Source organism: Meriones unguiculatus, chromosome 1 (assembly GCF_030254825.1).
Source record: "Meriones unguiculatus strain TT.TT164.6M chromosome 1, Bangor_MerUng_6.1, whole genome shotgun sequence".
Lineage (NCBI taxonomy): Eukaryota > Metazoa > Chordata > Mammalia > Rodentia > Muridae > Meriones > Meriones unguiculatus.
Window position 1 is genome coordinate 154599944 of NC_083349.1, and position 286967 is coordinate 154886910.

The 286967-nt window shown below is 45.3% G+C and overlaps 5 protein-coding genes and 1 long non-coding RNA gene across 16 annotated transcripts; 2 read left to right on the forward strand and 4 right to left on the reverse strand.

Moving 5' to 3' along the window:
* Positions 1-10056: 10056 nt before the first annotated feature.
* LOC110547533 (lysine-specific demethylase 4D) lies at positions 10057-34281 on the reverse strand. Its single transcript, XM_021635140.2, has 2 exons — positions 33941-34281; positions 10057-12354 (listed from the first exon to the last, which is right to left on the reverse strand). The coding sequence occupies exon 2, from the start codon at positions 12041-12043 to the stop codon at positions 10547-10549; it is 1497 nt and encodes a 498-aa protein (XP_021490815.2). The 5' UTR covers positions 12044-12354; positions 33941-34281; the 3' UTR covers positions 10057-10546.
* Positions 34282-34448: 167 nt separating this feature from the next.
* Cwc15 (CWC15 spliceosome associated protein homolog) lies at positions 34449-44335 on the forward strand. Of its 3 annotated transcripts, XM_060369438.1 has the most exons (8): positions 34481-34607; positions 35025-35119; positions 35802-35942; positions 36507-36619; positions 37151-37239; positions 38411-38518; positions 41701-41819; positions 44165-44335. In XM_060369438.1, exons 3-8 carry the CDS (start codon positions 35812-35814, stop codon positions 44292-44294), a joined length of 690 nt encoding a protein of 229 aa, XP_060225421.1. In that variant the 5' UTR covers positions 34481-34607; positions 35025-35119; positions 35802-35811; the 3' UTR covers positions 44295-44335. The 3 variants fall into 3 exon arrangements, with proteins under 3 accessions (XP_021490851.1, XP_060225421.1, XP_021490852.1); XM_021635176.2 differs by lacking the exon at positions 35025-35119 and having other exon boundaries at positions 34449-34607; XM_021635177.2 differs by lacking the exon at positions 35025-35119 and having other exon boundaries at positions 34519-34803.
* Positions 44336-76213: 31878 nt separating this feature from the next.
* Amotl1 (angiomotin like 1) lies at positions 76214-189660 on the reverse strand. 9 transcript variants are annotated; one of them, XM_060369456.1, is made up of 15 exons: positions 189427-189660; positions 174346-174471; positions 161282-161332; positions 122247-122396; positions 118111-119083; positions 103017-103305; positions 101021-101165; positions 100511-100600; positions 93082-93227; positions 90550-90699; positions 88567-88757; positions 85073-85198; positions 84400-84626; positions 82501-82776; positions 76214-81855 (listed from the first exon to the last, which is right to left on the reverse strand). In XM_060369456.1, exons 2-15 carry the CDS (start codon positions 174428-174430, stop codon positions 81749-81751), a joined length of 3006 nt encoding a protein of 1001 aa, XP_060225439.1. In that variant the 5' UTR covers positions 174431-174471; positions 189427-189660; the 3' UTR covers positions 76214-81748. The 9 variants fall into 9 exon arrangements, with proteins under 9 accessions (XP_060225439.1, XP_060225435.1, XP_060225428.1 ...); XM_060369452.1 differs by lacking the exons at positions 174346-174471; positions 189427-189660 and adding an exon at positions 161942-162047 and having other exon boundaries at positions 118111-119080; XM_060369445.1 differs by lacking the exons at positions 174346-174471; positions 189427-189660 and adding an exon at positions 161942-162047.
* Positions 143063-148089, forward strand: LOC132648368 (uncharacterized). Its single transcript, XR_009586763.1, has 2 exons — positions 143063-144207; positions 145147-148089. It is a non-coding gene; the product is annotated as an uncharacterized LOC132648368 (long non-coding RNA).
* A 34706-nt stretch (positions 189661-224366) lies between the features above and the next one.
* Piwil4 (piwi like RNA-mediated gene silencing 4) lies at positions 224367-265737 on the reverse strand. Its single transcript, XM_060369493.1, has 19 exons — positions 265276-265737; positions 261671-261802; positions 259524-259738; positions 255460-255581; positions 253743-253823; positions 252395-252592; positions 250908-251019; positions 245516-245639; positions 243725-243842; positions 241151-241262; positions 239432-239616; positions 237176-237248; positions 234716-234916; positions 233025-233128; positions 230565-230635; positions 229141-229294; positions 227259-227387; positions 225555-225702; positions 224367-224984 (listed from the first exon to the last, which is right to left on the reverse strand). The coding sequence occupies exons 1-19, from the start codon at positions 265385-265387 to the stop codon at positions 224868-224870; spliced, it is 2508 nt and encodes an 835-aa protein (XP_060225476.1). The 5' UTR covers positions 265388-265737; the 3' UTR covers positions 224367-224867.
* A 6852-nt stretch (positions 265738-272589) lies between these two features.
* Positions 272590-276750, reverse strand: Fut4 (fucosyltransferase 4). The gene has a single exon (XM_021635139.2). The coding sequence runs from the start codon at positions 276228-276230 to the stop codon at positions 274929-274931; it is 1302 nt and encodes a 433-aa protein (XP_021490814.2). The 5' UTR covers positions 276231-276750; the 3' UTR covers positions 272590-274928.
* Positions 276751-286967: the final 10217 nt, after the last annotated feature.

Sequence of the window (286967 nt, forward strand, 5' to 3'; positions counted from 1 at the left end):
TTGCAGGTTTTCAAGGTTTTGTGGGTACAGCTGTTGGTTTATCTGTCCTGGAACTGGCTCTGTAGACCAGGCTGGCTTTGAACTCAGAGATCTGCCTAGCTCTGCCTCCTGAGTGCTGGGATTAAAGGTGTGTGCTACCACTGTCTGGCCAGAAGGTGACTTCTCAAATGGGCTATTTACATCAAAGGAAGTTGGGCGGGGTCAAGTGTGGTAAAGACCAGTGATAAGTGTCAGGCTGCAGTGGGTGGGCAAGCCCAGAGTACAGCAGGACCTTCTTGGGTATGAAAGAGGGAGGCTCAGACTCCAGCTCCACAGGAGGTGAAAGTCCCACAGGAGACAGCTTCTCTCTGGTGCTGGATTGTCTTCAGTCAGCTCTCAATCACTGGCTGTAGGGTAAGTCACCTGTGGCTCTCTTCACAGCTTTTGAAGAGTTGTTCTGAGAAAATTAGTCCTGTATAAGGTTCTGAAGATTCAATCATCTACTTAGCATTAGAAAATGCTTGTCTATCTTAGGCTTTACTATGTCAGTTTTATCTGAGATTTAGCTGTGTGCCCTCCTCACGGGGATGGATTTGGACCTGAGTGTCACTAGGTAGCCACAGGAGAAAAATCTTGGACAGGAGCTTGAGTAATAGAGCGACTTTATTGGCTGGCTGGAATTCTGCTGGTTGTTGTAGATCACTGTGTAGCCCTGAGATTTTCTCAAGTGAGTTTTTTATGCCATGATCACAAGACTCTAATGGACCACCAGGAGGTGACTCAATGCAGGAGCAGGAGAGTTTTATTACAAGATCAATCAAATTCAGGACCCAAGTCTCATTGATATGGTAGTAGAGAAGTGGGACCACAAGCCCTGGGTTAACAGGGCTTCTAAAGGGAAAAACTGAAAAGCAAGTGGTTTCCATGAGAGCAAGCAGGGGAGTTCATGCCTTGATGTTACAGGATTGGGTAAAAAGCCATAGGGCCAAGGTGACCTTCTACATAATCACAATTGCCATTCTTCTCAACTATATCTGGAACATTGGGGAGAATTTTCCCAAACAGTTCTCACTGAATATTGCCAGGGAGATTGTCTCTATTTTCTATCAAGTATTTATTCTGTGATGTTTTCTGGAGGCTTTTGCTAGGAGAGATTAACTTTGTTTTCTGCCAAGTGCACATTCTGTGCTATTTTCTGGTACCTGAGTTCAGCTCCTGGTCAAGATGGCTCCTCATTTCAAAATTGTGTCAACCAGGCTAACTTAAACTCTTCATTCTCCCATTTCCTTGTTCATAAAGAGGCCAATCTTCGGATCTTACAGTCCATGGTCAGCCTCAAACTGGTGGTAATGTTTTCACATTACCATCAACTGTATAGTCCCTAGTCTTTGCTTAATATATCCTAACAACTTGTTATTCGAGTGGTCCAAAAATGACCAAAAGCATTCTGCCCTTGAACTGTTATAATTCTGGCTTTGTACATCCGTATTGCAATACTAGTTCCTACTCCAGCTAAGCAGGTCCCCAAGATAATAGCTAATGTCAGGGAGCCCCCTTTGTCTTAGCATTTCAGCCTAATAGGTGGGATTTTTGACTGAAGGTCTCTTATTCTGAATTGATTTCAGTTCTGACAATAGGACCACTGGCATCAAGGGGCTAGGAAGGTTTAAATGCCAGTCAAACGCTGGGCAATGGGGCAGTCCTCAGAATCATCTGGTTAGTTGATCCACCTGAGGTGGCAGTAAGCAATCATGTCAGCTTCCAACAAGTTCAGATCTCAGCTTGCAGTCTCAACCAGCTGAAAATCTGCGGAGACAAATTCAAACTAGAAATTTGTCTAATAAATGGGGAAATTTCGAACTCCCAAAACCAAAGAAATAACTCATCTCAGGTCCATTTGAGCTATGTCAGATTCAGGTCTCATGACTTTTTGATTTCCTGAAACTCATGAATTTTTAATTTACAAAAGGAAATATATAAAAAGACTAAGAAAAATAATATATCAACAACATTTTGTGAATAACAGGTAAAACTGTATCCAATGGAATGAGTATCAATTCTTAGCTGTTTGTTCTGTAAGCTTTATAAACAATTTAAATGTATCCATGCTCTGAAACTTTAACTGTGGGTACAGCTGTTGGTAATCAGCCATCATGCCATTTCTTGTACACTGGAAAGTTAGGCAGAAGTACATTAATGGTATTAGTATTAAACTCTGGATGCTTGGACTTTCCCTAACAAAGCAACCAGAAGGAACGGGTTTTAAATATTCCTAAATCCTGTATCAAAGTCTACGTCAAAGATGGCAGGTATTCAAATATATATTTTGGAAAAATGTTCTTGGCGTGATGAGAAGCATCTCTAAATCTATTTTCAGAAGACAACCAAGAGAAAATTAAAATCTCGAGCTTGTGACTGGATAACAAGCAGTCAGTGTTTCATCAGCTTATCCCAATTCTATTATTCAATATTGTAACTCTGAATTTCTGAGATTTTATAACAATATAAGCATATCAGTAGCAGAGTAGGGGGAATATCTGAAATATTATCTTAAAATATTTATTTAGACCCTTTAATTTTTTACTAACTTTGAAACATTTTTCCAGATCTTTAAATAATAATTTTTTTAATTTTCATAACTTAAATTTTTATATCCTCAAATTTTATACAAATTCTATATCTTTTAATCCAGCTATTTATCATTAAACATAGACAATTAACATGAAGCCTGTAGGAAAGGCAAACCTGTTTGCCTTTTTAAATGACCTAGTACCTGGTAATTTTAACTAATTAATAAACTAACCAATTAACTAACAATGTATCTTATTATCTGCTCTTTAGCTGCAAGGCTACTATTAGCTTAGATTAGCCATCAATGTGATCAGAGACCTAAGAAGGATAAATTATGAGCTAAATAAAATACCAATCCATGTACCAATCAAAATGACAGTGACAACTAATCAGTCCATCACCCTAGGCAGTTGTCCCTGGCTCCTGTGGTCTTATGGCATCATGAGCAGAGGTTGCCCAATGACCAGGCACAGAAAATGAGAGACTGTTTCTGTGGAGAAATAGATGAGAGGATGACCTCACCTCACCCTTAGCAATGTGAAACATTGACTCACTAGGTGTCCACAGTTTTGTCCACAGTTTAGGCTGGGCCCTAGCAGTGGGCCAGTTGGGGCAGTCTTGCCCCATGGTTAGCATACCATAATCCAGAGTCACAGTCATCTGTTGTATCCCAATCTTCTTGGAGACCTTGGGGGAGCTACTGCCAGGATTTTGGGACTCTGTCATAAAAAGCTTAAATATGTTAAAATGCCATATTCATCGGATCTCTGACAAACGTGAGGGTCAACATATCTGAATTATTTTTTTTATCTATCTTTAATTATTTATTTTAAATTGCATCCTATAAAACAGAATACCATAATCTCCAATTCTGGCATATTCCTTAGGTAAATGGTTTGAAACCACATCTCTCCCAAATAGATTTACATAGGAAAATTTCATAGTTATCCATCCTGGGCTTAACTTTGAAAACATAAACAAAAGACTAAATAAAGCTCACTCTTGTAACCAACTGCAGACATTAGCATAACTTCAAACATCTTTCTGAACTAAAATCAAGGCAAAACTTTCAGTCAGATACAATACATAGAAGGGCTAGCAAATCTTGCTCATCCTATCATATTGCATTGAGACTGAACAGCAAAAAAGCTTAAAGGACAGAGAATTAAACACAGATGGCAACCTTAGCAGAGACGGACAACTCTTGCCATTTCAAACCTTTTGACCAGAAAGGAACAGCATTAAATCATTTATATAGGAACTGGCAACCAGGCATATATTTTATATAATAATTAACAATGACTTGAATATAACCCTGTACAACCCTGGGATAACATGGAGCTGCAATAAAGAACTTAATTTTCTTATGTTCTTTCTTATATTCATTTTTGCACTGAATAAACATCAGCCTTTTAAATGGAGAGCAGCATATTTTGCAGGGTTTTTTTTTTTTTTTAAATCATATTTGCAGGTGTAAAAAAACAAAGCAAGTACAGTTCATATCCTCTATAACATTCTATATACCTTCAGGTTAGGCTTTTCCCAGTTCCATTCTTCTGATTTAGCCAGACATTTCTCTTTCTTTTCAGACAACCTAAAAAATTTTTATTATATATGTATATATTGTTTTATTATATTATTCCATGGATTTTTATGCTCCTGACATGATACACTGTAAAACTGCAATTTTATTAATTGGCTCAAACAGTATGGCTTGGGTTCATCTGGTAAAATTAATAAATACCAAAGTCTGTTGTCCTCCCCCAAAGGATTGAGAAACTGTTCCAAATTCCCTGTTAGACTGCTCAAGGTCATTGTTTAAAATGCCTGATAAACTTTAAAATGTTTCATAGCCTTAAACATTTTTCAAAACCTGTTTTAGCAATATTAAAATAAACATAATTTTAGAAGAAATCTATTTTTGCAATATCAAAATAAAGTATCCTTTTTAGGAATGAAGTCACAAAGCATAACCATAATTTTAAAAGCCAAAACCAAATTTTATCAATGCAAACAATTCAGTGCTTTTAAAATCAATACCACGTGTATTATTTTGATGTTATAAACTTTGGCTGCCAGCAAGAAAAGTTCTTGTATACAAACACATGGAGGTGCAGTTTAATATTTTATATAAGCAGAGTTTTAAACCTTATTATTTTATAAACCCGGTCTTTAAGACAGGACAGAGGTTATGTAAAATGCCATATACTTAATAGCCAACAATCAGACATCAAGATATATAGAACATAGTAAACTTATATATTCAAAACCAGACAGACAAAACTTATTTTTACTTCTTTTAGCTGTAATTTCAAGGGAGAAACATCTTGCTACCTGTTGAATCCAATTTTTATGACCATAGAGGCTTGCAGCTTTCTTACCTGAGAAGCTGCTGTTGCCCCTTAAGAGCTGTCTGCTTGCACAGAAGCCTTTCTGCACAAAATCTTGCATTCCAAAGCAACCCAACTCCAGTAAGACCTCTGCCACCAGAGACCTGAGCCAGCAGAGACCAAAGCATTGGTAGGGCAAGACTTTGAATTTAACCTTTAAACATATTTAATAACTCTTAATTTATAACTAAAACATACAAAGCATATTAACCATTTAAGATCAATCAAAAAAACATAAAATAATTATTAATAGGGTTTGATCTCTGGTTGGAACTTCTATAATGTCTGCAACATTTTAAACTGCTCACAATTGTCCCAAGTGGGCTGGTGGGTAAAAAGAACAGTTTCAAAAAGATCAATTAAGATGGCATCTGGTGGTCCATAAGGGAAGAGCCATAGAATCTGCCTCTGGTTTCAGAGAGCCTGTGGAAGGAGGATTGTTAGTGGGGGGTCAGAAAAGGCTTGATCCATGGAGGTGGATGAATCACTAGATCCTTCCAAACTACAAGCACTTGGTCTGGGTGCCCACATACTTTCTGAAAGACTCTATCTCCCACAGCAAGGATGGTGGGAAGGTGGAACGTTAATTCTGACAGCCAGCCAACATTGAATATGGGCCATTCCAAGTTGCAAAAAAAAAAAAAAAATCATCATTTTTCCTTTCCTCACATTAACTGAAAGACTGTGAGCAAATAGTCTTAACTTCCCTAAAATGAGTCAGAACCAAGGCAAGGGGTTTGAAAGTAGCCTGTCCCATATTGTCAGTCAGTCTATTCATCAGAATTCAAAAACATAAAAAGGACAATTTCAACAAACAGTAAGTCACACAGAGATGGAGCCAGCTGTCTCAGGCAAAAGTGAAACTAAAGACAATAAATCACAGCTTGTATTGGGGCTAATTTCCTAGGACCAAGACTGAAATCAAAGAAGCAAAAAGAGATATGGCTTTGGACACAAGCAGAACCAAGCATTCTCAGGTAAATGCAAAACCACAAACAATTAATCATACACAGAAATGAAGCAGTAGCTCTGGCTCAAAGCCAAGCAGTAGACAATCAAACACAGAGATGAAGTGAAACCAAAAACCTGGCTTGTAAAAACAGACACAGTGGTTGTGTAGTCATACTCACGGGCCTTCAGATTCTTGCTCCAGTTTCCCTGCGGCAGAAACTCCAAGTGGTGGATGGTCCTGACTCACAGACCTGCAGATTCTCACTCTGGTTTCCCTGCCACAGAAGTGCCAGAGCAAAACTGATAAGGTCAAAAACATCTTTTTGACCGCAGCAGCTGTAGGCCCCTAGTATATCTACCTTATCTACATCTTGCCACTTCTACAGATACCTCAAGGCCTTTCAAAACAAAGAACAAAAAGTAAAGGCAAACAAACACTTAAAGCAGATGGACAACACAGAAGACATTTACCCGTGGGATTAAACTCTCTGAGTTGGTAGTCCTAGAGGTCCTGAGGGTTCCTGGTCAGGGAATCAAATGCTATGCCAGGATCATGAGACCCTCAGAGACCACCAGGAGATGACTCAATGCAAGAGCAAGAGAGCTTTATTACAAGAGCAATCAAATTCGGGACCCAAGTGTCACTGACACAGCAGTAGAGAAGTGGGACCCCGAGCCCTGAGTTAACAGGATTTTTAAAGGGAAAAATTGCAAGCAGGGGGTTTCCATGACAGCAAGCAGGGGGGTTCATACCTTGATGTTACAGGATTGGGTAAAAGCCATAGGGGCAAGGTGACCTTCTACATAATCACAATTGCCATTCTTCTAAACTACATCTGGAACACTGGGAAGAATTTTCCTAAACAATTCTCACTGATTATTGCCAGGGAAATTGTCTCTATTTTCTATCAAGTATTTATTCTGTGATGTTTTCTGGAGGCTGTTGCTAGAAGAGGTTAACTTTGTTTTCTGCCAAGTGCACATTCTGTGCTATTTCCTGGTAGCAGAGTTCAGCTCCTGGTCAAGATGGCTCCTCATTTCAAAATGGAGTCACCCAGGCTAATTTAAACTCTTCAGGCTTCTTTTGGGGGGACTTAGGGTGGGAGAGGGTGTTTTGAGAAAGGGTTTCTCTGTAGCTCTGGCTGGTTTGAAACTAATTGTTGTACACCAGACTGGCCCCAACTCAGAGATATACCTATCTCTGCTTCTCAGTGCTGGGTTTAAAGTTCTGTCCCGCCACCACCTGGCTGCCAGAGGAAGGGGTTTCTTTTTTTGTTTTCCAGACATGCTTTCTGTGCGTAGCATTAGCTGTGCTGGACTCTCTTTCTAGACCAGCCTGGCCTGGAACTCAATGAGATCTGCCTACCACAACCTCTCTTAGTCCTGGGATTAAAGGCTTTTGTCACCAGGCCAGGCTCAGAGAAAGTTTTTAAGCAAACAAACAAGTAAAAAAAAAAAAAACAAACAAAACACCCTCACCCTATTCTCATCATTTTTCAGTTAAACAAAACAGTTAGCAGGAGGCAGATTACAGAAGCCAAAAAGCAAGGTTAATACATCTAAAGATTTTGATGGCTTAGGCCTTTGCCTTACTTTTGGCAGGTGATGCTGTCTGCTCGTGTTGCTGCCTGAAGAGTGTCGTGGTGTCAGTTGTGTAAGGTCTGCAGCCCTGTTCCATTCCCCATTGGTCTTAGTGAATGAGCCCAATTATGGACTTGTGTATATAGGTATAAGACGGAGGACCTGCTGTTCATCCAGTAAGAAGAGGTTGTAAAGGCCCAGCACATGCCAAAAGCAGAGAAGCTGGGCAGGGGACCAAGAGAACACAGAGTGGTGTCCATGATCTGATTCATGTCTTTGTCTCTTTCTCTTTTGAGTGTTTCTCCAACCCTGGCAAGGTGCTTTCTAATTATTCCTGGTGGATTAGCCTAGAAGCAGCAGGTCTCTCCCAGAGCCACATATAAGCCTGTTTTTTGCATCAGAAATGGGTCTAAACCTCACCAATTTTGTAGGACCATTTCTGTAAGGGACTCTAAGTGTTGTTTCAACAGAAGTAGAAACTTTTAATAGTTCCTGGATTGCAGTGCAAAGTTATGGCAGTGTTTCTCTGGGGGCACATAAGGACACTGTGCCTCTGGAATGATTGTTCAGGCCCACTTCTGGGAACTGTACGGCTCTCAAGAATGTGGTCAGAACTGTAGCTGTGGAAGACATAGGCCCCACAGCACACAGCTGCCCCTCTGTGAGATGTCTGCTGTTACAGTGTGGCTGTATTCTTGACCCTTTTGACATTTGTGACCCCATCTATGAAACATGATGCCAAATGTGGCTGAGCTACTGATGTCTCCCCCCCCCCCAAAAAAAAACCACCATGGTTCCAGGCAACTGCAATTTTGATGTGGGCCTGTCCTCTGGTGAGCCCACCACAACTCATCCCATCCCATGAACTTGCAAGTTTTTCTGGATGCCTGATCATTTCTCCTGTTGTGACAATCTTTTACCCAGTGCCACTGAGGTAGACCTCCCCACCCACTGGATGCCACAGGACCTGTCTTTCTCCTGTGTGCCTGTGACTCCTGGCACAGGCTTGGTGCCATGTTTACTCCTTCTCACATGGGCCCTGGGACACTTGTCCAGAGGTGTCCCAGCTCCCACTGCGTCTTGGATCAACATTGGTTGATTTGAGGTCCTGTGCTGGATTCAGTCTTCATTTCCATGAGGGCCTTTGCACCAGTTACCCTGGCTTCCTTCAGACCATGACTCCTTCCCCAAGAGAGCCAGGACTTAATCCCAGTGCTACCCTTGTCCCTGGCCCAGCTCAGACCCTGCACAGCACTTCCCATCAGACACTGGAAGTAGTCCTCTGGTGAGCCAGTTGATACTCAGGGAGAACTTGTGACGGCTGATCTCTAATAAGCTGTTCCTTAAATGTACGTAGGAAAGCTATGAATTGCAATAATGGAGCATATTTTGAAATAAGAAGTTTTGTTCTGGAGATTTGCCCAATATTTACTACTCTTTCAGAGAAGACAAATTTGAATCCCATGAATCATTGGATAGTAGGATCAGAATGAACACACATATACGCTCACACACACATAACTGTGATGATCACAGTGGAACAAAAGATCTCAGGTTTCAAGTCCAGCTTGGAGTTTGGTCTGTAGAATTAGTTCCAGGAGTGTGTGTTGGGGTTCATCCAAGGTTAGTGTGTATGCTTGTATGTGTGTGTGTGTGTATAGGTATGCTTGCATATGTATGTTTGTGTAGGTGGAAGGGTACATGTGTCTGTCTGTGTGTTTATGTGGGGGGACTGCGTGTGCTTGTTTGTGTGGCGGGAGTGTGGTGCTTGTATATGTGAGTGAGTGTGTGAGTGTGTGTGTGACATGTTGGTGTCACTTTGGGACACTGGTTCTTCCTTCTACCATTGTTTCTAAGAACTGAAAGGTCTTCAGGCTTGTGAGGCAACTGCCTCGACCTGCAGGTCCATCTTGCTGACCCACAACATGTTAATATCAGACACATGAATGGAGACTAGGCCTGGGCCACTGCATCCAGCAAGGCTGCGCAGCACAGGGGAACTTTCTGAGGCCCAGTGTAGAAAAGGGCAGAGAGCACCATATTGTCTCTGCAGAGCCAGCAGGGACAGAGACTGCCATGGAACTCAGAGATAGCTCTTCTAGGAAGGGGAGGAAGCTCATGTGTGTCCAGGCATAGAGGGAAGAGGGGAAGGTGTGGCGTGGCTTTCCTGACAAACACATGGATCTGCTCCACAGTGAAATGAGAAGGCATTGGGCCCATGAGAAGGCATTGGGCCCGTGAGAAGGCTAAGAGGGCAAATATGGCGGCAAGTCCTTTCATCTGAGTGGGGTCCACATGGTTCACTGAGAGAACCAGCTCCAGCCAATATCCTCTGACCTCCACACTACACACCCTGGCTCCCACACTCCCACGCACACAGCACAATCTCACACACTAGGTAATGAAAACATGCATGGGCTTAGGTTAGGTGCAAATAGGAAATTTGGTATGGAATTAAAAATAGAATTTGTTAGTATAGAGTGACTTCTTCATTAGATTACACATGCCATGGTTGTCTGGAGACAGAGGAAGTGTCATTGTCTCAGTGTTCCCAGTGTTCAAAACCACAATATTAGAAATAAAGTAATTTTAACATTTGGCTGCTTTGCCTTTATTTGTGAAAACTGGTGAGACAAATTTCAATACACCAACTTTAAGAGGTCATCTGTGACTCTCAAATAACTTTGGACATTTTTGTATGACACTTCCTTCGTGACTGCTAATCTAGTAGTAAAAAGTTAGACATTTTGCAAGAAATGGCTGTGGAGTAGGAAAACTTGAATTTTCAGCCTTTTCAATGGCCCTGAGGATGGGAGGTCAGCTTTGAGCAGCCTAAGCTGAAATTAGCCAATGATACCTCCTGTGGTAGACCAGGAGTTACTGGCATCCTGAGGCTTGCCAATTCCGGAGAGTGGAAGGTACAGTGTGAGTCTAGTAGTTAGAACTGACAAGGAGCTCCATCAGCCATGGCCAGTGTCCCGCAAACTCAGTCAATGGTCTGAGGCAAAGGTTCTATTGAGCTTCCTACTGCAGGGCAATGAGCTATTGGCACACACAGGTTCAGGGGTCAGAGGTCAGTTCTCCTTCAGAGCTGTTACAGGATGCTGTGGGCCAGGGCTCCCAAGTCCAGAGTTCTCTATCACATCTCCACGCGCGGACTGGGACTGAAGCTCCGGGCTCAGTCCTGGTGGCAGGCGCCTCTTGACTGGAGCCGCATTGGTGGATTCCTGTACTTCTAGTTCACAAGGGCGACGACCCAGACCACGTCTTCCAGTTGACATAGGAGAAGATAGGCCCAGAGGATGTGGTGGGGCTGTGGCTGGGTCAGGCTTCTGGACCTCATCACGTTTGGCACCTGATGGTTGCCTGGAGGTGTGGCACACCCGGGTGTTGCAAGAAATTTTACTGTCAGTGGCTATAGACAGAGGAGAGCGTGACACCTGGGGAAGCCGGTGATGCCTCAGGCCCCAAGGTTTTTTTGGTACTTGGCTCACCCTCCAGGTGGTGAGCCCCTGAGTGGTAGGCCCCATAGTCTCTGTGTGGTCCACAACTGCCTGATCTTTGCCCCGTTTCCACAGCTCATACCGCTCTGGCTGTAGGATGCGCACAAAGGCGTCCATGGAGAAGCTCACCCGAGCCTCCCCACAGCTGCACTGAGACGCCACCTTGCCGTAGTCGATCCACCGCGGGGTGGCGAAGTTGATGGCCTCCGCACAGTTGAAGCCGTGGTTGAAGCCGGCGTGGTAGCCATAGGGAAAAGTGACCATGAACTCGCCAGCCTCCTGGGTCATGCGGCCAAAGGGGATGCCATTCTCCCTGAGCACGGTGGGCGAGATGAGCGCCACCTTGTGCCTCAGGAAGGCCTGGCAGCCCCGGGAGCTGGCAGGGAAGAGGTCCCTGGCCAGGAGCTCCAGGCGCTGGCCATGCTCAGGGGGCACAGCATACCACGTCTTGGGCTGCCCAAAGTGCAGGTAGTTGATGCTGTACAGGTCCATGTCCTCCGTGTGCCACGCAAACGCGGTCTTCCACATGCCAAAGTACAGGTAGGGCGTGTTGACGCCCTCGATCACAATGCCACATTCCTGTTCCAATAGGTCCTGAATTGTTCCCAGGTGTCCCACATTCCAATGTTGAGTCTTCCCATCAAACAGGGAGCCGCTGACATCGGCACCATAAATTGGTGACCCATAGAGGCGATTTTTCCAGTATTTTCTCTCCAACTCTTCAAAATTCAGGTGTGGTGGGGTCCGGTATTTTTTACTGTTGGCTAGGTGACGGTACTGCCCCACTGTCATGGCTTTCTTCTTCTTATGATATTGTGTGAACACACCCGCGTGCCCAGAGACCACTTGCTGCAGGGGCGTGGCTATCAGGAGATCTGAGACATCCTCATAGGACTGCCTGGCTCTCCACTCCTTGGGCGGGATGACCTTGGCCAGGCCGGCTCGATGTGCCCCTTGGGACTCCATGTAGGCGATGTATTTGTCAAAATCATTAAACTCTTCCTTGGTTGGACGAAATATCATTATGCTGCAATTTGGATTCTGAGAACAGTTGGACTTAGACCGCATAGCTTCCAATTTAAACACCAAACTCCTCTATATGCACAGAGGAAGTAGAATTTTTTTAACAAATGAATTGTTGTGGGTGTGATGTAGCAGAATCTACTGGCCAGCTTCTGTATAAATGATGGGACTGGCTTTCCTTAGGCTTGCTGACTAGCTAAGAGCCAGCACTCTGGCTGTCAGGCTCGGTGGGCTAAGGCAGCTTCAGCCTCTGCTGCGTTGCTCAGTTGGGACCCGGTTTTTTGCTCTTCTTGTCTACCTGATTGTGTAGACTGGAGTGTAGAAGAATGTCTTCAGGGAAGTGACTAAAACAAAATCTGAAAGAATAAAGTTTGAAAATGTTTAGAAAAAGCTCTTAGAGAAATGCGAATTAAACACTCACTTGTATAGTACTTTCAGAGGTCCAAGCCTTAGAAGGAATGCCAAGGTCTAAGCGGTTGATAATGCTGCTTGTAATAACCATACCCCGCAAACTACACACACCTGTCAACAGTGGTGTGGAGAAGGGCATTGCTATACCTCATGCAGCAGAAGGCCATCAAGAGAGGAAGTTGAATGTTTCATACAGGAGCCAATTTTATAAAGGTGATATCAGAATTTTCTAATCCAAGAGGATCTCTATTACATGATTCCATCTACGTAAGATTGAGATGAGACTAAGAAATTTATGTTCAAAGATCACAGAGTGGGTAGCTCTGTGAAAGAGAGAGGTTTGTGGGTAGGAGTCTAAAGATTTGCAGGTGTTGATCTACTCAGCACCCCAATGCTGCTTATTGCGTATCAGAATAGCTCCTTGTGATCATTCATCTAGCATGATGATCTTTACAAATGGCTCTGTGTTAGTTTAAAATAGTTTAGGAAATAAGCACCAATGCTAAAGGGGCATACATGTAATGGAAAAGAGTTGGTTTCTTTGTATGTTGTGTAAATATGCTTTTGTTCTAATCCCAAGTGTGGGATTTTAGTTAGGCTATAGTTTGTCCACACCTGTGAATTGTCACATATGAGGCTCAATCTTTTGCCAGCTGGTAACAGCCTTTTTCATGCCGCCTGGAGAGGGGCATAGTCTAGGACTCTGAGAGTATAAATATGAGAACAAGAAAGAGACGGTGTGGTGTTTGGTGTGGTGTTTGGTGGAGGCATTTGGTGTGGCATTCTAGAGTGGCGTTTTGTGTCATGTTTGGTGTTGGAGTGTGCTGGAGAAACCAGAGACAGTGTGGCAGCTTCAAGGCACAGCAGCATGGAGACTGCTAGCTGCATCTGTGGTTGATGGAGATTGGTGAAGAGCCCTAAAAGAACCCTGTGACCCTAACTAGCCAGGAGAAATAAAGGAGTCTGGGACCCCTCCCCCCACTAACCTTTTCTCTCTCCTACTGAAGGTTGGGGGGTTGATGGAAGGAAGGTAGAGGCCTAAACACCCCAAATATAGTAGAGTTTTTAAAAAGACCACTACCGGTAGCTTTCTGCTTCACATACATAATTGGATTAGAAGGAAAGAAGGTGCTTAGAAATGAACCAAATATTCAGTAAAAAAAATCTAGATAATTAAAATATAGAGGGAAAAGAAAAGATTGTTCAGAGAAAGGTAAATTAAATACAGGTCATGCCAGGTGTGGTAGCACACACCTGTAATCCCAGCACTTAGGGAGGTAGAGGCAGGCAGGATCACTGTGAGTTTGAGGCCAGCCTGGTCTACAAAGCAAGTCCAGGATAAGTCAAGGCTTATCAAGAAAAAACCCTGTCTTGGAAAACCTAAATAGATAGATAAATAAGGATCATGCATTTCTTTAACTCACATTATGTGATTTTATGGTCACATAAATGTTTTTTCACAACTGGTCCTATATAGCCCAATACAAGATGACAGAACTTTTCCCTATGAGTAAGGGCAGTCCAGATATATGAGGGAAGTAAATGGTAGGTGTTCAGACAGTTTCTCCGTGGCTGTATCAGAAAAAGACCAGAGAATGTATGTGGTTGTATGGAAGATCAAACACATGATAATGACTGGTCATTTCATCTACCCTAGATAAAAAAAGAAAATGAGAGCATTGAGGGTAGTGGAAAGAGAAGGAGATACTATTTCATTCTAAGGCTAACTTTTTCTATTAGGTCAAATATCTCTGTTAGGGTGCTGCGAAATATGGGGTGCCAAGCATGGAATACTGAAAAGTTTCTAAACTAGCCACATTTTAAACTGAATGTTTTTACCTGTCATATCTTCCCTAGTTTTTACTTTATGCTGTTAATCAAATTTTACCTCCTTTCACAATCTCTCTCCCCAAATCCTTAATTCTATTCTACCCTTTCCTAACCAGATGAACTTAACCTTCATCTTCTTTTTCTGTCTCAAGAAATATATTTCCCTTGTCATCTCCTGTAGCTCTCTTTGGGAATGATCACTCTGGCTGTGACTTGCAGGACCTTTATCTAAGAAGCTGCATAGCCTACCCCTTCCAGCCTCACACTCTGCCATGAAATTGGCTTTCTCAGCATCCCCTCTTTATGAGACTGTGATGTGGAGATGATGATATGAAAACTCATTAGCTTGTGTCCTCAGTCTCAAGTTCTGTCTGGTCCTATCTTGTCTTCCACACAGTACACTGAGAACTTCGTGGTGTCTCTAGGATCTTAGGGCATTATTGTAAGGCCTTGGAATATTTTTATAAGAGACAGGATTAAATGAGTCCCATTGGCCCACAATGTCCTGCCTGCTCTTTGTTGCACCCCTTCTCTTCTCCTGCTCTTCTCCCAGAAGATATTCCTCTTCTGAGTTGGCCTCTGTACTTCAACTCCTTACCCTCATCACCTCCCTTTATTCCAAGACTGTAGCCAGTTCAGAAAACACTTTCACCATTTTCTTTATTAAGGTATAAGTCACCAGTATTTTTCCTGGGTAAAGCTCTGTTTCTCTTTCACCTTCCTTTCAGTACCAAAATGTGTCAAAACTTGAAAGTTTACATTCAAGAGTCTTCCTTGACAAACTGACTTCCTCCACCAGATAGCGCTCCAGGCATTACAACACCATATTCATGCTGGGGTTTAGAGGACCACCTCCCAGTCCTCACCCATAGGGCGCTGTTCCTCCTCTCTGGATTTTCTTTTTCCCCTCAAACCCACCACCACTACCCTCCTACTACGGAAGTGCAACCTTATCTCAAAGCTCAACTCATTCTTAACTTTTGACCTAGCACGCTGTTGGCATTTGTTGGTGCTGATCTCTCTCCCTTTTGTATAATCACCATCACAGCCCCTTAAATAGTTAATGCTCTCAACTTTGCTTCTCTATGTTGGATCTTCCATTAAGAACTTGAAAGTCAACTGTAAAGGCGAGGTGGGCCATTTCCCCTTGAGACTAATGTTGGTGGATGTCTTCATTTACACCAATGGTAACACAGCTATCCTAGTCACCACCGAGCTTCATCTCATTTTCCAGATGACTGGTCAGTAATACGAAAGGCATCAACAGAGTCTACTGTGAGACCCTGAGGCCAGATTCACCAGGAGGAGGTCGCTGTGCTCTTTACCCTCCCTATAAGGTAGCTCAGGATGCAGCCTACTCTCCTCTCCTGCTGAAAACACTCACCAAGTATATTCAACCAGCCTTGAAGGTTGAGTACTACCAAAATTACATGAATCGTGTAATAATTCTCCATCTTAAAAATTATCTATAGGGCTAGAGAGATTGCTCTGTAATTGTTGTACAAACATGAGGATCAGAGTCTCTTTAGTAGTCATGTACAAGTCAGGCATGGTGCTGTCTGTAACCCTTGTGCTGAGGGGCAAGGCCAGAGTTAGACGGATTGGAGGTACCTAAACAACCAACTTCTGGTTCAGTGAGAGACCCTATCAAAAATATGGATAATGATAAAGACACCTGAGATGTTCTTCTGACCTCTACATAGGTACATAGGACAAGTGCACACCCATGTATGTGTGCAGACTCAAGCAAACAACAAACACTATTATATATGCATATACACTATTATATGATTTTTAAAATTACTTTGATATGTAAAATCAATTTTAAATATGTAGGCAAAATATTTCATTCATCTGAACACATGATCTAAAAAAGTGAGATAATTTAAAAGGAGATAAATACCACACCAAGGATCTTTCCTAAAAACCAAGACATAATAGAAATTCTTGCTGTTAACACAAGTCCCCATTTCTGACTATTCAATTGAATGTGCTTTGAGCTAGGCATGTAGTGTTGTTGTTGTTTTTTTTTTTTTAACTACATTTGTAAGTGTTCTAGAAATAATAAGGCAATGTGTCCCTGCATATATGCCTTAAGATGCTGCATATCCAAAGGCAATACTCTGGTGTCTTGCAAGATTTCTGGGAATTAGAAAGGCATTGCTCCACTTCCTTCAAAGACAATGCCTCTAGTCAGCTGGATTGCTCAGTGGGTCCAGCACCAGATGCCCAGACTGAAGGTCTAAATTCAATCTCCAGAACCCATGTGGTGGAGAGGAGAACCCAAACCATGAGCTGTTCCCTGGCCTCCACACCTGCACCATGGCATGTTCTCCCTGAAACCCTCCACATAGAATAAACAAGGAAAAAATGCCCAAGTTTTGTGAGTGACTTTTAAAGAAAAGAAGATATGAAATGAATTGAATATTAATGATCCTTTCTGCTATAGCTCTGGCACACATTGTAGAGGAGGAAAACCTGTCTTCATGCTATTTACACGTTCCAAATCTATTGCTTGAAGTGGGGATTACTGGCATCATGCCTCAAATATTAGCCACTGTTTATTTAGAGAGCATCATATATATTGGTCATTTATCATTCATCAATCATAATACTTTATAGCTGAAAAGTTCTTATACAAATGATTCACTGTTTCCCTCACTGGACAGTTATTTGCTCACAGGGCCACAGTTACTACTAATTACTTACATGCAAATATTTGCTCATCTTCAAGTATCTGAAACAGTACACCCAGTAAAATACTGACTGAATGAAATTTCTCAGGTTGCAAACTTGTAAGTGAAGTGACAGTATTGCAGGATAATTTTAAGATCTTTAGTACATAGTGCCAAAACTTTTCTGTAAGAAACTATCATTTTTCCCAATATTGAGCAAACTTATTTTTTTAAAAACTTTTACTACTTGGTGAAGTATTAACCCAAGTTATAATTTACATTTCTTGGATCACCATGGAGAAAAATATTTTCATTCACGCCGGCCTTCAGATCTCATCATATTCACTCATTCCCTTTTGTCCATTTTTCATTAACAATACTTGTTTCCAACCTAGTTTACATATTACTTATACATGGTATACTGTAAACCCTTTGTTGGTTCTAGTAATATTTCTGCCTATTTGGCACATCTTCTTTATTTCTCTAATTCTACTCAAGTTATACTGCTTTATGTTGTGTATACTTTCCCATATAAATACACACAAGTATTACCTTAACTTTTTATGTGGTAATTACCTTTTATTCTGCACTTTTAGAGCTTATTAACTTTTAATTATTTCTGTGGGTTCTGGTGTAGCTGCCTCCTTGCTCCCAGGTTTTCTTCTGGAGGTAACAGGTCTGGCTTCTCCCCCAAAGGAAAACAGCAGCTCAAACTTCCACTATCTAAATTTTAAAAATTCACTTTACTTTACTCACTCCTCATGATGTCCAGTCCAGAAACTACCTTTGCTCCTGCTATAGAACATGAACTATGATCTCATGCTTCATTGGACAATGTCCTAGATCTCAGAGAAATAATCTCATTTCTGAAGGTGCCTGCTGCCATGACATCCTAAAACCCTCAGCTCCTGTAAAGGTATCTGCTGCATGGCTTTCCTGCTAATTTAGGACTCCTTTGCAGGATTTTACATGTATTTCTCCATCTAATTTCCAGCTTCCACATTTGGCCACTATCTTATCTCCTTTAATCACCTTTGAAAATTTGTCAAACTACAAATTCTGTTACTGACACTTTAAGAGGATATGGGGAAATTAAAAAAAAATAGCACTCAAATTATTGTCTTTATGGAGCCCCCATCCAAATGTATCACTGTACAAATCCTTGTATAAATTCTCAGTTCATGTCAAATACTTCTGGCTATCCTCCTTGACCTTGTGTTTTCTTCTTCTCTCAACTTCACTTCTTTCTCCCTTCACCAGAGTTTTAATTCCCGCATTCCAAGTCAAGCTAGGATTCTGCTGCTAGTCCTCAGCCTTGATGAGGATTCTGTTTTCCATATTCCACAGTTACTATTTAGAGGTACTTAATGAAAACTGCTCAAGTGGAAGCTCCCTGGAAGGCATTTGCTTGGCAGGCAGCTTTCATCTCCAGTAGCCACTCACAGAAGGTAATGAATGCATCGCTTCTAGAGCTGTGTTTATTTCATTACCCAAGTCATTTGGACGTCTCTGCCTTACAAATGTCGGTGTTCCACTCCTCATAAGCTGCAAATGAAAAGGAAAGTTAAAAGATGGCCTTTTCTGTGTGTGGACACTCAAGTTAGCAGTATACAGGTCATGTGAATGTAGAAAAATATACTTAGCAGGGAAAATTGGGTAGGATCGGCAAATGTTATATTGTGACATAGATCCTGAAGATTGAGATTTGGCCTTTAAATCCATCAATATATTATGACTTCAGTGTAGTCTATGATAAATTGGACAAGGTATTACTAACTTCATTCTAGCTACTTTCTGCTGCATGGAAACCTGGAGGGTAATAATGGCATCCAGCGACAAAGAGCAGGAAAGGTCTTTAACACGCCCCCCCCCCCCATACACAAGGATACACCACACAGTGAAGAAATTACCTTGAATTATAAGTTTTAGATACACTCCCTGATTGAGCTTGTAAGTCTTGTACATGACTCAATACAGTAACACAATCCCCTATGGCTTAAACTACACTGACTCGTATAGCACACAACCCAGAAAACCCTAATTCATACATATCCTCTCCTTCACTCCTGTTCCTGAAGCCAACTGCTTGTGTATTTTAGGTATTTATTCTGCTTTTCCCATGTTCTTAGACTTTTCGATTTCAGATACCTTGAACACATACCAATGCAGAATAATGAAGAATTTATTCTGTGATGCCCCATCCCAACACACAGATTACCCCTACCTCCTAATGCATCTATCACATTTTCTGGTTAAAATCCTGATACTTTCCACATAAACTAACCACAGCTGATCTGTGCAGTGAACAATGACCTCACTGCTGCATGCTTACAAACTACTTTTATTATTTTTCCTTTTCTCTGTTTTATACATACTCACTCCCTGCTTCATGTAAATGCTCAAAGAAAACTAGGTCACTGAAACAGATTTTTCCTGTGAGAAATATTCTTCCTGGAGCCCCCATGCTTGCTTGAAGGTGAACCAGTAGTTGTAGGTAGTTGCACAGCCTATATCCTGACATTTTTCATTCTCCACAATCCATGGAGTACCTCTCTATTATGTTAGGCCCTTCCTGACAGGCTCCTTCCATGTACACTCACTTGCTTTGGCAGAGAGTATCCATAGGGAACATCCCTGAAAGCGTCATAGGGATTAGAACTCTCCAGAAGAAACACACTGGTGTTTGAAGCCTATATCCAGGAAGAATATCCAACAATCTGTACTGGGTATTCATACAACCTTTCCTTACCAAAGGCTCCAGAGATGCTGAGCAAAGACCATTTTTAACTAGAATGTACACCACTGTTGCCTCTGCAAACTCATTACATTCCTTACAAAAACAAATGGCAAAATTTATGTAGGTCTTCCTAGGTCAATGTCTACCATCTTTGCTGCAGTAGATTGTGTGTGATGAATTCTAGCCTCAGCTCTAGTGAGGCAGGAACTATGTCAAAAGTTTCCTAACTATGAAACAAGAACATTAAAGTTATTGGGTGGCCAGAGATACTACACCAGTTTGCCAGCGTTTGAACATCTGAAAATCTCTTTGGTCTATGCTCCCTTTTCAAATTCTGAAGGTATTCTTCTGTGTCTTCTCAAAAATCCAAAACCAACCTTTTGCTAGTCCTTTTACAAGTCCTGTGTACACTTTTTGAATAGTCTGATCATTTTCTGAACTACTTTAGTGGATCCATTTTAAAAAGTCCTCTGATTGCTGGTTTGTTAAGGTGTGAATGGTGAATCTGGCCAGCTCCTGTTTTAGGCATGCCTTACACCGACTCGTGTTTTGCATTGCTGTAAACTAGCCTCATCATTTCTTTCCTGCATTCTTTCCTACCCCATGTCTCCTTCTCTCCATCTCTGTATAAGCCATCGTTCAGCCACCAAACCTCATGACTGATCCCTTAATAGCCTGTTCCTGTTACTTTCAACATTTTGTTCTTGTATTAGCCAAGCCTCTCATCATTTTCCGTTCCAGACACTATTTTGCTGTTTGTTCACTGTAGGTTAATTGCTGAAGATTTTCTCTTCTCTGAGAGGATTAATTTGTTTTTAGGCTGCATTTGCTCTCTACACTGCATCTTTTCTCTCTGTATTCACTCTGAGGATGTTTTGGTTTCCCTGTATCAAGTTAAATATATTTAAGAAGCAGGAACCAAGTAACTGTGTTTGCTATGAGTGCTCTAGTAGGAATCTAGTCATTTCCTTTGGCGAAGGGAACACCTGGCAATATCTAAAGGTGGGTCTTAATAAAAGACTTGAAATTTACACTTTTTTCTTTTGAGACAGGACAAGGTCACTCTTCATAGCTCTGGATGGAAAGTGCTGTGCTTAAAGGTGTGCGCCATGATGCCTAGCTATTCACTTTTTAATTAGTAGCTGGAGCCCAGGAATTTGTGGTGTCTGTGGGATTTATTGTTGTTCGTTTGGTTTTTTGAGACAGGGTTTCTCTGTGTGGCCCTGGCTGTCCTGGGACTAGCTTGTAGACCAAGCTGGCCTCGAAATCACCAACACATCCAGTTCATTTTTTTTTTAATGGACACACTGAAATGAAAAAATAAAATAAGGTGTGCTAGTTGATGCTGTAATCTCAGCATTTCAAAAGAGGCAAGAGGACCATGAGAATGAGGGCAACCCAGGCTAAGTGGTGAGTTCCAGGACAGAAAGGTCTACACCAACAACTCCTCTCTGAAACAAACAGAAATCAGATAATCTATAGCAAAAGCCTGCAGTCCAACTAGTAAGAACTAGTAACTTCATCTTTTACATTTGCTTCAGGCAATTTTTAAAACGTTATTGAGACAGAATTTATCCATTTAAGTGTCTGCTTCAGTGCTGTTCAGCTGAAGTGCCTTTTACATATAGGGGCTGTACAATCATCTCAGCAACAAATTGTAAGGCATTTCTAACACTCCAAAAAGCAAGTTTCTATCTTCACACACACATAAGCAACTCTTTTTCAATTTGCCTATTCCTGATGTTTGATGTAAGTGAAATCGATAATATATGGCCTTTGTGCTTAGCTCCTTTCACAGAGCAAATTGAGATTTGTGTTGTATTACATACCAGCATTTTTTTTACAGCCAAATAATGTTCAGATATATCACATTTTACTTATCCATTCAATTGATCTAATTTTAAGTTGTTCTCACTCTGAGGCTATTAGCAACACTGTTGTTACGAACTTTCATGTACAAGTCTGTCTTGGATACCTAAAACTGTTGGACCAATTGACAGCTGTTTGCCATTTTGAGAAATTGTTAGTTTTCCGTAAATAACTCCATTTTTAAAAAGATTTCTTTGTATGTGCATAGGTGCTCTGCCTGCATGTTTGTACAAAGGTGGCAGATCCTCTGGAACTGGAGTTACAGACAGGTGTGAGCTGCCATGTGGTTGATGAGAATTGAACTCAGGTCCTCTGGAAGAGCAGCCAGTGCTAACTGGTAACTCCATCCTTTTCGTGCACCAAAAGTTGTAAGGGGATCGGTCAGCTGCATAAATGGCCTCTCCAACTGTCTTCTTAGAGAAATTCCAGGAGTGAGCATCCTAGTTTTAACATGGACTTCCTTAGTGATTGATGACACTGAGCGCCTTTTTGTAGGTTTATTGACCATTCAGCACATTTTTTGGGAAATTTCTGTTCAAACTTTTTTCTGAATTACTGAATTGTAAAGTCTTTTTTATCTGTGTGTTTTTTGAAGTGCACAAGCTCTGACCTTTTTGTCTGGGTTGTTGTTTTGAGACAAGACAGGTGCTATATCTAACATGCAGCACAAGTCTTAAAGTTTTACAGTCTATTTTATCAATGCTCTGCGTCGTTGCCTGCCATTGCTGCTGTGTCTGCGGCACTCATCAGGGCCTCATCTGCAGTCACGGAGCACTTGCTCTACTACCTAGTAAGCTTTTGTTGTTTTGGTTGGCCTAAGTCTATAGGCTCAATTGAAATTAATTATTGTGTAGAAACCCAAATTCATTCTTTTGAAAGTGGATATTCTCTATTCTTTTCCTTGAGTTGTCCTGAAACTTTTGTTGAAAATGGGCTGATTGTGAGGGCTTTGGGCTGTGCTCCACTGAATCTGTGAACATCAGTGTCAATGTGGTCTACCTGGTCACCCTAAAAACGTGCCAACCAACAGAACCGGTCACTTCTGTTTCTTCATCCCTCAAGATGCACTTGCTAGTCAGCTTGGTGGACTCTTGACAATTTGATTGACTTATCTCATTATTGTTGATTTACTACCATTTTTCAAGTTTCAGTTCTGTGAATTATGATGGTAGTTAATTTTCTAAAGTCAGTTGTCCAGTTGAACTGCTTTTCTTGTTAACTTGTAAACTTTCAATGTTTGAAACAAATTCTGACCATGATATTTTCACAAATAGCTTACTACTGACCCACAACCTCTATTTAAATTATAGGTCATGCATATTTTGAAAAAAATTAAATGTATGTCTTGTTTACTAGTCTTCCTTCATGAGGCCACAAATATATCTTATTTACTTATTTTTCCCAGTGAAAATCAGAAGAGGAAATACATCTGGAAGTTAAATTTGGACAGCAATAGCTAATAGAACACAATCCAGAATTTGAAATTACCATAAATGGCCAGCTGCTAATGCAACTAATCATAACTTTTAGGTTTTAGGCATTACATAATAACTGAGATTTAATTATGGGGGAATTTTCTGCTGGAAGTAATTTTTGCTTCTCATGGGCCTCTTTCTAGCTTTCTGACATCTTTGCTCTCTGACTACTATGTAAATACACATAAATTCAAGATTTGAAGCTAAGATCCATATATGAGAACATGTGTTTGTCTTTCTGAGCCTGGGTTACTTAATATATTTTCCAGTTCTATCCACTTTCCTATCAACTCCTTAATTTCATTTTCCTTTATGGTTGAAAATCCCAATGTGTGTATGTCCCATATTCTCATTAATTCATCTATTGATGGACATGTAGGTTGATTTGTTTTCCTAGCAATTCCTTTTTCTAGCAGCCATGACCATGGATGAACAGGTATATTTTTAGCAGGGCACTCGGTTCTTTTAATGCCCAGAGATGGAATAGCTGTGTCACATAGAAGTTCTATTTTTAGGTCCTGGAAAAAAAAATCTTCATACTAATTTCCATAGTGATCATGTCAGTTTGCATTCCCATCAACAGTGAATGAAGATTCCTTTCTTTAAATCATCTCCAGCATTTTGGTCATTTTCTTGATAACTACTCTGACATGGGGTGAGATGGAATCTGAGCCATTTTAATCTGCATTTTCCAGATGGCTAAGGATGCTAACCATTTTGTTGTGTGCTCTGGTATTAATGCTCTGCCAGATGTACAGCTGGTGGATTTCATCTCACTCTGCAGGCTGCCTTTTCAATTACTAATTTTGCTATATGGAAGAAGCCTTTTAATTTCTTCAAATTCCATTTGCTGATAATTAATTGTCCCTATTTCCTGAGCTACTGGAGTCCCTTTCAGAAAGTCTTTACCTATTCTTTTTTTTTCTAATGTCGTCAGATTTTGGGGTCTTACAGTATGGATTTCAATCCACATACAGCTGATTAATAGGGAAGGTGAGAGATAAGGATCTGGTTTCCTCTAAATATGGAAATCCAGTTATCCCAGTACATTGTTGAACATGTCTTTTCTCCAATGATTATTTTTACCACTTGTGAAAACAAAAAACAAAAACAAACAAACAAACAAAAAAACCATGGGGCTTAGCTATGTAAGTTAATGTCAAGGGATTTTGTTGTTGTTCTTGAATTTTCCATTACATTGATCTACATGCCCTTTTGTGTGTGTGTGTGTGTGTTGGCACCTTTTTTGTTTTTGTTTTGTTTTCCACACAGATAAAACACTGTGCTTAGAGAAAAAAAAATTTTTTTTCTGTTCTTAGCATTTTCTTTTGCTTTGTTTCTTTGCTAAATTTTTCATCCGTTCCTTCTTTTGTACATCTCTGTGGCTACCCTGTTTTTAATTTCTATAATATTTAGCGTTGAGAGTTGGCACATAAAATTCTCACCATCCATACTCATCTCCTTTGCAAAACTTGGCTAGATTTATAGTTATACTTGAGCATTCTTCCTAGAGTAAATTTAATTCACTCCTGCTGATGTGAATTAGTACTACACTGAAATAACAAAAATATTGTACACAGATTTTGTTCAGCTCTTTAATTGAGCATTCTTACTCATTATCTGGTAGTTATTCATATCTTGATGTACTTCAACAGTATTTCAATCATGAAAGTAACATGTTTCCGTACACTCTAAGAAACCTAGGGATTTATTTTTGTGTGCGGGTGTGGGTGTGGGTGTGGGAGCATGCGCACAATAGAAATTCTTCTCATCATGTCTTGATTTTACATTCCTTCTTTAATGTCATTTTTTATTAGTTCTCTTTTTGATTAACTATTAAGTCTAGAATATTTCATATATATTATTATATTTCTATTTGTTCATAGTTATTATTCTCTTTTGCTTTGGAACTTGACAGCAAAATTCTTGGTAACTAGACACATTCTGTAGTGAAATGCTAAATGTTACCTGACATAGTAAAAATTCTACAGTCATTACATATTGTAGTAAGAGTTGCTCTAAACTTTCATATTATCGTATCCCACGTATCATCTAATCTAAGTCCCTTTTAAATATAGAAGAACCCAGGGATGACAGCACAAACAAGAATCTTAATGACAAAAAAACTAGAAACTTCTAAATTTATTAAGCTGAAAATACATTTTAAAATAAACCCTTAATAAGAATGAAGTAAAACGTTAAATGAGAAAATTCATTCTAAATAAATGAGAATGAAAATACCACTTTTCAAAACTGTTGTATGCTGGTAAGTAATATTAAAGAAAAACTGAAAACCTTAAAGAAACAGGTAAGGCAGGAGGCTAGAAAATTATATGAACTAGGTAAGCATTTATCTAAAAATAAATTTTCCAAAAGTTTTTTTAAGGAACTAAAAATAAGATCAGAAATTGATGAAATATAAAAACAACATATATTAGAGTACAGAGAAACTTCTGAGAATTTTAATAAACTTGAAAAGCCTTCAGTGGAAATGATGAAGAACAAAAATAAAAGATACAAATAACCAGCTCTGGTAAGATAGAGGTCATTACTGTAATGGCTGGTGGCACAAAAGAAGTGAAAACAAAAGTAAAAAGAGAAAACAGGAAAAAAAAAGTATGGATAATTTTATACTAAAACATTTTTTAAAATAAGGTAATAGATTTCTAGAAAATTATGACAGACAGAAAACGAGAAAATTAACGATATTTACAACTATTAAAGAAATTCAGGTAGCAGCCAAACTCTTAGAAAAAAATTCTAAACTCAATATGGCTATACTAGGGCATTTTACCAACCATTAAAAAGGAAAAAAAATATGATTCCAATCTTGGGCAAATTTTCCCAGAGAACAGAAAGTATGCTTCCTCGATTCTATTATGACACAAATACTAAGGACACTAGGAGAAAGGAAAACGGTTAATGTCCCTTTTGAACACTGACACAAACATTCTAAATAAAGTATGAACACACTGCCTCTAGGACTATGTGCAGTGATAGCTTAGTACAGCAATAAATGACTAGGTAAAATTTAAAATAAGTCTACACACTGAAAGGAAATCTCAAATGTCCATAAAGCATTTGATAAATTCATTTTAAAAATTATGCTTGCACGTACAGACTAGCACTGTTCAACCTTTGGTCAAAGAAGCTTCCTTTTGAAGTAAGCAGCAGTAACTGCAGAGACTCATGACTAGTCCAGAGATGAGAGTAAATGGCTGTTGGATGATCAACTCTAGATGGGACACTTATATCACCCCTTCCAAGCTCAGAAAACATGGTAGAAGGGGCAGGAAGAATGGAAATGCCCAAGCAAGTGACAGAGTGTTGAAGAATAATCTTCAGGAATGACATGGCACTTTCACTCTTGAACTGTGATAACCTGTGCTAGACTACATGAGATTAGATTTGTCAACATCCTGCCAGAAAACAGGGAGGAACTCACAGTACCCAAATGTCTCTGAAGATCTATGGGTAATGATTTCCAGGCGAAAGAAGGCATTTTCTTTAGTGGTACAGCCACTGGAAAGATGCCCATGCTCCTGTAAGCAACCCTAATGAAACTCATTGGGTCACAAAATAACATAAGTAAATAAGAGGTGTTAAAGTAGAAAAAGAAATAGTCAGGAAGAGGAAATGAAATCAGTAAGAGGGGAAGAGGTATGAATGTAACCAAAATACATTATATATACATATGAAAGTATTGTAATAAAACCTATTGAGTCAAATATATGACATTTTAAATTTTTTTCAGCAATCTAAAATAGTAAGAAAGATACCATAAGATATATCATTGCAAACCATCAAATTGTACTTAGTAGTAAGTTAAAAGTTTTATCTTGCAGATCAAGAAAAAAAAACAAGGACGCCTGGGATCAGAATTTTTATTCAACATGTCCTGGAAGTTCTACCAACACAAGTCAAAGAACAAAAAGGGAGACAATGAGCAAAGATACTGAAAAACAAAACAAAACAAAACAAAAAAACATTAATATTAAATATTATTGGCTGGTGATATGTAGATACAAATATTCAGAGTAAACCACTTGGAGAGTTCTCTGAATTTAAAATAGGTATATGCAAAAATCAGTTATACTTACGTACATCAGTTACAAATGATCCAAATGATATCTTTGACAACAACATTAACTATTATCTATTAATGAAACCTAAAGCCAGCAAGAGTTCGTGCAGTTTCTATGAGGCAGTAATGTAAATATACTTAGAGAAGCAGTATACTGACATGCTTTCAAAAACAAAGATGACCTAAACAAATAAAATATATATATATACTTCTTTCCTAAATCTAAAGACTCAGTATTGTAAAAACGTCAGTTCTTAAATTTGAAATGTAATGTTATTCCAGTTAAAATTCCACGTGTATTGAACTTGACAGTTGGCTCCTGAATATACAAAGGATAAAAAGATCTTACAAGGGAGGAAGAGGAGCAAGAATTGTTCAACTAGATGTCAAACCACCACCATCACATCCCAGTAAAATGAATACCCGGTGGCCTGAGACAGGCCTATGGACAGGGAATATCAGTATGAGTTCAAAGTAAGAACATTCTGAAGTAAAACAAACAAAAATCGCATGTATGTACGTAAGAAAAAGGACTGATATGCTGAACTAGCCCCAAATGAAGATTTCCATATATCAAAATCAGTATCAGATATTTTCAAACGAGAAGCTAAGAAGTAGCTATGTGCAGCATAAGTAAGTAGTAGGAGTTGCTACCCAAAATATTAAGAAACCTGTATGTAAAAGACAATTCAATAGGAAAGTAACTGACACACATACACACACACACACACACACACACACAAATAAATCCAGGTAGATAATAAACAGGAATTAGACATCAAGGGACACAGTCAAGACATCAATGACAGGTCACTACCCACTGCCAGGTCAGATGAAGCTGAGATGCTGGGCAGCATCAGGCCTGGTGAGATTCCACAAGGAGAGCTCTCCCCGCGGCTGATGTGGGTCATATGAAATGCACGTGGCATGCTCCTCTGCACATCTACAATATCTGTAGTAGCCTTATTTGTAAATTTCACTGTAACAGAAACATAACTGTTAGATTTACAGAGTACATTCTTACAGTTAAATTCCACACAGCTACACACAACACACATTAAGTGGGAAGGCAAAAAAAAAAAAAAAAAAGATTCGCTTATATATATAAAGTTCAAAGCTGACAAGGAGTTTCATTTAGAAATTAATTCATGAGCATTTAGTAAAATATCTGGGGGGGGGGTGGGCTGGGGAAATGATTCAATAAGATTGCTTAACGGACAGGCAAGAGGACCTGAACTCTAATCTTTAGCTCACACTTAAGCATGTGGCGACATGAATGCATTTCTTTCTTAAGAAAAAAAATTGTGGGGCTGGAGAGATGGCTCAGTGGTTAAGGGTACTGACTGTTCTCCAAGAAGACCCAGGTTCAATTCCCAGCATCCACATGGCAGTTCAAAACTGTAACTCCAAAATCTGTCACCCTCACATAGACATTCATCAAGGCAAAATTTTGCCAATGCACATAAAAAATATGGAAATAATTTTTAAAAAATTCTCCTTTTATGAGCTATCAGGTTCATAGATGATGGGTTTTAGTAGAAGAAGAGGAAATGAATCAATTGGTAGAAATGGAAGGAGACTTGATTAGTTTTAGTTGGATTGGAGTAGGCTGGCCTAATTAGAATTTCGATGGTATATATAAAAGAGCCTGACCATCACGAGTTTTCACTTAAGAGATTATCTTCTGAATGGAATTATTTCCTCTGGGTTGTGTATGTTTTCTTTTGAAATCCAGACTCAGGTGAGCAGAAGATAGGTTACCTTTTTCTTTCAAACTGAGGCTTAGTGCCGCAGTAGACTGCTCAACTGCTCACCTCACACACACCACAAAAGACAAACACATACGAACCAAAGAAACAACATTTACACCAGGACATGATCTCTTCCTTTAAAGTTCACTCTTTCATATATTCATTCACTCATTTCACTAGGAAAAGTTTTACTAAGCAAATGTTGATGGTTAGCATTGTTTTAAATGCTTGGCCTACAGTACTGAGTATGCCCTCATGGAACTTATATTCTATATGTTCTCCATAGCAGTGGACAAACAGTAATGTTAACATACAACACAGGACTACACACATGCCATTTTAGAAAGAAAAAAAAAAAAAGACAGGGAGACGATTATGGGAAACAAGATTACAGGATGTTAAAGGACAGAAAGGAAGAGCAATGGCAACCTTAACCAGGGCTGTCACAGCTGGCTGGCATCATTTGAGCAAGGAGTTAACTCCTTTCCTGGCCACTAAGCAAAGCTCCTACAGCAGAAGTAGCTGTGTCTTAGCAAGAAGGTATGTAAGCCTTCCGGCATAAGGGATGAGCCTCAGAGGCAAAAAAAAAAAAAAAAAAAAAAAAAAAAACTAGGAGAAGGAAAACTTTGAAGGCCACTGTATGAATGTTTGCCTTTTCCTGGGAGGGTAATGGGGTGCCGATGCAATGCAACTCACTGACTAGGTGTCCTTTTTCTTAATCTCATCCAAATGTTTGTTTTTCATAAATTGCTGAGAACACAGTATTATAATGTGATCATTGAAAAGTTGTCATATCTTTAAGATATTTTTATATACACATTTTATACATACATATTATATATATATATGTATATATATATATATACATATACAAATAAGTATATACACACACATATATATTGGTGGTGGTGGTTTGTTTTCACGTCAGGGTTTCTCTGTGTAGCCCTGGCTGTCCTGGAACTTGCTCTGTAGACCAGGCTGGCCTCAAACTCACAGAGATAAGCCTCCCTCCGTTTTGTGTCTATCTGTGTGTGAGTATGCCCATGTGTGTGGATACCCACTGAAGGAAAAGATGAGATCTCCTAGTGCTGGAGTTACAGACAGTTGTGAGCCACCAGACCCGGGTGCGGGGACTGAACTTGGGTACTCAGCAACAGCAGGACCCACTCCTAACCACGGAGCACCACGTTTACTATCTATTGTGGTAGGAATCCCGTTTTCTGCAGTTTCGATGGGTTGTTTGCCTTTTCTTTTTTTAAACATTATATGTATTACTCACAGGACTAGTACTGAGTATATGCTAAAGACTTTTGTCTTCTAATCTGACATTTAGCTGTTGACTCTGTTCACCTCCTACTAATAACTTACTTATTTGAGACGAAGTATCTATGTAGTCCCGGCTCTCCTGGAATTTACTACTAAATCAGGCTGGCCTTGAACTCACTTCTGCCTGCCTCTGCCTCCACAGTGCCCGGCTCATGATTTTCTTCTTTCTAAGACAAGGTTCTCGACTCAGCCTCTGAAACACTGGGATCACAGGTATGGATCACCACACCAGTTTATTTATTTAATATTTTTTAAATAATTTTATACATTCACTTGTATCCCAGCTGTAGCCCTCTCCCTCTTTCCCTCCCAATCCTCCCCTCCCTCCCTCATCTCCTCCCTGCCCCCTTCTGAGTCCACTGAGAGGGGGTGTCCTCCTCTCCTTCTGTCTGGCCCTAGCTTATCAGGTATCTTCAGGATGGTTGCAATGTCCTTATCTGTGGCCTAGCATGGCTGCTCCTCCCTCAGGGGGGAGGGGAAGCTCATGAGTTCATGTCAGAAACAATTCCTGCCCCCCTTACTAGGGAACCCATTCGAATACTGAGCTACTATGGGCTGTGTCTGAGCAGGGGTTGTAGGTTATAGCCATGCATGGTCCTTGGACCACAACAGTTTAAATTTAAACTCAAAAGTGATTTTTTAAATCGTTTAATTCTAAAGCCATAGGATGTCTGTCTTCATCTAACTGTCCTTCAAACAATAAGTACTATAGTTCCTGAGGTTTTTTTCTGAGGGTTTGAAGATTTCTTTTACTCCTTTTGGATGCTGTTGTTTTGTAACCTTTGAAGCTGGAATTTATATATATTCTCCTCCATATAGTCAATTTTGCAATCACAATGATTACATACAACATCTTACCACACTAAAACACTACCTTTGCCATACTAAAAAATGAAGGTGCATATAAAGCTGTTATGATCTATAAGAGTATGAGACAAGTCGGGTGTGGTGGCACACACCTTTAGTCCCAGCACTCAGGGAGGCAGAGGCAGTTGGATTACAAGTTCAAGGCTAGCCTGGTCTACAAAGCAAGTCCAGGACTTGTGTAGCCTTGGCTACAAATAGAAACCCTGTCTCCAAGAAAAAAAAGAGACAGGACATGTGTCATTAAGAAGGCTTTGGGTATAAGACCCAGAATACCAGGAACCAGATAGGTTTACCTCATCTCCAATGACAGACAGAAGCTAAGATAAGGACATAGGCAAAGCAACCTGACAGAGCAAGAGATCCTTGCAGAGGCGACTCTAGTTTCCCAAATTCAAAGATGATCTAATATAGACTGGAGAGATGATTTTGTTGGTAAAGTGCTTGCTGCTCAAACACCATGATCTGAGTTTTGATCCCCAACAGCTAAGTGTGTCAGAGAGCATCTGCCACCCCGGGATGGAAAGGCAGACAGGAGGCTCTTCTTCAGGGCTTCTGGCTAGTCTAGCCTAATTCAATAGCTTGAGGCTTAGTGAGAAACTGTTTTAAAACTAAGGTGAAGAACAATAGAGGGAGGCACCAACATGGGCCTCCGGCCTCTTCAGCCTTCAATGTGGCTCTCAAGGAATCCCCTACACATTCAGCACCAGAATGGGACTGACTCAGACTGCTGAGACATGAAGATTTTTGGACTGTGTGGCTACTGACTTCTCAATCTCTCCAATGTCAACACCCGTACTGTGTCATGAAAGTCAATCCAGTAAATCCCCTTGAGTATATATTCACTCTATCAGCTCTGTTTCTCAGGAGAACCCTAACTGATACAGAAATCTTTCCAACTTCATTTCTTTTTCTTATGTGTTTTCACTGTTTAAGCCAAAAGGTTTCTGGTATAATTTTCTTAGTAATTGCAGGTACTTTAATTTTTTGTTTGTCTGTTTTACCTTTCTTATTAACACTTCCAGACTATTATAATCAAATGCTTAAAACTTTGTGAACTTTTTTTGTCTAAGCTGTAATGGAATCATCGGGTTTTAATTGGTAGAAGGTTAAATGGACTGGGATGACTTACTAAGGAGTTGATAAAGGCAGCTGGAACAAAAAACTGGGCTCTTCTGTCACCACCTTGCCACTGAGATTGCATTCCTTTATTTTATAACATGCTGTTCATTCATTTCACCACTACTTACTCCGCACCTATTATGCACCACGTACTGATCTATATGAGAGGACACATGAATAAACAGGTAGGGTTCCTGCTTTACTGGAATTTAGGTTCTAATAGTTAGTCAGACAATAGTAACAGGCAATACTGATTCAGCGAATCTGCTTGCTGAGGTAGTTCTCAGCACTTTACAGTTATGTAATCACCACAGCAACAATAGAATTACCACTACTTTTGCACACAGGATGGAGGGAAGGAGAGTAAAAATAATTTACCCAACTGTACACAACTAGGGAGGGCAAAATAGGGGATAGAGGCAAGATACTTAACTCGGTGTGGTGGCACACGCTCTTAATCCCAGCACTCAGGGGGGCAGAGGCAGTAGGTTCAATGTTAAGTTCTGGCCAGCCTTGTGTACAAAACAAGTCCAGGACAGCATAGGCTACACGGAGAAACCCTGTCTTAAAAAAACATACAGAACAAAGAACAAAGAAAAAAATAGCAGACACTTGGTCTCAATAATCTGCCTCAGACCAAAAAGAAAAGTGTACATGAGGTAATGTAAACCAACAGTAAACCCAGCTAGAGTTCAGCGTTATGGAAGTATAGAACTGGGTGCTAAAAGACATTTTTGCATGGGAGTAGGGCACAGTGTAGATGTCAGAGGAAACCCCACTGAGGAAGTAGAACTGAGCTAAGACCTAAAAAATGGAGTCACAGCTGTCTTTGGGCAGAGGTGAAGAACATAGTGCAAGACTTTATAAAAGAAGAATGTATGCCTGCACTCAGGAGGCTGAGGCAGGAGGATGGTCAGGGCATCTGATAGATAGCACTTAAATTCAAAGTCACTTGACTTGTCTCAAAACTCAAAAGAAACAATGAAATCCTGCCCTTGTTCTGAGACACAGAAATGTCCAGTTGAGTGTATCCAGGGCCTCTGATGGACTAAAGTCAGGACGGCAGGCAGGAGACATAAAGTGTGAAAGGGAGAGAGCCTCAAGTTAAGACAAGCGGCTGTTTTAGTCTAAGTGTCAAAAGTACTATCTGGTAATTTTAAAAGATCACTTTGTTCTGTGCAAAACTGTAGGAAAGTCCACTTGGAAACAATTACAATTCCAAGAGAAAATGACAGTGGACATGAACTTCAGGATAATCTTCATAATACTGAACAAGAATGGCAAGTGAAGAGGAAAGGAAGAGATCTTGGGTCACTAATATGATGGCTGGGTCTTTTGTGTGAGGCTGAGAAAGGTATATAGCTTCGATAAGGAAAAAAATAAAAATCAAACTTTTCACCTTCTATTTCACGGGTGGGGGGGACTGCATTTGGGGAGTCAGATTCTTTTCTAATTCTCTTCATTTAAAAGTTCCAAAGGAAAGATGGAAAGGCATTAAAATGCTCAATTTAAGATCTTTCCACTTCAGACAAACTGGAGAACAGTTTGAGCCTTTGCCGTCCCCAAGGTCTCAAACAGGGGACACCAAGACAACGTTGGCGAAGCCATCTTAAATTCCATCTCCTGCTCCTCCTGGCGGATAGGCCCACTGTTCTCTAAACGTTCTCTACGGTAAACGCTCACGGCATCTCCCCTCACGCTACAACGCTTAATGCACATAGCTACATATAGTTATACATCTTAACAAGCAATGCGACAACCCCTGCCTCCAAGGCTAGTGGTTTCGCACGAATGGTACCTTTAGAAAGCTCGTGGCTGCCCCCGTACTTATTTGCGCCTTCTTCATATCCACTTAAGTGACAACTCTAGTCCCTAGGCTGCGGGCTCTACTGAGGAGCAGGAGCCGTTGGGTCGGTCAGGTGGCAGGCTCTCCTCAGATCTCACGCTTGAGGGACGCGGACCGGCTCCCTGGCGCCATCCGTCCTCGCAGAACCGCAGCGAAGAGGCTGGGAGGGGGTCGGGAAAGGAAAAGACGCAAGAGATTTAAGTAATCGGTTGTCAAACGCACAACATGAAACTGAGGGTGCACGCCGAAGCACCGGTTTCAAACGCCCGCCCCCTGAGCCGTTCTGGCTCCGCCCCCCGACGACGTCACACCAACTTCCTCCTGAGTCTCCGAGGATTGGTCGTCGCGTCAGCCTCTGAGAGACGGTTTTAAAAGAAAAAAAAAAAATTATTTTACACTCAGGATTTACTTCCGGGTGTAGAGTTCGACCCTCCTACGAGGCCGTTGGTAGCGCGAAGGTTTTGCTTCCGGGTTCCAACCCAGCCCCCGCTGAGAGGCTGGAAGCAGAGCGTTTTGTTTCCGGTCTTGGGCGGGCGCCCCCCGCGCGGTGGTTTCTGGGAGCTAAGGGTCGAGATGGTTCGTGAGTGAGCTTCCGAAGCTTCTGCGTCGGGCCTCCAGGGTGAGCAGCGGGGCATGGCAGTCTGGGTCTTGTTGGCACCTGGGAGCCGGGACTGCCGCCGCGAGCCGTGATGGCGGTCGGGAGCTGCAGCCGAGCCCGGAGCGGTCACCGGCGCGGCGGAGCGAACGCAGAGAAAAGCGAGGGAGGGCGGGATGGGAGAGAAACTCCCGCTTCCCTCACTCTCTGAGCATTCAGCGTAAGCTAACACAGATTTAGTAGCCCTAGAGTTAGTCTGGAATTCTTATTTGACAGCTCAAAGCAGAAATGGCAAAAGGTCCTCTTGTTTCTGTAGCGACAATCTCGTGTAGCCCAGGTTAGGTTCGAACTCCCGATTCTCCATCTTTCACCTCCCAAACTCTAGGATCACGGAAGTACCCCACCAAGCCCAGTTCAGGATGGGTTTTTGATGTTTTCTAGGGCGGAGTTCCCGATTTTCCGAACATCGCTTAAGTTACAGCTTATCAAAGGTCTTAACTGCTGTAGAAGAAAAATTGGATCAGCAGGATTTTGGGGTAGTATTGCCTGTGTAAATGTCATTGGGTTTTAAACAAATTCACTCCAAGACACTCATTAAGGTTGTCGGTGACTGTAAAAGAAACTGCTTTTTATTGAGCTATTTGCTATTGTGTTCGATTTCCCATAAAAATGCGAATCTTGGCGGGACGCGGTGCACACCTTTAATTCTAGCACTGCAGGAGCAGAGTCTGGTAGATCTCTGGAGGGTTCTAGGTCAGCCAGAGCTACATCGTGTGAGACCCTATGATTAAAAGAAAAGAAAAACCAAATCTCAAATAAAATAAATAAATAAATAAACCTCAGAGCTATTTTAATTTAAAAACCAAACTGTTGTACAAGAGCTGACATCACGAGTCAGAATTCTCATAATGATACTGTAGAAATGTCAGCATTCCACCGATGATGAAAACAAGCTAGGACGCCTGCCCAGGGCTACCCGGCTGGAACAAAAGCACGGACTCAGATCTTGGCAGTGCTTATTTATGATAAATTGGAGCTGACTGGCAGGGCACATCTAGTGTATACCCTGGGTTTCATGATTCTGCATTTTTAAAAACTTGGTTTGAAGCAAACTACTTAGCCATTTGGGGGGAGAGTTTTGAGAATTTTTCACAAGGATATTTACAAATGATTTCTAAACTGAGAGTTCTGAGTATAACTTAAATTCACTTTTGTCAGAGACTAAAAGATGACAACAGCAGCGAGACCAACTTTTGAACCTGCAAGAGGTGGAAGAGGAAAAGGAGAAGGGGATTTGAGCCAGCTCTCGAAGCAGTATTCAAGCAGAGACCTTCCCTCTCATACAAAGATAAAATACAGGTAATAAGGCCTTTTATTTGTTTTATTTATTTATTTGTTGTTCACAGGATGGGACCAAACCTGTATGACTTATGATCATGTCTAAAATATAGTATTTCAGTTACCTATCTTCCAAGAAAAGGAAATCAAGAGTTTACAATAAAATTATGTGCTATAGTTACAAAGTTTTACTAGACATTCTTTCAGGATAATCCTTGTTAACCAGGAATTCCTGTGTGTGGATGAAGCACTCAGTAGTCATGATAATCACCTCAAGAGATTATTGAGCTATACTGAATATGGAAATGTTACTGTAACAACCTTTGAGTTTATGTATTTTTTTTTAAAGCCAAAACCACTATAATCAATCTGCAGCCATATTGTAGGAAAATATGTGCTTCAGTTTGTTCCTGAACATTCCAAGTAACTAATAAGTAACCTTCAGATTAGGATATTATCTTGTCCTCTTCCACTTTATGCTTGAGAGAGTTGCATTTTGAATAGTCTTTAAGTTGCTGTAGCCGTATAAGTCCTTTTCCTTGACAAGTGAGAGTAACATTTTGACCTGGATTCTTTCTATTTAAGACAAACTACACAGGATGCCCCCGAAGAGGTTCGAAACCGTGACTTCAGGAGAGAGTTGGAAGAGAGAGAGAGAGCTGCTGCAAGGGAAAAAAATAGGGACCGTCCAACCCGAGGTATCTACACTGTCCCACGATTTTGTTTCAAAATTATGTGGTAGAAATTGTTCGTATCCTGGCAATTGGAATTAATGTTTTTGTGAACAACACCTTTTTGATTAGCAATGATAATGAGGTTCATTCCAATCCCATCTTCTCGTGCATTCATATTGGAAGAAATGGTGACCTGGAGTGTTAAAAACCCATCATTTCATTTCCTGTCACTATACTGACTTTATTGGAGCTGGCACTGAGACCTTCTGTCTGGAACTTGCCCGTGTAATTACAGAGTTTTGAGAGAAGCATCACTTACCCTTATTGTGTTTCTAGTATGCATAAACATTGCCTAGGTTTCCTGAAATGCTGCAATCTGCACACTCATTAATTCTTATACTGTTTACCAACAAATATTTATCAAAGAGTTATCTGCCAGTCACTGGGTGACCTGCTGTCACTGTGCTTTGTGTGGATTCTTTTTGCCCAGAGTTTTCTAAACTGTTATTTAAATGCAGCGTGTATTTGAATATGTTAAATGTTTGTTTTCTCCAGAACATACAACTTCCTCTTCAGTGTCAAAGAAGCCCCGCTTAGACCAGATTCCTGCTGCCAACCTTGATGCCGATGATCCTCTCACGGATGTATGTATTTTAGTTTTGGGTTTGGGTTTTTGTTTATTTTTTATTTTTTTTTTAAACCTAAGTGTTGGAATTCTGGACCTCTGCCGTTGGGCCCACCTTTTCATATTTTCCTGAACTATTTTATATTTTGGCTTTGTGAAATGGTCTAAATTTATTTTTACCTACTATTATTGAAATAGACACTGGCCTCAACTTTAAAGTTTATAATTGTTTTTAAAACAGAAAATATTCTTCTGTGTAAAGACTTAGGTCAGATTTGATCTGGAGGTCTGTGTAGAAACAGTCTGAGAAAGGATATGCCTGTCCCTGACGGATTTGTCAGCAGTGCAGGAGCTTAAGCTGCCTTAACTACATAGGACACTCGGGCTGAGTGCCCTATGAACAGCACCTTTGAGCGGTCTGCCCAGTTCTGCCCTTTGTTTTCCTTGGATATGATGCCCTTTTTAGACACATAATGCTCATAGACCCCCTTTGTGAAGAGGGAGACAAGTAATCTGAGAAGAGTGTGCATGACCTTCACAAACCGCCTTCCTGCCTCATGCTTCAGTCCCCTCAGTGCTGGGTGTACAAACATGGTTTACTGCACCTGAGTCCTGACTTCAATTTGCCATTGTCTATATAACTGAACATAGATGAGTGACCTTTCTTAATTAGTAACTAATTGCATATATGTCAGCAATTGATAGAGAGCCAACTGATAGAGTTATTAAAATAAGCCTTATATTAAGTAAAATTCAGTTATTCATTCAAAATACTTTCTTTTGGAATGTTCACACTGTTTTGCACATTTGTCCTTACTTGCTAACTTAGTCATTTTGAGCTACATGAAACATTAACTCTTTTGGAGTGAGACACTGTACATACCACTGTGGTTTTTTTTGAAATGTTATGTGGTTTGAAATGTTACCATGTGAAAATCCTTTTTGACCATGTAAATATGAAAGGTACTTTATCGGGGGTTGACATTTTAGTAAGCATTCATAAATTTTTATTGGATTCTATTTCGTAATTTTTTTATTGGTTATTGGTTTTAGCTGTGATATTTAGGCACTTTTCTCATTAGGAAAATTTTGTTTCAAAGATTTGTTGAATATAGTTTTTTTATGAGAAAGGTAGATAATGTATATTTTCTTTGTAATGTCGTGTGTCGCCTTGACCTGACCTGTCATAGGAGGAAGATGAGGATTTTGAAGAGGAGAGTGATGACGATGATACTGCAGCTCTTCTTGCAGAGCTGGAAAAAATCAAGAAGGAAAGAGCTGAAGAGCAGGCCAGGAAGGTAATGTTTGGTACTCACATGTCACTGCCACACATTCGAAGCCAGAATTCTTTTTAACTCTGCTGTTACCGTTTATTAGGAAGCACCACCTCTACATATTGTAACACCTATAGATCTGGCTTTTTTAAGTGACATTCTAAGTTGCCTGATTATCTTGAAATTTCAGATCATTCAGAGATGAGTAATGCTCAATTTGTTGAAAAGCAAATGAGTGACTGTTTAGTCTTCTAATTAAATTATTTGTTTGCTACTTCATAACTGCACTGTTGCTACGTTATGAATTCTAATGGAAATTAGAAATTAGAAATTCCATTAGAAATTCTAATGGAATTCTGTGTTTTTTGATGGTCTTAGACGAATCTGTGAAAGGGTCGTTTGACTCCTGAAGGGGTCGCCATCCACAGGCTAAGAATCACTGTTCTACATGATCTACAAAGATTCTCTTATCTCCTGCCAAGTTTGAGATATTTCTGTCTCAAATAATAATAATAATAATAATAATAATAATAGGTTTCATACAATGCAGGGCAAGTTACCTAACTAGCTTGAATATCTAGTCTCTTTACCTATACAATGGGAGAAAATAACCTCCAACTTAAAGCATCAGGAGCCTAAGCTAGATCCCAATACTGACAGCTCAGGCAGGCTTTCAAGTTTGAGGCCAGCCTGGGCTACAGAGTGAGATGGCCTCAAGAAAGTAGAGGGTGTAGAGTGTTGGGTCTGTAAAGCAGTGCTAAGGAAATCAGGGTATTGTTTTAAAGGATCCATGCTCCTTGATTCCAGCGGGATTCATGGACTTCTTTTGGTATAGGTAGAGAGATTGGAAAAAGTTTGAGGCTGCAATGAAACGTCTTTCTTTGACTAGTGACCCAGCTGTGTTGTAGCTGTGTCTCTGCTGTTAGAGTGCAGGAGTGGCCACGTTCCCAAAAGCCTGATTCTCAAGTCTTGGGGAGGGAGTGTGGATTTGACCTACAGGCTATCTGACCATTAGCCTACAAGCCTGGTATTTGAGTAGAGACAGTTGTCTTTTCTTCCCAGTGCTGTGTGTTAAGTGTGAGTACATTGTATGCTTGCTTCCTTTTTTGTGGCATCTTTGGAAAACGTCTGTTTTGTACATTTTATTTTTGCTGGATTAGGGGATGGGCACATGTATGCACGGAGGTCAGAGGTCAGAGGTCAACTTTCAGGAGTTCTCAATTTCCGTGGTGTGGGTTGAAGTCAGGTTGTCAGGCTTCATGACAAGCACCTTTACTTGCTAAGCCATCTTGGTGCTCCCTTCCCTGCCACAGTAAACATATCATTTTTAGAAAGCTTTTTGGTCTTAATTGTAATAGACAGTTCCTGACTTTAAGGTCTCTGTAGTAATCTAAAAGATTTTCCCCACAACCTGCCAGTTACTTGTCCTGGTAAAAGTGAAACCCATTGTTCACATTTACATATTAAAATGAAGTATCTGGAAGTATATGGAAAATTGGGTTCATTTTAAAGTGACTTTTAGAGAGTCTCTTCTTTGTGTATTAAGATATTCATTGATTTCTGTCATCTCCAAAGCATGGCAAAGTAGGATTGATACTTGATTTAAGTTAACAGATAACTATGAAAAATAACAGGTAAGAATTTGAGAGATTTTGTTTCTAATTCTTAAAATGAAACAGAGTGACTTAGTTTGAAGAAATTGATGCTAAATAGAAGTGAGGAAAATGAAGTAGATGTGATAGCTCACACCTGTAACCCCAACACACAGTATCTAAGACCAAACTGAGCTAGTAGTGAAAGCTTGTGTCTTTAAAACAACATGCAGGGTGAGAAATGGAACCCACATGATGAGAGAGCAGATCCCTGAAAGTGTCCCTTCTCCTCCGTACTCATACTAAATACAAAAATACTTCTCAGAAATAAAGACAGTATTGTAAGCGTGAAGAAAGCATATATGAAAAGTATAATAATCCCAGCTCTCGGGCAGAGGCAGGTGGAGCTCAGAGTTCTGAGCCAGCCTGGTCTATACAGGGAGTCTAGGACAGCCAAGAGAAACCTTGTCTTGAGGAGGAGAAAAGGAAGGAAGAATAGATCACTAAATGTAAAGCATACGAACAAAAGGTATGTTTATGTAAATTAATAGAAGTATGTGTAACTAGAATGTAGTTGTCTTTTATATGATAGTTTGTCCTGTCTTAGGAATTATTCCTTAGTTAATAACTAATCAATCCTAGAGATGGAATCTTACATGGTTAGTAACTCAAAATTAAGTCTGTTGTCTTTAGCCCTTTAAAAAGTGAGGTGAGGCCTGGAGAGATGGCTCAATGGTTAAAGGCACTGTTCTTCCAAAGGACCCAGGTTGAATTCCCAGCACCCACATAGCAGCTCACAACTGTCTGTAATGCCAATTCCAAGGAATCTGACATCTTCACACTAATGCACATAAAATTAAATAAATTATTTTGTTTAAAGTGGGGTAATAGCCTTGCTAAACCGTTCTTGGATAAATTATAAATGTTTATTAATATGTGCTTAAGTTAATCTGTATAACCATCTCAGCTTCTCACAGTTTAGAAAGACTAATGACTATGTTGGCAAAGATAGTTAAGATTTATTTGTTTATTATATATACAATGTTCTGTCTGCATGTAGACCTGAATGCCATAAGAGAGCACCAGATCTAATTATAGATGGTTGTGGCTACTGGGAATTCAACTCCTGACCTCTGGAAGAGCAGCCAGTGCTCTTAACTTCTGAGCCATCTCTACAGCCAAGCATGAGATATTCATAGTAATGGCAGAGTACTTAATTCTTATAAATGACATAGTACTTAATTTTTATAAATTAGGTTTTTCTGGTATTTATTAAGAATAAAAAAAAGGAGTGAGTGAGTTGGTAAAGTGCTTTTCTAGCACATACCAAGTCCTGGATCCCATCCCTAGCACTGAAAACCTGGGTATGGTTATGCACACTTGCAGTGCACTCAAAGTGGATCAGAAGTTCATGGCCATCCTCTGCTACCTCGCAAGTTCCATGCCAACTTAGACTACAGCAGACCCTAGCTCAAAGAGAGAGAGAGAGAGAGAGAGAGAGAAAGGAAAGAAAGAGAAAGAAAACTATCTTTTCTCCCTGATGTTCCTTTGTGGACTACTATAAGACAGTTGACCTGGAGTTAGTAACTTTGTGTCTTCCTCTATCATTGACAGGAACAAGAACAAAAAGCAGAGGAAGAGAGAATTCGCATGGAAAACATTTTGAGTGGAAACCCTCTCCTAAATCTCACTGGCCCATCCCAGCCTCAGGCCAACTTCAAGGTTAAAAGAAGGTAATAGAAGTAATGGTTTGATCTGTGTGTTTGGACCATGATTTGTGTTATATAAGGTCTCTAAGACCTCACCCTCTGTGATAACATTCTCAATCAGATTTTAAGAGTATGGAAGAAGGAAAGGGAGTGGGCGGCTTCATTTTAATGCCTATTCCTAATAAAGTCTCTGTGTAGTGATGATCTAAAAGAGAGCACAGGAGGGATGAAGCTAGCCCTTGATTGTAGCTACAAAACTTGTAGTGGGATGTGAGTGTTGGGGTCCCCAAGACCACCACTCACAGTTCAGTCCTAGAAAGATTTAGGGGACTTGGCATGGCCATATTCATGTTTGATATTATAAGATAAACAAAGATCCCACACTTGTAAATCTTCATAGATATACATCCAGATCACAAGGTGGAAAGACATAGGTAAACTTCCTTAAACTCCTGTTCTCTGTAAGAGGTTACCAAACAGTGAAGATGAAAGTTGAGACTCCATGTTCAAGGTCATTTGGACTTGTCCTGTAGGAGCTTATGTTGGAGTCAAGGGCACCTCTTGGAAGTCAAGTTTGTTGTGCACTGTAGGCAGAGTGATGGTGAGAGATGGTGTGGGTTTCCAGGGCTAGCCAAGGCTGAGCTTAGTGTCAGAGCCCATGGAAGAACGCTTCTGTGCTGTATGTGGAGGAGGGCACTAGAGAACTGAAGAAGATGTACTGTGATGTCAGGTGAGCATGCATAGCAAAGCAGAGTGAGCACTTACAGGAGCTGCTGAAGCAGGCCTATTCTGTGTAAGGGGATGAGGAGCCCTGTTGCCTTACCTTCTTACATAGCCTTCTCCCAAACACTGCTGCTGTCTCAACGAAAAGAAGCACTGCCCCAGCTGCTCTCCTGCTCACCACCCTTCATGAACAAAACTCCATCTTCATCCAGGCTCTTTTCTCATCGCAGTACCATGGTTTTTTAAAAGTCAAAATAATAGCTTCTTTTTTCTAAATTCATTGACTTCTTTACTCAGTCACAGTAACAGTATAGCTCTTGTACTGACCTATAAAGCTAAAAATTTAACACACATCCTTGAAGATAATGGTATAGTCAAGGAGAGGTTTACTGACAACTAGCAATTTATCAGAGACCAGACTCTAAGCATTTGACATGAGCAGAGCAAGGCAGGAAAGTGAAAGAGGAAACAGGTTTCAGACATTGTAGTTTTGGAGTACTCTATACAGTTCTATATACTTGTAGCCTATGTGTTTCTGCAGTTGGTCCAAGCTGGAAATAATACATCTGGGAGTTGCCAACATGGGTGGAGAGATTGTATCAGTACCTGGAGTGTAGTGCCCAGTATAAGTGAATAGTAAATTAAATGCTTAATAAATAATATTTGATTTAAAATCCTGTGCTAAGACTAAGCAGCCAGAGAGGAGGACAGCCAAGAGATTCACATTAGTGTTGGGAGAAGAGAGGAATGATGGTCTAGGAATACTGATGTAAGCATAAAGTAAATGAGGACCATATCTTAGCAACACAGAGGGCAGTTTGGGTGTTGAGCACAAGGGACTAAAAACTTGATGGGAGTAAGTTAAAAGAAAAACTGTTAATTATGTGTTCGGTATGAAAAAATCTGATTTATTCTTTCCTTTATGGATTCAGAAGTAAACATCCCAGTGGCACCGAGCTGCTTAGATTTTTATGTGTGTGCTACATCAAGGCAGATTCCTGACACAGTTCCCACAAGTACGCATAGCCTTTGCTCATTTTTCTTGTGCAGTTTCTCCTAGTAAATATCCACCAACACACAGACCCACATTATATAGGCTGTGATTTATACATGTTTGTGAGTGCCCTTGTCTGTGTGAGGGCTCGTGTTTATATGGGAGGTGATGCCCTAGTGTTATGCACTGTGTTTCCTGCCCATGGGTGTGTTCAGTGCTTTCTGAAGTTTAAACAAGTTCTACTCTGAGCTCTTCAGCAGGCGTTTCTTTATTAGTGTAGACTTTGGTCAGTCTACAAATCATGATTGTTACATTACATTTTGTGGTGCTGTGAGGTGTGCCACGATGGAGATAGCTGAGTGAAGAGTGTGAAACCTTTCAGAGCAGAGTACGCAGATCACTTACTGTCGGTGAAGTCAGGGTCAGGGTGGTGGCCCTGACGCTTGGCTTTAGACCTGAAAACATCACACCTTCACCTAAGCACAAACTGTGTGTGTCTGCTTCGTAACTCAGAGCCACTAGAGAGGGGGGGTGTGCTCTGACTGTGACAGCCTCACACAGTAGGCATGTTCCTTCTAATCATGCCTTACAGTCTGTCGTCTTCTTGTCTCCTGATAGAGTTGTGATGGGTTTATTTTCTTTTCCTCTTTAGGTGGGACGATGACGTCGTTTTTAAGAACTGTGCAAAAGGTATAGATGACCAGAAGAAAGACAAAAGATTTGTAAATGATACACTGCGATCTGAATTTCACAAAAAGTTCATGGAGAAATATATTAAGTAGTGCAGTTTTATGTGCTTAATAAAAGACAGAAATGCCAAGGATCAGTTTGACCTTTTTTGGTTTTGTTCTTGCCCAGTTTTACTTTCTTAATTTCTTTCTCTGGTACTTTATCTGATAGTGGATTTAGGAATGGGTCTAACCAGCTTCCAGTCTTAGAATGTCTTGGTTTCTTTTTAATATGGGAAAAAGGGAATCTGCTTGCTGTAAATATTTTTAACCTAAGTAAACCAGTGTCCCCAAGTTTTTGCTATAATTTATACAGCTTATAAAAAGTTGCATAATTTCTTTTGAGAATGAAACGATGTTGTGTGCTGTGTTTTAATGCATTAAAATTTCCCTTGTATCTCACGCTGACTTGAGGTCCATTGGTAGATGACATCATTGTGTTTTTAAGTGTGGTGGAAGGTAAGAGGGATCCACAGAACATGTCACCGTTAGCGGTGTGCAGGGGTGGCTCAGGAGATGCCTGAGCTCAGTCCTGCAGACAGGGTTCTTTTCTTTTGGCCTATCATCTGCATTCCCAGCACAGTGCAAGACACTCACTTACGTCCTCTAGCGCTTAAGTTAGGCATGTGTCCACCCGCTGATGTTGAGATGCAGGACTGAACAGTTTCTCTTCAACACAGAGATACCCTTTGAATGGCTAATTATTGTGACAGGTGTTTCTGAGTGTCCTAGCTATACTCTCCTAAAACACATAATATATGAGAAATGTGACTTTAAGTGTATCACTTTGAAACTTTGGGACCACAAATTGAGCCTTTCACAAATGGAAACCATGTATGTATTTTTAAAATGTGTAGTCCTCCCAGGCTTACCTCAAAACTGCAATCCTCTTTTGTGACCCTCTCAAATGCTGGGATTTATGAGTTAGCCACCAGGCCCAGCTCAAACTTCAAAGACAATTGGCATGACTCTTTTCCTCTTGTTAGTTATTGTCTTTAAAAAACACACGAAACAAAACATTAATTTGGAGACTGGAGTTAATTTATTGGTTAACTGACTCATTAGGTTACTAAGGTTTGTTGCTCTTGCAGAGGACATTTAGTTACTGTAGCAGCCGGTAAGTCCAGCTTTGGGGGATTTAATGCCCTTTTCTGGCCTTCATGCCCTACACCCAGACACATACAGAAAAATCAAATCTTTAAGAATTCATCCAGTGAATTCATCCAGTGTTTTCCCATTGTAGAGCTGATGTAGTTATATGCTGCCTGCATTGAGAGTAAAGGCAAGAAAGGAGCTAGGTCTTCAGCCTGTTTGCATGCTCTGATGTCTTTGTAAAGGTTAGGTCTCCTTTTCCTTATTTGCAGTATGGTTGTGGGCGTCGCCCTCATCATAAGCCCCATTCATCAGCCTCTGCCACTCGTGAACATTTTGCTCTAAAACCATTTTTACATGTAAGCTCTTCTAGGAATTTCTTATTTCATTTTTGAAAAATATATTATTCTCTACTGGCCTGGTTTTCAGAGCACTTTAAGAGAGGAGAAGAATGTCTGCCAGGTTTCCTTTCCAGAATAATTTTCCCCCATCCTATCAGCCAGGTTCCCTTTCTCACCACGAGGGGAGATGCAGGGAAAGGTTAGCTAATCAGAAGCAGCAGCCTCAGAGCACACCCTTGTCAGCATGTGTCATAGCCTGAAGTGGAGAGGAAGGTTCCAATGCCATGTTAAAACCTAAAGGCCTGGTCCTATGCCTCTTTCCACAAGGTTGTTAAATAAGAACTGGGGCCTGAGTCTCTCCCTTGAACACTTCTAAGAAGCAAGCTGCAATTGAGGAAAAAAATCCCAGGTTAACTAACAGGTGGTAATGTCTATGCAGGTGCCACAGGCCCTGCAAACACCCAACTCCAAGCCAGGCCACTTCCTGTCACCTGGCTAAGCTGTCATGCCAGCTAAGCCCTCAGTGAATGACCATCAATCAGAAAATGGAGTGTAACTGGAAACAAAGGTGGAGAGAAATAGCCTGATGTGAGTAGGAAGCCTCAATGCCACCTGAGGCCATGGTGAAGTCCTGGCCATGCTGCCACTGAGAGACATGCCTGAGCCTATGGCCAATAGTGTGGCCCATATTACCACCAAAAGCTATGCGGATGTCCCTGGACTAGCTGCCACTCATCTGCCAATTAATGGCATAGGCAATGGAAAGATGCCCTTTCCCCCCAACACCTTGCCCCTTGCCACTTCTGGCAGGTGGGAGAGCTGGCCCTGTCCCTCATCCAGGAGAGCAGACCCTGCATCTCACCTGGGTAGCATAGTAAAGCTGACCCTGGTGGTGGGCACAGGTGAAGCTGCCCTAAGGGTGTAGGAGCAGAAGAACTGACTCCAGTCCTTGCTGGCAGCAGCATTTAGTGAACTAGGTGAGGCAGTGCTAGAGAGTTTGCCCTGGTAGTGAGGATGTGGAGAGCAGGCAGGCTGGAGAACTAACTTTAAACTGAGTCCTCTCACTTACTACGGTCTTTCTAGTGCCCTATAATAAGCATTTTCTTCAGAATTCCAGTTGGCCCACCCCAATATCTACCCCATCCATGCATGACCTGCTGGAGCACATGAAGGGGCCAGTTCTGCAGATCCAAAGCTGCAGGATCTCCACAACAGAGGTCAACAACAGGATATTTGAGGAGTCCTGGTGAGGAGCCAGTATTGATAGTGTAGCAGAAGCCAAAGACCTCAAACCAGACCAACAACTCATTACAATAAACATTTGCAAGTAAAGATGTGTAGACAAAAGGATATACTGTCGGGACACACTGACACAATTTTCATGACAAGATGGTTTGGGTTTTTTGGGTTTTTTTTCTGTTTTATTTTCTAGGGGGAAAGTTGTAAGGGCTGAGGGTGGCTATAAAGGGACAGGGAAATGAGTGGGATTGGGGTGCATGTGAAATTCACAAGGAATCACTAGTTTAAAAAAATAATTTTATAAGGATGTGCAGAAGATTTCTAACAGGCAACAAATAATAACAATCTTACTTTAAAAAAAGAGTTTTAAAAAATAACCCATCAATTTGTGTGCATGCTTGTTTATGAGGGCATAAGCATGCATGCCATACCATTCGTGGAGGTTAGAAGACAACTTTGGGTGTTTGCCCTCACATCCTACTTTGAGGCAAGGGTGGTTTGGGTTTGGTTTGTTTTGTTTTGTTTTGTTTAGGGGGGGTTGGTTTTTTTGAGACAGGGTTTCTCTGTCCAGTTCTGGCTGTCCTGGACTCACTTTATAGACCCAGACTGGCCTCAAACTCACAGAGATTCACCTGCCTCTACCTCCCTCGGTGCTGGGATTATAGGCATGTGCCACCGTGCCAGGCTGAGGCATAGTTTGTTGTTGTTGTTGTTTTTCTGCTGTGTTGTATGCTCCAGGCTAGCTGTCTAGCTGTCTTCTAAGCTTCCAGGAATCCACCTATCTCTCCTCCCATCTTGCCTTAGGCATAATGGGATTCCAGAGACAGATAACTGCATTCAGCTTTTACGTGGGTTCCAGGGATTCAAGCTTGGACTGTCATGTTTGCACAACACTTTTATCCACTGAAACGTTCGCCTGGCCCTTTCCTACCAATTTTCAAATGGACTCTAAATATGCAAATATTAGTATATTTCTTCTGCAAACTGGATTGCTCATAGACAGTCATTAGCTAACACACAACATATACTGTAGCAGAACATATATGTGTCTTTTGTAAGTTGGTAGGCTGTGGTCCTCTAGCAGACTGTACTAACCCTTCTTCAAATGGAAAAGCACCTGTTAGGCATTTCAAGTCCCAGTGTTGGATTCACATAAGTCAACATGTTAAAATGTTTGCTTGGTCTAGATATCAAGGCAGATGTTCACAGATGGGCTCAAAATAGATATCGAATGCTGACAACTAAAATGTTTCCACAGGCACATTCCTGTAGAGGGCACAGGGTCTTTGTGCTCACAAATAAGCACTAGGGAAACCAAGAATGTGAAGCACAACAGGTTTTTCTCTTCAACAGAAGGAATGTATATACCTTTTTTCCATTTATCTGGCGATGGATGTTGTTTTATAGCCTCATGACCTCTATGTTAACTGTATGACTGAGATCACACCAGATCCTAGGCCCTTAAGCTATAGAGTCCATCTTCATGGCAAAAAGCACATGTATTTGCAAAAGAGTTGTGATGTAGTCATGTCTTAAGCTGTATTGCACACATAGAATCAAGATAATTGTTAGCAGAAAACTTCCTTCCAAAATTGTATTGTACTTAGAGATGTCTAAAATAAACTGCCTGGTGTCAGACTATAGATGTTTGAACCAGCACTGGCTAACTAAGTCATGCTGAACCGGATTTCCTTCTTGCTTCTCTTGGATCATTTCTCCATGGGCCTTAGTGTTTGGAGGGACCCGCACACATTCTTCTCTCCTCCCTCTTCCTCTCTCGAAGTATGAACACCCTACATGGTAGTTTTCCATACCCTATCTCTTAGCACACAGAGCTGCACTACCCCAGTTGCTTCAAACTATGGACAGGTGGCTTATTATGCCACATACTCCCTGAGGAAGGGCAAGAGAAGACACTCCCAGACTCTGAGGCTCAGAGAGAGAGAGATTATACTGGTACCTGAGGTCAGAGATGATCTGGAGCTCCTGGCCTTTTCTTCCAGCTGCCTGAGTGTCTTTGCTCTTAATAGTCATTTTCAGAAGCCCAGGAACAAAGTTCCCTCTTTTGTTAGAGAAATAGATCACAGATATTTGGTTCCCTTCTACTTCTGTTCTATATGAAATTGCTCACGGATTTTCCTTGCCTATATTATGAACAGTTAGATGTTCACAAATTCATAAAAGATGATCAAAAATGCTTGTTGAATGGCCATGCCTGTCACTGTCACAGGCTTGAATAAAGTCAATAGGCTTTCAGTGGCAACCCAGACAACATGCTTTATGGCTGTGTCCCAAAGCCTTACCCTGTTGGACACAGAACAGCCTCTCATGTCATAGGTTCTCTGTTTTCTCTCCCCTACTGCAGGGAACTGGCTGGAATCTTAGATCCAGAGTCCCAGACTATACTGACAATAAAATTCTTGACTGAAGAGACCTGAGACTGAGAGATCTCACGCTGTGAGCTTGCTGCTGGCCCTGGAGAATTTTGTTTGCTGAACCTTTTAAGGAGTAAGGAGCTACACAAAGAAACCCTGTCCCAAAAAGAAAAAGAAGGGGAGGAAAAGAAAAGGAAGATTAGTAAGGAGCACTCAGGGACGTAGAGGCAGAAACAGGCAGATCTCTTGTGAGTTCGAGGCCAGGCCGATCTACAAAGTGAGTCTAGGACAGCCAAGGCTACACAGAGAAATCCTGTCTCAAAAACCCAAAAAGAAAAAACAAAAACAAAACAACAACAAAAAAGAGGAGGCAAAAGGAGAGGGCCGTTTGTGTCTTAGTTCAGTCTATTTATTTATTTATTTATTTATTTATTTATTTAATATCTTCACAGCCTGATCCAAGCCCCCCTTCCTCCTCTCCTTCTGGTCCCACCCTCACACCACCACAATCCCTATTTCCCCTTTCCTTTTTCTCTGAAAAGCAGAGGCCCCCAAGGGGTATCAATCCCACCTAGGCACATCAAGTCAAAGCAGGACTAAGCCCATCTTCCCCGACTGGGGACCCTACAAGGCAGCCCACCTAGGAGTAAGGGATCCAGTGGTAGGCAACCGAGTTGGAGACAGCCCCTGCTCCAATTGTTAGGGTACCCACATGTTGTCAACACTGCACATCTGCTTCATATGTGTGAGGGGTCTAGGTCCAATCCATGCATGCTCTTTGGTTGGTGGTTCATTCTCTGTGAGCCTCCATGGGCCCAGGTTAGCTGACTCTGTAGGTCTTCTGGTGCTGTCTTTGACCCCTCCAGCTCCCTCTATCCTTCCTGCCACTCTTCCACAGAACTCCTTAAGCTCAGCCGATTGTTGGGCTGTGATCTCTGCATCTGTCCCCGTCAGCAGAGGGCTCGGGCAGACCCCGCTGCTCGCTGCTGGTGGTGGTCCCTGACGGCTGCTGCCTCTGGGACTGCAGGCGTTTAGTTTGCTTCTGTCACTGTGAAGGGACACCACAAACATGGCAACTCTTATAAAAGAAAACATCTGCTTGAGGTTGGCTTACAGCTCAGAGGTTTAGTCCTTTATAGTCATGGTGGTGGGAAGCATGGTGGCATGCAGGCAGACATGGTGCTGGAGGGGTAGCTGAGAGTTCCGCATCTTGATCGGCAGGCAGCAGAAAGAGACTGTGTCACACTCTGCATAGCTTAAGCAGGAGAAGACCTCAAGGCCAGCCCCCACAGGGACACACTTCCTCCAACAAGGCCACACCTCCTAATAGTGCCACTGCCTACGGTCCAAGCATCCGAACACATGAGTCTGTGAGGAGGAGGGTCATACCTATTCAAACCACCACAGTCTGTTACAACCTTAGAGCCTCTTGAGAGCTACGTAAGTCCTATGTATACCTGCTATAAAGAAATTTGGTTGCAATTGTCCCTTGAGAAGTCCACACTGATCCTACCTGGCTTCAGCAGCTGTTTGTGGAATGTGGTGAACCTGTGTCCTTATCCCAGTAACAGTCACCACAGCCGCTTTTAAGAAAAGGCTGTGAGTCCAATAAAAGTTCTCACCCGTGAGATGCTAAATCCAGGCCAAATGACTCCACAGCAGGACCTGAGCAATCCTTACTAAGCAAACAGGCCTCCAGAAGACATCCTCCATTTCCCACTGGCTCCATGGTTGGCCTGATCCTGCCAGAGCTTCTCTGGAGAGTCCAAGGTATGGGGTCAGGGAAGCAGATGGTGACCCAGAACTGAGGGTAGAAAAGGAATTCCTTGCTTTCCTGTCTCAGAGGCATCCCCTATCCTGATTGGGGATTGAGAAAGTGGACACTGTGGCAAACAGAAGCAGGATAGGTAGTATACATAAAGAAAGGGGGATTTTAGTCAATGGGGACTTTCTGGGACTCAGATGTGCCCCGAAGTTGTCATGGCTGTTCTTGTTGTGCCCGAATCGTGATACCCCAAAAGACCACCACCAGGAGTTGAGTCTGTGGCAAAACACATGAGGATCTTTTTATTACAAATCATTACAAGCTGCAGCTTGGGCTCACACACCCCCACCGCCGAAGGGGTGAAAGCCGAGAGCCCCGTGCTTAGGTTAGTTGGGTGATTTAAAGATTTTGGTCCCTCCCAGCATGCCCAAAGCAGGGGGGATTCCTGCCTGGCAAGCATCTATTGGTCGAAACGCTGCATTTTGAATTGATTGACTATACGAAGGTTCCCAGACCATTAATGATCTGGTGTCCCTCCCTAGGGGGATGGGCCAGTTTCCTAGCAACTTTATCTCTACTGGGCAGAAAAGAATACAGTAAGACTAGTTCTTCCCCTCAGGGCATTATGGCTGGACATATCTCCATATTTCCACCCAGCTAGCCTTAGTTCAGGCCTTTGCTTTAAACTTTAGAATAATAGCCACTGATTTTTAATCCTTTTGTCTCTCATCCTATGCTGAAGTGAGCCAACAAAGTAGTACTCCAGGAAACGTCACAATGGCAGTCAGGACACAGAAGAGCTACTTATCTCTCCCTCTGTGCTCAGCCTCGAGAGCTGGGTGTCTCCTGCCACCATGAGGCTGCTTGGCCATGGATCTGATGGCCAAACCCAGCAGATGCAAATCCAGTTTGTCTCCCTCTTGGTCACTCTTCCCTTCGACTTATTCCCTCCTTTGTTTATATGTTCCATTTTCTCCTCATTTTACTTCTATGATTCAGTTTTCTCTGCAGCGCTCAGAACTCTGCTTGCCCCTTGTATGTCCTGTGTTCTGTTTATTTTGTATATGGGTGTTTTGCCTGCATGTATGTCTGCCAGAAGAGGGGGCACCAGATCCCTTGGACCTGGAGCCTTCATATGAATGCTAGGAATTAAATCCAGGGCCTGGAAGAACAATGCTCTTTGTCACTGAGCTGCCTCTCCAACCGGGTATTTCTGGGAATTGAACCTAGAACCTTGTGCATCCTGGATAAGTGCTCTAGCACTGAGCTACACCCCAGCCCTTCATCTTCTCTTGTCTCACATTCACTCATACTTCCCTTACGTACCTTCCGGAATGGAATAAACCACTTTCTTTCCATTTCTGGAGCACCTGTCCCACTGTCTAGTGCTTACTTGGCTTATGTTATATCACACTATGTCATATGATGTCCTTAGGGCCAGAGAAACTATTTTTATTAATGTATTGTCAAAACTTAGCTCAAAGTAGGACTCAATAAATATCCAAAGGATAGAGGATGTATTCTAGTCACGTTTGTTTGTTTGTTTGTTTGTTTGTTTAAATAGAGGCTCCTCCAGGCCAACAAAATGGCTCGGTTGGTAAAAAGCATTTGCTGAACAAGCCTGTGCCCAAATTCAACCCTCAGAACCCATGTAAAGGGAGAGAGAGAGCTGACTCCACCAAGTTGGCCTCTGACCTCTAGAGTTGCACTGTGGCTCATACACTTTCCCCATCATGCAGGTGTGCACACATCAAATAATAATAAAAAACATTGAGTGCTAGGCTTACAGGCATCTATACCACACTTCGCTAGTTGAGAACAGGTCTGTCCTCACTGCCCTGATCCATCCTCACCAGCATTTGCAGATGCCCACAGCGTGGCTCAGAGAAGCAAACAGAAATGACTCACCAGTATTCCTACTAAATGGGGCACACGTCGGTGAATTCCTGACATATCTGAAGCCTCATTTAAGGCCAGAGTTCCAAAATCTTTCAAAGCATTAAAGTATTTATCTGATATAAATATAAAGGTATTTATATTTCAGAGGCTTCTTCTGCCCCCGTTCGCCAAGGAACCCTGACATGACCCTCGAGCTGGAAGGAACATGACAGCATGAGCGCATACGATCCTGGTAACCCAGGGTAGCTTTAGGGCACTCATAACCATCACATGAGCTTCAAAGCTGGTAAATTCCCTCAGGCTGTGATAGTCCCACTGGGATCTGTTTGCTGCTACCCAGTATCTTCATCAGTCCCCTCACAAGCCCCTACAACAAGCCCCAGTGCACAGTATAAATAAACTCATTGCCATTTCTTGGGGATGCTATACCAGATCGCCTTCTTAAGTTCAGTTCTCCCACTAGCCAGCGAGGGACACCACACCTCAGGGCAGCTGAGGTGACCAAGGCTATCTTTATCATGACCTTGCTGCTGTGCCTTGTGTGAAAACTCCCTCACAGGCTTCAGTGGCTTGGTTTTCAAGAGGTTAACATGGGGCATAGATCTCATTTTATAAACGGAAGACTGAGCCCTAGATCACTCTTAAGGCCAGAGTAGGATCTCCAAGTACCCTCTCTCCTCATGGCATAGCAGCTTCCCAGAGGACAGCTGCTCTCAGTTGTGTGATGCCAGGTACTGTCATCTGTGGAAAGAGTGAACTTGGAAATGACCTCATTTCTACACTGAAGATCTCCACAAGACATGAGCGGTGGCCTCTTCCTTTGTAGCTGTAGCATGTGTCCTGGCTACTCTGTGGACTCTGGAGAGGATAAAACGAGATTAGCTCAGTGGAACAGCTTAAAAGCATCTCCCGGAGGCCCCTGGCCCCTGGTGTATTATTGATAGGGACACAGCATTCAGAGGAAAGCCAGGTTTCTTTGCTTTTGAAAGTTTTAAGGTAAATGTTAAAAAAGAAGCTAGCTGAGCTCCTCATTCCCTGTGGCCTAGCATGCTCTAATTCAACAATGAGAAGCTATGAGAGCAAAGAGTGATATTTAGAGGCACAGTTCCCAGAAATAGGGAGGGAGAAGAAACTGGAGCTGCCAGAGGAGGGCACTGGGGTCAGAGAACCAGCCCCAACCTCCCTTGTCTTCAGTGTCTCCTCCCAGTTCAGGGAAATTTTCAGGGTGGACTGCTTGCCACCCTGGTATCCTGCTTCCTCCCACAACAGGGTGTGCTTGAATCGGGCTGGGGAAGAGGATGGAGGAGGGGGCATGTGTGGTTGGGGAGAATAGATGAGGGAATTCTGATTTAATGAGTTAATACTGGATGAGGTCCAGAGCAGAGTGCTTGATCTATTTCATAACATGTACCATTTTCAAAGAGCCCAAATGGGATGCTCCTGTTTCTATTTCAGAACTGGGCTGGGTACCCTTGAGAAGGGTGCACATCCGTGATGTGGTGGAATGGACAGAGACCAGCAAGATGGCGGCTCTGACTTCTCCCTGGAGCTCCTCTGCCTGAGGGATCTTGAGTATGATAGTGCCTACCCTGGGAGCCCAGAGGACTTTGGCTATCCCTAAGGAACTGAACACAGCTCCTTAATCTTCACTTGCCCTCCATCAGGGCAATGCTCACCTCGTCTGGCAACATTTTTCGTGTCATCTCTATTTCATCAGGGCTTCACACTGTACGTGTCTCATTCACTGTCCCTTGTGCCCATTTGCCGTTTAAGATCTCGGCCACTCCAGGTACTCTCCAAGTCCAGACTGATAATGTTGAAGGTCACCAGGACCTAAAAACATAGGTTGATACATCTACTGCTGTCTTTTGCATTCTGTACCTGTCCAACCACAAAGAGCCATTGGCTGAGATGGCTGTCCACTCACTATCCAGTTGCTCAGGATTATAGAGAGACTCTGAAAAATGTCAGACACCTTCAGAGGTCAGAAAAAGGCTCTCCCACTCTCTGGGTTTGTTGTTTGGTCAGCTGGTTTTGTCTTACAAATGATTTACCTAAACTGTAAATGTGTCTCCGTGAAGCTAGTTAGGCACAGAGCTTGGACACTCCCCATTCACTGACTGAGATGTCCCCTGACTGAGAAAGTAATGCCAGCTGCAAACTTCCCCCCTCTAACCCACCAACTCTTCTACATACACACGAATAAACATCACTTCCTGAGAGTCCGGACTTCAGAGCTGGGCCTTTCTCCAGTTCACCCCAAGGAAGCAGGCTTCTTTACTTCCTTTGGCTTTACCAGAGGTCACCGATGATAAGGGCGTCAATACAAAGCAGTTACACACTAACTACCATGACAATGATCAAAAAGAGAAGGGGGTGTGGTGAGTAATGCTTTCCAGCAGCTTAGATTCTCCAGAGAGGCAGGACCAATAAATACATACACTTGATCCATTTACCAAGCTTGTGGCCCACAGAGTCTGAGAGGTTAGTGATCTGCATTTGATAGGCTGGAGCCTCTCAATTGCCTGCTGATGATTCCAGGGCAAAGGCAGGCAGATCTCTGTGAATGCAAGGCCAGCTTGATCTATAGAGCAAGTTCCAGGACAGTCAGGTCTATCTACACAGAGAAACCCTATCTAAAAATAAAAAAATTAAAAATTAAAAAGACTAAGAAGATAAAACACTGAAAGAGAAGCTGGAACATTCTATGAATATTTTATACCTCTTTAAAAAGTTCTCCTTCCATGCAGGGCTCTGTATTCTGTTTTGTCTCTTTAGAATATTCGGCATAGCTACTGACTCCCAAACATTAAAGATCGACCTGGCTGGCTCTGTTTATAATTCCCCTCCATAGCCTCTCTCCTGTTTGCTACCTGTGTTAGATAGTTTCAGCTTACATAAGCTAGAATCATCTGAAAGGAGGGAACCTCAACTGAGAAAATGCCTCCATAAGAGCCAGCTGTAGGATCCAGGTGTTACAGTGCATGCCTGTAATCCCAGCACTCTGGGAGGCAGAGGCATGCAGGTTTCTGTGAGTTCGAGGCCAGCCTGGTCTACAAAGTGAGTCCAGTACAGCCAAGGCTACACAAAGAAACCCTGTCTCGAGAAACCAAAAAGAAAAGAATTAAAAAAAAATCCAGCTGTAAGGTATTTTCTTATTTATTGATCAATGTGAGAGGACCCAGCCAATTGTGGGCGGGGTCATCCCTGGGCTGGTGGTTCTAGGTTCTATAAGAAAGCAGGCTGAACAAGCCAGTAAGCAACACTCCTCTCTGACCTCTGCATCAGCTCCTGCCTCCAGGTTCCTGCCCTGTTTGAGTTCCTGTCCTGACTTCATTTAATGATGTACTGTGATTTGGAAGCATAAGCCAAATAAACCCTTTTCTCTTCAAGTTGCTTTGACCATATATTTTGTCACAGCAATAGTAATCCTGACTAAGACACCACCCTGTTCATTCCCAAACTCCAATCCTATGTAGACCATCTATTTGCCCTTTAAGAGATCCAGGTCAAGGGTTTAAATCTCTATAGCACTTATTTTAAAAAGCCTCCACCCCCACCTGAACCAGGAATTGATTCTTTCCTTAAATCCTTAAACTTAGGGTTTGACTCCGGGCTGTTTGTTTGTTTGTTTGTTTGTTTGTTTGTTTTAAGACAGGGTTGCTCTGTGTAGTCCTGGTTGCCCTGGACTCCCTTTGTAGACCAGGCTGGCCTCAAACTCACAGAGATCTGCCTGCCTCTGCCTCCTGCGTGCTTAGATTAAAGGCATGCGCCACCACGCCTGGCTGACTCCTGGCTTTTCAAGGTGGGAGTTAAGTTGCCCAGGGTATAAATTTCAACATTTAAAAATTTACCTTGTTATACCTAACCTGTATGATATCTATGGATACACAAATGTTACATGTCGGAAGATAATACCAACTTCTCCTTTTGTTCTGTACTATCCTTTGGAGGACTACTACATAATGAACAGCCTGAAGGGAGGACTGGAGTCTTCCCCAAGAGCTAAGGGCAAGGATGTTTAGTGCCCATTACAAAAGGCTACGTTAGCTGGACATGATGGTGCACACCTTTAATCCCAGCATTCAGGGAGGCAGAGGCAGGAGGATCTCTGTGAGTTTGACGCCAGTCTGGTCTACAAAGTGAGTCCAGGACAGCCAAGGACAAAATAAATAAATAGATAAATAGATACATTAACATACATAATGTATGTTTTTCTGGCTGGGTTTTCTACCGCTCAGAGTTCCTTTTCTGGCCCACAACTCGTTGTAAGAGAGAGAGCCTAAAAACTACAGCTTGGGGAACGACACAGGAATATGTGATATGGAAATATGATTCCCTGGGCATTGCTTTTGCTGGGCAAAATGAGCTGTCCATTTCTGTCTTCTACAAGGAGCCATGCAACTGTGGCAAGCTCACTTGTCAGTTTGTGAGTAGAGTAGAACAGCAGGCAGCATCTCACTGGCAGCAGAAGTAGTCACCAAGCGTTCTTTTCCCCTCTCTGAGAGCTCTCATTTCCCCAAACATCACCCTGGCTAGCAGGAGCACAGGCCTAGGAAGTCCCTTCTCTCTTAGTTGACAGCCAACAGCTGAGAGAGGTAGAAAACCAACAGCCAGCCATCCGGGCCTGGTGTTAGAATGCTGACATAACATAACCACTGGCTTTAAAGGCTTGTTCTGAGCTAAACATGAGTGATCATGGCCCAGCAGGGTATAGTCAAGTCACCCTCAATGTGGCGTGTGCCACTGTGCAATTCCCTGAGCTCTCATAGCCACAGAACACAAAACTGCCATGAATTATCAAGTTTAAAAATTCCTCTTTGAGGGACATCAGGACTACAGCAAGGCAGGGAATTCTCCTGTGCAGGATTTGAATGTGCCCTAGGCCTGGTGGAGGCAAAGTCCAGATCTAGCATACATGCTGAGAGTTTTATGTAGCAGTCATGAGGATGTGAGGTTAGACGCAGAGGTTGACAGCGTAAAAGGGGACTAAAGAAAGCTCTGAGCCTGCCATATCCCATCTTTCCACAATCATATAGTTCTCCACAGCCATCAGGCTCTCCAGTAGAGGTATGGCTTCTTCACAGGGAAGGGAAAAGTGGTGACCCTTATGGCCCAGAGCCCTCCCCATCTTTGCACCGGGTTCAGGACAGACTCCCCAAGAATACACCCTTACTCAGCCCATTTCCTTCTCTCCATGGCTCTCCACCCTCTCTCCCTCTAACTTCACCCTAGAAGTCTCCCTCATTAAAGGACTCAGGCCCAAATCCCTGTACTGGGCTGTGCTTCTATGAACCTGACATTGAAGGAACAGCATTCTTTCCGCAGTGTGGTTCAAGGTTGTGGCTGAGGGTGCTAGTCTGCTGCCTGTCTGAGATGTGCATGAAGCTCACTGCATGCTTTGATGACAGCCACTCAGAGGCAGCTCATGTCCCCAGCCTTCTTAGGGGAAAGGCAGGATACAGCCTTGTGATGGTACATGTGATTATCAACACGGCTGTACCGGGGAGATTAGGAAAGCACATCAGGTGTTGTCTATGAGCGTGTTCCTAGAGGAGTCACTGAATACTGCTAGCATCAGCGCCTAAGCTGGGGCCCTGGGTGGAATGGAAGGAGAGCACAGGAGCGCAGCTCTTGCTGCTTCCTGCCTCCCGTCAGCCTGAGCTGAGTGGTCCCTGCCATCCGCTCCTGCCACTGTACTCTACCTGACCATAGGCTCAAAGCCCATGAAGTGCAGAGTGTGTGAAGGACTTCCCTACCTTCCGCTCCACACGCCGAGGCAGGTAGGCACACAGGGAGGAGACAGCCAGCGTGCCCGGGCTGACTAGACAACTCAGGCACACTTTTCTCCAGCGCCCACACCGGTTTGCCCAGGACTTTGATAGGACCACATTGCCACTCTCTTTCTTCCTCTCCTGAATTCTTCACCCCATCTTGTATCCCAAACTCTACCTCAGCACCCAAGAGCCCAACTGGAAATGCATCCTCATGCCACCTACTTCTGTGGCCTGTGGGTTGTGTGCGCCTCTTCTAGCTAGACTCCAGGCTCTGCATTCAATTGTACCCACCCCCGAAGCACTGTCTGAAACCCTGCTTGCTATTGGTGGATGCATCTCATTTTGGTATGTTCAGGATCCAGCAGACTCTCAATGTCTGCTACATAACTGAGGCTGAATTCACTAGAAGATCCTCAGTGAGCCTGGGGTTGGAAGTCACTGTTTATGGTATTCATGATGAATGAACATCCCACCACCAACCTAGTTCACGAAATGAAAGCAGCAACTCCAGAAGTCACAGGGGGCTGTGGAGAGAAGGCATTCTATATAAAAGGAACACTACAGTGAGGTAGGCATGAGAAAGGATGTGTAGGCTAGGAGAGGGGTAAGCCATGCAGGCAGGAGAGGCAGTGAAGGCTTGGGGAAGACCATGTAGGTGTGAATGGTGGGGTGGACATGAAGCAGAATGTAGGGTAAGCAATGGACAGATGAGGTAGGTAATGGTATAGACACAAGGCAGGTGCTCAGTAAGTGGTTATCTGGCTATGACATTTGGAGACATCTTTCTACAAACATGTCTAAAGGAAGGTTAAGATGAGACCCGACCAAGCATGGTGGTACATGCCTTTAATCCTAGCACTTGGAAGGCAGAGGCAGGTGGATCTCCAAGTTCAAGGACAGCTTGATCTACTAATAGAGTTCCAGGACAGCCAGAAAACCTGTTTCAAAAGACAAAACCAAACAAACAAAAAGAGACACTGAGGTCCTTTCAAACCTCTTTACAAAGACTTATTTATGAAGTGTGTGTGTGTGTGTGTGTGTGTGTGTGTGTGTGTGTGTACATGAGTGTGGTGCCTGTGGAGGCCGGAAGATGATACAGAGTCACAGGGGCTGGAGTTAGAGGTGCCAGGAACTCTGGTCTGCAAGAACAGCCAATGCTCTTAACTTCTCTCCAGCCCTAAAAAGGCCCTTAAAATTTACACCCAGGATGGAAACTGGCGTTCTGAGGGCTGAGGAACAGAGAATATATATAGTAAGCTTTCCGGTAACTCATTTCTGTTAATACCCCAGAGCCTCTCTGTGACCATTTTAGGTTCACTTTTCCATAAGTAATTTGCAGCCGCAGGGAAACTCCTAGGATGATCTTTTTGCAAGAACAAAGAATAGAAAACCAGCTCATTTTACAGCTCTGTAAGTCCCTTTTCTTTCTCTATGGCACTGCTCTCCAGCAGCCAGACTTAGCAAATTTTTGTAGAGAAAATGTAATACTAAAGACCTAGCCCTGTCTTAAGAATGTGGGAGCTGTGTGCGCAGCCCCAGAAGCAAATGTCTACAATCAGACATGAAAGCTGAAGCTCTGGACACTAAATCACACAAAGCTTCCAGGAATATCAAAGTTTCATCCAGGCTCCCTCGGCCTCAGAGTTTGTCCTAGGTTAAGAGCCTAGTGAATTTCCAAAGTGATTGTACAAGTTTGTACTCCCACCAGCAATGAAGGAGTATTCTCCTTTCTCCACATCCTTGCCAGCATGTTCTGTCACTTGAGGTTTTTTATCTTAGCCCTTCTGTCTGGTGTAAGATGGAAACTCAGAATCATTTTGCTTTGCATTTCCCTGATGACTAAGGACACTGAACATTTCTTTAAGTGCCTCTCAGCCATTCGAGAGTCCTCTGGTTGAGAATCTTTTTGTTAGACCTGTGCCCCACTTTTTAATTGGATTATTTGGTTTGTTGGTGTTTAATTTCTTGTGTTCTTTATATATTTTGAATATTAACCCCCTGTCAGATGTAGAGTTGGTGAAGATCTTTTCCCAGTCTGTAGGCTGTTATTTTGTTCTATTGATTGTGTCCTTTGCCTTACAGAAGCTTTTCAGTTTCATGAGGTCCCATTTATCGGTTGTTGGTCTTAGAGCCTGAGATGTTGGTGTTCTGTTCAGAAGTTGTCCCCTGTGCCAGTGAGTTCAGGGTTATTCCCCACTTTCTCTTCTATTAGATTTAATGTTTCTGGCTTTATGTGGTGGTCTTTGGTCCACCTGGATTTGAGTTTTGTGCAAGGTGATAGATATTAGTCTATTTACCTTCTTCTGTTTGCAGACATTCAGTTAGAACAGGATCATTTATCAAAAATGCTTTCTTTTTTGTATAGTTTTAGCTTCTTTGTCAAAAACCAAGTGTGCATAGATGTGTGTGGGTTTATTTCTGGGTCTTCTGTTTGATTCCATTGATCAACCAGTTTCTATGCCAGTACTATGCAGTTTTTATTACTATTGCTCTGTAATACAGCTTGAGATCAGGGATGTAAATACCTCCATATGATCTTTTTTTACACAGGATTGTTTTAGCTACTCTGTTTTTTTGTTTGTTTGTTTGTTTTTGTTTTTGTGTTTTCCAAATGAAGTTGAGAATTGTTCCTTCCAGGTCTGTAAAGAGTTGTGTTGATATTTTGATGAGGATTGCATTGAATCTGTAGATTGCTTTTGGTAAGATGGCCATTTTTACTATGTTAATCTTACCGAGCCATGAGCATGGGAGATCTTTCCATCTTCTGATGTCTTCTTCATTTTCTTTTTTTCAGAGACTTGAAGCTCTTGTCATAAGGCTCTCTCTCTGGTTTGCTTGGTTAGAGTTACACCAAGATATTTTATATTATTTGTGGCTACTGTGAAGAGTGTTGTTTCCCTAACGGGGAATCTCTGTCCCCTGGGTGGGCTACCTTGTCTGGCCTCAGTGGGAGAGGATGACTTTAGTCCTGGTATGACTTGATGTGCTTGGGGTGGGTTGTTCATGGGGACAGGGCTCCCCCCCCCCTTTTTTTTATGAGAAGAGGGAGAGGGCACAGGGGAAGAGGCTGGAAGGTCAAACCCGGGAGGAGAGAAGGGAGGGAGCTGCAATTAGGATGTGAAGTGTGTGTGTGGGGCGGGGGAGACTGTGTTCAACATGCTTAACAAAGAGCCTAGGGAAAGCAGCAGTCATTCCCCTGGTTAGCCACTAGACGGCACCATCATCACCCAGCAAGAGCTCTGACAGGCTCTTTCCTGAGGCACAGGGTGTCCAGTTTCTAACACATAGCTAACTGCTTCTCTCCCCCTCGACTGGAGGACCATTATTAAACACACACAAGCCCTTCAAAGCTCGTTATAAAAGTAATGTTTTTGACTTTCCTAATAATGACTTTATTCACTGTTTTACAATCTGCTCACTGCTGGAAGGAAGTTACAAGCATGGAAAAATATTCTAACAACACATACTTATTTGTGAAAGAATGACTTTGCTCTGGACTCCAGGCACCCAGGGGACACACCTGTAGGAATGGTCACTTCTTTCTCCTCAGTGGAGCTGTGGGAGTCTGTCAAAGGCTGCACACACCATGTGGCCAACCCGGACTCTACAGGTGCTATCTGAATGCAGTCTTCACAGATAATGAGCAATTCCAGCAGACTGGTCAGTTTGCTGAGGGTATCTAACAGTCCCAGGGTCAAAGCCTTCAGTATGCCTTCTGTCAGTTTGGTCAGTTTGCTGAAGGTCAGTTTGCTGAGGTCAGTTTGGTCAGCCTTCTGTCAGACTGGTCAGTTTGCTGAGGGTATCTAACAGCCCCAGGGTCAAAGCCTTCAGTGCCTTCTGTCTTCTGAACAGACTCACACTCACAGCTTAGCAGCCCCGCTTGACTTCGGAGGCGCCAAGTCACCCTTGCATTTCTTACTTTGTCCTGGTGTAGCCAGCGTTATGTTCGTTTGCTTTTTGCTTGTTTTTCGAGACAGGGTTTCAGTATGTAGTTCTGACTATCCTGGAACTCTCCACGTAGACCAGGCTGGTCTCAAACTCACAGAGATCCGCCTGCCTCTGCCTCCTAAGTGCTGAGGTCAAAGGCGTGCACCACCACGCCCAGCACTACCCTCTCTTGAAGCGGCTTCGGGTTTCATGAGGACCCTGGTATGCTGCTCTCACCTCTGGCAGAGATAGAACATCTGGCTCTCAGCAGATTACTTACTTGCCCTGGAAAGCATCCCAGAGCTGCTTCCTGGAAAGACCAGCCTCAGGGTTTCTATTGCTGTGAAGTGACACCATGATCAGGGCAGCTCTTATAAAGGAAGGGAGCTCAGCGGCATGCAGGCATGTGCTGAAGAAGGAGCAGGAAGTTCGCTGTCTTGATCTGCAGGCAGCAGGGAGAGAGCTGACTTGAGCTTCCTAGCCATCAAAGCCCTCCCCCAACAGTGACAACCTTCCTCCAGCCAGGCCACACCTCCTAAAATTCCCCTCCCTGTGGTTCAAGCATTCACACACATGAGTCTATAGAAGCCATTCCTACTCAAACCACCACAAGATCTATTTTAACTTTTTTCTTTCTGTCAAGTTTATTTTATTATATTTTTATGTGCACACGTTTGTTTGTTTGTTTCCTGCGTGTTGATTGTGTAGCGCATCCACGCACTGCCTGAGGTAGCCAGAAGAGGGCATTGGGTCACCTGGCCAGGGAGGTACAGCTGCCCTGTGCATGCTGGAAAGCCAATGTAGCTCCTCTGGAGGAGCAACAAGTGCTCCTAACTGCTGAGCCACCTCTCCAGCCCCTGAATGTTTTGTTTTGTTTTTAATTTTATGCAAACGGGTGTTTGGCCTGATTGCACGTACGTGTACCACATCTGTGCAGTGCCCACCCCCTAAAAATGCAGATGCAGACTCCCTAAAGAGGGAGTCAGGTCCCTTGGAACTGGAGTTACAAACAGTTGTTAAGTCACTATATGGGTGACAGGATCCTTCTGCAAGAGCAGCCAGTGCTCTTAGCCATTCAGCCAGCTCTCCAGTCCCTACTTTGATTTGTCAAAAGGAGCATGACTGTCCACAAAGAGGTTATTGATTTGTGATTCTTCCTCAATTGTGTTTTAACATAATAATAAGAAAGAGACCAACTGGGCAGAGGTTGGTACCTGTGCAGTGTGGAAAACCTGCATAGTCATCTCCATTGTTTTGTAGCCTTTTCCATCTTCCTGGGAGAGGAAGCAGGAACTGATGGAAGAATTACAATGACTACATTGGTCCTTTGCCCTTTAGTGAGAATTAACATCTTCCTATTCAGGATCAAGCAAAATCTGGGAGCTTTTAGTCCAGTGTGGTCTGTCGTGCAGCCCCACGGACTCTGGCATAGGTTTTATCCCAAACTGCCTCTGGGCACTGACCGTGAGTTCAGAAGTTGGAGAGGTAAGGCTTACTGGAGTGAAAGCTCCCTGAAATGAAGTTATTACTGCAAACTTCCAGCTGTGCTGACAGACAAGGTGCTTTCTCAAGACTCCAAGGAGCACTCACTCTTTCTTCTGGACGCTGATCTCCAGGCAGCCCTCCGCAGGACAGCCAAGGGTACAGCCCGAAGTGGGAGGGGCGCTGCCTGGCCTGCTTCTCCACTGTGTCCTGCTGCAGAGTTTTCTGTTGTTCTGTGGTTGAGCTGTGCTCTTGTGTGACTGAGGATATCACTGGCCAAGACATCTCTCACCTTGCTCTCTCTTTCCACTTGTGAATTCCACAGAGCTGCCACAGGAATGTTCCTAACAAGTTTCTCAACTTATTCATGGTGTGGCTCGGGAAAGGAAGTAGGATTGTGGAAAACCTCACAATACAGATATCGTAAACTTTACATCCTGAAAAGCTCCTGGCTAGGAGTCCTCAAAGTATTGACAAGGTATCAATTAAGTCCTTACAGGGTGAAAGTGCTTCTGGGATTCCTTGGGTTTCAAAGCCAGCCTCCTGAGTGCTTGCAAATGAGGGCTGTTCCTGAAAGGCATGCAGAGCAACCCATCTCCAGACGAAAGACTTCACTTACTGTGGTGGGCTTGCAGGCCAGCCCGGGATTCTGACGATGACCCCTTGTGGGGAAACAAGGCCACAGGTTTGTCCTAGCACTCGTCAGAAACCGCGCTCAGTGTTGGTGCCTTGAATATAAACCTGCTCATGCTTCAGAGCGCATCCATATTTTTTTTCCTCACACGTCCCCCAAGTTCACAACGCTGCCTCCTCAGATGGGTGAGTTGGCCAAATCCCTATAACCACAAGGGTTCCTTAACAGGTCATTAGGAAAGATTTCAGTGTGACTCTGACTCCAGGCTCCCTAACCAAACACTACTGTTACAAACATCAATTCCTTGGCTAGAGCACCCGGGCCTGGGTGGAAGGAATGCAGTGGCAAGGAGCAAAGCCCAGGTCTGCCAGCCTGGCCTTGTGCAGGAGGTCAGCTCTTTCAGTGAGGAGAACTGTTGCTCATCTCAGAAGCTCCCGGAAGGCATGCTCCTGATGGTAGGCTTCCTGATTCTAGTTTTCTCTCACTGCAAGCCTTGACACTAAAAAGTCCTTTCCCAAGACCAGCATTAACTAGTTCAACTCAGAATCTCACCCTAGAACTATTTAGAGGAAAATTTCCAAAGACTCATCAATTTCCAATGGCCTCATCAGTCATTTTCCGAAGCAGGCATGGTGAAGGGGAGGGAGGAAGAATGAAGGGGAGACCTGAGGAAGGATTCGGTCTCTGAAGCAGGGGAAGACTAAGAGCAGCATCGATGCCAAACAAGCCCAGCTTCCACCTGTGACAAGAAACACATGGAAGAATACAGAAGGTGCCCAATTATCTCTCCCTAAGTGTAAGGAAATTTCAATTCAGAACATGGCTTCTCCGGCAAAAGATCACATCCAAAGACCTTCCAGGTCTGTATACTCTCGTGGGAATACAGACATGCTTTTAATTGAAGGAGACAGGGAAAGCAGATGTCTGAGTTCAAGGCCAGCCTGGCATAGAGCAAGTTTCAGGTAAAGAAAAGCTTAGGTCCGGGTGTTGTAGTCCATGCTTTTAATCCCAGCACTCAGGAGACAGAGGCATTGCAGATCTCTGAGTTCTAGTCAGTGCTGTTCAGGCAGTTCTGGGGAGAGTGAGTTGAGACACAGTGCAATGGAGTTAAGTTCATGGCAGTTCAGTTTGTGGAATTCAGACAGTTTTACAGGGAGGTCAGTGCAGAGAGAGAGAGAGAGGAGAGGAGGCCAGGCCAGGCATGGCTTCTGCATTCTTATCAGGTTGAATGCTGAGAGAAATGACCTCTTCCTGGTTACTGAGCATCTCAGCAGATTTCTGAGAGGATGGCCTAAACTCCATTTTGTCTCCTCTCTCTCTCTGGGATAAAACCTATGCCAGAGTCTTTTTTTTCACCAGAAGAGTTTTACAGAGTGAGATTGAAGAGAGAACAAGCCAGATGAGGAGTCAGAAGATTGGAACTTATTTCCAAAGTTAGTATGAGGCCAAGCAGAGCAATTCAGTCAGAGGCTAATAGAGAAGCCAGATTGAATCAGTCAGCTTGAAGAGGGTTTTTGTTTGTTTGTTTGTTTGTTTGTTTTTAAAATTTATTTATTGTCTATACAATGTTCTGTTTGCATATACACCTGCATGCCAAAAGAGGGCACAAGATCTCACTATAGATGGTTGTGAGCCACCATGTGGTTGCTGGAAATTGAACTCTGGACCTCAGGAAGAACAGCCAGTGATCTTAACCTCTGAGCCAACTCTCCAGCCCTTGAAGAGGCTCTTGAGCCAGAGTTGAACTAGCCAACCAGGGCTCAGTAAGAACAAGAAAGGGTGAGCTTATTCAGTAGTAAGTCTCAGAGGCTGAAAACATTCTAGGCCTAGATTAGATTGTATGGAGGCTAGAAGCTTCCTGGACTAGACCTAAGTTAGTGCACAGAGGCAGTAAGTCTCCAAGAAGAAAATTACCTCAGGAGAATAAAAGTCTTTTTTTTTTTTTTTAACACCGAAGCCCAGCAGCATTAGAAAGGCTACTCATCCTCCTGGGAGCACGATCACTGATTTTAACAGCCCAGTGTCTCTCGGCAGGAAGAGATCTTTTCCTTGAATTTGAGTACTATTTCTTTCCTAATTTCTGGTCCAAACCTTGTGAATAATGGGATCTGGGGTAGGATACGGGATTGACTGTGGGGCATGAGGAAAGAGGAAGACATAAAAGGAGAGGAGATATTGTCTCCACTCCAATGGCTCTAAGCCTCGGAGAGCACAGTGACTTGCCTGAGATCACTCAGCTAGTGAGTAGTAGGAGCAGATTTAGAAGCAGGTCTGTGTGGCTCAGACTGACCATGCACAGTGGAGCAGGTTATATACATCGCAGTGTGACATGAGCATAATATCTCTCTAGGTGTGTATGTGCGGCTTGCCAGCAAACGGCAGCCAAGTATCTTGAGTGAAGAGTACCCTTCTCCAATTAACAGTAGCTGTCAGCAGCTTGGGATTGGGCCCAATGTGTTTAGAGGCAGCCTCTTTGACACATTTGTACAGCCCCCTAAGAACCTCTGAGAAAAAGAAAGAAAGAAAGAAAGAAAGAAAGAAAGAAAGAAAGAAAGAAAGAAAGGAAGGAAGGAAGGAAGGAAGGAAGAAAAAGAAAAGAAAGAAAACTACAGAGGCCAGAAGTCACAGGACAAGAAAGAAGAATTCATCTTGGCAAAGAAAATTTTGCCAAAACCAAACTAGACCAGCCAGCCTATACTGACCAGGAAGATCCAAGGAGGAAAAGGAGCCAACACTGAGCTGGACGCCAGCTGGGAGTTCTCTCGTGTTCCTGAACCTCAGTCTCGTCATCTGTGCATGGAGCACTTGGAGCACTACACACTGTTGGAAATGAAATAACATACACATTGGCGGGATCTCAGGGAGCTTAGCGGCCATATTGCTCTTGGCTGTCAGGTCAGAGGTCAGAGAGTGCATCCGGAGAGCTGGGCTGGAGATGAGCAGAGAGATGGAGCATCTCCATCTGGACAGAGATGGAGCAGAGAGAAGCTTAGTGGTCATGGTTGCCCATAGCAACCCAGTATAGATAAGGCTTGCTCTCATCAAGGCCAGGCCAGGCATGGCTTCTGCATTCTTATCAGGATGAATGCTGAGAGAAATGACCTCTTCCTGGTTACTGAGCATCTCAGCAGATTTCTGAGAGGATGGCCTAAACTCCATTTTGTCTCCATTTTAGGACCAGGCTTGACTTTAAAAGAAAAGTCATCAATCCCAAAAATTGGGCTATAGGTCACCAATTCCAGGAGCAAGATCGTAAAATCCCCTACCCAAGGAACAGCCTGGAGATAACCATGAGAATGGGAAATATTTTATCCCAGGGTGGGGTATCTGTGCTGGGCAGCCTTCTCTCATCCTGTAGCTAAACATTCATGGCACAGGAATGCAGCCCACTGACCAGGTGGACTCAAGCGATTGAGGAATTAACTTCCTGGGCACCCACCAAAGAGGTTTCAGGTTACCTAACTCTTGCTAGAACTCCCCCAGTTTCCTATACAAAGGCCTGCACACCTTTGTCTAGGGTCGCCATCCTTTTTAATGGTTTGACCCCTGCATGAAGGTTTTCTTGAAATAAAACACTCTTGCCAGTTGCCTATGTGAGTGGTGGTCTCTGTGGTGATTTCAGATTTAACACTTCCACTAGACACTCCAAGAATGCAAGGCCCTGACTACTCTTTCCTGGGCCATTTCTCAAGGCTGTGTTTATGGCTACCAACCTTGACAGATGAGGTAATGTCTCCCTCGGAACAAAAGTCAGCTTGTCAGCACTTACTATAAAGGTGCTAGGTTTGGGTTTGGGGCACCTCACCTGGGACACAAAGCCACTGTGTCACAAAGGTTGGCCACCCCATCTCTCTGCAACATGCAGGGGTGGAAAACACTCCTGTCTCTGCTCCGGGAGTGTTGCATCCACACAGTAGTACTAGACTGGCTGGCCTCCTTGCAAGTCAGGTTAAAATGCAGATTCTGGTATATAGGTGTTGGGGGCCCTTTAGTTGAGAGAAGAACCGGTGGGGATTTGTTCTTTGAAAGATTTTTACTTTGAAGATGTGTCTATCAACTTAAGAGTGCGGTAGGAAAAATGAATCCATTGAAGTCAGTCAGCTGTCTGTGTCCAGTCTTGTCTGAAATCTATCAGCTCTTAACAGTGCACTCAAGCCCCCCTTGGCATCAACACAGCCTTAGCTGGGCTCTGTGAGCTTAGGCGGGAACCAGGTATCGCCAGCTTTGCCCCACAGGGTGCCGCTGGCCTTGGGGAGAGGGAGGGCACGAACAATGTACATAGCAGAACAGATAGCCTGGAGCCCCTAGTGGCTCTAATTTTAGGGAGTTTCAATTCTGGCTTAGTTGTTTTATATCAGTGATCCTCAGCGTTATTAAAGATGAATCAAAACAGGCTCAAAATCACAAATGTCAAGATTCTTTAGTTCCCGTGTGATTTGTTGTGAGCCACCTACAATGTTAGGACCAATGAAATGATGATGCGCACAGATTTTATATGAAAGAGATTTATTAGATGGAGATGAAGGGACAGAGAGAAGGAGAGAGCGAGACATGATAGGGGGAGGAGGGGGTGCTCTAACAGAGAAAGGGGAGAGAGCAGGAGAGCAAGAGGGCAAGAAGGCAAGAGAGCAACAGAGTGGTGGGTTGATTCTTTTAAGGAGCAACTTAACCATGCCTGCCAGGTGCTATGCCTGGTGGGGAGGGGGGGCGGGAAGGAGGGACATACACATAATGACATCATAGGTTGCTAGGCAACCCAGAAGCAGGCTGCTTAAATACTAGCATCCAAACCTCTCAGAAAAGACCTGAGATTAAAAGCAAGCAAACAGTGCCAGAAAGGTGGGAGGCTTGTGTTTGGCCCCACTGAGGAGAGGCCAGCAAAGGTCAAAGAGGGAAGAAAACAGATTTTCTCAGTACAAAAGTGATGTGGTCCTTGAAAGACCTGTGTCAATAGGAACACTGGGAAGCACCTTCCAGAAATGCACTGTGGGAAGAAGGGAACTTTCTGTCTCAGGAATCTTGGGTGAGCATAGCCTTGGGTAGGAGGGCTAGGGTTTATTACCAGTGCTCATTTTCAGCTCTACACTAAGTATGGACAGACTTGCCACACCCCCTTGGGAAGGCCATGAGAAAGGGACTGACATTCTCACTTAATAGGTTAGGATGCTGATGCCCTGACGGGAAGAGTGGCTGGTCCAAGGTCACCCTGCTATGTTTTCATGCAAGCAATTCAACTCTCCTGCCCTCAGGGGCCTTTAAGGTGTTGACAATGTCTTACATCATCACCTGTGTCCTATGTCTTCATCTGTGCCAGGTGCTTGGTATCTGACCCGCCTGCCATCCACCCCGCCATCTCTCTCTTCTCTCTGCCTGTCCATCTGATGATTCTGTCTCCTTCCCCACTCCGTATTCTCCTCTCTCCTAAGCTCTCCCACTGTCGCAGTTTTGCCTTTCCCACAGTAAACCTCTCTGTAACCACAACCTGTTACACCCTCCATCCATGAGGCCAGGGAATGCTACAGTGAATAAGAAACAGTTCTCCATACTTGTCTCAAGACCTCAGAAGCAGAGGCTAGCATAGAAGTGCTAGCTTTGAGAATCACCCAGGCCTACTTTTAGACAATACCCAGTCACTCACTTGGAGCATCCCTTGGTAATCTGCTGAGCCTCTCTCTGACTCCCACTGTGTTCATTGTGATGATTTGTAATGATCAGCATGGTTCACGCAGAAAGACCACTCCCCCTGCTCCGTGACTCTCGGCTTCCTTCAATATTGCCAAAGTGGTCTAAATTATCAGCTTCTACCAAGGATAGAACTGGATACAAGGATAGGTCACATGTTACCAATTTCTAGTTTCCTCATGAAGGTATCTAGAACTTGTGTTCTTATGTTAGGACCAGTTAATATATGATGAGGCTGACAACAGATCTTCTATGCAAAAGGTTTATTAGGTGGATATGAAGAGAGGGAGGGAAGGGAGAGCAGGACATGAGAAAAAGAAGGGGAGAAATAGAGGGGGGTGTCCCGATAGAGAAAGGACCAAGAGAGCAAGAGAAGAGAGAAGAGAGGACCAAGAGAGAGCAAGAGCAAGAGGGCGACCACGTGTCGGGTTGTCCCTTTAAGGGGCAAGGTAACCACGCCTTCCAGGTGTGGCCACCTGGCCATCAACACATGAAGCCATCATAAGTTGCTAGGCAACCCAGAAGCAGGTTTTGTTCCAAAATCCTAATAACTAAAGGCAAATATTTGTAAAAAAACAAACAGCAAAAACTCCAAGAAGTAAATGTGAATATAAGGGAGTGAACAATCTCACTGAATGCCATTGGGCTGGATGAGGGCTGAGCTGAATCATGTTCTGTAGGCCAACCATTAGGACCTGAGATGGAAAACAAGCCTTTGAGAGAGCTGCCAGAGGCTTCTGGGTAGGAATGGAGCTGAACAGTCCAGGCCATGTTGCATCCATGGAGCTGGGGTTCTGTGGAATTTTCGGGATTGCCATGTCATCACGCCATTATTCCCCAGTGCATGAACAGGAAAATAGCAGTGTTGAGACGGAGGAACCCGGGGATCACAATTAGCCAGGCCTGGCTTGCTGCTTCCTCACCATTACTAAAAATTTAAAATAGATTTCCAAATAGCTTGGTTAGAGCAGCTGCTGTACAGAGAAGAGTAGCTGAGTCACTGGCGAGAGATACATAGCTAATTTCTAAAGCAAAGCCACCATTTCTGCAGTTTAAAACATTTTATTGTTGAACAATGCAAAACAGTTGCTACTTTTTTTTTTTTTTTAGGTAACACCAGCATCAGAAATGTAAAGATAGCTTTATAAAAATAAAACAGCAATTTCCAAGAATGAATAGAATTCGAGATTTGCAGAAAAGGTTAAGTTAAATTATCACCCAGGGTTTGCGATTCAGGGAAGGTGATTCTCTGCCATAGCAGATTCTACGAGAATCACCAGGACAGATGTTCATTTAATTGCTATCTTCCACATTTGAACTGAAAATAAACAGTTGTAAAATGTTGGAAAAAATCACATTTCATTGTTAATCTAGACATACTAGAAATTACACAGGTTTTTTTTGTTTTTTTTTTGTTTGTTTGTTTGTTTTGTTTTCCTTAAGAAAAATCGAATCCAGGCACAGTAATTGTGACCCCTGTGGAGGCAGGGGTAGGAGGATCTTCAGTGTGTGTGAGGCCTGCCCAGCCAGGGATACAAAGTGAGACTCTCAACATTCCGTCCCCCAATGAATAAGCGCTAGACATGAAATTGTAAATTTGGAATTTCGAATCTAAGCACAAAGAACACAAGTCATCGAGAAACAAAAGAAAAAGATGCCCATCACCCATCTCAGTAGGTTCTGAGTGTGGATAACCTTCACTTTGGTCCCAGCGGAGTAGCCAGAATCAGCGCCTCTTTCAGGATAAATTCCTCTAGGAAACTTCGCTCTGTGTAGGATAGCTGCCAGCTTGTGTCCGTAGAGCTGACACTCTGTCTTCCTTTCTGAGATTTCAACTACCTTATTCAGTCTTCGGCATATCTACATAACAGATGCCCAGTGGCCCTACTTTTGCCATACAGTCTTTCAGGTCCTGTCAGCTGCCACATGAACGAAATCATATCTTCTTGCAGGAGACTTTCCCTTGTACAGTAGGGAGCCCCCCACCCCCACCTTGACTCCTTAAGCCTTGGGGAACTCCACTGAGTAGACACTGGCCATTATCAACAGCATCTCCTTAGCAAGGTGGAGCATATCTAGGAAATCCCAGATACTTGCTGGCCCCATTTTCTTATCAGGAAAGGGTCTGGCCCGTAATCTGCCCTGAGGGCTATGCAACACTCCTTACAAAATCTGAAGTCACTCAGATCAGGGGAGACTTTTAGATCTCTGCCGAGAAAAGGTAGTCCATCATCATAGACCGAGCGCAAACAAATGCCTATCCAGAGACGGCAGACTTCAAGCTAACCCAGCAAAGCCCCACATTTTGTTGTCTTCCTAACAAATACATGTTTCTCACATAAATATTCTAAGTAAAAATTTCTCCACGGTGGCGTCTTCCAGTTTCCATGACACAGACACTGAACATATGTAGTGAGAAGCTTGGGGCATTTCACCGCCACCTCAGCTTTTAATGAGCATCTTCTTTGGGTCCGATCCAGGGAACCACCCCCAGACAAATCAGCAGGCAGATGCTTGTGTAAGAAGCGCACAGGAGGCAGACTGGAGCCGAGGCAAAGTCTGTGATGGGCCTGTGGTGTTCCAGGCCCTGCAACTCTTCCCTCATTAGCTTCCTCATTAGGGTTGACTCAGTCAGCAGAGCGCCTTCGCTGTGTCAGAGCTTTGCTGGGTACCTGGGCCACATTACCTGAAAAAACAGCCTCGGCTGTCTATCTGTGTCATCTTAGGGATGAGACATTTAGAGAAGTGGAACAACTTTCTCAAGGTGACTCAGCTCATGATGCAAGAGCAGTAATCGGCTTTGACCTTGGCAACCTGAACACTTTTAAAAGAGTAAGTTAGATTTGGGAAGACGACCAGAGGGCTTTCCAGGACACAGGCAGAAATACAAATGTTCAAGATTTTCTGGGCAGTGATGTTTTCTGAGTGTCTTAAGCACCAGGTCTCATCTTGAGTGTTGAAGAGGAGCTAGCCTGGGTTGCTTTGTCGGGCTTGCTTGAACAGCTTTATATTGAAGGTCCAGGAGGCCATGGAGTTAGACTGAATAATTGCTGGCTTTGAGTATTGCCTTGTTCCACCTCGCCCTAAATGCCCCCTCCCCAATCCCTTCCTTTTGGAATGGAAACTTTTATTCTGGGATGTTATAGTTTGGCTATGGAATATCACCCAAAGGCTGCATTGAAGGCTTGGTTCCAGCTGACAATACTTTTGGAGGTGGGCCCCGGTTATGACATGGGCAGAGTTAGAAGCAGGTTCCTGGGAACATGCCTTTGAATGTTTTGTTCTTGCCCCTTCCTTCTGTTCTCTCTTTTGCTGTTCCTATCTGCCAGGAAGTGCCAGCTTTGCTGGACCATGTTCATCCCACCAGAATGTCCTGCTTTGCCACAGGTCTGTAAGTGACGGTGGCAAATAATTATAAAGCAAAGCCTCCATAACCACACATCAGAAGAAACGCTTCCTTCTTCGAGTTCTCAGGCATTTTAGTAGTGACAGAGAGCAAATGTGGACGCTAAGTGGGAAGATACACATTACAGTCTTCCTAACTGTAGACCATTAAGGATGACTGCTGTGGTCTGGAAGCAGTTCTGTGGAGCTCAAGCGGCATTGGCACGATGTTACAAAGATTTTCAGCATTTACTATGTTTTCCTCTGTGTCACTTAATCACAACCAACTGGGGCATTGAAATGGAAATTGAAATGTTTTTAGTGGTAATCTGAACAGGAATAAAAGAGCACTTTCCAATGAAATAGTCATTTCCCAAAGACCTAGCCAAGACTAATTGCTCCAAATCTGACTGGAAGATTCCATTCCGAACAACTGATGGATCCATCCTTTTCAAGCGTTTAGCACTCACCACTCTTACTTGCCTTCCAGCTTCAGTCTACTCTGGCCCACCAACCAAGCTCCTTTCTTCCTCTCCTTATCTTGGCTTTGATGGTATAATGAATGGTATTAAGGTCTTCATGGCTTGAGCTGGAGAGCTTTTATTTGCTTATGGGTTGATAGTCCCTTTGGTTTCTGGTCCTTCCTACCTTGGTTCTAAGTACTCCTGATGGCTCATTAGCCCCAGACAGCATTTCCTGGAATAGGCATGATATATTTCAAATGTCTGTTCCCAGGAGCTGGAGTTACAGGCCCCTAGCGTGGGTGCTGGGAACTGAATCAGCTCTTCTGGAAGAGCAGGATACACTCTTAACCTCTGAGCTATCTCTGTAATCTCCATCTTTTCTTTCCACACACAAAGCACATTTTTCAGTGTAAACGGGTCTGTCCGTGAAGGGCAAGTTTTGAGGAGGGGCCTAGGTCCACAATAACACAGCAAGCAAAGCAACATGCTGGAATTAGGAACGTTGTTCTGGAGAGAACCTTTTCCCCCAACATTGTCTATACCCACCTATCCACATGTGCAGAGACTTATGTAGAGGGCCCAGTGGCTTGTGTACTGGGCTTCACTCTCCACAGTCCTGGAGAGGATGAACCCAGCATTCTCTGAGAGGTCCCCGCCCAGTGCCTTGATGCACTGCCCACGTGCCAGCACAGCAGCTCCCGGCCTCCTGGTTTCTCGGAAACCTTTCCTCGGCCCACCTGCACCACAGACACAGGCTGCCGTCTGTTGCTGAAGTTCACATGCATTTTTAATGTGCTTTTCCTACATCACGTTCTTTCAGAAATGACATTTTTAGATTAAGTGCACCCTCCTTGTTTTCCTTCAACAAGCTGTACAGTCTAACACCTGGACCAATCGTAGCTGCTACCTTAAATAATCATTTATCCTATCTTTTGTGAATGAGTCTTAATAAATACGTGTAGATTAACACCCCCCCCCCCCAAGGAATAGTTTCCCACAGAGGATTTGTCTGGGTAGTAGGCCGGGTAGATGAGAGGTCAGGCATATACGGGATTGAGCTCTTTGTCTCTAGAGCCCACATATGTTTTGTAGGCAAGTTTCCCAACTGTCAGGAAGAGCAGAGCTGAAATCCCCGCCCTGTGACATTTTGCTCCTGTCTGAGCCTGTTTCCCGGTCTTGACAGATGGACATTGACTAGACTACTATGAGGGCTGAAGGGGACCACATTTGTGGGAGGTCTGGAGCTGCCTCCTTCATCCTCTCTCTGAGCTCATGTCTAGGAATCCCCTCCCATGCTGAGACCTGGGGTAAAGAGACAGCTTTCTACTCTAGAAGACATGGCCAGAGATAACTCAGTGGCTTCCCAGTCACCAATGTCATCCCAAGTGTCTTTGCCTGCTGTTTGGATACTCGTGGGGTTTATTTTGGTCTATGTTACTCAAGGAGTCACTATGTAGACTCCTTGCTACTTTACTATGAGACTAACTGCTATCCACTTGTGACAAAGCAGCTACCACCATCCCTGTGCATCCTGGGGCACAGAGCACGTCTGCCTGTGGTCTGTTCCCTGGCATCCAGGCTGCTTGGATGACTCGCCGAGGCAGAGCTGTTTCCCAGTCACAGGCCAGCATCCCAAGCCTCCACCCTGAGGATGCTCGTATGTGCTCAGCCCAGCCTCCCACACTTCTTCCCTCCTCATCCATCCTCCGGGAAGGGAGAGTGGGCTGCCAACCCCAGCAGCTATGACTCAATGCCTCCTTCCAGACCCTGTGTCTGTGTTTGCTGATGACCACCGGGGCAAGGCTAGCAGCACCAAGAGGCCCTCTGTGTGCAGGCTGTCAAGATGAGACATCTGTGCTTTGTTTATGTCCTCTGGAGAAAAAGGGAACAAGGAGGGGAAAGAAGAGCCACCTTGTTGTTTTACCCATTTATTATTTACAATTTTAAGGCACAAAGTTTAAGCAGCAAAGAATAGGAAAATCTTTGGCTGACCAACAGTATCCACATTCCCTGTGGGGACTCCCCAATCTGCACAGACCCATCTGCTCTGATCTGTGCACCACCTCACAATACAGTGCAGTAACACAGAGATGCCAAAGGTTACACATGGATACCAGGGTCTGCTGGGAAGAGCGGCACATGCCCTCAGCACAGGGCCACAAACACAACCACACGCACGCACACACACAAGGCAGTGGAGAGGGCAGTGGCCCCAGGGCACTCAGTCAGGCTCAAGCTGGTACCCGCGTTGGCCCCGGTTCACAGAATTTGACACAGATTCTGTCAGTGCCTCACTGAGGAGGAGGCTCCACCGTCCCTCCTCGAAAAACATTCAAATACAAATACTCTGGCTAAGCCTGTCCCTGTTCTGCTTTGTAATAAATACAGGTGTGTATGTGAGAACAGACACTCAGGCAAAGTCACAAGTAAACACAACACAGGCGGCAAAACTTGAGAAGCGGATTCCAGAAACTGCTGTATATTTACTGTCTTGAGGGAAGGGCAGTCTTAACTCGGCGGCAAAGAAGCAAAGTCTCACGACAAGGACACACCTCAGTCACGGCACACACAACGATAACATGCACTTAAGTATATCTCCATTTTACAGGATACCTACTGGGTGTTCATACTAATGAATATAGACTTAGTTCTGCGGTATACTGGGGGGGAGGGGGAGAGAGGGACAGCGTGCACGCACATGAGGCCTGGCGAGAGAACTGGGCTTGAAAAAAAGGCCCTAGAGGTCACGGGTACTAATGACTCTTCCTACATGTTCGATAGTCTTCTAAAACCTGCGTGTGTGTGTGTGCGCGCGCGCGCGCACGCATGCGCGCGCGTGTGCATGCATGCATGTGTGTGAGTGTGTGGACAACTTGCAGGAGTTGTTTCTCACCTACCTAGTGTGTCCAGGTCTTGGCTTGGTGACAGTGCCTTTCCTACTGGGTCATCTCGATGGTCCTGGGACTCTTACTCTGACTAACGCCCTCTGAGTTCATTCACTTGTGCTGTGAACAATCTGGGATACTTCCCCAACTTAAATCCACTCTCAAAAGACAATGACCTCTCACTTCAAGGGGAATCTGAGGACCACGCCAGACCCCAGAGGCCATTCTGCTAGAGGAGTCAACCACCATTTTACTTGGGGAGCACTGTAGTCCTCCCAAGGAGAGTGCTCATGGGGAAACAGTGGGATTTTCTGGATATTAAGGAAAGAAATGCTACCTCATATGTATGCAGTTGTATCTACGCATTATAATACACCATTAAATTACTAAACAAGAATGGGGCATCCTACTGAAAAGAGGGAAGAATAGTGCTCACCCATTCCAGAGGAAAGCCACTGAATGCTGACCTGTGCACCCTGGATGACTGGCTTCTTGGGTTTCTTATCACACAGCCTGTCTCCCATGGAGCCACACCACAGGCAAATGCCTTGGACAATCCTCCCATCAACTGAAGACATTTAAAACACACTGATTAATTTACAAAAATAGAAGAAAGCCAACACGTACACTCCGAGACTGGGGCTGACTCAGCGCTTAGGGAAGTTACTGGGGCTGGCCTTTCTCTGGCTTTACCATTTAAGCACATTTGTCAGCTCTTGTTTCCAACATGCACAAACTCCTTTGCTAAGAGGGGGTTAAGGTCATCCGGAGAACAAAGAGAAACACGCCCCACTCGCGCCGGTGCAGGCATTCTTGTGTTTGGAGAACGTACCCTTCCACTTAGCACAGCCCTCTGCAGCCTACACACGAGTGACCATCCTGGAAACCCCATGAGTGTCACTGTCATCCTCGCTGCCTCTCGGACATCAGCCTCAGCTGGTTGTTCATGCAAGTCTCTAGGACTCACGGCAGGTCTCAGGGAGGAGCAGCTTCAGCCCTATGTTAAGTGTGTGCAGCTGGCTGAGGCCACGCAGGAGAGTCAACAAGACAGGTCTTGCCTCTCTGTGGGGGACACGGAGTTTCTTTCCCGAGTGTAGGAATTGCTGGATCCTCTGTTCTGAGGCCAGAACTCACTTGGAGCAACTCAAAACAAAAGGTCAAGACTCACGCATGGGCTCCTTTGTGGGACTGTACAAAACTGCTCCCACCATTCCTTGTCTCCACCCCTAAGGAAAGCTGGGGGTAGAAGAGTGAAGCCCCCTTGAGGCATGGTGGGGACTCACTGAACACTCCACAGGAGCTGGTCACCAGCCTCTGGGAAACAGGGAACAATGCCTGCCAGGAGTTCAGCAAATATTCTTAGTTCTTTGCAAATGAATGTGTTTTTCTTGGCAGCTTAGCGTGATGAACCCTCAGACAGGAATAATTCTTACATATAGAAGAATCTACTTACGGAAACCACAGTGGTAGAGACATGACCTCAACCCTTCTCATGTCCCACATGATACCTGGAGGTACGTGGGCTTCACCACACTGGCCACTCCAAGGGCAAAGCAGGAGGTTGGCCAATCATCACTAAACGCCAAGGCCTTACCCTTTATCCTGAGATCAGACCCTCAAGTTCTAGGACCAAATGCTCCCAGGAGACCTGAAGACTAGACCTCTACACTATGAGGAAGGACTTTATTATTTCTTTCATCTGCTTTGTAGTTGTGCTTTAACAGAACACAAAAGCATAGTGGCGTAGTTTGGCAGTTGTATAAGGTTTGGGCTTAGTCCTGTTCTCAGTCCCCAGGAGGTATGGCAGATTCTCTGAGTGTGCACACAAGTATCATCAGTGGGGCCACGGAGCAGCCAGGCATAGCTCCTAGGTTCTCATCGTGTTCAAGGCTGTGCAGCCTGGGCTTGAGGCCCCTCTTCTGAGTCTTTGCTTTAAGTCCTAGCATCTGGGGTGAAAGCTTGGAGATGGGCTGTACCCATCATGGGGCTCGTTCCTTCGTCTGAGCAATCAGGAGAGACAACCTGGCCTTCTTTCCCTGGTACTTCAAAGGACCAGTTACGAGGTTCTTTTTCTAGGCCTTCCACACCGTCAGAACTAAAATACCTATGCAGTGCTGCTGTTCTTAGCATCAAATGAGATCAGATCCTGTCAACTCCCCAGAGCACATCCACGGCTGCTGAGTGCCTGCAGCTCCTTTGTCCTGTACGCTTTAAGAGGATTACGAGGATGGAAAGACTGCTCTCTCAACATGGGGTCTTGGACAATAGCTACAGTATATGTGTACTTGATGACCTGGTCACTGTCTGTGTCCCCTTTCTGTTCTGACAAGTGAAATACTGACAGTGCAGGGAGTGTGGGGAGGAGGAGTGCTGGATCAGGAGACCTTCTGCCCAAGTGTGCAATGTACCTGGAACACTCAGACTAGACGTAACACTCAGACTAGACTTTGAGTAAACTGGGTAGTGCCTTACCCCTGTGCTGGGAGAGAGCCCAAGTTTAGGGTGGCTCAGACATGGTCACAGGGCTGGAAGACCTTACTAATTCCCCATCTCTATACACTTTCCTTTCTGGTTTGTCCCCAACATTAATTAGAGATAATAAACTCTTAAGAGACTGAGTCATGATCAACTCAGCTCTCATGCCCTATCCAAAAATGGTCCCTACCTTCACCTGCTTTCATCTTTCAGGCCCTTCTCAACTGGCAGGATCTCTTATGCCATGTTCTCACTCCACTTCCCCACAGTGTGCACAGGACACACGGGGCAAGCTCAGTTCTCAGGCTGCAAGATATGAGGCAGGAAGATGTAAGGGGTGGCTGTGCAGCCTGGTGTCCCTTGCCAAGTCATGCTTGGGGAGGCCAGCCCCAGGCTCCTCTGTCCTGTCAGGCGGCCAAGGGTCCTAGAGGGCAACACCACTGGTCTCTCTCCCCTCCCCTCCTCTCTGCTCCTGTCCTCTGTTCTCCAGGCTACCCATCTCATAATCCACATACTACCCCAACTCGGGAGGCCATAATTTCACCCTAGGAACAGCTCCTGGGACAGCTCTCCCTGGGCAGAGCCATCTTCAGGATTGCATTTAAGAGGGGTTCAAAACACCCCAGACACACTGCTTTTCTTCTTTCCCTTGAGAAAAAAAAGTGATGAGAAGAGGGACTTGGAAAACAGATCCTGAGCTGGGGATAGTGCAGGCGCCTGAGGAGCCTTCTGTACCCTGGGCAGCTTCTCCTGTGCTCTCCAGGAAGCCACTGCCCACAGTAAAGTATATGAGACCTCGTTATGGCAGCACACTGTGTATCTACCATTCTGATGGGCTACAGAGCAAGTGCACAGGAAAGGAAAGAATGGAAGGAAGAAGGAAGGAAGAAGGAAGGAAGAAGGAAGGAAGGAAGGAAGAAAAAGAAAGAAAGAGAAAGAAAAAAGAAAGAAAAAAGGAAAGAAAAAGAAAGGACAAAAAGAAATGATCAGGGAAGGTGCACTGCACTTGCCAACAGCAACCAGGGCAGAATGGGACAGGGGAGAGCAATGAACAGACCTGAGAGCTTCAAATACAAGAGAGTGGCCCAGGATACTGGTGAGATCTTGGATGCTATTTAGAGAGCTCAGTGCAAACCATTATCAGGTTCCTGGGGCACCTGTTCACAGGGAAGTCTTCTCGATAGGGCAATGGGCTGTAACTGTCGAGCTCCTTGCAAGAGAGTGGATGTGGGTGGGAATCAAATCAAAGGCAGAAGTGATGTCAGTGACTCATGGACTCCTGCTCCTCATCCAGGTTTCCCTAGTCACCGTGAGATTAACAGCTGCAGTTCAGCTAAGCGAAGGTAGAGAAAGCAGCCAGGGTGCCAGCATGAGGCTCTGTCCAACTGGGTACCACAGCAAGGATGACAGTCTCCTAAGGCCTGCACGTAAGAAACTGCTATATCTCATTAAACAGAAAGAAAAAAAAATACAACAACAAAATAATGAGTAGAGACAGAGATAACCTCAAAGAAGTTAAGGTAGATGAGGACCAAGTTCATCATGCTCCCATCTTGCTCAGTCCAGACAAGCAAAGCTTCACACTCTCTGAAACCATAAACAGAACAGCCAAGTATCAACAAAACTTGTCTGTGGAATTCCCCATTACTTTGGATGCATCTGCTAAGGTCAGGTGCACATGTATGCACACACACACACACACACACACACACACACGCACCCAAGATGGGCTTTTAGGATTTCTAGCAGATTCTTCTTAAACCAAACCTGCTAAGAGGCAAAGGAAACAAGGTGATTCCAAGGAAGGCCCAACTCTTCTTCATCTGTGTATAAGTCAAGAAAGGGGGAAGCATGGAGCTTCCCTAAGACATACAATTTCTCTATAATGGGCAATTCCATTCCTTATTCTTCTCAACTCTGCTGCATCTTCTCTCACTCCCTCTGCAATCATGTGAGCCATCTGTTTTGGTAACATTATGAGGGGTCCATGCCCGTCCTGGTTTTGCGGTTGCTACCATCTAGGCCTTTTCTTTCAGCCTCTTCTCTTGTCTGTCAGCATGCTGGTGTGAAGCTCCACAGGATGATGGTTAGATGAGCACTTCCATCATCTCTCCATCCGGGAACTCAGGCTTGTGCAACAAGCTGCTGACTCGGCCTCTGTGGTCTGGCAACTTCCCGTGACCCGGAGAGTTCTCTGCCAAACAGAGGGTAATCATCAGCAACCTGTTCTTCAGGGGGTACCTTATAGAACTATTTCTAATGTCATAGCTTGCTCAAGAATCCCATACACCCTGGTGTACTCATGGGAGGTTATGAGAATCTCTCAGTGAAAAGCGCACAATGACTGAGGGAGAGCAGCTCCCAGAGAAGACAGTGTGTCTTAGGGCTCCAGATTGAGTAAAAATTAAGAAAGGAGAAAGCCAGCTAAAGACCTGAGCTCTCCTCTGTTTCCTGTCTGCCCAGATGTGAACAAGCATCTTATACTTCAGCCAGTGCCACGTTGACCCTACCATGCTGGATTGTCCCCTCAAACCATGAGTCACAGTAAATCCTCCCTTCCTCAAGCTTCTTCTTATCATGTGTTTGTTCTACCTAGCCCCTGGGGAAGGGTAGAACACACATGTTACCAGGTGACTCGAGCTGAGTGTTCCTCTTCTGTAGTAATGAACTAAGCATAGCCAGACACACTTTAGTCCCATAACAACACAGTCTGAAGTGACAACCGCCACTGAAACATTGGAGTTAACTGGGTTTCCTGATTTCTCTACAGCTTAGCTGTAGAGAACCCTTCCCTCAAGCCATGGGGTTTCCATGCGTGGTAGAAGTGGGGCCCGCATACCCAGTTTCTCCACGGTCCCTTTGGCAGTTGGATGTTTCAGGATGGGGCTGTTGGAAGGGGCGGTACTCAGCCTGCCGCGACTGGGGAGAGAAGCCATGCTGGGCCAGAAGAGCTCAGTGCTCTTGTCGGTCTGCGTGCTGCTGTCCTTGCTGCCTGTCTTGGCGTGGGTGCTGCTGGCCGATGTGGTGGGAGCCGGAGGGGACAGCGCAGAGGTGGATGTGGTCGGCAGCAGAGGGGCAGAAGCCTGTCCCTGATTCTCCTTCCCCAGCAGGAATCCTGAAGGCAGAAGGAGAGCTTTTCAAGGATAAGCCGGTTTCCCCCATTTCTTTGTGTAAGAAAACTTACCTTTTCTTTCTAGATAGAAAATGACTCCGTTTATTCAATGACCTATTCAGTACACCCTTAATAAGCGCTTGTGCGCATGCTTGATGAAATGAGAAATACTGCTGTATCGTGTGCCAAGTCCCATGTAATTAAACTCTTTATGGAGTTGGCATTTGTATTCTAAACTCAAACAACTGAGAACCATAGTTGGACTGGTGGGGTAGCTCAGGAGGGTACAAAGGCCCGTGGCCAACCTGAATGCTATGTCACCACTGCCCAGTGAAACTGCAGGGTCACACGGGGATCTAGTGATGGGAGAAGAGAGGGGCGAGTAAAACTCTCATGCGAGCTTCTCAGCAATGAGGAAGTGGACGCTACTGCCTCCATCAGCTCTTCAGGTCCATCATGCACGAGATGGGAAAGCCTGATGTCCTGCACAGAAGCCTGTGATGGGGGCCTCCACCTAAGCCCCCAAAGTCCCTCCTGCTTCTATGGCTGACATGTGGGCCCGTTACACTGGCAAGGAGGCATACTGCTGCAGACAATACGGCCAGTCTTCCTTAGGCCAAGGTCCTCAACTCTAAGGCCTCGTGTTGACCTGCTAAATGTTGAGACATCAACCCAGGCACTGGTGATGTGTACCTGGCTGACGTCACACAGATTTCTCCTAGGGAAGTTTCCATCAGAACTGAACAATTTCAGACTCCTTAGCCAGATCTGCCTCTCCCTGGGTTGGGAGCTAAGTGTCCTTGCGATGGTCTTTGATGATCATAGCTGCTGTCCCCATGAGTCCTCTTTGATGAGCTGGGGTTGTAGGGGCCACCAGTAGAGGGACATCAAACAGATGTTCTGGCTGAGAGTCTTTGATCCTCAGCTCTGTGGGGGTCATATGGAAACTCTCACATTACAGGACAAATCAGCCAGACTCCTCTACAGCCCTGTACTGGAGAACATTTACTATGTGCCCATAGAAATGAGGATGTGTGCTAAGCTACAGAAAGGTGTCAAAGAAGGGCCAGACCCCAGGAGCTGACAGCAGGCAGGGTAAGGGAACAGAGGACTTGGAGGCTTCCTCTCCAAGCTCATTGCCCAGCCTGGGAACAAGCCTGTCTGTACTCTAGGATACCATTCCAGCTAAGACCACTCCTGGAGAATTCCTAATGCCCTGCCTGTTCAGCACAGGAAGACTCCCGCCCTTGAGAGTGATTCTCCGGGCGCACAGTCTCCGTTACCTTCTTGAGCCTTTTCATGTCCCACAGGTGTATAGATACTGTGGAACAGTTACAAACACTTCCCAGAATGGAGTACTGTCCTGAGGGACTCTAGGCTTGTCCTGCTAAGACATTTCATGCTCTTCTTGGTAACAGTACTGATGGGAATCAATGCAAGCCCAAGAGTTCGTATAACCTTTAGATCTATACAATGCTTCCATATCTCATCTAACTCTCAACATAACATGATTGGCTCCCCCCATCAACCTTTTAAAGAAGGCATACAATGAGATGCGGTTATATCCCAAATCCCAGCAGTGACAGGAGAGCAGCTACATCTCTGCTCTCTGGGTCCTTGTCTTACCTATACTGCCCTTCCAGGATTTCTCTTCCTTCTTCTCTTCCACCAGCTGGCTGCTGGTAAGTGATGTCTGTCGGGAATGTGTCCCGGTGGCTGCAGCAATGGATGGGACAGAGCGAGCAGGCCGCAGGCTGGAAGAATCTGTCTTCCCAGCATCCTTCCGGGATCGTTGCTGAAGGACCTTTATCATGGCATCCTTCTCTATGATTTTGGCATGGAGGTTTTTGATACTGTAAAACCAAACCAAAGAAGAACAAAGGTATGATTAAAATACTATTTAGTTAGGAAACTCTGGAACACCTGTCTCAGGGCTTCCACAGTAATTCTGGGATTCAGGGATGTGTCTGGCAGAAGATGGCAAGCATCGGCCATCTGCAAGTATCTCAAGCTGTTCTTCCCATTGATTTCCATGGTAGATAAAAACAGAGTGCTTTTCCCAGAGCCTCGGGACATGGGGGACTCCCAGGAGGGCTGTGAGGTTGGATAGAGCCATCTGCTAGGGACTCTGAGGACTAAGCTGCCTGTGGGTCACATTGAGGGGGAGAGAATGAAGGTAGCAATAGCCAGCAGGGAAGTGTGGACGCTTTGGCCCTACAAAGGGTAAGCTGCAACTGCAGGAAAATTCCTACACTGCTACCTCCACTCAGATCTGGGGGTCGTATGTGGCTGCCCTTACGTGTACTCCATGTCCTGACACCTCCTGTTGGCCTGCACCACCTCCTCATCCTCTGGCCAGATGTGGGCCTCCAGTGAGCTCTCGCCATAGCTTCCGTTCCTCGAGTGGTTGATGATGGTGGTGTCCCTAGGAACACGAGACACACTTTGACTCTCCAGCCCTTTTCCTTGGTCTTCAATGCAAACAGACGGAGAATGGAGAGAGCAGCTTTTGCTTTGTAACAGATGCGCTTTACCTTCTAGAAGCAAGCACTACCCTCCCTCGGGGGTCAGTTTTGGCAGATCCAGGATGGGCAATGCTGCAAACACTTCAGGAAGAGTGAGCAAAGGGCAGCATGCTGGGGAGTGTCCCAGCACAGCCCTCCCTCTGCCAGCTCGCCCTAAATCTTGGCCTAATTTTCTTTCTAAACTTAAAAAAAATCAAGATAGCATCTCAGGGCTGCACTCACTGAAGTTCTTGATTACTGCAGCTTTAAACCCCCTTCAAGGACAGTGCTTTCTGAAGCAGACAGATTATTACAGAGATCCACAATGAGCCAAAGTAGAGAATAAATGACTGCAGAGCGCTCATCTCAAGAAACACCACAGGAAGGGGGCAGGAAGATGGAAAGAGCCAAAGAACACGGAGGAGTAGCTTCCGCACATGTCAGGGAAGTGACACCCATGAACCCTCACTAGCCTAGGCTGCCTGCACAAGTCCAGTGTATAACCACGCCAGTCAACATTCCAGCATGGATGGGGACAACTTCACGAGATCCCATGCCTCGCTGAGGAACTAGAGCCAGTCAACTGGCTGCTGAGAGAGAGAGTGTGTCAGTTTTCCTTAGGAGCAAGCTTCCTGCTAGGTTGCCTGTGCCCTAGTGGACAGCCCTACACTGCACACGCATACAGCTAACAGTGTGTGCACCTGTGTGTGTGTGTGTGTGTGTGTGTGTGTGTGTGTGTGTGCGCGCGCGCGCATGCGTGCATGCATGTGTGTGTGAATAGAAGAGGACATGAATTCGAGAGGAATATGGGGGGGCTTGGGAGGAGTTGGGGATGCCAAGGGATGGATAAGATAAAAATGCCTTACACTTGCGTGAAATCCTAAAAAAAAAAAGTACTAAGCAAACAAAAGAGATAGCATCTCAGAAAAACAATACTCAGTAACTCAAACCCCTGCTCCTTGAATCAAGGCTGTTCCCCAAGCTATGCTGATGTTACAAGTGTGTGGAAGGGTGTCTACAGACTGGGTCTGCGGACACAGGGAGACGACCGCCACTGCATTTGCTGCTGGCCTTGTATTTACTCCTCGCTCGCACCCGAGCTCGCTCTCCCAGTCACAGCTGAAGTCCCCCTCTGTGTATCACCGATGCAGCTGCTGTTTTAGGATTCTGCATGGAGGTCTCATGGCTACTCAACGTGCCGGTCTTTTACCCTTCTTAATGACAGCTACTGGTGAGTGAGCACTTACTTCACCAGGGAACAGTGGAAATGGTACGAAAGGTGTCCATCTTACAGAGTGTTCACGGACAGTGAAATTAGGAGTAGGTGACTTCAAGGACACTGTCAGTCGAATGATGGAAAGGAGCCCAAGCCCAGAAGTGAACAACTCCAGAGCTCTCAGGCCATGCCCCAGCATGGTTCTAAGTTTCAATTGTCTTTACGAAGAAGGTCTCAGCAAAGACCCATCATGATAAAACAAACACATCAAAGGGTAGGGGTGCGAGCGTGACCCAGAGAAGTAGATACTGTGGCTGTAAATGGCCGTGACTGTATCAGAAACAGGTCACATGGAAAGCAAGCACGATGCTCTGAGTCAGGACACAGAATTCTAGACACCCTGGGGCTCACGGGAACAGGACCTAATAGCTAGAAACACTTCTCATCAAGTCACTCCGAAAACAAAAATTCCTGTGACACCGGAAGCAAATTTTAAAATCCATGCTCATGCTTTCAGGATTCTCTCATCTCTGTCTCTCATCTCACCGTAGGGGCAGGCTGATATTACAGACGCATGGGCTAAAAGCCCAAGGCTTTACATTGCATCTGTGGATTCAAACTCAGGTCACCATGCTTCCGTGGCAATTGCTGGAGCATCTGCCCAGCCCGCGCAATTTTTAAAGCTGCAGTGCTACTTGAAGACACAAAAGTTTCAGCAGATAGGACAGAGTTCCAGGCCCAGCACCCATGTCAGACACGAGAGTTCTAGAAGACGGAAGGAAGAGTGTTCCACTCCCACCTGCCCAAAACTCCAGCTCCAGGGCATTCTATGCCCTCTTCTTGGATCTGCACACACACACACACACACACACACACACACACACACATACACACACACACACACCTTATAAAAACAAGTCAAAAAATATAAATCTTGGTCATTCCAGCATTCCACACTTTTCTGATGATACAAGGGGGGAAAGGACAGCACAACCTATTTTGAGAAACACTGAAACCCTGAGCTCTCAGGCGTGTGCTGATTGGCTGCAGAGAAATGGGCAAAAGTGACTGTTTGCAGCCGATGTGCTTTGGGTTTTCCATGAGCGGTGTGTGCCACATTTATAAGCACTGATTTTTAAACAAGCACTATGGTTTTTATACACCAGCTGTTTTTGCTGTCTGACGCTGAAATTCTTTTCCTGGGGGAGATGTGATCAGTGTCTGCCCCTTCCTCATAAGGTCCCAAGGGAAAACCACAGCACTCCACCAAGGTCACCCTGAAGAGACAGTGAGTTTATTGGGCCCACTTACAGAGAGGGGGAGGAGTTACTGTCAGGGACACAGGAGACCCCAAAACAGCCACACTGAAAGGTCTTCACCCAGCCTGGATGATGGCTTCCCCAAAGGGCACTAGATGTAGTACCCTCTCCCCTGGTTACCCCTATGTACCCTTCCCAAGGGCCTGAGGGCCAGGAACAGTCAGGGCAGAACCGCACACAACTGTTTGGTATTTGGTTGCCGATTCTGTGGTGACGCCCCCTCCTATTGGGGACGGTGTACAGGCCCCACTAAGACGGGAGATGGGTGATCTTTTACAAGTAGTCACAGCTGGTCTCATAAAAATGGCGGCTGCTCTTGTCAGAGGAAGCTGTTCAGTGCCATCTTTATTCATCTAGACAGCACTGGCTAGGATTTTGGAGAGGAGCTCTGTGTTCTGCTGTTTTATGTGTGGGCAAGGTTTTGAAACTGCACAGATTTCAAGGTTTCTGGACACTTGCTATCTAAGTTGCTTTTTTTTTATGTGCAAGTTTGTTTTGTTTTAATGATAAAGTTCACAAAAAAAAAAAAAAAAAAAAAAGACACGTCTTACTCCTTGGGATAGACCTCTCTGGACCTCCTCGGGCCACCCGAATTTTTCATTTGTTTTTGAGACAGAGTTTAACTCTAGCCCACCCAGGCTGTTCTTGAACTCCTCATCCTTCCGGCTCAGCTTCTGCATGCTGGCATTCTGCTGTCCGCCACTGTGCCCAATGCTGTCTGTCTGAAGCCCTGAGCAGTGGGGCTATCTCTCACCTCTCGGCAGTGGCAGCGGCAGCGGCATTCATGGCAAAGTGCCGGATGGTGCTTTCTTCCAGGTACTTCTGCTCCCACTTGGTCATGTCAGCCTCCAAGGCTAGGATCCGCTCCTCCTTCTCCCGCACAAGCTCCATGAGGGCAGGAGCATTATATTCTGGGAGACTGGCTGACTGGCCGTTTCCATGTTTCTGGAGGAGCAGACATGACATCATGATGTTCCAAATGAGCCACGAGATGGATCACAATCTGGCCTGTCACAACCTGAAGACAGGTACTCAGTTCCTCTATCCTGCAGTGTCCTTACATCAGCCAGGACCATGCTCCCTCTGTCCAACCCAGTGGGTCCCACCCCCATGCCACCTCCACATCCCTCTATTTCATCTAATGCCCACATAGCTCTACAGAGCACATCCAGTTTTACATGGAGAGATTAAGTCCCCGACAGACTGTCAGTCATGATTTGATACCTCGAGCTAAAGCACAGCAGAGCTGGGTTTCACATTCAGGTCTGGCTCCACATCTCATTGTACAACATGCAGTTAATACATACAAGCGTCAGAACAAGGTTAACTCCTGGCCTTGTGACACTTTCTCCAGAATTCTAAAGAGCGATTTCAGACTGTCTTCTCTGACATTGAAAGATAAAACAGAAAGGCACAGGAAGTAGAGTGGGATGCCCAAACAGGCAGATTCCGGCTGCCTGACTGTCACCTGGGAAGAAGCCATCAGGGCCTGCCCTGCTAGAGGCCTGAGACAGAGAAGCAATGGATGACACATGTGAGCACGCCCACAGAGACCAGCTGATGGAGGACAGGCTCTGTCCTGTGCCACAGCGAGCAGTACTGTGTAAGTACTGGAGACCAGAGGAAAACTGGCCTTTCTTTGCAATCCAGGTCCTGCCATGGAGACAAGATGGGGAGGCCAGGGATGAATTCTTCATTTTATTTAAAATGCTGGCAGCACTGTCCTCTTCAGGCAAAGGCACACTTCCAGAGGGAACTGCAGGAGCCTGCCATGCACTGGGGGCTGAGCAGACCTGAGGGCAGGCCTTCAAGTGCGGCTGCAACCACCCATGTGTCCTACCCATTAGATAATTCCAGAGATCCTGCCATGCGCATCCCTGGCAGCTTCGGAGAGAGCCCTCCCCCCCACCCCCTGAAAACCAGGCAAGCCCCAGCACATCTGGGGCAGGAGCCTCTGGCTTGCCCTCATTGGCATTTCCTGCAGGAATTCTCTTTGCTGAGACATGTATGGTCCCTGGGCTGGCACGTTCCTCTCTGTGCTTCCTCGAGGCTGAGCTTCACAACCAGCTGTGGAGATGGAGGCTCTTAAGGTCTCCACTGGCAGAGGAGATGCAGGAAGACCCGTAGTTCATGGCTAGTCTTACTCCAGGTGGCTCTGAGTGCCCTCCCCAAATGAACTCAGTGATCAGTGTGACCCCTACTTGCTCCTCCTCCTCCTGCACCCAGCTCCCCTGGGTACCCACACAGAGACTTCAGGGAAGCCCCTCTTCTACCACTAGCCCCCCCTAAGTGCTCTTCTCTGATCCACGGCAGGCTCCCCTAACCTGAACTTCTTCCCAGGTGCTTGCTTTCCACTGACTTTAGGAAAAGGTCACTCTCTTTATTTGGCCAACTGACTTCCACAGCTGGGCCACTGCGACATCAGAAGCCCCTCACAAGCTGCCTCCTCCACAGCTGCATGCAGCTGTGCTGGATCTGCAACACTTTCAAGGGCCCCGTCTTTTACAAGCCCACCTCCTCTGCCTCTGTGTTCTCGTCCTGCACACCCAACATCCATGGCCCCTATATAAGCTCACCTAAAGTGTGTTCTCTTCTTTTTAGCCTCAACTCAGACCGTGGTCCCTCTGAAGGCGATGTAGGTGCCCAGAGTCCATCGACAGCCCTCAAAGGGGGTGCTGGGTGAACGTGGAAGCCACTCTGTCGGCTTCACCAGCCCCTCGGTCTGTCACTCGCTCACCTGCTGTGTCCTCAGTGCATCCAGCTCCCGCTCCAGCCACGTCCGCAGCCTGCGCTCCATCTGCTCTCGCTTCTCGCATGCCGACTGCAGCTGCGTCAGGGCCTGCTGCAGCTTCTCAACCTTCTCCACGTAGGCTTGCTTCTCTCGTAGCTGAGGGGAGATAGTGAAAGTGCAGAACGGACACCAGTGATTACGGCAGCAGGGCTGGACGACAGGCTGGAGACCCCAGCTAAACTGCAGGTGTGTGCACACCCCACTCCCGTCCCCCAGGAGCCTGTGGCAGGTGCAGCAAGGTGGCCAGGAGGCCAGGGATGAAAGGCCCTCTGGTGTGCCTGCCTAGGGTCACGTGAACACCTCTGTACTCTACTCTCACTACTGGCTTATAGATACAGCACTTGCAGCCACTGGAAATGAGATCAATAAAAAGTTTCTAGTGTATAGAAATGCCTAGTTTCTAAAGTTAAATGAAAAATCCTAAACCAGAAGTTATTTACATCATTACAACCATATCTATCTACCTATGTAGAGCTCCACGAAAAAAGAGACTGCGGAAAATCCTCAAAGTATTTGTCATGTTTATGGCAGAACAGCCATTTCTGAAAGAACAATAAGAAATGTACTATTTTCTAATTTTTCCCTAATAAATAAAAATATTTCTGTAAAAAGCAATATATGACGAATGTAATTAATGAAAAATATAATACATGGTAAATACGCTACAATTATTTCTACAATAGAGGAATTATGTATACATGTATGCATATACACACATGTGCCCATTTGTAGATGTGCTGGTGAATAGAGAAATGTCTCACTTCAGCAGTCTATGGAATAACTTTCTCCTCCACAGCGGAGTACCTTCCTGAAGGGCCAGGAAGGACACAGTGATCACCTGAGGCAATGTTAAATGATTACATAAACGCACCGTCAGGTATGGATTTAGGGTCGTAACCCATAGCGGCAAACCTTAACCCTTAGTACTTGGCCACCTATCTACTCTGGGTGTCTGGCTCACATTCATAAACCCAGGTGTTTTTCCTGCTTCCTGGGAATCACCTGGGGCCAAGAAACCCCGGCCAAAGGATTTCCTGGATCGGGTGTCCTACAAGAAGACAGCGGGTGCTGTTTTCCTGCCTCTCTGCACCTGGGCGAACAGATGCCTTACTGGTGACTCAGCCCTAGGCTAGAGCGCTGTCACACTGGCAGTCTGCTGCTGAGGGAGGCTTCATGACAGTGCTTGGGGATTAGTGACAGGAACCATGATGGTCATCGGGCCCATCTTCAAGGGCCCATAAATGACTTTAACTTCTATAAGGAATATTAAAATTAAACAAAAGGGTTGGCAATATGGTTCAGCAGGTAGAACTGCTTTGCTGTGCGAGCCTGCCAATCTGAGTTCAATCCCTGGAACCCACTCAAAAGCGGGAGAGCTGACTCCATGAACTTGTCCTTTGAGCTCCTCATGCATGCCGTGACACTTGTGCCCCACCTCACACCATGCATTCACAATAACAATACACTTCAAGAGGTAACAATAAAAGCTGCAAAACAGAATTTTCCCTCACTATATGCATGGAGAGGAGGCCTCAGGAAGTGATTTCAGGGGGTCCAGACTTCCCTTGCTCAGAGCAGACCTCCTGTCTTCAAGGTCAAAGGGCACTTTCTATGATGACAATGTAGACGCTCTTGGCTGCCACTCAGGATTCTCTTGCTAGTAACAACATGTGAGTTTTTGCATGGGACTTGTAGGGTTAAAATGCACCCAAGGGGCACAAGCCTTGCTGCTTTCTGTGCCAAGTGCTAGGATAAATATTGGTGTGGTCTCTTGCTAACCTCGAGACCTACTGGCATCCACTTGCCATGACGACGTTTGCTTAGGGGGCCCCATCGCAGAGGTGCCAGCCACCTCTGCAGTGAGCCACAAGGTGAGGGCACAGCCCTGTGGGTGACACCTGTCCTCCTCCTCCTCTTCTGCCCAGCATACAGCCCACAGTCCCCATATACACGGTTCTTCTCATCTCTCTCTTGGGGTTAAAGGGACAGTTAGTGCAACCAGGAAGCTAAGCTAAAGAGCTGGTTTCATCACAAACTACTAAATCAGCTTTTCCTGGGTTGGGGGTGTGGGGTAAGGCACGGCCAATCTAGACACAGAAGTGGGTCAGCTGAGTGCCAGCCTGATTCCACCCCACCAAGCCTTTGCCTTAGAACTGGGAGCCCAAGACCCAGCCACAGAGGGTCTTTTTGCAGAACTTTGTCTCTTCTTTACAGGCACCAGTGGCTTCTGGTTATGTCAATCATTTGCAGTCCTGGACACTTGCCTACCAACAGGGCAGGCTGTGGGCTCTTGGAATACCTGTCTCTCAGATTCTGCCAGGCTCCATGACAGATAAACCTTTTATTCATTTGCATCTGGGTTGTTTCCCATAATTCTCCCCTGTCTCGGCAACCCGGAAGTGGCTCTGGCTGAAGGAGCTGGGTGAGGAGCAGCGGTGGAGGACCTCTGTGCTCTACTCCTCCCCAGGCTGAACTCACCTCTTCCTCCAGCTTGACCACTCTGGCCTGGGCATTGCTCAAAGCCTGGTCCAGGATCTCAATATGCCGCCGACGGTCCTCGCTCGCAGTCCGCACTGCTGCCAATTCCATTTCCAACTTCTCCTTTTCCTTCAAAAATTCTTTGTCTGGGAGAGAGGGGAGGGGGAAAAAAACAGAAAAACAACAGAACAAGTTGCATCAGAAAACGCCTAGTCTGGGGCTCGCTGCCAGGCTACCTACATCTGGCAAGGACTGAAAATTAAAAAACGAAACAAAACATGCATACGGCAGTTACTGTTGCTGCTGCTTGGAAGCACCAATCCTTAACTCTGCTCAGGATGCATTTCTCAAATCCCCCCCTGAACTCTGCTCAGGACATGCTTCCAGAGATGTATCAGATTATGTCTCAGCGGGAGAGCAAGTTCTAAACCGCACAAGGGCCTAGGTTTGATTCCTAGCATAACAAGAATGAAGAGGAAAGTACACACAGAGCCAACAGCCCCAAATTCTCCAGGATTCACTTTTCCGCAACACTGACTTTAATAATATCTGTTATTTCACTGGTATCTGTTATTTCACTTTATGCTCCCAACCTCCCTTGCTTGCATCTTCCAAACCTCAGATGAAAGAGCAGGTACCACTTGCAATGATATTAAAATTTCCATTCAGAACAGCAAACCAAGGACCTGAGAGAGAGAGAGACTCTCTCACTGCAGTCTGACAAAGAGGGAGGTTCCAGCCTGACCCCCTTCTCCTATGAAGGACCCTAAATTCTCCCCTAGTCCAGTCAAGAGGGAATAGGAACTTCAGATTTAGGAGAGCCATTCTCCCCTTTCAACAAAACGTGATGAACACAGGCTTTTGCAACTAGGAGCTGTGACCTGGCCACCTCCCTCCACCTTTCTGATCAGCCTTCCAATGAGCACAAGAGTCCACATGGGACAAGGGCTTGTTATGGAAAACATGTTTCTTGCTTCAAAAGCAATACCTTTTTCATTTTAAACATACATTATCTGGATATGCTTTCTACGGTATGAAAATGCTTAAAAGAATTTAACATGTAAGAATAAAGAAGCTAGGCTGGGTGGTGCAGGCCTGTAATCCCAGATAATCAGGAAACTGAAGCAGGAGGATGACAAGTTTAAGGCCTGACTGGGTTTTACAGTGACTTCAAAGCTAGTGTGGGCAACTTAGTGAAACGTGCCTCAAAAAAAAAAAAAGAAAAAGAAAAAAAAAAAAGTCACAGGAGGGCAGATGGCTCAGTGGTAGAGCACCTGTCTAGAATATGCATACCTAGATTCAACCCTCATTATAATCACTAAATCCTATTAAATCCTACAAGAGAACCCCACATAGTCATTCAGACCAGGAAAACAAAAACATCATTATTGAAGTGCATGTTAGTCTTTCATCAGCTTTACACAGTTACTGTCACCTGGGAAGAAGGAGCTTCAGTTGAGAAAACACCTGTGTTAGATAGCCCTATAAGCAGGTTTGTGGGCCATTTTCCTAATTAACTGTTAACTGGTGTGGGACAGCCCACCCCACTGTGGGCAGTGCCATCCCTGGGCAGGTGGTCCTGTGCTGTATAAGAAAGTAAACTGAGCAGGGTAGTAAGCAGCACCCCTCTTTGGTCTCTGCTTTAGTTCCTGCCTGGAGTTCCTGCCCTGTTTCTCCTGATGATTGTCTGTAAGGTTCGTAAGCCAACCACCTTTCTTTTCCCAAGGTGCTATCGGACATGGTGTTCATCACAGCAACAGGAAGCAAATCAGGCAATTAATGGAAGCATTCACAGATTTTCGTAGAAAGAAGACATGTAGCTCCAGCAGCAGCTCCAGCAGAATTTGCCTCTCCGTATCACACCGCCTGAATGCTGTTATCAACACCCCCAGCCACACGCACTGAAGCAGAGAGCCAAGTCCAGAAGCCATGACAGCACGCTGCAGTGGGTGCAGCCATTCACTGAACATTTCTTCCCGTGGCCAATTGCTCATGAATGTAAACAAAATTAGCTCTCAGGCACCAAGGACCAGCACCTTGAGCTGACAAGCAATTGAAAGAACATTTCACTAAAGGGGCAGAAAATGTGGGCATGATGATGAAAAGGAGGAGTCTGCATGAACCTAGCAAAGTCGGTGCTGCAGAGAGGAGAGGAAAGGCCAGGAGCAAAGGCCTCAGGCCCACTGCCAGCTGAGGCAGAGTGGGAACCCCGGGGTGCCTGGCATCCACTGGAATGTCCTTCTCACTTAACTGAGCTACTCTTACAATAGCAAGTTATGTCAGTAGGGCCAGAGGGCAGGGATGCTTCAAAGCCGACTGCACAACTGGGGACAAGATGTGTTTCCTAGAAACAAATGTGACCCAGGTCACCAAAACCCTCTTCCAGAGGAGAGCTAGACTTCGGGTTTCTTCTGTCCCACTGCAGTGACCAACTACCCCCCCCTTCCTTCACTTTCCATGCCACCTCTCCATTTGTGTGCATGGAAAACAGGCACAAAAATCCCTGAAGAAGTGGGTCACTGCCCACCATCCACAGCCCCCAGTGGGCCTCATGCCTCACGTTTTCTGTCCAAACTCATGGATACCCAATAACAGTCTCCCAGGGGCTAGTCCCTGCAGTTGCTGCCAATACCTCTGCCTCCTCCTCCTCCCTTCCCTTCCTCTTCTTTCTCTTTCCTACCAATGGTGGGAAGTGAGGTCTGTAAACTATGACAAGGCCTGTTTTTTTGTAGCTGTTTTACTTGTTTGTATGTTTTATAAACAAGTTTTATGGGTGTTCCCCCCATTTGTTTAGGAATCTTCTGTGGATGCTCCGGAGCTCTAGCTGCATAGCTGAGCACTTGGTGCTTCAAATCCTGAACTCCACACCATCTCAGATGAAAGAGTGTGCTTGTCAAGGCCTAGAACACAAGAGTTCACAGCAAACAGCATCTAGCCACTAGTTTTAACAAATAATCACGGCCGCCATTTCATGGGAAACAGTAAACGTTTACTAAATGCCTCTAGGTGGCAGGTTCTGGGAACACAGCTAAACAGAAGTATAATGGTTGGGAAGGCGGGACAGACATACGGTTTTAGAGAGTGGACTGGGCAGTGAGGGAGACTGCAGGATTATATAAGCCATTACTAATTGATACTTGTGATGAGTGCGTGCGGAGGGAAGGAGGCAGGACATCCATTGAGTCTGTAATGGGAATATGTAACTCCTCTCCAAAGGCTTCCCTAAGCAAATGCCATTTGAATTGAGGCTTACTGGCAGGCTTCCTGTTTCTGTGATGGTTCCCCAAGGACACATGAAGCCCAAATGGCGATCCGCGTCCTCTATCCATCTTCCCACACAGAGCAGCTCAGTTTTCAGCTCTATCACCGTTAGGGCCAAGCAAAACAACAATTGTAAAACTATCAATGTGAAAAATCATAACATGCTTCCTGATGGCAGCCAGACATCAAAATGTGATTAGCAGCCTTCTTTAGTCAGCGCTGTTCACTAGGCGGAGACAACCGGAGCTTAAACTGACTACTGTTATTTTTACCCTTGGGGGAAGATTCCCTTGGTATAAACAGCCACGCTGCAGACCACACTCTCCTAGTTTGTGTAAAGGCCTGACTTTCTAAGAAGTGCCTGTCAAGAGTTACACTAAGTAGATGAAGCACTCAAATGTCCTACATTTGAAATACAGCATGGGTAAGCAAGTTTGAAGGCAGGCTCGGGGAATTTGCTCCCCTGAAAGTTGGCAAGGTGTAGAAACCCTTAGGCAAGACTCACATACGCCTTATTGTACCCCAGAACGGCACACATGCCCAGCTAGTCAGCGCTGCCTCATCCAAAACTATCACAAGGCTTGACACGATCATTTAAAAACTTCCTAAGATGAAATTTCATCTCTCCCAACCTAGCCTTTCCCATATCTAATATTTTATTTTTAGCTCGCTAGCTTGAAATAGATGGGAATCTGAAGTCACTAATTTTCATAGAAAAGTGGTAAAAAAAAGTCCCAATGACTGAGAAGTTGTAGCTAAGATTGATAGATATTCCCAGGTGATTTGCTTTTGTGATAAGGCCTTTGGTGGGGGACGGGGGATAAGGATAGGGGAGAATGGGATACTGGGGAATTCAGTTAAACTAAAGGACAAAAAAGGCCTACTTTAGCACAGCCATATAAACAAGTGATGTCTTACAGTCTTGCTCTTCAGTAAAAATTTGGCTTTGACAATTGTCATCTCACAGTCTGCAAAAAATTAGAAAAGCTCAGAGGCAAAACCATAAAACAAAACTTTGAATTCCTCTGACGACAATGTTACATCATCATGAGGGGACAGGAAAGGAATTTCCTGAAGATACTCAAACTCTTGTGGCTTTGAACTTGCAGAACCAGCAAGCCTCATGGCTAAGCATAGCCTAGCAGACCTGCGTAGGCCCCACCTTGGCCTTCAGATTTTTCGGCAACAACTACACAGAGCAAAGTGCAGTTTTTGTCATCAATTTTAAGTGTGTGTGTGTATGTGCGTGTCCCTTTTGGGCTTATACATTCTGGCATCAGGGTAAACACAAGAAGAAAAATTTTTAAAAAAGAAGCTTCTTCCTCTCTACCTTCTCTTACCCTCGTTTTTTGCATCAACCAAGGTTGTCAACCCCACACCCCAGCCTTTATTTTCAGCACGGGGATCCTGAGTCATCACTAATGCTGGCCTGTCTTGCATTTCTCTGAACTAACTGTTAGAGTCCCAAAAGACTCATTTGAGAAGGATGCTTCTCCTTGAATGGGCGACACTGAAATTATGATGACTACAGTTTGATGACCTTTGTTCTGCTTTGTTCTAATACTAGAGTTTCTGGAAGACTATTCGAATAACAGAACATGTTAATAAGTAGGCACAGCTGCAGTAATTCATGCCTGTCATTCTGTGCCCACATGCTGAATGAAAGCCTGGTGCAGCACCCCTCCCATCCAGCCTTCTGCACTTGTCTGCAACTTTCCTTACAGCTGTCCATGAGGCTACCTATGCGAGGGGAAAACTCCACAGCTCAACTTTCACTCATTGTCTGACCCTAACTTGTACTTCTTGTATTTTATTAATAAGGGTGATTAGCTGTCATGGTTCGAATGGGAATTGAACACTTGGTTGTGCTATTTGGGGACATTATAGAACCTTCAGGAGATGGGACCTATGTGGAGGAAGCAGGTCACTCAAGGGTAGTCCGTGGAAGTCCTCTCCCTGCTTCCTGACTGCCTCATCAGTGCAACCAGCCACTTGATGATCTTGTCACCATGCTTTACTGGCCATAAGGGACTTTATCCTTTCAAACCTGAACCAAAAATAAACCTGTCTTCCCATAAACTGTTTCTTGTCATGTATTTGGCCACAGCAATGAGAAAAGCAACTAATCCGTTATCTGGTTGTTCTGGTCATACCTACTCCATACTGCCCTTACTCAACTGCCCTCCAACTCTTACTAATCTATCACTTGCTTCTCTGTTTCTAACCTCCATTACTGACTTCTGCTGTCTCAACAGAAAACATTAAAGTACCCCTATATGAAAACATTTTTTTCTCTCTGGTTCATGGTTCTACCGTCATCAATTTGTTATTACCCAGCTATCCTTCAAAACATTACACATAAACAGCGGAATCAAACTCTTCTTTGAAGAATACACTGTTGAATAGTTTTAAACTTAGATTTATGCCTAACAAAGCTAAGATTAAAAAAAAAACAAAAACAAGCCTATACATGACATAAAACCTAGAAGGTGTTGAGTCAGTTATTGAAAAATCTACAGGTAACAGACACCATGAGCAATCACCATATGCTGTAGAAAGCTTCTCTGGTGAGGGCTGAGCGAGGGCACTAGTCTATGGGTACAACAATATGCCATTAGGAGCCATTTTATTGCCTTGTTCTTTTGGCAGAATAGCAGCAGCAGGCTCTCCCCTAGGGTCTGTTACCTGTCTACCAACAGGTTCGTGGCCTCACTGACAGGGTCAGGTATGCATTCCATCTTATGGAGCAGGCATGAATCCAATCTCTAAGAGTGGCTAGTTGCTCCCACGGCATTCATGCCATTATTGCCCCTGTGGGCCTATCCTGATAGGCAAGTTGTTATTGTAGCTGACAGGTTCACAGCTGGGTGAGAGATTATTTTCACTCTAGCAACATGCTCTGTTAGTTACTTTGCCATTGCTATGATAACACAACACAGCCAGAGCAACTTATAGAAGACAGAGTTTATTACAATTGAAGACGGTTAGGAGTCCACCATGGTGGGAATTGTGGCAGCAGAAACAGCTGAGCGCTCACATCTCAGATCACAAGCAGGAAGCTGAGAAAGCCAGTTCAGAATGGCGAAAAGCCTTTAAACTCTCAAAGCCTGCTTCTGGTGACAAACTTCTTCCAACAAGGCCACATATCTTCTAAACCTCCCAAACACTGCCATTAGCTGAGGACACTTAAGTATGCAAATTCCCCAGACTGGGGGGAACATCTCATCTCATTCAAGTCCCCACATGCCCAGTACCTTCCAGCACTATGCATGCTAGCGAGTACAAACACTGGGGAGTGCCTGCACTGTAACCGGGGGCCGCGCTAATTTTCTCAATATTCAAAACATTTTTCAGGTTTCACTAAGGAAAAAGTCCTATGTAAATATAGAATAACATCTTGAATTCATCCATTAGCCATGCCAGAAGAACAAAACACTCTGAATACTGATAACACTGAAGGAAGGGGGAAGGTGAGCTGTGGGGATTTCATGTGAGAAGACTGGTTACGGGGCACCACTGCCAGCCTGTCTGAAAGGCCCTGCCTGCACTCAGTTACCTAACACCTCAACCTTGGGATACCTCTGAGCACTTGAGAAATGCCTGTGGCTTCTTTGTCTATGCCTCTGAAAAACAGCAAAGCATGTTTATGCAGAACGAACCACCCCCTATAAATCCAGAGGGGCCTCAATGCCAGATTGCTGATGCTTCAGCTTTGAGCCAAAGGTGAAATTCCTCAGGAATGTGAGTGAGCTCACCAACACCAAACCCTATTAGTCCATCAGCACCAGCCTTGGCTGGGAGACCAATGAATGCTCATTCTATGACATGGTCTACAATATGGGCTTATACCCTGACAGAGCACAGCCAGCACGTCTCCCCCTGCCCACGCATACAGTCATCCAAAAGGAAGGTATCAATATCGTTCGTGCAAACAACACACAAGACTTGACTTTGTCTTAGTTACAGACTCGACATCACTGAAATGAGGTCTGACAGCTCAGCTTTGCCACTGACTGACTTAAGAGACTCTCATCTGAAGACCACAGGTCACAGGCTAAATTAACTCACAAAAAAGAAACAACAAAAAACCTACTAGGAGCTGGTATGACCCTTGCCTCCAGCTCCGGTATTTTAAAGTAAAAGCTTTGCTGTAGACACACATACTCACTCTGAGACGCATAATGGCTTTCTGCAACTTTGTCTTCGTGCCCATCATAGTCCCTGCTGGACAGCTGCCTGTTGGCTGTCTCCAGTCGATCTACAAACAAAGGAGAAAGGAGCCTAAGTCATCACACAACAGAGAAATGCGGTCAGTGCCGAGAGCTGTGTATGAAGAGAAGGATGTCGAAGGCTAGACTACCCGGGTTCAATTCCCAGATCCACAAAAAAAAAAAAAAAAGCCAGATGTAGTGGTTTGAGTGGCTTGCATATGTAATTCCAGTCCTCTCATGGAGAGACAAGAAAATCACTTACAAATTCATAATCCAGCTAGCCTGGAACATAAAGTATGGCAGAAACAAGAGAGAGCCTGCCTCAACAAGACAGAGAAAAACAACTCTCAAAAGTTGTCTTGTGTAGACATATACAGACACACATACACACGCCTAACAACATTGAAGATAAGGTGGAGAATGGACAAGGAAGACACCTGACATTGACACAGAAGAATAAGACATACCTCGGAGGTCTCTGTTGAAGTCATGAAGTCTCCTTATCTCACCTTCCAGCTTGTTTCTCATTGCTTTGTCCAGAGACTCGCGCTTCGTGGTAGACTTCACCAAGCTCTCATAGGCCTCTGAAATCCTCTGCAGCTCTTTCTCAAACTGAAAGGAAGACCTAGTGTTCAAGTGGCATTTGTGGCAGAGCCTCTACGTTGCTGGAGGTACAGTGCCCTGATGTCTTTCTGTGCCCCAACTTTCACATCGACTCTGTTTGGCTCCTCGTGCCCTGTGAGTGCTACAGTGATCCTGTAAGAATACTCTCCTAAGTTTAGTCAAGCTGTCTAACATCATCCAGTAAAAGTCTCTCTGCACTGACAGGAGGAAGGGATGAAGCTAAACATAATTGAAACATCACTTTTAAAATATTTTATTTACTTATTTGCTTATTATTTATATGTGCATTTGCACAAATGCACATGCATGCATATGTGTGTGAGTCCAGAAAAGGATGTTGGATCCTCTGGAGTTCCAGGCAGATGTAAATCAATATGGGTATTGGGAACTCAGGTCCTCTGCAAGAACGGCACGCACTCTCAACCACTAAGCCATCCCTCCAGTTCCCCTGAACAGCTTATTTTGTATTATCATTTATAATGATTAATGATGGTCCGATTTCACACGAGGAAGATAATAAAGTGGAAGGAACACACAGGCATTCCAACTGAACCTCACATTTCCAGACTTTAAGCAGTGTTCCTTCCAGGGACCTTGCTCCTGTCTCCAGGCAGGGCTGGGCTTCAATGCCCAGTCTTGTCTGTGAAACAGCTCTACAGAGAACTAATGCACTTGAACCTAACTGTGAACAGATGCACAGTAGAAAACCTCTTCGTTTGAAAGACTTGCAAGGCATGGGATTGAAACTGTAGGTCTGAGTTTATTTGTTCATGTTTTATCAAGTCAACAATGCCAACAGTGGAGCCTTTAACCTACCGATCAACAATTAGCTGTAACTGTCATCATGGGAGTCTAGCATAGTAGTGTTTCCGAGTGGATACCAACAACTTCTAGGGCAGTGCTGTGTGGCACAGGGCAAACTGGATGAGATGACAGCCAAGAGGTGGGACCCAGCCTAGATGCCCATCCAACAGACAAATGGGTAAAAAAATGTGCTTTAATACACAGTGCAGTTTTATTCAGCTTTCCAGGAAGATGAACTTGTGTTGTTTGCAGGGAAGTGGATAGAATCACACATAGCATGTTCTCTCTAGTATACTGAGTATGTTTAAAAAATGTATGTGTATAGGATATGAAATTTGAAGGAACTATTTGGGGGAAGAAAAGGACTCACAGGAGAGGGGACAAGAGTGTGCCATGGGGTAAGAGGACTGCAAGCAAAGTCATATGTCATGGCACACTGTATGAAAATGTAAGGATGGAACTATTTTGTAAGCCAACTGACAAAGGTATTTAGATGACCAAAAATAAAAAAAAAAAAGAAAAGAAAGAAGAAAGAAAAGAAAAGAAAGGACTGAAAGAGACAAGCACACATGGAAGGTCAAGTGACTGCTTACAGTAGAACTTCAAGCCATGGGTAAGAGGCACTTGTGCAATTGCCCTAGTCACCAGAAGGCCAGGGCCATGTTTTCAGTCTCTCCCTGGAATAGAGATGTCATCTAAGGGAGGGCAAGGTTGCTCTGGTACCATGTGATTCTCCCTTAGGCCTTCTTATACAGGAGATGGTTCTCCCTTTGTCCAACTCTCCAACAAGGCCTTTCTGTTTCCTCCAGAGTGATCATGAGTGGCTGGTGTGTCCTGAATTGTGTTCATAGTATGGCTGCCAAGGATTCTCCTTCGTTTGAATTGCATTTAAAACAGGCCCTCAGACTCATTAAGATCACTATGATAATCCTTGTGCTTAGAAATGAAACCCCATGGTCTCACGCCAATCACAGCCCAATTATTTACCTCTCTCTTCTCCATGACCCATCAAATTAACCTCAGCATGCCACGTACCTTGTGCAGCTTGTCGGCATTGTCATAGCAGCCCTGAAGCTCCTGGTGAAGCACACGGTTCTCCTCTGTGAGGATCTCCACCATTTGCTGGGCTCGCTCCACAATTGCAAAGGCATCTGGTCCAAGCTGCTGACTGGGGGAGGCTGGTGGAGGTTGTGGAGCAGCCAGGCTCATGGGAAGTGGAAGAGGCAGGGAGACGGAGTGCAGAGGCCCACTGACAGAGGAAGTCTGAGAGGACATGGGACTATGCTGCTGCACTGTGGATGGAAAAGGCAGCTGGCATGGGCGGCTGCAAGGGGAGAGAGGACCAGTCATCAGACTCCAGGGAAATATGGGAGAGGAAGGAAGGCCACCACCACAGGCATTGTCTGTGGCTTCTTTGGGCAGGGGTCACCCAGGCACTTTCTCACACTCAGCTAAAGAGCAGGTTCAGGCTCAGAGATATATTTATCATATTCCTCTCACCAGCACTGCCCTCTGGGAGGACGCGGACAAGGCAGGTCTCTGCTCTTTAGGAGAGACAGGCAAGCCATGCTGGAATTAGAAAAAGCTGAGAGCGGAGTCTTATTCTCCAAAGAACGGAATACTGGAGAAGCTATTTCTATGTGCGAGATCAGGGAAAGAGTCTCTAAAAGTCTATAAGACAGTCAAGAAGGAGCCAGTGTTTGGATGGAAAGGTGAAGCGGGGGAAGGTTATACTTCGGATAGGAGAACTGGCCAGTGCACAGGACTAATGGCAGGAACTAGCACCACCAACATCACCAAGCGGAAGAAAGCAAACCCATACAAAGCAGAGCCATCAGACAGCAGTGCTAGACACTGGTGGCAGGGCCTGTGCAAGCTGCAGCCAAGCTCCCATATGAGGCACACAGAGGCCAGTGTGCCTCTGTGGGGGTGGGAGGCTGCCTTGCCAGTAGTGATGTGCTGAGAACAAAGTGTACAGAGCAGAGCCCAGGAAAGGAGGTTTGGGAATGGCCTGGGAGAACTGTTTTGTGTATATGAAGGATGAAGAGGAAAAAGGGAGGAAGATAAAATATTACTTCTAGACTTAAGGCTTAGCAAGAAGTGGGAAGGCATGGGCAAAGAACTGATCTGTGCTCTCTGATCTGTCTAGACTTCAAATCTAGCCTGATGACAAAAAACAAACACACACACACACACACACACACGCACACACACACACACACAGAAAACATCCAACAATGTCCTCTAATAGATGAATCCCTGATGCTGGATTTCAATCTGAAACCATGAATTTCTGTCTCCTGCCTCTATCCCTTCCCCCAATTCTGCCTTCACTATTCTGTTAACCTGTTTCATGAGAATCACCATGTTTTCTTTCAAGCTATGCTTACCAAGGGCTCCTCCCAGCAACCTTCCCAGGTGCAGGAACAAATGACAGCTGTATATGCGGAACAGGCCTATAATCCCAGCACTCAGGAGGCAGAGACAGAAAGATGACCACAAGCTTACTCTGTAGCCCAGAGTAAGACCCCCGTCTCATAAAACATAAATTAAAAAAAAAAAAAGCAAGTTTGGCAGCGGTCCAAAAATACTAGTATTTTTGTCGAAGGGTGAGCCTTCTAGCGAATGTCATTTATGTGTGTCACCCTCCGTAACTGGTGGCCACCCACAAAGATCACAGCATTATTCCAATTTCCCATGAGGAGGTACTTAGACTTACAGATTTTCCTCTTTTAAGTACATTTTCTTTAGACCCTGCTGACTGTCATGGCCTCCACTTTATAAGCATATCTCACAGCTATGAATGCCAGTTCCTTATAGCTAAGTGTCAAACACTAAAAGTTTAAGGATCTTCTTAAGGATGCTAACCTTCCTGAAGACGGCCATGGACTGATCCCGGAATATCACACCAGTGTGACAGACATCAGGCCGTTCCACCCAGCCTCAAAAGATGCTCAAAGTTGAATCTTAAGCTTAGGAATCCCTTCTCCATGCCATGCTAACAAAGCTGGGTCAAACTTCCTGGTCAAGATAAAAAAATTCTGGACCACAATCCAGCTTCTTACTCCATATGTAAGGTTTCCTTCCTCCTTCCTCCATTCAGAAAAAATAAATGCCCTCGGGAGCTGTGAAGCATCGTCCCTGTCTGTGGACACTGTGACTTCTTAGCCTTCTCTTTAGACTAAGATGTTTGGTGCATCTGTGCCCAATCTGCACGCTGTCCCGTACAAGAACACACCCCATCACAAGAGCAGAGAGCCCTTGCGTCCTGTTCACACTGCCTAGTGTCTCCCCGAGTCATGGGAACTCCTATTAGGCACGTACCCACAAGCCACAGAGTTGTTATTGCTCAGGGCTGTCCACACGCCACCGAGGCCTGCAGCGCATTTTACATAGACCCAAGGATTTTAGAAAGGGCCCAGTAGCACCACAGTTGCACCACTGACATCACAGACTGATGCTTCCCCCCCACCCCCCAGCCCCGCTGCATCTGCTCACAAGGCAAGAGATTAAGGGCTGTCCTTGGAGCCAGGGGTGGGCAGCTCCACTCTTGGATTGCCTGGAGGTGGGGGTGGGGGTTCCACCTCCGATTCACTTAAATCTGGTTTGAAATCCACTTAGCGTCTACCATCTCCTCAGTCCTCTCTTCCCGATCACGAAACACCCAAGGGAGAAAACAGACATCAGATGATCCGGATGCCTGCCTAACTCCTTTACAAGGGTGCAAAGATGCAGGGGGGAAATATGTTCGTCAAGCTTTAAAAGAAGAGGTGAGGTGATTCCACGCTGGGGGGCTTCTACCAACCAGCAAGCTGCGCTGCCCTGGCGATCACCCAGGAGCACTCTCCAGAGAACGATGCCTGCACTAGGATGGATGATGGTCAGACAGGAGAGAAAACCTCAGCTCCTCAGGTCCACTACTCAGGGCTTCAGGCTCCTAGGAGCAGGCGGGTCTGGGCTTAGTGTAAGGAACACCACGGAAGACAGGTAGGCACGTGGGCAATCACGCCAGTGCCGAGGAACAGCCCTCCAAGACATAGGAGTAGCCTACCACCAGAATACACACTTCCAGTCACAGTGACCAAAGAGGGAAAAGAGCACGGGAGCCAACATGTAATTCTAGGCCGTAATTGACAACCTGTGAGCCAGTCTCCCTTGTTAGATCGTGGCAGAGATCCGAGCTGACACACTCGTGGATAGCCAGCTGTCCTCCATCACTGTCACCTCATACAGAGGCAGGCACGAAGCATCTATGAGAAGTGCTCAGAGCTTTACTTACGGCTCACCTCTACTAAGCACTTCCTACATTCAGCCACTATGGTTAGCCGATGCTACAGGCATCACCTGACCTTCATGAAATAGGTGTCAGGCTGGTGAGGTGGCTCAGTGGGTAGAGGCACCTGCCACCAAGGCTGACAACCTGAGTTTGTTCCCAGGTCCCACAAGGTGGAAGGAGAACATCGACTCCCACAAGCTATCCTCTGCCACTCACCCACATACACCATGGCGTGTGCGCCCCTGCAGGGGTGTGCATGCACACACAGACACACATGCACACACACTACATACCACTATCTATTTAGAATAAAAACAAGAGCATGGAAGGAAACCTTCCAAATACAAGAGGGGAAACGTAAGAGGGAGGCGAATGTGTGTCGTGTCTACAGACAGCATCCTCCCCACTTTCACGGAGGGGCTACACTCGTACCCGCCTTACTAGTACCCACAAGGATAAAGCAGGCATGGCTAGCCTAGTCCCACAAGAACACAGGCTCATGAGGCCAGGCAGGTCCGGCTCCTTTCTCAAATGACCAAAGGAGCCTTGAAAGACCAAAGGTGTGAACTCTTTCCATTTAACAGACCGGGTTTTCTCAACCTATCTGAATAAGAATTAGAATTAAAAGGCCTTCATCCCCAAGGCCAAGGTCAGATAAAACAAAAACAAAGGCTAGGAATGGCCTGATGTGGACAGCGGTGCCCTGAGAGATGTAAAGGCACAGAGGCTGGACAAATCCCAGGATTTGTACCTAATTCTCTCTTCTGAACTTCCAACATTGTCTTAATCAGCCCTGCCCCCCCCAGCCTGCCACTGTCAGCCTCATGCTATCTCTACTCTGATTTATACTTTAATATTACTTAATATTCCACGCACGTGGCTTTTCTTCTACCTAATTACTAGTGTGCAGCTTTCCCAAGGATGTGAGCCTGTGACTCATAGTGACTTGTTTACTGATTTAACCCCAACTCTGAGACCAGGTTGGTTCCTATTTGCATGATTGCTTTTCAAAGAGACAAACCTTCAACACTGTGTGGGAAAGGAGATGGCCCCTGCCAGTCACTTACTTAGACCGTGGAATCATGGCGATCCCCACACAGTAACTCGGAGTCTGCCCTTCTGAGTGGGGAGGTCACACAGCTGGACTAATGGTGCCGTCCACTTAGGGGGAACAGCTTGTTAGTAACATGTGCTCCTCTCAACATACAAGCAGTCTTCGTAAGCATATCCAAATAAGCCTTTGTCGTGAGTGGCACTGATTTAATCTGCTTCTCACCAGCCCGGGCATCCACCGTTCCCACATCAGCTGTGACTCCTGCTCCTTTATAAGTATGCAAATCAAGCTGCCAGGATTGACAGGACAAACCAGAGAGCTGACGTTCGGTACAAAGTCAGAAACTTCCCAAAGCGCACGCTCCCACCACCCCAGGGCCCCTCGGCCAGCACCACAGAATGCGGGCCAAGAACCAGAGCAGCTCAGGGCACATCGCCCTCAGCTCTCACCCCTTCTTGTCCGTAACAAAAGCGGAGGGTGCCAAGCACTAAAGTGTACTCTAAAGACGTCAAAATTTAAAGACTAGAAATAAGAAGAAAAACACCTCGGTCATTTTTATGCCTGTTACTTGCTGAAAGATCATCTTTTAGATGCCCAGATTAACTAAAGAATGGGGAGATCTCGTCGTTTGGGCTTTGTTTTGGCGCAGGTCTAAGTATATGGATTTATTAGTGTGGATGTGTGGGTGCAGATTTGGGCGCATGTGTGTAGAGGCCAGAGGTCAATGTCAGGTGTCTTTCCTGAATCGCTTTCTGCCTTCACTTCTTCAGACAAGGTTTCTCACTGAGTCTGAAATACATCCATTCAGCTGGGCTAGCTGGCTGCATCAAGAATCCTCCTGCGTCTGTCCTCCTGTGCTGGGGTCACAGGTAGGCACCGTCATGCCAGGTGCTAGGGATCCAAGCTCAGGTAAAGGGGTTGGGAAGATGGTTCAGTGGCTAAAAGCACATGTGGTACACATGTGTAAGTACGTGCACACACGCCTGTGTACACACACACACACACACACACACACATTTTTTTTTAAATAGAAAGGTGTTAAAATTATTGTCCAAAATGTGGTGATGGCACATGCCTTTAATCCCAGCACTCAGGAGGCAGAGATCTATGAGTAGATCTATGAGTTCAAGGCCAGATTGGTCTACATAGTAAGTACTAGGAGAACTAAGACTACACAGAGAGACCTTGTCTCAATAATAATAATAATAATAATAATAATAATAATAATTGTCCAAAGCAGAATATATGAACACCTCCTATTGAAAAGATGACTAGCCTCCAAATTACAAACCCTAGTTTCTTAAAACAAATTAGTTCAATTAAATAGTCCTTCTTAGCCACAAAAGAAACCTGATGAATACTCTCAAGCTGTAGAATTCCAGTATATCACAAACTAGTATAAGCTCAAATTAATAGTTTTAAAACAAACAAACAAAAAATCTATTATGAGAATGGCTGCTGAAAAGTTTTACATGACATACACGTCCATACAGTATTTCTATTATTTTTTTTTTTTTGGTTTGCTTTTTTTGTTTGTTTGTTTGGTTTTGCTTTTTTGTTTTGTTTTTGTTTTTGTTTTTTGAGACAAGGTTTCACTGTTAGCCCTGGCTGTTCTGGAACTCACTTGGTAGACCAGGTTTGCCTTGAACTCAAACTCACAGAGATCCGCCTGCCTCTGCCTCCCAAGTGCTGGGATTAAAGGCATGTGCCACTACCACCCAGCTCCTATTACATTTTTATTATGTATATGTGTCTATGTATGTATGTATGTACCTATGTGTGCATCTATACGTATGTATATGTTGTACATGTGTATGTATGTGCATGTGTGTATGTATGTGTGTATGTGGATATATGTATGTGTATGTCCATCATGGCACATGTGCAGAAGTCAGATGATAACTTGAAGATATAGCTCTAAGCTTCCACCAAGTGGATCCTTGTGATCAAACTCAGGTTGGTAGGCTTGGTGGCTAGTGTTTTTCTATGCCAAGCCATTTCACTGGCTCTGCCCAGTACAGCTATAGGGCCAAACAGCACATATAACGAACAGTCTCTCCTTGGAAGCCAGTTCCAGAATTGAGTGATATCAGAGAACTTAGGTAAATGCCCTGCTGTCCCCATGTGGCCTCCGACCACAAACAGGCGAACAAGAATCACATGCTTACATTCCGTGCACTAAACTCTGCGTGTATCTATAGGTCAGCTGTTACAAAAAATGGTTTGTCTCACTGACAAACACGTTGTGAAATAGAACAAGAGATAAAAATTAGTGGAAAAAATAGAGGAACACTGACACTAAATAATTTACAAAAAAGAAAGTTTAAAAAATCCAAATATGTGTTTTCCAACATAAGCATTAACAGAAATAAAAAACTGAAACAAGTTTTGTGTATACGTATTAATAAGCCAGCACAACAAACTTTTATGCAACTTTTAAAAAATTTTTCAGGAGTGCTCTTGGGACTCTGGTTGGGTTTTGTTTGTTATGAGACAGATGCAAACTGAATAGCCCATGCTGGCTTTCATCGACTGAAGACAATAAAGGTGACCGTCTCGAGTTAGTGAAACTAATTTGCTCTTTGTTTCTTTTTTCTTTTATTTTTTGCTATTTTTATTGGATATATGTCACTAGTTTTTGTTGTTGTTGTTGTTTTAATTCATATATGGTTCATCTTCATTGTCAACCTGACTGGATTTGGAGTCACCTAGGAGACACAACTTTGCACGTGTCTATGAGGATGTTCAGAGTGGTTTAAAGTGAGACCCACCCTGAATGTGTGCAGCATAAAAGGCAGGCAGCTGGGCACCGGTGTCCATCTCCCTCTGCTTCCTGAGGGCAGACAGTGTGCCTACCCACACTCTGGAAGCCAAGCCTCGCCCACTGTGATGTACCCTTCTTAAACCAGGAGTCAAAGTAACCCTTCTTTTCCTAAGTGTCTTTTTCTCAGGTATCTGGTCAGGGAGAAGAGAAAATAGCTTATGCAATTATTATCTAAGTAATAATACATACATATTATGTAAAAATTAGCAAAGACGAACAAAATAATCAGCACTGTTATTGAGTAATTAAGAAAAAGAAACAATGAGATGAAATAATAAAAGGCCATGGAAAAGGAAAAAAAATCATACTTTTTATAGAGCCTTGCAACTCACAGTATTTTCTTAAAACTTTCTGATCTTTAAAGCAAGATAGTGAAAAGAGTGCTAATACAAGTTGTGTTTGAAAAGGAAACTAGAAAAAACAATATTTTCTTTCTTTGGGGAATGAACTAGTAAAATATATATGTGTGTGTATATACATATACAAATATATGTCTGTAGATTTATGTATTAGTATATATGTATACAGATGTGTGTATACACACACATATAATCTGGCTGGCTGAGGCAGGATTGCTTGAGCCCAGGAGTTCAAGGCCAAGCTGGGCAACATGACAAGAACTCTCTAGTAAGAAAGAAAACTGAGGTTCTGCAAACTGAAGGAGTAGAGGTCCCCACCTGTACCCTTTGGTCCTGCAAACAACTACAGGTCTCATAAATGCTCAAATGAAAGCCTGACTCCTGAGTTACTGAACTCAGAATTCCTGCTATGTGGGTGGGTATGACAGCCCTCTGTTTAAAGACATAGTTCTGCTGTATGTTGCAGCTGGGGTTGTCTCAGGTTTCCTGGGAAAGTGACCTGAACTTGACCCTGACTTTTTAAATTCCCACACTTAAATTCCCCGCAGTTATTTCTCAGGACACAGGAGGCACTATAGCTTAGCCTATCCAGCCAGAATTCAGCCTAAATGCTGTGGGCATTGCTGACTTTTTTTTTTTAAATATAATGTAACCCTGGCTAACCTCAAACTTGCTAGGTAACCCAAGGATGACCTTAGCTGAATTACTGAGCCTCCTGCCTCCACCTCAAAGGGCTAAAATTATAGGTGTGCACCACCAAGTCTGGAGGACACTACTGAGTCCCGACAATTAGCTGGACCTATACAGTTGAACTTAAATGAGGCTACATGGCCTCATTTTCACTAAGGGAAATGTGTTCTAACCAAGCAGCCAAGGGTCTGGGTTAGCCATTGATGCCAGTATTGGCTCATTTTCGTTACATATAGCACAAATCCTAATTCACCATTTCAGAAGCGCGCACTCCCCAAACTGTCCCCCCTCTTCCAGCTATTTCTAACTCACAATAAGGATCTCCCTACCTTCACATAATACGTCAGTTTCCAGCCATGGCACTGGCACAGTCACACCCACCATCTCTGCATGCCTCTGTGCACGCTCCTGCTCAACTGTCCTCTGGATACACTGTCGTAATTGTTCATTTGTCACGTGTGGTCCTGAGCTTTACTCCCACTTGACTCTCCCTCCTCCCCGGAATGCCATTTGCCAGGCTCCCAGAAAGTGGCTGTCTTAGTTAGGGTGCTGTGAGGAAACACCATGACCAAACGCAACTTGGGGAGGAAAGGGTTTATTTTGCTCATAGTTCAAGATAACAGTTCTTGTCAGAAGCAGTTAAGCCAGGAAGTCACACAGGGCAGGACCCTGGAGGGCTGATGCTGAGGCCACAGAGGCGTGTTGGCTTTGCTTCCCATGGCTTGCTCAGCAAGCGTTCTTACAGAACCCAGGAACACCAGCACAGGGATGGCCCCACCCACAATGGGCCGGGCCCTCCCACATCAGTCAACTAATTGAGAAAATGCTCTACAGGCTTGCCTCCTGCCAGATCTTACGGAGGCGTTTTCTTAAGTGAGGTTCCCTCCTCTCAGATGACTCTAGCTTCTATCAAGTTGACATAAACCTAGCCTTGATAGGGACTACAGTTACTGTACACTTTGGTCATAGTACAGCTTTTCCCAGTCACAGCCCAGGACATTCACTGTGTATTCACTGAACTGAAGAGCAGGAAAGGGGAGTGATATCCTGCCTCTGACAAGAAGCCAGCAGCCAGCCCCGGGCAAAGGAAGCAGAGCTTTCAGCAGCCTGAGACAGAAGCATGAGACCAAACACCACCATTCCCTGCTTTCCAGGTATCTACCAAAACTCAAGCTATGACAGCCATTGATGAGCAGAACATCAACACACATGCACCACTCTATCTGCTGAACAGGCATAACTGGGCCGTGATGAAGTCAACCCCAGGCTCAGCAGGCAGAGAACAGAGAAAGGTCCTCGGAGTTCCTGCACCAACAGTTGCTCCTATCTCTTCCTAGGGTGGTTCTTTCCAAAACATACATTAGTCTAAAGTATGTGCCAACCGAATTCTGTGACAGGCAGTCTGTTAAAGAATCTAGAGGAAAACCCCCACCTCAAATGAGAGCAGGCATTGCTACAGCTGTTTGTCCAACCTGGGTCAAATGGGAAGACCAACACAAAAGCATAAGCTTCCTTAAAACAATGAGGCTTTTGCTTAATTTTCTTTCTTCTTTCTTTCTTTCTTTTCTTTTCTTTTTCTTTTTTTTTTTTGCCTCCCTGTAACTGTACTGTGTAGTTCCTGAATGTGAATTTTTATAGCTAACATGTTTTCATATCAAGAAGTTAGACACTCCTGGAAGCTAACAGCCTGAAGTGCCCTGCAAAGTTAAGTTTGCTTCCATCGTCTTCCAGGATATCTTGGGGAGGAGAGGAGTCTGGTGAGATTCTATAAACTAATTACAGACTCACCAGTAAGTTAGGTCAAGTGAAAACTTAGTGTGTTTCCATCGCATATATGGTCACTAAGTGTTTAACCGGGGGAGGGGAAGGGGGCCGTGTGCAGCAAGGGGCTTTGGCTGGGTCCCTGCAACTCCAAACTGTTGGCCAAAAAAAGGGTCTCCCTCTTTCCTCTCTCTCTCAAATGTATTTACTGTGCTTACAATGTTCTGTGTGCATGTACACCTGCACACCAGAAGAGGGCACTAGGTATCATTACAGATGGTTGTGAGCTACCATGTGGTTGCTTGGAATTGAACTCAGGACCTCTGGAAGAGCAGCTAGTGCTCTTAATCTCTGAGCCATCTCTCCAGCCCTAAAAATGGGCTTTTAAAATAATACACCTTTTTTCTAAGATTTATTTCTTTTTTATTTTATGTGTACGGGTGCTTTGCCTGCATGCATGTCTGTGCACCATGCGCACACAGGGCCCACAAGGCCAAAAGAAAGTGCTAAATCTCCTGGAACTGGAGTTACAGACAGTTGTGAGCCAACACACAGGTGCCAGGAATGGAACTGGGGTTCTCTTTTGCAAGAGCAGCCAGTGCTGTTGGCCACTGAGCCATCTCCCGATCCCCGAGTCCCCATTTCTTAAAACTGTTTAAACGTTAAGGAACATAGCCCACACTAAGTGTCTGCATACAGTAAGTCCTTGGGAGAATTCTGCCTTCCTGCTACAGTGCTCCATGATCACCAGTGAGGTGACAGAACACATTTGTAATGGAAAACAAACAGATATTAGAGAAAACGGATTTTAGTCTTATGTCATGCTTGATCCAGATTAAAGTATATAAAAAATAGGAACAAAAATATTTTCAAGACTGATTACATCTAGCTAGTAAATCCCATGTTTTACAATGATAGTGGTTTATTGGGAAATGGAAGATTAGTATGTAATTTTTAGCAGCTCTAGTTTTTAATTTTAATTTCTGACATTGACAGTTCTTTGGAAAACAAAAAATTGCATCTTGACTAATAAGCTCCAAATTGTTCCGGTAGAAAAATCCAGCCACCCCTGGAATTCATTCATGTCTTCATTTCTATTAGCAGCACGCACTACATAAGCCAAGTCACCACTGAGTGAGTCAGAATTAACCCCTGAATGTTTGCTTTGGGGGTGGAGGGAGGCACTGTCCTCAACAAGGGCAGCCTAAGTCTCATCTTGTCCTCACTGTGACCCACTTTCACTTCCAGGAGAAGAAAAAGCAAACTGGAGCAAGAGAAGGAACAGAACCTCAGCCTTGGAGCAGCCCTGGGCCCAGCACTCCTGTTCTCAGTGTTTTCCACCTTGTGGCCACAGAGGGGCCACAGCACGGCAGGACTATACTTGGGCCAGGGGCTGCTCTTGGCAGTTTACACAGGAGTTAAAGGGGACAGCATCAACCCCCAGAAACTTCCCCTTCTGTGTACCAGAGCAGGGGAAGAGCTCTGAGCGACTGGGATTCTGACTCTCACTCTTCCCTCAACGTCTAGCACACACTCTTCAGATTTGTCTCCAGGCAAGAAAGGGCCAAGTCTCAAAACGTGATGGGTCAAGCTGCTGGGTAGCTGTTAGGTCCCAAGCATGGCCTCTTGCAGCATCAGGCAAGAAGATGGTGGAGGGACCTCAGTCAGGGCCTATCGTGATCCAGGAGTCCGTTGCCATGGGCAGGGCATACACTCAGCAGCCTGCAGTGTCCTAAAATCATCACCATCAGTGGCAAACATACAACACCTTACGCATCGGAGGAGGGAACGCCCGGTGAGATTCCAAGGAGTATTGCTTGTCTGTCAGGTGATACATAATGCTGCACACTACTGAGTCTCAGGTTCAAACCCTAGACTTCGGGTCTGCTAAACATGTCTGGAGCACGTGTAAAGACACGTTTGTTCACCAGCTGGTCAAAGGCTGCACTGCCAGAGCCTGGCTGGCTTGCCATGCCTGAGTTCACAAAGCAGCCTTATAGCCCTAGAGCCAGTCACACTGGCCAGTCTGTTACATCTTCTTCGATACTCTGATGTGGCATGGAAGTTCCAGTGCCAAGCTTAGCAGAGCACTCCGATCCCTTGGAAATGTCTTTTTCTGACCTCAGAGCTTGGAGACGAACAGTGCTATCCATAAGTCACCACAGAGACCTCTAGGAAGCGCTCTGCTCCCGCACTGCCCCACCTCAGGTCATGGCTTATTGCCAAGACACAAACAGGTCCGGCTTATGTGCTGCCAGAGATGGCACCGAAAGCGTACTGGCTGTTCTTTCAGAGGGCCAGGGTTCAATCCCCAGCACCCACATGGTGGCTTCCAACTGTCTATAACCCCAGTTCTGCAGAACCTGACACCCTCTTCTGGCCTCCAGGAGCATCAAACACTCAAGCAGTGAGTAGACACACATACAGGCAAAACACAAATAAACATACAAAAAAAAAAAAAAAAAAACAAAACCATAACGCTGTAAGCCAGTAAGGAGGAAGGAAACCTCACGTGGAAAGATTTTCCATTATCATTAGGAATTGCCGCTGAGAGAAGTGTTTGGGGTGATCTATGAAGTAACAATGTGATACAAACACCAGAGGCATGACAGCTTTTGACGTGAAAGTTCTTCTTTGGTAAAAAGAGAAGAGAGCTCCTGGGTGCTGGTGCACACTCAGGTTTAACCCTTGCTGGGGAGATTGCAGGGCGTTCCGCTGCTCATGATGGCTCAGTGCTGGCCAGGCTGCCCCGGAACTGTTCCGCACCACGAGTGACAGTTCATCTTCAGCTAGACGGGGTTTAGACTATGAGACACACCCCTGCGCATGTCGGTGAACAGCAGAGGGCAGACCCACCGAAGGGGAGCAGCACCGCATCCCAGACTGAGTAAAAGAAAGGGATTCAAGTAGAAAATCAGCAGCATGCTGGCATCCCTGTACGGCCTCTTCGTCCTCACACACAGAGATGTAAGAGTAAGGTTCGGCCATGCCCACCACCCCCAAACTCCATTATGCCTTTCCAGCCACGACAGATGCTCTCAAACCACGGGCCAAAATAAACTGTTCCTCCTATCATCAAGAACCTTCCCAGAAGGTGAACAGTGGACACTGCACCTAGCCGCTGGGGTCACATCGGGAGCTCTAGCTCAGTCAGTCACAGACAAACACTCTGTGACGACACATCCAATAATAGCAGGTGGCACCTGTCTTCATGCACAAGCCCAGTGCCCTCCAGCACTGGCCACACCCACATTCTCCCCAGAGGCCGCACGTCCAAACATGGGCCCTGCTCCTCAGCGGTCTAAGCAATCCCCAAATCCTCCCAGTTCTACTTCCCTGCCTCCCTTCTACTCTTGCCATCTCTACCTGGACTCCCTCACCAGTTTTCTGAACTACCAAATACTTACTTCCCAGAAAGGCCTCACAGGTGCCCAGTCTCCCAGTCTAACCGTCCCACACCACCCCTGAATCTCCTCAATAAACACCACCACGCAGTCTCTGTCTGAAATACCATACTTCTCCCTGCTACACTCTAGAGATCTCCAACATTGCCCACAACTTCCCCGCTGGAACACATCCTCTGTCACGTCATCCACCTGACCTCTACACCATTGCAGACCCTTCATTCCAGACCACTTCTTATGGCTTTCCTGCCTCTGGAGACGGCCTTTCTACCACTGCCTACAACTTTTATTAGTCCTTTGCGACCTCAGTCAATGTCGCCTCCTCTGGGAAGCTTTCCTGTTTGTTTGGTTTTTGTTTTTTTTTTTTTTTGTTTTTTGTTTTTTTTTTTTTTTGAGACAGGGTTTCTCTGTGTAGCCCTGGCTGTCCTGGGACTCTCTCTCTGTAGATGAGGTAGGGCAGAGGCAGCTTGAGAAGCCTTGACTTTGCACCTTTCTATTATCCAATCAGCTAGTGTGTTCTGCATATTTCTACCTTGAACATCACACTGAATGCCAGTGATTGTGTTCTGATACTGGCATCCCCAAAGATAGTGCTTCAAGGACCTTTGGGGAAGGGACCATACTTGCATTTGTGGACCAAGGCTGCACAGAGGGCACACATATGAAGAAATGCTGAACCCACCCATCAACCGGAGGACACACTTACACTATAAGACAGTAAGACAAATTAGAACCAAAAAGTGAGAAGCTGGGTGCCAGACGCTAGGTTCTGCTGCCTCCGCTGCAAGCTCTGGACACTTGTTCAAATCTCCACTCTTTAGCTTCACATCTACTGAATAAGGAGGTGAGACGGAAGACTGCCATGGTCTTGTTAATGCCTCCATTCTAGCATCCAAAGTATTTCTTCTTTTTAAAAAATGTGTGTGTGTGTGTGTGTGTGCTTATGCACGCAGCCACCATGAATTTCAGCAGGCCAGAAGAAGGCATTATTGAATTTTATAACGAAGTCAGGTTTAGCACTGCATGCCTGTAATCCCAGCTCTGAGAGACAGAGGCAAGACCACAGGGTTGAAGACCACCATAGCCTACCTCTACCTAGTAAGACCCCGTCGCTATAAAGAAAGGAAGCGAAGGAGGGGGAAGAGAAGGGGGAGAGAGAGGAAATGGCTCTGTTAGTACAACAGAAAAGGACTGAGAAGCAACTGTGGCTGGAGAGATGGCTCTGTCAGTGAAGTGCTTGCCTTACAAACACAGGGAGCCCAGCTCAGTACTCAGAGCCCGCATCAAGAAAGCTACTGTGATGGCACACACTTGTGCTGGGGAGGCAGGGACGGGCAGGTCCCCGGACTCCCTAGCCAGCCAGCCTGGCCTAATTGGTAAGGTCTGGACAGACCCTAAAAGGCAACCGAAAAAGGCAGGTGGTACCAGAGGAAGAACACTCATGACAGTCAATTTTTTCCTGTGGCTTTTACATGCACCTAAACATGTGAAACCACATTCACACACACACCGCACACCATATACTTACTTACACACAGACACACAGACACGGTAGTAACACTTCTCAGGAATCAACACCCTTACTCATTCTGCCCTCTGCTAAGAATGGAAGAAGTTTCAAGCCCGCTTCTTCCACGTGCCTGAGCCCCCCAGATGGCTTACTCAATACTACGGTCAAGACAAAGTTTTGATGAAAAGCTAACATGCCTCACAAAGCTACAAATACACGGCTGAGCTTTGCGACGATGAGCTGATCATTACCTGGTGACCCCATACTCCGGGGGCGGCTGATACCTCAGGACGGCCACTTCTGTTCTCGCAGGCTGAGGCGCCGGGTAAGGTTTGACCATCTCGTGGTGTACCCCAGGGTGCTGGTCACTGTAGTAGAGTCCATGATCTTGGTTCTTGCTGCCTGGGGACATCATTGGTTTGGCCTTGAAGGGGTATTCAGGTGGAGGGCCGCGGGGGTCCAGCGCTTTGCAGGCAGGCTGGGCTGGGGACGGCCCGGCCCCAGCTTTGAAGCTCTTTCCATTTCCCGAGCTGGGGAGGTGTTGTTTAGCCCCATTCCTCTCCAGTGACAGCTGCATGATCCTCTCACTGAGGGATCGGACGTGGCCCTGCTTCAGCTCTTTCAGGGCCTCATCCTTATGTGCCTGTCCACTGTTGGCCCGGTTCACCGTTGGCCTCCCCTCTGTGCGGGACTTCTGGCTGGTACCTCCAGCCATGTAGTAAGTGTGGCTGAGGGGCCCTTGTCCCTGCTGCTGCTGTGGCTGCTGCTGCTGCTGCTGCCCCTGTGGCTGCTGTGGCTGCTGCTGCTGCTGCTGTCCCCTGAAGAACTGCGACTGGGCCTTGGCCTCCTCGTACGTGGGCAGTTCCTCGTTGTTCTGTTGAGGCTGTGTGGACCGGACCTGCTTCTCCATCACCGTGTTGTCCCCCTGGTGCTCTTGACCCTGCGGTTCTTGGCGGGCCGACTGGTAGACCATTTGTGGGTCTTCTTGAGTGAGGGTTTCCGTGGAAGAAAAGTTGTTGGTGGTGTGGGCTGGCCCCGCACTGCCTGTGGCCTGGTGCTGAATGGCCAGCAGGTTCATGTTCTCAGTCGGGGTGCCATAGCGCAGTTGTTCCTGGATCAGCCGCTGTAACACTGTTCCAGCTGCCACATCCTCAGAACCTCTCATTTCCACCTCTGGCGTCCTCAGGAAGCTCGGGGAGTGGAAGTTGGAGAGAGGGTCCTCTACTGAAAGACAAACAGGAACCAAGCTAACAGGCTGTTCCCAGGAGACACCGTTTGACCTCGTCAGAGCATCATGTAAAGACGAGGTTCCAAAGGTGCCACCACTGCCCCCATCCTGCAGTGCCTCAATGGCATGTTTCTCAGATGTCAAGCTGCTCTCCTCTCCCATCCCTTTCCTGCCTCCTCTGTGACTTGATCTACCTTTCCACATCTCCCTTTCCTAACAGAACTACTGTGGCAAAAACTGACATTAAGTTTTCCCATTATAAAAACAAACAAACCAAAAATATAAATCACAAAGAAGCCACCAACAGCCCTCTGCCAGATCTCCTACGATGGCCCTCCATTTCTCCTTTCCCTCTCGGAGCTGTCCTCAGAAAGCAACCCACACTGGCTATTCCCATGTTCCAAATACCGCACACTGATTGGTAACCAAATCCAACCTGAATTTTCTAGCTCTCATGTTACACATGTAACCTTCCTAGAACATTCAACCTTGTTGTTTACTCTCTGTTTAAAATGTTCTTCCAGTTTAGCACCTAGACCACAGCGTCAGTACCCTCCTTCTTGGGTCCATTTGCTCTACTGCCCCCTTCTACTCTGTATTCCCCAAGCTCTTCCTGAGGCCGCTTTTGCTTCCATTGACCAAAATTTCCAGCCTTGTCTTCAACTCCTGAGACACAGCCTCACCTCTGTAATGGTAGTTGCTGGTACTTAACAGCCAGCATCTTCCTTCCCTCCCCAACCCCTGTATTCTGTGTCTTGCTGGTTTCTTGACGATTACTAAGAAGTCTCACACTGGGTGACAGTAAGAAGTCAAAGCAAGCCCCAGTTTCTATGCCAAACTGCTCTTCCATCCACTTCTCTCCCACATGCTCCCCATTCCCAGATGCAGGTTCTGCTAACCAGTTGCTGAGAGTTTCCAAACAGCCCCAAAGCCTCTTGCTTCTGACCTCCTCTGCCTCCAATCCATAAAATATAGATTGCATCTTTCCCTGTACCAGAGACCAGTATGGTCTATACAGTGAGCTCCAAGCTAGCCAGGGTTACAGAGAGACACTCAAGGAAACGAAGCAATAACAATTGTAATAACCAGCGAACATCCCCAAAGAAAGACAGTCCAGTGTGGGTTTCACTGGCCATCTCATTCGCTAACGAGTATGTACTGTGAACCTTCTACCATACAGGACACTGTTCAGGGTTGGAGTTATGGGCCTAAATGGAACAAGCCATTTATCCTCAAAGTCACAGATCTGTAAGACTTAAGGGAACAAGTGTCTTCAAATAAGAATTTTTAAAGTTTAGACAAGACTAAAATAAAAATACTATTTCAGTAGGGGAAAAAATCATTTATGTGGCTGGATAATCAAAGGACTGGGTCTCAAAAGGCAGGAAAACTACTAAATTCCTTTACATTGGAAAGGGGAGAATACAATTGACAGGAGCCCTGGCACCCCTTCTGAAGTGGCTTCACCTCTCTCCATTACCCTTGGACATCAACCCTGAAAAGCTGTTTGAAAGGAGGAAGTCCTTTATTAAGGTTCTGAATTTCTTTTGATGTTCTGACTTATTTGCAAAAAAAAAAAAAAAAAAAAAAAAAGAAAGAAAGAAAAAAGAAAGTAGAGAAGGGGAAAAGAGGCACAGAATTTGAGAAAAGGCAGGAGAACGTATTTAGCATTTGAGCAGAGAATAACATGGGTTCAGACGATGTAATTCTGAAGCGTCTGAGTACCATGACGGCAAGATTTTCCTAGAGGAAGTCACGTCATACCGTGGAACAAAATCGTCTTTTTCACAGAGGGGAGGGTGAATATGCGTGTCAGTTTGAGTGAGCCTGTGTGTGCGCAGGCCACAACTCCAGGTATTGTATTTTTCCTAATAGAATGTCCTTTTTTTTGGTTCTCTGGCAACTCCACACATGTAAATAATGTACCTTGATCCTCCCCACTCCTAGTCTCCCCAGGCCCCACCCATTCGTGCTCTCCCACCATCATCCTCTCCCTTTCTTTTCTTTCTTCTCCCTTTAATTTTTCAAAATCTGTTTGTAACCTACTGCACCCGGTGCTGCCAGCTGGGGTACTGACTCATCTTGGTGCCTTAGTCTTGTGCGGGTTCCCACAGCTGCTGGGAGCTCAAGTATGCACCAGCCATGTCTTAAAAACAGCATCTCATGGCCCTCCTTCCCATTCTCCAGCTCTTATGTTCTTTCTGCCCTCTCTCCCACAATGCTCTCTGAGCCTTGGGGGTGGGGAAGAAGGTCACCTTGTTCTTTTGAGACACAGTCTCTCTCTGGGACCTGGGGGATGATAACTACACCAGTGAGTTCCAGGGACCTGCCTCTCTCCATCCACCTCACCAGTGTTGGAGGGACAAGCATGCACCACCAGACCCAGTTTCTTTACATTCTGGGAGCCAAGCTCGGGTCCTAGTGCTCGGATGACAAGTACTTACCAACTGAACTATTTTTCCCAGCTTCACATGGTCTTATTAACATCATGGTACAAACAAGAATTAAAGCAAATCTCCTAGCGTGAGAAGATTCTTAGCTTAGCCTGGTGAGTTAAGGCTACTAGAGAATAGAGAAATGTCTGAATGACAGCCACCCCTCCTTCACCCTCAGAGATATATTCCAAGACCTTCTGTGGAATTCTGAAGCCAAGGACAGTGCTAACCATGTGGTTTGTGTGTATGTGTGTGTGTGTGTGTGTGTGTATAAAATTAACACATATTACATATAACATGAAATTATCAGTAAGAGCCAATATTAAAATAGACCCTTTATAACAACATACAGCAGTGACAATATTTAAGACTTACGAACTGGCTGGGGGAGGTAGCACACGTCTGTAATCCCAGCACTCAGGAAGGCAGAGGCAGGTGGATCTCTGTGAGTTCAAGGCCAGCCTGGTCTACAAAGAGAGTCCAGCCAAGGCCACACAGAGAAACCCTGTCTCCAAAAAAAAGAGAGGAAAAAATAAAAGAAAGAAAAAGGCGTTATGAACTGTTTACTTCTAGCACTTTTCAATTAATATTTTCAGGTTGCCATTGACCTTATGTAACCAGAATGGTGGAAAGCGAAGTCAGAGGTACAGAGGGTTACTTAATCCAGAAGAGATGCAACTTTGATACCCTGTGTCCCCAACACACTGATAGTAAGAGAACTTACCACCCTTCCCCCTTAGGCCTCCGCTTGCCTCCGCTGTCAAAGTCGATGCCTCATGCCTCCCAGAATAGAGCTGCAAGTCTGGGTAGAAGTAGGTGGGGTCTTCTACGATCTGCACAAGACTGCTGGGGCTGTAGCAGGCAGGGGGAGGAGCTGGCAGAAAGAAAATGATGTGTGTGTTAGTGCCAATCACGTGCCCCTGCTTCCTGCATGACTCATGTCCCCCACATGGCAACTTGCGGTGTGAGTGCCCCTATTTCATTCATAAAATTCCAGAGCTACTTCTCAGAACGGTCGCAAATCCAGCCACCCACCGGGCTTGACCCATGAGTCTCCGAAGACCTGCTGAATGAAGGCACGAAGCCGTCAGCTGGCAGCAGCACCCACAGCCTTCTGTGGGACTGAAAAGTGGCACGGAGTTTGAAATGGTCAAGGTGGAGAGGACGGAAAGGAGGGAGTGGAGCAGGCCAGGAAAAGAAAAGCGAGAAGAGCAGCTGTCTCTCCCAAAATATATGCCAGAAAAGACGTGGCCGCTGTGCCGGACCATGTGTCAGCAAGAGAATGTCCCAGGCTGAGACACAGAGTGCTCGGGCTCCCCGTGAGGCTTCTGAGTCTCACATTGCCATGAAACCAGGAGCCTGGGCTTGGTCCTCAGCCAAGCAATGGCCATTCAGCTCCTTTATCTGCTCCCCCCCCACACACACACACACTAGTGTACTTCTTGTTCAGTTTAACTCCACATTACCCTTGGACCCACGGCTACCAAACATGAGCTCACACTTCAGGGCCACTGACAGCGCATACTCTGGGAACTCTGGCAGATCGGCCACTTTCCTTTCCTGCTCTGACAGACCTCTGTGAGGACACCAAGACTAAAGCTCTGCATGTTTGTTCGTTTTTCAGTTTACTCCGGGGAGTCACATTATTATTTATTAAAATCCTTCCTGAGCAACAATTCCATTTGAAAAATAAAAAAGAACAATTTTCAGCAATTGCTTCAAACCAGGCATCTGAAATTTCTTCCTAAGTTTTGCACAAGACCGGAGCCACTAGTGACTCATGACCCCAAGGGCCAAAGATAGGTATGCAGCCCTCTCCTGAGTCACTGGGCCTCACAGGTGAGATTGGCAAGCCTGACCCAGAAAGATAAAGTCATGGTTTCCACTGCTGAAGTATGAACCTTGTAAGTTTAGAATAAAGAAATCTAGCTGGGACTTTCACCTTAGAAACGATTATACACCAAGCATGAAAGACAAGTCTAAAACTATGGTCCTCATGCCTGAGGCTTCTCCTTCAAGAAACACACAATCACTGCATGAAAAGAAGAGAAGTGGGGCCCCTTTCTGGGCCTCATCTTTTACACCTATAAATCTGAACGCTAAAATGGGGATTCTATACGGCTCTGATCTAAAGTCAAATCTTGACCTGGTTTTATACCTGCATATGGATGTCAAACTAGAGGGGAACAAGGCACAGGCTTGGCTGCATATTAGAGATCTGGGGTACATTTTAAATCCTTCCACAGGATAGAGCCCAAGTAACTATATTGTGTGTGTACATGCGCATGTGTGTGTGTGTGTGTGTGTGTGTGTTGCTGAGAACAGAACTCGGTGTCTTGTACATACCAGGAAGCATTCCACCACTGACTGAGCTATATCTATTTCTTCTTAAACTACTTTTTATTTGATAGGTCTTACTCAGCCGGGCTTTTAGGCACGCATCAGCAGGCGAGCCAGGCGAACAGCTTTTATAAAGCTCTCAAAATGACTCCAACGTGCAATGAATGTTAAGGATCCCAAAGCTAGAGGGACACTGGGGCACATCAGAGGAAAATAAACCACAAAGTACCACTGCCCACCCCTGCCTTGCAGGCTCGGTACTGAGTGTGGGGTGGGGCAGGAGTGTTGGGCAGAGTCAAAAGCTCCCCGCTCTGATCAAAGTGTGGTGTTTTCTTAAAATTGTGCGGGGTCAGGAGTGGTGTTGGGCATCATGCAACAACTTCCCAGGCTATTGTCTAGGAGCGACTAAGAGACCGAGTTTTGAGGACAATAAAGGCACACATGTATATACAAGTGTTTATAAGGGGAGAGAGAATATGTGAACTTTTAATATAGCTCTCACAATGAAGCCTGCATAGCCACAGACAACATTCATAACAACATTTTTCTCTATCTTTTCTGTGGCTGGCCAAGGCAAAGAGGGCACAAGTGCTCCAAGCCACAGATGAGCGGTCCTTAGAGAAATCTGTGCTCAGAGAACACCAAAGATACACTGCCTTTTACTCTGTGGTCCTCCATGAAAGAACTAGTGAATCCACACATGGACACACAGACACACACACACACACACACACACACACACACGAACCCTGTGCCCAGCTACGTGTCCATTGGTCACTCAAGACATCTTTCACCTCCATTCATGGTTCATACATTCATTGACAGACATTCTCATGGCTGCCAGAGTTCTGAGTGCTAAAGGAAAGAAGGTCCACAGATGGGAGAAGAGGTCCTGCAGATGAACAGGCCCTGGTAGGTCTATCTCCAGCAAGAGACAGCTGGGCTATCCCAGCACTGGCCCTACCTAAGGAAGCAGGCCCAACACAGCACCAGGAAAAGTGCAGAGGCTCGTGTCTTGAGGTCTTGTCGGATTCCTAGGTCAGACAGCAAATGTCTTGGGGTTCTGTCACCTCCTCCTAGTCCTTGTCCATTTTAGTCCATCACCTTGCACAGGGAACCTCTGTAGCAAGAATTCATTCTTCTTCTTTTTCTTTTTTTTTAAGCAAAACAGCAGACCAAGGGTATGTGAGATGAGAGCTTGGAAGAAGACACACAGCCTGAGCAGAATGTTGTTTTCTTTGCTGGCACTAACTTAAGGGGAGCAGGAGCTTCAAGAAGCCGCAAAAGCCTTCCAGACACAGCTACCACCCAGAAGGCTCCTGCAAGGCCTGGCTCAGACCCAGGGACCAACAACCCTGCCAGAGTGGAGAGATCAAGGGCCTCTCGTGGCTTGCTGGCTCAGCAGTCTCTGTACAGCATGGCTGCATGGACAGGCTTTGTAAGGACTACTTCCATACAAGGGCCCCTTGTCTAAGTAGGTGACTTATAGTTACCTAACGTCTTGTAAACCAGACCCTCTGTTGAGGGGTTTGGAGACAGCGCCAAAGCACCGGGAAGCAGGCCGAGGTTAGCATGGGGCACCAGGCCTATGCCGAGGTGGCCCAAGGAAGGCCCATGTAGCATCCAGCACCCCTGCCTGGGAGACAAGGGTCTCCAGTACTGTGCTCTGCAATTCAACAGGGACAACTCATTCCACACAGAGCCATTCCTCTGCCTCCCAGAGCCCACAAGCCACAGGATCCTCCCACTTTCACTCCCCCTCCCAAGCTCGGGCGCTTCAGGCTTTCTTTGGAGACACTGGAAACACACTTCCCTTCACAGTTCTGTATGGGCCCTTTCCGGGTCACTGTTCTTCAGGCGTGTAGGTGATGCCACCTGACCAAGACTTTTTCTCTCTAACGGTAGAGATAATAAAGGGTCTCATTGTTGGGGGAAAAAAATGAGTTAGAGTTGAAATGAAACCAGCTTTCTTGGGGAGGAAGAAGGCAGGGCAAGGGGCTGTAAGCAGCTCTGCAGCTCCGTTCCTGTGGCAACTGGTGGACTCATCACCATGCCAACTGAGAAGGCTCAGAAGTCCCCCCCACACACACACACACGATGGGGGGCACTGGAAATTTCCTGTCCTTAGGTTCCTTTTCACATGCCACCTCTTGCATACATAACTTCCTGGCCTATCACTTCAAGGTCAGACTTTGGTTTCAAGGCTGTCTCCTTAGGCCCCTCCTCTGGCTGTCAGTAGTCTCACTGACTCCCCCAGCATCCCTGCATCCTGTGATAAACACCTTCATCCTCTCAGTACTACCCGCTTCACATCCTCCCTCCAACTGCTTTACATCCTCAGTATGTTTACTCCTGCTTAGGTTTACCTACTCCAGAGTGCCTCCCTCCCTTGCACACCCGCCTCCAGCAGCCACCACAGCAGCCTAAGCTTGGAGGCACACAACATGTACCAATTACCGTCACCAGCCCACGTCTTGGATTGGCCGTGCTTAACGTAGGGTGATGCCTCCACTGCCCTCCTGAAACACCGCTGCCTTGGAGGACAGGCTGTGTGCTTGTGGGTTTCTGCTACCCAGGTCTTCTCTGACTACACAGAGAATAAAGCAGTGTTCTCGACACTCTCAGCACCACACGGTCTGAAGAAAGTGTTAGCAGACCTCTCTGACCAGCCTTCGAGTGTTCCGGGTAACTCCTTGCACCCTGCAGCTTCCTAGAATGTGGGGTTGCTTGCTGTCCCCTCTGCAGCTTACTCGGGTGACCCTGGGTTCTGCAGGCCCGAGGACCATTCCTCAAAGATGCCACTGACAGCAAGACAACTGGCAGTTGTCACCACAGTGCCAAGCTTCCTGAGAGTTGCATATCATCTAAAGCTTCCCATACATCTAAAACAGTTTCACCACCAGATCCTCCTCTAACTTTAAAACAGACATGTCGGACACCAGAACCAACTCTGCAGCTTCTACCTCAAGGACGAAGAACTTGCTGAGTATGCCAAAGCCTCCCAGGGGAACCTAGTGACCTGGCCTGGTTCAGGCAGGACTGGAGGTTTCCCCGAGGTACAGAATGCCCCACTCACAGAAATGAAAACACTGGCTGAAAGGGAACTGCAAAGCCCAAAAACAAAGCAGGAGAAAAGGATGCGCCGAGTCACATTGCAGGCACCTGAGACTTACACCCCTGCACACAAAACGTCTGCTCACACACAACACACCTGTTCACGACACACAACTGTGCACAGCACACGCCTGAGTACAGCTGCTCACAACACACGCCTGTGCAGAGCACACACGCTCAAAACACACACCTACGGACAACACACCTGCTCAAAATGCACAGCTCTGCACCACACAACCCGTTGCACAACACACCTGTGCATAACATATAACATGCACATGACATGCATTCCCTAAGAGGAAATGCACCATGGGACAGGCTTCCTCACCCTCTGGGAAACATGACGGAAACAAAACACAGGATTTAGTGTGGGGAGTAATGAATGAAGCTTCCAAGGGTCTCAGCCCCATAAAGGCATGGTCTTCCAAACTGGCATCAAACTTAAATCCTATTCCACGGGCCAAGCCATCTACTCCAAAACACATGAAACCAATACAATGATGCCTGTTTTAATTCTGAGGAAGTGAAATGTGTGATAAATAACTTGAAACTGATCTGAAGTTTAACTCAGCTGGGCCTACTTTGAAATGTGTCTGAGGGATTATCAGCGTGAATCAAACTGCTGAACACGTTCAAGAACAACGCGACGGGGCTGAAAACAAAGAAATAAGCAGCCAGTCCTTGCCCTCAATATAGCAGGATTTGCTTCTGGTGAACACCCTGCACAGCTACCTAGATCCTGCTGGAGTGCCAGTGCTCTGATAGAGGAGCCTGAGGCTTCGGAGGTCCAGGAGCTACTGGCAGAGAGAGGGCTGCCGTTTGGAGTCGCGGTGATACAACAAACTCGAAACTGCTGAGGGGGATCTGCCTTGCATGGGAAACACAGTGCACAGGACTGAGCCAGGCCAATGTTTCTCCTTGTATCAACTACAGACAATCCAGGGCAGCTTGTCTGAGGGTCAGGGAGTAGGAAAACCACACCAGCGGAGCCCACACCAAGCATCTACAGGAGCCTTTTCACATGACTTGGACAATATTTTCACAGCAAAATAGAACTGGGAGAACACCCCTGCAGCCTGCAATCGTGAGCTAAAACTTATCTTCCCTAAATTTCTTTGTAAGGAAGTTTATCTCAGTAACAAAAGGGAAATTAGAACAGATCCCCTGTTCCACCTAAAATGACAAGTCCCTGTTAACTCATTTTTGAGAAGACATTGACCAAATACTAACGATGGAAAAGCCACTGCGTGTCAGCTGTTCCTCTACAAAAATGAAACGTTCAGGGCTGGAGAGGTGGCTCGGGCTGAAGAGCACTTGCCGCTCTTGCCGAAGACGTGAGTTGGAGAGTCCCAGCACCCACATGGCAGCTCCAGAGGATCCCACGCCCTCTTCTGGCCTCCATGGGTACTGCACACACATGGTGCATATAGTATACATACAGACAAACACTCATACCCATAAAACAAAAGCATCTTTTTTTTTTTTTTAAGTGTCCCCTTTAAAATAAGCTTGTTAAATCTCAGGTGCATACATGTCTTCCTCCACTTCCAGGCAGAGGCAGTTCTTCCTGGACGTAAGACACTAAATGGTGCTTGATCTTGAGATTTGACAACATTAGCCATTTACACTGCGTCAACTATGTTCTTAAGTGAAATGCGCGTTTAAATTTCATTTTCTACAGTGGCTGCAGAATAAACTGAGCATTGGCAAGTACAGCACTCTGGCCCCCCACTAGGGTCCCGGCAGTGGCACTGCAGCATTGCTTCTGCAACCCAGTACAAATGTCAACGTGCAGGACAAGCGCATAGGATTGCTGGGATGGTGTTTAGAACCTGGAAATCTCCCAGGGTTTCACAGAGTGCTCTTTGAAAACCTGTTCTGTATCACACACTTGTATCCAGCCCTTCCGAGGATTATGTCTGCAAGATGTGAAATGTAAGAATTTTAAGATGAGAATGCCGAAGACAGGTTCTAATTAGAAATGGGTTATCTCTCAGCCCAGGCAAAGGGGAAGGCCTCGCGCTCTGTCCAGGTGAACACTGAGGACGGTAGACTGTGAACTGCTGAGCTCTGTCGGATAAGGGGAACACTATAGATTCAGGACAGGTAGCACAAGACAGACAGTAGCCCAGCCAACCCCGCAAGCTGGCCCACGAGCAGGAATGTGAGCCAGCAAGGGTTACCTCTCAGAGTGATAGAGGAGCTCTATGACATGCACTACTCTTAGGAAGTAGAAAGACACTGTGGTGACTCATCCAACCGGAAACCAGGTCAGTCTTGGACAAAAAAAGACACTAGGACAAAGTGACTGAAGAGGAAAAAGACCAATCCTGTCACACAAAACACCAGGATGAGAAAGATGAAGACAGAGGATAACATCCAAGGGTCAACACGCTTTGAGCTTTGTTTTGGCAAAGCTGCTTCTTAACGTCAGAGGCCTGGCCCGACACGCCACTGGCTGTGACTGCTGGAACACCAGACTTAAGGATTTTACCTAACAGAAAATGCAAATCATCACAACTACTACTTTAGGCTGCTGTGACCACCAAATAAGAAAGGGCTACGCAGGACTCCTGTACAGAGCAAGTGCTCAGCAAAATTTACATCTGACTTATTATGAAATTTTAACCGTAAAATTCATGTTCACAATTCGATCGCAGGGAACTGGGGAGACGGTTCAGTCAGGTGAATATCTGCAACACAAGTATGAGGACATTAGGGTGCCAGCTCCCAGGTGAAGAACAAGATGTGGTTCCCCCCAGTGCTGGAGAACAGAGACAGGCAGACCCCTGAGCACCTCCCCCTCTTTCTTCCCCCCAAGACACAGTGTCTCTGTGTAGCCTTGGCTATCCCTCACTCGCTTTTTTAAATAGTCTGGCCTTGAACTCGCAGAGATCCACCTGCCTCTGCCTCTCCCAATGCTGGGATTACAGGAGCATGCCACCACGGCCGGTTCCCCTGGAACTCTTGATGGACAGACCGCCTGACCAAATTCACGACCTCCCCCCACCCCAACCCCCCAGATTCAGTGAGAGACTCTGTCTCCAAAAATACAATGGAGAGCTCTTGATGAAAACATTCAATGTCAACCCATGGTCTTTACATGCACAATCACGTATGCACGCATGTTCACCTGCACCCACATATGCACACACCCACATGAACGTAAGATGATGAAATCAGTGAGGTCTGCAGGAACAACGGAAAGCAGCTCAGCACATCAAGGCTTGCAGAGCTGCACTTAGCTAGGATTTTTCAGCTAGCTAACAATCCACACTGAAACTACAGTTTTCCTTCTCCTAGGACTTAGGATCAGGGAAGGCTACACTGACAACTGCCCTGAAATAATACTGCTGTTTGCTAAATGATGTTAGCAAAGACTGAAATATAAGTTCTATGCGGGCATGTAGCTGGTACTCATCCAGCATCTAGTACAGGGAGACCTTAAATATAAAAAAATATAAACTTTTTCCATACAGCACATGTTCTTGTTTCATTTCTGCTGCTGTGATAAAAGTATCCCTACAGCAAGCATCTCGGCGGAGAAAAGGACTTTGGGCTTACACTTTTAGGCCACAGTCCATGACTGCAGGGAAGTCACAGTGGTAGGGACTGCTGGTCACGCCACGCCTACAGTCAAGAGCTCGGGAAGAACAAATGCACCAGTGCTGCCTGCAGCTGCTCGATCAGCTTTCTTTACTCCCACCCAGAGCAGGACCTGCACTAGGGGATGGGGACACCCACAGTGAGCTAGGTCAGTTAACAATCAAGACAGTCTCCCACAGGCAGCCTGACCCCATTAATTGCTTACTATGGTTCTGGGTTGTGTCAGGTTGATAGTCACCATAGACCTCATATTCAGTGCGGTAACAACAGTCCATTCCTTATTTACCAGACACTGTCAGAGTGAATGCTTCTTGAATTATTCCTTTATTGCTGTGACAGAATATCCAACAACCACAAAAAAAAAGAATTTAAGGAAGAATTTATTCCAGCTTACAATTCAGTGGTGCAGTTTCCGTCATGCTGGGGATCGGCTGGTGGCAGAAACACTGAGGCTGTGGTAATAGTGTCCACAGTCAGGAAGCAAGGGCTATGCTACTCACTTACTCCCAAATGCTCCTGACCCTTTCAAATAATTTACATCTGCTGGGGAACCAAATGTTCAGATACCTATGAGGACATTTCACATTCAAACGCCTGTATCCCTTTTTGCTTAATTTGTCAAAAAAGAAAGGAAGAAAGGAAGGAAGAAAGGAAGGAGGAAGGAAGGAAGGAAGGAAGGAAGGAAGAGAAGGAAGAAAGGAAGAAAGAAAGAAAGAAAGAAGAAAGAAAGAAAGAAGAAAGAAAGAAAGAAAGAGAAAGAAGGAAAGAAAGAAAAAGGATGGAAGAAAGGAAGGAAGAGAGAAATATCACCTCCATGATAGTCAGCAGATACCTTCCTCCATAAAAGGAAGTGAAAACACTCCAAGTAAATTCCAGTAATTATTGCCTTAAAATAAAAAAGGACTAACCCTGAGCTAGGGAGATGGCTCTGTCAGCAAAGGGCTTGTCAGACAGCATCAGGACCTGACTTCACATCCCCACCATCCACATGAGAGCCTGACCCAGGGAGCTGGCCTGTAATCCCAGTTCGGTAGACGCAGAGTCAGGTGGGTCTCGCTGGCCAGACATTTTAGCCAATCCACATTCACGGAGAGAGTAGAAACAGGGTGGAGGGCAATGCATGGAGACACGACACTGCTCTCTGGCATCTGCATCCTTGTGAGTGGGTGTATACACACACAAACCACCTCAGTACTACAAAAACCTGTTCATTTTATGAGCATCCTTTATGAAAATCCCTGCTCTGAGCTCCTAAACTAATAAAACGATCTTAGTCACTGAGTAAATGTCACCGGAATATAAATATGTGTATTTATTTCATTTTTTTCCCTCCGAATCCCTGGAATTTACTTTGGAGAAAATGTAAGAAACTTCACATTTTGGAAAATCTCATTTTTTAACTCAGAACAAAGAAGATATGTATTTCAGAGTGGACCGTTTACACCTATTCCTACTTCCCTGCTCTTTATTTCCCAGGATCGTGTGTAAATCTATTTATGTAATTCTGAAACAGTAACAGCCCTGGACCTCATACCCTTAATTCTCCAGTGCCCATAATTCCACATAGTTCTAAAAAAGTACATTCCCGGTATGTCTGTCCTTAAATCTTTCAGCTTTTTCCCACATCTCCAGCATGAGCAATGAAAATAATGTCAGAGATACTCAAGGGGTGTGTGTGTGTGTGTGTGTGTGTGTGTGTGTGTTGTCTGGTGTTTCTAGGAAAACAAACCTTACCAGAGAAACACTCCTTCCACAAGCCCCCCCCCCCCCGCCCCCCGATAGAGGAGACTGGCTAACAAGAAACGTGGTTCCAGAGCCCTTCAGGAAATAAGAGGCTTGCCTCACAGCCGCACTCCTGCACCCCTCCTGAGCTGCAGCACCCAAGGCTGTCCTAACTGTGCAGAGCAGCCGCTGTGAAGCAGGAGGTGCCTCCTTCCTCACAGGCTCCTGGGAAAGCCTGTAAGACTTGCTTTCTACCCACCATCCTTGTCTTGCTTGGCCTATTCTGACGTGATGGAGGAAAAGAGGGAAGAAACAGAAAGGACAGCACAGCCCGTGAGGCCTGGAAGACAAGAGCAGAAGCCTGCTGTGTGGTGCCTGTGGTAAACAAGAGCTGGGCAGACTGGTGGTCAGCCAAGCAAGACAAAGTATGTTAAAAAAAAAAATGTATCTCATTTCAGGAGCTGTCTGCAAAGACCTGGGAATGAGGAGTTGGCTAGAAGAGGAACTTGACAGTTCACAGAACACTTTCAAAGGAGTTAACAGTGAGGATGACACCAGGCGGGAGGGATGTGAGCAAGCCCACTCACTTCAGAGCAAAACCAGGCTAGCCCCAAACCTGGTTGACAAAAGCTATTTCAGCAGCGAGACTGGCCAAGCGGGCTTTGATGACCTTGTCCAGAAGGGCCTCTCTGTGCCAGTTCTACCTGGGCCCTTCTGTTTATCCCTCTCTAGGGACAGCTCCTAGGAGATTCCCGTGGGCTGAACATCCTAAAAATGGAAAGTACATTTTGAAAAGGGCCCAGGAGCTATACTCCGGCATGTCACAGACACCATGCTGGTCTGCCTACCAAATGAGAGAAAAATGGCCTGAAAAGGCTTCCGTGGATAGAGCACTCACACAGGGGAGGGTCTGCAGCTGACAGGGGGAGGGTCTCGCCACCTGGCTGCAGCTGACCTTGGAGGGCAGAGCGAAGCCACTCCTTCATGAATGTGCTCCCAGTTCTCAGTGCTAACCAGCCCTGGATAGAAACTACTGTAACTATGGAAATAATTACTATAGCCTGAATTGTGGCCAGCAGAGCTGAAAGCCTGGACTTTCAGCGTTTTATTGATTTAAGGTGGCTGGTGGTAACTGTGAATATTGGAGGTGTATGTACATCTTTAAAAGAGAAAAAAAGGAGGGGGAAAAAAGGGAGGGGGGATACATATCACTTTTGTCCTAAACTGACATGGGTAAAAACAAACAAACAAGAAAACAAACAAACAAACAAACAAAAAAACACCAAAAACACGGAAACCTGTTCCTGCCCTGAAGCCCCAAGACACCCAAGCCAACCGCTCATTCCCTGCAGGAACCATCTCCACACATCTATGCTGCCGTCAGCAAGCATGTCATTAGTATGTGCAGAGGTGACGGGTCGCCTTTCCAGCATCAGGAGAGATGGCCCACAGTAAGTCAGACACTGCTTGAACGTCACATCGAGGAGGCACAAGAGCATTTTTTTTTAAAGGGGCTGGAGAAATGACTCAACGGTTAGGAGTGCCCACCGCTCTTCTAAAGAACCCGAGTTCAGCTCTCAGTCCCCACAACCCCCTGTAACCTAGCCCCGGAGGAGGCGAGGCTACCAGCCTCCCTGGGCACTCGCACTCACATGCACATAGCCTCTCAGAGACGCACGTGTGTATACACAATTAAAAACAAAATACTGTCAAGCCTTATTCTGAAGTGTCTTACCTTTGCCTCTTCTGTAGAACTTGTATACTCATATCCCACTAAATCCCACGTTAACTGTGGAATAAATGTTTAGCAGATCCATTTATGTTACAGAGGCCAGGTGACTTTTCTCAGGCAATAACGACCTGTCTACAGCGGCACACACCAAGACCTGGCGTGTCCTCCAAGTGACAAGGGAGGTGTGGAGAAGGGGGGAAAGTGTGTGGGACAGTGTGACCTGGGGGACCTGAGGAAGAAGTTCAATGCCGCCCACCACTCACCTCAGAGACCAGCCCCTTCCAAACACAAACTTTCAAGCTGAGACAAACTCCATTTCAAAGAGGGCTGCTTCAAGCCAGGCCCAGCTTAAGGGGCCCAGCCCTGCAGCCATGTGTGGTCCTAGAGCACGGCCGGAGGCGTGTTAGAAACACAACATCCTAGGCCCTTCCGCGACCTACTGGGACAGAACACCAATAACACACACCCTATGTTGTACCAAGCCCTCCTACGGACACTGCTGCTCACCCTTCTTAGGGTGAGAATTACTGTATTTTTCTTCCGGGGGGGGGGGGGAGTTCACTGAGGAAAAGGAAGCAGGGCTGCCGGTCAGGAGGTTGGATCATATCCTGGCTGACTCCAGCTTTGGGGCAGTGGCCACGCATCCTGCCACCTGCTGAGGTCAGCAGGAAAGGATAGCTTTCTCCGCGCCCTCATTGTTTTTGAAAAGGAAAAGGCCTGTTCTACAGACAGAACTAGATGGTGAATACAGCATCCTAGCTCACCCTACCACTCAGTCGCCGGTATGTGATGCCTGAGGCAGTGCCCCAAGCTGAAGAAGGGGGAGTTTCTGTAAGACTACATATGGGAACACCCTTGCTTTCCTACTGGTTTTGCAAACTTTTTTTTTTTTTAATTACACTTACTTTGTTTGGTAGGGGCAGCACATGCCACTGCACCTGTGTGGGGAATCAGAGGACAACTTTCAGGAACTCATTCCCTCCTCCCACCATATGGGTCCCCAGGATTGAACTCAGGTCATCAGGCTTCGTGGTATTGCCGTTACCCAGTGAGCCACCCTGTCAGCCCTTCTGGTGACTTTAGTAATGATGGCGGCACAAGTATACTGCAGGCCTCCATTTGTCCAGAACTGTACTGCGAATGACCTACATCTTATTCCATTTTTCCTTCATGCAACTCTGAGCTGTCTTCAACTCCACTTTACCTCTGGGGCTTCAGCAGGAAAATATTCCCCGTGGACAAATCGTATGGAGGTGGCAGAGATTAAGATTGTTATTAAACAGTCTTCTCTTATCTTTAAATATATACTAAATCATCTTTCCACATTATTTGTGTTACTAAGTTATAAGCACTGTGCTTTTTGCTACCTGTGTTTTAAGCCATCATTTCATGTGCTGTTCAAAAAGTCCTCGACTAGTCGACCACAGCAGCAAGTAAATCCTAGTACGTAGGAAACTAACACATAGAGATCGCTGTAAGTCGGAGACCAGGTCCTACACTTCGGTCTTTACCTATGGGAGGTTCAGGTCATGAAAACAGAAAAGGGAGAACAAAGGGAGAACAAGAGTTCCTAAGGAGGAGGGGTTAGGGGCTGGCATGGTAGCACATGCCTGTAATCCCAGTACCCAGGGAGGCAGAGGCAGGTAGATCTCTGTGAGTTTGAGGCCAGCCTGGTCTACAAAGCAAGTTCAGGACAGCCAAGGTTACACAGAGAACCCCTGTCTTGGAAAAAAATAAATTAATTAATTAAAAAAATGAAGGGGTAAGAGAATAAAGATTGCAATGGGCTATGTTCGAGTTATTCTGGGGAGTGGACGGGAGGCATGACTGTGGGAGAGGAGGGCCAACAGAAACAAAGTGTGAGAAAGCAGAACAAAATCACATTTTCATGCTAATTTCTTTCCATAGGGCTCAGTGGGCAGTGTTTGTGGCCAAGGTTGACAAACTGACGAACTCACATACTCAAAGGAGTGAAGCAATCCCTACAAGTTGCCCTCTGACCTCCACACACACAAACACATATATACATACACAGTGAATTAACAGCTAACAGCTTTTAAATGTAAAAATGAATAAAGGTCAGCACTGAGACTCACAGATTCTTAAAAGACATAATTTACAATTTAAACGTAAAATGTAAACATTTTAGAAGCAAGCATAGGCAGTCTTTGGGAAACAGGCCTAGGCAAGACATCCTTACAGGGAAACAAACACCAAAAGCACCACGCATAAAGAAAAAAAAAATCAGTTAATTGGACTTTACCAAAATTACAGACTTCGTTTTTCAAAACGGTTCCAGAAGGAGAATGAGAGGAGAAAACCACAGTGTGGGAAGGAGAGGAACAGCACATACTTGCACACCATACAAAGAACTCTGGGAGCCCGGGGAAAATAAACAATGGACCTTCCCCACAGAAGGCGTGCAGACAGCACAAAGCAGAGAGGATTCACGAGTCTAGGCATTGGGGAAATACAAACGAGAGCCCCAATAAGGTTACAGCACCTATTAAAACACCTGTGGGGGTAGCTTAAATGAAAATCAGTGACATCAGACGGCCAGGATGCAGAAAAGCCAGGTTACATGGCATGGAGGAATCTAAGATGAAACAGCTACTAGGAGAAGAGTTTAGCAATTATTTTATAAAAAGCACAGTTACCAGATAAGCTAGCATCCTGCGTACTTGTTTGAAATAGTGAAAAAATATGTTCACAGGAAATCCTATTGGTGAGCATCTACAGAAACCTTATCAGTAACAAATAAATACTGAGTGTAACCCAGGTGACTTTTGGCAGGCATGTGGCCAAACCACAGTGCATCCATAACTTGGAATACTACTCAGGCCAAAAAAAAAAAAAGGAACAAACCATTGAGACACACAAAGTTTTTGGTAGATCTCATGGACACGGTACAGAATAAAGAGCTGCTCTCAAAGGTTCCATGATTCAAGGATTTGTCTACATAAAGTCTGATATTACAAAATCGTAGAGAATTATATGCACAGGTGAGGTATTACTATAGTTCAGAGAGTGTGAGGAGAAAATAGGTGCCAGAACAGGAAGAGCCTCAAGAGACAGAATAGCTCTGCATCCTGACATGCAGCTGGATTCACAGTGCATGGAAGGTGCACACACACACGTGTGTGTGTGTGTGTGTGTGTGTGTGTGTGTGTGTGCAAACTGAAGACCCCTGTATAGGCCCTGAGGATTGCACCCACGTCACCTCAGTTCTGCTGGGGTGCCATGGTGATGGAATGGCCACCAAAGGAGAATGGGTACGCCTGGACCTTTCTACTATCCCCATAACATCCTGTGACGCTATGATAATTTCATATAGGGAAGTGAAGACGGAGTGAACTACAGATGTTTAAAAGATAACGAACCGAAACAGAGGCCCAAAGCAGCAGGGCTGGCCAGTGAGGCCGCAAACACAGTCGAACGCGCTCTGCAGCCTAACCTTTAAAAAGCTGTGCCCAGAGACTAAACAGGGATCTTCGTAACTCTCACGCCTCTACTTCCTCCTCAGCAGAAAGGGGGAAAAAAAAACAAAATCCTGATGTTGAGCCCCTAGAGGAGGCTGGGAGTTCTGCCCAGAGCTTGGGGTGACTGTACTCTTAGGTTTCACAAGTGACAGGAGGGTCCTCTTCCTGGACCCAGCGCAAGTTCCAAGAGCACCAACGTCTTCCTCCCAAAGTCGTACACTCACCCACCCACTGCTGCCAGGTGTACACAGATCGACTCCTCCAAGACAAAGCAAAGTCAAACCAACAGGACTTCAAAAGAATCTCTAGGCAAACAAATATTAAAACCTCAATAACCTCAGACAACAATTTCTAGCAAACTTTGTAATCGAATACATCCTCTGACCTGACCTAACTAACCTCTTGCTTTTCAAGGATTCTCTCACCTACTGAATTGTGGGTGATAAGAACCCTCCAATGTTAACAAAACATTCAAAATACTACAAAATTTCCTGGCCTGAGCTTCTATATGCACAGGCACAGAACCCAGACAGGAAGGAATGTTACTTGAGAAAACTTTGGTAAATGTTAGAAATGTTAGCAGTTCTTACAAAGCTCTACTTATTGGCCTGAAAATCAAAGTTTCATACTGTCCCTAGCACTTCCCTTGATCTGTGCCACTGGGCATTTTTTGAAGTCCTCTGTGTGCTATAGCGCTTTACCGTCTTCAAAGCACTTTCACAAACAGCCCCAGAAGACACAAAGCACACCTAGGGCATGCACTCTGCTGGCTGTTCTCCCAGCAGGGCCCCTGCCCGGCATCACTTAACTTGGCCTCCCTCCTGGACGTCAGAAAGAGCACAGTGCCATCCAGGGAGGCTCCAGACAAGCTGGCTGGCTCCAGACAAGCTGAGTGGAAGCAGGCTTGTCTCTCAGCTCTCATCAGCCTTCCCAGAAAATCACTCATATTCCTGCATCCATGAGCTGCCGTTGATGACAGATGCATTTGAAAATGCTTCAGTCTCCGAGTGGTCTTCAGTCTACTGGGGCCCTCCAGCCCACACCTTCTGAAAAGAACCTGAATCACCTAGATAGGAGCACAGTTTTCAAAAGGGGAGGAGGAAGGGAGCTACAGGGACAGCACCTTCACACTCGATTGTCACTTCTAGGCAGACAAAGGTCTTCCTCATGGGGGGGGATGTGGTGTGCAAAACAAAACAAACAAACAAACAAACAAAAAACACCTCACCTAAAAACTAAAAGTTACCTACCCACACACACCAGGACCCACACCAAACAAGAGGCCTCTAGAACCTTCTATCCTATGTCCTGGTCCTTACATGACCCTTCCACACATGCATACACACCAGGAACCCCACCACATAAGAGGTTTTTAGAACCTTCTATTCTGTGCCCTGTTCTTTTTCTTTCTGTTCAAATCTACCCATTCTGGTCCTTTGCTTTCCTTCCACACAATTCTACCTAAGTACTGTTCCCTCATTATTTTCATAAAAAGCCACCTTAGAGAGAAAGTATGTAATGTTCAGAGCATGGTCCTGGCAAGCACTTTTTCTACTCCTCTAGAAAGAACTTGGACTTGAGAACTTGAATCCCAGACATCCTTAAATACTGAGCAACGCCACCTGGGGCCTGTGTGGTAGGTAGTCAGGAAGACTCTCAGCCAGTCTGGCAGGATCCGCAGCCTAGTTTTGGAAGCAGGAAGCCATGAGTGTTCCACACTTTAAGCCCTGACTTTTCACTCCCTGAAAGGGAGCCTTCAAGAGTTGTAGCTGTTTAATATTACCCCATTCTGGTTGTGTGCACTTTTGGTGAACACGGGACACTGTTCTGAGCCCAGTGGGTTCTTTGAGACACCACACCCTTCACCACCACCAAGGACTTTTAACCCCACCAAACTTATAGTCTTAACAGCAGAACCAGGGGAAGGAAGCAGAGTGACCAAAGGACCAAAATCCATCCAAAATGTAAGCATCAAGGCCCTTAAGATTGAGACCTGTCTCCTAAAGCCTATGTCCAGATAACCCACACACTATCCAGGCTTAAAAGTATTTGCGATTTAGACAATACACCCATGACAAAGGCAGAAAGGCAAACATTTTCCAGAAAAGAAGAGAGGGAGAGAGAAAGAAAAAGAAAAGGAAAGGAAAAGAAAGAAAGAGAGAGAGAAAGAAAAGAATGGAAAGGGAGGGTGGGGGAAAGGCCTGGGATTCGCGACCCGACCCAAGTAGGGGACGTGGAGAGGAAACCTCATCCCCCAGCCTGGCTACTTAGGGCTAGTAGCAGTGGTTCCCCTGGGCTGTCATGAGCCTTCACGGGCTGTCCTGACACTCTCCTGCCTGCCACAAATGTCACGTTCCAAGAAAGTTCAACCAGCTCCCCCTTGGAAAGTTTACGTTTCCTCCCGGAAACCAGAGTCTTTTCAAGGCAGTGCCAACAGGCCAGGGAAAGCCGGATCCAACCCCCGATTTGTGCAAGAAACTTGTTTGGAAAGAACAAAGAAGGCGCAGGGGCGGAGGGGCCCGAGCCTCCGGGCCGGGGCAAGTCCAGGGGTCCCGGCGCCAGCGCGCCTTTGTCTGCACCGGAGCAGCGGCACCCGCCAACCCTCCCGCCCCTCCGGCGACCTGGACCGCCAGCCACACGGGAAAGGCCAGACCCGGAGACCGGGGTCCCGCGCGCGGACACGAGTCCCCGACCTCCGTGGGAATCCGCCCCGTGGGTATTGGGCACTCGGGGGGTGGCACGGAACCGGATTCCGCTTTTTGTCTTGTTCAGCCTTCTGGATCCCTCACCGGACACCAGCCCCGGCGCAGTTCTGGTTGCCCAAGTCCCCACATCTGGAGCAGAGCTGATGTCAGCCTAGGCTCCCAGGAGGAGCCGCGGAGACCTCTCGGCCAGGTGGAGGGGGGCTCCCTGTCCTCCTCCCCGACCCCCGGCTTTAGCTGGTTACCTCTCAGCACTGGCTCGCAAGGTCCCCGGCGCGACTTTGCCCTCCGCATGGGGCGATCATGGGCGATCCTCGCTTGGGCAACGCGGCGGCAGGGGAATGGCGGCAAGGGGAGGGCGGCTGGGCGGCGCGGCGAGGGGAAGGGGTGCTTGGAAGCAGAGAGATGCCCAGTTTCCCCTCCAATCCCACCCACCCCACCCCGCTGCCGGGTCCCTGAGCGCCCAGCGCTCCCGGCCGCCCGCGCGCTTCCCTGGAGGGTCGCTGGTCCAGTCCCTGTAACCCTACACCCCACCCCGCCCCGGCCCTGGCCGCGGGGCCCTAGAGCCCGTCCCCAGCTTCCCGTCGCCCCTCCCGGGACCTCGGAAACTGCTGGGGCTCAGGCTGACGTGTCTCCCTGAGACCAAGAGGGAGACTGACTCCCTTGTTTTGTCCCTTGCCGCCTCTAAATTCCTGTGACACTCACCATTTCTGTCTGAATGCCTTGGAATCCTTCCCTGGGGTATGCCTCCGAACTCTTGGCTAGGTTCGGTTTAGGATCAACTTTTCTTTTACATGGAATGTCCAGGTGAAAGTAGAAAGTCACATTTTTCCCAGCGTTCCCCAGGCCCTAGAACTTCCATCAAGTAGGGGGATCAGGATAGAAGAGGCCACGAGGAGAGGCCGGCCTAAACAGACCTTACCAATAGCCTTAAATATTCAGTGGGTTCCTAGGACCGTGCATCCTGTGGCCACAACCCCCAGGCCGTTATCTGCTCAAGCACAAGCAAAGAATTTAAGTGTGGAGACAGTGTTTCTGACTCTGCCCCGCCTTTGCAATCAGGCTCTTTCCTAAGCAACAATCCTTACCCTGCCCTATACTAGATTACACTCGCTTCCTTTTGAAGCTTTGTTCTGGGGCCTTTCTGGTCTTCTGAGAGGAGAAGCCTGTGGCTGCAGCCTAAGCCCTTACTTGGAGAGCTAGGGCAAACCAGCGCTTCTGTCTGTCTGCTCTCCTCCCTCTCTTATCAGGCCATCAGGGGGGTCATGTCTGGGTTGTGCCGACTCCCTAACTCACCTGCTCACAGCTCTGCCCTCAACGCTTCTTCTGGATTCCATGGCAGCCCCCCTGACTTGGTAACCTCTGTGTTCCTCAGACAGAGGGCCCAAATGTAATTGCTGAAATTATTTCTCAAGCACAGGCTTCATTTAAAGTCGGCTGCCATTGCAGGACACACAAAAGACAAGATATATGCACAGAGAAGGACTTGTTAAAGTCTGGAAAGAAGAGAGAAGAGGCCAGCTTTGTGAAGGAAGAGGGAAGGAGGGAGGGGCGGAGCTCAGATGAGCAGGAAAAGGAGGCACTGGGCAAGAGGCAGCAGAGCCCAGAGGGAATTGGCAAGGTCTGGGTGCTTGGTGAGAAAGTAGAAATGGGGAAAGAGTTTTTACTGTGAAGGAAGAGACAACATGAGTAAATGAACAAAGTCACAAAAGTATAGGCCTGGGAAGAACTGAAGAAACTGTGCACCACCTCTTTCACTTGGCTTCTGGGGAAACTCCTGCCTGGGCTGTGGAATGACTTCTCTAATGTCACAGAACAAGTTCAGTAGCAAAACCAAGGGTGGAGCCCATGTCACCCACTCACCCACGTCACCCACTCACCCACGTGTGCTTCCTACCACAGAATGTCAATGCTGAGCACTGGCTCAGGAGCAGAGTCTGTGCCCTGCAGTCAGGACTCATCTGGGACTTGACAAACAGTACAGCTTTGGAGAAGAGGTAATGACTAGAAACAGAGGACAGAGAGGCCCTTCTACACATTCTAAAAACCCTATGGGGTTCTGCCCTAGGAGGGAGCAAAATTAACCAGGTACAAGCACCAACTCTAGAACACAAACAAGCATGGGCTACATCATAGCTCAGCTGCTTCGTATCCTAATAACGTTGGACAAGTCACCTAATGTCTCCAAACCTCAGTATACTCCTAAGCAAAGGGACCAAACCAGCACCAAGTCACTCAAAGAAGTATGGAATGTTCTAGTTGGCCTTAACTGCTGGCTTGACACAGCCTAGCAGCAGCTGGCATCTGAGAAAGGAGTCTCTCCTGAGGGATTTCCCAGGTCCGACTGGCCTATGGGGTTGTATGTGAGGGATTGCCTTGATTCTCTGGGCTCTCTGCAGACTGTGAGCAGTGCCATTCCCTAGGCAAGCAGTCCCGCTTGTATCATAGAGTTAGCTAAGCCGTGCGTGTGGGCCAGCCAGCAAGCAGCATCCTCTGTGATTACTGCTGTACTTCCTTGATTGTGAAGTAAGTTCCTTGCTTAGAGGTAAATGCTGTTTGGAACAGCAAGCTCTGCTTGCTTCCTAGTTCCTTTAGATTGCTGCTTGAGTTCCTGACTTGATGTCCCCTCAATGAGCTGTTACCTATAAGATGAAATAAACCCTTTCCTCCTCTATGCTGCTTTTGGTCATGGTATTTGTCACAGCAACATAAAGGAAACTGAAGCATATGGATTCAGTACCTTTATGTTACATATATAAAGTAGATGCAAGTAAGTATAGACTTGCTGGTGTCCCAGTCAGCCTGGCAGATGGAGACTATTTGGGATAGTTGCAGGAAGCAATTAGGTGTGAGTCTGGAGAGAGGGAGGGTGGGGGATATCATATCTCTGGTGATATCAAATAAGAAAGATCACAAAACTTTGAAGTGGGGGGTTTTCTCTTTTCACTGAGATGGCTATCCTGAGTAAAAAGACAAAACAAAACAAAACAAAACAAACAAACAAACAACCTCTTAACAGACTTGGAGCCCTAGGCACAGGAAAGGGCCCTTCTGGGAAGAATGTGTCATGAGCACAGTTGAAAAACTGGTTTGAGGAAATGGTAAGTAACTTACTATCTTCTGGAGGAAATGTTGGAGACAGGGATATAGAGGAAAGAGAAAGATGGAAGGAACTGTGTAAACCAGTTCATACAGAAAGAAAGCATGCCTCAGAATGAAACCAGGGCGAGGAAGAGGCTGGGAAAGTAAAAGGCAAGATCAGAGCTACAGAGCCTCAGAGCTACAGAGCTCTAGGGACAGCTTGTGGGCTTGGGAATCTTCCGAGTTCATCAGATGAGTCTCACCTGCCCTCCTTCAATTGACTCCAAATAGCCAAATACATGACAGCTCACGCAGAAAGCCCAGTTTCCTTGACCCTAAGTCTTAATCCTCTCAACTGGTAACAATCTGTACCTTGAATGTAAGAAATGAATGTCCTATATGAAATGTTTCTGAATCTACTACTCAGAAACTATGAAAGAAAAGGCTCCCGCTCCAACAGGGCTTTCTCTATAATGTTTCAAAGAACATGCTTCATTTGAGCCAAACAGAAATAAGATATAATGATAATAATAATAATAATAATAATAATAATAATAATGAGTTCATGGTGGTACATGACAATAATCCCAGCTCTCGAGTGGCAAAGACAGGAGGATTGTAGCAAGTTCTAGGCTCACTGAGAATACCAGGTCAGCCATGGTGACTAGTAAGACCCTGCCTAAAATAAATAATTTGTCTTAACTAGCAAGGAAAGTAGTGATTCATTCCTGTGCTTCTGGGGGAAATCTATATACTCACACTAAATGTCAACATCCATTCTAAAGAGACTCAAGCTTTCACTTGCTAATTGCTAGGGAAGGTGACTGATGGGCCCAATCGGAGTGCCTTCTGGGACCAAGCAGGACCGTTATTGGATATTGCCAATAGGACACGAGCAGGAGTGGGAAGGTGAGTTGCTGGGGGCATCCATATAGAGAATTACTACGGCCTTAGGACAGGACCTGAGCACTAGCCTGAGTTCTTCCAGACTGGGAGGGTAACGTGGAGATAATGTATATCAAGATCTGCTGCATAGGAACTCAGCAAGAGTCTCCTCCAGAATTTCAAAACACCAAGGACTTTCAATACATTATTAGCATTCACATCTCTCTATTCACATCCTTAGCATCTAAACACACACTCTAAGTCCTTATTGGCTTGTGCCTTGCTAGTTGAACACCAAGTAGCCAAACAAGAAGGCCCAAGCTTGCTAGGAAAGAAGGATTAACAACAAAAGCAGAGTCCCCAGACTTGATCGTAAAAGGAATCTCTAAGATGGTCACTACAGCCTGTCGGTCACAATTAATGACTGTCAAAACAATCAGACAACCTTGATTAAAATGATTTGTTTTGCTTCTAGAAGGCATTTTCCTTCTAAATCTCTTCTTTTCACAAGCTTTATGAGTACCCTTGTGAGGACTCCGATGTCTCACTGCCCTCCACTGTCCAATGTATCCATGCAATATGTATTACCCACCCATTAGCATGTACAATACAAGGAGTTCCGAGCCAAACAGAATGGTATATTGTATAGCTGTCCTAGTTTAGGCATTATTGTTAATTTCTTAATATATATATATATATATTCTATGTATTATGTAACTTTAATTTATCATATGTATGTATTGCAGAGGAAAACATCTTAGGTGTAGATATATGAGTTGCTTTTCGCATTCCCATAACCAAAGATCTGACAAGAAATAATTAAAGACAGAAAATATTTATCTGAGCTCATTCCATTGTTGGTGGCAGGAATGTGGGGCTGCTGGGTCACAGCTGGGCAGATGAGGAGGTAGAGAAAGGGGGTTCCAGCTTCCACATAGTTTACTCATTTCCTTCTTTATTTAGTGAGAACTCTACTCCATGGGATGGTTCCACCCACATTCAGGATGGGTCCTCTACCCTCACTTCCCCTCGAAGAAAGCCCTGACAAACAGGCAAAGTCCTCACCAGCCCATCTGATGGAGACAATTTCCTAACTGAGGATCTCACTTCCCAGATGACTGGACCTTGTGCCAAGCTGACAGAAAACCAACCAGCAAAGAATCCATCAACTGGAACTCTGCCCTGTTTGAAATTCACTGAAGGACTTTGAGATGGACAAAACACCAGACTGTGCACTACCATCACTTCCGCCACAGGTTGCTTGGCTCACTGACTCAGCTGGAGGCCTGTCTGTCTGGATGCTTTCAGTATCACACCCTCAGTGACACACTGGTCTCTTGCCTCATCAGTTTCTCCTGGGGGTGTTATTACCTAACATGCACTAAGCATGTAATTGGAGCCATTAAAATGTGAGAGACAGAGAAGATAAGATCATGGCCAGAGAAAATGCATCTGCAATGTAAACGCACTGGGAAAGAGGAAAGGATGTTTTATTCTGAAAACTGACTTGCAAACAAACCAACATTCAGTTACCAGCACTCACATAGTGGCTTACAACCATCCGTAACTCCAGTTCCAGGAGATCCATTCTCTTCTGGCCTCTGCAGGCACTGCACATCCATAATGACACGTATGTATGTAACATAAATGCAGGAACTCCTGCCTCCCACACATAAAGTAAATATTTTTCTAAGAAAGAAAGAAAATAGCTCTAGACATTGCTAACTGCACCTTCGAGCCCTAAGTTGACCTGGGCTGAGAATTACCGAGTTGGGTAGATAATTGACATTGCTCAATAGAAAGAGCTCCCCTCCCCCGGCCTTCTCTCCATATTGATCCTTCCTTGATGGAAAGCAATCTCAGTTGTGTTGGCCCTACAACTGTATCTCACGCAAAGGAGGCAGTAGCTGCTTGTCATCTTTTCATAAAAGAAACAGTTTATTGTTTCGTTCCTAGTGGCGATATACATTTTTGTATACAAAACTGAAAGCACACCGAGTTTCCAAAAACTTTAAGCCATTGTTAAAGGAAAGATTTGAACCTTTCATGATGGTATACACCTATAATCCTAGGACCAAGAATTTCAGGCCAGGACTATCCAAACACTCAAAGAGACAATTTCCCATCACAATTCCATGCTGGGGGCTTACAAGGAATTAGGCTCAGCCCAGGTGATCTATTCTGAAAACCTATCTCTTTAACCCGGAGCCAGAGAAAAGTAGAGCAGGCCTGTGCATCTTGCCATGACCTGTGCATCTTGCCTTTTCTTTTAGAATGGAAACAACAGACCAGCAGGACAGCAGAGAAAGCCTCACTGTGCCTAATGGTCCCAGCAACTAGGAATAGCTCAATTTAGAAGAGGCAGATCATTTTTTACTACATAAACTCTAGAGAGATGTAAAAGTTGACATGAGAAATCAGAAAGTACTTGTGTCTGCAATAAAAAGCCAGCGTCATTCTAGTAGCAATGGCTTTAGAATACATAAGGTAGAGAGAAGACTATGTAGACACAAATGGGAAAGTTGAATCCCTGAATAGAGAAATTAGTGGAACGGGCAAGGAATTCTGAAAGCACAGCTAGGCAAGAGCACATAGATTCAGTCGAAGTGGAGCCCGGAAGATCCATGATCCTTCTGTAGGCTAGAATGTACCCGGTACATTTCAGTAGTCTCCGAGCCATCTGTACAGCTTGTAAAAACAGAGTGCTGGGCCTGTCCCAGCTTTTGACTCAGTGGGTCTGGGCATGTCCTCAAATTTACATGTCTGACAAGTTTCCCAATGGTGCTGAGGCTGCCTGCCCATTTGTTACTGAGAACCACTGGCACAGTGGTTCTATTGGAAGCCGTAGAAGACAGAAGGAGACAGGGACCCAAGCTTGAACCCTCTAGGGACCTTGTTATTAACATCACTGTACAATAGAGCAGGTTTTCTCTGGAGATAGGACCCATTCCTCATACACATGATATCCTGCCAGATCTTCTAAAGATGCTGAGTGTGAATTAAGGAGGAGGGCTCACTCCCAGGAGGACACTAAGATGCTCTGACTTCTCCAAAATAAAGCAATTCATCCAGTTTTTGTTAAAAAAAAAGATTAGGAAAAATATCAAAATCATAGCATCCAAGAAGACATATAACCGGTTCAGAGGACTTGTGACAGTTAATCTTTATTATCAACTTGACCACATTGAGGATCACTTAGAGGGCACACCTCTGAGAAGACTTGGGAGGATGCTCCAGAGAGGACTGATGGAGGAGCTCTATCCCATGGCAGGTTCTCATACTGGATGAAGAGGAAAAGAAGAAGTCTTTTCCTGAGCATTGCATTCATCATTCTGCTTCCTGATGGCAAATGCAGCACAGCCAGCTGCCTTGTTCCCCTGTCCCATGCTGTCCCCACCATGCTGGACTGGACCCTAGAACTACAAGCCACAAAAGCCCTTCTGTTCTTAATGATGCTTTGGTCAGGTGTTTCATCACAGCAGTGAGGAAAGTGCCTATTGTAGGATTCCCCTGTATTTACACAAATTGTGGCTCATGTCCAACCCTTTCTGCATAAAGAGTTGATTTCTAGCTTCCATTCTCTTATTGGGGTGATAAATAGAAATACCTCCCACTGAAAATCATGTTTGATTGGTGCAGGCCCCTAAACTGAGTCAGGTAGGCCTCTACACCCATGATGTGGCACTGAGTCATGTCTGCCAAGCCTACTAACACAACAGGAGAAAATCCAAGGCAAAGAGCAGAACCCCAGAGGGGGCTCCCATCACCAGGGCTGCTGGGTGAAGCCGGAGAGCACTGGGGCTTGAATATCAGATAAGCTACCAAACTGTTAATGTAGCATGTCCCAAATATTTAGGAAGCTTATCATAAATAAATACAAAAATTGAGTAGCCTTTTATTTTCTAACTTGCCTTTCCAAATCCTTACTCATCCTGGTTATAGCCTTAAGACCTGGTAAAAGGTCTATATAAAGAGTTGTTGGCGACCTATTCATAGATCATGAACTCAAGTTAATATGACTAGTATAGAGGAGTCTCTTAGAAAGAAGTGCACTGTCAGCCACAAGAAACTGAGAACGGTCAACCAGTCATAATGCTGGTAACAAAGGGAAAGGAATGAGTCCATCACTAGTAAACATGCTTTGACAGAGTTGTCCCACTCAGCCGAGTTAAACCTGAGTGCCTTTGAGAGGGGGCAGACTGTCAGGTATCAGGACAGCATCTACAGAGGCACACAATTGGCTCACTATGAAGTTGCCATGCTGATCTGGGTTTTTATGTGGGAAGAGATTCAGCCATGTCAACCTCAACCCCACTGCTCTGAACTCAGTCCTTGGACTATGGTGAAAGAGCTCAAAGGGAGAGCATCAGCTGGCCTATGGCAGACAGGAAGTTTTTCATGCCCTCTGACTTGTTCGTTGTACGACTCACACTTTAAAAAAGGGTCCCATCCACAAAGCCTGCTCGGTATCTCCTTGACCTCTGTGACTGAGTCTGGTTCTTCTTCCCTGGAGCCCTGAGAGCCCTTTGCACCCACCGAATATAAAGAGCAACCACAATCACCAGGGAAGTGCAAACTATAAGCTCTTTGCACTTATCACCGTGATTAATCCTTCCCAGCAGCCCCATGAAATCAACAGTCACACATCTCAGAACAGAGGGATTCAAGCAGCATCTCATTAGGTGATTCCAGCAGCACATGGCACCAGCAGCTGCACATGCTCGGACACCTGGACGATCTGGCAAGGCCACTGCTCATTGATTAGAACCCCCTGCTGCTTGTTACCATGTGGAACACGCTAGGCAACTCTAACACAATTTTAAGTATTTGAGCTTAAGCCTAGCACAGAGACACCATTTCAGCTTGTATCCTCTGTGGAATGGAGGCCTTCTCCCTTTCCTAAATGTACTTATGTGGGTGTGGTGGCTTCGTTTTTCATGTTTTTGTTCCATTTCTCTTCTTTTGGTGTCACTAGATGAACAGAATAAGAAAGGAGAAAGAGCATGGACTTCAAAGAAGGAAGAGATGAGAGAGTGCTGGCACAGGCATGTAATCTCAGTATTCAGGCAGAGGCAAAAGAATCTCTCAGTTCAAGACCTGCCTAGTCTACTTAGCAAGTTCTAGGCCAGCCAGAGTTACACAGTAAGACCTTGACTCAATATACATATATATATATGTGTGTGTATGTATGTATGTATATATGTATATATATATATATATATATATATATAAACAAACAAACAAATAAAAATTTTAAAACATCAACCAACCAACCTTTAATTGTAAAGGCAAGTAGAGAAGATGAGAATGGTGTTTATTAAATGTGGGCCATGCTATAGATGAGCTTATTCATTCAACCTTACTGGGCTGGGGAGGTAGCTCAGTGGTTTAGAGCACTTGCTGCTCTTGGGAATCCAAGATAGGTTCCCAGCACCGACATGGAAGCTCACAACCATCTGTAACTTCAATTCCAGGGGGATCTCAGGCCCTGCTCTGGCGGCCTTGGACACCAGGCACACGTGGTGTGCAGTGCTCACACATGCATGCAGGCTGACACTCATACCTATACAATAAAATAAATGTACCTACCAAAAGACAGCCTGGAGGGGGCGCAGCTCGTGGGCACCTGTAGTCAACCCACACAAGTCCTGTCAAAGGGACCCTTTGAGTCAGGGGGTAGAGGACACAGCTCGTTGAGGCCAAAAGGGAAAGCTTGTATTTAAGGAGAAGGGAAGATCAGTTGGTAGAGTGCTCCCTTAGCGTGTAAGAACCCATGGGTTTGATCTCCAGCACCAAATAAAGCCAGGCATGGTGGCACACATCTGCAGGCCCAGCACTTAAAAGAGAAGAGATACAGAGATAAGGATTTTAAAGTCATCCTCAGTATTCTGATGGTCTTATCAATTTTTTTTTTAATTTTATTGTATGTGCATTAGTGTGAAGGTGTCAGATAGCTTGGAATTGGCATCTGCCATGTGGGTGCTGGGAACTGAACCCAGGTCCTCTGGAAGAACAGACAGTGCTCTTAACCACTGAGCCATCTCTCCAGTCCCCCTGGTTTTATCAGTTTGACATAAATCTAGGAAAAGGGAGTCTCGACTGAGAAAATGCCTCTGTAAGATTGCCCTATAGGCAAATCTGTGGGGGTACTGTGCTAATGATTGATGTGGGGGGCCCAGGTTATTGTGGGTGGGGCCACCTCTGGGCAGGTGATCTTGGAATGCATAAGAAAGCAAGCTAAACAAGTCATGGGGAGCACCCCAATAAGCGACACTCTTCCATGGCCTCTGCTTCAGTTCCTGCCTCGAGTTTCTGTCCTGACTTCCCTTGGTGACTGATTCAATGTAAGAGTTATGACTGAAATATGCCTTTGTCTCCTCAGGTTGCTTTTGGTCATGGTATTTTATCACAGCAACAGAAACCTTAACTCAGACATTTAGCTTTCATAGTGAGCGTGAGGCTAGATTTGGCTACATGAGAGCCTTTTTCTAAAGAAATAAACAGACAAACAAACAAACAAACAAATAAAATATGTAAGCTGACCAGCCAATAGTAAACCATTCTCATTTCCTGATAGTAAGCAAACAGTAAGCCAGGCACAGCTGTGTACACCTGCAGTCTCGGCCCATGAGAAGCAGACACAGGAGGGTCAAGGCTATTCATAACTACACAGACCATTTGAAGCTAGACTATCATGTCTCAAATGGCAGTGCTCAGCAGCAGAGCATATGGAAGCCTTCCCAATCCCCAAATCAAACCAATCCCCATCCCCTTCCCCACAGCAGTCCAGGTTCTCCTCCCAGACTCCTTCCTCTGGTGGATCAAGAACCTGAAGGCTGTCAAAGTGTGTTTCCTGTTAAGGGGTAAAGTGAACGCAGGTACAGACTCCACTCTGTCTGGCATTAAAGGAGCTTTAAGAAGAAGGAGGATAGGACATCTCTGCCAGGTGGCCAGCAATCCTATCCAGAGGGCTCAAAGGTCACAGGGAGAAGAGAATTAAGGAGAAATAAATATCCAGACACACTTGGTGTTGAAATAAATGCATGTCTGTACTCTGGGGATGGGTGCTCATCTCCAGAAATCCTGGAAGGGGCGTGCTGCAGCAGACAGCGAGAGACAGCCAGCAACGAACATCTGTTTTCCCCATTTTGCCAAGGAACATTCTTTTTAAAATCCCCTTTTATAACTTGACCTGCTCTACTTCCTGGCGTGGAGCCCTAGGAAAGCATCCAACTTAGGATGGAAAAGGGGAGGAAAGCGTAAGGAAGAGGAGGGGAGACTGGCCTGCACAGAGGGTAAGCTTCAGGACTGAAATGGGGGAGGCAAAGAGATAGAGAAAGAGGATCTGAAAAGGGGGAGAAGAGAAAGGAGAGGAGACTGTGAGGGGCAAGGCAGGCAGGCAGTCAACATGTGAAAGCAAGTCAGCTTAATGACTTATCAGCAGTCCACCTGATAAGACACGGCAAGGGGTGTGAGAGACAAGAACAGGGCACACTCCTGGAAGAGCCTCAGCAGGAGTGCCCCAAAACTGTGGTCATAACACCCTAGAAAAGATCAGGCTTTTTTTTTTTTCTTCAGACTCCTCACTAGCCCCCTCATCACCACCACAGCGTGCTTAGCAATTGGTACAATACCAGTGTTTCTATGGAGGCACACTCCTGTTTAACATTCAAGAACAACTGGCCACAGGCCTATTCATTCCTACTGGAAGTATCTGCCCAGCAGAAAAAGGCTCTTTCCTTCCCTCCGTATTCTTCCTTTGCTCTTTTCTCTCTTTTTTTCCAAAGTGAGCACCCACTCATCTTTTAGAATGTGCTGCCTTCTCAGCCTATTGTTACTCCCAACTGGGACTGACACCACCTGCGCATTATTTCGTGGACAAATCTGAGGGGATGGGGAAGAGACAGGTATTCCTTTTAGCCCTGCTGCACCCCCCGTCTCACCCTCTACCACATTCCCGCTGTGTAACCCCTTGCCCTGGAGTTCACAAGACTTTATTTTCCCTTACACATGTGTCATCATCACCAGGAGCCATGAGGGATTTTGCATTCGGGGTCCCATGCTGAAACAGGAATCTCAGAGAAGTTTCTGTAGCTGTGGCTTTACAACCTGTCATCGAAAATCCCTTTGGAGCACACTGATTGTTGGTGGATAGTCTAAACAATATGGCTCTGAACAACTGTCATCGACAATTTTGTCCTCAACAGCCCCTACTAGGTACAGACATCCTTTCCCCCATATTTAGAAGAAGTTGCTTTGGGACCACCACCCCAAATCTGTGATGCTCAAGTCCCCAAACCCTTCAAGTAAAATGGTATGGTTTTGCACAGAACCCACAATGTCCTCCCTTATAAACTTGAAATCGTGCCTGAGTTGCTCACAACATCTAGCACAGGCAAACACTGTTAAAAGTTGTTACACTGCGCACATGGTCAGCACAGGCACGGTAAAAACAAAATTCTGCCCACGGGTGGTTAAGTCCATAGATGCGGAATGGATAAGTAGAGAACTCAAGTGTGTGTGTGTGTGTGTTGTTGTTGTTGTTTTATCCAACTCCCAGCTGAATCGCTCCAAAAGAATACAGTGCATTCTTCTCCCCGGGAAACTGAGACTGGCTCCAAAACCAGGATTATATGTCTAATCGTCTAACTAGCTCAGTAGCCTCCGGCAGATAATTCCATTTCTCTGAGCTTCCATTTTCTTCTCCATAATATGGAACTATCTTAATGGGCTTTACTGAGTTGGTCTGAGGATGAAAGGGCTGCTATGCTCCAAAAGATAAATCACCAGAAACTGAGCTGCTCAGTGTAGGCAACAGAAATCATGTGATGTCCTCTGTGATTGTTCTGTTGGGGCAGGGAGGCTGGGCCACGCCCTGTGGGAGGGTGAGGTTTCCTGTGAAGGGAACTGAATTTTCCACTGTCAATCATCTGGACAAAAAGATCATCTGGAGGAAAAATCTCCCTCCCTCTCAGAAGCTCCATCTGATGCCTCCAAGGAGGACAGCTGGACAGAGAGGTTTCCAAGGGGTGGAGAGAGCTGGGATAGACCCAGGGATGGAGTTGGAGATGAGATCAGAGCTAGGCAAATGCCAAGTGGATCTCAAACTTGAGGTGATTTGGGTTTCTGCAGTTTCTCCTGGACCAGGCCCTTTCTGAGACTGCAAGGGGACCCAGCGCGCCAAATCTATATACCTGCAACCAGAGGAACACAACACAATGTGAACCACCCAGACACCCAGCAAACGAAGACCAAGGCTCTAGTTTGGATGTGAGCAGGCACACCAAAGGCCATGGCCAGCATTGAGCAGCCACCAGTTTTTGCAGGAGAGAAGACATGGACTGTTCACCTCAGTGTTTATTGGCTACACTGAGAAACGCCAGCTTCCTGATCTCTGAGCACGATGCTGCAATGGCCAACTTCCTCTTTCTAGAATTCCAGGACATTAAACTGGAGGGTAACTTGAAAGAAAGCCATGGCTTCTTAAGTCAAATGGCCTGATGAATACTGGAGATTGTTATAACAAGGATACCAATGTGGGATAGGACTTAAATTCCACTCTGGTAAGCTGGTATGGCTCCTTTGTGTGAAGTCCTAGCAAAGAGTCAGTGTTTGAAAAGCCTGGTTCTTTTTCTTTGTTCATCATATAAATGAGAGAGAGAGTACACCAGATCTGTGATGCATTTCACCCAGAACAGATCTGCACATGATTTCTTGAGTCTTGACACACAGAATAGGCAAGAGGTGGTAAGTGGCAATATTATTTAATGTATATGTAAAAAATTAAATGTTTACAAATTTTAGATCATGCTGGAGGGTGTCCAAGTACCTGCCCAGGAAGATGTCCAATGTGAGTTCTGAGGTCAGCTGCTCAGTTTAGCTCTTGCTCACCACTATGGCCTGAGGGCAGCGCTATTATTATCCTACTGCATTTGTCAAGGTTCAAGAGGAATGATTGATGGGTGTTTGAAGATGGGATTACTTAGCAAATTGTAATGACCAAGACTAAGGAAAAGCAAAGGGTTAGAATGAACCACCCAGGTTGGTCACAGTGGAGAATGCCACCATCCCTGTGATGGCTAATTTGATGTTCTATCTTGATTGGATTTAGAGACACTCCCCAATATCCCCTGCCCCAACCCATATGTGCCCAGAGCCCCTCATTAGTCCAGTCCAGGTAGAAGCCTAGAAATTCATTGCAAAGCAACATTCTCCAAAGCACAGAACAAAGCGGAAAACAGTGATAAGCAGCTCTGGAGATATGTTTGAAAATAGCTGGCGCATGATCTTACAGATTATGAAATGTGGGTACGATGAACCTGCCCAAGCTCAGGAGGCATGTAAGGAGTAAGCTAATGTCCAATGTCCAAACTTATGCAGTATGTAAGTCCATATTCTTAGCCTCGAGGACACATTGCCCAGAAATTGTTTGGATTGTTGTCCACTTTCTACTCTATCTAGCCATTCTAGTAAGAGACTCTTTCCCACCCCACCTAGTCCAGTTTTCAGTCTGCCTGGAGCTGGGAATGGCAATAAGCCTGGGAATCAGGTTGCAGAGTACAAGCTACTTTCAGGCTCCATCTCCTCCTCTCCGCCTGTCCTCCCTGTGGAACATGGATGTGCTGTGGAATCTAAGCCAGCTCCTAACCACTGTGTGGAACGACCCTGGAGAAGCCGAGCATTGAGAAGCTGCTCCACCAGTCACCGATGGCTGATGCTTGTTGGGAGAGGGAAATTGGCCTGGAAACTGTGTAAGCATTTGCATGTTGGCCTTTGTGACAGTGGCCCAAGTAACTAAAAGGCCAAGCTCATATGTGGAAAAAGTGAGACTCAGGTCACAGTCTGAGCAGTAAGAGAACTGCTGGAGACAGCTAGTGACCATCTGTGTTTGAGTTCCCGTGTTCCTCCTGTACTGAATTAGACTGTTCTGCTAAGCCCTTCCTTCTGTGAGATAGTAGAGGTGGCTCACAGCTGGAATATGAGGGAAAGAGACAGACATCTTCGCACAGAATTGTCAAGAGTGAGTATACTCTTTTTGGTAGCATCCTGACTTACTTCTTTGTCAAGTGGACACAGAGAATCCAGTGGATTTTATAACCACGTAGATACGGTGATGCCAAGATGATACCAAGCCACCTGGATTTTCAATGACTCTGAGGAGTAGAGCCTTCTCACATCCCAACACTGGGCTAAATCACAAGCCAGAAACAGGACTTTGGTGTGTTATGCCGCTGGTATTAGGGTTCAGCCTATCCTGAACCAAACCTACAGGCTCTTATACAGAGCTCCAAAACACTTTCCTCATTTGAGAAAGATGCTGTGGTGGATAAACATTTAAGTTACTATTTTAGGAAAGTTATACCCCCACCCCCCACCCCCCAAAGGTCCCACATTTCCTGCCTGGGTAAGAGAGGCAAGAAAAGCATGAGAAAACCCTTTCTCATGATACACTGGCCCAGGGGGAGTTCATGCTGATGGCTCCCAAGAAGCCTGTTCTCAGGAACCTCATGCAGGGCAGTTCACAGGACCTGAGAAGATGCCAGCAAAAGGGCTCACCCAGGATGCTGTAGCAAGAAGCCACCACACAGGACAAACAATCAGGAAACAGAGAATGGGGTAAAGTTTGCTTTGGGTACCAGTGGGCTTCTTCACTATGTCCAACTTTTCTAAAATAAGTTTGTATTCCTGCGCACTAACACATTAATGTTCTAAAACATCAGTTATAAAGATACAGAAGAACATGGATAATCCCAAGGAAGGAACAAAGAAGACAGATAGTAGATCATACATCAAGAATGCAGTTCTCTCTGTCCCATCGAGATGGGAAGACATGTTGGCTGAAGCTGTTTGCTTACATCTCAGCTGAGGGGAAGCAGAAAAAGGCTCATCTGGCTTGCTCCACCTCCTGCTTGATCCAGTTGGGGACCCCATCCACAGGATGGTACTAATGCTAAAATGTTCTCTAGGCACATCCTAGAGTTGCTCAGTAACGCCCTAAGCATCTCTTAACCCAACCAAGGGGACAACAAAAGTGAAGAAAACCACATGACCTGGTTACCACCCGCAGCACTATCCCATGACACTTTTGCATATTAGAGACCTAGAGATCTTAAGGATCTAGAACTACCTGATAAGGAAGCCCTACAGGGCGACTCATCCTCCCCACACCTATTCAATAAGCATTAATTAAGGATTTGTATATTCCCAGCACTGTTGTAAAGATGAAGGAGCAGCCCCAATCTGTGTAGTGATGGCAACTTGGCCTGCACATTGGACTGCACAAAGCAACAAAGCAAAACGAAATTGATTATCGGGTCTCCCCTCCTCTCCAAGGGTTGTGTTATAGGAATGAAGAATTATGAACTGGTTTCAAGATTGGAAATGATTTTGATGTTAATGTTCAGCCAAAGCTAAGAACTGTTACTCAGTGATCTGATGAGAATGGCTCCCATAGACTCAGATATTTGGATGTTTCAGAAGAATTAGGAGGTGTGGCCTTGTTGGAGGAGGTGTGGGCCTAGAGGTAGACTTAGAGGTTTCAAAAGCCCATGCCATTACCAGCCTCTCAGTCTCCTTCCCCTCCCACCTACCTCTGCCTCCTGATTGTGGGTCAGATGTAAGCTCTGAGCTTCTGCTTCAGCATCTTGTCTGCCTGCTTACTGCCGTGCACTTGGTACGGTCATGCACTCACCCTCTGAAAGCGTAAGTCCCAAGAGACTCTTTCTTCTGTTAGTTGCCTTGGTCATGGTATCTCTTCACAGCAATAGAAAAATAACTATCCTTGGAGGGTATGGCACGTGGAAACAGAGTTGAAGGAAGGATCCAAGTTACAGGGGGAAAGAAGAAGAGGGAGAAAGGACACTCAGGTAGAGGGAACTAAGGGAACTAAGGAACCAGCCAACACAACTGGAACGTTGTAGCAGATGGGGGAATGCATATCTGTGTTGGACCAAAGGCCTCGTCTCCAGGAGAGCCACTTACAGGTGGTTAAGCAGAGCGCTGTGGTTTACATGTAGGTGCACGTGGGCCCACTCATGGTGCTGTTTTGGAATGTCACGGAAGCAGAGCCTCACTGGAGGAACTGTCCCTGTGTCTTGAAGTCTGATAATCAGGGGCCATTTCCTGTCCACTCTCTGCTTCCTCACTATGTGTCCATGTGGCCAGCTGCCTCATATTCCCAACATCTTCCCTACCATAATCTACTGCATCCTCTCAAACTGAGCCAAAGCAAGCCCTTCTTATATTAAAGTGCTTTTATTGGGCATTTTGTCACCGCAAGAAGAAATGTAATCGGTAGGTACAAGGGCAGACATGGTGACCTCTAGGTTCCTCCTACATCTCCCATACACTGTCTACCCTCTCCCATAAAGAGCCATACAACTCACCTAGTGAAGGCTGCAGGAAGGCAATTTCCCTTCCCCACCCATACAGAACAGTACCCCAACAGGAGAGAGGGCGTGATGTCTGGACCCTCCATCATCTCAGCCGACCACGGAACAGTCATCAGCAGATACATCCCTTTTTGTGTTGCCCTTTCTGAAACTCTTTGTTTGTGTGACTTAATTTCACTAGAGAAACCTGCCAACTGCAACAGTGAGAGTAACTCTGAGTTTGTCAGTAGATTGACATAAAAATTCTGAGGCAGAACTGGCTTTCCAGTACATTCCAACAAAGTAGTGAGTTTGCCACCAAAGACCTCAGATGGAAAACTATTCAACACACCATCCTAGGGACAAGTCACTAAATAGTTCATTGACCTCATCACCATCCTCAACTGATAGATTTGGATGCTAGATAAGGTACAGAGAGACAGAAAATAAAATCATTTAGTTACTAGATGGAACATTTGATGGAATCAATTCCATCGTTCAAGTGTAATAAAGAAGAGTCTTCGAAATGGACAAAAAATAAAAATAAAAAAATAATCTAAACCAAGTGATGAAGGACCTCTGTGATGTGATAAGGAATAATAAATGTACATTTTTGGGGACAGTTTCTAAGGGCCCTTGGGATTTTCTGAGAGGTGACAAATCCCTTCCTGTTTGTTCTAAGCAGATGAGTGACAGAAGCTGAAAGTTCCTAGGTAGCTACAGAGGTGTCTAACTGTCAGGAACAGCCCTGCTTCAGAAGTTGGGAACATTGGGTTGGGTGCAGCTCTTCTCAGTTCCTTGCATCCATCCTGACTTCTGGGGACTGAGATCAGGTCAGGGGGTCCGAACAAAAGAAACATCATCCCCAGGATCGTGGGCTTGCGTACTTGGTCCCCAGCTGGTGACATTACAGAAGCTTTCACACATAGAGCCTTGCTGAAGGGAATACATGGGTAGGTTTGGGGAGTTTTGAGCCTCATCCTACCTCTAGCTTGCTCTCCACTTCCTTCATGCGGATGGAAATGTGATCTGAGATTTCTGCTCCAGCAGCCTCCGCCCCCACCATTATGGACCCCCCTTCAAGAACTGTAAGTACAAATAAACCCTTCCTGCTAAGTTTCCTTGGTCATGGTGTTTTATCACAGCAACCAAAAAAAGAGGAATGAATATAGTCACCATCTGCTGAGGATTGTCCCTATCATGCCAACACAAAAATGGGGACTCTCTAAAAACACTACATGAAGTTTAGAGAGATTCTGAGTTGGCCATCACACCTCAGATGGCCCTACGCTAAGGACCTTTCCATATCTTGCCCTGTGTGGCTCTTCCGCTGGCTGTTCATTATATCCTTTATAATATCCTAACAAATAAAACCGAAACATCCCATGTAGTTCTGTTGGCTATTACTGAACTTAGAGAAAAAGGTTGTGGGAACCTTCAATTTGTTGTCAAGTGATTCCACTTGGAAGCGTGGAAGCACTGTTTGCAATTGGCAGCTGAAGAGGAAACAGCCTTGTGTGACTGAACCCATACCCTGCCAAGTCTGGTAAGAAGCTGCATGATTCAGTTAGATGGCAGGACAACCAGCTGAGACCTGCATAGACTAGGACAATCACTTGGCGTGGGCAGCCCACCCAGTCAGTGACAAAAGGGTGGTGGGTAGAGAAATGGTTCTCCTCCCCCCACTTCCCTTCCCTCTAGCCAGATCTGAACTTCTGCACCAGAAAGCACTGCTCATTGCTCCTGGGGCAGTGTTTTCCCTGCGGTGCCCAAGCATGGTGCCAGAAACTGTCATGTTCCTTCCCAAAGGAGAAACAGGAACTCCCTTTGACCTGAATCGTGTGGAAAGAATGCAAGCTCATCCAGAGAGCAGGTCTGTCGGGGAGAACAAACCCCTGGGAGACGTTGGGTACTCAACGAGCCTGGAGCATGAACACATCCAAAGGATACCGAAGCTTCCAGCCCTCACAGCAATTTAAGAAAGCTGAAGCCCAGGGGCGTAATCAGAACCTTACAAACCGCCCAGCCCCACAGATGGCTTTTGTTACTGTTACTATTGTTGTTTGCAGCCCAAACAGAAAAGCCTCCCTCAGCCCTCAGCTCCGCCTGAGAAAACTGGCTTGCCTCAGGAGAGCTGAAGAAGAAGAAAGGTTATTTTGTACTCTAAATTAAACAGAAAAGGGAGGGGTATTTTCTCAGTGTTTACTGTCTATTTGGGGAGATGCCCAGGTTTATTGGTGCCTCCGGCAGGGCAGTCCAGTCTGTTAATCCCAGAGGGAGATGAGAGAGGACCCGACCCAGCACCTGGGCCTTCAGAGACATTCAGCACAGACTCCTCCTAGCTGGATGCCAGCTTCCTCTGAGCGCTGCCCATCTCCAACATGAAGGGATGAATAGCATCTGCCATGGTGTGGCATGGGGTGTGGGTGACATCAGTATGAAAGAACACATGTGGAAAACATGACCCCTCCCTCTAACAAACCACTTCTGGAAAGTGGCTTACACATCATTTACATTTAAGAAAAGGATTCAGCATGGTGACTGGGAAAACCAGCTTTGCTCAAGATGAGATTCCATCTACAGAGATGCAGCAGCCTTAACAACGTGTGAACCATTTTCTGCACAAAGTAGTCCCCCTATCTCAGGATGCAGCCTTGGTAGCCAGACCTTTTGTTTGGCTGACTGGTTTTGTTTTGTTTTGTTTTTGTTTTTGTTTTGTTTTTCTTTTCTTATTCTGGAGACAAGGTCTCATTCTGTAGTCCATACTAGCCTCATATTCACAGTGATCCTCCTGTCTCAGCCTCTGAAGCTCTGGGATTTCAGGCTTGAGTCACCATGTCTACCCTTCTGACCTATTTTGAATGCTTGGCTCTAAGAAGTGAATGTAAGATGTGGCTAGAGGGTGTAATTTCACTTCCACTGCTAAGGTGCTTCATAAAAACACATATCCCAGGACAAGGCAAGCCCCACCCCCTACCCCACCCCCCACTCTCTGGCTGAGAAGGACAAATACCGCTGTGGGTAATATCTCTTCTCAGTTATTGCCACCTTATCCCTTCAAATCTTTTTATTTCAAGGCACCACCGCATCTGGTGATAAAGCGAACAACCAAGCGAGCTTGGCAAACCAGGTTGCTAGCAACTGAACCAATGCTGAGAGCAAAGCAAGAGAAAAGAGCTCACTACAGACCACCAAGGGAAACTGGGTACAGGGGTGCGAAACTGCCTTCCCTTCACACAGGGACATTTGTCTCCGTCCCTAGCCACGGACACGGGAGGAAGCAGTGTTCCATTCCCAATGCCTACAGACTAAATAAGTGAATACCAGGGAGGAGAGGGGCCCCTAGGACCTATAATTTAATGACTACACAGCTGCTCCCAGAGAAAGAATACCCATGCAGAGTCCTTCTCCCACAGGTACTTAGCAAGACAGAAGCAGACACCAGCAACATCCTGGGCAGGAGTTCGGGATGCTCACAGGAGCCAGGATTGGAAGTCTGTGGTGCTGCAAGTAGCAATTGTTCTGAGGGCAACACATGTCTGTGAGCCATTTCTTAAAATGCTCCGCCAAGCAAAGGCTGGCGGCACGAAGAGGTCAATCCTAGAGAAGGCAGCCTGCACCCAGGCATGTCCCCTGGTCTCTTTCCATCCACCCGACTCCCTGTGGAACCCCGCGGTTCTGGGGCGGAAATGCTGGTAGTGGGGAGAAAAGGGAAAAGGCAGACTTACCCAAATCCTCCGGGCTGAAAGGCGCGGGAGTGGCGTCCACAAAATCACTGTCTGGGGGAAAAAGGAAAGCAGAAAACAAAAACTGAGTCGCTGCGACCACGCAGGCATCCCGGAGAGCTCGGGTCCCTTTGAAAAAAGCTCGGGGCTCTCTGTCTGGCGATTAGACTGGGTGAACCTGGATCCCCATGGGATTCGGACCGCCTAATCCACTGAGTGTGGGGACTCGCTAAAGAAACTTGGGGAACCATTCGGGTTCGGCGTAGGGGCACTCATCCAGAAGCCCGCAGGTGCGCACCAACTTTCCGCAGGTTGGGGTCGCGCAGCTCCTGGGGAGCAGGACTGCAACCCCGTCGTCTGCCCTCAACCCCCGGGGAGCATCGCTGGGTCCACCGGGCCTGGTGCCGACACCCCAACTCACAGAAACCCCAAAGTTTTCTCGGGATTGCGGACGCTCATGGACGCGCAGCGGCCGTGAGGAAAGCTGCGCCCACCGTGTCCCTACGGCCTGCGTGCATCCCCGCCCGTTGCTAGGCTACCATGGCCATCACGAGATACGGGTGGCGCCGACTCCCCAGTCTCTGATAGAGGCTGTCCTCCCTCACCCCTACCCTTTTGTCCATCGATTAAAAATTAGAACCTTGACAGCTCTGAAAGGATCACCTGCTCCTCTACATCGGGTCTGCCCTCCTCCCAGTGCCCAGGGCTCCTGAGAGAATTTTTCAGAGCTGGGTGCTGTTTTGGAAACAGGCATTCCCATCCCCTCTCCTCCACCCATCCTTTTTAACAGGCATTCCAGCTGTAGCCTGAGCATTAGGCTTTCCCGAAAAGCCCACTTGGTTTAAATAGGTTAAGTAATTTGGTCTCCATTTCATGGGCAGGGACGCAGGAGCTGAGTAACTTGGCAGAGAGAGAGAGAGAGAGAGAGAGAGAGAGAGAACAGCCTGTTTCTCTATCATACCTTGACTGGTTTCAAGTACAGAATGCCCGGCTGAGTGTTGTGGATTGCAGCTGGCTATGGGAATTACCATGTTCAGATCACTGAGTCCTATAGTGTGGGTAGATGTATTTCCCAATGAGTGACTGTGATGGCTCTGCCAGGACAGGCCTCATGTCTGGAATCTGAGGAGCTCCACAGACAAGAGTCCCCACAGCAGATGACCCCCTCTTTCTACCTAGCAGTGACAGAGAGGGGAAGAGGGAGGGAGTCTGGCCCTCTCTCTTTTCTTTCTTTTTTCTTTTTTTGTTTGTTTTTTGTTGTTGTTGTTGTTTTGTTTTTGTTTTTTTGAGACAGGGTTTCTCTGTGTAGCTTTGGCTGGACTTTGTAGACCAGGATGGCCTCGAACTCACAGAGATTCTCCCTCCTCTACCATCTGAGTGCTGGGACTACAGGACTGCACCATGTTGCCCAGCTCTCTTCTTTCTTAAATGACTGACGGTTGACAGTTCAGTGCTTCTGGGGCTTTCTATGGGCCAGAGCAGTAGCTGCAACTTCCCGAGGCCCCATGGGTCAAAGTGTTGCCCTGTAAATTGTCAGCTCCCCGTTTTTCATGCTAAGCTTTTGGTTACATAACACTGTGGAAGAGGCTCTCCTCCCCCATCCTGGCAGCCATTCTTTAGCCTGCCCTGTTACTGATGATGGAATCCTAACTCAAGAACTGATTATGTGTGAATGCTGTTTACCCATCACTCCACCCCTTTCACACACACCCCAAGACCCTCACGTTTGCTCTCAGCAGCAGCAAGATTGCTTCTCTTGCTCTCTTCAGCCTTCTCTCTGAAGATGTTGGAGTTTCTTGCTGTCTGACCCTGGCCCTTCTTGACAATCATAGACCATATTCCATGTTGCTCCTACACGTTTTGGGCATGTACAGACCCTTAAGTAACTGTGACCCCTGTTTGGAAGGTGTTCCCATCTGGCCTGCTGTTACTCCCCTCAGTCACTCCTGTGGTTCATCTGAGCTTCTCCATTTGTACATAGTGGGTTCTTCTCACCTTCCACTCAGCTCTCTGACATTCTCTCTCATCCTGGACCTTCTCCCCAGTAAGCACCCTGTTGTCATTAGTAACACCATCCCTAATGTCAAGGCCCAACATCCCATACCTATGGTCTGATGTCTCATTGCCTCTACCAGAATTTAAATGAAGCGTCCCAGGGTCTTTTCTCTGTCCCCTATTCTCCTCATGACCTCCATTCCATCTTGACCCTCCTCTCAGGTTCATTGCTATAATTTTCATTTATTTGTCTGATGGTTCATTTTCAAAGGTGCCTCAAGACAGTTTATGCCAGTTACAAATGAACATAAAACACTAGAGCCCTGCTAACATGTGCTCCATTAGCCGTTCATACACACACACACTTGCATGCACGCAAATTCTGCTACACTATGCTCCCCACCGCCACCAGCCCCAAACTGTAAGTTTAGAATAGAAAATTAACAGCCAGGCTTGCCTAATGACCTGAAGCTGTGACAGGGTCGTGTGCCTGATGAGCTCAAAGTAAACAGGGTGTGAAATGTTGAGATGATCCTACAGATGGCTTTGTTGAGAAACAGGCAAACATACGTGACAAAGAGAAAAACAAGACCTGGATGCCATGTGAGGTCATCTCCTCTGACTCCACAGCAGAGAGGGAAGGGAGGAGGAGGCTCATTGCACTAAGCTTTCAAATCTGCTGGCGCGATCAGCATGCCCGCCACGTGGGGCTGATGCAGGGCATGGAAACATAAACTGCATGGCTTTAGCCACTCTCAGCCTCTGGTGGTGCTCTTATTATGAAATGGAGGTCTCCATTTCTCATACCCTCAAATCCACAATCTCTGCTATACAGCCTAGCAACCACTCCACATTTTCCTGGTGTATTTTCTCTCCTGCCCTCCTAACCCCAATAGAAGGCCAGTTCCATTGAGGACCAGACCCAATTGACATGGTTTCCCCTCTCCCATCTAAACCGATGCTTTCCTTTGTCCTAGGCTCTTCCCATTGAGCGTTAGATATGCTAATTCCTATCTTAATTCCTATCTTCTTTGATTTCATGTTGCTGTCCAGGTGCCACTTTATTTCTTAACTGCCCTTTCCAATAGAATTCATCAAAAGCATGGTCTGTGTCAGTCACGGTCATTCCTCCTTTAAAATTTCAGAGGCAAGCCAACAAGTTTCTGACTGACTTCTTTGCTGAACTGTCCTCTCTAGTCAAGGTCAAGGATAGTCTCACCACTGACACTTTCATGGGCTGCTCTTGCTCCTTATGAGGGCCTTCAATGTCAGTTAGACCCTGGTTCTAACAGCAGTCACACCATTTGCTGGCAGTTTAAGCCAGACTTTATTTTCTATAAAAAATGGAAATTTTTATTGCTTGTTGTCAGTAATCCAAGAAGGGAGACAGCCTGTTGTAAAGATTGAGGAGTTACTGGTTATTACTGGATATGATGTGCCTTTAGAGCTCAGGTCAATAGGATCTTTTTGTTCATTTAACAGTTTCAGTTATGGAAAGAAAGACACTCATCACAAAATATGTTCAAATGAAGGGGGAGTGGTGGCTGTTGTTTCTAGTACTTGGTTTGTATTCTAATAGTTGGGCTGAAAGCTGGTTGCATGGCAACAGCCTCCCCCACCACCACCACATGGTTTAAATATGAAAACCCAAAGCCAATGTATTGGAATTGTGACTCCCAGGATCTTGGGTTCCTGCAGAGGACCTTTGAGAAGTAATTAGGATTTGGTGAGCTTGTGAGTGGGGCTCTCATGGTGGCATTAGTGGTTTAAGAAGAAGAACTAAATCTGAGCTGGCTCGGGCTGTATCCCCACGTGTTACCCTCCACAACGTTAGGATGCAGCAGGAAGATCCTCATCAGATACTGAGCACATGCCCACAACATAGGCTTGGGCTTCCCAGCCTCCAGAACCACCAGGCAAGTACGCTTTTACCATGCATCACCCAGTCTCCAGTGCTTTGTTATAGCAACAGGAAGCTGTTGCAGACAGACTGAAAACAAATGTTACATGGTGTGATTAGGACCTGGAGCCTGCCAAGCTGTTCTGCCAAATTTCTCTGACCCACAGTGGACCTGATTTATTGTATAAATGGATGAACTGAAAATCAAGGACTTTCCTCCCAGCACTTCAGTTACTTGCATTTCCCAATTAGCTGGAAACTAATGCGAACACATTTTTCCAGTTTCAATATTTGCTACTAAAAAACTTTTCTGGAATATGCAACTCCAATTTTCTATCTTATGAAGGAGAAGTATAAATATATATATTACCATATATATATACATATATATATATATATATTAATTGAAATAATGGCCATGCCAGGCATGGTGATGCACACCTGTAATCCCAGCACTTTTAAGGCTGAGGCAGAAGGATTATGAGTTGGAGGTTAGTCAGGACTATGAAGAGAAATCCCATCTCTAACAAACAAAGATTATATTAGTTGGGAATTTGCCATGCAGTGCCAACCTGTGGGACTCTGCTGGATAAGGATGAAGCCTGATATTTCCAGATAGCTTCTGTGCTTGGTCTTTGATGGTGGACTCCCTTTTCTCAGCAGATCTGTGTGTGTGTGTGTGTGTGTGTGTGTGTGTGTGTGTGTGTGTGTCTTGGTGTGTGTGTGTGTGTATCTGTGTGTGTATGTGTGTGTACATGTCTCTGTCTCTGTCTCTCTCTTTCTCTGTCTCTCTTTCTGCCTGATCTGCTAACCCCAGGTCTTGTAAGGAATGTCACATAGCCTTTAGGGAAGGTTACAGGCTGGGACCCTTTCCTGATAAGAAACCTGCTCTGCAAGCACCTGGGAATTCCTTGCTGTACCTCACTGTGCTAAGTTACCTTCAATTATACTTAAAGATAGAATAACTAAGAATAACGAAGTACTGTGTTCTTCGTACGATAGGACTGTGCTACTGCATGTGAATGAGGTACTGTACTCCTATATGTAAATCAAGTATCCCTAGCACCTCTAGTCCCAGCAAATCAGACACGTTCACCCTCAAAACCCCTCCCACTGCCCACAGTTTATAAAGCCCTGATTTCATGTGAAATAAAGGTGGCTGTATGGTACCATCAGCCTTCCACTGTGACCACCTAAGACTCATCATTCATTCTTGGGGAGGGAGAGCTCCCCTCCTCTCTGGAGATTCGATGTTGAACTCCCAGGGTTTGCCTGCCTGACCAACAGAAGCTCCCAGTGACTGACTGCCTAGAAGCTTACTGCCTGCCCAGGGATGCACCTGCAGGGCTGGACCTGCCTTCCAGCCCACTAGGCCTGTGCCTTACCAAGGTTGATGTCAGCAATCATTCCCCATCATTCATCCACCATATTCAATGAGGCAAGGTGTCTTAGTCAAACCCAGAGCTCACTGATGTGATTAGTCTCACTAGCTGGTTTGCTCTGGAATCTCCTGTCTCCTCCTCAGTTTCTGAGTCTGGAATCACTGGCAGATTGCTGTGCCCAACCAGCATTTAGGTGGGTTCTGAGAATCTGAACTCTGATCCTCACAGCTGATTGACAAGCACTTAACCTCTAAGCGATCTCTCTACCCCTTTCCCATCACTTTCTAAAAAGGGTTTTCACTGCAGAGGACTTTGTTGGCTCCTGTGGCCATGTGCCAACTACTTATACGATAGGATGATGTTTATGGATGATGTTTACACCTTAGCTGTCGATTATAAAGGGAACACTCTCTCAGGAATGACAACTCTCTTGCAAAGGCTCAACTCCCCACTCCCCCAAGGATAATACTTTTCTCAGGAGGTTGTTGGGAGAAGCAGAGCAGGTGTGATCGAGAGACCAAAAGATTAAAAATTAGCAGCTATTATTAAGGCCTGAACTAGGTGGGTAGAGAAGTCCAGTAATGCCCTGAGGGGAAGAACCACCTTACTGCATTCTTTCCCCACCCACTAGAGATACTAGTTGCTAGGAAACTGGCCCATCCCCCTAGGGAGGGATACCTGGTCATTAATGGTCTGGGAACCTTCCTATAGCCAATCAATTCAAAATGTATAATTTTGACCAATAGATGTTTGCCAGGCAGGAATTGCCCCTGCCTTGGGCATGCTGGGAGGGACCAGAATCTTTAAATCACCCAACTAACCTGAGCATGGCCCTCGGCTCTCACCGCTTCAGTGGTGGGGGGTGTGGGCCCAAGCTGCAGCTTGTAATTTACAATAAAAAGACCCTCATGTATTTACAGTGGAGTCTGTTTATTCCTGGTCTTTTGGGGTTTGTGAACTGATCAGAACATGATGTCAGGCAGCTGGGTGCTTTTCATTCCTTCACAATGGTTCACAGCACGCCAGTGTGTGTGTCCCAAGTACAGAGTGGCTATCCTTCTGTGGACAGCAAGAGGGAATCCCTGCTCATAGTTCAAGGGCAGCAATATTAAAAAGCTGGACACATAGGAGAAAGCAGCAAAGAGAAAGTCCTTCTGTGGCTCGGGCAAGGTTTTCCCTAAGAGGAGACTAAACGGATGGCATCTCACAGCCATTTGTCACTTTAATGCAGGACGGATCCAACAGGCTTTTAGAAGGTAGCTTAGGACCCTCCTCACAGCTTACTATTTCTCATTTTCTGAAGCTCTAAAAATAATCTGTATTAGATGAGACCATAACACTGGATCCAGGAAAGAGACATTCAGTCTGTACAGGTACAAACAATAAAAGTCCGCTTCCCGTCTATCCTAATCTCGATCCTCAACCTGAAATACAACCCAAAAGTTATCATTTGAACACATTTGAAAGTGTATATGAACTGTGTGTGGTGGCTTGCATTTGTAATTTATTACTAAGAAGGCTAGAATAGGAGGATCCCAAATTGAAGGCCCACCTGAGCTGCACACAGAGTCAGAGATCAGCCTGAGCTACATAACAAGATCCTGTCTCAAAGAATGAAGTGTACATGAGTTCTTAGAATAAGTCTGGTGTAGTTAACTCAAAAGGGTAAGTTGTATTTCTATAGGTAAAGTAAAGAATGCTCTTTAAATTAAAGGCAACATGTTTCTAAATTATTTTGCCTCATTCTCAAGTGTAAGCTGAGGTATGGCTATTTTCTGTTTAGAGAGCAAGCAAATATATTAAAAACTCACAGAAAAAAAAACATGCATGCCCATTTTTCAAATGCTATGCAATTTTAAATCAAATTTAGATGTTAAAAGGATTGTGCCTAAGAGATCTAGAACGTTTATTTATTCCTCACTATTGAGGTTCCACAGCTACCCTGGGCCTTCCTCCCTTTCTAGACCTAAGAACAACTTACAAATGCTTTCTAGAATGGCTAGAAGTGTGCTTAGCAAAATGCCCATCACCACAGTCCCCGGGACACCAGCAGGATCTAGGCCCTGCTGCTGCAGAAAGCCTGTCACGAGGCTCTGCTTGAAGGAAGAGCCAAAGACAGGGGGGTGTTCTGGAACTCACTCTGTAGAGCAGGCTTGCCTCGAACTCACAGAGATCTGCCTGATTCTGCCTCTGCCTCCTGGGATTAAATGCATGTGGCCACCACCACCACCCAGTTTCAAGACAGGGTTTTTATGAGTAGCTTTGAGTTGGAAGACTCACTGTACACAGAGGAGAGAAAGAGGTAGTATCTTAGAGAGATAGGCTTTCTCCTCCGGGCCCTGGGGGTGTGGCATCACTGTTCATTGCCACATGGAAAAATAACTGTTGTCAATTTGACAGACGCTAGTGTCACTTGGGAAGAGAACCTCAACTGAGAAAAATCTGCCTCCATCAGATTGGCATGTAAGCACGTCTATGAGGGCTTTTTCTTGATTAGCAGTTGAGGGCTCAGCCCCCTATGGGCAGTGCCATCCTTGGGCAGGTGGCCCTGGGTTATATAAAAAGCAGGCTGAGCAAGTAGTGTAGTGCAGGCACAAGCCCACCAGGAGGTGTTTTGTTTTGTTTTGTTTTGTTTTGTTTTGTTTCGTTGCTGTTATTCTTATCAAGAAGACACAGCTATAGGTGACTGATCACCTTCTGGGGTGAATGAATTGGCCCGGTTGACTTTCCTCCTTAGCACAATCCTTTTATTCCTCCCTTTTAGCACAGTTCTTGCTTCATGATCCTTGATGAAAAGGAGGAAGAAAAAAACAGTTGGCTTTCCCTCCCCTTAAATAAAAGCCAAACCTCAGACAACTGCTTTAAGTTTTGTTGTTGTGTTTGTTTGTTTTATAAATTTGAGAAGAAATAAATGAGCTACATAGGTGAGGTAGTAAGTTGTATATCTGGAAAAAAAAATCCTTGGCAGAAACTGCAGGGATTCACTCTGGTAAACCACTAAGTAAGGTCTCTACAATACCAAGTATCTACACAAGAGATACTGCTAACAAAAGCAAGATGCCCTTGAAACATATAAGCAAAAGGGTGTGCCTGTCCCCCTCCCCCCAGCCCCTTGGTCAACTATGGTATAAAAATTATGCTTTAAAATGTCCCTCACTCAACACCGTATCAAAGGAAATGAGAGCAGGCTGAGCTACAACGCTCCTACAAGATACATGCAGACACGAACCAGAATGAAAAATGATTCCAAAAATACACACGGAGAAAGGGCCCTGCAAAGGAAACGCTTCCTGCTGCCGCTCAGCTGGACCTACAGAAATCAGACCAAGTAGCCCCAGTTGAGATTAGGGGAAAATGAACTTTCAGTAACCGCAACCTGCAACAGAGCCGTCAAGAAACACAATACACAGGGAATGTGGTATGAGTGCCAATACACAGCAGCCACGCTGGTTGCATTCCCCACCTTAGCATCCTGGACTCAAGGGAGAACCACTCTTTCAGAGATGCCATGGGCTGCCTGGGTGCCTGCCTCTGTCTACATGAACATGGCTTCCTCAAGAGGTCACCTTAGCAGTCAGCATGGTGTGCCCATGGGGGCAGGGACAGGCAGAGGCCCACACTATGGCTTTGCCACTCTTCTTGGTAGGACCCCAAACGTCCCTATGCCATGCCCTTTTCTGTAAAATGGAAGCGGAGAACATATTCAAACAGGACATGGAGCATAATGGAACTATTTTTTTCTGTTCCCATGGGGTGTGCAAGACAGAGTACCAAGAGTCACAGAGGAGTGGAAAGGCTGAAGGCTGTGACCTTTGAAACTGGCAGAGAAATAACAGACAGGACAGAGTCCTGGACTATAAAGACATGAGCCTAAATGTTAGGTCTGCTGCCGCTTGCTGTACGAGGCTAGTTTCACCAGATGCTGTTCTGCCCAGTTCTCGAACCCCAAAAAACCAGGAATAAACAGACTCCACTGAAAATACATGAGGTTCTTTTTATTGTAAATTACAAGCTGCAGCTTGAGCCAACACAGCCCCACTGCCAAAGCGGTGGGAGCTGAGCGCGCTGCGCCCAGGTTAGTTGAGTGATATATAGATTCTGGTCCCTCCCAGCATGCCCAAGGCAGGGGCAATTCCTGCCTGGCAAGCATCTATTGGTCAAAATGCTACATTTTGAATCGATTGGCTACAGGAAGGTTCCCAGACCATTAATGACCAGGTGTCCCTCCTTAGGGGGATGGTCCAGTTTCCTAGCAACTGTATCTCTAGTGGGTGGGGAAAGAATACAGTGAGGTGGCTCTTCCCCTCAGGGCATTACTAGACTTCTTTATGGTACCTACTTCAGGTCTTAATAATAGCTGCTAATTTATCTTTTGGTCTCTCAATGCCTCTGGATTCAGCATGCTCATCTGACACGTGGACATAAGAACAGCTACCTCACAAGAATCTAGTGAGGATTGTTTTGTTTGAGACAAAGAAGGTCTTTCAAGGCATCCCAGACTGGCCTTGAACTCTGTTGTAAGCTACCTAGACAGACCTTCAATTCATGATCCCCTTGCCTCCTCTCTTTCTACTGTGACCACATCACTTCAGAAATGGATAACAAAAAAAGGCAGTGCAGTTCATACACTGCATTCTGAAGTGGCCACTTCCTTCCTCCTCCCCCAAGACTGGGCTTCTCCCTAGCCCCTTGGCACCAGAAGGGAACTCTTCCTGTTTTGATGACCGCAGGGAGACCTTAACCACAGACCTTCTGTGTTTTGCCTGCCTCAAGCTGACAGGCAAGGCTTCCCACTCTTCCTGCCTCTACCCTAAGGAGGAATGCTAGCAGGGTGTGGGGGAAGTCCCCTACCTCCACCCTAAATAGCTGAGTGAGCACAGCTAGAAGAGGAACTGCTTTGTGGGTTCCCTGAAAGGCCAGTTCACCTTTCACCAAATTCCAAACCATGAGGCAGTTTTGGTAGATGGTGGCCCAGGCCAGACCAAATTGTAATATAACTCAGACCAGGACAGTGGCCAAACACTGTCCTCCTCCTCGTGTTTTTATGTGTCAGTGACTACATACAATTTCAAGCAGAAATTGAGTTCCAGGTAGTGAAAACAGGTTTGAAAATCCACTGGTCCAGGTCCTTTGAGGAATCTGAAAGCATGTAGAAAGTAAGAACCAGGAGAGGGACATTCCTCCGGAAACTCCTTTATCACCCCCACCAACACACACACACACCTGGGTTGAGAGCCTTCTGAGGTTAACTTCCTGGAGTTAACCTCCCCAGTTCTCATACACACACACACACACACACACACACACACACACACACACACACCAACCAATAGCCTGGAGAAGCTCTGAGCAGCTGTGTGATGGACCTGCCTGGAGGCCTGTGACTCAGGATGACTGAGCCTTACTGGCAGGGACTCAATTTTAATGAGGACTCCAAGAAGCCAAGAACAGAGCCACTGAGCTAAGAACAGAGCCCTGAGGCCTTGACACTCCAACTTTTCCGGGAACTTCACTAGAAATGCAAATCTCACCCAGAGCTTCCAAGCTGCTAGCAGCCAGTGGAGGTGGGGTCAGAGAATGCTGTCCAAGCAGATAAGCTGGCCTTGCAATGCCTAAGCAGAAGCAGATGTGAGCACCTGAGTACTTCAGTGTTTTCTGTCTCTGCTCAGAGGAGTTCTTTTCTCTACAAAGCAATTGTGTTGCCATCACTGAACCACCGGAATCTCAAATTCCATAGGCAGGGTGTTGGGCAGTGACTGGGGTGGCCTATGGCACCTGGATTGGCACACTATCCAGGCTCTAGGCTCAGCTCTGCCATTTATAGCTGGATGACTCCGGGCAAGTTCTCAACACTTTCAGGCCTAGTTTTTCCATTCATCAACTGAGAATATATATATATTTTTTTTTCAGTAAAGATTGTTTGAGATGTCTATATCTATAAAAAAAGGGCTTAGCTGGGAATCAGTATATAGCTTATTAATAATTTTTGTAGTTTTTCCAGTTCAGACTTAGCTCTGCCATGGAGGGGTTAGCACAGTTACTCTCTGAATGTGTTTTCTCTTCCTGTTTCCAGTCTTCCCAGGCTCTACTCACTCCCTTTAGGACTTGCACCTTTCCTGAACCCCTGCTCAGGTCCTCTGAGGATCACCCCAATACCAGTCACCCACAAGGAATCTCAAGTTCCAGCCAGGCTGAGTCCTTGTCATTGGGCTGTGTCCTCTGTCCTGGATGTCTCCATCACTGCAGACTGATCCTCTGAACAGAGACCCAGTTTCCCAACCAGAAGTTTCAAAAGCTCATCACATACCTGAGAGCTGGGCTCGCCTGTGGGCAACCTCAACACAGCTCTGCTTCCCTTCTTATGGCCGGCCTTGGCCCAGGGAGTCCTGATCAGTGTGAGCCTACAGAGAGCTGGGGTGGTGTGGTCACAAAAGCACGGCCACACCCATATCACCATGGTAACGGAGTCTTACCCTTCTAAAATTCTAGAATTGATTCTGTTACCTGGTTTCAAAGGCAGCAGTGAGTCTCCTGACTCCTGTTCTCCCCTCTGCCTCTCAGACCATTGGCTGAGTGGGCATTGGATGCAGACATCTGTGGGTTTTTGTAATAGGCTGCACCAGGGCTTCCTCCCTCTGAGCACACGACATTCCTTTTGGTGCAGTGATTCTCAACCTTCCTATATACCCTGACCCTTTAATACAGTTTCTCATGTTGTGACCCCACCCAGCCACAAAATTATTGTTGTTGCTACTTCGTAACTGTAATTTTGCTACTCTTATGAACCTTAGTATAAATATCTGTGTTTTCTGATGGTCTTAAGTGGCCCCTGTGAAATGGTCATTGACCCTCAAAGGGGTCAAACCCCACAGGTTTGAGAACCACTCCTGGAAAGGCGTTCCCTCTGGTAGTTTTGGTGGGAAAAGATATCACGCTATAATACAGAAACACTGTCCGTATTCACTCTGTGTGTGTATTCAGAGATGGGGCATATCAGAGTGATAATGAGTCCAGTGTCTATCTGGGTTCTCTCACTCATGCCCTCGCTCTCTCAGCTTTCTGTTGTTTGGCATTTTCTCTATGTTCAGTGATGTTCTCAGATGGGCAATACCAGGAGGCTAGGCCTCCGGGATTTCAGATCTCTTCAGTGGCTCCAGCCATTTCAACAGAGCTTTATCAGTCTGGGGGCATGGAAGGGTGACTTAAACCCAACAGAGGACCACAGCTCTGGGTCAGCATTCCGCTTCTTACATTGGTATGCTCCATGCTAAAGAAATCTCAGCACCTGCATCGTTTAAGCACCCACTGATTCAATAATTGGACAGAAAGAGAGAGAAAGAGAGAGAGAAAGAAAAAGAAGGGGGAAGGGAGCTAGCCTACACTGTTAGCCCCGGCTGCTCTGTCCTCTTGTAGCAAAGCTAGAGCCCAATGCCTGACACACTGTGGGAGCTCAAAGATGTTGACTCCCATCCTACCCGGTGAGCATGAGGGCTCAGGAAATGGCAGACCACAACCCTGATGGCCCCCTTCTAGACTCTGAAAAGCAAAGGTTCTTCATCCTAGTCTCCCAGGGCAACGATTTGTCCTTAAGGTAACGCAGGTATAACAAGTGTATTGAGGATCCAACCTTAGATCTGTTGGACTTCTAAGCCCAAGTTCAGTAGTCTCCACCCAAGCTGCCCTTGAAAAGCCAACAGTTGTGGGCATGCATGAAACACAGACAGAATGACACCGTGAGGGGCAGGAATGAGAAAGACCGAATGAATCAGCAACATGAAAGGCGGCCATACCCCCTCTGGTGTTGGGAAAACGGTGAGCCCCAGGATGTGAAGGCCAGCTTCCTTCCTCCAAAGCCCAGCTGTCACTGAGGTCCATGCTTGCACCTAGCTCCTGTGCATGCAGCTCTCACCGGATGCCTGAAAGACATAACAGAAACAAGGCATGTGGATTACTACTGACACCCGCCTGGAGAAGAAGCCTTCTTGCTTCACAGCAAGCAGTGTCCAGTCCATCCTATCATTATAGCTGCAATCTAATTGTGAAGGTATGGAGCTGGTCTGAGTGTGAGCTTGCCTAGTCCCCAAGCCACATTCCTCTGCCTATTAGTTTAGAAATGTTCTCAAGCAACTGTCATCACACCCGCATCTTGGGCAAAGAACTTTGTTTTCACTTTCATGTACTTATTATAGACTCCTAGAATTTCGAAAAAAGAGGGGAGAATGGATGGAAGAGGGAGATAGAAGGTGAAAGAGGAGAACAAGGAAGAAGGAATGGAGAAATAAAGATGGAGGAAGGGAGGGACGAAAGAGAGGACATAGTCATGTATATGAAAAATAGACCAAAATTCTTCAAATTAAAAGGTTGTGACTATTTATCCTTATGTTGTGTTCTTTTTGTTTGTTTGTTTGTTGGTTTTGTAAGTTTCTGCAGTTCCTTACAGACTTCAATAATGGAGAAGAATATTGCAAAAAAAAAAATAGTATATTAAAGCAAAACTTCAGAACCATGAAGTACCCCGGAGGCCAATTGTCCACTTCCATTTGCAAAGCCAAATAGGAAGGCTTATGTCACAAGGACTTGGCTTTCAGGAAAAGGTCCAACCACCACTCTAGCCGCCCCTGCGAAGGCCATCCTGGGAAAATAAGCTGCATATTGGCTGACGACAGCTCATAGGCAAACTTTTGCCTGTATTACAAAGCAATATTCCTAACATTGTGCATGGATCAGGGCCTGAAATAAAAGTGGCTTTTGAATAATTGAACATGACTGAGTCACATGTCTGTGAATGTGGCAAGCGGGACCTCCACCATGCAGAAACCCTGACTCCTAATTGGAAGTGAACAGCTGATGGTTTGCTCGACTCGGAGCAGCTGGCCCAATGCAGTCTCTAAAATTTCCAGAATGCTGTGCAGAGCTGCCTGGTGGGTCTCTGCCACAGCCTGCAGGGCTGTGGGCAGAGCGGGTGAATTGCTGCTTTTTGGATGTGGTGCTCCCGGGAGGTTCACCAAGCAGAAGTCCTTGATGAAGTACCACGGGTGATAAAAATTGTGCCTCACTTACCAGGTGGCTCGCTGGAAATGTGTGTTCAGTCTCAGGGTTTTAGAGGATTCTAAACAAGGGTGGCTGTTGCACAGTGACCTGGTGACAAGTGTCGTGCTTCAGAAGCCAGACCTCATCCTGGTTCTAGCACTAACTGTGAGCTAAGAACTGTGAGCTAAAATTTTTTCCCACTCTGACCGAAAAAATTAAGAATGCTGTCAGTGAGTGGTTCAGGCTTTCAAGGTTTGCAAGCTAGAATTATTTTGCTTTTACATATGTGTTTTGAATGATAATGGCCCACCATAAGCTCATATGTTTGAATGCTTGGTTTCCATTTGGTAGAACTGTTTGAGAAGGACTTAGGAGATGGCCTTGTTGGAGGATATGTATGACCGGGGATGGGCTTTGAGGTTTCAAAAGCTCCCCCCCCACTTCTCCTTCCTGCTCCTGGATCAGATGTGAGTTCTCAGTTACTGCTCCAGTGCCATGCCTGCCTACCTGCTGCCATGCTACCCATCATGATGATCATGGACTCTCTCCCTCTGGAACCAGGACTTCAAGAATCTCTCTCTAACTTGACTTGGTCAGGCTATCTTGTCGCAGTAACGGAAAAGCAAGACACAAAGGCAATCTCTCTTTTGTGTCAGTGGACTGAGGAGGTTGCATTATTTTTTCATTGGCTAGCTAAGTGTGTCATAGGTTGCCAAATGAGCTAGAGGTTGCCTGCTATTGAGCAAGAGACATTCTCTGAACAAAACTAAAAATGTAAGTCAAGTTAGATGGCATAAGCTTGTAATTTCAGCACAGGAGGATCAAAGGTTCAAGATTATTGTCAGCTACATGGAAAATTCCAGGCCCCCCTGGACTGCATGAGGTACTGCTAAAACAAAACAAAACAAAACATAAAATATAAAAAGTTTCTGGAATAAAACTAATTCTGGGCCAGGTTCACCATGGTGTTGTTTAATTGACTGAAATAAATATAAAATATTTGTATCTTTATTGACCATGATATTAATGATACTAACACATCTGAAAAATATTTTATTTACAACAGGCTAGGAATACCAAATCACTTTATTAATTCTTGTGTATCCCTGAGGAGGTGAAAATTCCAAGAACTTTTGTTTGACTTTTAATTAACCATCAGAGAGTAGTGTTTAAAGTCAATTCCTCTTTCTTCCAGGCCCACTAATGTAGATTAATTAGATAAGCAACATGCTGTCTTCTGGATGTGTGGGCTTAGACTTGAGCCTATGAGTTTAATTTTAGCCATCTAAACATTTTAGGTTTCTTTCTGTAGACCCCACTTACATCGCTGACACCTGAATTTCACACCTCAGCTTGGGAAAGCCAAGCATCAGATATGAAATGAAGTTGTATGACTCAAATACCATAAGGAAAGCTTTGATCCATCACATCTATTACTGTAACTGCAGCATTATCCCTTGAGTTCCAGAAAGCCCTGGGGTTGCTTACAAAACTCTGGAGCTTGGAAAAACAGTTCCCAGGCCTGTGTCCATATAAAGCCACTTCTCTGGAGTTTTCCCTAGGTATCTAACTTCTTCCCAAGCAAAATCTCAAAGACTGAGCAAAAACATAAGGAAGCCACAGGAATTTAGTGACAAAAGAAACTGTGGCAGCCATGAGGACGAGGAGCAGCGACTGCATTAGGCAGCACAGGACAGCACAGACAGTAGTGCACATAGCTAGAACATAGCTGCCCTCTGAATGATTGCTTCTACAGAGATGAACCACCTGCACACACGAGCCCCGGGAGCTAGGGCATACTGGGACGCTGTGCGTTCATATGTGCTGTTTAATAAGCCTTGGTTGACAAGTCAGCGAGGATCCTAGCCAGACGTCACATCCTCGTAAACTCCCACAGGAGCCATGCTCATTTTGATAACGTGAAGTGAGCCCAGCGAGTAGAAGGGACTCAGATGTGTGGGGATTTAGCTCTGCCACTCAGCTCACTGGAAACTGACTCCTCTTCTCCTGCTTGTCTGCCTCCTAAGCGAGGCACTCCCCCCGCTGCCCAGGTCAGAGTCCTAGCCAAGGCTGTTTGGCTGAACACATTCACATCCCTGCCTTCACTGCAGCGTGTCCCTGGTCCGGCTTTCCTTTGTCCCACTGTTCACACTTCTCTACTCCTGCTAGTCACACGTTCATTGTAGCAGATGTTTTTGAAACCTATCTGATGATGTCACTCCCCGGCTGAATCAATTCTTTGCTCCTAGGAGAAAGTGAGGACTATTCAGTGGCGCACACGGGATCCAGCTATGGCTGCGTGTGTGCAGCTCCTGAATAAGCTTCCTCCAGGCTCTTTCGCACCTTCAGCCATAATAATATCCTTGAGCAGGATTATCTTGGCTGCTCACCCTCCCCACCTTGCTAACTACAACTTCACCATCTCATTTTTGCCCTGGTCATGGCTTCCCAGAGTCTTCCACCAGAACCTGGTCCTACCACCTGTGACACTGTATTACAGCTCTGCTAATGCATCTGAGAAGCTTGGTTCGCAGCTTACTATCTTGGAACTGCACCTTGTTGGTATCAGTATATTTACATTTTCACAGTGGCTGTCACAGAGTAAATGACACAGATATGTTGAACGAATGAATGCACCTAGCAGGAAATGAATGGGTGGTTGTATTTGGCATGAGCCCATCTCAGTTTAGCAAGTCTCTTTGAATTGAACTCTGTTTGCAACCTCACCCACAACCTCTGTTTTGGCAATTTCTCCACCTCGGCATACCATATCTAGCTTTGTTTCTATCTGGTCCCGATCCCGTCAAGCTTAATTGGCTGAGATCTCCCATCCTGTGATCCCACTTCAACTTGCATATCTGCCCAACTGCTGGGCATGTCTGGTTCCCTGTATAGACACCAACCTCCCTACAGCATCCGAGTCACACCTGGAATTCTAGTCACCGGGGGCCATTTCTGCTGTTACGAACTTGACCTAGAAATACAATTCAGAAGAATCCTGCCTGCACTTTGGTTACTTACTCTGCCATCCCATGGTTCTATCTGTAGAAAAATTGATTAACTACTAGTACCATACTTGGAGAATCAGGTAGTATATACTGTTCTTAAGGGATTTAAGTAGGTTCTAAGGAATATAGACCTGACCATCGGAAACAAGGTTACTTGCTGATAACTTGAGCTATAAATTAAAATATACATAAATGTGTATGTTCCCATAAAATACATGCAGATAAATTCACTTATTCATGTGACAAATATTTATATAATGCTCCTATGTCCTAGCCACCTGAATAACAACTTGGAGTCAAGGATAGATTTTGTCCCTTCTTTCAAGGAGTTTTCTGAGTTGTTGTGGAAACACATCTAGACAGATCCCTACAGAACAATGCAACAAGTGGACATGGAGGCACACACAGGGAAACACAAGGATTTGCAAGCAGTAGGACCTAGAATTGCGGCAATGATCTAGGGGTCCTAGTTCAAGTCTTGCCTTCTCCATGGCACCCCAGCAAATGCTGCTCAACCTGAGCTGAAAGCCCACCAGAGACACTGTGTTCCCTCACTCCCCAGCTAACCCACTGCATCTGTGAACAACTGTCCAGGAATCCATATTTCGACTTTCAACAAAAGACTGAAACCTCCTGCAGTCTGAACTGTGTTAGCACCTCCTGGACCCCGTTCTGCCCTTAAAAGGCTGTCTAAAGGTCAGGTAGCAAGACCTCACCCAATTCTAGTATCTTCCATGCTTGCAAACCTTGGCCTGTAAGAAGATGGTGACACAGATTTATATGATCCCACCCAGATGCTAAATGGCACAAGTAACTGAAGCAGGAAAAGAAAGAGGCTACAATGTGGGAATTAGCTCCCTTTACAACTCATTTCTCAAATACCTATGCTTGAAGTTTTGATGCCAGGGATAAAAATGCCCTAGCTGAATTGAACCACCGTTGAATGGTGGATACTCTCCTCTTTGGGCAACCTCAAGGGTTTAGTCTGATGAGTTCCAACATCTAAACTTGGAAGATCCTTTTCCATCTAGCTCAGAATTAACCAAATATAGAAGAATAAACACTTGGACTCTCAATATTAAAATGAATATAATTCAGTAACACTTTGGAAAAAAAAACCCCACAAGAACATGTATTGTGTGAAAACTTTTTTTGCATGAATAAAAGTACTGAATCTTCTTCTATCTGAAATGCTTGATGTCTGAGCATTGGGGTAATTATTCCGTGCTGCTTACTTGTTTCTGAGAATCCTTCCAAAATCATAGAACTGGGAAATTTCAATAACTTGAAAAACGTTACTCCAAACTAGCACATCCAAATGGGTAGGGTATTTTCAAAGCTGCAGTAGAATTTACTGATGTTAATATTTTAAGTATGCTAGTAAATAATTCATACCACCACTCTCTAAGGAGCTGTGGTAACAGGCATATTTTTAGGAAGCCTAATGAAGTTAAAAGTTGTACAGTCCTCTGCTGAACTCAGACTTTTTGTCTCTAAAGCTAGTTCTAAAGGTCCAACTTGGGACCCTCTGACACCGGACTTTCCCATGCAGATGTGTTTCTGGTCCCCTTGCTTTTCAGAACTCCGTATGTCCCTCCAATACAGTCCTCTTGCACTGGAGGACCACTCCTCCCACAGATGACAATTATCATGTTGAGGTCACTCCTCAGGGCAAAGCTTTATTTTCTGTACCCTTGCCTTCTCACAGGAAGTGCCAGGATGTGGCTGGCTCTGGTAACACTGGGTGAGTAGAAACAGGTATACTATACTCCCAAGCTGAGAGACTAACTCCACATATAACACAGCTAAATCGGAAATCATTTAAAACAACTACAAAAAAAATAATAAATAAAGCCTCTGTCATCAAAACCCATCATCTGGCAGTTCAATGTCCACAGGCAAACCGATGAACAAAGAAAAGGAAAAAAGCCACCGGAGACATGAAAAGACCGGAATTCTCATCATGTCTTCTTAACACATTGACCCAGAATGAAAATCTTCCCCAAACTCAAGTTTCTCCAGTGTGCGAAAGAGGGCTCACAAAGCCTCCTCTTCCTTCCTGAACACAGTTTTGGGGAAAACAGACATCAGCAAGAGAATACACAGAACAATACACGACTACACAGCAGCTCATCTTAGTACATCTGCTTATAATGGTCGCTCTACTCAGCTTTGAATGTCAATTTGGCTGCTCAAGCTGTGAGCAAGCCAGTGGGAGGCAGGGTAACATAGCGGTTAACAGCAAGGACTTCGGAGATGGCGCTGAAGCTCAGTTCCAGTAGTGGCAGTAGTCTTGGATAAGCTAACCTGATTTGAGGCCAAAGTTTTCCATTTCTAACATGAGATCACAGCAAATGCTTGTCAGATCACTGTAGGCGTCAAATGAAAAACGTCTGAAATGTACCCTAGAAATCCTGACCACACTTAAAAAAATACAAAAAATTATCAAATCACTGATGGCAGCCATTGTTCTTGGTTGTCATTGGTAACACTTAACGTAGACACAATTCTTGAGGAGTATCTTGGTCCTTTTTGTTCCGCCTGGGGTCGGAATGAACTGGCTTTGAAGGCTGTCATTTCTCTCCATGGAAGGGCTGATGGCTAGAATACATTTCTCTGGAAGAAGATCAGTGGAAAAACTGGGTAAGAGTGTAGCTGTCCCATGTGCCAGTTCTCGCCGGGGTGAAGCGAAGCAAGCCAGAAAGGAGCAACAGAGGTGAAGGAGTGCTGCAAGGGCTTGCTGGGGAAGAGCCACATGCAGCGCCAACTGGACGTGGGGTGCTGGGAAACCACTGCAGAGGATTAACTGTGTGGAGAAGGCACCGGGATGAAGCCTGGGAGGCCAAAAGCCAGAGGAGATAAAGTGCCACAGATCTGATTACAAACCAGGGTTAGAGTGTCAGCAGATCTTACAGCCTGAGGCTGCGGTTCATCTTCAAAGACATTTGAGTTGGAGGGGAAAAAAAGTTACCATCCAAAACAGCACTATGGGGTTCTTAAATAATTCTGAATTCTCTAATCACTGTGTGCTTTAGTGAGATTAGCTGAACATAACAGAATGTCACAAACTGAATGGTTTAAACCACAGCCAGCCACCTACATCTAGAACTTCTGGAGGGTGAGGAATTCCAGAGCAAGGTGCCAACTGATTGATTATATGCCACAAAAAAAGGTTCTTTCCCATTCAATCCTTATGAGCCTCTGACTAGCTTCCTCTTCTTGCCAGGTTCCTCATTGCATGAGCATCCCATTTCATGACCTCCCATAAATCTACTTACTCTCCAAGGTCCCACTTCTAAGTACCACCACCTGGAGGGCTAGAACTTTGCCCTTTGAATTTGAATTTGCAGGAAAACAAGCATTCAACCCATGAGTAATTTTAAAAAGTAATACAGGTGAAATATTTTTGTTTTTCTTTTTCCATTTCCATGTGTGTATGTGGTGTGTGTGTGTGTGTGTGTGTGTGTGTGTGTGTGTGTGTTCGCATGTGTGTGGGTGCATTTGTGTGTACCTGCACACAAAGGTCAATGGTTGTCAGGAAAACAGGGTCCCTCCACCAGATCCAGAGCTTGCAAATATGGCTCGCCTCTCTAGCCAGCTTGCCCTGAGGAGACTCTATATCCGCTGTCACAGGCTGGAATTACCAGCAGGCCATCTGCACTCATCATGTATATGTGTTCTGGAGCTGCAAACTCTGGTCCTCATAGATGCCCAACCAGCACTCTAACCACTAAACAATCTCCCTAGTCCCCCAATTTCACTAATATAATTTATTTAATCTATATATTTAGTTTTATATGCAATTAATGTAAGACATTATTAATGTCAATGTCAGGTTGTTTATCACACAAGATTGTACATTCTCACATCACACTGTTCACAACCCAACATACATTTTCACATCGGATTGAATTGTGTTTCAAGGGCTGAACAGCAACAGAAAACCAATATTCAACATCAAAGGCAAAATGAGCACCAGCTCCCTGTTCTTTCCAGCTGAAGAGATCTTTGCAAAGTCTATTCTTGCAGCCAGAATTGGGCTTTGGAAAAGTATGAGACGCAGGGACACCCCACCTTCCTGCTAGGCTTCCCCCAACATCACACTCCACCGAAGTCTGTCCTCCAGGTCATGCACTGGAGGCTGATTCATTGCCCGGCTCCGACAGGCGATTCACGGCACGTGTTCTGTCTGTTCTCCACGCTAAGCAAACACACCTCGCAGCTCACTTTCTCCTTTCAGTCACATGGTGGCTTTCTCATCCTGTTTCTGCTGCTGCTCACCACCTTCCCTCTGGCCTTGCCAGTCACAGGGACAGACACCTTTACAAACAAGTGGATCCATACCTATAGTCACCTGCTGTGGAAAATCTCACCCAACCGGAAGCAGACCATTGGGAGGTAGGCCAAACAGATGTGTCAAGAATACAGAGACAGGATCAGCCAGAATGGAAAAACGTATCAGGAGAAGTTGCACAGAGTGGAGCAGAGAGGGAAATGGCCACCCACACTGGGTTTCTAGGCCGTGCTTGGGTTTCTTCAGGCAGGAGGATTAGGTGGGCAGTAAGCCAGACAAGACACGTCTTCACCCTCCTTCCCAGACCAGGCTTCCAGCCATAGCATTGGTACGTAGTGGCTCCCCAGATAAGACCTTTGAAAACTTTCTTTGTGAGGCTCTCAGAATAATGAATTCCTACCTTCTGATGGCAGTCACAGTGTGGGAACAAACCACTGCTGATTTTTGGTGTGATTTCTCAGGGTCGTGGCTAGGAAAGGTTCTTTATATCTTCTTATGTGGAAGGAGCTGAGCACCTCCACCTTGGTGAAAAGGGACCTGCCCCAGAACTAGGGATCTGCACGCAATGTCAGCACAGGTTTGCCCCACTTCTCCCCTTGTGCTCATTTGAGTTGAGTTTCATGTCAACACAGCAGAGCAGTGAGCACTCATTCTGGACCAAATAACGACATGCCGAGAACACCTCACCATGGTGGCCGTCTGCGGACCCTTGGAGGCCTCTTATCCTTTGCAACAGAAGTTCTCATCTTCTGTTGTGCATTAGAACTCTCTAGGGAACTTTTAAAGTACGTAAATGTACTGAGTCTGGAGCGGAATATGGAACTTCCGGGGGTGGTCCCTGGGCTTCTGTGTCTCCTCACGGCTCCCCAGGCTTTTCTGAGGTGGAGCAATATAATGCTTGTTTGTTGGCTTTAAAGAACATGTAAGTAGTGAGTGTGATCCAAGGGAGAATTCTCACTGTCAGTGATATCCCAACAGCATCTCCCCAGATGTAATTGGGGGATGGTATTGTTACCTGTTTTCATTTCTGACAAATATCTTTGCACATGCAAATGTATATGTGGATGAGTGCATAACATTGATAATGCCACTCACCATATCTCATAGCTGGAATAAACCACTTGTCAAACAAGCAAACAACAACAGCAGCAGCAGCAAAACATTGATGTAATGCCAGGCATGGCGTCATATGCTTTTAATCCTAGCACTTGGGAGGCAGAAGCAGAGGCAAGCAGATCTCTGTAAGTTCAAAGCCATCCTGGTGTACATAATGAGACCCTGACTCAAAAACAAAAAATGATGTAGTTGATTTGGTGTATGCAAAACAATAACATTTCAAATCAGTGAGGGGAAAGACTAGATTGACAAACGTGCCTCAGAGAATGCAATTGCAGAGCAGGTGAGCTCTTTTTAGGTGTGTATATGCAGTATTCTAAGTAAAATAATGGGAATATTTGGATAGTCTAAATACAAGTTATACTGAAGAACTACACAGCTATTAAAGCAAATTACCACTGTTAGACTCTGTAAGAACTGACTGAAAATCATGCTGATTTGTAAATTATAAAGCAGTTTATAAATAGAGTCCAATTATAAAGGAAAATCACATACATACTTAAAGTCACATAAAGGAAGGACTAGCAGAAACTGTAGGCTTTGATTGGAGACGCTTGCAGGGAAAAAAAGTGAAATTTCACACTAGGCTGTTTGTTTGTTTGTTTGTTGAGACTTTCATTATGTACCCAAGGCAGGCCTCAAACACTCAGCCATCTTCCCATCTCAGCCTTCCAAGTGCTAGGATTACAGGCATGCGCCACCATGCCCTGCCCAGCTTACTTTTGACAAAGTGCAAAACTGACTCGATGAAGCCTTTTTCAAAAATGGCGCTAGGGCATTTTGACAAATTTACACCCTCCCTCCACATTAATTTTGATTTAACTTGACACTTTATAAAAATCAGTGCAAAGTAAATCAAAGATGTAAATACAATATATAAAGCTACAAATCTTTTAGAAAAAAATAATGATAGAATCTTCAAGAATTTTGGTTTAATAAAAGAATAAAATTTGCAATAAGAGCACAATGCATGAAAGGGAAATTTGGGAGGCTAGGATGTGACATGTTTGAGAGGTACATGATAAAAATAAAAACATTAATAAATTCAACTTTATGAAAATTAAATACTTATTCTACAAAAGATTACAGAATTGGGGAAATATTTTCAAACATATGATAAAGGGCTTTATCTAGACTAGATATATATATATATATATATATATATATATTCAGTAAAGTTTTTGTCAGTTGTTAAATAGGCAAACTATACAAGTACACCTGTCACTGAAAGTACATACTGACAGAAAATAACCACATTAAAACCCATTAGGCAAGCACAGATTAAAAACCACAGTAGTCGATCATGACCTGCTTATCATAATGAGTAAAATAAGAAATAGTGATATGCTAAATGCTGTCAAAGATATAGATAAATCTAATTATACATGGCTAGTGGCAATATAATGCCCCCTTTCTCTTGAAAATTAGTCCGGCAGCTTCCTTTAAACTTAAAATCAACTTCCCATAGGAGTCTCATACACCATCCTCGGCATTTCTCACAGAGAAGTGTGCATTTCCCTTCTTGCAGAAACTTGTAATAACGCCAATGGCAGCTTTTGATTTGTGTGTGAAGCGTCCCCCACAGGCTCATGCATTTGAACGCGTGGTTCCCAGCTGATGGAGCTATTTTAGAAGGCTGTGAGACCGTTGGGAGGTGGGTTTCTCACTGGAGGAAGTGGGTCACCATGGGAAAGCTTTGGCCTTTGACAGCCCCACCCACTACCTGTCACTTCTCTGCCCTGACTGCAGCAATGTCACCAGCTGCTTCCAGCCTGTCCCACTCCTTCCCTGCAGAGATGGACTGCACCCTTCAAACAGTGATCCAAATTGCCCCGTGTTTCACATTTGGTCACACCAATGAGGAAAGCAATGAATGCATTTGTAATAAACGGAGGACAGAAACAACTTGAATGTATTCTAAGGGCAGGACGGCCAGTAACTGCCAACTGTGGTGCATCCACGCTGTACGATGGCACTCCCTAACGAGAGCGAATCAACAGTGATGTGTTCAAAAATCTGGTGGTCCTCAAGGTTACATTTCAAGTGGGCAACCCAACACACATACATTCCTTCGTAGCACACTTACGAAAAAGCATGATGAGCTTCAAGAGATTAGAAACAGGAGAAGGTGGTAGGAACATGTCTGCAGTTATGTCATAGCTTTGTACCTTATTGAGGTGGGAGTTACATGAAGTTCATGAGATAAAATGTCATAGAATTGCGCACACACACACACACACACACACACACGCTGGAGTGCAAGCAGTTGGAGAAATCTAAATGACTGTGGATGGTACCAGCATCAGTGACCTAGTTCTGATACAGCACTGCAATTATGCAGAATGTTAAATTTGAGTGAGGGTTGGTGAAGTGGACCACAGACTCATATATCTATAAATATTTCATAACAAAATATGTAATATATATATGAGCAGACATTCTTTAACGGTCAGAATGTCTGCAACATGCATGGTCTAGAGCTCTTAAAAGACTAGACCAGCAATGAGCCTAAAGAACCAGATGGTAAGAGGAAAAATCTAGGCTTGTAGATAGATATTCACAAGGCAAGTATTTGGTAGGCTGTGATAGTAATTGAAGCCTCATCTTGGGCACCTTTGCTATGACTCAGTAAAGCCCTGGGTTTGCCAGAGATACTATGACTTTGGAGTGGTGTTGGCTCTCCTATTAACAGCATCCCAACCAGACTTGTTCTCAGTCCTTCTCTTTTCTTATTGTTTTCTAGGGGTGCCCATCATTTTCTGCTGGGATGTCCCCTAACTTCAGGTTTTCTCTGTTGTACCTAATTACCCTAAAAACTGTATATGAAGATGAGATAGGGCCAACAGGACAGGCAATGCAGAGCTTCTGTAGTCACTGCAAATAGGCTTGGGGAGGTAGGAGCGGAAAGAGACCCTGTGAGGTGAGTGTACATGCGACAGGGGGGTTTCTGGGTGATTTTGTGACAACGACAAGACTCATTAGCAAGTCTTAGGAAGTTTATGAAGTTTCTCGAACTTCTTTTGTCAAACAAGAATTGACTTGTTGACTCAGTGAAGTTTTCCTACAAAAATGAACACAAATAATGACCTTGGGTGACTCCATCATGGGATGGAGTTGTCTCTCCTTTACACCAGCTCAGGGGCTCCACCCAGGCTCGTGTCCGAGTAAAGGAGGCTTTACTCTACTCAAGTTACCTAATGCTTCGTAAATCCACCCCCAAGTTTGGATAATCCAAATTAGTGTCTCCCACGGTTGTGTGGGAGGCTGGGCTGAGTGGGGCAGTTCTCAGCCCCACTGTGAATTCCCCACATAGCTGCCCTCTGACAATGGGAAGGCTCCCGTTCCTACCTAGCTAGATGACTGAATAGTCCCAGGGCGGCCTCAGCTTCTTAAACAAAGTCTCTCCATACTTGTGGTAAATGTGTGCTTTCACACCCCATGGTGGTCCGAAAACAGTGGCCCTCGTGGACTGAGGCCAGCTTGTACCAGCTCATAGGAGCTGATCTATCACCAGCGCTAGAGATGACACTTCATTAGCTTGAAATGGCCACCCAGGGAGTGTTGGCACCATGAAAACTGGCTAACACAAAATTTAAGTCAGTTGTTCATTTCCCCGAAGTCAATTTAGCAGCTGACTTTTCATGGTGGCTGGCTTCCCTCTGAGTGAGGGGTGAACAAATGCAGACAGAAGCTGCAAACGTTAGCTCTGGCTGTCCCTGTATATCACTTTCTTCTTTTTTGTTGGCCAAGCAGCAACCCAAGGCTAGCTTAGGTTCAAACGAGAAAAATTTCCATCAATCTTCCGTGGAAAAAGGAGCAAAGAACCCACTCAGAGCAGACATCCAGATGTTTGATCAATGGATGAATGAATGAGCTTGTGGTTAAAGCACTAACATGGATGTCCTTCAGTCCTCTGAAAGCAGGAAGCCTTCTGGAAGATATAACTTCAGTATCGGAGAATCCTTTATGCTCTCTATATTTCTAAGGACTTTGAACAGAAAAGTGCTAGATATGAACCTTTCCCTCTGTCTTTGGGTACATAGACACCAGCTCACTCAAGTCCCCTCCTAGGTGCCCAGCGGCTACTGAATCCGGTGCAGTTTCTGGTTGCTTGCTGTCTCAGTGTTCTGTGCTCTTTATCAGGCCTTGCAAAAGTGTTCCTCAAACATGCAGGTTAATTATACACATACATACACACACTTACAAGCTATGTTTCAATGAGAGATTACAAACTTACAGAGAAAAGGAAAAGAAAAGAGCAGTTCTTAACTTCCTTGTGTTGGGTCTTCTACAAATGTTCTCACTTCGGATATCCCAGTGAGCTAGGCCTTATGCTGATCCTGAAATCCAGAAAATGAGTCAAAAGAAGGCCACATGGCCAAGAAGTACACCAGCTAGGACAGATCTAGTGGCACAGTCCTACAACCCTAGCTGCTTGGGAAATTGACACAGTAGGATCCTATCTGGGCTACAGTAAGTTCGAATCCCATTTGAGCAACTTAATGATACTCATTCTCAAAATAAAAAGCAATGGCAGCACGGGGAGGCAGAGGCTCTCTGTGAGTTTGAGGTCAGTCTGGGATGCATAGTAAACACCAGGGCAGACAGGGCTACAGAGCAAAGTCTTGTTTGAAAAAAATAAAATAGTAATTTTTAAAAACTGGTCTTGGTACCCTTCAAGACTGTGCCGAGTACTTGTGAGAGGGAGGGAAGGGCCTGCACTGTCAGGACTACCATGACAGTGGCTCAGCTTTTGTTTGTTTGTTTTGTTTGTTTGTTTGTTTTTTGTTTGTTTGTTTTCAGATCTCATTCACACACACACACACACACACACACACGCGCGCGCGCGGCACGTGCCCATTTCCTTAGACGAACTTGCACAGACATGCACTAGGACGGGCTTGCTGACTTCCGCCACGAAGGCAGCGGCACAGCCGTTGTTTATGTGAGGCACCTGCATGTCAGGGCAGGGATCCTGGGCCCCTTTGTCTCCTGCTACATGCCTAAGAAAGAAGGAAAGCATCCAAGCCAACTAAAGAGCAGATGAAGGCTTGCCACACAGCGGCTGTCCTTCTGTACCCCAACTCTGCAAGGGTTGACTCAAACACAAAACCAGAGGTCAAAAGGGCAAAGGAACTATGGAGGATGCCAGCCCAACACAGGTCACTCCTGGCTACCTCATCAATGAAAACACAACTAGGGAGAGAGGCACAAAACCAAGCTCACAGCTCCCTGTCCTCCACCAAGGCTCAGACCTGAATCACCCCGCCAGAGTCGGCTACCCTTCAGGTAAAGACAAAGGACCCCTCCCCCATCCAAGCAATCGACTCCTGACCTCACTCCACTATCTCCAGGGATGCCCTCCAAAGTCCCCTGAACCCAATGTCCCACGGTGGGAACTTACTAAATGAAAATGTGCTTACCTGAGAGAAGGTTCTGGTGCCCAGCCGTGGGGGACAAAAAAACAAAACAAAACAAAACAAAACAAAACACTAAGTTCTAACAGTGACAGGGACTCACAAATAAGTCAGCTAGTTTTAAAAGGAGAAAGGTGACTTCATCCCTGGTGCTGTGGAGTTTAAAAAGAGCAGCAAGTGCTCCCTGACTGAGCCAGCTCTGCCTCATCCGTGATGACTCCATCCAGAGCCACAGTCACTGCCCAGGCATGCTCAGCGCTCACAAGGTGGAGCGCTGGAATCCCACAGCTCTGTTGTTTTGGAGCCTCTCAAGGTCCTGGAGCACCAATCAGTGGCCTTGGCTGGCTGGCACGAGGGGAGGAAAGCCAGGCACTTACTTTCTTGAGCCGGTCATTATCTCCCAAGAAACCAACTCTAAAAATCCAGCACTCTAGGGAAAGAAAACAGGAAGTCAGCCATCACAGGCAATTCGGTGAGGGGGGAGTGGGGAAGAAGCCAGTGTGCCCTCAGGAGGAGGGCAGTGAGAAGTTTGCAACAACTGCCTTGCAATTCTAAAGAATTCTCAGAGCTCCTGGGTATGAGAGCACATGAAGGTGTTGGACTGGTTACTGAACTTTGCCGGGGGCTGGGGGGAGAAGGGCGGGAGGGCGTGTATTCATTTAAGTAAAGAGGCCTGTCTAGTGAAGGCAGCTAGGTTTCATTGTCTATTACTCACCCCACTGAGTGTGGGGTCATTTGTCATACTGAGAAATCAATTCTAAACATGTCCGCATTTTTTCTGCCAGAAAGACTGGGAAAGGACATTTACAGGAGGACTTTTCATTTTTGCATGTTAAACAGAGGGTGCAGCGATCAGGTTTCTGCCATGGGAGTTGGGTCTTGTTGGGTCAGTTACTCAGTGGTCCAGGAACCACCTTTCGGTGCCAACCCCTTGTTCTAGCTGGGGTGCTGAGTGGTGATGGCTGTGTCCCCCTCTTGGAAGTGGAACAGAGGGTTGAGTTGAGCAGCTGACTACCCTGTGCCCATCCCTCTCTGTCATGGGAATTTAAGGAGAATCTAGGTCACTGGACATGTATTCGATTTCTTGATGAGCTATTTTGAGTGTCTGCGATCTCTCTGTGCCAAGCTTCAGTGCAGAAAAATAAAAATAAATAAAACAAGAAAATATTCTTATCTAATGAAATACTGTATTCAAAACTAACAGTAGAAGGGGGAGTTTGAACTCTGAGAAATTAAAAAAAAAAAGTCAGCAAAGACTGTAGGAAGGGACTCAGAAGGCTTCTGGTCAGAGTGCAGATAATGATCCAAAGAGAAAAGGTGTGGAGTTTCAGCAATAATAAGATCCGCGAGGGCAGGAGCCATTTTATTCCGTTCATCATAGTAGCCTCAAAGTCTAGTCTACAGAGAGGCACACAGCAAGTGTCCAACAGAGGACGCACGGTGCCAGCCTGGTCCTTCCCGTGTCTCTAGAATAGACTTGCTGAGAATGTTTAAAGTCACCATCTTGTTAGTAAGGCCGGTAGAAAGGATGGAAGCCAGTTTTGTCGGGTGCAGGAGACCTCGGTCCTTAGGGTTGTCTTAGCTTTCAGGTTCCCTATGAAAGGCACAGTGGGCTAAAGGGGGCCAGTTTCCACACCCAGGAGCCTCTCTTCAGACCTCATCTTCTTTGATGTCAGCTAGACCCTCACATACCTTCCCCAGGTACCAGGACACCCTCATGAAGGTAGACAACCTGCCAGTAGCTTTTGCTGTCAGCATTCTATTAAAATTTCCAAACACAGAGGAAAGGTGAGCTGACCTTACAGTGAGCACGAGACTTGCCCTCAGTTGGCTCAGTGAGCCATCCTGTCTTTGTTTTGGCCTCTGAGGTTTCTAAATGTGTTCTCAACCATTTCCCTTTGGATACTTATGAGGGAAATCATTTTTAAATTTGACTTTCCATTTATTTCCTGATAATGCATAAAAATATAAAGTATACTTCAGGATACTAATCTCAATCCCTGCAACTTTGATAAATTTGTGTTTGAAGGATGTCTGACTACGCAATCACATTGTCTGACGTTTATTTGCGCCTTTCGGAACTGCAAGTCTTCTATAATTTGTTCTTCTTATTTGATGGCCTCGTCCTCCTACCCACTGTTCCTGCTTTGCTCCCAATTTTAAGCAAAGAGCACTCAATATTTCACAAGCATGGTGTGGGCTGAAGGTCTTTTGTAAGTAATTTGCCAAATTAGGGCAGCTGCCTTCTACTTTAGGCTTGCTAGAAATTTTTATTACAAATGGGCACTGACCTTCACAGAATCTATAAAATCACTGTTTGATTTTCCACCCCTAATCTATGAGATTAACCGAACTAGTATTTGAATATAAAAGCTCTCAAGTCTAATATTGATACTTTTTACTTTTCTTCTCTTTTTGACTGATCATCCAAGGATATACCCATTTTATTAATATTTTAAAGTTCTAACTTTTAGGCTGGTTATAATCTCAGCACTAAAGAAACTGAGGCTGGAAAATTCTTGAATTCTGGAAATGCAGACAGCTTGAGCTAAACTGCAAGACATAACCTCAAATAAACAAACAAAACCTAACTTTTGCCTTTAGTAATTTTGCAAAATATATTTTCTTCCGTCTGCTTATCTTAGATTCATGTTGGCTGACTTCCTTCCTTTTCAAGGTTCTTAAGTCTTTGGTTTCACAGTCTTTCAATATATTGCATTTTGAAGCTAAAGATGGCCCCTAACCCATGCTTTTTCAAAATGTTATATTTTGCTCTTTCAATTCAAAATGATTCTGAGTCTACTTGTTTCTTTTCATTGCAATGAATTATTTAAAGACAGGTTATTTAAGTTATTATTTTTTTTCCTACTATCTCATTGATTTCTAGTGTAACCCCACACGGTCAGAGGACCTGCTCTGCACAGTGTCGACCCTTGTAACCGTTCTGCTGCAAGATCGTGTGTACTTGCCCAGAGCATGTATTCTACTGAGGGTCATCCCTGCTTTACCATTCCCTGCCTGTGTGGCCCTGGCAGAGTGGCTGCACACCTCTGACTACCAAAACTGGTTAACAATAAAGGAGACAAAGGGCAGAAGAGATCAGTGATGGCAAACTGGACCTAACACGATGGGTCCCCAGCAAGTACCTCAACGCTGCCTCCCTACCCTTTATCCTACCTCCTCCCCAGTAGGCAGGCCTGGCTCGGTTCTAAAGATCTCTCCTTGACCCTGCCCACGTCAGCCTGGATTAGTGGTCCTGCTTCCTGGACCCAGCATTCTGGTTCCAGTTTCTGAACTTGATCCGGCTTTTCTTTCAGGGCCAATTTTCCATCACCTGTTTCTACCACTCAGTGTGGAGGCTTCAGGTGCTGCTCCAGTGGCTGGCTCTCAGCTGGAGTTGCTCTAGCAGAATCTCAGCCTGGCAGGGGATCCAGCTAATTTTAGAATGCCCTGGAATCACATCTGATGTGAGACAAGGCCAGGCAGTCCTACTTGCTCCCTCAGGATCTCCTCAGGGCTGTAGTTTGGGAAGCGGCTCGGCCTATGAATCTAGTTCATGCTAAGAACATGAAATGAATGTAGCTGGTTGCCTCAAAAATCTATTTGAATATGCTAAAGTTTTTACTGACCTGGGATGGGTTGTTTCCTTCCCTGGGATAGAACAATTGAGTATGAGTAGGTAGGACAGAGGAACAGCGGCAGAAGGAAAGTCCGGTGTGAGGAAAGCTAGAGAAGGTTACTGAAGGCTTTGTGTTTAGTGAGTGTAGAAGTCATGTGACAGAGTGTTCTCTGAGAAGCGGAACCGGAGCTCCTGCTTCCAGACCAGGTGCCACACGAGCAGGTGTCTGAGGATGACTTCATGCTCAAGTGTAGATTGAGAGACCCTAGGATGGGAGGAAGAGCTGCTGAGTGCTCCATGAGCAGCGAGTACTATGGAGCAATCAGAGGTCACGGTGCTTCCCAGGGGTTAGGAAGCACGAAGAAGGAAGTCCTGGGCTGGAGTTATGGTTTAGTCAGTAAAGTGGCTGCCTCAGAGTCATGAGGATCTGAGCTCAGATTCCTAGCTCCCATATAAAACCAAGGGGTGATGGTGTGTACCTGTAGCCCAGCACAGGGAGGGGAAAGAAGAGAGGGACTAGGAGGCAAGCAGAGCCTAGGGTCTCCCTGGCTAGCCAGTCTGTAAATTCTGGTTTTCAGTGAGAGGCAGAAGAAAACAACATGAAGAATGATAGAGGAACATAGCCAATACCAATAGATATACAAGGCATGTGTGCATCCATGCATAAAGCACATATACACACAAAGCACATGTACATACCAACATATACATCCATACCACACATACAACAGACATAGTACACATATACCACACATTCACACAAACACACACCACACGTACAGACATATACACAATCATATACACATATACCACAATATACACATATACACAAACACATACATATATGCCATATATACATATATACAAATACACACATGCACAAAACACACATACACATAAGTATTCAAACTCATATACCATACATATATTTACACAAATACACATGTATGTGCCACACACACACATGTACACACACACATATACCACACACATATATACAAACATACACATTCACAAAACACACACACATTTACCACACTTGTACACTTATATACAAACATATACATACACAAAACACACACATGTAAACACACATATACCACACATACACATATGTATACAAACACACGTGTACAACCCACACACCACATATTTATACAAACACACAATATTTAATACATACACACACACACAACAGGTCTACATATACAGCATGCATGCAAAAACACATGCACATGGATGCATCACATATGTGCACATACATACAAACACATAGTGCACAAAACACATATATTTACCACACATATATCCAAATACACACATATATGGTACATATACATACACACACAATAGTGTTTGGAGAAGAACACTATCACAGTATGTTGTTTACATGTATGGGATTTTCCAAAGTAGGAAGAAAAAGAAAAAGATGAATGAATATTTGTTCAGAGATGCAGAAGAAAGACCAAGAGGAAGAATGTACCAAGGACAGGCTCCGGAGAGTCCCGCTGAGTTCTCTGCGCAGCACTTGGAGTTGTGGAGCCTTTGATCCATGTTTTCTCATGTTTGAATTAAATATTTTTCAACAACTTGTTAAGTGTCTGTTATGTGTATCAGATGCTCGGATACTATAGTAAGCGATACAGATGGGTTTCTTACCTATGTGTGTCTAACAAGCTGGTAAGGAAGACAGACCAGAAGTAACAGGCGGGCGGTGCTGAGTGCTGTGAAGGATTGAGCAGGGTAGGATGGTAGGACAGCTTCTGTGAACCAGAACCATTGAACAGAGCATCAGATGGGAGAAAGCACAAGCTCCCCAAATACTCCAGGCAGAGGGAGCAGCCAGTGAGCCAGACCTGAGCAGAAGGAAAGAAACCAAGGTGGATGGAGGGCAGAGGTCAAGGACAGGGTCTGAGATAAGAGAGAAAGGCTAGGTTGGCAAGGCCTGGAGGAGTTCTGAGTGTTGGGACTAGGCAGGATCTGCTCCTATGGTGGAGAAATGACTAAGGAGTAGGTACTGCTCATGAGATCCTTGGTTTGTAGCCCAAGTGTTAGTGGCATTGTTCTGAAACTTTTGCAAAAGAATGCTTTCTGGATGTGCATTGAGTGCAGAGGCAAAGGGCTTTCCAAGCACATCTTGGGTTCAAACTCCAGTACTGCTCCCTGTCCTCCAAAATAAAGCCTCCTAAGTCTGATGTAGGTCGGAACCTGGAGTCTGTTTCTGTAAAAGGCACTGCCTCTGTGAATGGATCAGGAAGGACCGTCATTTCTTGAGTGAACTCCAGTTAAAGGGCTTATCAATTAGTTTTCTGATTACCTTGGGTATGATTAAGGAGTATTCTGGTAATCTAGCCCCACCCTCCACCTTTTCTCAGTCAAATGTGTTTACTCCATTGTTTAATGAAACAATCCCTTCGTTTCAGTGTCTCCAAAGGATAATCTCACATTATCTTTTCCTGTTAGGCATCCCTCACCAAAGATGAGCTTTAGAATTGGCTTGTGAGAGACCTGGTCACTTGCAATAAGATTATAATGAGATGTTGGGGTCTACTTTCAACTGAGGTGCTTAACATTTACCATTACATTCCTGAGGTCAGAGGCCAGGGAGCATGCCCAGCCTACCTTGAGTCTGTGTGACCCCAACACCTCTCTTCCTCACACTTCTGTGTGTTCTAGTCTCTGATCCCAGCACATGGCCCTAACTGGGGAACTTACCCGAAAATCCACTGCCACCAGGCCTCCAGGTACGAGTGAGACAGAGGCTGTGCTAGGAAACTGTATTCTAGAGCCTAAACTTCATACCTCTGAATGTGGCCTTATTTACAGATGGGTTCATTATTACAGTGAGGTCACGAGAGAGGGTCCAAATATGATTTGGTGAGTCTGCGAGCAGCTTCCAGCTGTACAGAAATGAAAGAGAAGACCGCCAGCATTTAGGAGCTGACCAGTGTCGTCCTGCTTACTCCCAGTCACTTTCAGTGTCCATGCACAGACGCTGCCTAAAGGGACAACACGCCCACATCTCCCAGGACACACTCAGTCAGAAGCATGGCTGCGCTCAACTTTGGGTAAGTGGTTGTCCTTTTTAGTTCCACACATACATAGTGGGGCTTGCTGCAGACTCTGCCTTTATGAAAGAAGTCTGGGTTCTATTTGCATGTGGTTATTTGAGAGTTTTGGTTTCTTGAGGCTATGATTCTGATAGTTGATCTGGCCTTGAACTCTCCGAAGGCTACTTTTGAATGCCTTCACCTACCAAGTCCTGAGATTACAGATGTGAGCTGCTGTGCCTAGTTTCCTCTGTTCGTTTGTTTCTTGTTTTGATAAAGGTTTTGATATGTAGCTCCGGACTTTGCTATGTAGATCAGGTTGACCTCAAAGTTATGATGATCCCCCAGTCTGCCTCTAGAGTTTTGGATTACAGATATGAGCCACTGTGCATGGCTAAGGTAAATTTTTACCATGTTAAAAAAAATCTAGACATTCTCTTTAAATGAAAACCTGGCTTTGCTTTCACTGCATCACACTAATTTTTACAACAGAGCCAACCTCCCACTGAAGACCAAACAACAAAAGAAAGGTGGTTTTGAAACCAGCTGAGTGGTAGAGCGTTGCTGTGGAAGCCAGGACTTGAAGAAAAGAGTCTGAGTGAAGAAGACACTTATTGTACCCTACAATGCTTTGTCCCTCCAGTGATCTGCCAGCTCATAATCAGCATGGGAGTGAGCCCAAGCCACCAAGCAGAAAGCAAGCTGTTGCTAAGTAGAGGTCTTAGTGAAGAAGGTCATGGCTGCCCAGGGAGTCAACACTGAGAGATGAAAAGGATAGCACAGGAGCAGAGTGTGGTGTTGTGAAACACTTTCCCTCTCTCTTTTTTTAATTATTTATTTTTATTTTATGCGCATTGGAATTTTGCCTACGTGAGGATGCGTCAGATCCCTGGAACCGGCATTACAGACAGTTGTGAGCTGCCATGTGAGTCCTGGGAATTGAACTCTGGTCGTCTGGAAGAGCAGCCGGTGGTCTTACCTGCTGAGCCATTCTCCAGCTGTGATACTTTTTCCTCTCAATGCCTTTAGACGTTAAGTGGCATGGGGTCTCACTAGTAAGCAGGACAGAAAGCATCAGGAAGGGGCTGGGGACTTAGAACTCCCCTGAGGCCACCATATCTAGCAGAATTGAACCTGGACATCTGGTTTCTATTGCCACATAAAGAGCCTTACCTTAGAAGCACAGGCCAATTAGAAGCAGACCCAGAGCTACAGAGATGGAATAACATGAATGGCCATCCCTTCCATGCTCTGCCTTGGAGAAGGCTTAGCCTGTGAAGACAGAGTTAGCCAGTGTTGTCATCAGACCTCCCGATCCCCATAAATAAATCTTACTTTTCCAAAAAGCAAGCAGGGCCAAAAGCAGATAGTAGCATAGACAGAATGCAGTGGCTTGAATTCACGTCGAGCAGTCTGTAAAGTGCTTCCTGGAATGCACCAAGGGGCAAGTAGAGAGAAGCACCCGTAAAGGACCTCTGTTGACAAAGATAAGGTGATTCCACACTGTGCTGATTTTCTCAAGGCCCGGGGCCTGGCAAGAAGCCCACATTCTCTGTGTTACAATCATGGCTGAGAAAGAGCCTATAGGAGCAGATCAACGGTCACATAGCCGGAAGCAGACAGCAAACAGGCAGTGTCTCCCATGAGAACTCAAGCCGCCCCTCATCCCGCAGCCCTCTGTCCAACGAGGCTCCTCCTTCTAAAGATTCCCAAATTTAACCGCCCAAACTAACACCACCCCCTGGGGGCTTGGCATCCAAGCCCAGGAGCCTGTGGGGATGGCTCACATTCAAACCACAACATGACATGCCCCATCTGTAGCAGGGTGCTCGAAAGCATACATTTAAGAGACGCTGCTGGCTGGAGCAACATTCTTCCCTCAGTTTTAGAAATGAATGCGGTTGTCTTATAGGGCGAGGCCAATGGCAGGGTGTACACACCTTTGATGAATGAACTGATCAACAGGAAAGCTAATATTGTCTATTAAAGTGGTTTAAACTGGTGAAGAGCCCCTTGACAAAGAAAAGATATGAAAGACATTTGAGAATTATTTGTGAATATTGAGTTCTGCTCAGCTAATGGTGAGGAAGAGAGAGGGAGAAGTCCAGACTGACTCATAGGTCTCTGGTTTAGGCAACTGGACTAATTTTTTTTTTTATGACAAATAATTACAGTGTTGACCCTTGTCTGTCTGCCTTCCAGAGTGTAGGCTTCTTAGCTGAAGCAATTCAGAACCACAGGAATTTACTGAATGCTTGGTACATGCCAGGCACGTTCAGCCTCTCACTGAGGTGAGCATTCTTTGTTTTAACCTTCAGATCCCACAGCTGGAAAATGGATGAGTTACAGCTTGAGTCCAAGTATGTTTCTTATTCTAGAACAGAACATCTTTTTAAAGCTAACTTTTGACTAGAATACAGAAAAAAGTAACCATCGCATACATTCGTGTCATTATATTTTCTTCTTATTCACACTGTGTCCCCTCCAACCAAGGCTGCTCCAATGTCCATGGAGCTTTTATCACATATATCACACTAATATCACATACATTCCATTAATCTCTCTCAGTTCCCCATCTCGCTTCCTTTAGACCTCTTCCTTAGGACTGGAAAAATGGCTCAGTGGTTAATCGCTCGCCCTGCAAGGGTGAGAACCTTTCCCCAGAGCCCACACAAATACCACATGGGGTGGTAGCCTGTCTACAACCCCAGCCCCAGAAGGTAGAAATATGTGATCATAGAGCAAGCTGGTTAGTGACGCCAGGCACGTCAGTGAGCTCTGGCTTACTTGAGAGTCTCTGCCCCAATGAACTGGGAGAAAAGCAATGGAAGACAATTCCCAATCTCTGCCTTGGGCCTCCACATACGTATACATATAGAAATTTCAACCTAGGTTTAGATCTGGAAATCTTGTGAATGGTTCTAGGAGACTGTGCTTGGCTTTGAACTTAAAGTTTTGAACTGCTTCTCAAACCTACCCAGGCTGGATGGCTCAGAAGGATGACAAGAAGAGGGATAACCTTTGCATCCAGGTCTTGTTATCCTGAGGGCCTTCTGCCCTGGATTGACACAGCTTGCTCCAACAGCTGAAATAGGCCTGGTTTTGCCATTAGAACCCTGGACATGGGAAGTGTCTCAGCCTCTCCCATCTGTTCTGGTTCTGCTGGGCTGAGAACCACCAGTTCTTCCTATCAATCAGAGCTTTTTCTGAGCAGTGGACTTCCAATAAGAATAAGCAGGAAAGCAGGTGTTCATGAGGCTAAGGTGACCCACCCAGGGCCCAGGAGCTCTGGTTGGATACTTCTGCTTGCTGGTACCACAAGCAGGCAGGGAGCTAATTACAGCGCCGTGCCCCTTACCTCCTTCTCAATCCAAAGAGAGCTGGTTACACACCATATCACATGCTCCCTTCCCTCTTCAGCCCTAAACTGAGAGGCAGGGTTATTTTAATCAGCTCATTCCCTTGTCCCTTGAGGATTATTTTCTTCAAATTGTCTCCAGACAGCATCTGGATTTGTTCCCTTGGTCTTCTGGCCCAAACCAGCCAAAGAACACATTATGAAAACAGTAGCCAGCAGAATCTTAATTTACAATTGCAAAATTCAGGGATGGTCTCTTTCTCCTCCACTGCAGCCTTGGGGTGTGGCCATTTTACAACAGAGAAGATGGACAGGGCTGAAAGGTGGAATTGGTCAGGGGCTGTGCTGAGGCCACTACTGATGTCTGTGGAGTCCTTCAGACCCCCATGCCCATGAAGACAGGGTGAGCTGAATCAAGCACGAGCCAGAATGGGAGGGGGTGATTCTCAGAGGCATAGATGGGAGGGATCTGGGGCTGAGAGCTGAGCAGGAAAGGGGATTTCTCAGAAAGGAAGACTTTTAAAGCCTCTCCCTCCCTTTGGTACTAAGAGCTCATGTTGAAAGCCACAGAGAACCTGCCCGAATCTGTTTGCACATGCCTGCCCTGGTCTCCTGAGGACAGAAGGTCTGAGTGTTGTGCCCACAGCTGCTGGGACAGGTCCAGGCCCCACCTGGTTATCCTGGAAGAGGGGTGTCAATCATCCTCCAATACCATGCTGGCAAGCTCTCTTCAAAACCACCCCCAGAGAGAGCCCTGGAATGGGTACCTCCCTGTTTGTCTGGCTCTCGGGAGCTCTGCCCATCAAATTTGAACAGAGTCCAAGGCAGATGGGCAAAGCAAAGCTCTTTCTTCTTACAAGAGAGTGATGGTGCCTCCCCAACCCTCCTGCACGTGTGTGTGTGTGTGTGTGTGTGTGTGTGTGTGTGTGTATAAGGTGTATATATTCTTTTAAGAGATGCCTGGTCCTGTCTTCTGATTCTTATGGGTCTGCATCTCTGTCAAAGCTGGCTGTCATCATGGACTTAAGCCCCATGCCTCTGGGCTTGTCTGTGTTTCCAGCATCCCAGAAAATGAAAAAGAAAGCAGAAGAAACGGAAGCATCAAGGGAGTTAGAACATAGAACACCCCACCAGTTGTATTACCTCGGTTTATAAGGGACAGCAACATCATAAGAGGGGCAGAGATCTGGCACTGACCCCAGTCCTGCGATCAGGAACCAGTATTTCCACATTTTTTAGCTTGGGTTCAGAAGTTACAGATGGGGACGTTCATACCTGTCCACCTGACTCATGGGGCTGATGCAAAGATGTCAGATGAAGCAAGGTGAAGCGCCTCCCTGTGCCTCTCTCTGCATCAGCCCCACAGCCTCTCAGCTGGTACTCCCACATCAGAGTTTCTCATTGGGAGAGCCGCAGTCCCACCCTTCTGTGACTTGGCCTTGGGAAAGGGAGAAAGGAAGCCATGGGTTGGGGTCTTGAGCTCAGGAAGGCAGACAGCTCGGAAAGGCATCTCAACCATTATGCTGTTCTCTGAGCTGGAGTCACAAAGAGGACAGTCACATTGGCAGTCCAGGGCCTCATGGCAGCAGCTCCTGGAGGAAAGACCATTGAGCTTTGTGGCAGCTGAATCCCGGCCCCCCTGAGGTCGTGCCTGCACCCTCTGTGTCAGACACCCGGCTGGGGAGGAAAATTCTTAAATCTCTCTCTCTCTCTCTCTCTCTCTCTCTCTCTCTCTCCCTTCCCTCCCTTCCCCCCTCACTGTACATGTGTGTGTTTATATGAGCACCTATGTGTGCATGTATATGAGGGTCAGAGGTCAACTTCCTAAAGTTCTCACCAGGTGTCCAGCAAACCCCTCCCCACGGTACTGGGATTACAGCCCTACTTTGCTGTGCTCAGCTTTTTATGAGTTCTGAGATCCAAACGGAGGCTCTCATTCTTCCTCAGCCAACACTTTAATCAGGGAGCCATCTCCCTATGGAGGAAAATTTCCTCTGGCAGATATAGAAGGAAGTTGGGATTATTTTAAAGTACGGGCCACTTCAGAAAGGATCAGTGCGAAGTGACTGGAACATCAGGACATAACTAAGAACCACAGTCTGGGACTAAAGCAGGAAGTACAGAATTTCACTCACTCATTCACTCGCTCACTCCCTCCCTCCTTACTCACTCACTCCTCACTCACTGATTCACTCACTCCTCACTCACTAACTCACTCATTCACTTTGTTGGCTCTTTCAGACAAGTGGAAACTGGATCCATCAGCTGCAAACTGGTAGGTGGGGCTGCATAGAATGGGAATAAGGGTCGGGATGGGGTTGCTGAAAGCCAATGTATAGGACCTGTCTGAGGCATCCACTCACAGCCAGAGTTTTCACTCAATGCAAGGTGGGATTAGGTTTAGGTTTCACAAGCCTGCGCTGGCTGTGGTATGGAAGATAAACAACAGTAGGGCTTTTAGCAAGGAGCACGAGCCCTTAGAGAGCAGAGAGGCAGCTGAACTGAGAGGAAGCTGACGTCATGGATGGGCTGCCCCATTGATGAATTCATAGCTGAATGAGCTATTCGGAAGTGGAGCCTAGTAAGAGAAAGTGGAGTCCCGGGGACACTTTCTTTCCTTCTCTCCGTTTCATAGTAGCTGCGGGGTGAGGCGCTCAGATGCTGCTTGTCCTCCTGTTACCACGATGTCTTACCTCAGGCCCGTGGCAAAGGGCCTGGCCATGCACAGAAACTTCTGAAAGCAAACTACCCTCTTGGTCAAAATAAACTCTTCTTCCTTCTAAGTTGATTTTTCTCAGGTATTTGGTTGCATCAGTAGGAGTTGACAGGCATCCCATTCACAAGACTCCATTTAGAGCCAGAACAAGGGCAGCCAGCCAGGTGGGCAAGGGGAAAACATGTTCCTGCATGGAAGGGTTAAACTGAGCTTTCCTGTCTTCTCTTTTAATTGCCCTTCCTAGACCCTCCTCTGCCTTCTAAACAGAAGTGCTTTCTCTCATCTGCAGGTAGGGCCTTAATAGAGGGCAGGGATCTTCAGAAAGCAAGACTTTTTAAAGAAATATTTAATTCTATGTAACTAAACTTGACACAAACTTAAATATATTTATCACACATGAAATATATCACACATAAATATATTTATCACACATGAACTTAAATATATTTCTCACACACAGTGAGAAATAGGTCCCATTATCTATAATTTATTGCTTGACTGTATTTTACAATTTTTATTTAGACTTCTCTCATACAATACATCCTGACCACAGCCTCCCCTTCCTGCACTCCTTCCAACCCTCCACCTTCTCCCTCTCCCAGATCCATGGCTCCTCAGTATCCCTTCAGAAAAGAGCAGTTCTCCCCATGATCTCAACCAAACATAGTATAACAAGATGTAATAAGAGTAGACACAAACCATCATATTAAGGCTGGATGAGGCAACCCAGGAGGAGGAAAAGGGTCCCAAGAGCAGGCAAAAGATCCAGAGACACCCCCACTCTCACTTTTAGGAGGCCCACAAACGACAGCAACAACAAGCTAAACAACCACAGTAGATATACAGAGAACCTAGCATAAACCCAAGCAGGCTCCAGCTGCTGCTTCAGCCTCTGTAAGCCCCTATGAGCCTTGCTTAGCTGATTCAGTGGGCGATGTTCTGGTGTTATCTGGTGTTACTCTCTGGCTCCTGTAGTTCTTCTTCTCCCTCTTCTGTGGGATTCCATGAGTTCTGTCTAATGTTTGGGTGTGGGTCTCTGTATCTGCTCTCATCAGCTGCTGGACAAAGACTCTGATGACAATTAGGCTAGACACCGATCTATGAGTATAGCAGAATATTGTTAGGCATTTTGTTGGTGTGTGTGTGTGTGTGTGTATGTGAGTCATGTTTGGTTCTACTCTAGGTCTCTGCTTTCGATTCCTGGCCATCCAGGCAATGTCTGACAAGGGCTCTCTCTGGTAGTTTCGGCCTCAAGTTAGACTAGTCATGGGTTGGCCACTCCCACAATTCTGTGCCACCATTGCCTCAGCACATCTTGTGGTCAAAAAAGGTGTGGGTCAAGGGCTTTGTGGCTCAGTTGGTGTCCCAGTCTCACCACTGGGAGCCTAGAAAGCAAGACTTTTACCACTCCGTATCATCCATGTCCCAGCTCACAATGACAATGACAACCCAGCTTGAAGGGGTGAACAGATTCACAGTGGACCTCCAGGAGTCTGGAAAAAGCTGTATTCTACTTTGTGTGAGCTCATACAACATGATTATAAGTTCATGTTCCAGAGGTTGAGTAGAAATTAGCTCGCAGCTGTGTCCTTGTAACTCACAGCAATCTGAGATTTGGCGAACATGCTGGGGAGCTTGTGTCTACTGATTAAATCTCTGTAGAATCTGGAAGTTTCGTAAGGTCACTGACTCATTCCTCCAGTCTCTGCGCAGAATTGTATCTCAGCTACACCTGGAGGTTAGGGGGACTCTGTAACACCCTCAGGAAGTGGCTGGGGAGGATGTGCCACCACAGATTTTCACTTTTAGCCACTAGCAGGTGTGTGCCAAGCAGTTTCTCTAATAGCCTCCGGCAAAGAGAAACTCACGGCTTCAAGAACATCCCACCCTCACTGAGGGATAGATAGACAACTGTGCCCACAGTGAACGCCTAGGAAGATGGAAGGGTGATTGTGAAGCAGAGGTGGGGGTGGGGCCCTTGAATTCCCTCTGAGGAAATGAGCAGGTGGATAGGCCAGTAAGAATGGACAGAGTACATGCAGCGCTGAGATGACCCTGAGACAGGAGCTGCCTCTTGACAGCACTTGCAGCCGCACTGTCGCAATGCAGGGCCGCCTCAGGCGAGCTCGTCTATGCACGGCTTCTATCAGCAAGGAAGGCTGCTATCAAAAAACAACAGACAAAAACAACAACAACGAAGAACAAAAACAACCTGCCCCCTTAGCTAAAGTGTGTTTAACGGCCGCTCTTAGCTAAAGTGTGTTTAACGGCTGCTCGTTTGCATTCCAGCACAGTCTCCTAGATACTGTTGGTAATGAGGTTTTGCTCAGGTAGTCTGTCTAATCAACCTATAAAGAGAGAGTGTTTGTTCTGGCTTATAGTTTTACTATTTCCAATTTAAAAATCCACCAAACTCGGTGCTCTGGGCATCTTGTTAGATGGCCGCGGTGAGAATTGCATGGCAGAACAAACTGCTTATGTCATGGCCAGGAAGTCAAAGGTAGAGAGGAAGAGGTCAGGATCCCAGTGTTTTCCTCAGTGTCCTAACCCATGACCTCCTGGGCCTCTCCTAAGGAGTCTACCACCTCTCTACTGCCTCTCAATAGTGAAAGTGCCACCCTGACACCGAGGTTTTTTAGGGGAGTTGCAGATTCGTCTTGGTTTTTTTGTTTTGTTTTTTGAGACAGGAGCTTATGTAAGCCAGGCTGCCCTCAAAGCCCCTGTGTAGCTGAAGATGGTTCGAACTTCAGCCACCTGCCTCTGCCTGAGGATAGCTGAGACAGTAAGTATGTGCCACTCTGCGGGAGTTGCTTCCCCCCCCCCAAGACAGCTTAGATCCACCCGCCTCTGCCCCCTGAGTGCTGCATTGAAAGGTGTGTGCCACTGTGCCCGGTGTAAGTGGTTCTGGGATGGGACTTAGCCTAGGGTTTTGTGCATGATAGATATCTTAGTTACTGTTCTATTACTGTGAAGAGATACCATAGCCCAGACAACTTATAGAAGAAAGCTCTTAAATGGTGACTTGCTTACAGTTTCGGAGATTTAGTCCATTATTGTCATGGTGGAGAGCATGGTGGCAAGAATTGAGAGATCACATTTGATTCACAAGATGGAGAGGGGAGTAAGAGACAGAGAGACATAGAGAGACAGAAACAGAGAGAAACTGGACCTAGTATGGGACTCTGAAACCTTAGAGTTCACCACCCCCACCCCCCACTGCCAGTGACAACTCACCCAATAAGGCCATACCTTCTAACTCTTACTAAATAGTTTACAAACTGGGACCCAAACATTCAAATATATGTGAGTCTATAGGCACCATTCTCACTCAAGCCATCAGGTAAGCACTTTACCAGCTGAGTTCTATCTCCAGACCCCTGGAACAAGTCTTTAACACATGGGCTTTGAGGGATATTCAACTTTCAGATTACAGCATCGGTTAACCAAGTGATTTTTCACAGGCTCAATATCCTTACCCCATCAAAAAACAGATTATATGAGTAGTGAGAGGTGGTGTCAAAATCCTTGTTATAGGACTGAAATGAAAAGACAGAGGCTGGGATCAGGCCACACAACCAGGAGGCAGTGAATCTGAACTACAGAGTCCCCTCTCAGCCTCTATTCTTCTCACTCACTGTGAGGGAAAGCTAGGCGCTGTGGGCAAGCAGTACAGACTCAATAGACATCCGGGCCAGGATATCCCCAGTATTAGATATCAGGGACCCAGTGTAGTAGAAATGAGTCCTGTACAGTCCTGTGTGCTGACCTTCAGCAGTGTGTCTCATGCTCCTCCATGTAAGTCATTGATATCATCTCATAAACATGGCTGAGATGACTCTTCTTTTCCATTCACCCACCCTATAATCACTCCACCTGCCATCCCCGGAGCCATTGCCAGCTCAGTCCTCTGTTTGACTCTTTACCACCTAAAAGGACTCAACACCAGCCTTATGCAAGGGGACGGCCTCATGCATCCATAGGCGCTACAGACATCTGCTCAAAATGGCCTCTCTCAAATGCTGTCCTGGGGTGCACTGCTCTAACCCTGATGCTAAAGCCCTGCTGCTTCCTTAGGATGCAGCTCGCTTGCTGTCCACAGCCTTGGTCTGTTGTCTTTTGTTTCTTCTTTCTGAAGGAAATATCTCTCAGGGCCAGAGGAGAAGAGAGCCTCCTGGACTCAGAGATCGTTCAGCTCCATTAACTTCATAGTCATTCCTCCATGCAACAGGCCATCGAGATTCCTGGAGCTTCTGGTGGTGGGGACATTCTAAGAAGCTGTGAGGAATCCATCTCAAACATGCTGCTGTTTCCCCTCAGATGCTGGAGGTGTTCCCTGTTGGGAAGAGCTCAAGTAGGGGTCTTGATAGCAGTATACTTCCTGCTTGGAAAATGGTGTCCAGTATTTTAAAAGTTGTGTATTGGGAAAGGCAACAGAGAGTTGCAGGGCCTAGTTGGGAGATCTTGACTTGGAGTTTCCCATTCTGAGGTAGAACCTTCCTAGGGAAAGAGCAAACCCAGGGTGTGGCAAGGATGTTTTCCCCACCCAGCACCTGCCCTCCAACACAGGCCAACAGGTGGGAGGAAAGAGAAAGGCACCCTGGGATGTTCTGTGGATTACACAGTTGGTGACCTAGATTTCATTTTGGGATGACAGAAAGAGAGAGAGAAAGAACTGCTGAGGAGATGCAAGCACCAGGCACATTTTGTCTGTTTTAATTGGGTTTGTCTTCTCAGCACTGGCTGGTGACAGGCCTGGCAGAGGCTCCTTTTAATCAGAGAGATTCACTTTCCCTACAGAGAGGAGCAGAAGTGCTGGGCCCAAGGGAGGAGGACAGGATTCTAACTGAAACGTGATAATTCAGAAGACAAATGTTCTTTTGAATGACATCAGCGGGTTTTCTGTGGGCTTTCTTTGTCTTAGCGAGGGACTTTTCCAAGAAGGAAGAAACTTCTGTTGGAGTTAGAGCAGGGTGATCTTCCAGCCTCTTTTCTTCTTTCAATGGAATGTGTGTGGGGACAGGGCACCTTTCCCAAGAATCCCAGCAAAATAATTCACTGTTCCTCAGCCCCAAGGACAGTGCAGGCGTGAACGAATGGGTGCATGTGGCTAGAGTGAGGGAAGAAGGGACAAGAGCCGGAGCCGAGCTCTTCACGTCCCGAATCAGCATAGAGAATCCTGGACCATGGCGAGGCCGGGGCTGCAGGCTTCGAACTCAGAGTCTTACTCTAAAAATACCTGACACCTTTTCTCGATAAAGCACAAAGAACTTAAACCCATTGAAGTTAAAAGCAAAGAATGACAACCCACAAATAGGTATCTGGTTTGAGCAAGAGTCAAAACTAGCTAAAAGTGCACTCAGTGAGCAACGGTGAGAAGACACTGGGGGCACAGCCTGCCTGGTGCTCTGTGGCCCCGAAAGCAAGAAAGGTTTACAAGACTCCACTGCGGGCCAGGGAGAGGGTTGCTTGTTCCCAACTGCTTATGATCTGAATGTGCTTCCTCCGCCCACATTCCCTAACTTCAGCAAAGATCTGCTATTCAAACCTAGTTGAGCCATTTCAAACTCCTCGTTAACACGGTAACTCCTCACCCCTCCTCGACATGCCCTCAGAGCTGAGGGCCATCTCTCCATGTAGGTTCATCATTTGCTCACACCCGTGTCTCCTTCACCAGCTCCACGATCTTCACAGCAACCCCACACCCTGTAGGAGGAGTGCAGAATGGATGCTCAGACAGTGCCGTTGCCCTTGAATTAAAAACTGATGGAGCCCTTGGTTTCTCCAAGTAGGTCCATCAGGCTGCTCGTCTCTGGCAGCTATTTCAAAAGTAAATGCTGGTTGTTGGAAACTCACTGAGTTATTCATTTTAGAGAGGGATGGATAACGTCACAGGAGTTCATCAGAGCAGTAACCCTATGCATCCCAAGGTGGTTTATTTTTATATTGCCCTTGTGTGAGGGTGGCAGCTATGTGTAAGGGCACAAGTACTTGTATGTAGTGTGCACATGGAAGCCTAAGCTTGATGTAGACGATTATCTCGTTGGGGTTCTACCTTATTCTTTGAGGAAGGTTGCTCAATCAAACCCAGAGCTCATTGACATGGCTGGGCTTGCTAGCCAGCTTGCTCTGGGATCCCCCTGTGATAACTCTCTAAGGCTGGAACTGCAGGCATATCTGGCACTTATGGGGAGCTCTGGGAATCAAAACACTGGTCCTCACATGCGCTGGACAAGCCCTTTAGCCACTGAGTTATCTCCCCATCCTGCTCATTTATTGACTTTGCTCTGAGTAAGTTTTGAGGAATTGTATTCAGCTGTGGGAAGAACGGCCCTTATCAGTTAGACCCTGCCAAATGTCCCCTGTCCCCTCGACTGGAAAGTAATTCCTATTTACGAGAGTACTCGCTCCTTTCCTTCTCTATTAAAATTGACAAGACACAGACCTTAAAGTCATCCTTCCAAGCTGGCCTATGGTTTGTGTCATATGCTCCTGAGGTTCCATGTCACTTCACAAAAATGAGCAGATAGGACATACTTCACACACACACACACACATACTCACACCCGGGGTGGGGGGAGGTCTTTTAAAGGTAAATTTCTTAAGTTAGGAGTACATGATTTCAAACAGACATGCCATTCTCCTTGTTGCTAACGAGAAAAAAAAATTCTTCATGGCTTTTCCTTTCACCAACAAGGAATCAAAAAATGGCTAAGACCATTTTTTCCTGTGGGTTCAAGTGTGCTGGCAATATCCAGACCGCAGGAGGGACCACAAGCCTTCAGGATATGGCCTCGTGAAGAAGAGGCTTTTTTTTTACATCTTTTGTTCTTGATGTTGCTGATTTTTGCTTGTTTGCTTTGTCTGTTACTGGGACACTGAGCCTCATGTAGGTGACAGGAGGACAGACAGAGAAGCCCATGTCTTCCTTCTGCACCACTATTTCAATGACACAAACTAAATGTCACTTCCCTCTCTTCTCCAGCTGCTGTGACACCTTCATTCCCCGTTTTCTCATAAACTCCCCTTCTTCAGAATTTTGAAGAGAAATAAGGACTTAAGTATTTCCTTTGTCAAGAGCAGTGTTCTTGGGTTTCAAAAACTGCCAGAAGGTCTTGGGCTTAACGTGAAGAAAGCAATGAAGACCTCGTGTCATTTGTCCCTTTCCTGGCTTCCAAGTTATAGATTCCACTCGAGAAGTTCAATGACTCCCTTTCTGAGTCTGGCCCTAAAGATGGAGCTCTCCACAAAGCTCTTCTCAGACTGTTGGTTGGGCTGCCTCTTGTGTCCCAGAGATGGTAAAAAGGACCTGGCATTGTCTTTGTCAGAAGAAAAAATAAAATGTTTGAACCATTTATGTTGGAGCATAAAGAGTGCCCGTGCAGGGGGATCAAACACAGCTCTCTGATCCCTGCTTCTCTCTGCCACTGCCTCCTGATTAGCCCAAACCTGCTCCCGAATTTTCTGCACTGTGTTCTCACTCATCCTTCACCTGGATGATTACCAGAAGCTTATTTCTCTCTGTGTCTCTGCTCTTGCTTCTTTCTATCCCCACACTGTTTCCAGCACAGCAGTCACATTAGTATTCTCCTACTGCAAATAAATCTGAAAGTGAGAGCCCTTGGCAGATGACTCAAGGCTCCCATCATTCTCTGAATCACGAGGCATTCCAAGCAGAACTTTAAGCCCCTGGCTCCTCCCCGCCTCCTTAGTTTTCCTTGCTTCCATTTCACCTTTTCAACAAATAGTTTTGTTACCAGACTTTTTTTTTTCCTTTGTACAAAGATACCAATCTATCCCCTGCATCTGGAATTTTCTCCCTTTCCAGTCTCCTGGATAACAAGATCCGGCTTTGAGATCTATCTTAGAGGGGTGGTACTTTAGGAGACTTTCCCAATCTCAGAACTGAGCAGGTCTTTCAGCTAAGCTCCCGTGGACCCTTACACAGCTCCTGCGCCATCTGTGGCTACATATCTGATTGGTGGCTTAGGACATGCCTGCCTTGTTCACTGATATACCCTCATGATACAGTACTATACCAGGCACCAGGAAGACCCTGGACACATCTTGGGGAAAGCCAAGAGTTGTGGTAAGGAAGGTCCTGGCTTCCTTCCCCAGTTCTGCTGCTTCTAAGCCCATGGTCTTGGCTAACTGGTCTTGATCTCAATTTTATCACCAAAAAATGTGAATGATGGAGCTGAGGATTCAGCTCGGTTGGTAGAGCACTTGCACATCTGAACCCCTGGGCTCCATCGCTGGCACTGTGCAAACTAGATGTGATAGCGAGGGACTGTGATCCCAGAACTCCACAAGTGAAGGCATGGGGATCAGAATAAGCTCAAGCTCATCCTCTGATACAAAGCAAGTTCAAGGACAGCATGGGCTGTGTAAGACCCGGCCTTAGTAAACAAAGCAAATGATAATCACTCTGTTCCCGAGATTGTTGGGCCCAAACAATAAATGTAGCTTGCAATTGTCTGGAAGGTATGGGGCATTGTGTGGCTGTTGTGTTTCCTGTTTGACTATTGAATTGCATGCCTCTTGGCCTTCATGGCTTCCCTTCTGAATATCCAGGGGAATGCTGGTGCCTATGACTTGGCTGGCTCTGTGGTGGTAGGACAGGGAGTTGATCCAACTGAAGGGTGTTGAATGAAAAAGGAGCCAGGGTCTTTCCTACTGAAGTAGCTCCTTTGCCTCACCGTGCCATGGGAGCCCTTTGCCCTTGCACATGGGCCCTGTCTTAGGTCAGTATAATTTCACACCTGCTTTGTCCCCAGGATCACGTATTCTAACCATGTTCCCCATTCTTCTTCTCTTCTCCTTAGGGCCTGTGAGAGAAGCACTACCTCTCCACGAACACACTGGAGCCATGGCAGGCCAGACAAACAGCCAGTCATTCATTTTCTGCATAGCTGCTTATTGGGTGTCAGGGTTCTAGTGTCATAGGTTAATAGGGTCTGATTGACAGTCTTACCTGTGGCCTGGGGTCTTCCAAGCTCACAGCAGCATAGGCAGAAAACATGCTTTCCTAGCTACAAAACTCAAGCGTCTTGTCCCTTGTTGACCAGCAATTAAGAATGAGTCCCTTTTCTTAATAACTTACAGTCAATTAATAAGAGGCTACAGAATGAACCGCAGATTCGACTGCAGCCGAGAAGGAAGGAGTTACTTGACAATGTGAACCTTGGGCGTGGAAATCACAGAGGCGAGGGGCTGAGGACCCAGCTCAGCTGTGCTTGTTGAGAAAGCACAAGGGTGTGGATTTGGATTCCCCACACCACCTGAAGGCCAGGCATGGCTGGATGTGTGCAAGAGGACCTAGGGTTCGCCGCTCAGCCATGTCAATCAAACCACCAACTTCCAGGTTCACTGAGAGACCCTGGCTTGAGCAATATGGCAGAAAACAATAATAATGATACTTAAAAATAATAATAGAAGCCAGGCGTGGTGGTGCATTCCTTGAATCCAGCACTCGGAGAGGCAGAGGTAGGTACATCTCCGTAAGTTCAAGGCCAGCCTGGTCTACAAAGCAAGTTTAGAAAATCCAGGGCTACACAGAAAAAACCCTGTCTCAGTAATAATAATAGTAGCAATAAAAATAATAACAATGAGGGAGCAATTGAAGGAGAGATTTGATGTTGACATCTGGCCTCTCCACACACATACACAGAAAGAGAGGGAGGGGGAGGGAGAGAATCACAGAGCCTTGGGCTGGAAAGATGATTCGATGGTCAGTGGTTAAGAGCACTGGATAAGAGCACTTCCTGCTCTTGCAGAGGACCCACGTTCAGTTCCCAGAACCCATATCTGGGGATCACAACCACCTGTAACTTCAGCTCAGGAAGATCCAACTCATCTGGCTTCAGCAGAAACTCACACTCATGTGCACACACACACACACACACACACACACACACAATTTTAAATAAAAATAAATTTTTAAAAAGAAACTCAGAGGCTGTTTGAAAATCCTGCCTAGCACACTTCCGTTTGCTGAGCTGTCTCTGTCCCTCACTTCATGCCGTTACACTGTCTCTCAGTCTCTCTTCTCATTCCTTGCACTCTTGCTTCTGTTTTCTCTGTAAGGAAGATCATCTTGCTTCACTTCACCTTAGCAAAACCAGAAGAATTTCTTTTAAGGAAACAAAGATGCTCTGTAGATTGAGCCTATGTAGTACTTCCTGGGTCCTTCTAACACCCAAGGAGCCACGTGCAGCCTCTCCTGTGCTAGAGAAGGAAGCTTGCAGAGTAAGAGGTGTCTCAGAAAAAAAATAGAGAATCCTGAGAGATTCTGGAGCATGTTAAACATTGTCATCAGTGGCCAGTGGTCATGCCCCAGTTCATCTGGGACATTGTTTACTAGCGAAGCCATTTGGCTGGTATGAAAGAAACCGAACAGGACATGTTTTATGGGGTCATGCCATGTACTGCAGGCACCAGGGACTTGACTTCAGCCAGAAGTGACTCTTGCCAGAAGGAGTTTAATGCTATGTGCCCATTAGCACAACACTAAGAAGAAAGCTGGCTTCCGCAGAAGAAAAGGCCAGGACCAGGCACAGAGAGCCCTGGTCAGAGACAGAGCCCCACTGGCATCTTGGGAAACCTTTCCAGGAACTGGCTGAGGGAGGGCTGAGGAAAGAAGGAGCACTGAGTGATCATAAGCCCTGATGGAGGAAGGAATGTTCCAGCACAGACTGTACAGCTCACATTCTGATAAGAGCAGAGCGAGACACACAGAAGATAATGAAAGCAGAGCCGGGAATTTAACCTCTGCTGTGTACTGAAACGCTCTGACCAGTTCTTACTGAAGAGGAGCTGGTGTGAGGCTGTGTCTCACACAGTTGCTTTATGCCAGGTATGAACTGGGTACCGCTCTCACCCAGGGTACATTACCAGCAAACTCCACTGTGAGCTCACAGAATTCAAAGATTGTCCCCCATCATGGGCATTCATAAGCCTGAATCAGATGCTGACGTTCCGAGGGCTCTGGGCACCCCTGTCATCTTTGTGTCACTGAGGCTTGTGTGTATAAGTAAGGGTACTCTGCTTCAAAAGAGAAAAAAAAAAAATTGGCTGATGTCAAAATCTTACCAGGTCATGGGCAGCTATGACCAAGAACTGCTCTTTTCCCTATCATGGTGCCAGAATGATGGCTCACTGGTTAGACACACACAGTGGCCCTGCAGAATATCAGTTTGATTCCCAGCACCCATACTGGGTGACCCATGACCACCCACACTTCCATCTCTCAGGGATCCATATCCTCTCAGGCCTTCCAAAGGGGGTTCATGTACACTCCACACACATACATACACATAATTAAAACTAAAGTAAACAGTTTACTTGGGCCTTCCCCCTCTTGCTGGAGTGTAGTCGCTGATGAACTGACCTAATCTTCCATTTGAGCAGGATGTCAGCTCATTGGCCATTCAGAAGAGCACATTTTAACCGAGTCAGAGGTTCTAGCCTTTCTAGGTTAGGAAGTGTTTCCTGCTCCAGCCTCTCCGAGGGTATCCCTGTGTTCTCTCCTAGTTGTCAGGTTTTGTCACACTTGTCTTTTCTTTTTCGCTTTACGTAAGAATTTTTTGATTTTCCACCCCCACTCAGAAACTCAGCTCTCTTAACCCTGGTGTGTGGACCAGGGTAGCTCAGTGACCAGGTTCTCTGTGCAGGGACTTGCTTTGAGAGTTCTGAAACAGCTCACAGGTAGGTGACGTCACACTATTCCGCTTCAGCAGCTCTGCAGTAAACCCTGATACCTGATACAACGCACCATCCTTCCTTACTATTCTCTCTCAGAGTTACAGTGACTATTTTTTGGACCTTCATTCTCCCTCGTGGATGTGTAAAGTCCTATACTAGGATTTGTATTTGGAGCTGCACAGGTTGATGCTCTGAGGACATTGATTCTTCTCCCAGGAGCACTGTTCATTAAGATCAATTTAGTAAAACTGCAATGAAGCTTTGATATTTTCTCAGTCAAAACATTTACAAATCTTTTGTATACTCAGGCATTTGATTATTTTCATTGAGAATTTTTCCCAGTTTGTGTAAATATTGACTTCTAAAACTAGCATTTATGGTTCATCTATAGAAAATATTAGTTCTGCAGGACTGTCTAGATTTTATAATAATAGACAACCATACCTAGAAGAAAGTATCAGCGTTTTTTTCTTCCTCGCTCTTTCCTGTCCTCTCATTCTCCCTCCTCACCCCTCTCTCTGCTTCAGGTCTATTTTTGTATTTTTCGAGATAGTCTCACGTAGCCTAGGCTGACCCCAAACTTTCCACGTCGAGAAGGCTGGCCTTGAACTCCTGATCTTTATGCCTCTGTTTTTTAAATACTGGGATTGTAGGCATGTGTCTCACACCAGCTCCTTGTTCCTAACTTAAATGGAAAAGTCACTTCGAAATCCAGTTAAACACATAAATACAGGAGTATTTAGATGCTTTTGTGAGGCCAAGGCTTTTTGGTTTTCCTTACTTCTGTCTTTGTTGTCTTTTTAAATCGAAAACAAGTGCCTTGTTCAGTGCCTACAGCCTTCATCTTATGGACTGTTCTTTTTAGCCTGCTATTTGATAAATAACTCTGATAGTTTTTTTCCCAAGCTAAACCTTCTGTGCTTTCTTGGGACAAATCAAGCTTGGTCTTATTTTTAAAATGTTTCCTCCATACTAATCTAGATTTGCAAATATTTTAGACTTATTACATAGATGTCTCTAGATAGGGTGGCATATCTTGTTCTTGGCTAGCTTAGGAATCAAATTATACTGTCTCGTAAAATGAATGGGATGGCTTTGTCTTTGCCTCTTATCTGGAACAAGAGTATAAGATGGGGTGATCTGTTCTTTGAGCATAGCAGTCTTTCCTGCTAGTCTCCTTTTGGGGAAAGATGCTTACGATGACCAATGCTTCTTGCTTTTTTCTTTTTTCTTTTTTTTAAACCACCCTGGCAGAGCTAATATACCAAATGCCAGGTCTTCCTCTAAGCTGTCCATTCGCCAACTAATGTTCACTTAGTCAACATGGCAGTCTTCTGGGCAGTCGCAGTTCTTACTGCTTTACTTATGAGGAAAGAAGGGGAGGAGGGATCAGGGCTCTTGTCAAGCTCACTGTGGCAGAGCCCAAATCGAGGCCAGGCGGCCTGCACTCTCGCTGCAGAGCTCCTGTGCTTACCTCACTCTACAGTGAGCTTTCTACTCCTTTTTCCTGACAAAGTTTTCTTACTTTCCACGTTCTTTTTTTTTTTTTTACTCTACACATTCTTAAAAATTATATACCGATGTTTAAAATTTCAGAAAGATTAATAAAAGTGGTCTAGCAGTTTCATATTTTGACTCTCGCTGAACATTACGGTTTTCATTTTTATTGTGCCTCCTGTGTCTCATTATTTACTCTTATCATTGTGTATGTGTGGGTGTGGGTGGGCGTGGCAGGGGCGCACATGAGGAAGCAGGAGATCACTCTGTGGGGTGGTTTGCTCCTTTCATCCTTCCGTGAGGTCTGGGGATCAGACTTAGGTAGGATGAAGGATCACACTTCAGGCAGTGTGGCAGGAGCCTCTCTCCGAAAGCCATCTTGCCTTCCCTGTGCCTGCTTTTAAAATTCACTAGTTTTGCTAAAACCTTGTTCTCCTGATCCATCTTTTCCCCATCTATGTGGTAAGGCATCTGAGGTTAGGGGGACAAATGAAGAAAGGCACCCATATAGGAACACACAGAGCTGAGTCAGCAGGGCTTGGTGTCTGCCTTCACCTGTTTGGAAGCTTCCACAATCAAAAATTAACACACACGCACACACAAATTAAAATTCTTGGGTCATGTTTCTGCTGGATTTAAATTTTTTTATTTTCTTTTCTTTTATTTTTTTATTTTATTTTTTTTATTTTTTTTATTTATTTTATTTTTTTTTATTTTTCGGTAGGATATGACTTTACCTTTATTGCTTAATGGTCTCTTTAAGTTTTCTCTTTTTTTAATTAATTTATTTATTATGTATATTCTATCCTGCCTGCATGTGTGCTTGCACGCCAGACGAAGGCACCAGATCTCATTATAGACGGTTGGAGCCACCATGTGGGTGCTAGGAATTGAACTCAGCTCCTTTGGAAGAACAACCAGTGCTCTTAACCTCTGAGCCATCTCTCCAGCTCCTTTGTATGTTTTCTTAATGATTCTTTTTTTTCTTTTCTCATTAAGTGCTTAGCTATGGGCTGTGCTTGATCAATCAATTGATTGTTCAGTGGTAGAGTGCTTGCCTGGCATGCTAGGGGCCCCAAGTTCAGTTTCTAGGAGTTTCAGGAGAAAAACAGTTTAGTTAAATAACTTTCAATTTTACTTGTTAATCCACACACTTAAGGCCACACATTCCCCTGTAAATATTAATTGCACTTTAATGTTACAAACCTTACAGCGTGTAACACATATTTTAATTTTTAAGAAACTTCCAGTGAGATGTTTTTCCAGCCCCACACTGCCTACTGCTATTTCCAAAGATGTCTTATAATATCAGCTATTTGCAATTAGTGAATATTAACTTTCTCCCCTCGTTAAATCATGTGGCAGAATTCCTTTAAAAATTATCTCTATAGGGCCAGTGAAATGGCTCAGCTAAGCCTGAGTTCAATCCACGGGACCTGCAAGGTGGAAGGAGAAGATCAACCTCCACATGTTGTCTTCTGACCTCCACATGCTCACACTCACACTCGCACACACACACACACACACACACACACACACACACACACACACACAATGGCCTCAACAAAAATTATTTACATTATTATATATAATTTGTTTTTAGGATTTTTTTTTTGGGGGGGGAGGTGCCACAAGGATTCACACTGACACAGGCTGGCCTTGAACTCTTGATTCCCCTGACTCAGCCTCCCAAGGCTGGAATTGCAGACACACACCATTATGCTAAGCATGATTATGTCTTTTTGATCACCTTTTAAGATGCTCATGTTAAAGTCTCCCTGTTTTGCTGTGTAGGAGGAAATACTAAGCTTGCCTTTGTAATGCTGTGTGTGTGTCTTACGCTTGCATTTCAGGTCACTCTAATGCATTCATGCTTGCTCATGAGTTTTACATCATTTTTGAATTTTTTTGTTTGATACTTTTAGAAATATGATATCTCTACTTTTGCTTTTATTTTATTTGATATTAATATTGTAAGACCTGGGGTCTCACAGCTCAGGAGTTCGATCGCGCCCTTCCCAGAAACTCCCCCAGACCAAGACTCGTTGCAAAAGCAAGAGGTTTATTAACCATTGTACAACGAGGTCACTCCTGCCGGTCAGCAAAGAGTGGCACCAGGAGACAAAGGCCTTTAGGTTTTTAAAAGAAAAATTGCGGGAAATTTGAAGTTGCAATTTTGGCAATTTAGGATTGGATGAGGAAATTATAAAGTAAGATAATTGGTTAGTCTTAGGTGTTCAAGCTTGGCCAGTCCTGCCAAGTGTGGATGCAGCTGCAATTTAAGGTGGGGGTGGTTAGCTCATCCTTGAAGATTAGGGGCTACAGACTTTTGGCTGGAGGTCAAAAGCAACTCAGAAGAAGTCTAGGTTCGTTGCTAAGAAACGCTATCTCAAGGACAAGGGTCTGGTCTTTCTTTTGCTGAGTGAAGGTCATTGCTTGCTTGCCCTTTTTTTATATCTGTCCTCACAGATAGGGTCACATTCCTTCACTCTCTGGAAAGTTACTAAGAAGCTTTAGCTTAACCTGGACCTAAAACTCAAAACTATAGGCTTTAGAAGACATATAGGTTACAAAGTTAGTCTAACCCTTTCAATATACCTGTCACATATTTATTTCAGCTATTAATTTAAAGTATAAATTTCCTCATTTTTAAATTTATCTTTCTGAGTATGAGTGTATGCTTGTGTGAGTTTGTATGTGCCACATAAATGCAGGAGCCAGAGGAGCCCAGAAGGAGGCATCAGATCCCTTGGAACTGGATTTACAGACAGTGTAAGACACAATGTGCTGTGCGTGCTGGGAACCAACGCTGAGCCATCTCTCTTTTTCTTAGAAACTTTGTTTTATATTTTAGATATATTACATACAGGCAACACAAAGTTCAGTTTTTTTTAAGAAAAAAATTTCATAGCTTTAATAATAATAGCTAGCTAACTTTTTATAATGATGTCCTTCAGTGTCTTTTTCCTACCTTACATGGCATTTTCTACTTATGTTCATCTATCTTCCTCCTTTACTCTTCTTCTGCCCTCTACCAAATGGTCTGTATCCTGCTAGTTAAAATACGATAAGCATTAGCCTAAACCTGTCTCTGTACTTTTGAGTTGCTGTACAATAAACCACAGCCAATATTTTTGTAACGTAGCAGGATTTCAGCCAGTTACAGACCTCTGACCTTCAGCCAATCACAAACAGCCGTTAGGGTTAGTAAGGCACAGAGCCGATTGGGTAGTTGCTCTGATTCTATTTTGCCCGCCAACGCTGACTGCTGAGGGGAGGTCTTGCAACCTGAGTGTGTAAGGTTGTTTTGTTCTCTTTTTCCTTCCCACTGAGTTCAACTACTTAGTCTTTATTTAAGAGATGATAGCAGGGGCTGGAGAGATGATTCAGCAGTTCCCAGCACCCATATGGCAGCTCACCCCATCTGGTGCCCTCTTCTGGCCTCAGCACGTGCCCAGCAAGCATGCGGTACACAGAAATACATGCCAGCAAAATACCCGTACACATTATAATAAACTTAAAATGATAACATACAATTAAAACTTTATCTTCTAATCATCTAATCAAGCACAGCATTACTATCTCTAGCCTCTTTCCTAACAGGAGCAAAATTTTCCTCCAAATGTGCTGTTACTGTTGCTGTGTTGATAGCTAACCTTTGGTTAGGAGCTGATACAATTTAGCTTTACAAAGCCCTGAGATCTTTCAGTGAGCTTATTCTCTCTCCCACAGCAACGCACTCTTTAGAAGACTTCTCAACAGCCAAGCCCCACACTGTTATTATACTTGAAGTTTTGAATCGCTCCTTCTTGAAAGACGAGATAGCTTCACACAGAACACTAGCTTCATCCATCTTTTTTCTCTGGATTTTAAAGCCGTTAGCCTTTTCACTACATAGCACGTGACCACTTCTCTGCAGGCCTCACGTGTCTGCTTCTGTTCTAAGGTCTGAGTACAGTACTCAGTAGGCTTGTGCTGCCTTGAGAACGACCCCCGCCGGCTCGAGGCTGTGTGTTCAACTCCAGATGGTGAAACTATTTAGGAAGGAGCAGCAGGCCTGTAGGACTGGTGTGTCACGGGGTGGGCTTTGAGCCACTCCCAGGAAGCTCTCTTTCTGCTTCCTGTTTATGGCTCAAGAGGTCAGCTCACACCTGTACCCACCATAGTCTTCACCTTGCTGTCATGAGCTCTAACCCCTGAAACCGTAAACCAATAATTATTTCTCTTAATAAGTTGTCCTGTCTCATCAGAGATAGAAAAAAAAATTAGGCAATGCTCTATGTTATTTTTACTATGACCATACATTCCAATGTTAGAAGACTTGTAGGCAATCTTTGAGCTTGTCCCACATTTGCCTCATTCTCTCAAATCTCAGTGTCTAGCTGACACTGTCTTTGGACTGCTTTCAAGTTTTAGATTAGTTTCCATAAACTCAGAGGGATTTGTGATCATTTGAATATACAAGCTTGAAATGCAGGTATTCTAAAAAAGCACCATAATATTTGAAAGCACACAGAAAATAAAAAACAAAGAGTTATGGTCTTTATGAAGGCTTCGTATAGGTTGGCTTTTAAAAACAAACAAAAACATAAATGACCAATAAGCATTTTCAATTTATTTTTAGTTACTGATTCAATAAAGACACATAAACACATGAAACTAATGCCAACCACCAACAGGAATACTTTTTGGTTAGGTGGAATGTGCAAATTTTACAATAGTGCCACCCTGAGAACAGAATACCAGAGACGTTTAGGGGAGAGATCGGGAATGTCTATTAACAGCTTTTTAGGTGTTAGAAACTTTTTGGGCTGGAGAGATAGCTCAGCAGTTGAGAGCACTGACTGCTCTTGCAGAGGACCCAGGTTCAGTCCCAACTTTGTAATTTTCTGCAACTCCAGTTCCAGAAAATCCAATGTCCTCTTCCGGCCTCCGTGGGCACTGCACACACATGATGCACAGATGGGCATGCAGGTAAAACAACTCACATAGAAAAATACTAATAACAAAGATTATTTTTTTAAGTGTTAGAATTTTTTGACTCAGAAATTTTTCTTTTAGAAACCTAACCTAAGGAAGCCATCCCAAAACACACGGGGAGAAACTGTATGCCATGTTTTCAGAGCAGGGAAGAGTTTAAAACACAATAAAAACAGAGAAAGATATTTGTTACATCTACACAATAAACTATTGGTCACTAAAACATGTCTACAGAAAACTTATAATCAAATAGAAAAATATTCATACTATGTAACCTTATGTGGAAAATAAGGTTCCCGAAACTACATGCACAGCACCTGTAAAGGACTAAAGTGCAACATGCAAGCTTTGGCCATGCTTACCTCTTGCTGGCACCAATACTGGTAACTTTTTTCTACTATTCTGTATTTTCCACATATTGTATAATGTCTATCTATAACTTTCATAATTTAAAGCTAAACATTACACAAAACAAACAAAATCAATACACAGTACACAGCAAAGATCTTCATTTTCACTTTATTTCATCCATCTCTTTACTGGAAACGAGTCTTCTCTTCACCCTTCCAGGAGCAGTTGGTGGCTTTTTCTTGGCCAGTGTGTACTAGGTCAAATCAGAATGCCAACCACGGGTTAATGTGAGCAGTGAAGCCCTGACATTTGATAACGAGCCTCAAGAGCAGTTGACATTTTGTGTTTGAGAGCCTGAAGTGTACTAAGAAGGCTTATGAGTAAATTTTCCCATGGAAAATTGCTATACCAAGGTTCAGTCCCATTTAAAAGGTTATACACAGTTTCTTTTAGATTTCATGTTTTGATTGGTAGACATTTTAAGACTAAAAGGACTTTTTATTACAAAACAGAAGATTGGCTTCAAGAGGAGAATTGTGTCGGCTTAGGTCTCCCAAGCAGCAGACACCAAGATAGAAACAGAAGCCTAAGACTCAATGGGGTGAGGTCACAGGAAGGGGACAGGTGGAGGAGACCCTGCTCAAGTACTAAGAGTCAGCACCCACCTGCCACCACCCTGCTCAAGTACTAAGAGTCAGCATCCACCTGCCCCCAGTAAAGGAGGAGTGCTAGAAAGAGCCAGAAATTCGAGCACATCCCGGAGAGAGACTTGGCCATGTTCAAGAGGAGTCAGGATCGTGTGATGGTGGGCTATCCCTCCAGGCAGAAACAGTCCAAATCTATTGCCTCTGCTATGCTCAGCCAAAGGCAACTGAAACATGGAAAGAGCCACGGTCACAAGATGCTGTTGTATCGGATCCTGAAGCAGGAACATTGAGATGCTGTCAGTCATGTTCGTTTTTATTGGAAAATGAGACTTGATTGCTGCTCCTCCATGGTACCCACAGAAACGTGCTTAAAGTACATTTTACTCCACCTCCTTCCCAGCCCCCATGAAAATGAACCTCCCCTCCCCCAACCCTGTCCACAAACAGCAAGTTGACTATGCCGTGCTGGGGTTTGAACTGTCCTCCACAGGCATATGCACTTCACCCCTCCTTCCGGCTGGTGGCGCTGTTATAAGGGGCTGTGGAACCGTTAGGGGGTGGGGCCTAGCTGAAGGAAGTGGGCTGCTGGAGAGGCAGGCTTTCCTGTCCTGCCTCTGCTTCTGATCGGTGGCTGTAGTGAAGCACAACAAACCCTCCCTCCCTTAAGTGGCTTATCATCAAGCATTTGGTCACAGCAATGTGAAAAGAAACTGATAAATAGCTTTTAAAAAATCCAAAAGACAGAAACAAAACAAAACAACCCCCCCCCCAAAAAAAAAACCAAAATGTGGCACTTTAAGCAGGATTATGCGATTCAGAGTCCAGCACAGTGCCTGGCATACAAATCTGCTGATTTAAATTGTGTCGTTCTGATTTAATCTACTAACGTGGTCTTCGTCCTTAAAGCCAACTGCACTAGGTTTAACATCTATCATTCTTACAATAACTCTACAAAATGGGCATAGGAATTTTACAAGATTCCCCGATGCTTGGATGGTTATGTAGTTTACCCAAGTTCTCATAGCTACCAAGTGGTAGTTCCAGGATTCAGACCCAGGACTGTACTGAAGCTGGGCTCGTGCTTTCTTTCTCTTTGTATCTGGTAGTTTTAACAAGAAGCTAATTATTGTAGGCTATAGGAGGCATTTACAAAGCAGGAGAGAGAATGGAACTTAGACAGTCTAGGCCAACAGTCCTTAAGCCAGGAGGCATATTTGTACATGGTGTTTTTAAACATTAAACCTGGTGTTAAAAACTTTTAGCTAGCAGGCTTCGTCCATGATCAGTGAAATCGCTGAGTATGGCGGGGAGGTGGGTCCGGGTCACATAGCTAAGTGGTAATTGAGGCCCTGGATGTCAATACTGGAGGGAAAACAGCAAAAATTTGTTTCTGTGGTTAAGTTCTGTCTCCCATAGTGCTGTCCACTCCTCATGGTGTGGACAGGGTAAAAGGGTCCCAGGAGAGAAGAGAAACCTCCATGTCGCCCAGCCTGTTGGAATCTGAATTCAAGTGAAGGTTTCTTAATACAAGGCTGCCCTCTGGCATTGCGCCTCTCTAGGGAAATTCTGGTCAAAGGCCAGTATATGTGCGCCCCCTGGTGGATTCAATCAGAAAGGCATCCTTGACAGGGGCTGGTCAGACAACGGCTGGTCAGGCAAGACCCCTGCATTGCTGAATCAAAGCGTTGGAGGCAGATTAATACAAGGCATCTGGTTAGACGGACCTCTATATCACCTTTGCTGGTTCATTCTGTCAACTGGACACAAACTAGAGTCACCTTGGAATCAGAAATCTCAGTTAAGACATTACCTTACCAGATAAGCCAGCACTTTCTTCTTGATTAATGATTGGTATGAAAGTGACAAAAAAAAAAAAATAAGTGACCAGCCCACCCTGGAAAAATCAACTGCAAGCAGGCAGAGCCAATGGCTTGCTCAAGCTTGCTTTTTTATTCTGCTCAGGACCACCTGCCATTGAGAGCAAGCCAAGCTGTGTTCTTCCGTGGTTTCTGTTGAGACCATGTTTCAAGGCATTGAAAGAGGACAGTGGGAGAGGGAGGGGGAGAGAACAAAAAAAGAATGTTTTCAGTGCAGCGTGACAAGACTGCTGCCAGTGTCCCTCATGTACTCGGCTCCTCCTCAGGCCTAAAGACCTGCCTCCCTCCCGCTGCAGCCTTCCCCATGACCTTTCCTCTGCAGGCAGAACTTGGAAGTGGTCTTTCCTTGTTTAAAATCTTTCTCTTGCCTCCATTCATATTCTTATTCTTGGGGCATTCCACTGTGGACTGGTGAACAGGGGAAGCTCCAGCAGAGGAGGAATGTTAGAGGAAAGGGAGGACTCAGCAGAGGTGGAGTACTGGAGAGAAGGGGGGAGTCGGCAAGGCCGAGGTGAGTGGTGACAAAGGGAGGCCAGGAGAATACCAAGGTCAAATGCTGTCACAGGACTTCTGGCTGTTAACAGTGTGCAAAGTGGGAGCCCACGACGATTTTGACTGAAGCGATTGTGGTGAAATTCTTAGAGGGATTGTGCACGAGGAGCAGAGAGTCAATGAAGAGCAGGAAAGGAGCGGCGTAGCTGCAGAGGAAGATAGGTGGGTTCCTTCTAAGGACATGTGGGAGAACCACCTGTTCATAAGGTCAATTGGTTAGGTAGGAAAAACTGGTGATCTGGAAAGAGAATGGAGGATCGGGGATGGCAGGGTGGCTCCGGTGCAGAGTATAGAGCCTTCCATTAGGGCGCAGAGTGCCGTCTTGCTGACAGGGTGGCGGGGTCTACAAGCACAGGCACTCTTGTGTGGGGTGGACACCATGGGCCTGCCCAGGGTGAGTGGGAAGCAAGGCTGGGCTCCAGCAGCATGGGCGTCACTGCTGGATGAGACGGGAGCCTGCCACAGGACCAAGCACTGTACTGTTTCAGATGTGGACGGTCACTGGTGGAGAGGTCCAGTGGGCATGTCCATGATACAGTTCCTTAAATCCACGGTTCGTGTCACTCAACTTCAAATTCAAGAAACAATAACCTCACATGTGATGCTCATACTTTATTTTGCAATAATTACTTAACCCACTCTACCAAACACAATATTTAGAAAAACTCTGGTAACTCAAGAAGGAAGTCAAGTCCTGCTTATCCACCATCGAGATACCAAACAAACATTGCTTTAGAATCCAGTTAAATGATGATATATCCCCAACACCAGTGAGGATTCACCTCACGCATTCACTTTAAAAAATACGATGCACAAGGATGAAGCAAACTGGCATACATGTATTTTTAAAGCCTATTACTTTGCAGTATTTTGTTGATCTTGTTTTGTTTTTGTTTTAGACAAGGTGGCGGGGGGTGGGAGGACCCAGAGATTTGTTCCTGTTTCAGATAACTTTTTTTCTTTCAACATCCCCTCCCTAATACTTAAAATTAGGCTCAACCCCTTTTAGGCAGCAAGAGCCTTAAGCTTTAGTCAGATTTGTACAAAACATTGCAACTGCTTTTTGGAGTCTCCATGGAGCCACACTGTCAGCTCAGTTGTCAAAGGTAGAAGAGATTGTTAGCTAATTCTAAACTCGGTTCCTTGTGAATGCTTTGTGCCACCAGGAAAGTCAGCTTGTGTGCATACTGGCATGGCGCAGGGACACTGACTACACCCTGGAGAGAGAGAGAGAAAAGAGTGATAATACTGCAGAAATAGTTGCCCCTTAAAGGGCAGGCTTACCCAGTGGGAACCTAAGCTCACTGGCTGGATGGGCTGGGGGTGGCGTCTCCTCACTGTGGGCAAGCTGGGAGACACGGCATACAGGCCTACTGCAAGCTTCCTGTGGTCTCACGTTCTAGTGGGGCTAAGAGCTAATCTGGGCCTTGGGCTCTTGCCTAACGTACAGGCAGCACACACCTCTTAACCTCACCAAACATGTCTGTTCTGGTTTCACGTCTCTCCTATGTAACATGGAATTGACAAGACAGTGCTACCCTCAGTCTTACCTGAGGTAATGAGCATCATGAAGACCTGTGGAGACTGAATCTGGGCCTGTGGAAAGGCTTCCTGCTGTTAACACTTCTGAGACAGCGTGGGTCCCTCCTACCATGGACTTAAGGAACCAGGTACCCACTCCTCTCTGTGAAGTCAGGGGTCTGGACTAGACGTAGGGAAAGGACATGGGAAGTCCCAGGTGGCGACCTTCAGCGTTATGCTTACTTCAATGAGCAGCCATTACTTACTTGCCAGTTGTAGTAGAGATGGCACAGTTTGAAGGTCAGTCTCTGCATGTGGTCAGGCTTCAGGGCATTGTCGTCATAGATGACGTTGTAGTAGGTGGGACTAACAGTTCCCCGGTTAGCAATATGGTTGACCAAGTAGAAGTCATACCTGCAGAGTAACAGGGAGGAGTGGAGCGGAGTCACAAAGAAAAGCCAAAATGAAACAATGTACAATTCATGTGTGTGAAAATCAGTCTTCCAGGGCTTGGGAGGTTGGTCAGGGTGAAGTGGCACAGCCATATCTAATGGGAACAAGTCATAAAGTCAGCACAGCTGCTTGACAGAGATCCAGCAGAGCTGAGCCGAGTGATGCAACCACTGTGGCACAGTCTCCCACTCTTTTGGCCTTGTTCTCTATATGTTGAAAGTTTGGGGGGGCTTTTATTATTTGTACAACTTGGGGGATATTGGATTGACGGAAAATTTCTTATGAATCATTTGCATTTTCTCTCCGGGGTGTATTGCTTCTAAGCTTCCCCAGGAATGTCCTTACCATAATATTCCTCCCACTTTTAGGGAGATTCCTTTATCTGGCCCTACTTGAAGGTCTTTCTTATGTTCTGGAGGTTGTGACTCAAGTAAATATGCCAGAGACCTCAAAGATACTCTTGGCATATCTGCCCCTGCACTTACTCAGCAACAGGATAATCAGAACAAATCAAACTTTAAAAGCTAAACAATATTCAATGGGCTAGAAAAGTTGGCCGCAGATCAAATTAAAAGCCTCTTCCTAATACTGATGGACAAAGAATGGTATGGATAAATGATAAAAAAAAAAAAATTGAGACTTCTCTTTCTTAGAAAATGTTAACTCATACAGGGCCACTATGGTAGCCTATGACCCTGAAAATTGCACCATTAGACATATAAATTCTACAAATGACAATTAGCACTCTTGACTATAAAAGTTGATAATGCACCACTGTTTGGGACATGACCATCTGCCCAGGCTGCTTGGAGATTTTCCTTCTGTCTAGTGCCCTTGAAACTGCCAACTGCCAGCCTGAGAATGGGCTGTCCCACTTTGGCAAAATATGCCCTTTGAAACTACAATACTGTTCAAAGTTGGGTTGGGGGTTGATGAGGGAAAATGATCATAAAAGATAATTCTGTTCTGTCATGGTTTGCCAATATGATTAAACTTATGACCAAGCAGAAGTTAAAATGTGTGTCCGGGGACAAAAATTATATGATCTATGTTTTGGAACAACACGCCTCTATCCCTGCCAACTAAGTTCTGTATAAATAAAGAAGCATCCAGATTGCCAGTCAGTCAGGATGTAAAACTCCTCTCCATCCTCATGCCTGACTAATTTCTCCCTCCATATTTCCTCTAGGGGACCTGGTGGAAACAGCCTGGGCTGGCCCCTAGCTGTGAAGCACCTGCTGTACGAATGAAGACCTGAGCCGAATCCCCCAGCATTCATGTAAATGCAAACCAACCAACCCGGGTGTGGCCGAGTGCCTGTAAACAACTGCAGCTCTGCAGAAGCAGGGACCCATCCAGCCGATCCCTGACCTCCAAACTGAGAGACCCCAGCTCAAAACAGAAGGTGGAAGGAATCAGGGATACATCTGATATCAAACTCTGGTTTCTGCGTGAGCGCGCGCGCATGCGCGCGCACACACACACACACACACAATCAGTTTTCCAGTGACACTTGCCACTCAGGGCGTGTTGCTTCTGAGTCCACGACAGTGCCGAGTGGGGGGTTCTGTACAGTGCGGCCTGTCTCCATGAAAAGGCGCAGCAGACATCTCTTCCTGACCACGACCACTGACAGTCTGCTGCTCCTGCAACAGAAAAGGCATGAGATGAGCACACAGAGGCTGAGCCAAACAGCTTGTCTGTTTTGTTTTTGTTTTTGGTAGTTGTGGAAGTTGGTTGGTTTGTTGCTGTTTGGTCAGGTTAAAGAAAGAAATAGAAATTCATTCTAAAAATACCACAAAACAATGAAAAAAAAATCATCCGTGAATCCTCTTCCTCTGGACAGGCATACAATTATTTTAATTAAGGTCTATTTGGATTTGCAACAAAAGTTTATAACATTTAAGAGGACAAAGAATGGTGCAAAACTTCAACTGTTTTTTCTTTCAGAACTGGGGATGAAGCCAAGGGTCTCCAAAGCCCCGTGTTCTGCCACTGAGGTTTTCAAACAAGGTCTCACTAAGCTGCTCGGACTGGAAATGCAGTCCTGTCTCTCCCAGGTTTTCTGAGGAATCTTAAGGAAAGAGCTTCCAGAATTACCTCTATAGGAGACTTCCCCTATGTTAGCAACTGTCACCCATTTCCACTTTCACTAAGGGGCCAAGGAGAACTGTGGTTCCTCCTACTCCTCAGACAAACATGCACAGCCCACGTTTGGGTTGGTGTGTGAAAGGATGGATAAGCAGACAGATGGACAGGGAGGGAAGGAAAAATAGACCAAATGCTGACTGGCCGGGTGCTAAGTGTATTTCACAACACCAAGGCCAACTCCCAGCTGGAAGGTGCGTGGGGAGCAAGAGTCAGCATGGAGCTTCACTTCAAGCAGTTCTGGGATGTGAAGACTTCTAAGCTGCGGGCTGTGTTCACAGTACTCAGTACAAGAATGCCCTCCTGTAGTGTACAGTAAATTATTCTCCCTAAAAACGAGTACGAATAAGCAGTTACAAATGTCTCCTATACTGAAACTTAAGATGTTAGCTCCTTAGCACTGTTGCTGCTAGATTCACCCACACCCACCGATGACATCATTTTCATTTTTAATCGTTCAGCTGAGATACAGCCAACGGATGTCTGCTGAGGAGATTTCCCTCTGCCACCTTGGTTACAGCTGGGAGTCGCACTGCCAGCTACCTGGCTTTTCCACCTTTTTACTACAGAAAGCCCGAGGCCAAGACCATTCCTTCATGGCTGGTGACTGGGGCTTTGGTTGATTGCAATGGGAGTGTGTCCAGGCACAGATCTGCACTGCCTGGGGAAAAGATGACCCCTAAGAAAGTCAAGACACCGATTTGAGAGTATGGTCCTTGCTCACTTTCCCATTCCAGGCTCTTCTTGCAGCTGGTCCTCCACAGAATCACTGAAGAAAACTACCCATGGCAACGTGGGATCTAGAACTAAAAAATGACTTTGGAACTCACTGTGTAGCAATGAGGCTCCTCCACCCTATTCATAACCTTGCCTGTGCACGGGTGATTGTGACCGGAGGCTCCGTGTGGTGACGTGGGACTCTGATTGTAAACCTCCCACCCCAGCACAGTATTGATAAGTATACAGTGTCTTTGATATTCTGACCCCTGCTAGCTCTCTGAAAGACTCCCAGCTATACAGAAAGACGCTTGCCTCCCTCTAGGTGCCTTACCGCACCAGGGTTATTTATACTGTTACATCTGAACTATCCCCCAGTCTCAGGAAAATCCATCCAAGCTGGGCATGACACAAAAACACAGCAAAGCTTCATGGCCTGAAAAAGAAAAGCCATGTCCACAAACCACGCATGCGGGACTGCAGATGTGCATGCTGTCCCAGAAGCATCAGAAGGGACCAGAATGCCCGGAATACCTGGCATCTGAGCCGCACTCGGTCACACTGCTCAGCAGCTGTGGGACTTCATATTCCAAAACTGCCTTTAGCTGGCCGTCCCCCACGCCATCGCGGTATGCGACTATCCGAGCCGGCAAATCATGGTTGTGCTTGTACCATTTGTTGAGAGCGCCTGGAGAATGTGACGGTAATGAGAAAAGAGTCATTGGTCCATGGCCACCAAAAAGAACAGTCCCACGGGTTCTCACGGGTGAGTAACTTTGCTTTTTCAGACCACAGTACAATGCCACTTAGTTTGGGTTATATCTGCAATGATAATAATAATAACAATAAATGACAAACTGGGACTGTTCCTTCATCTCTGCCATTTGAGCAACCACAAGGGTTTCTGTGGCATAATGTGCTCTTAAATGAAACACATTTCTTTAGCCAAATCCGAATATTTAAGTGACAAATCAAAATTTAATTCATGCAACAGACAAATGCCTACAGCTAAATTAACACTAATTCAACTTCAAGTCTTTGAATCTGCTCTAGACAGACTGGATGTGTTTACCATGTCCTTCCTTAATGAGAATAAATATAAAAACACAAGGAAGTGTTCCAGATTCCTCTCAAAACAGTTCCTCGCACTGACTCTCAATCTGAGTCTAAGCCTCACAGATGGCATGGAGCCTGGAAACATTTCCACCCACTCTCACTATAAACTGCCTCAGAGGAGGCTCCAGACGGCAGTTCCACCATGAGGGAGACTTTTAGTGAGAACGGCTAAAACATTGGCTAGGTTTTTAAATGAGAAGAGAGCAGTAAAGATGCTGCAATTCCTTTTTGTGGTCATATTATATAATTTCTTTCAGGAGCGTTTACTGCCTAGGAAATTTGGTTTCCTAGAGGAGAATCATACTTCTAAGAGCACGCTAACAGGGATCATCAAGCTCACTTAAAAAAACATCCCGACTCCTCATGTTTGCAGACTGGAAACTACACATGGGAACAAGGAAGGTATGCACACGGCTCATATGATAAAGCTAAAGTGGGCTGGGGCTGTGAACAGAGCTCCCCTCATTTCCCATCTCCTGTGCCTTTCTCTACCGCACTGCACTCTATCTCCCAGCATCCCCGCCCTCCGGGTGAGAGGCCGGACTTCCGTGTGCAAATTTAAAGCTGCCCTGTCCTTGTCCTCATTTCTCCCGGCGCAGGCTTCTACTACCCTCAACCTGCTTGCTGAGGCCACCTGGGTAGCCACACACGGTCTTCCCTATTGGCTTTGTGCTCAGGACACACAGTGACAGAAGCAGTATGCAGTCTGCTAGCCCGTTGGTCAACCCACAGGCATGGGGATCTCCGACCGGGGGAGGGCTGATAGGTTTGGGTGTTTGCTCCCCTCAGTCTGCGGGTGTGGGGTGTGAAGAAGCAGTCCCCAGAACCCACTCCATTAGTACCAGTCATGCAGACTTTTAGGCAATCTGCAATGTCAGCTGCCGTTCTCTGAAGGACACAGCGGGAAAACCACCTGAAATAAACAAAATGCCAAAATGAAGCATAACTTCCAGATACCTGCTATACGCATATGCCGTTAAGTTAGCAACAGGTGCCAGCAGCCAAAACCAGGGCTCCTGACTTTGTCTATGCTGGCTATCACAATCATGCTAAGGGGTCCTCTTCCTAGCTTGAAATCACCCTTCAGTGTCGCCATCTAGATTCAAACTTTGACCACAAAGTCCAGCAGCCATGTGGCCTTGACATAGACCCGAACTTAAACTTCTATATCTATACCAGGAAGGTAGTTAGTATCTCCTAAAGTAGTAAGAATTAACTGCATAACACACACGGAATATTTGTTGAATGGACCTGGTGCACAATGAGTGCTAATTCTCTCGATTGCAAAAGAATGTGTTAGTTTAGCAGGTCTTCTGCTTGCAAAATACTTCAACCCAATTCCAGCGGCGACTCTTCCAGAGTTACTGTCTCTACAAGATTAAGCCATCAAGACTTGAAAAGTAATCCTGATAGTTGTTAATTAAAGGCAATATGTGTTAGGACATGGGCATGAAGGGTCCCCACAAAAGGCCTGTACATTGGGGACCTCCTCTTCAGCTTGTGGGGCTATGGAGAAGTGACAATATCAAATTAATCCAGAGAACTGAGCTGTACCCGCTGAAGGAAGGAGGCTTTGCGGGAGGCAGGTCACTGGGGGCATGCCTTTGAAGGATGTATCTTTCTCCCCAGACCCATTCCCCCTGCCTCTTTCAGTTTCTACCTCCTGGCTGCTCCTGGGTGGGTGGCTGTGCTGAGCACAGACTCTAGTATTTGGCCTTATCTCAGGCCCAGAGGAATGGGGCCTAACACCTCCACAACTGTGAGCCAAATCAGCCTTTGCTCCCTTAAGAGTTGTTCTCACAGCAACAGGAAGTGACTAACACATTTTGCCACCATTATCTCAATTCCCTGACTATCTGCAATTACAAATGCTTCTAACAAACCAGGAGTCTTCAGTGACATCAAGATAACAGAGCAGGCACTAAGATAAACTTGATAAATGAGCTAATATTTGTAACAGGAAACATACACAAGCAGGAATGGTTCTTCCTGTATCTTGAAAGCCCAGATACATACCTAACACTGATTCAATGGACTAAATCAAACAGCTGAGACCAAGGAATAAACATTTTGCAATTGGCTGCTATGGCCTCAAAATACATTATTTAATTGCAAATCTTGAAGCAATTGTAAGACAAAAATATGACAAGCATCAGGAGCCTATTCAAGGCATTTCTAGCTTTGTGTCCTTTTGTCAGCCTTTCACATACCCTGCAAGAGTTGACAAGAAAAATAACTGTGCCTACTGAGGCATTCATTGCAGGTTGCAGTGTTTGGAGTGACCTGATGTAACCCCCACGAAAGCCTTATGACATGGTCACTGTCACTCTCTCCATTTTACGGGTAACCATGGAACACACAGCAAAATTAAACAATTGTGCCTCAGCTGCAAAAGCAGACCAAGTACAACTGCAAGCCATCTGCTTTCAAAGCTAATATGCTTTGCATAATATATGCAAGTGCCTAATTCACAGCTTGATTCTCACAGACATTTGGAACAAAACAAACTGCACAAGAAACCCATGCATTCATGATCCAGGGATTCGGCTGGAGTGCAAGCAATAACTCACTCAAGTGAATGTGTGAAAATGGTTTTAAACTAAAATGGTTTTAGTCCAACAGTACCAGTCACATCATAATATGTAATTCATGACCTTAACTGTTGATGTTTAAAATATGAGTAAATAATATAGACAGGTATGTATGTATGTGAAGAATGTATGTCAGTACAGTCTTTAGAATACAATTTAAAATCTGGTGGGGGAAAGGTGCTCAGAAGGAAAAGACGCCCAACACCAAGGCTGATGACCTGAGTTCAATCTGCAAGTACAAAGAGAGAACCAACTGTTGTCCCCAACTGCAAGCTGTCTTCACACGCACACACGCAAGCTCACGCACACCATGGCATATATGTGTTCATACAAATACACAAATAAATAAAATATTTTAAAAACGTAACAGAACAATAATCTGGTGGACTGATCAAAGTACTTTCTTACAGGTTTGAAAATATAATGAAACTCATTGTCTATATGATAAATACATACAACTTTAAACTTTAAAGCATATTCTAACAGTAAGTTTTAACATTTATTTACATGTATTTTTTGAGAACTTTATGCTATATCGTTAGATGAAGACCTACAGATAATAGATGGCTACTGAGAAGGGGGGAGAATCAGTGTTCTCAGGGTATAAGGCCCTGAGAGGTTTCCCAGTCCAAAGCTGCAATCCCTAACCATACCTTCATATAAACAATCCTAAAGGCTATGGTTAGAGGGGCTAAGAGGGGTTTAATGTACCTGGTGATCCTGGAGTTAATGCTGGCTACAAAGCCGACGACCACCACATCCTTGCTGAGGGCATCTCTACAGATATCAATACCCACCACCATCAGGGACTTCAACTGTTAAAGCAAGTTAATCATGATTAAATGTTGGTATAATGTTCTTTTGAAATGTATACACCTTACCCTTGTTCATTCAAATGCTGATTTCTCCCCCCATCCCCACTCTCTGGTTTCAATACAGATATTGCATTGTGATACTTATTCTAAGCATCCCGTCTCAACTTTGTGTAAACAGGCCAAAATAAAGCAATTAGCCACAATGTTGAGCAATGGGAGGAGCCAGAGGACAGAAAAGAGGGGAGGAGCCAGAGGGCAGGAAATGAGTGGGAAGAGAAAGGGCGAGGCAGAGAGGAGAGAGCAGAACTGGAGGAAAGATCTTGGGACATAGAGAGATGGACTGGACCTAATATATCACTAAAAGTAAGTATAATGTGGGAAATCTAAATATTAGGAAACTATGAGGGCTTGGAGGTTTAGGAGGGAGTAACATTGCCCAGCATTGTGTTCTAGGTTAACTAAATAAACCCAGTCTCTGTGTGGTGACTTGGTTATTCAGCTGTTTAGGATTAACAGCAGCATTACTAAAAGATAATTATTAGTGAATATTAATCGTCACCTACAACAATGGAATGACCATATTTCTCTCAAATGATGACATTTTAAAAAACTCTCTGGTTACATTTTCAAGTTAAGCTGTGTGACAAAGAAATGGAGTTCCAGATGGGACAGATGATTGAACCAGAAACTAAAGAATGAAAGATGAAGGAAGACTGTGATAGAAACTTTGCTGAAGAGCCTAACTGACCATCAGCCTCAGGGGTGGAGGTGGGCAAAGAGGTGGCCAATCCCTTTACCCTCTGCCTGGCCAGAAAGATCTGAGGATGAACCCTACTCCCATTTTTTCTGACTGAGCACTGAGGATCCTCACCCCACCTCTCTGGGGTGGTGGATACATGACCATATCACCATGGCTGAGCAGGTACAGGCAATACTGCCACTTCTCATTTTCTTTATTTCCTCACAGGGTAGCAGCTGATGAGCCCCACCTCAGGTAGGAGGTTTAGGTAGCAGGCTGTGTTCCCTCAAGGTGCGCAGCCACTCTGAGAAGGCACACGGCTGGGCCCAGGTTCAGATAAAAGGCTGTCTTCCCTCTGAAAAGGCGTACTCCGCTGGACACAGCTACAGGTGGAGGCCATGACACAGGGTTTAAAATGGCAGCCAGGAGAATCCAAATCAAGCCACCCCCAGCTCTGTGACACCAAGAGTCTCATCCATAAAGAAGCCTATCAGCAACGAAGCAGAGGATCCTTGAGAGGAGGGGCTGTGCCTCACCCACTTCTGGAATCTCTCTGCAATGGTTTGTGTAGTTCCACCACCCAGGGGTTCCAGAGGGTCACAGGATTACACGCTCTTCATATTAGCAGCTAAAAGCCATCTGGTGCTGACTGAAGGCACCAGTTAATTATAGAAAGAAGCTGAGCATCTGAAGATATGGGCATCTCATCTTTAGGGGGTCTTAGAACCAGCCCCCCTCACCCACCAGAGGCACCAAGGGGCAACTGAGACACTGGGATCACATGATACTATCTCTAACTGATCTGGAGACTGACTGGTCATGAAAAAGCAAAGTGTGACAGTCCTCACAGGAATCTCCACAGCCCACAGTTCTCCACCAAGTTTGCAGGTCATCTGCATGGCAATCTTGGTGGCCACACTCATCATCATTCCTTGCTTATTCAAGGTCCGGGTCAGCACACACTGGCTTGGGACCGGGCAGTCAGAACTCAAGTACTTTTTAATGGAGTTATAACAGTTCTTCTGATTAGAAGGCAGGATGCACATCACCTAAAAGCAAGATGACAGCACAGGATCAAATACAGCTGCTTACACTTGTGAACAGCTTTGGGCAATGTGAAAGTGTGGATGCTCCGAACATCCTGATCTTTGGGGATGTTCGAAGATTCTCTGAACAGGCCTGGTAGAAGAGTCCACATGAAATCATGGGTTCTCTAAGGTCCCATGTTCCCAAGAAGCAAAAGTAAACATGGCTGTGGGTCCCTTAAGTGGCCTTGGGGCCGCTGATCACCTTAAATGCCAGTTTGCTCAGCCAGCTTCCCTCTAATATACCCACCACACCAGCAAGTGTTCAAGCTGCATGGACACGCCCACGATTCCTCCTCATCCCTCTCCTGAATTCACCTTAGTCTCCTCGAATCCCCTTCCTGCTTGCTCTTTCTCTCATAGCTGGCCACCCTGTGGTTCTGTAGTAGAGTGGCTTTGTTTTGTTTGTATCAAGAGTAGTCAAGAGTAAAGGGTATCATGCAATGTACCCTCAGAGGGTTCCAGAAAAATGACAGGCCATGCCAGGAACTCTGAGTTCTGAGAAAGAACGTGTCTGTTTTTGCTTGTACTTTTCACTTTCATTGAATGTAATGCCCTTAGAGTGAGAATTCTCTTCATTTAAGATAATATCCATTGAATAGCGTGTGTGTGTATGTGTGTGTGTGTGTGTCTGTCTGTCTGTCTGTCTTTCTCTCACTACAGTTGTCTGCAGGGGGAACTGAACAGGCACATGAGCAACTGCATGGCTCAGCTGTAGGGCCCAGGCCTTGGTAGCTGAGTAAACTACAAATTTGTAGGTAAGTAGAAAGCTTTCTTCTTCTTCTTTTTTTTTTTAACAAACTTTTTTTTTCAAATTTATTTATTTATTTACTTACTTACTTAGTTACCTATACAGCATTTTGCCTGCAACAGAAGAGGGCACCAGATCTCACTAGATGGTTGTGAGTCACCATGTGGTTGCTGGGAATTGAACTCAGGACCTTTGGAAGAAAGGCCAATGTTTTTAATCTCTGAGCCATTTCTCCAGCCCAACTAGAAAGCTTTCTGGTAGCACTACTGCCGACCTTAACTTCTTAACTTTCCTGGGGTGTGGTAAAACCATGTTTAGGCTCCAGTCTGCACAGTCAAGTTATACATATATGCAAAGCAGGAATGGGGGCACACACACATTCATGCACCCACATATATATACACAGGCAAACAGGCGCACAAGCACACACACGGGTATGTATGTAGGTATATACATACAAGTGAGTAGGCATGTGCACACAAGCATGCACACATACAGGCAGGCATGTAAGCATAAATACATACTATATACACATGGGTGTACGCGCGCGCGCGCACACACACACCGCTTGGGCAAGCAGCCATGAGTGGCACACATACGTGCTCACATTACTGTTCTGTGAAATTAGGTACCTGCAGATGCCCCGCAGAGTCAAACATCAAAGAAGAAATAACCCTTGCAGAAGATGAAACTGAGGAGGTGGAGAGGACCCAGGGGACCTTGGAGCCAGAGGCAGCTGAGACCTGGGAACTGGCAAGAACCTCCTGTACTACTGTGAAGACCCCAAGTACCCTAACACGACAGGATGGGGTGGGCATTGTCTCTTAAGTCATATGTAAAAGACGACCCCAGCACTTACGTAGATTATGGGGACACAAATGAGGCTTAGAGAGCAGTAGCAAGTATTTAAAAGTTGTTAGCATTGGGAAAATCAAATATTGATTTAAAAGATACTGGCATTCACACACTGAGTATTTTGAGGGACGTGCAGAAGAATCTGAAAATGTGATCATGGGACACTGTGCTGGCTGGTTTTGCCAAAGCCATCTGAGAGGAACTCAGTTGAGAAAATGCCTCAGCAGATGGGGCTGTTTTGTAAGTCTATAGGGCATTTTCTTCATCAGTGATGGATGGGGGCAGGCTCGGCCCACTGTGGGTGTGATATCCAGAGGGGTGGTCCTAGATTCTATAAGAAAGGCCCACGGGGAGCAGGTCAGGAAGCAGCACCCCTCCATGGCTTCTGCATCAGCTCCTGTCCTGGCTTCCTTCAGTGATGGACAGATATGAGAGCTTAAGCCAAATAAACCCTTTCCACCTCAGGGTGCTTTAGTTATGGCAGTTTATCACAGCCATAGTAACCCTGACTAAGACAGACAGTATGTTGAGAACCTTTTTTTTTTCTTTTTTTTTAAGACTTCAGACATAAAGATAAAAATTACACATCTAAATCCCAGAGCACACCCCACACTTACCAACTGAACATCAGGGTCGACATGCAGCTGGATGGCTCGAAGGAACGCTGCTGGTCTTTCATCTACTTTTATGCTACAGGAAAAGATTATTTAATTGCTTTTTTTAATAGCAATTGCTCACATGGTGTTTAAAAAAAAAAGTACATACAGGCTCTTCAACAGACCAGTCATTTCTTTTTCTCAAAAGAAAAAAAAATCCTTAGAGAAAAACAAAACCCTCTAATATTGTCTTTCCAATACATGACTTGCCAAAATACTCAACAAACATTCTGTTAGCATATAAAAATTGGTAAAAATAGAACTTTCACAATTGTACAAAATCCCCTTAGTTTTGCTATTCAAAATTGGGTTAAAAGTGAACTTCTGAAATTACAAACCCACAATTTCAAACGTCTAAACTGGGAATGAGATTTCCAGAATGCTTCAGGAATCATTAATTAATGACAGAGGTTTGACTAATCTGCGTGAGTCATGGGTGGTGTCTGCTCTTATGTAGGAGCTTGTTTGGAGCTCACACTAATCAGACTTAATCAGTCAATCAGTTGGCAAATATTTGTCAATTACATAATAGTATTGGAGCCAGAGGCTGCAGAAGTGATTCCTACATGCAGACATTTCCAATCTAGTCTACACAGGAAATGAAATTACCTACTCCCCACGAGGTGGGGTGGGGAGGGAAATAGATAGATGGGGGGAGGGGGAGGAGTCTCAGCGTCTAGCTGTTTTTTAAATACAGCTGCCCAGCAGGTGGCAGGACTTCCTGCCTCTTCTGACAGCCACCTGAAGGACTGGCGAGCACTGCTTTAGTGCTTCTGTAGGTCTGACTTTTCCAACCCTCATACTCCAGCTCAGACACACTTATGTTCACCAGATGGGCAGTTTAGATGACAAAGCCAAGCATGTACATCTAGCGGGCAAACGGATACTTCATGGATCAGAGGAAGTGGAATAAAGGCTTTCATAAAAAAAATAAAAACAAAAGAACAGAACAAAAACAAAAACAGAACAGTCCAAAGACTGTCCACAGGCTTGCTCCCTGAAGCAAGCCCAAGGACTGTGTGGCCCAGGACTGTCCTACCAGCCAGGTCTGCTGAATGTGACTTCTACCATCCTTCCCTGCTGTATTAACTCCTAGCTTAGAGACACTAGAGTAAGGGAAACTCAAACCAGACAATTTGTCAGCAGATTCGATGATAAGTGTAGAATTCTAAATGTGGTGTATGGAAAATGAGACTTTGGGGAAAGCTGTGGTTTTGTACAGTACATATGCTGCTGATGTAATTGATTAGTTGCTGTCTATTTAAGGAATATAACTTCCCCAAGACCTAAGAACAGGTGAGCTTTGCTCTTTACAAATATATCAAGTTCATGTGAGATGTGGACAATTCATGGCAAACTAGGTTTAGAGCCTTGACTGTCTGTAATCATGAAGGACATTTGCCAAGTCCTGGCTCTGCAATGTTTACTTTTTAATATCATGTTTGCTGTTAAGTTTTATAAGTAACTGACCCGAAAGGTTAAAAGTAGAGACGGCACCACATGGACTTATCCAGGATGTATAGCCAACTGACAGTAAAAGATTCTGAGGGAATGAGACATGCCTATGAAAACTATAAAACGAACTTTTAAAAAGATAAAATAAAATGTACAGTAGGGTTCTTTAATATTTACTTATTCTTGTTTTTTGTATATGAATGCTTTGCCTGCATGAATGTCCGGGTACCACATGTGTGCCAGGTGCCTTACGGTCAAGAAAAAGCTTTCAGATCCCCTGGAACTTGAGTTACATAATTGTAAGCTACCACATGGGTACTGGGAATTGAGCCTGGTCCTCCAGAAGACTGTACAGTTCTCTATATATTTTCATTTTATAAAGCAATTTAATAAATAAAAGTCTAACTTCTTGTGACTATTTTTGACCTTTCAAGAAATATTTCTGATGGCCTGGACAGATGGTTCAGAAGTTAAAAGCATGTATTTTTCTTGCAGAGTACTGAGGTTCATTTCCTAGCATCCACAGTGGGTAACTCAAAACCAGTTTTAATTCCAGCTTTGGAGGATCTGAAGGCTCTGCCTTCCATGGCCACTCCCACCCACGGGGCTATACCTGTACACATTCATACATACCAGTTTATAAAATAAATCTTTTTTTAAAAAAAAGGACGTTATAAAAATTAGCGTTTTGTAGATATGCCAGGCAGTCTTTCCAACTTTCAAACCAAATTAATATATTAAAAAAACTGACTATGTACTCACATTTTTGGGTATTCCACATTAAAGCCCATGGAGCCCCCAACTCTCCTCAAGCAGCTCAGAAAAGCGTCAATTGAGTGCTCAGCCCGGGTACAGCATAAGATCAACCACCTAGTCAAAGGCTGAGAGCTCAACACCTTGCAAGTTCGCATCTCTCTGGACCAGTCAGCAGCAGATGCAGGTTGGCACTGAGAAAAACCAAGATGATGAAAGGACCGAGCAAAGTCATTCAGAGTGATTTAAAACGTTCATCACAACACAACAACTGAAAGACAGATGAGGCTTTGTTCCTCCTAACAGAACACATGAGTTTCCCAGGAGGAGAGGCATTGGGAGGCATGAGAGGGCTGATGGGCCCTGGCTGGGGACCCGAGGATGGGACACGTTCCTGGTGCCTGGCTGAGAGGCCTTGGGGTTCCCCCTTACCTCTAACTGTTGATCCTTTCATTTGGACGTTCAGGCATGCAGACTATCCTTTTTAGAGTCCCTAAGGCATTCAACGTAATGACTACTGACACCCTACATGCTGTAGTGAATTAAGCCTGTTTTAGTGAGGAACAGTCTCATGTCCATGTTTACCTACAGGGAAGATTAACAATGACGCCAAAAGTGGTTTCATGTGTGTATTTGTAGGCATTGTATTTGTGTGCATGTGCTTTTGTGTTCATGTGTGCTCAAAGGCCACAACTCAAAGACTGAAAGCCCTAGGGAGCCCCCTGCCTCTGAGTCCTGGCATTAGGATTGCAGGTGCAAGCTGCTGCATCTAGCTTTACATGGGTGCTAGAGATCTGAGCTCAGGTTCAACTGAACCATCGCCCCAGCACTGAGGCCATTCGTGTTGCAGGAGCAATGTGATGCTTCTCACAGTTTTACAGACTCAAAAACACGCGGCTAGTGGAGAGAGGTGCTGACAGCCAGGTGGTTGCAAGGACAAGTGGCTTTGTCACAGCCAAGGGACTTTATCAAGCACTGAGTTCTAGCCACTGCCACCCGCATGAGGCATATGGCTGGGAGACCTTACCACACAAACAGGAAGGAAGGCTGGCCTCTAAGTGATTCCACTGGGGACCGAGTTCATTCCAGTGTGCAGAACTGCACACTTACCTCACTGCTGCTGTCATCCTGTGGTGACCAAGGCCCAGGACAAAGTGCCTACACAACCTTTAGTTCACTTGGTCCCTAGGGTTTGGCCTTAGAAAAGCATAGGTCAAGAAGCTGACACTGAAGTCAAGTGGCCTCTCCATTTTGATACCCGTTTCATTTCCTCAACCAAAGCCTGGATAGAGGGTGATTTTTCTCTTCATATCTCAGCACACTTCTGTCCAAGCACTGTGTCAAGGGTGAGGTCTATATGACTCGCACAGCTTTTATGTGAAAATGGCCAGTGCTAGCTATGGTCACCCTCTATCAGATCATGCTTGCTTGTTTGTTTTTAGTTGTGTAAGAGTGACAGCTGGTCACAGGCAGGCAGGCATGTGTGACTTGCAATGTGTGATTTTGAAATACCAATCACAAACAGTCCTAAACCATGCCCACTGGATGCCCCCAAGTCCACACAACTAAACTGACATCAAAGAGAAAATCAAAAGAAACACGAAGTCTTAGGACAAAGGCAGGGGGGCATGGCCTAACAAGGTGATGACAAGCCCATCGCCTTGGTGAGTGAACAAATGTACACATATTCAAGCAAACACTGTCAAACGAAGAGAGAAGGCAGCTCACTGTGTGGTCCTGCAGCAGTATTTTTTCAGCAGGAACCACCCGGCCGTTCAAGGATATCTGGCTTCCCAAATGCATTCCCCAGGTCTCAAGCTCAAATCGGGCCCCTTGGTTCCTGTAAACAAAGTCATGAAAAGTGTGTCTGCTAAAGGTTTTAAAATATCAGAGATAATAGTGACTTGCTGAATTATTCAAAGTGACGGTCTATCTTTAGGGTTTTGTCTCCTAATTTTCATGATATATGTTATATATATGTATATGTGTGTGTGTAGATGGACAGACAGACAGACAGACACATAGATAGATAGTCTGGCAGCTCCAAAGAATTATGTCAACCACTGTCTCCAAAGAACAGGAAGGAGGGGAGGCTTGCATAGGACACAGGGGTTCCTAGGGGGCAAGGGGGCACTCACAGTGAGGCAGAGGTTCCAAGGCAAACCCAGCTTCACTTTGTATCTACCCTCCAGCAACAGATGCCCTGGAGAAAAACTGTTACCATTTTTCAAATGCCTGGCTTCCTGACAGGCAAAGTGTAGATACTGTTTCACACACCTGTAAACATTAAAAAATGGCAAGATTTGAAAATGCCTTACCACAGGGCTGCCTGCTGTTGCCAGTAAAGGTAAGATACCATCCTAGAACAAACTGGAGTTTATTTGGAGTTTGAATATGCAGATTCTTCTGGGAACCTTTGAATGTGTTAGCTTGGGAGCAGATGGGGAACGATAGAAAATGGGAAGGTAGGAACTGAGCTTCATCTTCTAGACAAGACTGAGCTGTTGTACCCATGACGTCATTGCAGGGGTGGGCCCAAGACTGGGCCATCAGCATGAGTGGGCGAGGAGCTCAGGGGACTTCATCCTCCTCCTGGAGCTTTGGGTAGTTAATGGCTGCTGGACAAGGGAGACTCATATTCCTCGGTCGTGTAGACGGAGGTTGAATCATCCTTTCTCAAATATCCCTGCTTTTTGTAGGCAACCCCAATTAAATGCAACGGGACATCAAAAGGGCATGGAAGTGGGGGGGGGAGGACTTCATGAGAAGATACGGTTGCATGGCAGAGGCAAGGACAACAAACAACAGGGACTATGATCAAAGAACATTACACGTGTATACTTTTCACAGACACGAAAGTATTAAATACTAAACATTTTAATACAAAAATTTAGCTCCAGAAAATTCCTAGGACACACTTGTTGGGAGGAGGACTGAGGAAGCTAATCTTATCAATACCGATTACTAACCTTCCTATAATCTCCACATTTGTGACACAGGAGGCTTTAATTGTAGTTTACGGCTCAGTGGGATCATGATAGGGCATGCTTTCACAGAGCCATGATCAGCCAGATGCCTACTGGATGCTGCTGAGTACTGTGTAGAACCCCACCCCATTCCTTAGAAAGCACAAACCTCTCCCAGCTGTTCCTCCTCAACAGCCCAGTTTAAGGAGCCAAACAGTATCTCTTTTGTATGATGCAGGCATTCATCAGGTGATATCCACAAGATGTGGTAAAAATTGTATCCACAAAGTAGGAACCACAAAGCCAGGAGTGTAATACAGATGTGCATTTAACAGACAAAAACCTCTAAATGAGTGATATTAGAAAATGTGACTACTATGTCATTTTCTTGAGAGTAATGGCATTAGACCCTATAAATTTGCAGTATCTGCAAAGTATATTATTCACGGAAATGTCATTCTTTAAAACACATTATTCACTGCACTATGATCGTTAATTAAAATATATTTACTAGAACATGATCATTCGCTGTTAGCTTATTAGACTACTCCTACTCTCTACCTTTTCTCTTTTTTATTGTTTACATTGATTTTCAAATTTCTCCCTGCCCTAGTATTACTTAAAAACATCTTTAAAGAAAAATGACCCACAGAAATTTAAAACCAAGCAGCAAATTCAATTTAAAATTTTCTAGCAGCCACATTAACAGTTAAGAAGTGATTTTTTTTTTAATTACTTTTGCCTAATCTCACATCTTCAAAATGTTACCAACTTAAAATGTGTCAACAGGTGCATTTTAGTGCCCCTTAGCACACAGGGTCACAGTGCCTAACAGCACAGCTTTAGGAAGGCAGAAGAGAGAAGAACTCGCTTCACAGGTCACAGGAAGCCTTGATGCCTGAGAGACTGGCTGAGGAGAACAGAACTTGAACTTCACAGATTGTGTTCATCTGGATTTCTGAAATTCTCATCTGGATCTGAGCTTCCCTCACCTCAAGTTCTGGGAGCTTTAAATGTTCTTTGATTGTTTTTGTTTCTATTTCCTGTTTTTAATATGACCAATACTCATTTTCTTCATCCAAAATTGTCACCCAGAGTGTGATGCGCTCTCTAGAACAGAACTGTGCCTGTTCAAATCCTATCAGCTATGACTGCCGAGATCTTGACTGGACCTCTGGGCTCTGGACTTGGATGTTTCAAGCCCACAATGCCTTGCTCTAAGTTGGCAAGATTAGACATCTTCATCAACCAATGAGCAGAATATCATCAGAATCATCCAGCCCTACATACTCAGCCCCCAGCTGGGCACACACGGTTTCAGCAGGCGGCCCTGTACCTCTGGATGTCATCCACAAGTCGGGCCAGCTGCTGCTGCCTTCCCATAGGACTGAGCCGAGTTTCTTCAGCTACCGCCTTCATCAGGTGGAAGTCCGAGGTTGCCTGGCTAGTCAGGCCTGGAGAGGCAAAAGCAATGTAGAGAATGAACACGGACGGAGGGCCCACTGGCAGGGCCCTGAGAAGTAGAGAGGGAAGCCCCAGGAGTCATTAACACAGCGGTTCTCACCCTTCCTAATTAGGCTGGGACCCTTTAAATTATTTGGTGTCACTTCATACGTGTAATTTTGTTACTGTTATGAATTGTAATGTGGACATCTGACATGCAGGCTATCTGATATGTGACCCCACAGACTGAGAACCATGGCAACAGTTTCTAATAGCTGAGTGTGGTGGCACACACCTATAATCCCAGCATTCAGTTGTTCTAGGCCAGCCTACTCATAGTGAAACTGGCTTTTTTTTTTTTTTTTTAAATGACGAAGTTTTGGGCTGCAGACATGGCTGAGTGGTTAAGAGCACTTGTTGCTCTTCCAGAAGACCCAGGGTTAATTTACAGCACACACATAGCTCACAACCATATGTAACTCCAATTTTAAAGGATCCAATACCCTCATCTGCCTTCCCTGGACACCAGAAACACATGTGATGCACACAGGTGAAACACTTGTATACATAAAATAATAAAATAAATAAATCTTGGGGCTAGAGTGATGGCTCAGCAGTTAAGAGCACTGGCTGCTCTTCCAGAGGACCTGAGTTCAAGTCCTAGCACCGGCAGGTGGCTAAGAACTGTCCATAACTCCAGTTCCAGGGCACCTATAACACCATCACACAGACAATCCTGCAGGCAAAATACCAATGCACTTACATATAAATGAGTAAGTAGGTAGAGAGAGATGGATAAATCTTAAGTCTAAAATAAATTTTCTAGTAGTCAACTTTCTAAAAAAGGTGAAATGAAGTTTATGAAATTATTTTAAGGAGTATTACTTAATCCAGTATATTAAACATATCAATATTTTAAAATGGAATAGATATAAACAATTATTACCCAGTTAATATTTTTAATACTAAATCTTCAGGCTTTGGCCTCTGTGTTTTCATTCATATTATTTTCCCTTTATTGGGAGAAGGATCTAGTATTATGGCCAGGGACTACATGTCAGTTAGATCTGCAGAACCTCCAACTCAAAAAAAAAAAAAAAATAACTCACTCAGAATGAACACCCCTCCTTTCAGACACTGTATTCCATTACTGTCTATCCACAAAATATTTCTGTAAGGAATTCAAGCAACACAGGCTGTTAATCATGTGAGTGCTGCTAACAGCACAGCAGACACTCAGGCAGGCTCCACTATAGGGTGTGATCTGACAGGCAGCCTCTGCTCACACTGAATGACACTCAGGCAGGCTCTACTATAGAGTGAGAATCACTTTTTGGAAACTGGTACATGAAGAAACTAAGGTTCATTCTGATTCACCCTGACAAAATAGTAGCCTGTTTGTTTGTTTTTTAAATGTCATCTTATGATTTCCTCTACTGTTAAGCTTCAAAAAAAAACCAAACAGCTCAGCCTCCAGAAATTACCCAGACGCAGATCTGACATCAGGGTTTCAAGGAGAATGTATGAAAGAAAAGAGACTCCAAAGAGAGTGACTCCAAGACTCACTCTCTTGGCTGAACTATTGCCCCAAGCTACTTGAAGGGCCCCTTGCCTCTTAGTTACAGGAACACTTTAGTGTTCAGCTAACTAAGGCAGGCAGTGAAGTTTGACACCTAAGCCTTACCTGTGAGAAAGCAGAGCTCCGGGATCAGGTGGACCATCTGAGGCTCAGCATTATCATTTCTCTTTCTTTTCAACAGACTAACAAGCACTGGCTGATTTAGGTCAGATAAAGTGATATCATATTGCTATAAAATAGAAGATTAATGAGGGGACAACAAATGTGGATACACAGCAGCGGCATTCTTGGTTACAAGCAGCACAAACCCCCAAATGAGTCGCTAAGGAAATCTTTTTACACACCATACAACTTTCTTTCCAGGACTCATCTTTTTATACCTTTAATTATCCTTTATTTTTAGTTACATTTTAATTTTAATTATAGTGTGTGTGTGTGTGTGTGTGTGTGTGTATGTGTCTGTCATGATACAACTGTGGAGTCTGTTGTCTCCTTCCATTATTTGAATCCTACAAATTCAAATTCAAATCAGTCAGATGTGGCAGATATCTCACTGGTCCTTTACTAGTCTTTATATTGCAGCACCAATTTTAAGACTTAATTCTTCTGCTTCCTCTGGTTTTCTTCCAGATTCAGAACAGCATTCAACTGTCTGTGTACATACTATAGACGACTGAAGCACATGTTTAAATAACTGGTTCAAACCATCTTAACTCATCTTAACACTGCCCATACACAAGTTGCAGGCCAAGGCTATACTGTGCTCAGTTTCCCAAAGGAACAAAAGGGTCTTTGATACCCAGGATGGCACTGTGTATCGGGGAAGGAGAAGCAGCTCAGAACTGACGAGGGAGAATTTGATACCCAGCTCTTCTGTCAAATTTTCTTCTTCTATGAAATGAGGGTGACAGCAGTTCACAAGTATCTCAGGTAACCTACTCACCCAGTGTGTGGTTTATGATGGATCCTCAGTGCTGTCTGGTCACACTCCACTCCTTCCCCTTCCTAAACTTGAATTTCCACTTGCCAGAAATTCATTTCTATAGGCAAATCATAACTAATACTAGCCTCCAGTACAACTAGTGATAGGACCAGAATTATAAAATTATCGTCTACAAAATACTAACTATTATAATTATAATTAAGGACTTAAGATGTAAACTTGTCTCTAGTCCAATAAGGCCTTTTTTGTTTGTTTTATTTTTTTTGTTTGTTTGTTTTTCAAGACAGGGTTTCTGTGTATAGCCTTTGGCCCAATAACAATTTTTATTTTATAAAATAAAAAACAATTCAGGAATACAAGGATACAGTTATGAACACAGCAAATGCTGTGGGAAAATGCTCAGAGAAGCCTTTATCAATAGAGTCTATACGAAACTTCATTAATTCAGTATAAGAGGCTGGAGCACTTTCTTCCTCTCAGGAACCAAGGTGGACACAGAAATAGAAGAAAAACAGTCCCTGGTAACCACATTATCTACACAGCAAAGCCACCCACAACAGACCACGCCAACAGCACAGACCCGAGCATGGTTCCTCACAACCGAAGCAGTGAGGAATCAGACAGGTTCCTGAAGGCTCCACAGCTGCAGATCCGGGATTTAACCTGTAACTACGGGGTGCTGTGCTTGAGCTGGTAAATCAGGGGAGCTTCATGAAGGAGGCAGAGTCCAAGACTGGAGAACAGCCAAGAGTAATAGCATCCTACAGAACAAGTCTCCAAACCCAGTCCACTTCAGAAAAACAGAGAGAGGGCAGGATTGAGAGGTGATGGGGGAGGGGGCTACAGCTAGGATACAAAGTAAATAAATTGTAATAAAAAAGTTAAAAAGAAGAAAAGAGGGTCTTCTCTTCAAAAGGCAGGGGCAAGCATTCCGGAAGTGGCCATCCTAAGGTAGATTTCACCTTCTTCCTGGCCCCAATTTTCTAGGAGTTTTCAAATATTTTTTCATAAGATGCTGTTTTCTACTTTGAAAGCTGATTACATAGAAACTTAGTGTACATCTCCCAGTTCAGAAAGGAGGACGTTTTGCAATCTGATATGATTTTGTTTCCTTTCCTCCCTAACTACACAGAGCATGCCAACTCACTACAGAGAGGACCGACCGGGTCCTCCGATTTTGCCCCTTTTAGGAAATGACAGGTCCTAAAATACAACTGTTCGATCTACTGATGCAGTGCAAAAGCCCAACCACTTAACAAGGTACAGGTTTAATGCACACACTCAAGAGTGCACACTGCACAAGATGGCTGACAAGTGACTGTGCGGCCAGGATTCCCAAGGCCATCTCTGCTCCAAGGAAATGTGCCCAGGGACAATGGGATACCCTGGCAGGCGGGTGCTTGCTCTCCTTCTGCTCTAGTAAAAAAGCCTGAAAGCTTGTAATAGACAAGGTAATGGCTGATCCTGAAGCTACCATCTGTCCTAGAGAGAGGGGAAAGGCAGTTTGGCTCCATGCAGCTATCCAGGGAACATGCGTGAAGACTAGGCCGGTTATGACTAGCTAGTAGACAGGGATACAGATGGAGAGGTTAAGTGAGGAGAGAGGAATGCTGAGGGAGATGAGGCCGAGAGGTGGGATGAGTCAAGCTGTGATTCTAGACATGGCGAAGAGGAGGGCAGCAAAGCTCTCCACCACCTGCCTGGCTCACGCCTTGCAGGCATTAAGCTAAAGGCCCTGAGTTACTGGCTCATTGTGTACAATACTCCACAAAGGCAGATGGCCCCGTGACAGTGATCTTAGTTGGGCCCCTCACTGAGCTCTGACTTTAGTCCTTTGCCTAATCTACACAGCTAGAGCCATGCCCTTCTTACTTCAAAACTTACGTCCTTAACCATATCACTGGGCGATATTCACAGAATGCTCTCTCCAATGGCAGAGACAGTGAGGATAGAGGCAAAGCCAGGAGACCATAGTATTGACTGCATTACCTACCCGAGTGGGGTCCCACCCTAATGCAGTGGGCTAAGGGAGGTGCTCTAGAGAGAATGTGATGGTTAGTGTGGAGAGTGCATCTGGATGACAGCTGAATGAGGAGGTGAGGGCAAGAGAAGGAAAAAAAAAGTGAAAAAAAAAATTCCAGCCCAGACTCACAATCCTAAGGAGGAATGGGGGAGTAAAAGATAGCTGACTGAGACAGCCACAGGTCACTCAGGCAGAAAATATGTTTAAGAAATGGAAGTGAGTGTGCAATGTGAGAATGAGGGTACGCTGGCTAGTCTTTTCTTCTTTTTTTTTTTTTGTGGGGTGTTTTCTTTGTTTGTTTGTTTTTGTTTTTTTTTGAAACAGGGTTTCTCCGTGTAGCCCTGGCTATGCTGGACTCGGTTTGTAGACCAGGCTGGCCTCAAATTCACAGAGATCTTCCTGCCTCTGCCTGCCCAAGTACTGGGATTTCAGGCATGCGCCACCACACCTGACAAGCTGGCTAGGCTTAATGACAACCTAACACACAAGCTTGAGTTATCTGAAGGATGGAACCTCAACTGAGAAAATGCTTCCATATAGCTGTTAGGCATTTTCTTATTTAGTGATTGATGGGGGAGGACCCAGCCCATTGTGGGTAGTCCCATCCCTGGGCTGGTGGTCCTGGGTGCTGTTAGAAAGCAGGCTGTGCAAGCCAGGGGAAGCAAGCCAGTAAGCAGCACCCCTCCATGGCCTCTGCACCAGCTCCTGCCTCCAGGCTCCTTCCCTGTTTGAGTTCCTGCCCTGACTTCCTTTGGTGATGAAAAGCAATATGGAAGTAAAATCCAAATAAATCCTTCCTGCGCAACTTGCTTTTTGGTCATGATGTTTAAATGCAGCAAGAGAAAGCCTGACTGAGACAGGGGGCAATGCAAAAGTTCTGGGTCTGAGTCTCAAACTACAATGGAGAGAGCAGCCTTGTAGGAGCCATAGTGAATGATGGTTCTTGAGGAGAATAAAAAAAAAAATGTCAAAAGAGACTAACACAGATCAACCTGAAAATTCAAGAGGAGAACCACAAAGGATGTGACCCCGCAGTAAGGAAGGGAGGGATCAGTTCAGACGGGTGGACAGGTTCACAGAGATCTGACGTCATTGTAATATACAATACAGTACTGTAAACTCTAGTCAGCCCTCCCCGTAGTACGGAATACCAGAATGCATTCCTCCTGTCTGACTGAGACTTTCTCCAACAGCTAGTCTCTGTCACACCTCCCCCCACTCTGCCCTCTATGGCTTCTGGCAACCTGTTCCACTGGCTAAGTCAATAAGCCCAAGTGTTTCAGATTCCAAAGAAAAACTGTATAGTATGTGTCTTTCTGTGCCTCAAAGATATATCATGGAGATGTGTAATTATCTACACATGAAAAAAACAAAATAATTACTGTTAAAGAAAAAAGAAAGCCACTGAAAGCCACTTAGGCTAAGAAAGGTTGTGTGATTTCTGACCTTCACGGAGCTATTTCTGTAACAGCAAAGCCAGTTGCATGGCCAATAATACCTCTGCAAAGAAGAACTAAGGAGGACTTGGAACCACCACAGCCATTTTCCAAAAGTGGCTAAGGAAAAAGAGAACTTTTCCAAAAGATATGTGAGGATCAAGGATATGAGTCTCATTTTTGCTTCTGAATTCCTCTGTGAGACTTCACAGGTCTGAATGACTACAGAGAAGACACCTCTGCCAGATGCCTGCAAAGCAAGGGCCACGGAACTGTGGTAAATGAACACAGAACTTCCAGAGGCAGCTAAACACCCTGCCAAAATTGCCCCTAAGTGTCTGCTATGAGATGGGACTGATAACCCAAGGTGAACTGTCCCCTCACCCCCCACACCCAAAAGAGTTCAAAGCATAACTTGAGGAGACAAATGTCTCCCTCCATGGGGAGGGCAGACTCTCGTGCCCCACTCCCAACAATGAGGCTAAATTCAGGGATCAGACACCTCCTGCATCTACGCCATAGGTTCCCAGAGGACATGCTCCCTTGCTGAGAACAGAAGGTTGGTCAGGGCTTGTCTGGCTTAAAGGATTATCCAGGAAGAGGAAGCAATGTACATGAGCATGCAAGGAGAGAAACTGAGTCAAGAGCCACAAAAGGCCAGTACTTCCAAGCACAAGGAATGGGGATAGGAGATAGAGGCAGAGATAGAGATGTGTGTGTGTGACTGCAAAGGACAGACCAGAACTCCATGAGGAAGCTTACAACTGACTCCTAAGGCAATGAAGTAATGAAGTTATGGAAATATTAAAGCTTGGGTGTAACATGATCAGATACAGTTTTAAGGCCAGAAGGAAGAAAGAAAATAGGAGCGGAGTAAGGGTCTTAGCCAAACCAGAGACAATGAGGGTGAAAAGGGATAAGCAAGAGAATGGGTTACATCGGAGACAGACTCTCCCTGACAGTTCAGGAAATTCTCTGGAAGGAGGAGTGTTGTCTAAGAGGTCGCAACCACAAGAAAAGTAGCTAAAACAGTAAAAAAAAAAAAAAAAATGCTACCTATGGGCAACGAGGAAAAGAGACAGGAGGAACTCCTACCTGCTTGTAGTAATCCACATACGTGACCTCAGAGCCGTCCCGCTTCTGAAAGGCATGTGTGGGCTTCACAGACCAGTCAATGTCATCAATACGGTATGTTTTGTTGTTGTATCTGGTGAAGTTGAGACACTCTGAAACACTTTGCCAAATCAACTTGGGTGCACGGGGCTACGATACCACAATCTTGAGTTAATTCAAACTACAAGACCCACTCCTGAGATTGTGCAAGACACTACTACAAACAGAGTCACAGGCTTGTGCCACGTGATCAGCTCTCAGCTGAGAGGAGAGTGAACTCTTCAGTACTCAGGACAATCTCCACGTTCCAACAGACGTTTGCGGCGAATCATACCCCACAGTGTTTGTCCCACGGACAGATTCTGGCTTCAGGTAAGTCATGTTTCCATGCTCCCCTTGGCCTGTCAACTCCCAGGTAGTCTTTATGATAAAAAATACCGGTGCGGCAGGCCACTCACACAATTCTGGCATTTTATGTTAATCTGTGTCTTTGGACTGACCCTCAAGCAACACTTAGGAACCAGTGGGCTACGCCATTCCAAATGCCTTTCTCTCTTTAGCACCATGCTCTCTGGTGCCCTGGCCTGCAGCAGAGACCCCAAGGCAGTTTTCCAGAGCTCCAGAGACCTTATAAGGCATCTCTGAAAGAGTGTGGTAAGCTAACAAATCAAGGGCAGACAGGAGGAACTTTTCTGTGCCTGGTAAAGTGACACCTAGCTGGGCTGCCCTGCTCCCGTCCAGCCCAGGAAACCAGCTCTAAGATGAAAGTTCAGACCAGGCTAGTCACTGGGACAGTCCAGAAAGGAACCAGCCTTTGACAAGCTTGTAGAACCCAGGAAGACTCCTAAGCTGCCAGTGTTTGATCTGGTTCAGTGTTCACTGAGGGCAAATCACAGTGATAAACCTAGAAGGAGTGAAGCCTGCCCTTCGTCTAAATGGCCTTGGAATCTCAAAGGGACCACAGTGGAATACACACTGGTCTTGTAGCACAACAAAATGGGCATGAAATGGTGGCCCTAAGCAAAACACTACAGGGCATGGCCGGAGGAGGGTGGATGGTTCTAATGGAGTGGGTAAGTGGGCCACTGAGAGCTCTAGAGTGAGGTTTGAGGAGGTGGAGGTCTGAAAGGGGAACTAGACACTGGGAACCAGGCAGAGATTCTGGAACAGCACAATGCAGGCCACTAAGGGCCAGTTGAAAGAGAACACATACAGCCATGTTGACTTGGGATGGTCCAGAGTCAGTTCTGACAATGGGGGACAGATAAGCCTTCCACATGGCCGAACCAAGTCTCAGTCTCTCTCAGCATGGCCCCCTTCTCTCTCTCTCTCTCACACACACACACATACACACACACACATGTGCACAATTGCCAAGCCAAGTTCTCTGCCAATCTGACAGGGACATTCTGGATCCCAAACACTCCTAAAATGTCCATTCTAGGTAACGGTCAGGGGCCAGCTGTTACCTGGTAAGGACAACAAGCCCCACTAGCTGTTTCTGGCATGCCTCAGTGAAGGAGGACATGCCGGTTCTGAAGCAGAGATCAGTCATGAATTCCAAAACAGTCTCATTTCGGAGGACTTTGTAGCTTACGTCAGCATTGAACAGGAGTCTGCTTTCAAAGCGGGACACAGAGATGGCAAATCCAGGCCATAGGGACAATCTTCAAAAATTAACAATGGAAACAATATTTTTAATATTTAAAATATAAAACCAGAAAAAAACCTATAAGGACTCTTTTTTTATTATTATTATTTTTTATCAGTTACATTTTATTAACTCTGTATCCCAGCCGTGTCCCGATCCCTCATTCCCTCCCAGTCCCTCCCTCCCTCCCTCATCTCCACCGTGCCCCTTTCCAAGTCCACTGATAGGGGGGACCTCCTCCCCATTCATCTGATCCTGTTTTATCAGGTATCTTCAGGACTGGCTGCAAAGCCCTCCTCTGTGGCCTAACAGGACTGCTCCTCCCTTCAGGGGTGGGGAGACCAAAGAGCCAGTCATTGAGTTCCTGTTAGAAATAGTCCTTGTTCCCCTCACTTTGGGAAACCAATTGGTTACTGAGCTACCACAGGCTACATCTGAGTGGAGGTTCTAGGTTATATCCATACATGGTCCTTGGTTGAATGTCAGTCTCAGAAAAGACCCTGTACCCAGATATATTTGGTCCTTGTGGAGCTCCTATCATATAAGGACTCTTAACACGGTGAGTTTTCATGCTAATTCTCTGGAGGTCATGTTTTTCTGTTTTTGTTTTCCCTCTTGTGTCATTTATTCCAGTTACTGACTAAAAACATTAGCGTTTTTTTTCAGCTGGAGTTTCTTTAAACATAGATTTAGAACAAAATTCCTGTGACTCAGAATTTCAAGCCAAGCTCTGGCACGCTGGACCCTGTATTTCTCGCAGGAGCTGTCCCGGAGGTTGCAGGATGCTCACCAGACCCTGTCAGCCACCCTAGCTGTGCTAACGTCCATCCAGTGAGGGCACAGGGTACCAGATGTGTTCCAGCACGAAATGTTCTGCTTTGGTTGCTAGCTACCCACAGACAACTGGGTTCTGAATCCCTTCTGGAATTTTATGACCTAGCACACTAACCAAAGAACACAAACTTTGTCTAGCTTCACATTCGGGTTCACTGTTCCCAGAAACAAAGCAAAACAAAACACAACACTTGAAAAGTACAAACCCCATTGCATTCCATATTCCAGATACCCCACACCCCACAGGAGGCCTATCAGCGGGGTACAGTCTCATAAATCGTGCCACTTACATCTAACCATTTCACAGGAACAGAAACTACAAGCAAACCTACTTGTATTGGGGGATCTCCATTGGTTCTGAAGGTTTATAGAAGTTCCGTCCAATTTGGTACATACTCAACTTTTTAAAGATCCTGGAAGCACAGTTTGGGATTTTTTAGTAAATGGTCATAACAATGTAATTCAACTTTGGGAGCCGGAAGATAGTTCAGTAAATCAAGTGACTGTCACATAAAGGTCTGTCTGAGCCTGTATCTCCGAAGCCACGGAAAGCAGGACACAGCAGCATACATCTGTAACCCCAGTCCTCCAATGGGGAGATGGGAAGAAGACACAGAGCCCGTTAAAGCTCACAGGCCAGCCAAACTGGCATAAGTAGCACCCAGTAATAATGAGAATCATACAAAGCACTAACAGAGAAGGCTATTCTCTGACCTCCACACACACCAGGGCAAGCGTGTTTACACACACAATACACACACAACCTAGAACACTAAATATATGTGAGTAAATCTCTGTAGTAACTATAATTTCATACTTTAAAATAATGTAGTTGCCACTTTCATACACTTAACTGAAGTAATACGGTCGATTCTATATAACCAGAATTCCAGGTATTTTAACAGTAAGGCACGCCATGTATGGGGCTCTTTTGACCCCCTCCCTATTTCAGGAGGAGGCCATTTTTTGTTAAACGACTCAAGTTCCCTGGGTGCCCCACATCATAGTGACACTATCAGCGACCTTCTATCCTGGTCACCTCTGGGAAGGGGTGTTGCCTACGGGGAAATGTGCGCAGCCTGAGTCAGAACACAGGAGCACCAGCTCTGGCGATCTGGCTGCTGCTGTTACAGAGGCCAGTCTCCCATATAAAGTCTGTGTAACTGTGCCTGCTCCAGGGAGCAAGGGACAGTGTGGTAAGACTCTTTGGAAAGCACCTTCCACATGCCAGCTAGTGTAGAACAGTCCCCTCACTAGGGCACTGAGGGTCAAACATTAAGAAATAGCATGTTGTATAAGGAGGAAGTTATTTTCTGGGCCCAAATATTCTGGAAAGCCCCACACTTCCTGGCCTCCTCCCCCTCAGTCTGCTGTTAGGCAGAAGGGTGGCATCTCTGCAACAAGGGACCAAACACATCATCCTGACACACAAAAAATGCTATGTGTGATGATTCACTTGTCACCAGGGAGGCTTGCTCAGTTTTTGTTTCTTCACCCCCAGACCCTACCAATGGAAAAGCTGTAAGTAAAGAGAGGGCCCAGGGATTCTGTATATGGTCAAATCCCTACATTCCCATGGTAACTGTGGACCACATGTTCCCCAGTCCATTCTAAAGGACATCAAAAGCACACACCACTCCCCTTCCCCTACTCATGCTGTGAAGAAAGCTATGGGGTTTGAGAAGGAGCCAGAGCAGAACACAGCTAGTGACTGTCTTGTATGTCCCAAGCCAGCCAGCTAGTGGAGAACCAAATTTGTCATCTGGCGAACTCCTACTCAGTAAATTGAGTCTAGGGTCAGAGTGGGACAGTGCACAGGAAATGAAGGAAAGGCTAAAAAGAATGTGGACTAACTTTGGGGTAAGGCTGGATAATGAGGATTTGGGCCAAAGAGTGGCCGAGATGTGTCCCATCTTACTGCCAGAGTATATCCATTCATCGTCTGGGAAACATCATCCCAGAGAGGCTGCTGCTGGCCCATCAGCCACCCAGCACAGAAGGTGATCACACCAAAACCCAGATTGTATGCCAAAAGGCCAAGCAACTTACTTTCTGAAGATGACATTGAAGAACTGAATGCACACAGGGGAGCTTGAGAACAGCTCGCTCGTTAGAGTGACAGTTATCTTTACAGTCTCGCCTCTTTGCGTTTCACATGTCAGTTCTGTGACCTGGGGAGAGGGGGTGGGCAAAAGGGACAGCTTATCCTCAAGTGGGCGGAATGCAAATACTAAAAAGAAGTCACACATGCATTAACAACAAACAGTGTTGCTACAGGTGTTAGAATAATCTAATCTACATCTAGGGATCAATTTACGTCAGAAGTATGATACATACATTCCCTCAAGAACATCCACTGTACATACACATTCTCTGTACATACACACAGAGAAGCCATGTACATATTTTTATGAGGCAGCAGACTGTCTGGCCCCTTCCAATTCCCTCATGAATTCTGGAAAAATTCCTCCAAAAGCTTATTCACAAAGCAGAAAAGCTGGGGAGGGGAAGTACTCAAGGGAAAAGGGTCAGACAGGAGGAAGAGAAAGACAAGGGGAGAAGAGAAAATGTGGGTGCTGGGATGGGAAATTTCATTCTATTAATAAAACGTTTACAAAGGGCCAGCGAAAGCCTTGGAGCTCCCCTAGAATGAAACTGTTTTAGGGACACAATGAACACAAGGATAGGCTCTATATAAGTTCCCCAACTAGAAAAAACAAACAAACAAAATCCTTAAGGCACCAAGGGCTGGAGAGCTGACTCTGAAGTCACCCTGTTCTTGCAGAGGATCACAGCTGGTTCCTAGCACCCACCCTGGGCTGCCCACAACCGCCTGTAAGTCCCGCTCCACAGGATCTGATGCCCTCTTTTGGACTGAGAACACTTGTATCCACAACAACAAAAACCACCTCTAAGCCAGGCATGGTTCAGTATAGATTTTTAAAATACATTCACAAATCAGTCAATAAAAATCAATCATTGATCAGGGGTTTTTCAAGGCGTAAAGAATTAGCGATCAGCTCGTTAACAAACATCTGCATATTTTCATACAACTTCTTCTAGTTATAGGGTCAGTTTTTACAGCAGAAACTGGACTGCAGAGGTGCAAAGAGAAACTCATCCCTCCGCATGGGGTGGGATATTGCACTGGGGAAGATTCCTGGCCTCAGATGACTTGTACAGAAATGGCAACAGCTACAGAGACCTCACCAAGGTCAAAGTAAGTACCAGCCACAGGAGCAAAAGGGACATCCTGTCCCCAGCCCCTCAGGGACTGCAGACAGAGGATGTATAGAACAATGGATGTGAGGTGGAGAGCTGAAGGGAGTTGGCAACAGGCAGCCTTAGAAACTATTTCTCAGCAGCCTCCCAAGATCAAACACTTCAGATCCCTTGATCCCCTCTCACCAAACACCAACAGCTCCAGCACTTCCTGCATCTGTCCCTGGACCTGCCCCATCCAGTTCCCAGGCTGCTAACCTCCCAGTGCACATTCCTTCTGCCCCTCCTCCCCCACCCTGTGATCAGAGCAACCCACAGGTGTCCTGCCTCTACACAGCAATGTCTCTCAGTGATTTCAGCTGTTCTGATGCTGCCACAGCGCGGTGCTTAGAGAGACCCTGGCGGCTGCCTCTTACAGGCTACTGTGCCACCTGAGGAAGCCACCTCCATGCTTGAAGCTTCTCCAGCATCTCTAAAGTGTGTGGGGGGGGGGGGGGGGGCAGGGAGGTGTGAATCCAGCTAAAGTTACAGGATTGTGAAGATAAATAGGACACTCCGGATCTTATCTTCATGCAGAGCACAGGCGCCCACAAAGGTCAAATAAAGAACAACGCTTTGGATCTGTATTCAAGCCCTTTTGACACACTGCCCAGGCTCTTCCATTACTCTTCCCACCCTTTTCAGGAAACTTCAAAAGGATGTGACTGCGAGAGCCTCTCTTGTGGTGTTTCACTGCTGAGAAACGAGAACCTCTCCTCCCTACCCTGTGTTCAAGAGGACATCCAAAGTTCTCCGTCCCCCGGGACCACTTCCACACCTTGCTACGTAAACCTCTCACTTCTGTCATTCAGCCTCGGCCCTTCACCACTGTCCACCTCTCTGAACCCAAGAGCTTTCCTAAGACACTAATTCCCTCAAAGTGTCCTGCTAGGGAATGATTCTGCTTCTCATCGTGCTCTGAGATCTGACTTTGGAGTAAGCTCCTTCAGTGCTATGAGCTCTAGGAATGATATGAGGGTTAATGCAACCTAGCATCATTACAAGCCTGGCAGGGCACACAGTCAACACGTGGAGTCTTGTAGACATAACAGCCGCACACAGGACAATCTTGTGAGGCTGAAGACCTGCCAAGCATAGAACTCTATACTTAGTAAATAAATGTAGCATAATAAAAATATGAATTCAGTGCTCATTCTTATTAAGCACCCATACCATTCTACCTCACACTATGTTTAACTGTAAATCTGATGCTAACCTGAAAGCCTTTAAATGAAAAGACCCCTGTTGTTTATTTCCTCCATAGTGCTAACCCCCTACAAAGTAGAGATGTGAATGATGGTGCTTCCCAGCAGACAGAGTATGGAGAGTACTGGAAGGCCAGGAGGCAACTGGAAGGCTGCTGCCAGAAGTATGGACAGGAATGGAATGTACCACAAAGAGACTCTTCAAACCCAAATAAGTGCGACAGAAATGTGCAGGTTGGCAGGGCAGAGGTGGAGGAGTGTGCCTGAGTCCAATGAAAGGGAAGCAGAGAGCAGTATCATCGTTCAGATGCTCACCAAACAGGGACAGGACATAAACCAAACAAGGACCACATCAATCTTGTGTCTGCACCCAGCATCACCTGATCTGGGAATAAGGCTAACAGCCCCATGCTCTGTCTTAGAGCCTACATGTTCCCTGTCTCCTCACCAGACCTTGTCCCCAGCATGGAAATATGTGGACACACGTGACCTGCTAGTTCTCAACTGAAGTGAGCAGTGCTAATATCTCCCTGGCACATACAGAACAGAATTTTTCTACCAGACCACTCCAGTGACACACGAGTGACTTCTAACGCCACCAAAGCCACTCAGCTACTGCTATGAAAGTCACTCTGAGAACAAGATTTAATCCCGACAAGACACTGGAAATACAGTATGTAAATATAAGAAGATGCGTTGCATGCTACCCATGTGTCACCGGACGAAGGACTTGAAGGGAAACAAAAACATTTTTAAATGCACAGCTCAGCTGCTCTGAGCCAGCAGACCTCACCATTTTTCAAATATTTCAAGGTCCTAAGAAGGATAAGGAAATACTCGTTTCTGACCTGGGTAAGATCACAAAGATCTTGTATCAATTTTTACCTATATTATTGGCACCATAGTGCCTAAAGATGTTGAGCCCGTTGACTAAGCTTTCTGACTGGAATTATCAAAGATCTAATTCTGTGTTCTAGTGTAACTTTTTAAAATCTAGTAATTATAATCTTGCTTTAAAGTAGAATATGGAGAGAACTATGCACACTGATATCTATTCGAAGACTGATAATGTTGAACATCTGGGGAAAATGGGTTAAGAGAAAAGCAACTAAACTACTTCAATGGTGTCATTTTGCAAACACTCTTAGACTTGACATCAGTCACTCATCTTGCTTATGACCAAGTGATGAAAGAAATGACGGTCCTATATTCAGAAACTGATGTGAAGTTATCTGGCCACACAGATACCCTGCGCAGGGCAAGAGGACTGAGTAGCTCCAAAGCCATGGAGATGGTGATTGTGCAGGCCTCACCTGCTTGGGGAAGGTTTACAAGGACATCTGTCCTAGGAACCTGCAGCTCCTGAATGTTTAGCACACTGGAGCATCAGTTTCATCTACGATATCAATGGCTGACGATGCCTTAGGAAACCTCTGAACTCAAGCTAGGGAGCAGAAAAGAGCTAAGAAGCAATGGAAACACTCCTTTAGATTGTCATGAAAATCAATGATATTCTCTACATACATGTAATAAGCAAATATACTCATTCAAGCATGCATGCACATGTACGTTTGTGCCTGCGTATACACACACACACACACACACACACACACACACACACACGCTGAAATACTAATCACACTGTACCTTTTGGTCCAGCTTTTCTGAGAGGAAAAGGCTGGTGCCATCAAATGCTTTTGCCTTGTCCAGGATTATTCTGTGATTATAAAGCAAAGCAGTCTTCAGCCTCCTAGAGGCCAAATCTGGGCTGTACGTGACATTGTACTGGTACAGCTGCCAATCCTGGGGCAAATCTAAACTAAAGAGATTCGTGACCAGCCGCACAGGTATCCCGCTGGAACCTGAGGAGGAGGAAAAATGTCTTTCACCAGAAGAACACATCATGTTAACATTAATCCTGTTTTAAAATTTTGACATGGACAGTGCCTGACACAAAGCAGGGGCTTCCGATCACTTTCAACCAGGTAATAATGCCATTGGGAGTTACTACGTGCAGAGCAGGTCTCTGGAAGCAGAGGGAAGGGTGTGACCTTCCAACCTCTGGGGAAGAGAAGCGTCTGAACACAACTGCCCTGACACCTTCCAGATGTGATTCCATCTGCAGGTGATTCTGTGATTCCAGTCAGCTTGATGGTCTCAGGTGCTGTCAGTTTTCGCTGCTGACATCACAGCCACAAGAAAAATAAAAGCCGATCCCACTCTCACCGTGAACAGTTTAACTCCCCAGCCTCTGGGAAATCCAGATAATCAGAGTTTCACCAGGAGTTAGAAAGTTCTGACAAAGTTCCATCCATGGTTGGACCACTGTGGAAGTCCCCCAAAGAGGCCAACAGAGCCTCTGAGAAGGATCAGGGACTCCTGTCTAGAAGCAGGATGACTTGGGTCTCTATTTTTATGGGCACATGGAGCCCATGTGTGCTTCTTGGAATTCCTTCCCCTATAGACATTTTCCCTCAGAGCTTGAAATTCTACAGGGCAAAATCAGAGCCAGCTGCAAGGAGGACACCACAAGCTCCTCCCCAGGACAGAACCTAAGAGAGTAAAAACGGCTTCTTTTTCTGGCTTGTCTTCACAGAAAAAAACCCAATTTGTATCTTTCTACAATGCACACACTAGTTTGCTTTTTTATGGAGAAAGTGGAAATGCAAGTCCCCAAGGGCATAAGAAATAAACAGTGCTTGTATGCCGTGGCGCTCCCTCAGCCTTGGCCCTTGACACATGTCTCTGGAGGAGGCAAGAGACAATCATGTCATTTTTGCTTAAAAAAAAAAGTTGTCCTCGGCATCACATTCCAGCCTGTCATTACACAGGCTGAGAGAAATCAACGTATACCGTCAGAACTGGCAGGACTTGGAAATTACTGCGCCAGCACCTTCAAACTGCAGCAAGCCCCATCCGTGCTGGGGTTGGGAAGGTTCGTGAGTCCATGGGTTTTACTGTGTGTGTTGGGGGGTGTGTGTTAAAAAGACTTCTCTTCATTATCTTCTGTGCATGGAAGCTAGAAGGGCGTGAAACTCCTCGGACCTGGAGTTGCAAGCGTTTGCGAGCTGCCTAATGTGAGTGGTTGGAACTTCAATCCTGATACCGTAGTATGTGTTCCTAACCACCCATCCATCTCTCCACCCCAACAACAGCATAAAAAAACAAAAAAACACCAGCATACAGTGAGGTATGCACCATTGAAGAAACTTTGGCTTCAGTTGTGTATCTGCTTGCTAGATAATAGTGTCTATTTCTAATGGTTCTGCATATATGTACATATATATTTGACATACACATATATGTGATCTATATATGTATATATATATATCAAACACAGAAATTTCCATCAGTGGGGAGGGATCCTCAAAGCCTCCTGCAAATCCAAAGAAAACCAACTTCCCAGAAGATACATCAGCTCACAACTGTGTATACAATTTCAAAAGGAGCCTGGAGTCTGGATGAAGACATGTCCTCACTGGCTGTGATTTCCTTTCTACAGCTAAAATCCCCACAGGCTGATCCTCCACATAGGGTAAGGGTTGGGAAAGGGAATCTTTCTGTGCCCCCAAGTGAGAAGAAGATGTCTTTTCTAAAAGTGAGATGTGGGTTGAAAAAGAAAATAGTTTTGTGTTTCTGACAATAAAGCTGACACACTTAGAATGCCTTCCACACACAGACGCTGTCAACGCCTATCAGGTTGATTAACAAACTTACCTATTTTAGAACTAGAAATTTAAATTCCATAGCAACACTTGATGGTCTTTAAAAAGTAACAAGAAGGGGCTGGCTACCTGTTTTACAATCTTTTACATGAGCCAACTTCTCTCTGGTACAGACACCCAAATCTACAAAGTCCCGTCTGTCTTCGCCTCTCATTTCCCTGAACGTACGTCCACCATCACCGGAAGAGACACCAGCCTCATCTGAAACAAGAAGATAACACAGTGTGACAGACTGCACGCACCCTCTACATCAGGACCACACTGACAGTCAGAACTCAGGTTTTCACTAAAACGTGCCTGCACTGCTCACATGTTCCTGCCTGTACCAAGGACTTTCTCTCAACACTGAAAAGTCCAGAGAAGGCCTGGAATGTTTAGTTAGAAATGAGACTGAGTGTTAGCTTTTACCATACCACAGACGTCCTCTTCTTGGCTCATAAGACAGCTGCACTGTGTGCCCCCGTTCCACGTGTTAACCAGTGACAGTCACTTCTCCTTTAGCTATTGGGTGGCTACACTCTGAAGAAACTCAGGCTAGGACAACCTACACTGACCTCTGCACAGAGGGCCGAGTCTCTAGACTTCCGCATGTGAATAAAGAAACCACCCGGCACAGCCACCAATAATCACCGTAGGTTATTCCTTAAGAAGGGAAGACAGAGTCCACCTCAGTGTCTACCGTTTACATTCGGCAAGCCTGTTTCCCTCTGAGTGACTTCTGTTTAAGTGCACACAGAAGACGGTAGCTTTTAAACAGCTTCAGCACTTGGAAGGTAACTTCAAACCATCAAAATCCCAGCCTTTACTGCGAAACAACATGGCTGCCAGTGTGCTGACCCTCTGGGCTCTGGTTTTGTCTGTCCTGTGACGTAGCCACTGCGTGCTGTCCCCAGATGTCCCTACCACCTGCTCCAAACTTCCTCCCGGATCCTTCTCCATGGACATGGACTCTTTCAGTGACTGATTTTAACTGACCATCTAGCTCTCTCACTGCTCCTGATTTCAGGTGATTTTTAGATAGTTTAGAATTTTAAACTACCAGGGCCTGAGTAAGAGCTCAGCGGTTAAGAACGCTTGTGGAAAAGCAGAGTTCCACTCCTAGACCCCACATCAAGTGGCTCACAATTACTCCAGGGGAATCCAATGCCTCTGGCCTCACCCACAGACACACAAAATACACATCATTAAACATAAAATCAAAATTTATTTTTTAAAAATGTTCAAACTAGGCGGAGAGGTGGTGGCACCAGGAGGAGCAGGCAGATCTCTGAGCTCACAGCCTGCCTGGTCTACATAGTGTTCCAGGACCGCCAGGGATACACAGAGAAACCCTGTCTTGGAAAAAACAACAACAACAAAAACAAGAAGAAAAACAAAAAACAAAACAAAACAAAAAAGTTCAAACTACAATAGAATGGCAATTCTCAGAAACTGGATGGATGAGAAATGGGAAGTTATTTTTAACAAATAGTAAATGTCAGTTTTACAACACAAAAGAGTTCCAGAGATAGATGCCAGCGGTAACTATACAATATAACTGGACTTAAAAAGCCAGGACTGTACACTTAAGGAAAAAATTTAGGTTATAGGTATATTTAGGTTATATGTATATGTATAATTTAGGAAAATCAACAAAAATTCAGTCTGTCTTCAAAGAATAGACTGTTTTTATCCTGGAAACAGGGATAATGATAATGTTTGGGCAATAATGCTTGGCCCACAGGCTGCCTCTCAGAGCAGGCCTCTGTGTCCATGCAGTACATTCTCATTGCAGTTCAGATCACTATGCACATGGACCTGGAAAGCCCCCACCCAGACAGACAGCCACATGGGAGATGGACTCGGAGAGTCTGTGGGCTTACAGACTCACTCACCAATGACTTCATTCCATGGTCAGAATTAGAGACATGGTAGACAGGTTTCACTCAGGGATATGAAATGAACTCTGTTCTCAGGTTCATTTCAACACCCTGGCATTAGGGAAAAACAAATGTCTCTTTTTTAAGCCCCCCAGTCAGTGGTACTTACTTCCTTGCAGCAGCCCAAGGAAAATCCAATACACCTGGCATGCCAGCTCAAGCTGTGTGGCCTAGATCGGACAAGAATCCCGAGGCTGAACCTGGCTTTGCTAGGAGGCCTGATGTATCCCCCAGGTGTGAGGGAAAATGAACCAGAGCTTGGTTTCTCCCATCCAGGAAGATAGGTGCTTTGGCATTTCTGCTCTGTATTTTTGGAATTTTTTTTTCAAGGGGAATGTAACTCATTTGGCTTGTTTAGCACAAATGAGACCCTGACTCCAATCCCAGAACCACAAAAAATGGTGTGGTGGTGTACACCTGTAATTCCAGGACTGAAGGGTTGGGGAGGGCAGAGGCAGGAGAATCAGAAGTTCAAGGTCATCTTCGGGAATACAGTAATTTTCAGGCTGGCTGGGATCTGAGACTCACTCTGTGTCAAGGTGGGTGGGTTTCAAAATTACTCACTGAGCAGAAAGAATCAGACCAGCTTCCCCATATGGATTTCCATGTCCCAGGCACCCCCAGGAAGCCCAGAGAATCCACAACGAACATGAAAAGGGGAGCAGAGCTGCGGTGGCTGTCTGATGTCTCAGGGCTTGATGGGTCCCCTCTGCTCTGCTTAGGCTGAAGGAGGTCACGGAAGCAGACCCAGTGGCACTTACGTGGCTGTGAAATGCTGCTGGCTCCTCTGCTGGAGGCCTGACTCTCCCCAGGACTGGCAGAGGTGGCCTACAAAGCAGGCAGAAAGTGTGGTCAGATTTAAACCAACTCACAAGCCACAAGGCTATCAGAAGGCAAAAAAACGGTGTCATGACTGATAGCGTAGATTACCATGATCCAGAGGTAGAAACTCTTGAGAGACAAGAGGGAGGGTGGCCATGCTCCACAGAAGGCTAAGGAGAAGCTGACTCCCTTTCCACAAGCTATTAGCCTGAGTCATGCTAGCATCTGAGCATGAACCAGGTAACCATGTTGGTCCCCAGAGGTCTAAGATGTGGAAGTGGGACCCTGAGCATGGGATGAACCCTGGAAGTGCAGTTCACAAAACAGTTAAGGACAGAGCCCTTAGTATTTTCTCTGCAGGAAACTTCTCCTTGCCCAATAAATTATTGTATGTTGCCTGTTTAAAAAGAAAAAGAAAATAAGTAAAGACAGAAAGGAGAGAGACAGAGAGTGAAAGAAAGTCAAGAGAACTCCACTCAATGATAACAAGGGCAAAATGATCACAAACCACCAGTTCTGGTCTGAGACTAAAAGGTTCTTCAAAAGCGGATGTATACAGTTGGTATACAGTTGTTATTCGGGATTGGTCCTGTCACCCAGCAAACAGCCACACTCCAAATGTTTGCTCAACCAACAGCAGCTGATCTAAGCCACGTACATCTGAATCTGAGACGATTTCTGCCACCTGTTATCAGGGACAACTGTAGCGCACCGAAAGAGGGGGAGGCTTAATTCATGTTTTGTCTGTCTTTCTTTCGTTTATTCTCCCTTTTTTCCTACTTTCCAATCAACTGAACTAAAGCTAAGAAAGGAGGAGGCAGCTACATACCTCCTAGCCACAGTGCTTTTTTGCACTTCCGGATCTTAAGAGTATACACTTGGAAGAAAAAAGGTGGGAGAGGCTGGCGGAGGAAAGCATTGCCCAGGATGGACACAGAGAGTAGAGCCAAACACTCACGGTGACGACTCCTGGGGCGCACCCCACTTCCCTGCGGCTGTGGCCTGGGGTGATGCCTCGCGCCCTTACTCGGGCCCGTCCACTCATGTTCCTGGGTGTCCCGAGGTTTTATAGAGCTGGTGAGCCTCGGCACAGGTGTTTCTTCTGGGAAGAAGATGGTGAAGCTGTGCTTAGGAGATTGAAAGTAGTCAGTTTCCTGAGATGGTGTGGCAAACAGCAACCGAAGCGTGGGTGGGCTTGTACCCCCAGAATGCGCAAGAGCACGTGGGGCGGGGCAAGGCGGGGGTGGGCCTCGAGTAGCCTCGCGGGAATCTCTCCATCGCTGTCTCTTTTTCTTTTATTTTTTTTTTGTCTCCTTTTGACACTTTTTTTTTTCTTTAGGCCCCCTCATTTGCTATAAACACCCAGCTGGCAGTTTTTATCATTTTGAGGATGTCTCTCTCTGCTACTGGTTTTTGGAAATTACCCAAGTATAAACGTATGTGAGAGTTGCATCACACACCACTCTGGACCTGAGAGGAAGCTTGTGCCACTGTTATCTGAGTGTTGTTAGGGTTGTGCCCCGAGAAGGGGTGAGAGCAGGTGAAAGTGTGGGCGGTTAATAGATGGACCATTAGACAAACGTTTGGAACAGTGTCCTAGAGAGGGAGGTAGCAACGCGAGTCAATCTTAAAAGAAATTAGGTTGGGGGCTGGGGAGGCCTTAGTGGTTGAGAGTATTCTTGTTGCTGCTTCAGAGGACCAGGGTTTGGCTCTCAGCACCTACATAGTGACTCACAACCATCTGGAGCTCCAGTTTCAGAGGACCCAACACCCTCTTCTGGCCTGCTGGGGCCCCTGCATGCTCCTGGCGCTCAGACAGACACACAAATAATAATGTGTTTGAAAAGTATAATTCAGGCGAAGTGTGTAGAGTCTTGAAAACTCTTAAGAGACACAAGATGAGGGGAGCTTCGAGGACGACTTAGTTGGGGACAAAGCTGCTTGTGTGGCTCCCAAGGAGTCACCACATGCTCTATCTCAGTCAGGTAAGAGGGGTATTGTAGCAGGGACCTGCAGGTACTGTGGTCAGTGCTCCGCTGGGGGCCTCCTAGCAGGAGATGCAACCGTTGTGGTTTGGGAGGGAAGCTCCAATTGCCCAATCAACAGCATTCGGATAATAACGCAGGATATCAGGAAGGATATGAAATACCAGGGGAGGTGAAACATTCTGTCCTGCAGGCAAACTCTTCCAGTCAGGAAATAAGCTACTCAAAGGCTTCACCAAGTCCCTAAAGCTGACCAGATACACTAGGCAGCTCCATCCCCAATCCTATAGAAGCTGTAAAGGAGAGCTGAGAGACGCTGTCAGACAAGACCCTTAGAAGAGGGTCAAACCAACTCAACTGCCCAAGCCTGTTGAGCTGCCTCACATTTCGCAGTGAGCTCCAGGTTTCCAGTCTTCATCAATGGTCACCCATGCCGGGTGGACCTTTTGGTGACTGACACAGCTGTCATTCTGTCATTTCTACTCCTGTAAGTAACCGAGAATCCATATTCCTGTAAGTAACCCCCAAAAAACCCAAGTTGGGCTTTGTTGGTATCCTTACTTTGGTCTGTTATTACTCCCATATCATGTTCCCCCAGGACTATAGTGTCAGTGAACACTGACCCAAAAGGATACAAAGTCTGGAACTGCACCCAGCAAAGCTGCTGGGGGTGCCAGCCATTTCAACTTCTTGGACAAGAGCAGTCTGATCCATTTCCTTCCAGCAACAGGAAAGCACAGCCAGGTGTCTAAACAACAAAGAAAAAGGATGTGGGAAGCAGGGATTAAGAGCAGCAGTAGCAAAAAAATTAATTCCTCTTGTTTCTTAGAATATTCAAAAGCTGGGATGATAAAGTCAAGGGGTAAACAGTTTAAAGCATAAATAACAAACGAGAACTCTCATAACACACTGAATATGCCATATGGCTATCTAGATTAAAGCCCAGAGTTTGAAAAATGATGATTATTACTATTTAAAGAAAAGCACGCGCATACAGGCTTCTTGTCTTATGTCCCAGTAAAAAGAAAGGGAAAGGAAAGAAAGAGGAGGGAGAAATGAGAGGAGAGGGATAGAGGGGCAGAGAGGGGGAGGGGGAGAAAAAGGAGAAGAGGAAGGAAGGGAGGAACGGAATGATAGGAATGTGTTGATGCAGAAACACCCCTCTCAGTTCCAGAGCTAGTTTATTCTGGAACCAAACTCTCAGTGACCATGGCCTGAGAACGTGGGGCTAGGTTACCGTAGGTTCCAGGTTCCAATATGGAAGCAGGTTCTTGTAGTTTTTCTGGTAACGGAACAAAGAAAGTTATAAACTACTGCACTTTTAGAATACATTGGTCGGAACATCCGGGATGCAGATTACTTACTGAAGGATGGAGGAGTCATCCACCACTGCAGGCCTCAGACGATACACTTTAATCACCGTTGGCCGACACAGATCTTTTTTCAGTTCTCATTCACAAAAGAACCAATAGCAGATAGGCAGGCAGCAAAAACACAGGAAAAAAGAAGGAAGGGGTGGACTGGACACAAAGCAGGGCTTTACAATCCAGTCTGAGAAAATGAGCCATCACTTCTCTCGGGCACTCATGGTTAGTGGTGGGTCACCCAAACACGACCAGACTCTCAGAGGGCGATCACATGACTGTGGATATTAGGAGACCAGGATTAATGGATGTCACTGTCCCACTGTCTTTCACTGAAAGGTAGTGATCAGAGGCAGTTTGAGCTTAAACTGTACAGACCAGGAGCTTTGCAAATAACAATTCTTAGCTATATCCTCTGGCAGATAGCGTCCGTTCAAAAGCTGTGTCTTTGTTCTTTCCCAAGAAGGCTCCACAAACCACAAGGGCTTCTGGCATTAGCTTGAGGCATTACTGCTTGATAGCCAAGATAGCGAGCAGACTTAGAAGCCTTCTTAAATGTTGACTTAACCTCCGGAGAGCCAGAAAACCAGAGGGTATGGCAGGTGTGCCTAGTTGCTAGGAGAGCGCAATCCCCTGTGGGGATTAGTCATTTTGAAGGTGCTACTTGAGCTCAGCTCCCGTTTTTTAACTGTACTGTTAGCGACAATGATCAGGTAGAATGTCCCGTGGCCAGAGGCTGCAGCACTGGCATTTTTCTGTATAGCATCAGAGGAACTTAGTTTGTGCTGGGGGGACACTTCCCTGAATTGCAGGACTCTGATGAGGGCTCCTATGAGGACTTCAGGCTATGGTTCCACACTTGCTCTTACATCTCCTCCTTTAACAGACATTTATTGTGGCAATAGCATATGTTGGAGTTCTTTGTTGTTGACACAAAGGCTACAGATCTCATCTTAAATAGAAATAAGGGATAGTTTATCCTGGAGCCATTTTGGGTGACCACGGCCCAGATTCCAGGTTCCAATGTGGAAGCAGTTTCAGAGTTTTAAAGAACAGAAAGTTATAAATAGAGTTTACTGTAAAAAGCACTGGTGAGTACATCAGAGAAGCAGGACAAAAAAGCATCCTATAGGCTCAGGATGCTACCTAATGACATTTTTTAGCTTTTGGATTGATAGAAACTGGTTGCCTGGTAAATTAATAGATTCTGAAAGGTTTTCTTTATCTACTGTCACAAGCTGTTTAGTTCTGACACAGAGTGCAAGAAATGGTTGTTCTGGAAAGCCAGAAGAACTTAGCCCAAGGGAAGGCAATTAGCCCTGGACTTGCAACTTTCCAGTCTCTCCACAGTACTGAAATTCAGATCAGCCAATCCGCCCCTGCAGATTCCTGCCAGGGGTTTTTGCAGCTTCGTCTCAGGGGTTTTCATTCACATTGTCTGCATAGCCACTTCCGCGGTGAGAACACACCCACCGGAGTGCAGTGTCCTCGCCTTCATCTTATTTACATCTCGAAGTCCTAGCGCAGAGCATGCGCACAGGAGGCACTCCAGACACATGGATTAATTATTAGCATTCTACGTCTCCGCCTTTGAAAAGATCCTTTACAGGTGCTTAGCCTATGCTCTTATGGGACATTCTCTTTACCGTAGTATTAGATGAGACTCGGCGATTTAAAATTGCACTCGTTTCTTCATCTATTGTATAGGTGTGTGTCTGCGTATGGGCATGAGTGTGCCGTACACACAATAGAAGTCAGAGGTGATTTGGGGGAGTCTGTTTGCTCCTTGCACTAGGTGGGGCCTGAAGATCAAACTCCGGTCATCAGGCCAGTGCTTCATCCACTGAGCCATCTCCTTGCGCCGAGCTACAGTAGTTTAAAAGATACTAAAGATCTCTAAATGAATCTCATAAAAATCCAATTCTTTAAATCTTACTTGAAGTAGTTTTACAAGGCTTTACAGGCAATGGGAATGTGCTTTATATTCTTCACATACACACCCCCTCATTTTCATTAAAAAAAAAAAATGTTGGCGGTTGTTTCCGAAAGTCAATTTCTTTAAAAAGTGGATATTGAGAACCAGTGAAATATGTTAACTGGGATTAAATGAAGGGCAATAAATGAATGTTTTCCCAGATTTTAAAAAAGTGACATTCATTAAGCATTCAAGAATTTGCTATAATGAATCTGGTTTTTATGTTTATTTCTTGTTCAGCAAGTTCATGCTTTGATTTCACTCCCATCTGCCCACAGAGGCTGTTTCAAGCTGCACAAAGGTTTCTTCTCAGCAAAAGGCATGATGGATGGTGCTCTTTAACCTGGCCTTCATTCTGGTGCACACACCCCACTTTCTTCTGCCTCATTTGGCCTTCAGTCCTCATGCTTTCCCTGTCTCCTCTTCTCCCCGCTCTCCTTTTCTTCAGGCTCACCTTGTCGGGTTCTCTTCCCTTGGTCTCACAGACTTCATGTCTATTTCACTTTTTGCTCTCCAACCAACTTCACACTTTTTTTTTTTTAGATTTTTTAAACACTTAAAGAAAAAGATTTATTTATTATTTATACAACATTCTGCCTGCAAACCAGATCTTCCTATAGATGGTTATGAGCCACCATGTGGTTGACTGGGAATTGAACTCAGACCTTTGGAAGAACAGTGAATGTTCTTAACCTCTGAGCCATCTCTCCAGCCCCAACTTCACACTTTTAACTCACATGTTATTGAATCTTCTTCTCTGAGAGTCCTGGTCCTATTAGTTGGCCATGGTGACTTTTTGTTTGGTACTTAAGTTAGTATATCACGTGTGTGGCTGGAGAGGACAAGAGAGAAGAGAATCCCTACTATTGGTTGTAACTTGATGTTTTCCTCTGTCAGCGATTCTTGTGTCCTCCCAAAGAGAAAAAAACTTACCTTTTCTGTTCTTGGCCCACCACTCCACCCTTAGGTTTGCAATCTTTGTTCTACCCCAAATTGGCATTACTTAATGTGGCGGACTGAACTCTACTGTTGAGAACACAGGAGCATGTGGGGAAACAAGCCCAGCTGGAACCCAAGGTTGTGCCCTTGCAAACAAGTCACTATAAATTGAAAAGGGGAAGTGAAAAAGAGAAAGGGCAAGCTGAGCTGGGCCTGGTGCAATTCCACACCAGTGTAGAACCGTTGAACTCACAGACTCCACCCACCAACAGAAAGATGCCTGCGGGTCAGAGGTGAACTTGTTATGCTTATAAACAAGGAGCCATTTTCCATGATTGCTTTAATCATTTGTCAAAATAACCTCGGCATATTTACATAAAGACTGGATTTGTTATTTTTTTTTCTTTGTTTGTTTTTAACTTTTATTAGTTACACTTCATTCACTTTGTATCCCCCCCATAAACCCCTCCCTCCTCCCCTCCGAATCCCACCTTCCCTCCCCCTTCTTCACCTTGTCATCCTCTGTGGCCTGGTAAGGCTGAAGACTGGGTTTGTTAAGAGACCTGAGGTCCCGAGACACAGGCAAGAGTGACCTGAAATGTGTACCTGCCCTTACTCACCAAACTCAGCACCAAGAACTTGGCTCCTCTCCTTGGTATCTGAGAACTGTAATGTGCACATGTGCATGTACACACACGTACACACCCACACGTGCACTCAGAGGCAGACGAAAAGCTAAATCCCAGTCTGCCTCCCCCAACTCCATCTCCAGGTTTGCTGTCAGTTTCCTGCTCCTGGATAGGAACCCAGCAGATGGCAATTAACTCTCTAAGCTTTAAGGAGCCAGTTAGCAGAATGAGAGCAAGTGGAACCAGAAGGCCTCTGGAGCTTTTTGTCCAGCCCCTTATTTTGCAGTTCAGGTGACAGTGCTCAAGGGACACGGACGGACACACACACAGGACATATTACTGTCACTTTAGTTAAGTCCTTTCAGGGGTCTGGATCTCGGACCTCCCTCTGGAGGTGATCTTAGCAACCGTTTCTAGGCACATCCTCAGGGCCAGGACTAAGTCAAGGGTCTTACTTCAACCCCTCTGTACCCCCATACATGATTACCTTCAATCAGAGATGAGACTGCCAGAATATAGAAAGCTTCAATAATTTGCCCCAGATCAGACAACTAAGGAATGTTGCAAAGCTGGTCCAGGAGCCCAGCAACACCCACCCCCGGAATTCTTAAATCCTAATTATTAAATCCCCTTCAAGAGATGCCTGTCAAGTTATACTTTTTAAAAAATTGAATTCCCCAAACGTTTTATGTCATCTGTGGACACCCAGCACTGAGTTGGTGAACTCTGACCCAAGGACTGAAGTTAGCAAGCATCCCTGCTGGGTCCTGCATCCTCCTGCCTGCTCCTACACCCTCACAGCAGAGGTCCAGCCTGCAAAGCTTGCAATATATCCACTCTGTCCCTGAGCAGAAAATGTTTCCTAAGCTGTGGTCCAGAGCCTTCAAAGACTGGATTCTGCAAGGCATAGCACTTCACAACGGACAAAATGCCTGGGCACACAACATTTTTCAGGATCCTTTCCTGCGGCTTTCACACGGTACAACGGAAGCTACAACTCAATAACTTAAATCAGTTGCCTGACTTAGGCCACAGATGCAGAAGGCGGCCAAGCCACTGTCTCAGGTTCTGGCTCCCAACTGCAAGCTCTTTCCTGAAGGCACCCTGGCACCCAAACTGTCTTCCTCTTACTGTCAGGGAAGGGTTTGGGAACACAAAAGAATCTTAAGTACTGCCAGCAAGCTCTTCTGAGAATATCCTTCCAGATGTGCTCATGGAATGAGGGTCATCCAGAGGTAAAAAGGTTACATTTGTGATCAACTTGAAAGAAGAACTTAAAGCCGTGACAATCACAGGAAATACACAGCACACTCAGGAGCATTCTTTCTCATAATAAGCATTCCATAAACAAAGGCTAGTTTTACGTGGGTTTAATGAGAAATGTATAGGTGAAACAATCCATATTATTTTAATTTACATAGCTTTATCAAAACACATGTACTTCTAATCTGAAAATACAAGCTTAATAGAAATTGTATGGTCCTAAAATATGGCTCAGCTTTAAGGATTTATTTGGAAAACACAATATGACTCACCTTCCTAGTTTAGATTTATTCTGTAACAGATCTTAAAATTTAATTTCAGATGTAAAATGCATATGAGGATATCCTAAACTCCCTACAAAGTAAGAAGGAAATATGCTTATGGATACATACATATTAAGCCAGCTTTTACTTCCCACAGTAAATTGTCAGGTGTTCTCCCACAGGTCGCAAAAGAGGAACTCTATGCCTGGGTCACTCCTCAGCCAGGTGTCCCCCAGCTGGAAGGCAAAGCTGACCCACATTAGCAAATCTTAACCCCCCTCCCACTGCCCAGTGTAGATCCCCCAAAACAGAGACCCCTGGCCAATATCGAATCAATACTCACTTTTAAAAACAGAACTTTTACGCTGGGCGTGGTGGTATACACCTTTAATCCCAGCCCAAGGGAGGCAGAGGCAGGTGGGTCTCTGAGTTCAAGGCCAGCCTGGTGTACAAAGAGAGTTCCAGGACGACACAGAGAAAACCTGTCTTGAAAACCAAACCAACCTAACAAAACCCCCAAAACTTGTTTGCCTTTGTTGGGCGGCTGGTATTCTGTAGTTGCGCTTCTGCCCACACTGTAAAACTTTAATGAGGCAATGTTATTCACAGCTTTTAATTACTCCTTTTATGGAAGACAGAATAGAAACACCTAGGCCTAAGTGAGCTTTTCAAGCCTACTCGTAACAAGAGCTCTTGGAGGTGAACCTGATCTAAGACTCAGATAACTGTCCTGAGCAAACAGGGGCAGAACTCTGTATACAGCAAATAAATCTCGGACCCTGCCCATGTCAGTGACTAAGGGGCCCAGCTTAATAGCTTGAGGACTTCAGTCAACTGGCTGATTTATGAATGACATTGTGTGACCCAAATCCCTATTCCCCTGTGGCAGTGGTAGACTATAGTTGCCCCACAGAGAAGGCACCTGCTCACACCTCTCTATACCTTCCCTGAGGACACAAGCCCAGTAATTTGGCACAAGCAGGCATGCCCTGACATCTGTTGAACTTGGAAAAATCAATGAGTGTATTTCCAAGATTGGTCCCACAGCTGGACTCAAAGGCACTGGAATCAGTGTACTGAGATGCAGATTCAGAGGAGAATCTGTAGATCTTAGCACTTAACAAAAGAACAGACCATTCACTGTAGGCACTAGTTCAGTTCCATTTAACAAAAAATGGACAGAAACCAAACAACCATATACAGACACAAGTTTTGTTTTGTTTTTGTTTTTTTTTTTCCCCTTTTGCACAAACCCATAGTTCAGTGAAATCTTTTACGGTTCTCTCTGCACAGCACTGCTGAGGGACTAACATTCCAGTTTGAATTTCAGGTCCAGCAGAGACAGAATAAACACATTTGTGGATGTGACGTCATTTATGTTTCTTCCATTTGTAAACACTGGTTAGGAAAAGGGCAAGAATGTTTTTTTTTCATATCTCTATTTTGAATGTTTTCCTGATCCAGGTTATAGGGAACTTTAAAGACAGAATAATCAGGAGAGGCTCATTCACATTGTAAAGGGACTTTCCACTTATTTCTATTAAATACTGCACTCCCATAGGGCCCTGAATTGGGGTGTCACTCTAATGCAGCTTTTCGGGACTAGGTTACTAGTGTGAAGTGAGGCACACCCATGTCTTCATCATAATTTTCCTCAGAGGATAATCTTGCCTCTGGCTTCTATTCCAGGGCTGGGGATATAAACAGCTGGTGAAGGGAATCAATGGCTTCTTATCTTTTCCAGGGTCAGAGTGTTTGAGGAATCCAAACGCCAAAGAAAAACCCGGGTAGAGTTCTTCCACTTTCTCATACCCACCGGCTTTCAAAATCCAGTGCTCTCCTCTCGTTGGTCCAAGCAGACATGGATCAGAGAACAAATATGTCTCAATTTTAGAGTACACATAGACCCCCGATGAGGCCTGTGCCCAAAAGGAAAAGCCACTTCTTCACATGGGCAACAGGTAAGGAAGGGCCTCCTTCCTCACCCAGAGCACCACAGTCCCTTAACAGCCAGCGCAGATCTCCGTAAAAAAGCCATGAGGACCTGGGAATTTTCCCATTCTTGTGCTAAACAATAAAACTGGTAGACTTATCTTTTTCCCATCAAGCAAGCTGGGGATTTAGAAAACTCAGCCAAGGAGATGGAGTCAGTTCACAGCAGAATGGCCTCATCGCTCGAACCAGCCTGCCAAGTTTCGGATGCTCTTGGGCTGGTCCCCGGAGGTCTGCACAGCTTGGCATGTCCGGCACCATGGCTCATCCCAGAAAGAGGTAATGTGCACGGCATAGCTCCGGCGCCAGTGGAAGTAGCGGCGATAGACAGCCACGTTTCGGTCGAGAAAGCGTAGGTAGGCAGCCAGGGAGGCCGCACTGGGGAAGTCGTCCACGTGGATGAAGGCGCCACGAGGCACGAAGCGCTCATAGTTGGCTCGGTCCGGGCCTAGCACCACTGGCACAGCCCCAGCCAGGAAGGCATTCCGCCACAGCTTCTCCGTGATGTAATCCACGTGCTGTGAGTTCTCAAAGGCCAGGTAAAACTTGTAGCGGGCCACAGTGTGCAGCAGCCCGCTGGCTGGCAGTGGTTGCCCGGGTCCCGCCCGGCCAAACACGTCCACAGACACGTGCTGGCTCAGCTGGTGGTAGTAACGGACCCGTGCCTGGCGCTCGTTCCAGTGGCTCACAACCCAGGCCACCAGTCCCCGCTTGCGGGCCAACGGGGGACCCAGGCCTGGCGGCTGGTCAGCTGGATGGCTCCTGGGATAGAGGAAGCCATAGGGCACGAAGACATCAGAGTCCGTCCGGTAGGACAGTGTCCAGTTGAAGAGGCCCCTCGCCAAGCCCCGCAGCCCCGGGGTGTGGGAGGGCGATTCGAAGTTCATCCACACCCAGCGCTGACCCGGGGGTCTAGAGCCTGTGGTCTCCAGGGCTTCGCCGGCTAGCATCACGGCTCCCTCCTGGTCGTCGAACACGCGTAGCTCCAGCGCCTCATCCGTGCGTCCTTGGGCTCCCCAAGGCGGGGGCCAGTCGGGGGGTCCCTTCACCAGGTCGCGGTGGTGGAACAGCACTGCCTGAGCCTCCCCGTAGGCCGCGCGGTCGGTGAGCAAGCGGCAGCCGCTGATGTTGAAGCGCAGGCTGCAATCAGGGGGAGGCCTGGGGTGGCCGCGGCGCCCCTCAAAGGGTTCCCACCAGAGCAGCACGCCCACCGGGCGTGGCGGGGCTGGAGATGCCCAGGGCAGCTGCGGCAGCTGTCTCCAGCAGATGCAGGCGGTCAACGCGGTGCACAGCAGCCCCGCTACGGCGAGCGCAGGGGAGCTCGGGGGAAGTCCCCAGCCTCCGCGCCGTGCGCGTCGCCGGGCCCCCAGTGTCCCCATGCAGCGTCCACGATCGGCGGCCGCGGCTCGCCACGCGTCCACCGGCCGTGAGGGGCGGCACCGGCTCTCATGCTGCCGCTCTCGCCCTGCCAGGGCCATGGAGGGGGCGGGCGGGGCATCCACAGGCCCACGGGAGGTGCCTCGCCCCTCCCAGGTCCAGGACGAGGTGAGCAGGGCGGGCAGCCTTGGCCCGGCGCCACCCTGTCCCTCCCAGACACTGCTCCCTGAGCCCTGCGGGCCGGGACCGGGGCGTTTCCTGCTGCGCCTGCGCTGGCTCCCTTGCCCTGCAGGGCTCCTAAATTGCGCCCAGCTGGCGCCTCCCCGGGGGTCGTGGCCTCCTGAAGCGAGTTCTCCTTTCCCTCTTCTAGGCAAGCCGCAGTCTCGAGACCTCCTCAGAAGCCTCAAAGAGGAGGCGAGGTGGGAGATGCGATCCCACTGCAGAACTCAGCAAAATCAGCTTCCTTCCGTTTCTCCCGGTGCCTGGCCAATGACGACCCGGGGAAGGAGGGAGGACACAAGCCCTAAAACAACTGGAACGTAGTCCAGACCTTGTGGGCTTGCAAAACAGGCCAGCTGTGGAGTCAGGCACCACTGGGGCAGTGTGACTGGTCCTAAGAACATTCCAAAAGGTACCTGCGGGCCCAGGACAGGACAGAAGACAGAAGTGTTATCTCTCCTTGATTCCCCACACAAAAAAAGAAAGAAAGAGAGAGAGAAAGAGAGAAAGAGAGAGAGAGGAGAGAAAGAAGAAAGAAAGAAAGAAAGAAAGAAAGAAAGAAGGAAGGAAGGAAGGAAGGAAGGAAGGAAGGAAGGAAGGAAGGAAGGAAGGAAAAGAGTTTTAAAACTTATTTCACTGGAACTTATAATACACACAACTTTACCCAAAAAAAGGCAGTCTAAATTTGCTTCAGTTTCCCCAGCCTGCAGTTTGTTTTTTTTTTAATTTTAGATTTCTCCAGCTTACAGTTTTGTTTTGTTTTGTTTTGTTTTTTAATTTTAGATCTGTTGATTGTTTTTTATGTATATGGATGTTTCGGAGGTCAGAAGAGAGCATGGGATTGTGAGTCACCATAGATGCTGAGAACTCTGAGAGGGCAACCAGTGCCCTTAAGCACTGAGCCCTCCATTGCTGCAGCCTCTAAACAGTTGGTTTCTGACCATGAATGTAACCATACCACAGCATGAATATTCAGTGTAATGATGTTATGTGAGAACTTCTTAATGCAAACAGACAGGCCATACACAGGCTTGTGGACCACTCTGCCACAGGGGCATATAGCCCCAGTTCGGTTAATTCTAATTTCACTTGTACTCTGATTTTCATAAGCAATTTGATGCCTACTAATGTTGAGTGTTGCTAAATGCCTCTTATATAACCCTTTAGTTATATAACTTCTAACACAAGTCTCTGGTGCAAAACCAGGAGCTATAGGAGCAAGGTTCCTGTCCCCCCACAAATACACCTGGCCCATAGCATTCCTTGTACTACACAGCTGAGGAGGCATAAGCTGTGAATGACCACTGAGGCCCTTGTGTCTCAAGAACATTCTGCTCTTACTTGAGTGAGTGAGGATCACTATTTTTAAGCACTTACGAAACAAGTTCTCCTCCAGGAAGGTTGTGCAGAATACGTGAGACTACAGAATGATGGATCAGATAAATATCCTTGTGCCCAAGCAAAGGCTGTGTCAATTCGTCAGGTGTCCCTGAGGCCACAACGAGGCATTCACATTTGCAGTCACTTGGGAAGCTTTGGCCCAGAGCTACACTGTGAATTCCTAGGCTGGACCCTCTCTTATTAAGGTACTCAACTGTTGATAAGTGGGATTCTAAAAGGGGAGAGCTGATTTAAGGCAAGGAAGCAATTGACAAAGGTTCTAGAAGATTCCTGTTGTACAACCAACGGCTCCACACCTACCATGTGGTACCCATATAAGATGGTAGGGAGAAGCTGCTGAAGGCAGAGCCCTTCTTACCAGCACAGAAAATACACCTGTGTTGGGAGGTGGTCTGTACACTGCATTCAGATGCTGATTTCTGTGCCCCGAGATCTGGTTACAGTCCGGATACTGACATTGTCATTTCCATGAAGAATCTCCTGTATCAATGTGCAAACACTGCTCCCTGGTTATCTCTGATTAGTTAATAAAAAAGCTGAGAACCTACAGCTGAGCAAGAGAGGAGAGAAGGCTCGATTTTCATTCCCAGTTGAGGGATCTCAGGTAGAAACGGAGGAGAAGGAAGAATAGGTAGAGAAAGGACCTGGCCGTGATGACTGACCAGATGGAGCAGAAGCAGCCCAGGCAGGACAAATATGGCACGTAATTAGGGGCACGTGGCTGGGAAGTAGCCAGATGAGCATAGAGGGTTAGAAAAGATCGATATCTGCCCAGCTCTAGTGTCTTAAAGCTTGATGAGTAAGACTAATAGGTCTCCATCTCATTTTGGGGGGAGCTAGAGTGGTTGATTGGAAAAGGCTCCCAAATTATACATTATCATTAGACACCTGGCTTGGCATTTGGATGCATTTTCATTGATTTAATTTTTAAAAACGTTTATTATATTTTTATTCATTTCTTCTGTGTGCAGGGAAAGGGATGCCATGGCATGCAGTGGAGATTAGAGGACAGCTTGCAGAAACTGAGTCTCTCCTCCTGCCGTGGGATCCTGCAAAATCAGGAGTAGAATGTTGAAGCTTCTGCACGTTTTCTGGTGGCACTTTCCACCAGCACTCAGCAACCAAGCGGGAACTCCTTGAAGAGTTCCGGACTCTCTGTTTAGACTCATCTCTCTAGCAGTTTTTTCCTCTCACACATCTACAACTTTTCATAGTGTTCCTATAGTTTTTAATTGGAAAAAAATAGAAATAAAAAATTTGAAAATAGAAGTCTCAGTAATTTCCCACTGTTTTTGTTTGAGTCAAGGCCTCTTGTAGCCTAGGCTGCCCTTGATCTAATTACATAGCTAAATGCTGGCCTTGAATTTGTGGTCTTCCTGCCTTCACTTCCTAAATCCTGGGATTACAGCCATGTACCACTAGGCCTGGCGTGCTTTTGGTTTTTATTAACATAAGAGCTATAAAGGCACAAGCACCATGGTTCAATCAAAAGAAGGCTTTCCTTTTGTGAGACAGACAGTTGGGAGGGGATGGGTCGCTGAAGACTGGGAAAGAGGCTCACTTGGAAAATTAGGAATAGTTAACATGAGGGGAGAAGAGAGGTGAGGTGTTTGTCCAGAAGTGTGTCCAACATGGAGCGAAGAAAGTTACAGGATAAGATTAAGATCTGAAAGTGAAAATTTTGTAACAACCGGGGGTAAGTATATGGACGTCAGTTCCTGCTAGGCTGGCCTGCTCACAAGGCGCTAGTGAATAGGTGGTTGGTTAAGGAAATACAGCAGGCTTTTTTTTTTTCCTTCAGAGGTTCTTTCATATATTCCTAGAAAAACCATGACACCACCAGTAAAGGATGAGTTGAGTGAAACTGGAGTGGAAGGGAGGGGACAGGCTTACCAGGAACTCTGAGAGCGTGGACCTATCCTTTAGCCCAGATCCCAATAGCCTCAAGTCAGGCCACAGCTGTCTCTGGAAGAGACTTAAGAAGTTTTCAGTAATCAAAGAGCAGGCCAATCAGTTCATGTCAGAGACAGTCCCTGTTCCCATTACTAGGGAACCCGCTTGGACCCTGAACTGCCATGGGCTATATCTATGCAGGGGTTCTAGGTTATCTCCATGGATAGTCCTTGGTTGGAGTATCAGTCCCAGAAAAGACCCCTGTGCCCAGATATTTTGGTTCTGTTGTTCTCCTTGTGGAACTCCTGTCTTCTCCAGGTCTTGATCACCTCCCCCTGAGGAGGGAGCAGCCTTGCCAGGACACAGAGGAAGACAATGCAGCCAGTCCTGAAGAGACCTGATAGACTAGGATCAGAAGGAAGGGGAGGAAGACCTCCCCTATCAGTGGACTGGGGGAGGGGCATGGGTGGAGAAGGGGGAGGGAAGGTGAGATTGGGAGGGGAGAAGGGAGGGAGCTACGGGGGGATACAAAGTGAATAAATTGTACTTAATAAAAATTTTTAAAAATTAAAAAAAAAGAAATTTTCACTGTATAGTATCCGGCTCTTCTGTGCTGTTTTCATGTATTCTATATTGAAGTAATCCCTGTTGTGATGTGAAGCTTCCTGGCAGCACTACCTGTGAAACTTGTAAAAGTCTGGTATTTATTTTGTGGCTCTCTGAAGAGGCTCCTCAGGCTGCCTCCATCACCTTCTCATGGCAGTGTACCCTCCCCTCTGAAGGAAGCTCCTTTCTGGAAGCCTCAACCCCCACATATTATTGTATTGCCTTTATCTAATGTTCTTCCTGCCACCTTGAGGCCTGATCATGGCCTCAGGGCCATTCCTCTTGCTGAACAGCATCTTTAGAGGAGAATTATGTGTCAGCTGCCTTTCTAGACCAGCCACTGCTAATCTCCATTCTATTCTATCTTTTCAACAAAAACTACTACGGTAATTCAGATGGCAATAGCTGTGAGGATGAGGAAGAACATTAGAGAAGGTACCTAAGTGGTACTCTAGGTACTTCTTGGGAAACCTTTCTAGATAACCCCCATACACCTGTCCACTGTAAATTGAAAAATAGGTGGCTGTGCCTATGTGTATGCTGTATCATGGGGAGGGGATTGTGACTGCTTCTATCATAACTCCATCTCTAGCACCAAAGCAGCCATCCAGCAGTCTTTATCTCAGTGACTACCCACTGGACGAACAGATGAATGAATGAGGGCTCTAGTGCACTGCTGAAATGATCTGTCAGTATCTGTCCCGCAGGAGAAAGTGGCTGGATGTTAGAGACGGTCACTGTGGGAACAGCTTACTGTGACAGTAAGGCAGCCCAGAAGCTTTCAGTGGAAAGCAGTAGACATGTGTTCATTAGAATTCAAACTCCACCAAATTAGGTCACTAAGGTTGATGCAGCCTGAACCAGCTGTACATTTATACAGCAATGGCCAAGAGAGGTATGGGCTGTTTTTAGAACCTTCTCATGACTGAAGAGATAAACATGACCCATCAAGCTGGGTGCGTACAGTGGCACATGCATTCAATCCCAGCCCTCAGGGAAGCAAAGGCAGGGGGATCTCTGTGAGTTTGAAGCCAGCCTGGTCTACAAAGTGAGTCCAGGAAGCCAAGAAATGACCCATCTAAATTTGGGGTAAAAATGGAAAGTAAGTAGTTCCTTAAAAGATAATGAGGCACTACTACCTAAAGAACAGGGAAGGGACCTGAGTCAGGCAAAACTGTGCCTCCTCCCATATATGAGGAGATATTACTGGAAGATGAAGTGGCTGGACTAAACGAGCTCTCAATCTCTGTGGGAATGGCTCTAATTCAGTAACAAGGAGCAATTTGTATAAGGCCTCCCAGTTTTCACAGAACATTGCTCAGGGGAACCAGCTTTCAACTGTCTGCATGAAGGTAACAGCCAAGTCAGCTACAAAGGAAGGGCATTTTGGGTGCTGAGGTTTGCATAGAGAAATGCTTTATAATTCCTGGGCCAATGGTCAAGTGCAGGAAATCAGTTCACAATATGCAAAGGCTGCTGTTTGCCTCCATTGTCTCTAGGTTCATATAGGACCAGGCTCGGTGGGAAAGGGAGCCATGACACTCTAATTCCTAAATGCAAACTCATTCTTTGTTTTTTGTTTTTTGTTTTTTGTTTTTTGTTTTTCTCTATGCAAATAGTTCATTTGATTTTCTGCTTTGATTATTTAATACTTTGAAGTAGGGTTTCCCATTGAGCCCAGGCTGACCTTAAATTTGCTGGGCAGTCAACGCTGATTCTCCTGCCTCCACCTCCCAGTGCTGGGGTTACAGGGATATGCCACCCTGCCCCATGGGAGATAATTTGAATTATGACCACACCAGTTCTTCGTAAGTGTACCTTGGTGTTACTCACCAGGAATAGTTGGTATTTCCTAGGAAAGCCTAAGAATATGTTCTGATGGCTTCAGTCTGTACCCAGACTCTGTGAGAGTCTGGCTGCTGTCAAAGGGGCTGATTATTTTGCTGTCTGGATGTAAGGTTTCTGGAGTGGAATGCAGACCTTTCAAGCGTACTTTCACTTGCTTTCCTGGAAGAGAGCCGCAGTTCAAAGTCCAGTTTTATGTTAGCAAGTTATGTACTTATCCTTCAGAGAATGGGCAGGTGAGCAGGTGTGGCAGGAAAGGCAAATGGGCAGGGCAGTTTTCTTTGTTAGCCACAAGATTTTATCTGCATCACTGGGGAAATAGGTACGGAAAGAACAATTAGTCAAGTGTTAGGAATTGCTTAAGATTAAAGCAACTCACAGCTTACTCTCCTGTGCCATGTTATAGTCTCTATTGCTGCTGGTGGTGGTGATTGTGGTGTGTTTGTGGTGTGTGTTTGTGTGTGATGTGTGCATATACACATGGCTTGTTTGTGTGTGTGTGTGTGTGTGTGTGTGTGTGTGTGCGCGCGCACACACACACATGAATGCATGTACAGGGGACAACCCTGAGTACTGTCCTCTGATTTCTACCTTGTTTGAGGCAAATTCTTTTGTTACATGAGGCAAGCTGATGTGGGATTCCTGTCTACCATCATACATGCTGGGATTAAAGATACAGGGGCTGCTGTATTTGGCTCTACATAACTCCTGTAATCCTATGTAGCAATCTGAGCTTTGCATTCTTGAATAGCAAGCCCTTATCCACTTATCCATCTAGTCCCTGCCCCATTAAATTCTTGATAGAAAAATAAAATGAACACACGTACTTTTCTTTTTTGCTCAAACAAACCACTTCACTGACCTTAAGAGTGTTGCAGTCATTGTAAGAATTATTATTATAAGACTCTGTTGCATTTACTTTACAGTTTTAACCTGTATGCACACATTTCCTACCCGTACATTTCTTTGATTAAAGAGAGATTGCAAGAATTTTGAGTTTTCAGGAAAGTGAACATAGGGAAATTTGGGATAAAATCCGAAATGTCTGCACATTCCAGCCATTTGCCTCCTTATTCTTTCACACAGCTCTTTCCTGACGCGCTGGCCATTTGCAACCACTTATCGAAGTGATGGGATGTGGAATACAAGACTAACTCAAAACAAAGTTGTTCTGACTGGGAAGGGAGCTGAAGCCCAGCCCCCTTGAGGAAGTCCCGGTAAGGTTTTGGTCTGGGCACCCAGGCAGAGATGCAGTTGAGGTTCTCCCTGGACTCAGGCAGGTGAGTCTGTGCTTGCTCATGCCTGGCGTGCACATCCACAAGCCCAGTGACGGTAGGGCAAGGAGGAAAGGGTTGTTTATCTTCCACGTCAGTGCAGTTTGGTGGGAACGAGGCTGTACCTCCAAAGCTGATCATTACTGCGTGTATTACTTACTTTACTGTTGCCCTGAAAAAAACACCATGACCAAGGCAACCTTAAAAAGAAAGGGTTTATAGGGTTTAGGGTTCCAGAGGGATAATTACTCACCGGGGCATCAGGTAATAGGTGTGGCAGCAGGAGTGAAAGCTGAGAGCACAAGCGTGAAGCAGAGAGAGCAAACTGGAAAGGGCCTTTAAAAATCTCAAAGCCATCTCCAGCAACACACTTCTCCAACAAGTCACACCTCCGGAACCTTCCCAAACAGTGTCACCAACTGGGAACCAAGTGTTCAAATGCATGAGCCTATAGGGACAGTCTCATCCAAACCACCTCACCATGTATATACAAGGACTTGGGGAATAATGATTAAGAGGCAATTTTTCTGACTGTAGGAAAAGGAATTCTACTATGAGCATCTACCCCCGCTAGGCAGCTATAACATATGTTATGTAGTATGTAAATGTCATGAAATTCTTAATAAAAAAGAAAAGCATTCTAGCATTACAAACACCTGGCTTGTACCTAATGAATACTTATCATGTAAATGAATGTGCATCACTTCATGAAGTATTTGTTAAGTGAATTCGGTTTCTGCAGGAATTCAGATTGAATTCAAAAGACTTTAAACTATTAGGTGAGGACTACGATTACACAGCGTGCCTTCTCCTAAGCGTTGGGTGAAAATGATAATGACTGACCAAATCTAGTCAGCAGCATTCCCTTCAACCCATGTTTACTTGAGTTAGCACAAATTCTGGGCAGTTTCAAGAGCCCAAACCAACCTGGTCCGGCTTGGTGCCTGCCACTTAGTGGAGTTTCTACTTTTCCAGGAGGCGGCTAACCCTACTGTGGAGAGCCACCTACTGGGTGCTCTTACAGGTCGGGGTTTGGGCCTTGGTTAGCCTCCCCCTCTTGCTGGCAGACCTCCATTTCCCCCACAGACCCAGAGCATACCTCAGGGATAAAAACAGAAAGACATGTTTCTCAGATCCTGTAATGAGACGGATACAATCCTCTCAAGGAGGCTTGACTGGGCGCCCTCACACTGTTCCTGTGATCCTTCCTCCGAGAGGGGCCTGGAAACATTAACAAGTGCTTTTTGGATTGTGAACAAGATGACAGACCTATAAATTATGACACAGAAAATAGCAAAATAAATGCAGGCTGCTCCTTGCCAAGGGTGAAAATGTTTTCTGAACATTCAGCTTACGAGTTTGCCAAAGCCAGGTAGGTGCCAGGCACAGGGGGTGTAACTAAACAAACAGAAATCTTTGCCCTCACAGGACACAGTGTCACATTCACTCCTTCCTTTAGAGTCACAGACTCAGGAAGTGAGTCTAAAGGTTGACGTTAGAAGCTTGAGTGGCTTATCCTCCAGTAACTGCTATTTTGGACCACATTTCCTTGATTGCCTTGACTCTTTTATTACTTTTACATTGATGAATATTGTTTTGGTTTGTTGTCTGAACTTAATTTGAAATGAGGTATTTTTCTGTTGTTGCACGTTTTGTCTTGAACTCTAGGCCCACACCATCCTCTCATTTTGGCCTCCTGAAAAGCAGGGGTACAGGCATGCCATTGTGCCCGGCTAGATAGTCTATTAGGCACCCGTCTCTACATGTGCACACCTTCCTTTACAGACTGCTTGGCAACGGTTGCCAGATGGTCAAGTAAAACTTCCAGGTCAAAAGGAAGCAAGTTCAGATTCAGGAGACCGATAGACCAGAGTCATCTTTTCTCTGCTTTAGCTACAGAGATGAAATGAGGAATTATGTATTCCAAGGAAGCTCTTTAGCCATACATGTGTTCTAAGTAAGAACTATAATTAAAACACAATTATAATTAAGGCACAATTAAAGGTGACTGAGGAGTGCTTTGGTTTCAAAAGGGAAGCCCACCGGCCAGCAAGCCCTGTCCATAAACAGTGAAGTTGATTCGGAATTTTAGTCCCTTGTGATTTTAATTCAAGTTTATTTTCTTGTGGTAAGAACAACTGACAGGAGGTACGCACTTGTACTAGGGTTTTGAGTATATGAGACAATAATGCTGTATATAGCGCAAAACTAACTCATCCCGCACCTGAAGGCTTATCAATTTGTTGCTGGTGGTATCAGTGAAGTGTCTATAATCTGTGCATGTGTTATGTGTGTGCAGGGCACATGCGTATGTGTGCAGAGGCCAGAGGTACATAGCAAGTATCTTCTTCACCTTTGAAACTGGGTCTCTCTGTGAATCTAGGAACTCATAGATTAGCTAGACTGGCTAGCTAGTGAAGCCCTGGAATCCACCTGTCTCCATTAGTGTTACAGACATATACTAGTTTGCTTAGCATTTGAACTTGGATCCTCATGCCTACAAAGCAAACAGTTTGCTGTCTAAGTCATACCTGCTGTCTCTATGCTTGCTGATTAGCTAGGTTCCCCTCGTACTTCCACCCAGCATTCGACTCTCTTCTTCTGCATTTGACTGTTTAAATTATTAATAAAACTAGAATTCTGAAATATTGCTCATTCCATGAATAGACTTCCTTCATGTACCATTATGTCTGCTAGGTTTATTTTTGTTGACCTCCAATTCCCTGAGGTGTGTGTGTATGTATGTGTTAGAAACCAGCCTGCAACAATCTGAAAACTAAAGAGTTGGAGGTTGTTGTGATAACCAGTCTTTCCTTGCAAACTAATTCTTTGTCTTCAAAGTCCTTCTAGTTTATCTCTTCCAAAGTATGAACCCCTGAAGAAAATCTAAGGGATTTCCCTAGGTAAAAGGCCCTTCAGTAGAGACATGGTTATACAAGGTAAAGCCATATCATTCATAGAACATAGAATGGATGAATGGATGGGTAGATAGATAGATAGATAGATAGATAGATAGATAGATAGATAGAATAGATGGAGATATATATATATATATATAATCACAATTATATCAGCGAGGGAAATGGTCATAATGAATAGCTATGTGGGAAAAAAGTGTGAGCTATAAAATGTGTGCAATGTGTATTTTATGAATACGAAGTCCCAAGTCTCTTCATATAACTTCCTTCTCTAAAAACATTCCAGTTGTGAAAAGAAGGTGGCAATATCATAAACCAGAGGGCAGAGTACAGAACACTTTCAAAGCAAGGTACAAAGTTGGTTTCTCAAAAGGTAATCGGCCCAGATGAGACTGATTACTTTTGTGGTTTTGGTTTTATGATTTTACTTCTAATATTTAATCTGTGTGGCTCTTGGCTAACCTGGGAGACAGCCTTTAGGAAGCAGGTGTATCCTTGGGCTTGGGTAACGCTCTGATAGAAACTGAGGAGGTTCAGAAGGGCCAGCAAGGATGGAACATGACAAATCAGAGGACAACATTTAGAGTATGTTCTTACCTTGTTTTGAGGCAGGGTCTCTTGTATCTGCTACTTTAAGAAGGAACCAAACTGAAGCCATTTTGAATAAAACTTCCATTTTTGA

Coding starts and splice junctions, on each gene's coding strand:
- Amotl1 (XM_060369445.1), bottom strand. CDS start 162,038: ATGGGAATGCCTGTTTCCAAAACAGCACCCAGCTCTGAAAAATTCTCT. Junction 119,084..122,246: donor AGGCCTAAGGGGGAAGGGTG/GTAAGTTCTCTT, acceptor TTTGTCTTTCAG/TAGAGGACCCTCTCTCCAAC. Junction 90,700..93,081: donor TGGTCAAGCTGGAGGAAGAG/GTGAGTTCAGCC, acceptor ATCTCCCCTCAG/CTACGAGAGAAGCAAGCCTA.
- Cwc15 (XM_021635176.2), top strand. CDS start 35,812: ATGACAACAGCAGCGAGACCAACTTTTGAACCTGCAAGAGGTGGAAGA. Junction 36,620..37,150: donor TAGGGACCGTCCAACCCGAG/GTATCTACACTG, acceptor TGTTTTCTCCAG/AACATACAACTTCCTCTTCA. Junction 38,519..41,700: donor CTGAAGAGCAGGCCAGGAAG/GTAATGTTTGGT, acceptor TATCATTGACAG/GAACAAGAACAAAAAGCAGA.
- LOC110547533 (XM_021635140.2), bottom strand. CDS start 12,043: ATGCGGTCTAAGTCCAACTGTTCTCAGAATCCAAATTGCAGCATAATG.
- Piwil4 (XM_060369493.1), bottom strand. CDS start 265,387: ATGAGTGGACGGGCCCGAGTAAGGGCGCGAGGCATCACCCCAGGCCAC. Junction 259,739..261,670: donor TGTAAAAGATTGTAAAACAG/GTAGCCAGCCCC, acceptor CCTCCTCCTCAG/GTTCCAGCGGGATACCTGTG. Junction 251,020..252,394: donor GGGCTTGTTGTCCTTACCAG/GTAACAGCTGGC, acceptor CAACTTCACCAG/ATACAACAACAAAACATACC.
- Fut4 (XM_021635139.2), bottom strand. CDS start 276,230: ATGGCCCTGGCAGGGCGAGAGCGGCAGCATGAGAGCCGGTGCCGCCCC.